This window comes from Plecotus auritus, assembly GCF_963455305.1.
Source record: "Plecotus auritus genome assembly, chromosome: 9".
In the NCBI taxonomy this organism is placed as follows: Eukaryota; Metazoa; Chordata; class Mammalia; order Chiroptera; family Vespertilionidae; genus Plecotus; species Plecotus auritus.
The window spans coordinates 137,216,190-137,504,547 of NC_137783.1; the positions used below are offsets into that span (position 1 = coordinate 137,216,190).

At 44.3% G+C, this 288,358-nt stretch overlaps 4 protein-coding genes across 4 annotated transcripts; 1 reads left to right on the plus strand and 3 right to left on the minus strand.

The window, feature by feature from the left end:
- Positions 1 to 9,204: 9,204 nt before the first annotated feature.
- Positions 9,205 to 54,847, minus strand: LOC308233769 (uncharacterized protein; the record flags this gene model as incomplete). Its single annotated transcript, XM_080640714.1, has 7 exons — positions 9,205 to 10,138; positions 12,477 to 12,648; positions 17,880 to 17,984; positions 21,201 to 21,686; positions 46,596 to 46,654; positions 51,082 to 51,135; positions 53,922 to 54,847. The coding sequence occupies 7 exons, from the start codon at positions 54,845 to 54,847 to the stop codon at positions 9,205 to 9,207; spliced, it is 2,736 nt and encodes a 911-aa protein (XP_080496840.1).
- On the plus strand, positions 39,942 to 40,886 carry LOC308258006 (olfactory receptor 4C45-like; the record flags this gene model as incomplete). The annotated part of the gene is given in 2 exon segments (XM_080688236.1): positions 39,942 to 40,403; positions 40,407 to 40,886. Coding segments are annotated over 2 exon segments (942 nt in total).
- On the minus strand, positions 45,008 to 45,913 carry LOC308258060 (olfactory receptor 4C3; the record flags this gene model as incomplete). The annotated part of the gene is made up of 1 exon (XM_080688310.1): positions 45,008 to 45,913. The coding sequence occupies one exon, from the start codon at positions 45,911 to 45,913 to the stop codon at positions 45,008 to 45,010; it is 906 nt and encodes a 301-aa protein (XP_080544436.1).
- A 36,491-nt stretch (positions 54,848 to 91,338) lies between the features above and the next one.
- PTPRJ (protein tyrosine phosphatase receptor type J) lies at positions 91,339 to 231,303 on the minus strand. The gene is made up of 24 exons (XM_080642001.1): positions 230,916 to 231,303; positions 132,340 to 132,364; positions 130,601 to 130,825; positions 127,586 to 127,846; positions 125,083 to 125,334; positions 123,879 to 124,103; positions 121,120 to 121,392; positions 119,740 to 119,997; positions 117,024 to 117,281; positions 116,056 to 116,334; positions 113,381 to 113,671; positions 110,799 to 110,930; positions 108,957 to 109,164; positions 108,723 to 108,844; positions 107,512 to 107,599; positions 105,675 to 105,716; positions 104,923 to 105,010; positions 104,306 to 104,396; positions 103,362 to 103,435; positions 103,122 to 103,256; positions 100,077 to 100,196; positions 96,997 to 97,157; positions 95,348 to 95,483; positions 91,339 to 92,898 (listed from the first exon to the last, which is right to left on the minus strand). The coding sequence occupies exons 1-24, from the start codon at positions 231,174 to 231,176 to the stop codon at positions 92,740 to 92,742; spliced, it is 4,164 nt and encodes a 1,387-aa protein (XP_080498127.1). The 5' UTR covers positions 231,177 to 231,303; the 3' UTR covers positions 91,339 to 92,739.
- Positions 231,304 to 288,358: the final 57,055 nt, after the last annotated feature.

The following is a 288,358-nucleotide window of genomic DNA, read 5'->3' on the forward strand; positions in this document are numbered from 1 at the left end:
CTCTTTTTGACTGTCAGCTTTTGAAGGAGTTGCAATTCTCTCCATTTAATCTTTGTCTATCCCACAACTCTTAACATAGAGACATGATTTAGATTTTCAGCAAATATTTTTTAACTTATCTGACTCTTGACTATCAACAACAATTACATTAGCAGCTAGTTGTTTTTGTGGGGGGTTTTTCAAAGCTCTTGGGGTGAACTAGGTCATGAAGGAGGAGAAGAAGAACACAGACACTGAAAAGAGAGGTAAAGGACAATGATACATGGTTTTATTTATAATGCTTCCAAGATACTGAGAGTGCTCAAAACTAGAGCTTCGGTCCCAGATTCCAGACACCAGCAGACTCAAGGGAAAAGGCCAAGCTCAGAGTAAGAAGGCATGGGTTTCAGTCATTTCTAAATGTAATTGGAAGTCAGTCTCAGTTTGCTCACTGGAAAATAAAGGGCTTGAACTAGACAATCTCAGAAAGCATTCCCAGACTTGCTATCAGACTTTTTGTGTGACCCTATTTTATGCTATTCTGCTGACTTGTCTTCATAATTTTATAATAAAATCAAAATTTCCAAGCTTATCGTTGTTCCCTGAAACATGCTATCCAGTGGTAAATGGGATTTTATAATGACAGAAACTGAATAATGATTACAAGTTACTCTGTTGTAGCACAGTGATGAATAACATGGACTCTGGAGCTGCATTGCCTGTGTTGGAATCCCAGCTTTTCCACTTACCTTGTGACCTTGGGCAACTTAATAAACCTCTCTATGCCTCAGTTGCATAATTTTTAGAATAGGGCTACTAAGAGGGCCTGCCTCTTAGGTTGTTGTTTTATTACAGGTAGAGTACCTAGAATACAGTTGGCACCCAGTAAAGGTGCAATAAATAAATGATAGCTATCATCAATGTTCTTGAATGCTTCACTATGAGCACTGCATCAGAAGGAATCATCTGGATCTTTGTCAATGTGTTAAGAATTATAGTTGGGTCCTAGCTGGTTTGGCTCAGTGGATGGAGCATCGGCCTGCAGACTAAAGGGTCCTGGGTTTGATTCCAATCAAGGGCACATTCCGGGGTTGTGGGCTTGATACCCAGTTGGGGGAGTACAGGAGGCAGCCAATCCATGATTCTCTCTCATCATTGATGTTTCTGTCTCTCTCTCTCCCTCTCCCTTCCTCTCTGAAATCAATAAAAATATTTTTTAAATAATTATAGTTGGGCACAGGATGAGATTGTATGTCTCAGGATTATTTATTTGATTACATATGAGTAGTAATATTTACCTGTGATGAAGTTTATTTTGACTGGAAGCAATCAGAATAATGGGGGAAAGTGGAATCCATACATCATAGGAAAAACTAAAAATAGAAAACAAAAAAAAGGATCGAATCAGGAAGGAGCAATTATATTTAAGAAATTAATATCCACAAGTAATAATATTAATATGATAATTACATGAGATTAGTATTCTTTAAGAAATCCTCTTCAAAAAGATTTTCTTTCTTGATGAAGTGCTAGAAGTCCCTTCAGACTTCCAGGGGTTTCTCAGGAAGCATCTTGAAAAGCCATAACAAATAAACACAGAGCACATCTTAGTAAATAAAAGCAAAGAAAATTAGAAAAACACACAAACACACATTGATTCCTTGGTGTCCCCTACACCTGATGGTAAATAACAAAATTAAACGAGAGAAGAATTATACAACTATAGATACAAACCAAAACTTTTTGCTTATTCCGCTGCTGAGGAAATTACAGAATTACTAAACAGAAAGGTAGACAAGCTGATTCCATTTCCATAGACTTGGTGTCACAGGGAGAGAGGACATGTGCAGAAAAGGTTGAGCTTCCTTTGGAAGCCAGCTGTGAGGAACATCCTACATGCCTCATTCACATTGCTGCCTCCAGTTTATTCAGCCGTTCTATCACTGTTGAAGCTATAGACTGATAAAGGCACACCTATTGAAGAACATAAGGGTACCAGGTAGCCTATATACAATTCTCTGCTTCTCACTCCTTACTTCACACATAAGGGATCTATCTAGTGCCCTTACTCTTATTAATAATCAATTTTGGATTTCAGCAGAATAAATCTTCTATTAGCCAGTTAAATTACTTAGATGTAAAAATTGGATATATAAACTCTTCTCTGTTGTTTAAGTCATCAAAGATTTGATACTATAAAAACTGATAGTATTACTAGGCTTTCAAATTAAACCATTAAGTTCACATGTCTCTATATTTTTAAAAAAATTAACATAGTTTCTTAAGAGGGTGGCTTTTTAAAAAGATAAATTAAACTTCCATAGTAATAAAAATACCATCTAAAATACTTTAAAATCACAGTTTTATGTCTCTCTAAATGACAGTAAGCAAGGTACTTCCCTGAGCACAGGTCTCTTTTTAAATATGTACAAATAGGGTTGCTGTGATCATTTTAGAAGGTTCACACATATCAAGCTTCTATATCAGAATCCAAAGTCCCCAGTGGGGAATGTGGTCAGTAATATTGTAATAACTATGCATGTGGCAGGGTGGTTACTTGATGTATTGAGGGGACTACTTTGTGGAGTACATGATTGTCTGGCCACTATGTTGTACCACTGAAACTAGTGGATAGATCTTGAGAATATCATGCTAAGCGAATTAAGTCAAGAACCATATGATATCACTCATATGAGAGATATAAAATTAAAAGCAACAAATGAACAAACAAGAAAAACAAAAACTCATACACAGACCACAGTATGGTGGTTACCAGAGGGAAGAGCGGTGGGAGGGTAGTAAAAGGTAAAGGGGGTCAAATACGTATATGGTGACAGAAGATTTGACTTTTGGTGGTAAACACACAATGCAATATATAGATGATGTATCAAAAATTCTCTAATTTAAAAGTCTTAAAATAATCATAAATGTTAGCATTGGATAAAATATAATAGCCTATGAACCAAGATTATGAATCATTAGTTTATTTGTAATGCATCCCATGTTTCACTTTGTTATTTGACAAAATGGGCAATAAACACCTGTCAGGCTATAATGCTAAAAAACAAACATATTTTGTATATTCTGGCTAATTTCCATGTTTTGCTAGCTTAATTTTCTCAACTCAGAATTCCTCCAATGAAAATATATATTTAAGACATGAGAAATATTTAAATATACCGTATAAATTTTCAATGAGCATCCCTTGGTTGTTTTAAGAACTCACCTTGGGTCTTCCCCTTGGTCTTTAAAATCAATGATTCTTTCACTGGGAGTAAATGTAGATACCTCGTCTAACTATGTGTGACCATAGAGCACAATAATGTATAGCTGGTCAGTAGATTTAGAAATAGTTTCATGTGGCCACACTCCCATATTTCCACACAGACTCCCCATCACCTCAGTCTTTCAGACAAGTGTTGCAGTATCCAATGTGGATGTCTAGAATAGAAAGACACTTAAATAAAACATAAATGTTTCCTTGCAAAAATAGTTGGACACTCTCACCTGCTGGGAAAATCTCTTCACAGAAAAACAAAGCTGCTGTGTTCACAAGGCTATGTAAAAACTGGCTGAATTTGTGGAAATTAACTTGACCAAATCCATTACTTGCCAATACAAAAAAAAAAAAAAATTAGAACACTACCATTAGTTATTTGTACCTCTTCTCAGTCAATTATGAGGTAACCAAAAAGTACTTTACTTTGAGAATTTAGGGTAACATTCATGTCTCTGGTCATTAATCTCTCTCTGTAGCCAACAAGACAAATGCTGGGATTTATCTTCCTTAAATGACTGAGTATTCTCACAGAACTCTTTAACCTTTCAGGCACTCAAAGAGCTTATCCCTAAAGACACTTTTTCCCTAATTAAAAGTATGTCTCTACCCCTCCCCAACTTCATCCCAGAACATCGGGATGATATACAGGTTTCTACAAGCAACAAGATATCTATGCCAAGGAAAATAAAACAAGAAAACATCTAGAGGACCAGATACCAATTGAAGAGAGACTTCAGCTTATGCAGAAATTTGAGTTTTCAGAAATCTCTTAGGTATTTCTATCAGAAAAATAATTATCCCACTTACATAGGCAGACACAGACTCTCTGGGTTTTTACATCATAACTGATTTAAATGAAATAGAATGTAAGGTCATTATAGATTAGTTTATTAGAATATTTGAAACAAATACAAATGAAGTAATCTCTTCTGGACAGTTTTCCCCCCCCCTAGAACAATCCTTAAAAAAAAAAAAGATTTGGGCCTTGCCAAGAAAGAGTAGCAATCAGACAAATATATGAAAAGCTTGTAATTTGAAAAGAAAAGAATAAGCATTTATGGGTTTCATATTAGGAAATCTTTAGGTAAAGAAAATAAAATTTAAGCCAAAATGGAGAACCAGTCTTCGGTTCCTTTATTCAGCCATATCCTTAGAAAAGGAGGTCCCTACACTAGATGTTAAAGGCCTTGAGTCTCAGAGACAGAGAAGCCTGGGACTGGGGAATTTATGGAAGTTGAAGTTTCAATTATTAAAAGGACAAAATAATCACAGTTGTTTCTTTCCGAAGGCCTGAATCTATGTCAGAGGAACCATAATGACTTCTAGTCCATTCATTCAGTTCCTTATTTTCAATTTGGTATCAAGAAACTGTTTCTACAAGAAATTATTTTCCAACAAGAGCCTGCCTGTACATCAAATCCCTAATGCCTTCCACTGTTATTTCTTTAACATGGCTTACTATGGGCTCCACTGAGCATCTTCACAACCATGTATATTGCATTTTCTAGGTCACAAGGGCCTTAGATAAAGAGGCATTGAATACCTATCTGAACCAGATGAAGATTTTCATGATGTGTTGAGCGCACCCCCCCTCCACCCCCTGGAAAAACGTTGGTGGTTTCCAGCTCAACAAAGATATGGATGAAATTCGGCAACCCCAAATGTTGTATGTATTACTTCTAAGATTTAAAGAGTACATCTTAGTACTCTTTTTCTCTTAATGATAAGTAGCAAAAGATGGAGAAGTTATCTTTAGTTTAGAAGAACTATCTGATATGATAAAGGTTACTGTGGACTAAACTACGACTCAGACCTGGAGAACTAATATATGCATAGGTTTAATTCTCTATGCCTCTTCCAGCTAAATGCAAAGAACTACTAATGCTTTCTGTTTATCTGAATGACAGACATTTTCTGGATAAGATTATGTTTGCAATAGCCTAGAAGCTGAATTTATATGCTCCAATAAGAATGATATACTGCAAATATTAACTGATACATATGTTGCTTCAAAATGTGCAATAATCCACAGTAACTCTCTATAAACCACTTCTATTATCATATTTTTAAAATAAAACTTAGATATGAACATACTCTAAATAAGTTAATCTATTACATTGGTAACATTATAATAGTTCCTTAAAGGAAGAAGCTAGGGAAGATGTGGGAGCTATGGTAAACATTATTAGTCAAATATGACTGATCAATCTAGCCTAGGCCAACTGGGCAAAGTTATGGGAATAACATGGTCCATGACCATTAGAGAATTCCACAAACCCTGCCAAATTCATTACTATCTCTTTCACTATCCTAGTAACAGACAGAAATGATACTGACTCCAGGGGATTTATAATGGGAAGTTACTCATGCAATGCCATTGGAACTCCATATTCCTAGTGCTCATATGTTCTTGGAAGTGTTTGTTTTATGAACCTTTGATGCCTCGAGGTTTGTCAGAAGCCTAATCCCAACACCCTGTTTTGAAAACTGGGACCTAAGATTCAATAATTCCCTGACACTGACACAGTGGTCTAATGCAGCTCATTTGAAAGACAACTCCTGGAAGACAATGGAATAACACAGAGGGACTTCAGTCCATGCCTCATGAAGCAGAAGAAATACCCAGCCAACTTCTGCCTGAATTCCTGGCACACAAAATTTTGAAATAAAATAAAACTGTTGTTTTTAAAAGCTACAAAAATTGGAGTCTTGTGCCATGTAGCAAAGATAACCAGAGCAAAAAGTAGAACCTGGAAGTGTGGTGCTTTCTCAAAAAAATTTCAAGCATGTGGCATTGGCTTTGGTCCAGGAGACATGGCAGCTGGAAGGGCTCCCAGGCTTCTGCAATTAGAGATTTAAAAGATAGGAGGGATGTATTTTTGTTGTTGTTGTTTTGTTTTGTATTTTTGTTTTGCAATTAGCTAAATGTCTTCCTTAGTCCATTTGGGCTACTGTAACAAAATACCATAGACTGGGTGGTAGACATCAAATATTTGCCTCACAGCTCTAGCAGCTGGGAAGACCACAAACAAGGTGCTGGCAGATTTAGTGTCTGGTGAGGGACTGCTTGCTAGTTCACAGACAGCCATCTTTTCACTGTGTCCTCACCTGACATAAGGGGCAGGTGAGCTCATTGGGGTCTCTTTTATAAAAACACTAATTCCATTTATGAGGATTCAACCTTCATGACCTAATCACCTCCCAAAGGCCCCATGTATAAATACTGCCATATTATAAATAATTTAAATCATGAATTTGGGGAGGACACATACTTTCAATCTATAACAATGTGCAATAGTAGAAGAATTAATTATATAAATTGTGGTAAAATTAAATGCTTGCTATTATTTGGTGAATAGTATTATGTTTGGTGAGACTTCAAGATGGTATATCTGTAAGACTTTCAACAATAAAGATAAATTCTTTAAAGGTGATATAAGAAACCTCTATGCAATAAGAACAGGGGTAAAACTCGGGATATCAGGTTTTCATAGTGTGATTTACCCTTGAGAAGGACCCATTGCCCCCTAGCCTTAGCCCCTTATGAATCCAGACTAAATACAGAAGCAGAATCATAAGTTTCTTTGACGACATGCTACCTACCATATTAGAGGCAAACAGTATTTTGTTTCAAGCCTGATGCATGGAGAAGATGTTATGAATGAGGACTGTCAAATAAAACAATATATTCTGGCCTCTTTATTACCTAATAATCTGTATTAATAAGAGAGGTAAAAATAGTATATATTGTCAGCATCTTTCTTAACAATGATATCACCCAAAATATCTGATCAAGTTCTGTATTGTATATTTGAAGCCCATGAATTCTAAATTACCTAGGAATATTAGTGGATTATCTTCAAGAAAATATAACACCAACAAAGTTGATCCACATGAGGAGATGATACGATTTCTCAATTAGAAAAACACATAATATTTTGTTATTTTTCTGCATATCTGCCTTGCTCATTCAGAGTATTTATATATACGTAGTGTCCTTATCTTATATAATAAAGATGAAATATGCAAAGTAACCATCATGCCCTCGCACGAGATGGCCACCCCCATGTGGGCACAAAATGGCTGCCACAAGATGGCTGGCAGGGGAGGGCAGTTGTGGGTGATCAGGCCAGCAGGGGAGGGCAGTTAGGGGTGACCAGGCCAGCAGGGGAGGGGAGTTAGGGGCGACCAGGCCGACAGGGGAGGGCAGTTAGGGGTGACCAGGCCAGCAAGGGAGGGCAGTTAGGGGTGACCAGGCTGGCAGGGGAGGGCAGTTAGGGGGGACCATGCCGGCAGGAGAGGGCAGTAGGGGGCAACCGGGCTGGCAGGGGAAGGCAGTTGAGGGCAACCTGGCCTACAGGAGGGGGGGGGCAGTTGGGGAGGACCAGGCTGGCAGGGGAGGGCAGTTAGGGGGGACCATGCCAGCAGGGGAGGGCAGTTGGGGCAAATGGCCAGCAGGGGAGGGCAGTTGGGGTGACCGGGCTGACAGGAGAGGGTAGTTGGGGCAACTGGGCTGGCAGGAGAGGGCAGTTAGGAGCAACTGGGACTGCAAGAGAGGGAGGGAAGTTGGGGGGGGGACCAGGCCTGCAGGGGATGGCAGTTAGGGGCGACCAGGCTGGCAGGGGAGGGCAGTTAGGGGCAACCAGGCTGGCAGGAGAGGGCAATTTGGGGGTGATCTGGCTGGCAGGGGAGCAGTTAGGTGTCGATCAGGCTGGCAGGGGAGTGGTTAGGGGGTGATCAGGCTGGGAGGCAGAAGCGGTTAGGAGCACTCAGGAAGGGAGGCAGGCGAGCCGTTGGGAGCCAAGAGACCCAGATTGTGAGAGGGATGTCCAACTGCCTGTGGGATCAGGCCTAAACCAGCAGTCAGACATCCCCCAAGGGGTTCCAGATTGGAGAGGGTGCAGGCTGGGCTGAGGGACACCCCCCCCCCCAGTGCACGAATTTCATTCACTAGGCCTCTAGTGATTAATAACAGCCCTCTGAAGCATCATTCATTCTCCTTCAACCTTCATATGCTAAGCAATATGAAAACAATTGTATTTTTAAAATCTTTTGCAGATACAAAAATAAGAAATATACTTCAAATATTATATGAGCTATCTTTGTGAGGGGAAAACTGAACTAAGTTTTTATGTTCTATTTCTTTTATTTTCTGAAACTGTAATAGTCACTATTAATTCTGCAAAAGATTATATTATTAAAGAGGAAACATGAAAAATATCTTCCATTCACTAAAATAGATTTACAGTATTAACTATAGCAAAATCATCACATAGAACATAAATCTATAGTATCAACAGAAACATTTTACACATAAAAACTGAGCATATATTTTTCCAACAAATTATGAAAATTTTAAAAATATTAGGCATGCATATAAGCCTAACCAATGAACACAGACAACAGGGAGGTGAGGGCATGAATGGGGGGGATAGGGGGTAATGGGGGAATAAGGACACATATGAAACACCTTAATCAATAAAGAAATTTTTTAAAAAAATAAAAATATTAGGAAATCATGAAAATATTAAAAATATATTTTGATCATTGGAAGTATTCACAAAATAAATGTTTTTCATCATGACCCAGGTATTAAACCTGAGGAGACATTTACTACAGTTAAATAATCACACATGGCTTTTCTGGAAGCAACAATTCTTCATTAAAATAGGTGCATCCTAGCCGGTTTGGCTCAGTAGATAGAGCATCAGCCTGTGGACTGAAGGGTCTCAGGTTCGATTCCAGTCAAGGGTATGTACTTCGGTTGCAGGCTCAATCCCCTGGCCCTGGTCAGGGTGTTTGCAGATTATATCTATCTCACATCAATGTTTCTCTCTCTCTCTCTCACCCCTTCTCTTCAACTCTCTCTAAAAACCAATGGAAAAATATTCTCTGGTGAAGATTAATAACAACAACAAAAATAGGTGAAACATTTCTCTGCTGCCTCATTTTCTTCTTCTGATCCAGAGTTTTTTCATGGCACTTTTCATCTCTTCGTTTCTTAGAGTATAGATTAAGGGGTTCAACATAGGAGTGATAATGGTGTAAAACACAGCCAAGGATTTATCAATGGGTAAGGTAGAAGGAGGTCTCACATACATAAAAATACAAGGGACAAAGAAGAGGACCACCACAGTAATGTGGTAGCTACAGGTGGATAAGGCTTTGCGCCTCCCTTCCTGACTAAGAGTCTTCAGGGAGTGCAGAATGACCCCATAGGAGATGAGTAACAGCACAAAAATGACCACACAGATGGACCCATCATTGGCAACCACAATGAGGCCAATAACATAGGTGTTAGTGCAGGCAAGTTTTAATAAGGGATACATGTCACAAATGAAGTGGTCAATGACATTGGGGCCACAGAAGGGAAGGTTGTAAACAAAGAGAAGTTGAACTATAGCATGTAAAAAACCTCCAACCCCGGCCAACAGTAGCAGTACAATACACACTCGTTGATTCATGATTGTCAGATAATGCAGGGGTTTACAGATGGCCACGTAGCGGTCATAGGCCATGACCACCAAGAGTAAAATCTCAGCACCACCAAATAAGTGCCCTATAAAAAGCTGGCTCATGCAACCTTGGAAGGAAATGGTTTTCTTCTCATAAAGTAAGTCTATAATCATATTTGGGGTAAGTGTAGTAGAATAAACAGCATCCATAAATGATAAGTAGCCAAGAAAGAAGTACATTGGGGCATCCAGGCTTGAACTGACCATGACAGTCACAATAATGAGCAGATTGCCCACCATTGTCACAATGTAGATGAACAAGAACACAACAAATAATATTTTCTGGCCCTGAAGACTCTCAGTGAGCCCCAACAGGATAAATTCTGTCACATTGTTCCTTTGTCCCATAGTTCTTTCTGTATGTCTTATTTCAGAGTTCAGGACAAATTACCTGTAAATATAATTATTACTCGTGACTTCCTAAAATCTTAGGATAATTTGTACATTCATTCAACAAAGAGACATTATGATTTATTATGTTGCAGTAATTCCAGAGATTATAAAAATACAAGGCTGATTGAAACATGGTCCCTAACCTCAGAAATCTTACAGACTAATGAAGAGGCAAGTAATTGGAGATATATGTGAGGAAAGGAGACATTATAAGTGAGTTGCCACAAGTAGCTTTCCATCTGTAAGTTTAAAAAAGTACATATTGCTTATACCTTATACAAAAATAAAAACTGAGTAAAGGTTTAATTAAAAAAAAACTAAAGATTTACTTCATGTTTACTTTCTAATTAATAAAATAGATGACTTTCTATACTCTAGAGATGGGAGAATCTTCTTAACTCATCATTGACATCCCAAATAGACATTGTTCAAATTTTTTAAGGATTTAGTAATAGATACCATAAAGTCAAAAGACAAAAGTAGCTTGGGGGGGGGGGATTTACATTTTAGAGGACATACACAGAGTTAATATCTAAAATAGACTAAGAGCTCTAAGTAATTTAACAAATGAAAGATAAGCAAACCAATAGCAAAGTGAGTGAATCAGAGAAATAAAGGAAAAATAAATCGAAATGGCCAAAAAACATACAAGATGCTGAAACTTACCTGTAGACAGAAAAGTAGCAATTGAAGGGTTTTCTTGCTGCAGAATTACCTTGGATTTTTAAAAAGTCATTCAGTCAAGTTTGGCAGATGCTACAGCATCCTCTAATTTTTAATAGATTAACAAACAATTCCTAAAGAAGATATTAATTGAACTTATCACAAAATTTAAAAATATCTGCCTATTAAATATCCCCAAATAGTTATACTTGAAATTAGTTTCCAATAATACTGAAGTATATACATAATATTCTAACCACTTTGCTGTACATCTAAAACGAGTACAGAATAATATTGAATGTAAACTATAATTGAAAAATAAATTTAAATTTTAAAAACAATACTGATGCTAGAAAGGTAAATTTATTCTGGATCTTTATAATATGAAAATATACAAAAGAGTATTACAGAATTGAATTAATCCCCACATATTCTACTAATCAAAAGGACATGGCTGAGGTATGAGAATTTACATAGAACTAATTTTTTCTTTTTTTGATATTTATTATTAAATTGATTTGGGTAACATTGGTCAACATGAACATATAGGTTTTAGGTGTGGTTCAAATTTAATGAAGTAACATTGGTTAATAAAATTATATCATTTCAGGGTTACAATTCTATAATACATCATCTGTATATTGTATTGTCTGTTCACCACTCCAAGTCAAGTCTCCTTCCATCACCATTTATCCCCCCTTTCCCTCTTCTACCTCCCGCTGCTCCCCTTTCCCTCTGATAATCACCATACTGTTGTCTATGAGGTGGGGGTTCTTTTTGCTTAATCCCTTCACCTTTTTCACCCAGCCCCCTTACCCTGCCCTTCTGACAGTTGTCAGTTTATTGTCTGTAATTATGAGTCTGTTTCTATTTTGTTTGCTAGTTTGTTTTGTTCATTAGATTCCACATATAAGAGAAATCATATGGTATTTGTCTTTCGCTGACTGGCTTATTTCACTTAGCATAATACTTTCCAGGTCCATTACAAAGGAGAACTTCTAAAAGACTGAATTTTCATAACACCAATGTATCGTTCAAAGCCTACAAAGTTCAGAATCGTATGTATAAATTTACTTCCTGAGTTACCTGCATAATGAAAGAGCCATTCAATTCATGTCCTGGGCTGTGCTGCTTTCTCCCTTGTCTTGCATGCACTGATGCCATCTCTGTGGACAGAGAGCAACATAGCACATGCACCATCACTGGAGCTCAAACTGTTTCCATGTGACCAACTCTGTCCAGGCTCATAGGAAATCTGATTCACTCTGAATTTGATTGTGAACAGAGACCCAAAATATCCATTGCTGGCAGAATTTGTCCTAATAACAAACAAATGTTAAACCAACATTCTGATGGGAGAAAAAAATGTATATGAGTTATTTAGATAAATATTTTGCTGTTTGTGTTTTGTAGCAATAAAAGTGAAACAGCCTTTCCAACATCATGATTCCTAATCAGTTATACTGACCTGTCTTCATAGAGCATTGTTGATCATTGGGTTACCTGAAGGATGGAGAATAATTCCATGTATATTCTTTATGTCTTGATTCCATAATTTCAATTCCCGAAAAAGCTAGTCATGTGAATACTGACACTGACAAACACTTTCTTAAGTGAGGGACAAGGTCTATAAACATTTTATCTACATTGGAACTACAACACAGGTTACTGAGTCATTCAATTGGTGCATCTCCAAGGGTGAGTCTTCTCTAATTAAATTCATTGGGACCTTCATCATAATATTGAGGGTAGATTCTGCATCTCCAGAGATGCCACCAGGATAATCACCATGCAGAACAGGACTTACAGAATCATGTCCTTGGGGAAAATCAGAAAGGTCAAATGACCAAAAGGGGAAAGTCCAGTCTGGCAGAAGCAAAGTATGCATAAACTCTCTTATTTAAATCATGACCTTTAGCTCATTGTCTCTCATCCCTGGACACAGTTAGATAAACGCCATAGATCCCTCTTCTTGTGTCTTCCTTAAACACACCCTCTATAGTGGCTCCCTACTCTCTGAGTCACTCTACATCACATCACTTTTTCAGCACTTTTCACTCTGAAAGCAGCTTGATTTTTATGCTTACTTACTTAGTGCCTATGTCCCTCCACTAGAAAGTGTTATGTGGTAGCCCTAGCCATTTTGGCTCAGTGAATAGAGAGTCCGCCTGTGGGCTGAAGGGTCCCAGATTCAATTCTAGTCAAGGGCACATGCCCAGGTTGTGGGCTCGATCTCCAGAATGGGGCATGCAGGAGGCAAATGATCAATGATTCTCATCACTGATGTTTCTCTCTCTCTCTCTCTCTCTCGTCTTCCTTCCTCTCTGAAATCAATAAAAATACGTTTTTTTAAAAAAAAAGAAGAAGAATGTGTTATGGGGTACATTTCATTATTCTGACATAGACCACTGTGTTTAAGGTTGCAACTTCTAACCCCAAAATACATGGACTCAAATCCCTTTCAGGCATTTTCTAGTTCTAAGATCTACAGAAAACTATTTAAACTTTCTAAGCATCAGCTAATTCTTCTGAAAAGCATTACTTGCTTTCATCAGGCTCTTATGGGGATTAAACAATAACTTGTCTTTGTAGCACCAGCCAAATTGCAGTAAATAGCAATAGCTTTTATTGCAATTACTAATTATTGTACTATAGATTTCTTATTTGCCATAAAAAGTTTATTAAATTTTGGGGTCTTGCTTAAACTGATTTTAATGTTGTAGACATTCCTTCTTTTAAAGTGAACTCTTTATGCAGTGAATCTCATCAATCTCACATTAACCTGAGGCCTTTACTCAGAATCCTGAAAGTTCATCATGATCTCCTAATATAATATCTACAGAGCTGAATAATAAATGTAAACCATAGAGTTTTTCAAAAGTCTAACAGAAATGGAGCACTGATGAAGAAGTGAGGGAAGCAACAAAGACAGTGACACCTATTAAGTACCCACTGATAGACAGGCACTATGAAGTATGTACTACCAATTCATCATATACTTGAACCCAGATTAAAATCAGATTTTGAGAGCTTGTGAAATACTCGCAATGTTACATGAAGTAATGAGACAGAAGTCAATACGAGTTGTGTGAACTCCATACCCAGAGCTCTGCTGCTAACAGAGGCTGAATTAACCTAAAACACATAAACATCCTTGTCTAAAGTGCAAGGGAAAAGTTAGCTCACATGGTATTGGTCATATGAGGAGGTACCTTTTTTACCTAAGGAAATAAGGACCAAGGCAAGATACTTAGAGGTCCTCATCCAAACAGAATGAGGCTCTTGCTAGTTCAAGAAGAAATATAAGCCAAGATCTGCCCCTATTAGAAGTAGGGTCAGCACCAGCCAATAATTTTTTCCTTTTAAATATACTTTTGTAAGTTTACTATGTGCCAGGAACTTTCATAAGCACTTAACATATGTAAACTCATTTAACTGGCCCAAAAATTTTATGAGATAGGTATTATCATTACCATTTAAAAGATAAAAAATAAGGGGTAAAATGTATTTTTGTTTTGCAATTGCAAAGGTACTAAGCTTTCACTGCATGATTTACAAAGAATTGATTTTCAGAGAATCTGCTCTGAAAGACCTTAAGAAGAAAATGCCTTTAAAAGGTGATTTATTAATAGGCTAGAGATGCATACACAATCTATAGCACTATTGCTTATAAATCTCTGGATAATTTGTTTAAAAGGCATATATTCCAATCCAATAGCAGTCCTACTGAGTTAGAATCTCTAGAGCTATATCCTAGGAGTGTGCATTTTTAACAAGAATTTCAACTTATTCTGAAAGTACACCAAAGTTTGACAACCAAGTGGACAATAAATAAATCTTTATTTCTTTTATTTTTATTTTTTTTCATAAATCTTTATTGTTCAGATTATTACAGGTGTTCCTCTTTCCCCCCCCCATAGGTCCCCTCCACCTGATTCCCCACCCCACCCCACCCCATGCCCTTACCCCCCGCCACTGTCTTCATCCATAGGTGTAAGATTTTTGTCCAATCTCTTCCCGCACCCCTCACACCCCCTTCCCCCTGAGAATTGTCAGTCCACTCCCTCTCTATGTCCCTGATTCTATTATATTCACCAGACCATTCTGTTCTTCAGATTTTTTATTCACTTGATTTTTAGATTCACTTGTTGGTAGGTATGTATTTGATGTCATTTTGTTGTTCATAATTTTTATCTTTACCTTTTTCTTCTTCTTCCTCTTCTTAAAGAATATGCTTCAGCATTTCATGTAATCCTGGTTAGGTGGTGAACTCCTTTAGCTTTTTCTTGTCTGTGAAGCTCTTTGTCTGACCTTCAACTCTGAATGATAGCTTTGCTGAGTAGAGTAATCTTGGTTGTAGGTTCTTGCTGTTCGTCACTTTGAATATTTCTTGCCACTCCTTCTGGCCTGCATAGTTTCTGTTGAGAAATCTGTTGAAAGTCGTATGGGTACTCAGTTGTAGGTAACTAACCGTTTTTCTCTTGCTGCTTTCAAGATTCTCTTTTTGTCTTTTGCCCTTGGCATTTTAATTATGACGTGTCTTGGTGTGGTCCTCTTTGGATTCCTCTTGTATGGGGTTCTGTGAGCTTCCTGGACTTGTAAGTCTGTTTCTTTCACCAGGTAGGGTAAGTTTTCTGCCATTATTTCTTCTAATAGGTTTTCAATATTTTGCTCTCTCTCTTTTTCTGGCACCCCAAAAATTCGGATGTTGGTACGCTTAAAGTTGTCCCAGAGGCTCCTTACACTATCTTCATATTTTTGGATTCTTTTTTCTTTTTGTTTTTCTGGTTGGGTGCTTTTTGTTTCCTCATATTTCAGATCTTTGGTTTGATTCTTGGGGTCCTTTGATCTACAGTTGAATTTCTGTATATTCTTTATTTCAGACAGTGTATGCTTAATTTCTGACTGGTCCTTTTCCATTTTTTTTGCATTCTCATTAAGGTCCTTGAAGGTCTCACTAAGCTCCTCAGAGGTCTCATCAAGTTTCTCAGCTGTTTTTAGAAGATTCTTGAGTAACCTTATAAATGTGGTTCTGAATTCTATGTTGTCCAGTAGTTTGCTTTCCTCCATGTCTTTCATTCATGACATGTTTCTTTGTCTCTGCTTCCCTGTGTTGATGGAGTGGCTTTGTGTGGTAGGTGACCTGTAGGGGCCAGTAGCTCAGCCTCCCCAATCACCTGAGGTGGACGCTCTTGGTGCACCCCTTTGTGGGCTGAGTGCAAAGTCTTGGTGTAGTTAAGCCTTGATTGCTGTTGGTACACTGGGAGGAATTGACCTCCAGGCCAATTGGCTGTGAGGACCCGCTGTGTCTATGATGGAAGAACTGCTGCGCTGGAGACACGCTTATGGTGCAGGACTTGTTTCAGTGGGGCTTTGGTGCTCACTGAGTCTGCCTCTTGAATGTGTCACTTATTGATGTGAGGAGTTGAAATCTGGTGTCTCACACTGACCACTAGGTACACTGGCTTCTGGATCTCCAATGGGGTGCAGGTCAGCTACTGTCTGAGGCCACCCAGCAGGAGCTACAGCGAGAACTACAGTTTTCTCCTCTTTGCTTGGGGTTTGGAGGTTTTGGAGCTGTCTGGCCCGGGCTGCAAGTTTGCTAGGTTAAGCTGCTATAGGGCAGGCCATTCATATGCTAAAGCCACTGCTTGGAGCTTGGGTGGGTTTATAGGTTGTGCGGGGCGGGGTCTCAGGGCGTCACTAGGCTAGGGCGTAGCAAACAGCGATGGCTGCCAGTCAGCCAGCCGGCTCTGCGTCTCTGACCGTGTCCCCCCAGCACAGTAAACAATTATTCCTGTGCGCAGCCCTGCAAGCAAGCCCCCCTCACTTTCCGACCCTATGGCAGACAGTCCAGCTTCTCCCCATAGGAGTTTGGGTCCCCCGCATCTCCCCAGAAACTGGAGTTCGGAGTAATCAGGAGCTTGTCTTCCTTCAGGTTGAAAAAAACAGTGCTCTCAGTGGCCTGCCGCCAGCCAGATTCGTGTGCCTCCGTACCTCAGCTTTTCAGCGCTTGCGCACGTCTCAATGCTCTTTTCTCTTTCCTTCTAGTTGTAGAACTTCCACTCAGCCAGCTTTCCCATGGTTCTGGGTGATAGACGTTTTGTCTTTTAGTTGTAGTTTTGAAATTGTTGTGCGAGGCAGCCGTTTAGGTGTTTACCTATGCCGCTATCTTGGATCCTCCCCAATAAGTAAATCTTAATGGGATATTTTAATGATAAATTTTCATCAATGTACTTTTATGTGTAGTGTTCAGTTTGTTTTGAACCATGAAAATTATATTATTTTCTCTTTGCCACTGAAAAGATGAAGTCATTTGATGCTGTTGTGATTATTTCTCCACTGGAATCACCTTTGGATCCAAAGCTTCTTCATAGCATTTTTCACTTCTGCATTATTAAGTATGTGGATTATAGATGTTATCATGGTATAAAACACAGCCACAGCTTTATCATTGGGAAAAGCGATCATGAGGCACAGATACACTAATATGCAGGGCACAAAGAATAAGATGACCACCATGATGTGAGAGGCACGGGTGGAGAGGGTTTTGTGCCTCCCCTCCAAACTGTAGTTCTTTTGAGAATACAAGACGACCACATAATAGACCATCAAAAGGAGGAAGTTCAGTAAGCAGATGAACCCACTGTTGGCATCAACAAAGAGACCAAGGGTAAGAGTGTGCATGCAGACAAGTTTCAACAAAGGGTAAAAATCACACATGAAATTATCTATGACACTGGGGCCATGGAAGGGCAGCCAGACTGAAGAAAATCTGAATTCTTGCATGGACCAAGGCACCAGCCCAGGCCACTGCCACAAGAAAGCTACACACCTGTTGGCTCATGATGGCAGTGTAGTGCAGAGGTTTGTCAATGGTCACATCGTGGTCATAGGCCATCTCAGTGAGAAGGATCATCTCAACAGCACCAAAAAGAAGCTCAGTGAAGACTTGAGTGATACACCCTCTAAGAGAGATGATTTTTCTTACAGTAAGAGTGTCAGCTAGCATTTTAGGGTTCATGGAGGAAGAACAGTAGTCATCTCACTTAAGACGTAGTGGGACAGGAAGAAGTACATGGGGGATCCTAGGGCCCTGCTGGTGCTAACGGTGATCATAATGAGCAGGTTGCCTGCCAAGGTGACCAAGTAGACTATTAAAAACACAACAGGTAGAGTATTAAATTTGACAGTAAAATAATAATCAAGTTTTCAGATTAATTTAAATAGGCTAATTGAAATAAGTGAATATTCAAGAAAATTTTATTGTACTGGACAAAAAGCTGTTCCTAAAGTGGTAACTAAAATTTCTATTGGTAGTTCATCTCATGGTAAAATTCCTGAACATGCAATGAAACTAAAGCAGTCATATTTTTGTGCAAAAAAATTAAAATTTAAAGTTATCAAAACTGCATTATAAAATTTACAAAAGCCTCCATTAATCAAAAAAGGGGGGATAGTAGGGTAATATCATGTAAGGAAAAATATCCTATAAGTAAATTGCATCTAGAAAATTTTTACTTTACAAAATTAATTTTCATTTGTAATGCTAACAGCAAGACACCCATGAAAAACACACATGGTGTCTAAATAAGACAAAGGAAAATCGTTTGGGCAAAAATAAAAAGGATCCCAAATCAATTATATAGAAAAGGTTCCTTTATTAACTTTTGTCGAGAATATGTTTGTATATTTTCAGAAAACAACTCCAAGACCATGTGGATTCCTGCAACAGAGAGGAATTGACAGGTCTGCTCCAACCACGAAGACAAGAGGAGAAACAGTCCAGAGATGGAAGACGCTGATGACGCCTTTGCCACGCTAGCAGTCAGCAGCTGTGCGTCTCAGCAGGTTGCCTAGGACCAAAGCAGAGAGGGTCGGACCTGCATTGCCACCATGTGCCCACCATCCAGATATCATTGCTGACATGTACACATAAGGAACTGTTTGACATTAAAACGGGGCCTCAGAACTGTTGGACATTGAAATTGGGACTCAAACATTTTTTGTTATTATATGTTTATTTCTAGTCTGCAGAGGCAAGATTTTTTAAAGGAAAGAAATGGGGGAGAAATAGATACGGAGACAAAGAAGCATTGAACAGACTGTCAAACTACAGCGGGAAGGCAGGCAGGGGAGGTTGTGGGGGGGTGCCTATAAGAGATCAACCGAAGGACTTGTACACATGCATATAAGCATAACCAATGGATACAAGACACTTAGGGGGGGGGCGGTCAGGTAAAGGCATGTACTGGGGGGTAGGGGAGGCCGGGGGGGAGGTCAATGGGAAAAAAAAAGGAGACATATGTACTACTATTTGTAATACTTCAAACAATAAAAAAAGAAAGAAAAAAAACACAACAAATGAAAATTTATGAATCTCCATATTTTGAGGGGAATGAATTCCTCACATTATTCATCTTCTCCAACAATTCAGTTCAGGTGACAAGTGACTTCCCTAAAAAGAAAGTCATACTCGTCCTCAATAATGATACTATCTCTTAATGAATAAATATATCCATGGAGTGTCTTACTACCTTAGATTTACAGAAGACAAAACATATACAAAACTATATCAACTGTTTAATTCACTTAATATAGACAACAATATAGGTGCTATTTTTTTGTTGTTCTTTATAATTTCCTGATTTGTTTTGATTTTCTACAAGACAATGTATAATGAAATCAGAAGAGAAAAATACTATGCATTGAGGTTTTTTTTAAATTATTATATAAGGACACATATGTAATACCTTAATCAATAAATAAATTTTTTAAAAAATTATTATATATTGATTTGAGAGAGAGAGAGATAGAGAGAGAGACATCGATAAACTGTTGCCCCATTTATTCATGCATTCATTCATTGATTGAATCTTGTGTGTGCCCTGACTGGGGATCAAACCCTGAACCTTAGTGTAGCTGGATGAATCTCTAACCAAGTGAGTTACCTGACTAAGGCTAAGCATCAAGTTTTAAGAATCAGTCTGGCTGGCATGGCTCAGTGGTTGAGCATCGACCTATGAACCAGGAGGTCACAGTTCTATTCCCCATCAGGGCATATGCCTGGGTTGCTGGATCCCCAGTGTGGGATGTGCAGGAGGCAGCAAATCAATGATTCTCTCTCATCATTGATGTTTCTCTCTCTCCCTCTACTTTTGTCTCTGAAATCAATAAAAATATTTTTTAAGTTTTAAGAGTCAGTCGATGATGTGGACATATATTTGGCAGACTCACAAATATACAAAGATGCATGTATTTTACTCCAAAATTACTAGACATATTTACCAGTAAAAAATCCAATTGGTTCTATTAGTTTAAGTCATATAAAAAGAGTCAAAGACATATAAGGATTCCCTCATAAGCCATACTTTTCCCTAGGTTACAGTTAGGGTTAGGGTTAGGGTTAGGGTTAGGGATTGGGTTAGGGTTATAGGTGAGGAAACTGACAGAAAGGTGAAGGTATCAAAACAGATATATCAGAAAGCCAGTAACCAGAACTGACCTATTTCCTAGATAATGTCCTTAACTGTTGTTAACTTCCAAGCAATGATGATAGATCAGATAACCATAGTAGTTCCCATTTATTGAGTCAGGGACTGTGCTGGACCCAGTTTATTGTCTATAACTAGTTCTGGCCCAAGGCAACCTGTTGAATTTCTCCCGCAATGAGCAACAACTACACCTTCTCCAAAATATTGGAATCCCAATGGGAACCAACATCTCAATGTTACATAATAGGATTATTTAAACACCAATCTAATATTCTAGATTTATGCCTTTTAGCTTCTAAAGATATTTCAAATTTCTAGGCAACTGATAAATATTTATTGATTAAGAAGCAATAACTTATGATGACAAGAGTGTGGAATGGGAGACAGTAAGTCTGTATTCCAGTGCAAGCTTTAGCTCTGTGCTTCAGTGTCTAGCTGCAAGTATCATCCAACCTCTTCTCAGGTGGATGACTTCATCCATAGGTCTAAGAGGCTTGGGCTAGATTACCTCTTACTTCTATCTGTAATGCTCAATGATTCCATTTAATCTTTATCTGAAAAAAGTCACTTTTTTCCTCCAGAGCTTCCTCATAGCATTTTTTACCTCAGCATTTCTGAGTGTGTAGATTAAGGGATTTAACATGGGAGCCACCATAGTATAAAAGACAGCAACAGCTTTATCCACAGGCAGTGTGGTTACTGGGCGCAGATACACAAATATTCAGGGCACAAAGAATAAGATGACCACTGTGATGTGAGAGAGACAGGTGGAGAGGGCTTTGCGCCTCCCCTCCAAGCTGTAGTTCTCTAGGGAGCTCAAGATGACCACATAAGAGACCATCAAAAGGAGGAAGTTCAACAAGCAGATGAACCCACTGTTGGCAGCAACAAAGAGACCCAGGGTGTGAGTGTCCATGCAGACGAGTTTCAACAAAGGGTATAAGTCACACATGAAATGATCTATGACATTGGGGCCACAGAATGGCAGCCAGACTGTGAAGAGGATCTGAATGGTTGCATGGAGAAATCCTCCAGCCCACGCCACTCCCAGCAGGAGAATGCATAGCCTGTGGCTCATGATGGTGAAATAGTGCAGAGGTTTGCAAATGGCGACATAGCGATCATAGGCCATCACCGTCAGCAGGATGATCTCAGTAGCACCAAAAATGTGTTCTGCATAGACTTGAGCCATACAACCATTAAAAGAGATCATTTTCTTTTCATGAAGGGAATCCACAATCATCTTAGGAGCTGAAGAAGAACAATAGATTAGGTCTATCAAGGAAAGGTGGGTCAGGAAGAAGTACATGGGGGAGTTCAGAGCCCGGCTGGTGGTAATGGTAACCACAATGAGCAGGTTGCCTGAGAGTGTTACCATGTATAAGACCAAAAATAACAGAAACACGACTTTCTGCATTTGGGGGTTCTGTGTAAGTCCTGTTAAAATGAATTCAGTCACATTCCTTTTATTCTCCATCTATGTGGTATGAGTGATAAAAACTCCAGGAAGGAATGCTTTACCTTTAAAAAAAAAAAAACAAAGAAAGGAAGAAAAAATGAACTTAAACCAGTGATAATGATAATCAATAAGTCAAATATAAATAATCAACCAGGTAAGTTTAGTGTAAAATCTATTTCCACTTATTTGATGAGGAATACACATATCATTCAAGTAAACTTCAAGATAGTACTTAAAATTAATTTTCTCAATTATTAATTGTCACTTTTTGCTAGCCCTCAGATTCCTTTATTCTCTATATCTTTTTTATTTTAAATTTAATTTTATTTTATTTTTCTATAACCTTTTATCCCTTCTATGCCCTCAATTACCACACTGGCATCCATGTCCATGAACTCTCTTTTTTTTTCTTCTCTATCTACAAAAGCCTAAAATGCAAATTGTCCCCACAGGAGTTCGACTGGGAGACCAATCGTTTGCTGTGACGTGTGCTGACCACCAGGGGGCAGTGCGGAATGAAGGAAGGCCCCAGCTGGCAGCCAGCAGCCAAGGAAAGGAGGCCCTGACCAGAAGCTGGAAAGAAGGCCCTGGCCAGCAGCCAAAAGACCCCAATTGGCCCTGATCACAGGCCAGGCCTAGGGACCCTACCCATGCACGAATTTCGTGCACCAGGCCTCTAGTATATTAATGTATTCCCAAAGCACGGAGGCAGTGAAGGGTAAGACAAACTGCCTATGTTACACATGGACAAAGTACATAGTGAGGTACATGGGAGGGAAACCTTTTTCAGATGATTCCACAAATGTTTCATTGAGAAGCTAGCCTTAGAGTTCCAAGGCCCATGATAGTGGTCTCACTTCGACATCACCCACTGCATTGGAGAATCCTTCCAGGGACAAGAACCCTTGAGAAGAAAGTTGAGTACACGTTTACCTAGTAATTGCCAACTCTCTTCTAGAGAAGATGGCCCTTGGGAGAACCAACAACCGACTACTGCTATGTTTTAATAAATTTCTGGAAGTCTGTGCCAAAGATCAGATTTCATTATCAAAATCAGATAAACTTGACTCATTCATCAGCATTATTTCATTTATTACTTCAGTTTCTTGCAAACCTTAAAGTAATCCAAATATTTTTGAAACACTTCTCTTTTACAATTTCATCTGCCTCCTTTTGTCCCACACCACACAGAAATAGCTTGGCCTTATGTCAAAATTGATGTATTTGATGTTCTCTTGGCAGATTAAAGCACAGGATCCGTTCCTTTTCTGTCCTAGTTCAAAAACCAATAGTGTGCCTGTTACCACTCAAACTCTCTAATACCCATATTTTTAAAGAAAGGAGAAGTGGAGAAAAGTGTTGATCTAGCAGAACGACACTGATCTTTCATAAAAGGGCCCATGGACTGCAATTAAAAGGCAAAGAACTAAGCAGACAAACTTCTTCTACATGTTCAAACATTTTGAAATATAAACTTTTATTATAACTCTAAATAGCATGAAGAGATTTATTTCCACACCATGTAGTTCCTATAGTGGTAGTTCATTTTTGTGGAGTGTTTGCCATGTGCTAGGCATCATACTAAGTACTTTACATGCATTATCTCATTTAGTCTTCACAACAATGCTTTGAGGTTGGTACACAATTATCTATATTTTGAAGAAAAGAAAACTGTGGTTAGGAGAAAGCACAAAGTCATAATGGTTAAAAAAAAAAAAAGCAAAGGAACCTGTATTCAAATCCAGGATGTCTATCTCTATCTTTAACATTAGTATTTCTCCAGCATAAATCCAATTTACTTCTAGGAATCAACAATGCCAGAGTTTGACAGTGGGCTGGTAGCTAACACCATCACCTGTGACCATATGAAATCTGTGGCAGTGCTTTTGTTAACTTATAAAATGTTAATGAATTTGAGGGTTCACTGGACAAGACCCTAGAATTGCTTTACATTAGAAATCCTTCAGAACTTTTCATTTTATCAACTAATACACTCTTTAAAGATAAGGAAACTGAGGCCCCGAGATGTGAAGTCCAATGAAACACAGATAATTGATTAGTTTCAGATCACAATAAGAATACAAATCTTGCCAAAACCGGTTTGTCTCAGTGGATAGAGCGTCAGCCTGCGGACTGAAAGGTCCCAGGTTCGATTCCGGTCAAGGGCATGTAACTTGGTTGCGGGCACATCCCCAGTGGGAGGTGTGCAGGAGGCAGCTGGTCGATGTTTCTCTCTCATCGACGTTTCTGACTATCTATCACTCTTCCTTCCTCTCTGTAAAAAATCAATAAAATATATTTTTTTAAAAAAAGAATACAAATCTTCTAATGTCCCACAAGGTAATTTTTCCCCACGAACACACCTTGCCTTTCTTAAGATGCCTTAAGACAAGCTGGATACAAAGGGGGAAATCACCCTACAGTGACAAAGGGAATTAACTTTCATCTCTTATCTTTAGCTATACCTATCTTGACTCTAAAAAAGGGCTAAGTTCAGGGATGCAGAAATTCCGTTATATTATTGAAACTACAATCCACCCTAAGAGAAATAAAGTCTTACCTGGTGGGAACAAGAGCTAAGAAAGTTTGAAGAGTCAGAATAAAAAGTGCCCTGAGCCTGGTATTTAATATAGATTCCCAACCACAGTGGAAGGTACATTCTTTCCTCACAAATCCTATAAATTAATGCATTCTTCTTATGGATCTGTTTTAGGACTGAAGGTTTCCTTTAAGAAACAGAATCCAAATGTTATCCTTTTCCTCTGTCCTATGCTAACCTGTCTTACCACAGTGAATGTCACACACCCTGTCTCAACTTCACCTCAAATTTTCCTTCTTTATTCTCACTTGCTTCTCATACTGGTATCTCCTGTCAGTACAAGGTATGGTTTTCCTCCCTTTCATCCCTGTAAATTATCAGTCAGAGCACTATTTCAAGTAAATAAGTGACTGTACATAAGCCAATCTCTGACCATCCAAACCATCGCACCGTAGGCCCTACCCCTGGAGGAAACCCTCAGTGGCCCATTCAGCTCCAACCTGCTGATCTACTGTGGTGTCTCCCACTTCAAAGCCTAGAAATGGACTCAAGGATCCATAGAATGTAAACCTATTCCTGATAATAGAAATACACCCATATTCAGTGAGGATAACAAGTATTCCTGCAAAATACCCTAAAACATCTTAAAGTGATCCCCATCAAATATCAGAAAGTAATGCTTCAATGATTTTAATTATAAACCCCGTGGTAGAAAATGGAAATGTAAAAACTGGATTGAAAATCTGCAATTCTGGTTAACTTACCGTAGTTGCCTTTGTAGTTAAGGAGAATGTCCAGTGTATTCAGGAATAAGAAGTAACCATTATATGAAACTGTTCAAATATAATATTATATAATAGATATTTTTCAGGACCCTACTGATTGCAAAATGTTATAGGAAGCAGAGAATATGAAAATGGCAAAAATTTATTCAAATGGATTCATCCAAGCATTTTCAAAACTCCAATGCCTTGGAAATTCAAGTCAAAAGATAAGAAAATGAGGTGTTGAATTTGAAACCCAAAGTCCTCAAGTACTAAGAGAACTTCTGATCTTCAGCACCTAGCTCTACAGTTACAGAACAAGAGACAAAAATATGTCTATCTCTTCTTAACCAACTGTCGCTTAGTCTGCTCTTCAAATAGGAAAAGAACTGCTTCTTAAGTGTTTGGAGAGGATACTGAGAATGTTAAAGAACCTATCTTTCTATCCAAGGTTTGTCCCTCCCAGGAATTATCTCTGTTTTTTAAAGATTTTGCCTTGGAAACAGGTATTTGGGAGAATTCCTCTACGAACAACACACCCTCACCTGACTGGTTCTTTTCCCTGCACTTATACCTATGTAATAATAGCCTATATTCCTGGCCTAGAAGATTATGTGACAAAGCACCCCTCTTATAAGCCCTTGGGTATCATGAACTGGAACATGAAGAACTAAGAGCTGTGTAAACAACAACATGGGGTTTCATGCAGGTTGCATATCCCTGAGGAAATTTCCTCGCTGGCTGAAGGCACCAGAGGAGGTTGAGATACTGAGTCAATCTCCCAACTGTGCTATAAACCCCTCAGGACATATTCTGCTTGTAGGAATCTTTCGACTTGATATGTTTTCAGGCAGAATGATATCTAGAGTTGGAGACCAAGAGAAGGCTAAAATCCCAGTGCCAACTTGTATGGTATAAGAATATAAAAAGATTGATTTTTATCCTTTTTTGGGGAGAGTCTAGGAACTCCACTGGCCATTCAATGAAAAAAAGCCTTACCTAACCAAACAGATTTCTTCATATTTTCTTCACACATAATATCCGCAGGACAGTGGAGATTTGAAAAGCCAAATATGTTTTGTCACCTTGCAAACACATACTGAAGCAAGTACTCTGCAGCCTTAGGAGAGAGTGTGGTTTAAGTAACCTATCATAAGAGTTGAAGCACCTCTTATACTTAAATGTATGGCTAGGCAGTGGATGGAGCACCGGGAAAAATAGTAATAATAGCAGTTACCATTACTAAGTAGTATGTCTTCTAATATGGTGTATTACATTGATTAGTTTTCATATATTAAACCAACCTTATATCCCTAGGAATCCCACTTAGTCTTGGTATATAACCCTTTTTTATAGGCTACTGGATTCAGTTTGCTGGTATTTTATTAAGGATTTTTGTGCCTATATTTATGAGATGTTGGTTGTAGTTTTCTTGTGATATCTTTGTCTAATTTGGATAAAAGGATAATACTGATCTTACGTAATGAGTTGGAAAGTGTTCCTTTCTCTTCTATTTTTTGTAAGAGTTTGTGAAGGATTGGTGTTAATTCTTCTTTAAAAGTTTGATAAAATTCACTTTAAACATTTTTTTTTAAAGTTTGATAAAATTCACTTCAAATTGAAGTAAGTCATCATGGCCTGGGTTTTCCTGTGTGAGAAGTTTTTTTAATTACTAATTCAATATCTTAACTTGTTATAAATATATTCAGATTACCTATTTCATTTGCATCAGTTTCAGTAGTTTGGGTGTTACTAAGAATTTGTCTATTTCTTCTATGGTATATAAATTATTGGTATACAACTGTTCATAGTATCACCTTATAATCTTTTTTTATTTCTGTAAGATCAGTAGGAATTTCCCCTCTTTCATTCCTGATTTTACTAACTGGAATCTTCCATCTCTTCTTTTATTTTTTGAAATATTTTTTATTGATTTTGAGAGAGAGAAAAACATCTATGTGAGAGCAAAACATCCATTGGCTGCCTCCTGCACACCCCCTACTGAGGATCAAGCCCGGAACCCAGGTATGTGTCCAGACCAGGAATCTAAACAGCAACCTTTCAGTGCACTGGACGACCAACTAACTGAGCCACACTAGCCAGGGCTCCATCTCGTTTTTTAGTCAGTCTAGATAAAATTTTGTCGCTTTGGTGATCTTTTCAAAGAATCTACTATTAGTTTTGTTGTCTTTCTGTCCTCTATTCTCTAATTCTTATATTTCTGCTTGAGACTTTGCTACTTCCTTTTTTCCAGTATCTTTATTTTTTTAATATATTTTTATTGATTTTACAGAGAGGAAGGGAGAGAGATAGGCAGAAACATCGATCAGCTGCCTCCTGCATGGCCCCTACTGAGGGTCAAGCCTGTAACCAAGGTACATGCCCTTGACTAGAATCGAACCCTCGACCCTTCAGTCCATGGGCTGACACTCTATCCACTGAGCCAAAGTGATTAGGGCTCTTTTTCCTAGCATCTTAATAAGGAAGGTTCGATTATTAATTTGAGATCTTTCTTCTTTTATTGACATAGGTATTTATAGCTATAAATTTAGATGCAACCCATCAGTTATAGTATGCTCTGTTTTCATTTTTATTCATTTTAAAGTATTTTCCCATTTTCCACATGACTTCCTTTTGACCCATTGAAATGGCTCTCCTATACGGTCACTGCTGCACATGGCATCTGTCTGAGGAGTGTGTCCTGTCTGCCACAGATGGTAGAACCAAAGCCTCTAAATAATGCACATTTGGTCTGAATCAGCATCTCCTGCCCCTTCATTCCCTGTGCATGAGACATTATGAGTCAGTGTCCAGTGCACCACAATAACATAATTGTTAGATCTCAGCCTAGAAATTAGATCAGTTTGTATTTAAATCAAATCTCTACCAAATATTTGCTTTTTTTGGCCTTGATCAAATGATGCTCACAGTGAACATGAATTTCCTAAACATAAAAGAGAATTATTAATTTCTCTCTCAAGGGTATAATGTGAGCATTAGATAAAATACCACACTTAGCAGAATGACATAAACACAGAATGCTCATTATATGTTAGTTCTCACTGTATCCACATTTCCTTTATCTCTTACAACTTTTCAAGGATTCTCAACTTTAGTCAGACTTTTTAGTAAAAAGAAGATCAAACACTTGTAGTAAGATTTCAGAATTATAATGACTTATGAATCACTATTCAGTACTTTAAAACTTGGTCTTTCTTTTCACCTAATTTCTGTATTTGCCCAGATCCTACCAATACTTTATCAATATAGACATAAATATAGATATAGTGATAGAGATAGATATATAGGCATATAGGTATAGATAGGTATAGGTGTAGGTGTAGGTATAGGCATAGGCATAGGCATAGGCATAGGCATAGGCATAGGCATAGGCATAGGCATAGGCATAGGTATAGGTATAGGTATAGGTATAGATACAGAGATGGGGATAGAAAGATAGAGAGAGAGAAAGAAAGAAAGAGAGAGATGAATTGAGACAATTCCTGCCAAAAATCTGAATTGGTCACACCATGAGCTCTGATTTCCTGTAACAGAAATGACAACAAACCATGAGCTTTTACTCTATGCCAGCCACTAATCTAAGCATGTTATATGCTTTATCTCACAGAATCCCCATTAGGTACCCTTATCACGCACTTTTTATAGATGTGGGAATTCAGGTATAAGGAGTTTGAGGAATTGCCCAAGATAATATAAAAATAAAAGTGTCAGCAAAATTCTTACTCTTTAGCTTGATTCAAAATTTATTATTAAAAAGCAGTTTCTCTTGCCTCCATGTTTTCTAGCCTCAGGACATTGACCATGGAATAGCAGTTTTGCACTGCCTACGAAGTTTTCACATGTTACTTTGCACAATCTTCCCTATAACTCTGAGACAGGTATTATTGACACTGTTTTAGATACTCTGGCTGTCTCATGCACCCATTGATGACTAGAACATTCTGTGCTTTAGGTCCCAGATTCTAGAATCACTTCCTAAACACAACCATAGAGAGCTGCTAACACAGCCCAGCTGGCTCTCCCTGTCCCGGTGGTCACACATACCATGGCCACAAGAGAGAAAATATAAACTGATTTGGCTGCCATTTGCTTGAAGCTGCTAATTCTAGTCCTCTGAGAGTTGAGAGGTAAAAGCCACCTTAACTCCTTGCACTTGAGTAATACCCATTTAAATATTTCCCTGAAACCACACATGAAAATGTTGATAAGGAAAACCCAGGAAGACCACATAAGCATAACCAGCCACAGATCATAGAAGCTGTTTGGTTCTGAGTTTCCAACCCATTTAGGTCCAGTCTCCCGGATCAAAGGAGTTATCTCCTGGCTGAGTGCAGGCTTTAAAATGAGGCTTAAAAGAGCTGGGTTCAGGGACCTGCTACTCAAGGCAACTTTCACCTGTTTCTTGATTTTCTGGTGCTTACAATCCCTAACTTTTCTGCTATAACATAGTCTGCTATTTCTGGGGCTTTAAATCAGGTTAGATCTCAAATTGAATGCCTATTATGATATCTGATCGCCAAGAAAAACTGGCATGTGAGTAGAAGGTGGCTTGGAGAGATGTCCTCTAACAGTTAGGTATTTTTTCCCATCAATTTCTTTTGAAACCTAAACTTTGGAAGCTGACTAAAGAAATTCATTACCTGAGCTGGGATACTGTGCCTCACACTCACAGGATGGTGTGAACCTATAAAGCAAAACTAAACCCGGGTCCATGAACTCAGCATCATTTACAAAGTCCCAGCAATTGTTTTCAGGTCAATAACTGAGGGGGGAGGGGGCGGAAACATGATACTTAAGATAAAAATGGATGACCCTGCAGAGCAGTCATTAGCAATGGGTCAGTGACTGCTACCTCCATGCAAAGTGTGCTCTACAAATAAGATGCCTTGTTAACTTCCTTCCCAAATGTATTCTGAGAGGTAGGTACAGTCTGTGATTTCTTGTTTTTCATATTGAATTTATTGGGGTGACATTGGTTAATAAAATTATATAGGTTTCAGGTGTACAATCCTATAATACATCATCTGTATATTGTATTATGTGTTCACCACCCCAAGTCAAGTCTCCTTCCATCACCATTTATCCTCACTCTGGTAATCATCATGCTGTTGTCTGTGTCTATAAGTTGTTTGGGGGATTTGTTTGTTTGTTTGGGGAAGGGTTGTGTTGTTTTTTTTGCTTAATCCCTTCACCTTTTTCACCCAGCCCTACAACCCCCCCCCTCCCCTATGGTGATTCTACTGTCATGGATTTTTATGAAACTGGCATACTTGGTCTACTAAGAAATCAGTCAGGATATTATGGACCAAGACCTAAGATAAGAAAATAAAATTTATATCATTAAGTTATTTTACTTACTATAAAAGTAATATATTTCTTTGTAGAAAACTTGATCAGAGCATTTTTTAAAGAATACAAAAATCATCCTTAACCCACAATTCCAATAAGCACTTTCATCTTTAGTGTACTTTTTCAAATACTTTTCTATGTGTAAATGTTTTTTTGGACAATTTAGATCATAACTTATAAGATGTTTATAATTTGTGTTTGCCACTCAGTATTATATTGGAAGACTCCATGCCATTAATTCTTGCAAATAAATTTAATGTCCATCTGATATTTCATAACTATAATTCATTAGTTGGTCCTTTTTACATAGACATCTGAAATGCTTTCACTTTTTCACTATCATAAAAAATATATTGTGAAATACAACCTGTAAGCATAATTTTTGTTTATATTTTTATCTCTAATAGATTCCTAAGCATAAGGAATACTGGACCAAAGGATAGAACCAGTTATAAAGCCCTTATTGTATACAATCAGACTTCTTTCCAGAATATTCTATATCAATACACACTCACCAGTACTGGGTAATATAACTGTCATAAATCTTTGCTAATTTGTCAGAAGTATGTCACTGTTTTTAATCTGTATTTCTTTGATGACTTGTGAAATAGAGGAATTTTTAGATGTCTAATGTTTTGTCTGAAAATTATATTTTTATTATTTTCCCCTATTTTAATACTGGTGTGTGTAGATCCTTTTTTGTAAAAGTAATTTCTACAATAATGGTGATCTGTTATACTTGTTGCAAGTTCTTTTCCAGTGTGTTCCATATTTTTATGTAGTTGATCCCATTAGTTTTATCTTTTGTTTATACCATTGCATTTCACTTAAAATGCTCTTTCCCCATCAAGAGATTAGATATATATTTACTTCTTTGTTTTTCTGTTTTTAAACAGATCTATGTTTTATTTGAAGGCTTTAACACACAGTACTTGGGGGTTTCCTCTCTCTCTCTCTCGATGATAGCATGAGGAGAAGAGACTTTATCTGGAAACTTCCCATTCAAATATTAAAAAATATTTTAAGAACTATACATGATATTCTTTTAAGTATTATTTTTAAATGGGGTTCCTTTGCAATTTGATTATACTTGCTTCTTCTTGAGATTATCTATGGTCATCGGTTTTATTTTATATTTTTGAGTGAATATTTAGTTCATTTATTCTCTCTATTTATCTTTGTTTCTTAATATTATAACAATAAAATATTTCAAGAATAAGATTAATGATATGTGGGAGGTTCATTTGTATTCTTCCATCAAGAATTTAGAGTGTGTGGAGAGCTCTATGTTTTACCTTTAGGATAAAACTTTGGCTTATGTAATAATGATATACTTTAGTACCTCTATGCCATTTATTTTTCCTATTTTACATATGAGAAAATTTAGGCACAGTCGACTAAGATCTATACACAACTTCATATGGCTACTAATCAGTGAAAACAGAATGAAAAACAGTCTGGCTATAAAGAACGTACTCTGTCCAACAAATTATGATGCTTGTGTTTCCTCTTCACTTTAAAAGTGGCTGTTTTGTAGGAGATCCTGGGAAATTTTCATAGTCTTCCTTAAATTGAGTTTTGATTTGCAAAATGACCCTGAAACCTAAACATGACAGAAGTTCTCCAAACAGTAAATACTAAAGTTTCCAATAAATCTGGGGAACTTTGTACTGCATCATGCTGTCTGCTTCATCCTCTTCAAAATATTCTTCTTCCTTCCTTTTTGATTATAGCCTTAGATAGTTGTGTTTAAATATAGTATAAGCTCACAAGCTAACTGCCAGATATATCTTACTGGAGCCTCAAACATTCACTCAGTTCTGTTTTTCTGGAATGTGACTATATCATTTCTAATATCTAATTGAATTCACTGCATTAACCCTGAAACAAATTAAAAATATTAAAAATAATGAATTCTAACTTTTATCCTCATCAGCACAACTGACAAGAAAAGAGACATGTGGAAATAGACTCTTGAATTAAGCCTCTGCTCCTTTATGGGTCTTCTCTTTATTCCTTTTTTGTATGGGGTAAAATACTATGGCAACTGTTGGGAGAATATTCATCTGTGTACAATTACAGGAAAGGTGTCTGGAAAACCAGTGATACATAAAACTGTGTTTATGTATACAAGTGGGATGGGTGAGTGAGAGAAAGAAAGGAGGAAAGGGGAGAGGGAGGGAGAGAAAGAAAGGAAGTGCTCTGTATTCATTATATGACTAATAACACAGCAAAAGTCTTGGGTTTATCTGCTTGGAGTTTCCATCAGTCTTACAGAAAACAATCCTGGCAGAAAGTATTTGCTTATCAAAATGTATCTGCCACAACTGCAATCCCTGTGCTATTCACAGATAAATCAATTATCCAAATGCTGGAGTGGACTCATGGAGCGAAGGAACAACGTGACAGAATTCATCCTGCTTGGCCTGACACAGAACCCAGATGTGCAGAAACTCTTGTTGGCCGTGTTTACAGTGATCTACTTTCTCACCGTGGCAGGCAACCTACTCATTGTAGTGACAATCACCACCAGCCGAGCCTTGGGCTCCCCCATGTATTTTTTTCTTTCTTTCTTGTCCTTTGTAGATGGCTGCTGCTCCTCTGCCATGCTCCCCAAAATGATATTTGACTTACTCACTGAAAAGAAAACTATCTCCTTCAAAGGGTGCATGACTCAGCTCTTTGCTGAACATTTCTTTGGGGGAGTTGAGATCATCCTGCTCACAGTCATGGCCTATGACCGCTATGTGGCCATCTGCAAGCCCCTGCACTACACAATTACAATGAATAGGCAAGTGTGTGGCCTCCTGGTGGCCATGGCCTGGGCTGGAGGATTTCTTCATGCTCTGATTCAAATTCTTTTTATAGTCTGGTTGCCCTTCTGTGGCCCCAATGTCATTGACCATTTCATCTGTGATCTTTTCCCTCTGCTAAAACTCTCCTGCTCTGACACTCACATCTTCGGACTTTTTGTTGCTGCCAACAGTGGACTGATGAGTATGTTAATTTTTTCTATTCTTATCACCTCTTATGTCCACATCCTTTGCTCCCTAAGAACTCACAGCACTGAAGGACGGCAGAAGGCTCTCTCCACCTGCACCTCACATGTTACTGTAGTTGTCCTGTTCTTTGTACCCTGTATATTTGTGTACCTTCGGCCCATGATCACCTTCCCCAGTGATAAAGTGGTGGCTCTGTTTTATACTACGATAACACCCATGTTTAACCCTTTAATCTACACCCTCAGAAATTCAGAGATGAAAAATGCCATGAGGAAGCTCTGGAGCCAAAAAGTAATAGAGAAGATAGAAATAAAATCTATTCATATTTTAAGAACAAGTGTGACTAATAGGAAGGATAATGGTCTTGAAGTCAAAATAATGTGAGTTTAAGTAGATTTTGCTCCCCTTGCTTTCTAAAATCTTCAATGGTTTCTCTTTCATAAAATATCAATATTTGATTAAATGATGACCAAAGTTTCCTACAGTTAGAAACTTCTTTGTATTTATAAATTATTGCTCAAAGGGACATTGCTAATCAACATAAAAATGTCACATGTATATAAAATCTCTGAATTTGTGTATTCTATAGAACTATTCTCTGTAAATCTTCAGGTATAGATAATATAACCAACAGGCTAAGTAATTAAAATATTTAAACAAATAGGCCTAGTGGGTATTTTGTTGAAAATGCTTAGTTTTAATCCCAACTACTGTAGTCAAAGATTTATTATTGTAAGAGATAAGGATCAACCAAAAATGAGTGGGTTTTGAGGAATTAGAGAGTATCATTAAGGCAGGACTCATCCCAAAATTAATGCTTCTGTGTTACACAATTCCAGATAGCCCCATTTACATTGTAATATGGGCTCTTTCCAAAATAAATTATTTTTCTGCCCAAAGCCATAGAGAGATATAAAATTCTTCCAGGTACATTCAGAGAGCAATCTTGCACCCGACTTGTCAAGCAGAAAATAACTTATATAGCCCTTTTTTTCTCAAAGACATCCTATATACCACTTCACATCCAAAGTAGCTTTAATTGAATGAATGTGTGCCTTAGCTAATAGGAACATAAGTATCTGGTACAAATGAGAGAGTTCATGATAGCTGAGTAATCAAGACACATTCAAATTTGAATAGAAAATTTCTATACAACAAAGGAAACAATTAAGAAAGTGAAAAGACTACCTATAGAATGGGGGAAACTATTTGCAAACCATACATTTGGTAAGGGGTTAATATCCACAATGTATAAAGAATGCATATAACTCAAGAGCAAAAATAGCCCAACTTAAAAAACAGACAAAGGACTTGAATGGACATTACTACAAAGATATACAAATGACCAACAAGCAAACGAAAAGATGCTCAAGATCACCAATCATAGGGAAATGCAAATCAAAACCACAATGATATATCACCTCACATCTGTTAAAATGGCTATAATCAAGAAGACAAAGAGATAAGTGTTGATAAGGATATGGAGAAAAGAGATCCCTTGTGCTCTGCTAGTAGGAATGTATATTGAAACAGCCACTATGGAAAACATGATGGAGGTTCCTCAAAAAATTAAAAATGAAACTTCCATATGATCCTATCATCCCACTCCTGGGTATTTATCCAAAAATACTGAAATCAGTATTTCAAGGAATTATTTGTACTTCTATGTTCATTTCAGCATATGCACAATAGCCAAGACATGGTAACAACCTAAAAGTTCATTGACAGATGCATGGATTTTTTTTTTTAAATGTGGTACATACTTACATAGACTATTATTCAGCCTTTTAAAAAAAAGGAAACCCTGCTACTTGTGACAACATGGATGAATCTTGAGGTCATTCTAAATAAAATAAGCCAGTGAGAGAAAAACAAAATGAACTAACAAGCAAAATAGAGACAGACTCATAGAGTAGGGTGGTGAGGGGGCTGAAGGCCTGAGTGGGGAGGGGGTGGAGGGATTGAGCAAAAAAAGAGAAAAAACTCATGGCCCGGCTAGAGTGGCTCAGGGATTAAGCATGGGCCTATGAACCAGTAGGTCACAGTTCTATTCGATTCTCAATTCTCAGTCAGGGCACATGCCCAGGTTGCAGGGTTGTGGGCTCGATCCCCAGTGGGCGGAGGGGGGGGGGCGGTGCAGGAGGCAGCCAATCAATGATTCTCTCTCATCATTTATGTTTCTATCTCTCTCTCCCTCTCCCTTCCTCTCTGAAATTAATAAAAATATTTTTTAAAAGAGAGAAAAAAGCTCATGGACACAGACAACAGTGTGGTGACTGGCAGGGAAGGTTGGGGTTAGGGAAAAGTGGAGGAGGGTACAGGGGGGATAAATGGTAATGAATGGAGACTTGACTTGGGGTGGTGGTGAATATATAATACAGTATACAGATATGGTGTGGAATTGTATACCTGAAACCTGTATAATTTTGTTAACCAGTGTCACCCAATAAATTCAATAGAAAAGGAAAAAATGACAAGGCATCATTTACCCCATAAAAAAACAGGAAAGAAAACAAATATTGCATAATTCCACTTATATGCTGTATCTAATTCATAGAAGCAGAAAGTAATAATATTGGTTTCCAGGGGCTGGTGAAAGAAGGTGGAGGAATGAGCAGTAATTGTTTAATGGATATAGAGTTTCATGTTGGGAAGATGAAAACCTTCTGGAGATGGTTGGTGTGGCGTTCACATAGCAATTTGTACACTTAAAAATGTTTGAAATAGTACATTTATGTTATATATTATTTACCACAATAACAAAATACTGGGGAAGAGAGACAGACGGAGTGAGTTAGTAGCAAACAGGAGCAAAATGGTTAACTCTTGATGATAAAGCTAAAGGCATTGTTTCTGTTTCTGGTTCTGGACTTCAGGAGTGTGTCAATTGGGTTTAAAGGTACAAGTTGATAACAAAGAAAGGTGATTCTGTGCTGGACTGCAGCCAGCTCTTCAACACCTCAGAATCAGAGAGAAAGAAGATTATAGTGGAGCTTCCTTTTTATAGTGTTTCCATTCTCTACCTCTGATATGTTGTCTTTATACACAAGTGCTTGGTTGAATGTTTTTTTCTCCATGGCTACTATGTGAAAACATAGTACTTTCTTGTATTTTCCCAAGCTTCTCTCCCTGTGGGGCATAGAGAAAAGCCACATTCCCCCGAATACATCTTGAGACTGTCATCTAGGTATTTATCCCAAAGGAAGTAGATATATCTATGACTTGTGTATTACTCAATCTTTGGTAGCTAGGAATCCTGCCATCTAAGGCTTCTCAGTCAGTCACTAATAAGAATGTCACTATTTCCCAGATTTATCTGGCACATAACCTTGAAGAGACTAGTATTTCCATTCTTGGAGCAACCATATCATTCAGAACAGTCATGTTTCCAGAGAGAAATCCAGTTTCTGAATTCCGACCATCGCCTAACAACACCGCATATCCAATGGCAGGTTCACCAATGTCAAAATGAGCAACAAAGCCCTATAATGAGCTTTCCAATTTCCTATATCCAGGTCCCATCCTAAAATACAGCCAGAGACACAAGTCTAACCAAAGCTCAACTTCATTTCTAAAACTGGCCTCCAATGAGATTTGTGGGTGCAAAGTGGGAGTAAATGAAAGACTTTGTTTAAAGCTTCAAGAAATATTTCAACAGAACCAATTACTAATTCTCTGAGGACCTGAGAGGTCAATACAACAAACTAAACATCTTGCAAGCTTATTTAAACATTTCTCTAGAGTCGATGAAGAAATAATTGCAAAAAAAAAAAAAAAAAGGACATTTAAGTAAATGACAGCAGCAGAGCCATGTACCAACAACCTGAAAATTAGTATGGGAAACACTGTCCCAAGCTTTGTGGTTTAGAAGGAAGGCTTAAATCAGGAATAAAAAGAATTCTCTCTAGATTGCTCATGGCCTTGTTGAGAAACCAAAATTTAGCACAGATGATTTGAGAAAACATTGTCCAATCAATTTTATTTGATTCACTTAAACATTTTATAGTTTCATATACCAGTTTTCCCTAATTTAAATAATTTTCTATTGTTCCCATTATTTTTAACTTAGATTGAATATAGTTCTAAATATCTGAAACTATATATTTTAAAGATGTAGTTATACATACATAGGAAGCCAAGAAAGTGGGAGAAATTAAATCCTTGAACTACTGAAGTCTCCTAACTGAAAAAGCTCATTTTCTGAGTGATCTGGATCATACTGATAATGTGAACCAAAATAAACTAAAATGCCCAAGATTGTGAGAATTGTCTAGAGAGATAAGGATTCCAGTGTCCGGTTGGTTAGCTCATGGAGTGTATTTGCAGATGTGTGGCACGTGCCATGAGGGAAAGAAAGCAATGATGGAGCTCAATTTGGAACGGAGGAACTCACAATCAACTAGATGCAGGTTAGTGATAACTACATCCTTTTCTCCAAATTTTAAGCAGATTGACTTCACTTAGTTTATTTTCACTGAAGTAGTTTTTGTACTTAGAGTGTGAATTGAAGATTAATCTTTTTCTCTAAAAATGAATTTTGGCACAATGACATGAAACTATCAATCAAAAGAACTGTCTGTATTACTGCCAGATGAGACACTGTTGAGAACTACTAAAGCCATTTATACAGCATTGTGGTTAACATTTATGTCTCACTAAGTTGATGGATTCCGAAGGTTTCTGTTTTAATGACTTGAAATTCCTTCTCTTCTTTATGACATCCCTGTTGACACAATGAAGTCAGAATTTGTGAATTAAATCTATTAAGAATGATTAACCACATAGTCAACATCTGTAGGAGTCATGTATAGAGAAGAAACAACTTAGCATTCCTAAAAACTAAACATACCTTTCCTCTCCTTTATGGAAGCTTAGAGGTTATGATGCTGACATAGGAAAAATATGTGGTTATGTGTTTTGGCAGGGACTGGAGAAAGGAGAGAGAGGGGGAGAAAGAATAAAATAGCTTTATGGTCTTTTGTATCAACAACATGTACTCATTCTAGAAAACCCATGCATAGATCATTCCCCCAAAAAAAGAATGTATTTTTGTATGTATTCAATATTTCCACCAGTTAGCAATGAAAACTTCAAGTTCATCTTAATTAATTACACATTCCAAAAGAAAAAAAAAAAGAGTATTATTTTAAGTGAGCCTATCATTTCTGTCATGTCAACAGGAAACTTCATGACTCATTTAAATCCATTTGTAAAATATAAGTAGGATAATATATCTAATCCAGGGCATTATTCTATATTTGATGAAAGACTAATTAAAATATTGAAAACTGCCAAAACCGGTTTGGCTCAGTGGATAGAGCGTCAGCCTGCGGACTGAAGGGTCCCGGGTTCGATTCCGGTCAAGGGCATGTACCTTGGTTGCGGGCACATCTCCAGTAGGAGGTGTGCAGGAGGCAGCTGATCGATGTTTCTCTCTCATCGATGTTTCTAACTCTCTATCCCTCTCCCTTCCTCTCTGTAAAATATCAATAAAATATATTTTAAAAAATTCTTAAAAAAAAAAAAAAGAAAGAAAACTTTTCAGGGAAATTTGCACCACTTACTTGTCCACATTTAATGGTGTGGAAAAAGTCAGCATGAAAGAGTCATGCTGAGCCAGACACAGCAACTGGGGCTGTTGAGTGAATGCTGCTCAATGAGCTGTTATAAAGATAGTTCCTTGGCATTTTGAAGGAAAAAGACTTCATCTGAAGCTCTGGCTCTCTATGTACATGTGCATTCATTTGGCAGAGAGTCATAACAGCTCACAACACATTTGATATAGATATAGTAAGGCTTGGTACTTTCATATCTGATACACAGTCTACTTTTTTCCTATTCAGTTATTTGTACATTTATTTCTGAATGAATCCATGCAGACTTTTTTATTTATTTATCTTTATTGTTGAAAGTATTACAGATGGCCCCTTTTATTCCCCATTGGCCCCCTCCACCTCCTGCCGACCCCCACCACCAGGCCTTCACTGCACTATTGTCTGTGTCCATGGGTTATGCATATATGCATACAATTCTTTGGGTAATCTCTTCCTGCCCCTTCTCCTCCCTTCCTCCTGAGATTCCCAATCTGTAAAAGAATATTCTGTTCACATAACCTATATATATTCATGCCAATAGATAAGTATATCTTCAAAATAATTGTTACTAATGAGGTGTCCCCAAAAGTGAAAGAAAGCCATCTATGAGACTTTTAGAGTTACAAAGAAAGTTTGGAAGTCAATCACAAATCAACACTTACAATAACACCTTGCTTTTATTGTGGTGTTTGTAAGGTGTTGTCACTATTTAATTAATATAGGAGAAAATTTAACCTACTTTCATTCTTCTTTATAGTTATCTACAAAATGACAGAGGTGAGTGGAAGGGGTAGCTCCATCAATCCCAAAGACCAGGTCTAAGAAGTGATAGACTATTTTAGTACTGAATTTAAAATACCATCATTCAAAAATACTGTGATCTTTCCAGATGGACCAAGCTGAATCGATGAAAAGGACAAGCAATGTAACAGAATTCATTCTACTGGGCCTAACCCAGAATCCAGAACTGCAGAAAGTCTTATTTGTTGTGTTTTTAATCATCTACTTGATCACACTGACAGGTAACCTGCTTATCTCAGTCACCATCTTCATCACCCCAGCCCTGAGTTCTCCCATGTACTTTTTTCTGTCCTATTTGTCCATTTTAGATGGTTTCTACTCTTCTTCCATAGCACCCAAAATGATCTCTGACTTGATCTCTGAAAAGAACACCATATCCTTCAATGCTTGCATGACTCAGCTCTTTGCTGAACATTTCTTTGCTGGAGCTGAGATCATCTTGTTAATTGCCATGGCCTATGACCGCTATGTAGCCATCTGCAAACCCTTGCACTATATGACCCTCATGAGCCAACCTGTGTGTGGTTTTCTCGTGGGAATGGCTGGAGTTTAAGGGCTTCTTCATGGAGGGATCCAGATTTTGTTCATGGTCCAGTTACCATTCTGTGGCCCTAATGTCATCGACCATTTTATGTGTGATTTAATACCTCTCCTGGAGCTAGCCTGCACAGACACTCACACTTTTGGGCCCCTGATTACTGCCAACAGTGGGTCACTGTGCTTGCTTGTTTTTTCTATGCTGGTTGCTTCCTATGTCATCATCCTGTGCTCCCTCAGGACTCACAGCTCTAAAGGGCGTCGCAAAGCCCTGTCTACATGTGCCTCTCATGTCACTGTTGTCATGTTATTCTTTGTACCTTGTTCATTCCTGTACCTAAGACCTTTAACCTCCTTCCCCATTGACAAAGCTGTGACTGTGTTTTGCACCATAGTAACTCCCATGTTGAACCCTTTAATCTACACCCTCAGAAACGCAGAAGTAAAAAATGTCATGAAAAAGCTCTGGGAGCAAATAATGAATACTGATAATTAATAAATCTTATAATTGGAATATAGGGGGGGAAATCTTGTGATATTTTGTAGATATTTATTCCCCTTCTTAGTTGATTAAACTTGGGACAGTCAGTTATCCTATCTGGATCATTTTTCTTCAGGAACCCACATGTTGTGGGCAGGCTGACATATCCATTAAGGCATAGTCGGCACAAAGCTCAGAGCCCAAAATAATTATATGAGCCCATGAAATGTGTTTTTTTACTTTTAAAATAATATTAAAAAATAAATATAATCAAATATAACCTTGGTGGGGTTTTTGTTGCTTTTTAAATACGTTTTTATTGATTTTAGAGAGAGAAGAAACATTGATGAGAGAGAGACATCGATCAGCTGCCTCCTGCATATCCCCTACAGGGGATCAAGCCTGCAACCCAGGCATGTTCCCTGACTGGGAATCAACCTGCGACCTGTTGGTGCACGGGATGATGCTCCAACCAACTGAGCCACAAGGGCCAGGGCCAAATAAAACTTTAGATTTTAGTCATCTTTATATAATGCAGTCATAAAATACAATTTTTAATCTTTTTTATGGAGGAAAGGACCCATGAGGACAAAAGTACCAAGGGCCTACAAAGGTCATAATGTTGCCCTTACTATGGATATGAAACAGATCAACAGCATATTCTTAAACATACTTTATACCCGGCACTACAGCTAGAATGAAGTTTTATTTTAAAGGAGGGAAAACAATGGTCAACAATGAACCACATGAACAATGGTGGTCCCACAAAATTATAACAGAGCTGAGAAATTCCTATCAGTTAATGACATCGTAGCTGACATAACAATGTAGGGCAACACATTCCTCACATGTTTGTGGTGCGTCTGGTGTAAACAAACCTACTGTGCTGCCAACCATATAAAAGTATAGCACACACAATTATGTTAATGCATAATACTTGATAATAATAACAAGGGGCTATAATACTGGTTTGTACATTTACTATTATTTTAGAATGTACTCTTTCTATTTATAAAAAAAAAAATGTTATAGAACAGTATGCCATGTTATGCCAGGAGCAAAATCATACATCTCATGCTTACTGCCTCTCTTAAAATTGCATCTTTTTTTGTGCTTGGTTTAATCTCACATTGTACAGGCATGTAGACTATGATCATTAGGCTATATATGGTCATGTAAGAACAAGTATGTGTCATGGAACTGGACAACAATGACCACAAATCTGAATTAGAGAAAAGAATCCATATCATGAACATATTGAAAATCTAAGAGATTTGAAAATGGCCTGATGTTTTGAAGTCAGAGATTAAGAGCTTTGGATCAAATAAGCTTTATTTCTCATCTTGTCCCCAGCTTTAGAGAGCCTTGTTAAGTAGAAGCAAGTTGCTTTACCTCTCTGCCTTTTTTTTTCCATCTGTAAAGGGAAATGGCATTACATACTTCCTAAAGTGTGTAAAAAATCTAAAGTCTTAAGTTGTAGGAATTAAATGATTTAAATTGGAAAAGAGTCACCTGAAAGATAGTGAAAATTGCTCAGACACTATTACAGCCTTCAGAGATGACACTACTGCACCAGGTATGCTGGGGACTGCAGTGCCTGGCAGCGGAGTCCAAGGTCACTGCCACTGTCATTCACTAACCATGATCACAGGAGGGTCAAACGTCTGCCTCAGCCTCACTTCACTTCAATATGTGTCATAAATGTCATCCATTTACAAGGAGGGCCAGCAAAGAAGTGAGTTATTATCTCCAACACAGAAACCTCATGGGGCCAGTGAGCAGGTCTCTGGACATTAAGAGCTAGCCCACCACCAACTCCTTATTCTGGGATTAAAATGCCCTTAAATATCTCTGTTGTTACCCATGGGGAGTGGTTAGAGTGATCTGAGATCTGAGCAAAACTTGTTTGAAAAGCTCTCATGAATGTTGGATCCTGTCAGTTCCGGTCCTCCAGAAGGAGGAGAAGGGGGAGCCCAAGGCCAGACACCAAAAGAACTATCTGTACAGAGTTTGTGATTTCTGGTGAAGAGCTCAGAAACTTGCTTTCAGGAGGTTTCTTACCCAGGGATTCAAAAATTATGTGATGCTGACATGTCTCATGCTCTTGGGACTTTTATCAGGCTAGATCTCACTATATATGAAGGCCTTTGAAAAATAGATGCTCTGCCACAATTTCTTATGAGTAACCATCTTGTAAATATATGCAAGCAATTGTATGTTTAAAAAATCAAATTTAAAGATCTAATTGAAGTTCCCACGAAAGATAAAATGAAACAGGATAATGTAAAAACAAAGATGATGATGATACAATGATGATTGCTAATGTTTGTTGAGAATGTTCTGTGAATAAAGTCATGACCTAAGTACTTATTTTGTATGTTTTGAGGCAGCAAATTTCTGATCTTAATTTCTTTCTGTCCTTAATTCATTTGTAAATTAGTTGGGCCATTGTTAATCATGATTCTGATAACCAAAAACAAAAGGCAAAAAAAAAAGTTTATAATAAAAATAAAAAATACATACATAGACACACACACACAAAGTGCAATGGGATCAGTCTTTTATGCTATTTGAGGTTGTGACTGTACTGAAAATAAAGGAACTTTCCAAATTTCAACTAAAGTAAGTATGCTTTTCTGGAAAGTCCCACGATAAAATTGTGTCAAACTGGCAAAAATGTTATTTTTAAGCAAGCCCCATATGATTTCATATTTCTTAGTTGATGGAAAAATTAGCTTAGTTATACTTTTACTATCTAACAGCAGAAATGAATAGGTATAGAATTGAAGGTCTCATTTATATGTAGTGATTATTAATTAGACTTAAACATGTGACAGAGTGAAAGAAGACAATATTTATTTTGCCCAAGAACTCAGCAACAGTTGTTTTGCTAGATATAGAATTGGGGGATCAAACCATTATTTCCTGATTATCTCCTGAATTTATTGACTATTGGAGACTAATTTTTAGTACTTCCAGTTTTTTCCATAGTGTAAAAAGTAGATATGATGGTGAATTACAGATTATCTGTCAAACAAAATATAAGTTTATTACAAATTATGGGAGCCTACAATCTTAAAGGGTGAAGCCTGGAAAGGGATATAGTTAGAGTTTGTAAAACTAGAAAAAGAATGGGATGAACATGAATGGATGTTTCAGATTCCAGGATACTAGAATCCCTTGGAGTTTGAAACAAAAAGAGGAAGAATGAAAGTCCACTTTGCATCATTGGCCAAAACATAAACCACTCTGTTCTTAGCACAGCATATTTGAAACTTAGTAGAGATGGAAAAGTGAAAGAAAGCAACACGTGATTAATCAATTAACCTCATGGAAGATTAGGAAAAAGTTGAGGTATATAATAATATCAGGTAAAATGTGTTGGAGTATATGTGCCAGAAATCTGATTAGGAACTTTACATAGATTATCTAATTTAATTCTTACAATAACACTTTAGACATTATTATCTTTATTTATTTTAAAGACAAGCTTCAGACACTACAGAGGTTTGGTCACTTGCTCAAGGTCATGACATTTCCTTATACATACGAAATAAGAATCAGACACAGGTTGACCTTGCTGCAGAGCCAAGATCTTATCGTCTCTGCTGTAGGGTAGCAGCCTGCTGATGTCACAAAAAGGTGGAAGAAGAAATGGAAGCCAGACATAGATGCACACAGACTCCTATATGTAGTGAAGTGTGAAGTTTTTTGCCTTAAGTTGTATTTTGCTCACATTTATACGACGCAATTATTGCACAGAGTCTAATGATATTAACATAGATTGCTATTGAAAGATCTGGATGATGAATCACAAATAACTGATTTTGAGTTTAGGCATGTCAAAGCTAGAGATACTTGCTTAATCAATTAACCACATCAGGAGACATTTTTCTCATTTCTGAAACAGGGATAATAATCATTCATGCCCTATATATTTCATATAGTTATTTTATAATCAAAGTATGCAGTTCAAGTGAAAAGAGTAAACCATAGAAGTGTATGATGATGAATGGATGGATAAGATTAAATAAGTTGATATATGGTAACAAAAAAGTTTTGGTTTGCTCCACTCACAGCAATAAAATCATTTCTATTTCCTGCTTTGCCACTCATGATCCACCTGCAATTTTTTACTATGTGAAAAGCTTTTTCATGGCACTTTTTACCTCATCATTTCTCAGGGTATAAATGAGCGGATTCAACATAGGTGTCAGAATACCGTAAAACACTGCCATGCTCTTATCTATGGGTAAAGTAAATGAAGGGCGCACATAAGTAAACACACAGGGCACAAAGAACAGGGCAACAACAGTGAAGTGGGCCCCACAGGTGGAGAGGGCCTTGCGTCTCCCCTCTGCACTGTGGGACCTCAAGGAGCGCAGGATGACAATATAGGAGGCGGCCAGCATAAGAAAGTTCAACAGGCAGATGGCACCACTGTTGGCAACCACCAGCAGACTGGTGACATATGTGTTGGTGCAGGCGAGTTCCAGCAAGGGGTACAAGTCACAGACAAAGTGATTAATTATGTTGGGCCCACAGAAGGGCAACTGAAGGACCAGGAGGAGCTGAACCAATGAATGCAGGAAGCCCCCAAGCCAGGTCACTCCCACCAGCAGGGCACAGAGATGCCTGGTCATGATAACTGGGTAGTGCAGGGGCTTGCAGATGGCCACATAACGATCATAGGCCATCACCGTGAGCAGAATGATCTCAGCACCTCCCAAAAAATGGGCTCCAAAAAGCTGAGCCATGCAACCCTCATAAGAGATGGTTCTCCCCTCATACAAGGAGTCAGCGATGAGTTTAGGGGCCATCGAAGAAGAATAGCAGGTGTCTATAAAGGACAGGTTGGCCAAGAAAAAATACATGGGGGAATTCAGGGTGGGACTGGAGGTGATGGTAACCACAATGAGCATGTTGCCACAGACTGTGGCCACATAAATGATCAAGAACACCACAAAAAGAACTCTCTGTATTCCTGGGTTCTGTGACAGTCCCAGCATGAAAAATTCTGTGATATTGTTTGGTATTTCCATAGTCCAAGGACACAGAGAATGCAGGTACAGTATTGCCTATAAATCAACAGAGAAACATAATCATAACATTACTAATTCCAGAAAGAAATATTGCAAGGTTTCTTTTATCTACACCCACTTCCCTTTGCCCCTTTTAACTCTTTCTGTTCCAAAATTCTTATACCAATTTAGTGTGCTAATCACAAAATGTCAGCATATGTCTATCTGCTAACTTCAGCATCAGTGGGTACTAAATATCTAAGTTATTACATGAAAATAATAATTTAACTAAAATTGAACTTTTGTCAGATATTGGTTTTCCAATTCAATGAGAGTCCCTCTCTGACCATTCTCAGCAAGGCTCCACCTAGACACAATGGCACTTGAGAAAACTATGAACATTCCAAATCTCCTGAAACTTCTGCACGAACAGTCCACGTATTAAATCTTTCTTCCTGGACTGTGCAGTGAGGTTTGCTACACTTTCTGTTGCAGGTACTTCCAATAGTAACACAAAGTGAAGCAAAACCAACTAAAGCAAGGATTGGGAGAAACTGATGAGACTGTAGCTGGAGACTCGCCCAACTTCTCCATTTCTCTCCCTGCTCATTTACTCCCACTCCGTGCACAGACTATGGACAAGCTCATGTCTAGGAAGCCAACTTAAATTACTCCTCCCCCTTGCTTTATATATTCTACATACTCTGCATTTTGCTTTTCTTTGGCTTGGTAAAATTCTTCTGGTTAAAGCTACTAGTCCTTCTGCAGTTTACAGGAAGGAGTCAAAGGTTACAAAAATAAGTTTGGTGAGCATCGGTGAAGGGTTCTGTTAAATGATTATCTGGCATTCTCTACATAAATGAAGCTATGGGGGCCAGGGAGAAGAGATGGCCTGTCTTACTCAGCTGCAAATTACAATCTCATCCAGCAGAATATCCCTACTCACCCTTTACTCTCCTAATAATTTGAGGGAAGGAAATGCCTGTGCCTGTCTTAGTTTTGAGAGAAACATAATCTATCACTCTCCTGAAAACACAGACCTTCTTAAGGTAGCTAAATCTCTCAACTTGATGAAGATCTGATGCTCAGTTTGATGGGAATTAAAGGAAAATCATTAAGTGTCAGAGGAAGAAACACTGGAGAGAAGAGTTCTGTGTTGATCAGGAAGCTGCCTCCTTTTTCTCTCTCCAAGCTTTGTTGCAAGAAGGCAAATACAGCTTCTGCAAGTGACAAGCTAGATGGGGACCTTTTCAGAGTAGAACTTTATGGCCAAGAGCACAGATAACAGTAACAAAGCCAATACCTGTGTAGCGCTTAGTCTTTGCCAAGCACTGTCCTAACTGCCCTACATATATATATATATATATATATATATCAGTTCATATAATCCTCACTTCATGCCCAGGAGGTAAGTCACTGTCTTTATCCTTATATTGCAGAAGAAAGTCAGGCACACATTCGGCAACTTACAGATGCATATTCAGCTAATAAGTGACAGAGCTAGCAGGCACTCTAGCTAAGGAGTCTGTGGGCTTTGCTGTACTACTAGTATACTGTCACTTAAGCTCATCTGGGTTTGACGCCTTCCTCTGCCACTTATTGAATGTCTGTATAAACTGGGAATACTGCTCTACCCTGAGGTTGCAGAGAAAAGTAAGTGAAAATAGTGCATGTTGAGTGTCTGTACCGAGCCTGGATATGACAAACATTTTAAAAAGGGCACATCTGATACCACCATTATCAACACCATTGGCATGTGGCTTAGGAACCAAGGACCTAAATGCATGTACTCGAGACTAAACAAGTATTGATTATTGATATGGATACAATTTTATTATACTAGTAAATATTAAAAAATCCCTAAACCTGATCTCCATACAGAATATAAGAGTAGAAAAATAGAATCAATATGCATAGTAGACAGTTTAGCTAAATAATAAATTTATACTGAGTGGCCAGATTATTATGATCTCTGAACGCATAATAATCTGGCCACTCAGTGCGTGAGTGTGTGTGTGTGTGTGTGTGTGTGTGTGTGTGTGTGTGTGTATAGAGGCCTGGTGCATGAATTTGTGCATAGGTGGGGTCCGGCCAGCCTGGCCAGGGGGAGGGGACATGGGTGGTTGGCCAGCCTGCCTGCTGGTCAAACTCCTGGTCGAGGGGACAATTTGCATATTAGCCTTTTATTATATAGGATATACACTGAGTGGCCAGATTATTATGCATTCAGAGATCGTAATAATCTGGCCACTCAGTGTATATGCCCCAAAATAAAAATGTTCAGCTGGTTCCTTGCTGTGATTCAAATTTGTGGAAGTACAAGATAAATTATTTGTTAAAAACTAGCAAAGAATAAAAGGCTCCTGTTTGAGTTATCCAGGAGAAGCAAATTTATTTCATAGAAAGTAACGCGAATTTTAGTAAAATTATTCCACCACATTTTTATTTGAGTTGCATTTTATTTTAAAAATAGATTATAGAAAACTTACATTGACTGGATCTGAGGACATCAACAGGTCACCAGGATTGGTTTGATTTATACCCTAACATCATGGAATGGTGAGGCTGGTCATCTAGACCAGCTCCAAGCATAGCATCCCAAATTTTTCTGTTCCACATAACTAAACTCCTGAATGAAATTTGAATTGTGTTTTAAATTGAAACAAAGCATAACTGAGGCCATTGCTATCAACTGCAGAAATTCATCTGAACTGAAACTTTCTTAGAACAGCAGTAGGTGAAACCCAAAAAGTTGTCATTCACTTACAAGCAGCTGGGAATTCGTTTTGTGATCCATTTCCCTCTTATTTGCTGAAGAACCCTATGACATTTAAAATCATCTTTGCCAATTGTCTCCATTTTAAAGACAGTGGATTGAAGACTCAGAGTTTAGGTGCAGCTGGTCCAGGGTCACATAGGTGATTCATGGCAGAGGCACGCCTAGCTCCCAGGTCACTCATGGCTCCAGGTCACTCAGGTGCCCTTTCCAATATAACCACCCCCTTTTGTTCTCTACTTTGTCGTTGAAACGCCAAATAAAGCCCTGCTGCTACATGAGGGAGAAAGTTCCCGGGAGTAGCCAGCTTCTCAGCTCTGCTTTCTGCTAATACTCATCAGCACCATGTGAGAGAAATCTTTCTCCTTGCCCTGAACAGGGTTATTTATAAGGTGAGAGTGATAACATTGGGCTTTCCTATGTGTGTGCTTTCTGCCCCTCTGAGGGAGACTTCTCCCCTCCCAGGACCATTGTGGAAGCAGCTCTAGAAGTAGCTTTTGCCTTGTTCACAGGTCCGAACCATGTTGTTGCCATCCTTTAATTATTCCCTTTGAAAACAGTTTTGGTCTCACAAGGAGTGACCTCTACATTCTGCCTCCTAGAAGTGCCCTTTGTCCTTCTAGTGTCTACACAGATAGTCCACAAATTGTCAGGAGGAAAAGGGAATTATGACATTTCAGAAAATGGTATAAGGGTTATCTTTAGGAAGATTGCTAACTGAACAAAAGTAAAAATCAACAGCATTTATTGAGCATCTTCCATGTTCTAAGCATGGGTACTAGCCCTTTTCACATACATCATCTCTTCATCTCCCCCCATAAGCCTGTGAGAAAAGTGTCACCTCCCTTTATCCACACCGCTACTGTGTGATGTGCTGAGAGATCAGAGAAAGGAGGGCCAGAAGGACCTGAATTGAAATTGCACTTCCACCATTTCAACCATTCAATAAGTACTTTTTCAGGCACTTTGTTAAATGCCAGGAATATCAGAGTGAATAAAATGGACATGGTCCCGGCAGTTTATACTCCAAAGGGGGAGAGCTGCCTCCAAACCAAGGATCTGTCATAAGCAAAATAATTACAAAAGCAAACACATGGAATGTATTAATATACACTGAGTGGCCTCTAATATATATATATATATATATATATATATATATATATATATATATATATATATGATACTGAGTGGCCAGATTACTATGTGTTCAGAGATTATAATAATCTGGCCGCTCAGTGTATAAATATTTTTAATCTTGATGATATTGATATACATGTTTAATAATTATTGACATGTGCAGCCCATTTTTCTCCATAAAATTTGTAACCATTTACATTTTCAGTATTCTTGCCTATTCAGTATGTGTAATTCCCAATACTGAATGAATCCTACTCTAAGACTTCTACAAACGTGTTCCCTGAAAGCTTCCAGAAAAAGTCACAAAATAGGATTCTGTCTGCTATCAATTTGTCACCAACTTCAAAAGGCCCATCAACATAGCCCAGCAATCCTATTATATCAACACATTTTCCACTTTTCCTCAAAGACCATTTAAAAATTTCTTCAAAATTCTGTTCCCCAACCAGAAATCTCTACTCTTCACTTGTTTTTTTAATTTTATTTTTCAATTATAGTTTACATTCAACATTATTTTGTATTAGTTTCACATGTACAGCATAGTGGTTAGACAATCATAATTTACCAAGTGGTTCCCCCGATATGTCAAGTACCCACCTGGCACAATACATGGTCATTATAATGTTATTGACTATATTCCCTGTGCTCTACATTACATCCCCATAACTATTCTGTAGCTACCAATAGGTACTTGTCAATCCCTTCACCTTTTTCACCCAGTCTCCTAACCTCTCTCCCCTCTGGCAACAGTCAATCTGTCCTCTGTATCTATTAGTCTGTTTCTATTTTATTTGTTTATTTTGCACATCTGATTCCACATATAAGTGAAATCAATGGTATTTGTCTTTATCTGTCTGACTTATTTCACTTAGCATAATATTCTCTATATCCATACATGTTGTCACAAATTGTAAGATTTCCTTCTTTTTTAATGGCCATACATTATTCCATTGTGTAGAGGTACCACAGTATCCACTCATCTACTGACGGGCACTTGGGCTGTTTCCAGATCTTAGCTATTGTAAATAATGCTGCTCTGAACATAGGACTACATATATTCTTTCTGATTGGTATTTCGGAATAACTCCAAAGCATGCCCCCGTAGAAATCAAGTAAATGAACCTACCTGGTTGCCTCAATTCTTAACGTTATTTTCTAAATATTTTGCAGTCAGAAAACTGACTCACTTGCACAAATCACTACAGGCAAATGGACTTTTGTTTCACTAACAAAGTCTAAATGTAAAGTAGTCAAAGAATATAAAGACTATGTTTACTCTTCTAAACGTGCAAATCTTGGTTTGAATTGTTCTTCAGCAAAATTGAGGTTGCTGTAATTTAAGAAAAAGGAGACTTATGTAAAACTTTCCAGAGGTCCTCAAACTACGGCCCACGGGCTACATGTGGCCCGCCGAGGACATTTATCCGGCCCATCAGGTGCCGCTGCCTGTCCTGCTTAGCAGCCGACTCGTCCCGGGCCCGCAGTGCGCATAGGAATTTGTTCATAGTTTTGTTTTTTTTAACTATAGTCCGGCCCTCCAACAGTCTGAGGGACAGTGAACTGGCCCCCTGTTTAAAAAGTTTGAGGACCCCTACTTTAGACAATAAATAAATAAATAAATAAATAAATAAATAAATAAATAAATAAAATTGAGGTTGCTGGGTAGGCTAATACCCTCAGGCTGAAATGAATCTATTGCCTTCATTTCTACCAGAGATGTCCAGGTAGTAAATTAAGTAGAAAATCTTTCCTGGGACCCACACAAGATCACATTGATAGGGGAAAAGCATAAATAAACTTCTGTCACTGAGTGCCACCATCTTTCCACATACCCAGCATGCCAGCACCAAGAGGTAAAACGAATGAACACAAAGTTCCACAGCTAGAAGATGACACGGTGAGTTCCAATCCAGGTGATTCCCTCCCTGAAGTCTATGCACTTTTCACTGAACCACTAAAGAAAAGAAGGAAAGGAGCTCAATTTTCAACATTCTCCTAAGTACAGAGAGCTTTGAAAGGGCTATGATTGACACCGTGGAGTATTAGTGGCTCATATAAAGTACAACAGCAGTCTTTTTTTCATCCTCACCCAATGAAATTATTTTATTGATTTTAGAGAAAGAAGAAGGGGGGACAGAGGAGAGGGGAGAAACATCGATGTGAGAGAGAAACATCCATCGGTTACCCCACAACCCAGGTATGTGCCCCAACTGGGAATTGAACCCACCACCTTTTGGTGTACGAGATGACACTCCAACCAACTTAGCCACATTGGCCAGGGCCATGATCCCACATTCTTCCAAGGACTTTTAAAAGAAGGTGATTTATTCAATACAGATTAATTAAGCCGATGTACAAAAACTTCTGAGAACACTGCTTTTAAGATACCAGGGGCTATTTTATTGCTCTTATTCTCATAGTCAAGATCAACATTTGCATTTGTGCTTGTTAGGCATCTGATGAAACAAAAAGTTTTTTCTACACTACCATCCTCACCCAACCCTGATCACACTTCCCCTGATGGTTATGCCGATTTCATGAGGCTGTTGTAAGAATTAAAGAAGTTAATTCGAGGTGATCAGTAAACATCTGAGGAATGAATAATCAATCTGGAGTTACAAGGGCTTTAGGAGAAAGGGCAGGGTCAAAGAGAACAGAAAACATTATCAACAGAGGTAGTAGCCACCTCTGAAAAACAGATGTTGATATAGGACTTTGCAAGGGGTCCTCCTGCAACCTCCTGAAACTGGCATTGTCACTGTCTCCATTTGTAAATGTGGAAATTGAGACCCAACTGGATGAAATGACCCATGAATGATTAATTAAGAAGGACATCTAATCCTGCTCTTCTAAATCCATTTTGCACAAATTGGCTCCCTCTGCATGGAAACAAAATAAAGCAAAGGGGATGAGTGTGGACGGCAGTCCCTGCTCAGCTGGAGAGGAATCAGTACTGCTGGGTGAGGTGCTGAAGCTTGTTCTCCTGGCTCTGCTCGCCATCATCCCAGGCCACCACCAATCCATGGTCCTTCAAAACATCCTTGTCTGTACTGCTCAGTGTCCATTCATTCAGCCTTTGTCAAGGAATCCTGAGGTGGGAAAAGCCCTGAAAGCAGATTTAAGGAACCTGGATTTTGGTCGCTATCTTGCTCTGGATTTACTGTGCGACTTTAAGTAAATCCTTTAACCTCTCTACACTTGTTGATTCATCTGCCTGCCGAGAGAGCATGAAATGAAGGAATAAGAGTAAAGTGCCTCTAATATCATAAGAGACCGAATTAATTTCATTAAGCACATGTTAGCCATAGTAAAGCAATTAGCTAGTGCTATTATACATTGTATAGGTGAGATACTTGAACTTCCAAGAGGCTCTGTCATTCACATGTTTCCTGAATGAGGCATTAATTATCACACTAAGGGCCCCCTTCACTGTGACCCCCTTGAGGGCAGAGATTAGATCTTACTTTTTTAAATATATTTTTATTGATTTCAGAGAGGAATGGAGATGGAGAGATAGAAATATCAATTCTGAGAGAGAATCATTGATCAGCTGCCTCCTGCACACCCCACACTGGGGATCAAGCCCCCAACCCAGGCATGTGTCCTGACCGGGAATCAAACCATGATCTCCTGGTTCATAGGTCAGTGTTCAACAACTAAACCACACCAGCTGGGCCATCTTACTTTTATTTGTATCCCACTACCTCACTCATTGCAAACACTCAATAGATATTTAATGAATGGAGGATTGAAGAAACCTATGGGATTATTATTATGAAAAGATCTTATGAGACAAACAAAAACTCATAGACACAGAAAGCAGTATGGTGGTCATCAGAGGGAAGTGGGTGGAGGCAGTTAAGGTTAAAGAGGGTCAAATACATAGTGACAGAGAGGATTTGACCTTGGGTAGTGGGCACACAATGCATATACAGATGCTGTATCATAGAAATATACATTTGAAACATGTCACTCCAATAAATTTATTTTTTTTAAAGAGCTAGAAAGACAGTTGTCATTACAAGCATCAAACTTGAGATGCAAAGCCTGTGTTGGATGCTACAAAATGGGAAGTCTCCCAAGTTCCAGGCTGGATGAGATTTCCTGGAGTGTCACTTCTCTCCTGAATTCCCCTTGACCCTAAACATTTTCCTCATGGCATTTTTTACCTCATTGTTCCTCAGGGTATAGATCAGAGGGTTCAGCAAAGGTGGCATGACAATGTTAAAGAGGATGACAAGTTTGTCAGCAGCCAGAGTGGTAGAGGGACGAATGTACATGAACATGGGGGGCACAAGGACCAAAATGACAGTGACAATGTGTGAGCCACATGTGGACAGAGCTTTGCGGCGGCCCTCAGATGACCGGCTTCTCAGGTTTAGTAAGATGACCACATAGGACACAATAAGGATGATGAAGCACACTAAAGAGAGAATGCCACTGTTGGCCACTACAATGAGCCCCACTACATAAGTGTCTGCACAGGCCAGCTTCAGCAGGGGATGAACATCACAGAAAAAGTTGTCAATCTCATTGGGCCCACAAAAGGGCAGCTGCACCGTGAGGAGGGTCTGCAGGATGGAATGGAAGAAGCCAGCCACCCAGGAGGCCCCTGCCAGCAAACCACACTTCCGTCGATCCATAATAGTTATGTAATGCAGGGGCCTACAGATGGCCACATAGCGATCATAGGCCATGGCTGTGAGGAGGAAGATCTCAGTGCCACCAAAGAAGTGGGCAGAAAAGAGCTGGGTCATGCAGCCATTGAAGGAGATGGTCTTGCGCTCCACGAACGTGTCAGCAATCATCTTGGGCGTAGTAGCAGACGGATAGCACATGTCAGCGAAAGACAAGTGGCTAAGGAAGAAGTACATAGGAGCATTCAGGGTCTTGCTGGCATTGATGGTGATGATGACCATGAGGTTCCCCAGGACAGTGAGCATGTGGAAGAGGGAGAAGACCACGAAGCACACATGCTGTAATTCCCTGCTCTGGAAAAGGCCGAACAACACAAACTCAGTCACGTTGTTCTTGGTGCCCATGGATTCTCTGCCCTGAACATCAACAAAGTGGTTAGCTCTGAAATGACACAAATTATGTGATATAAGAAAATTTCCCAAATCCAGGGAGTCAGAAAACTGTACTCAAGTATAATAATGATTCTAACACATAATTTCATTTGGGAAGAGGGTTCCCAACATATACAAGCAATTCTCACACCAGCTAGGAGTCCTACAATTCAACTCATTTTTTTACACTACCTGGAGATATAGCATCAGGTCCCACAAGTTAAGGTTTCAGTCCTACAAGGCACGCGCGCGCGCGCACACACACACACACACACACACACACACACACACACACACCTGTATCCTTCTGACCTAATTGCCATAGATTGGAGGCTCCAGTGACTCCCTCCTTGGCCTCCACTAATTTGCTAGTGCGGAAATCAGAGAAAAAATTGGCTTACAAGACTACCAGTTTATTATAAAAGTATATATAACTCAGGAATGGCCTAGTGGAAGAGATATATGGAGCAAGGTATGTGGTAAGAGCTTCCATGCTCTCTGAGCACATCGTTCTCCAACTCTCCACTGTTCACCACTGGAAGCTCTCCAAACCCCACCCTTTGGATGTTTATAGAGTCTTCATTACTTAGTCATGATTGATTAAATCATATCATTGGTGATCAAGTCAACCTTGGCCCCTATCCTTAGATGATCTACAGGCATTCCAAAGGTCACCTCATTAGCATGACAAAAGACCCTTTATATTAATCACTGGTCAGGAAATTCCAAGGGTTTTAGAAGCTCTGTGCTACATATGTGGACAAAGACCAAAAATATATTTCTTATTTAAAAAATCACAATATCACAAGTCTCCAGCTGTGCTTTATACTAACTGTGAACTTTGGCAAATCAATTAACTTTTCAGAACCTTGTTTTCAAAGTTTAAAAAGGTAAGGATATCTGTCACTTCCTCTGTGTTCTATTGTCCCTGGTATATACCATCTTCATGATGTCAGTGACATTGTTCTGTAATTGTTCATTTACATGCCTACTCTCCGCACTAAGCTGTGAGTTGCTTGATCACAAGGCTCCTGACCACTTGACTCTAGATAATGTTCACTATCTAGCACACAGTGGGCATTTAATAAATGTTTGTGAAATAAGGAATTAATAAATACCTGCCCGGTCCACCAACCGTACCCAAAAATAAACTCCTGATCTTTCCCCTAAAACATGTATTTCTGAAAGGCTTCTAGCTCAGTTGTTGGCAAGTCCAACTTTCTGAATGCTCAGCCTAAAAATCTTAAAGTCATCCTGATTCCTCTTTCCTCACATCTCACATCTAATCAATTAAGAACTCCTGCTGTCTTTACCTCCACAACATAAGAATATACCCTCACCACCTCCATAGCTTCCATCCTATTCTGAGCCACAATCACCTCTCCATGGCTTGCTAACTGATGTCCCTAATTCTCCTCCTTACACATACCCTACCATTAGTCTAATCTCATCACAATAATCAGAGGGCTCCCTCAAAGCCCTACAATGAATGCACATCCCATTCTGAGTAAAATCCAGAACCTCTGCCATGACACAGGGGCCCTTCATAATCTGATCCCCATTGCTTCTCTAACCTGTCTCCTCCTACTCTCCCCTTTCCCTCCTTTCCAAGTACACTGGCCTCCATGATATTCAAAACACATCAGGCATACTGCCACCTTAGGAACTCTGCACTAGTTGTAACTTCTACCCAGAACATGCTTCCCCTAGACATCTATTGGCTAATTCCCTCGCCTTCCTGAAATCTTTGTGCAAATAACACTTTCTCAAGAGGACATTTTATCACTCTATTTAAAACTGCAACCTCTCCAGAGGGAAGGTGGGGATGGTAAGAGATCAACCAAAGGACTTGTATGCATGGACAAAGACAGTAGGAGGGTGAGGGCATGTGCTAGGGGTGGGAGTGGGCAGTGAGAGGTCCATGGGGGGAAGAGGGGAGGAGGAGACATATGTAATACTTTCAACAATAAAGAATTTAAATTAAAAAATATATAAATATAAATAAAATTGCAACCTCTCAGCACTCCCAATTGCCCTTACCCTGCTCTGCTTTTACTTCTTTTTCTTCTTTTTCTTCTTTTCATCACACATATTGCTTTCAAATATAGTACATAATTAATTTATTTATTATATTTATACTTTATTGTCTGTTCCCCACTAGAATATGAGCTCCATGAGGTAGGGTTCATTGTCTGTTTGGTTCTCTAATGCATTCCAAGTGCTTAGAACACTGCCTGGTACATTGTAGGTGCTCAATTAATATTTCTTGATTAAAGAAAAAGTAAATGATAGTTATAGAGGTCAAAAATAATGATACCAACCTACACATACATAAGACTTTCCAATTGTACGTATTGAGCTAATATTTACTGACACTAACCTGTGCCAGACACAGGATTGGCTCCTTGCACACATTAGCTCAAATCAACACAAACACACTTGGAAATGTATTTGATTGACTCCCTCCTCTTCCATAGGCAGCACCAAAATATTGCAGTTATTTTCTCAAGATCACACAGAGTCATAACAAACACCCACAACTCCTTTATGCCACAGTTAAAACACGATATGTGGAACACACTTTGTTGTCTGGAAACTATGAGGACCCATGCTAACATCTAGCCTGGAACATGGATAGTGTCAGAACACAGACCACAGACAGACCTGGGAAAATGATGAAAGCATGTTAACCAAATAAATGAATGAATAAGTAAATACATAAATAAATGTTTCCTATTCTAAGTAATTTGTGCCGATAAATGATTATAAGATTTAAAACTGTTTCAATTCAACAGAAAATTCTGAGTCCACTAAATGCCAACAAAGATTGTCACTGACCCTTATATGCCTAGGACCGTATCAAATGCTTTTCTCAACAGCTGTTTTAAGGATAAAATGATATTTTTTTAAGTCAGGGGGAGAGATGTGTTGACATTAGGAAGTCGGGCTTCAGGTCTTCTCTTCTGGGTACATCAGTCAATAAACTTGGAAAAATGCAGTAACTTCTACCATGAGTACAACTTTATACTATAGTACATGGTCTCCCTCTATAAATTTCTGGACAATTTTTCTTAAGATCAATTCTTTAAAATGGGAAGGCTAAGGTGAATGGCATGAATATTTTTAGGGTCAAGAGCAGGAGGGGGTAGAAAGTGGGAACAAAGGAAATGAAATCCTACAGAACTGCCTATGAGCGCTGCTTTCATCACATCTTGTTACTGTGGCTGCAAAAATATCAAGTCAAATTACCCTTGTTAATAGCGGAAAAGTAGAGGATCCTCCACCGTTATAAGGACTTAGGTTCCAGTCTCTGCATCTTAGGAGGCAGGATCCTGGGGGAGGGTTCACAGAAGTCTGAGAGGAGCAACCAAAGTGGCACCAAGGATTTGACTCAGAGCTGAAATTAGATGCAGCTGGAAATGAGGAGTGCAATAGCAATGACACGGCCCAAGGCAGGAACAAGGAAATAATGGTCATCTCCCACAGTACCCTTCCCAGGCTTATTAACATCTCCCTCTCCCAGAAATTTCCCATTGGAAATATATGTATTTTACAGCAAATTTCTTCTTCTATTCTTTTCTAAAATTCTGGAAATGGTTTGATCAATTGATTACAGTTACCCACAAGATAGACAGGAGAGATAACCCTATGCCTGCTCCTGAAAGAGAATGCTATAACCAAAAGTAACATAATCATGTGTATACCCCAAAAACAAATTTGAACAGGTAGGTAACCTATTGTATGATAAATAAACTTTAGCATATTTTGTTTGATTCAGTCTCACAGTAAGTATAAAACATGCTCATTGTTTCTATCGGGTCCTCTGTAACACTCCAAAAAGAACCAATAAGGACAGGACGTTCTGCCATAAGACCCAATGTCTGCATGGGACTGCACAGCAGGTGTCCAGGTAGGGCATAGCATCACAGCAAGACCCCAGGTGCTGGAGCCCAATCCCATTGGCTGAATCCCAGCTCTGCCACTCCCCAGCTGAATGACATTTGGCAATTATTCAACCTCTGGGAAACACAGCTTCCTCCTAGTCAGATGGAACTAGTAGTACATATCTCCTAGGATGGTCAGCATGAAACACGGTAATATTATGGTGAATTTCTGTCAATTAAGCAAACATTTCTTACAAATCTGAATAAGATGTATACATAGTTTTATATCCAGCTTTTTCTCTTAACACTTTATTTCCCCCAAGGTGATCATCTTCCAAAGATGTTTTAAATGGTGCATTATTTTAAAAAATACCATAATTTATTTGACCATTTCTCTATTTTTGAGCTTTTATGTTACTCCCTGTTTTATACTATAGTACATGTCCTTCCTCTATAAATTTCTGGACAATTTTCCTTAGATCAGTTCTTCAAAATGGGAAGGCTGAGGTGAAGGGCATGAATATTTTTAGGGTCCAGATAGAAGCTCATGAGTATGAAAACAGTCATTCGCTCTTTCAGTAATTAGGAAAGACACTGATTAAAGGTCAATCACTAACCCTCAACCCAGACTACTCTTCTCCAACCTAAACATCTTCAAACACCTGCAACCTCTCCTCCATGGACTCATTTCTGTCCTTGTTTGACCCTCTTTTGTACTGTACAAATTCCTCACACCATCCGTAAGCCGTGAACACACCCTCAGACCTCACAGTCTGTGAGCACCTGAACAAGACAACAGAATACCAACAGGACTTCCCACTTCCTGCAGTTCATGCTGCTGCCACCAGGTGGAGCTGCGGTGGGTCAGGCATGTTCGTGCGCTTCACTCCTTAAGTTAGTCCACGCTCATCACCACCTTTTAAGATAATTCTTAATATTCTCACTTTATAGATGAGAAAAAGGAAGCTCAAAACATTTGGAGTTTGAGTGGCTTGCTCAAAGTCACAGATGGGCCGAAACCGGTTTGGCTCAGTGGATAGAGCGTCGGCCTGCGGACTGAAGGGTCCCGGGTTCGATTCCGGTCAAGGGCATGTACCTTGGTTGCGGGCACATCCCCAGTGGGGGGTGTGCAGGAGGCAGCTGATCGATGTTTCTCTCTCATCGATGTTTCTAGCTCTCTATCCCTCTCCCTTCCTCTCTGTAAAATATCAATAAAATATATTAAAAAAAAAAAAAGTCACAGATGGCAAACGCCACAACAGGAATTACAACCAAATCTGGGAGACACTGGCATGTCTCATTGTTCCCCCATTGCAATAGTCCCTTTTCCCTGTTGCGATAGTCTATTCCTACCCCTCCCCTTGCAATGCTTCTTTGCTACACCCTCCTACCTGCTCTCAAGTCTCCCACTACTGAAAACTTCAGAGAGATTAACATTGGACTTAAAAATGCCCAAAGGAGGCAGGATGACACCATGAAGGGGGCATTGGTCTGGTAACCAAAACACTCCCGTTTTAGTCCAACTTTGTCACTGGTAACTAAGTGACCACAAACAACACCCTCCCTCTGTGCGGCACTCTATTTATCCGATCCATAGATTCTAGGCTGGAAAATTAGAAATACAAAAAAAAATAATTTCACCGATAATGATAATCAATACTCAATGAATTTTAAAATAACAAGAAAGCAGATAAGTAGTTTTGCATCATATCCCTCTCACCACCTTGCCTGAGGATCCTGGGGACTGAGGTTTACATTACATTTGTCATGCCTTATACTGAATTTGATCTCTCACCAGTTTTCATATACATTCTCTGTCTTAAAAGTGAATGGAAATTTGCAATGCAATTTAGGAACATCTCTACCTTAAAAGGTTAAACTGTAAATAAGTCTTTCAAGAGTCTTTCAAGCTCCGGGTATCAGGGGATTCATTTATATGAAACCATGCCTTGCCAGGTGGACCTGGGTTTTGGGGAAAGAGCACCATGACCATACCTTAGTGAAACACACTCTGGAATTGCTCTAATTTCCAAAAAGTTAATGTGGTATTGAAGCCCACACAATGGGCAGCCCAGGGGGAAGGCTGGGGAACTCAGCAGCCTGCAGCCTTGATCTGGGCATTCACAGGACAAGCCTCTAAATAATAAACGATGTGTGTGAAATCACTCTCTGAGCTTGGGCAGCTCCACAGGTAGAGGGCACGGTAACCACAGCAGTGCATCATTTTCTTGCATTTATTGGGCAATGCTGTGTGCCAGGGCACTTTAAATGCATCTCCTCACTTAATCCACTGAGCATCATTTTGCATTAGCTGGTATGATTGTTCCTATTTTTCAGTTGAAGAAAATGAGTGGCTTGGCCAAGTTCTCACACCAGTAAGGGTTAGAAGCAGAAATGCAAGCCAGTGCCCCTGTCTTCAAAGCTGTGTTCTCAGGCACTATAGAGCGCACTCCTGACCAGGGCAGTGTGAGCATCTGACTATCCAAGAGGACGTGTTCTCAGCAGCTAAGTTATGAGCAAGAAAATGACAGAAGGAGGAATTTAATGATGCCATGGGGATCTAAAGGGGGGAAAATGATATATATGGGGTAGGCAAAAGTAAGATTACAGGTGTTCATATGAAAAATCAAGCAATAATTAATACATAATAATACAAGAATCAACTATGTTTCATGTACTCACAACTATAGACCTACTTTTGCCCCACCATATATCTATGTGTGTGCGTGCATGAGTGCACCAACTCACACTTGATGCATTTGAAGACAGGAACCAGAGAACATTCAGACACTGTTCAACAAGACTTTCATCTGAGCACAAAACAGAGAGAAAGCAAGCAAGTAAGAACATCTGTTTTCTGTAAGGGTCCTTGTTCGGTGCAGGTTTATTCTAGCCAGAGTCCTCAAAAGAGCAAAACTATAAGGGCACTCACCTTAGTGAGCTGCAGCCTCCACAGCTGAGCAGCGCAAGTCAGGGATCTGGCCAGAGAACGGACGGGTTGCCATCAACTTTTAAGCACAGAGGGTTTGGGGAAGCTCATGTGGAAACATCCCAGCCAAAGCCATTGCCAAACGTGAACACCTCAGCTTCGGAAGCTATAGCGCATTCATGGTTAGCAAAAGTTCCTTGAGGTTTGCTAATTAGACCCCAGAGCATTACATCCCAATTAAAGGAGTGGGCCATGGAGACAGCCATACCCTCTTGTCACACTAACTTAGTGTTCAGACAAATTTTAGAGAACAAGGGAGCCTCTGTGTTTATCCTGACTTTGGATTTCTACGTTGAATCACCCCAATCTCATTCATTCAACAATAGTTAATAAGCAGCAGCTACTACATAAAGGGCCATCTATTTGGGGAAATAAGCTGGTGTCAAATATGTTTGTTGTTGTTTTTAAGTAGCAGAGACAAGTTTGAGCTAAGCTAGCACTTTGCCTACTCCCCTATGTGAACATAGCACTTGGAAAGTGTTTCCACCTGTGCGGAAGGTAAGACAGACAAGAGGCTTAAGAACATGGGCGAAGAGGTCAAACTGGCTGGACAGAGGCTGACTTTGCCACCTGGTAGATACAGAACCTTTAACAAGTGGCTTAATAACTTGGGATACCATTTTCTCACCTGCAATTTTTTCTTTCTCGGGTTTAAAGAAATCAATATACAATTCTGCAATAACAGTTGGAGATACTAACAACAATACCCCCCAACAAGTGGGAGTATGATTAGATTTTAAAAATTCGTAAAGACAGATCTGAACAACATCTGAACCACTTTAACCTAACTGATATTTATAGAGCACTATGCTTTACAACTAAAAAACATATTCTTTCAAGCATACATGGTACATTCACCAAGATAGACCTTGTGTCGGGCCATGAAAGAAGTTGCAATAAATGTAATAATGACATCATTCATAGTGTCAATAAGATATCAAGGAAATCCCCAACTATTTTAAAAATAAACAACACACTTGTAAACTGGTCAAAGAAAAAAATCATTTTAAAAATTCAGAATACATATTAACCAAATAATAATAAAAATACACATGAAATTTTATGAGATGCTGCTTAAGCATTGCTTAAGAAAACTTTACAGTTTTAAATTATTATATTGGAAATCAAGAAAATTCTAAAATGTATGAACTAACTTTTTACCTTGAGAGAGAACAAAAGAATAGCAAATTTAAAAAGAATCAAAGTAGAAGGAAGGACATCAGAGAGATAACAGAAATTAATCAACCCCATAGAAAACAGAGAAAAACTTTGGAATAAGGCCAGACTTTTATGAGACAACCTTAAATTTTAATATCAATGTCAGTTGTTGACCTAAAATTATCAACTTAGGTGAAAAGTGTAAATTCCTCCGAAAAATGCAACTTACATAATAACTCAAAATAAAATAGAAAATCTGAATAGCCCTATATTTGTTAAATAAACTGAATTTATAGTTTACAAATATTACACACACCAACACCCTCAAGCTGAGATTATTTCATTGGTTTCATCAAACACTTAAAGAAGAAATAACTGGGCACACTGAAGCTACAGCTACATATGGAACAATTTCCTCTGAAAAAGACCTGAAAACTGAGCAATTTCTTCACATCAGGCAAACAGAAAAAGGCCATGTTGAAGCATAGGAAGGAGACATTAAACCCCACTCCAGTGTAGGGGCCCACAATTGAGAGGGAACTCACAAACCCAGAGCTTCTGTGAGGGGGAGAGGGTTTGTACCCCACATGGGGCACCCCAACTTTGAAGAACTGCACCAAGAAACAAGACCCCAACACAGTTGCTTTGAAAACCAATGGGACTCGTGTCCATGAGACTCAAAGTCTGCAGCAAACTGAGGATCAGCTCCCACAGAACTCGCATGTCAACTCACCCTCCATCCCTCTCACCCCTCCCATCCCCCCACCTCACCTCCACCCCATTCCCCATACACACACACACATACTGCCAAGTGCAGAAGCGACCAGACCTGACCTGAAAGGGATTCATTTACTAATCTTAATGCATCTTCCCAGGGGCAGGGCCTACTGGGATTCCCTCCAGGTACAGAGGCAGGTGGGGCCATTCTCACACTCTCCCTCTGCCTGGCTCCACAACACCAGGATGGGGCGAGTGGAGATTTACACATTTCCAGTGCCCATGTCACCCATTTTGTGGCTGCCACTCAGGGGACACCCCTTGGTCAAATTTATATTGAATAAAAGATGGAATATCAAGTGACTTTCAGGCGCACTAAAGGTATTTAAAGAGTTTTCTACTCTAAAGGGAGATGTGACTTAGATTCCCTGATGGTGCAAGTGTTGGGTGAGAAAAAATGCCTGACTTCCAGAATTAAACAATTGTGAGATAAAATCCTCACTCTACCTATCAACTCTGTGATTGTAGCCAAAATTATCTGAGTATTAACTGAATCCATATAAAATAGGGGTCATAACAACTTCCCAATGCCCATGTGACATAATGCCCTACCTATGATAGCCAGGACTATGCCATTTCTAACACTGTGTATGATTTTCCAGGGTGGGTGTTCAGCCACAAGAAAGTCACCTTTTCCAGAGATACACCATGATAACCACACACCTGTCCAAGAGAAGCCATATCTCTATCTGATGTCTCTCCTTCCCAGAAATGCCACTGAGTTTGGATGCTGAGCAAATATAAGAGATGGAACCATGAAGGAGTCTCTGGACATTACTTCTCAGATTGTACAAAGCCTTAACACCTAGAATTCACAGAATAATTTAGTAATAATATAACTTTCACCCAATTCTCTTGACATTAACTATACACATAAATGATTAAAGCACAGAACTTGTAGTTCTATACAAGCCACACATTTCTTTAAAGTGATAAAGACTCTGAATACTACAAGTCTCTTGGTACATTCTGCAATCTACACTAATAAAATAGAAAGATGCAAATTGACCATACCTTTGTGATGCCCACCAGCCAATCAGGAGTGAGTATGCAAATTAACCCAACAAAGATGGCGGGTTAATTTACATATGCAGGCACCAAGCGGCAGGGAGCGGGATGCTTGCGTCATCGCCATGGCAATGATGCAGGCGTTCCGCACCGCCCCAGCCACTCTGGGCCTCTGGGCAGCGTGGGAAGGCAGAAAGGCAGCTCCAGACCAGAGCAAAGGCAGAAAGGCGGCTCCAGCCGGAGCGAAGGTGGTGCCGGCAGCCAGGGGAAGGAAGGCCCATTTTTGCACAAATCTTCGTGCATCGGGCCTCTAGTCATAATAGAAAGACGCTATTGTGGCATCATCCAAGAGGTGATAAATTTTAGGCCAGGCTGAGTCAACGTTGTGTGTTCAAGGGAGTTCACCCCGATTGGATGAGCCACGTTTTCTGAGGCATGTCTTTACTCCCATTGAAGAAGTTCTTACCCCAACTCTCTGCACTTCAACTTTAGAAGAAGGCCTGGCTCTGCTTCCCTTTCTCAGAATGGAGGTTTTTCTTCTGCTCTTTGTAGTAATGCTGCTTCATCAAAGTCTTGTAAATTATAAATGATGGTACAAGTGTGGTCTCTACCTCCCAACCATAATCCATCTGAAACACTACAAGAATTCAAACTCTATTTTTCAAGCTCTAGGAATTCTCACTACATAAAGAAACTTGTGTTATATCCTTCTATTTATACATCAATAACTCCCAAATGTATTAGTTTCAAACTAAATGGCATTGGCTACTGTTATAACCACAGCCTTTCCCAATTTTTCACTAAAATAGCTCTGGAGAAGGGAAAAAAGAAAACCTTAAATATTCACAATATCATTAACAGACAGCTTACAGCAAGAACCTGGGAAGGACTTCTAGGAGTAATGAAGGCTGAAGGAATAGAATGAGGAAACACAATGGCCCGTGCATGCAGTTCTGCTCACCTGAAGGAAGACAGGAAGAGTGCACTTCCACTCTGCCTTACTTCACACCTCCCTGCCTCACACCCACACACACGCATGCCCATACACAAACACCATTTGCTTAAAAAGATAATAAAAAATAACTAATACTGGATTTCTTTTAACTTTTTCCAGTTTTATTGAAGTATGGTCGACAAGTAAAAAGTAGTATATATTTCAAGTATACATCACATTGTCTACATTGTAAAATGATTGCCACAACCAAACTAATCAGACAGAAACTCTACAGCTGAGTACTACAATGAATGAAAATAAAAACATAATAGAGAATCCTATATAATAAAAGCCTAATATGCAAATTGTCCCCTCAACCAGGAGTTTGACCGCTGGCTATGACTTGCACTGACCACCAGGGGGCAACGGGGAACATGGAGGGCATTGACTGCGGCACTGGCAGTGGGTGGGACCACGGCAGGATGGTGGAACAGGTGAGCGGGCAGCGCCAGGTGCAAGTGGGGCCCGATTGATTGCCCCACCAATAGCCCCGCAGATGGCGACCAGCAGCAGCGGCAGGGAGTGGGACCGCTGCCTGGCTCCCAGGCACTAAGGGAGCCGGGAGGGGCCTGATGAGCCCGATGACTCAGGCAGAGGAGGCACACGGGGGCCTGGGGGCCCAGGTGCTACCCAGGGCCCAGAGGTTAGCTGGGACCTGCCTTTCCACGCCAGACGCTCGCGCTTCAATCACCGGCCAGGCCTAGGGACCGCACCCAAACACAACACAACTTTAGAAATCAATAGGAAATGTGGAAAAATTAAATCCCAATGTTTATAGGGCATCTACTCTGGATGGGGCTCTATGCAGTTCAGAGGTCAATTAGATAGCTCCTGCTCATGATGAACTCAGTCAGGGGGCTTTACATGAAATGATACCATTCAAAGGATGGGCCCAAGGAATATGGGCCACAAGTGTCAGAAAACTGATAGCACCTCCCCTTGCCTTTGGTATGGTGAGGGTATAGATGAGTGGTTCTCAACAGAGAGTAATTTTGGCAGTATCTGGGGACATTTTTCAGTTACAATCTGGGTGGGATAGGGGTGCTACCCATATTCAATGGGTAGAAGACAGAGGTGCTATGAAACATACTACAATGCATAGGTCAGACCCCATAGCAAAGAATTATTTGACCCAAAATCATAATACTACTGCTGTTGAAATGCTCTGCTATAGATCAGTGGTCGGCAAACTCATTAGTCAACAGAGCCAAATATCAACAGTACAACAATTGAAATTTCTTTTGAGAGCCAAATTTTTTAAACTTAAACTTCTTCTAACGCCACTTCTTCAAAATAGACTCGCCCAGGCCGTGGTATTTTGTGGAAGAGCCACACTCAAGGGGCCAAAGAGCTGCATTTGGCTCGCGAACCGCAGTTTGCCAACCACTGCTATAGATTAAAGGACCTTTACCCTGAATTGATAATTATTGAAACTGGGTGTGGGTTACATGTGAGTTCATCACCATGCTTTAACCACAACTTTGTTTTTTTGTTTTGTTTTGTTTTTTGTTTTTTTTATTTTTATTTTTATTTTTTTTATTAAGGTATTATATGTGTACATATCTTACCATTGCCCCCCCACCCCACTCCCATACATGCCTCACCCCCCAATGTTTTGCATCCGTTGGTTACTCTTATATACATGCATATAAGTCCTTCAGTTGATCTCTTATTTCCCGCACCTCTCCCTAACCTTACTGCTGTAATTTGACAGTCTGTTTGATGCTTTACTGCCTCTGTATCTATCTTTTTGTTCATCAGTTTATAAATGTTTTTCATTATCCCCAAATGAGTGAGATCATGTGGTATTTTTCTTTCATTGACTGGCTTATTTCACTTAGCATAATGTTCTCTAATTCCATCCAGGTGCCTACAAATGGTAGTAATTCGTTCTTTTTTATGGCAGCATAGTATTCCATTGTGTAGATGTACCATAGTTTTCTGATCCAGTCATCTGCTGACGGGCACTTAGGCTATTTCCAAATCTTAGCTATGGTAAATTGTGCTGCTATGAACATAGGGGTGCATATATCCTTTCTGATTGGTGTTTCTAGTTTCTTAGGATATATTCCCAGGAGTGGGATTACTGGGTCAAATGGGAGTTCCATTTTCAGTTTTTTGAGGAAACTCCATACTGTTCTCCACAGTGGCTGCACCAGTCTGCAGTCCCACCAGCAGTGCACGAGGGTTCCTTTTTCTCCGCATCCTCGCCAACACTTGTCATTTGTTGATTTGTTGATGATAGCCATTCTGACAGGTGTGAGATGGTATCGCATTGTCGTTTTGATTTGCATCTCTCGGATAATTAGTGACTTTGAGCATGTTTTCATGTGTCTCTTGGCCCTCCTTCTGTCTTCTTTCGAAAAGATTCTATTTAGGTCTGTTGCCCATTTTTTTATTGGATCATTTATCTTCCTTTTATTAAGTTGTATAAGCTGCCTGTAGATGTTGGAGATTAAACCTTTATCAGTGATAACATTTGCAAATATGTTCTCCCATACAGTGGGGTTTCTTGTTGTTTTGTTGATGGTTTCTTTTGCTGTGAAAAAGCTTTTTATTTTGATGTAGTCCCATTTGTTTATTTTCTCTTTGGCTTCCATTGCCCTAGGGGCAGTATCAGTGAAAAAGTTCTTTTGGCATATGTCTGAGATTTTGCTGCCTGTGGATTCCTCCAGTATTTTTATGGTTTCCCGTCTTATATTTAAGTCCTGTACCCATTTTGAGTTTATTTTTGTGTATGGTGTAAGTTGGTGATCTAGTTTCATTTTTTTGCATGTATCTGTCCAATTTTCCCAACACCATTTATTAAAGAGACTGTCTTGACTCCATTGTATGCTCATGCCTCCTTTGTCAAATATTAAATGCGCATATTGGTTTGGGTCGATATCTGGATTCTCTATTCTATTCCATTGATCTATATGTCTGTTCTTGTGCCAGTACCAGGCTGTTTTGAGGACAGTGGCTTTGTAATACAGCTTGAAATCTGGTATTGAGATCCCTCCTACTTTATTCTTCTTTCTCAGGATTGCTGTGGCTATTCGGGGTCTTTTTTTATTCCAGATGAATTTTTGGAGAGTTCTTTCTAGGTCTGTGAAATACGCCGTTGGTATTTTAATGGGGAGTGCATTGAATCTATAGATTGCTTTGGGTAGTATGGACATTTTAATGATGTTGATTCTACCAATCCATGAACATGGTATGTTCTTCCATCTGTTTACATCTTCCTCTATCTCTTTTTTCAGTGTCCTGTAGTTTTCCGCATATAGGTCTTTTACCTCCTTGGTTAGGTTTATTCCTAAGTATCTTAATTTTTTTGGTGCGATGGAAAATGGGATTGCTTTTTTAGTCTCTCTTTCTGTAAGTTCACTGTTGGTGTATAGAAATGCCATAGATTTCTTGGTGTTAATTTTGTATCCTGCTACATTGCCGAATTCATTTATTAAGTCTGTTAGTTTTTTGATGGATTCTTTCGGGTTTTTTATGTACAATATCATGTCATCTGCAAATAAGGACAGCTTTACTTCTTCTTTTCCAATTTGGATGCCTTTTATTTCTTCTTCTTGTCTAATTGCAGTGGCTAATACTTCCAGTACTATGTCAAACAGGAGTGGTGAGAGTGGGCATCCCTGTCTTGTTCCTGTTCTTAGGGGAAATGGTTTTAGTTTTTGCCCATTGAGTATGATGTTAGCTGTGGGTTTATCATATATAGCTTTTATTATGTTGAGGTATGATCCTTCTATTCCCACCTTGTTGAGAGTTTTTATCAAGAAAGGGTGTTGGATTTTGTCAAATGCTTTTTCTTCATCAATTGATATGACTATGTGATTTTTATCTCTCAATTTGTTTATGTGATGTATCACATTTATTGATTTGCGGATATTGAACCATCCTTGCATTCCTGGGATAAACCCTACTTGGTCATGGTGTATGATCTTTCTGATGTACTGCTGGATCCGATTTGCTAGAATTTTGTTGAGGATTTTGGCATCTACATTCATGAGGGATACTGGCCTGTAATTCTCCTTCATTGTGTTGTCTTTATCTGGTTTTGGTATTAGGGTGATGCTGGCTTCATAGAAGGAGGTTGGAAGTGTTCCTTCCTCTTGAATTTTTTGGAATAGTCTGAGGAGGATAGGTTTTAGTTCTTCCTTGAATGTTTGGTAGAACTCTCCTGTGAAGCCGTCTGGCCCCGGGCTTTTGTTTGCCGGAAGCTCTTTGATGACTGCTTCAATTTCTTCCATAGTTACTGGCATGTTGAGCTGTTTAGCTTCTTCCTGATTGAGTTTTGGAAGGTTATATTTTTCTAGGAATATGTCCATTTCCTCCAGGTTGTCCAGTTTGTTGGAATGGAGTTGTTCGTAGTATTTTTTAACAATCCTTTGTATTTCGGCGGGATCTGTTGTTATTTCACCTCTTTCATTTCTGATCTTGTTTATTTGGGTCCTCTCTCTTTGCTTCTTGGTGAGCCTGGCTAGAGGTTCATCAATCATGTTTATCCTTTCAAAGAACCAGCTCTTGGTTTTGTTGATCTTTTGTATTGTTTCTTTGGTCTCTATGTCGTTTATCTGTGCTCTGATCTTTATTGTTTCCTTCCTTCTGCTTACACTGGGCTTTTCTTGTTGCTCTTTTTCTAACTCTTTGAGTTGTTGGGTTAGGTAATTTATTACCATTGTTTCTTGTTTTTTGCAGTAGGCTTGTAGAGCTATGAACTTCCCTCTCAAGACTGCTTTCGCTGTGTCCCATAGATTTTGGATTGTAGTGTTTTCATTGTCATTTGTTGCCATGATGTTTTTTATTTCTTCTTTGATCTCTCTGGTAACCCAGTCATGGTTTAATAGTATGCTGTTTAGTCTCCATGTGTTTGATATCTTTGGGTTGTTTTTATTGTAGTTGATTTCCAGTTTTATGCCACTGTGGTCTGAGAAGATGCTTGATATGATTTCTATCTTCTTGAATTTGAAGAGACTTTGCCTATGTCCCAACATATGGCCTATCTTTGAAAATGACCCATGTGCACTTGAGAAGAATGTATATTCTGTGGCTTTGGGGTGAAATGTTCTGAAGATGTCAATTAATTCCATCTGGTCTAGTGAGTCATTTAGGATTGATGTTTCTTTGCTGATTTTTTGTTTAGAGGATTTGTCCAATGGTGATAGTGGGGTATTAAAGTCTCCTACTATGATTGTATTGCTGTCAGTCTCTCCCTTGATATCCTCCAGGAGTTTTTTTATGTATTTGGGTGCTCCTGTATTGGGTGCATATATGTTTACCAGAGTTATTTCTTCTTGTTGGATTGCTCCCTTTAGTATTATGAAATGGCCTTCCTTATCTCTTGTTATGTCCTTCAGTTTGAGATCTAATTTGTCAGAAATAAGTATTGCTACCCCAGCTTTTTTTTCAGTTCCATTTGCCTGGAAAACCTTTTTCCATCCCTTCACCCTCAGTCTGTGTGCGTCTTTTTTTCTCAGGTGGGTTTCTTGTAGACAGCAGATATGTGGGTCGTGTTTTCTTATCCAATCCATTACCCTATGTCTTTTGATTGGGGCATTTAATCCATTTACATTTAAAGTTACTATTGATAGGTACTTATTTGTCGCCATTCCTATTCTTTACCCCTGTGTTACTTCTTTGCTTCCTGTTTCTTTCTTTCTTTCTTTCTTTCTTTTTTTTTTTTTTTTTTTTTTTTTTTACAGCAGACCCTTTAGCATTTCTTGCATTGCTGGTTTGGTGGTAATAAATTCCCTTAGTCCTTTTTTGTCTGTGAAGCTCCTGATTTCACCTTCAATTTTGATTGACAGCCTTGCTGGGTACAGTATGCTTGGATTCAGACCCTTCCTTTGCATGACTTTGTATATTTCATCCCATTCCCTTATGGCCTGATGAGTTTCTGTTGAGAAATCAGTTGCTAGTCTGATGGGGGTTCCTTTGTATGTAACTTTCTGTCTCTCTCTTGCTGCTTTTAAGATTCTTACTTTGTCGTTGGTGTTTGCCAATTTAATTATAATGTGCCTTGGCGTCGGTCTTTTGGGGTTCATTTTGCTTGGGACTCTGTGAGCTTCTTGGATTTTTGTGGGATTTTTCTTCCCTATATCAGGGAAATTTTCTGTTATTATTTCTTCAAAGAGGTTTTCTATTCCTTGCTCAGCTTCCTTTCCTTCTGGAACCCCTATTATGCGGATGTTGTTTTGTTTCGTGTTGTCCCAAAGTTCCCTTAGACTCTCCTCCTGCCTTTTAATTTTTTTTTCTAGAAGTTGCTCTACTTGGGTATTTTTTTCCATCTTGTCTTCTAGCTCACTGATGCGGTCCTCTGCTTCTTCTAGTCTGCTCTTGATGCTTTCTATTGAGTTCTTTACAGCAGCGATGTCATTTTTCATTTCTTCTTGGTTCTTCTTCATTTCCTCATGGTTCTTGCTCATATTGTCGAATTTGTCTTCCATTCTTTTCAGCCACCTTATGACCATTTCTCTGAATTCTTTTTCTGGAAGGTTGCTTGCCTCCATTTCGTTTACTTCCTTTTCTGGTGATGCCTGCTTTTCTTTCATATGCGGGCTGCTTCTTTGTCTCCCAATGGTCTCTCTTCTCTGGGTGTCTGGTTATGTAGTTCTCTCTCTCCTGGATTGATTTAAAGGCACAAAATACAGCACTACCAGGTACAACTCACAAGGCACTGAACAGGAATGTATTCACAATATTAATAACCTCCAATAAAGGTGACCACCAGAGAAAGGCAAATTAGGTGATAGGAGAGAAAGAAGAAGAGGAAAAAAGGAAGAAAGAAAGAAAAAAAGAAAAAAAGAGTGTGAAAATGAAATTGGGAAAAGGGAAAGTAAAGAAAAAAAAAGTAAGAGAGACAAGAAAGTGACTAAGAGAGAAAGGGGAACAGACTATATATATTGGGGATAAAACTCCAATAGAACAATCACTAATCCCAGCAAATGCCAGCAACAAGTGCCTGGGGATTAGTACAAACTACAACACCAACTAATATGGAGTGAGGCAAGGGAAAGCTGAAGCACAAAACAAACAAAAAAATAAACAAAAGAAGAATAAGCAAAACAATCTCACAAAAAAGCATAAAAATTTGATATAATCTACATTCAAGCAAACAACAACAAAAGGACAGAGAGAAGGACAAGTTTATGGATAGCTCAGACAGCGAAGGGAGAGGTATATGTGGACTTGGAGCAGGGGATTGGAGATTAGATATGTAAGTAGGGTGAAATTTTAGCAAGGGGTAAACAGAAAGAATAGGGAAAATCTAAAGCAGTAAAAGGGTAAGATAAACAGGACACTGAAAGGGGGGAGGTTAGGAAGAGAGTGATGGCCTAAAGGTAGAGTTGAGATAGAGTAAAACGATGCTAAAGGAAAGATAAAAATAGAATGTAGAACCCTAATCCCAAAATAAAATGAAGAGAAAATAAAATGACACTTAAAAAAAAAAAAAGATAAAATAGCAGTAGTAATAATACGGATTGAAAATAAAAATGTAATAATTAAAAAGGTAAAATCAAGTGATGAAAAAAGAAAAAAAAAGTTTCTTGATTAAAAGATGCAAAAAATGAAAATAAAAAAAAATAAAAGGTAAAAATAAAATGTGAAGTAGTGAAGGTCATTCACTTCCTCTGTTTTTCTGTTTGGCACGCCTGTTTCTCAGTCCAGACAGTATTGCAGTTCCCTGCGATCCACTGCTCTTCAGTGTTGTAAGCCAGTCCTGATTTTAAGCAGGCGGTGTGTCTTAATTTCTCGTATTCCTTTATTTTTGATTACACAAGAGTCAATTTGTGATTCAGCCCCTGGGTGGCAGTGTTTCTGGATTGACTTCCGGGTCTATCTATGGCCACTCTAGGCAGTGTTAGAGCCTTCTTTCCCTGTGGCACTCACTACCGGTTTGTGGGAGTGGGCTGCCTCAGAGCTGACTCTCTGATGGTCACTCCCTGCTCCGATCCCCAGGTTCCAGAAAAACAACTTTCCCCTGCAGTCTCCCAGGGTGTCCCCAACTGGGTGATCCTATGTATTGGGCTTAGTAATCAGAAGCAAGGATTTCAAGAGGAAAAAGCCCAGTTGTGCGAACTCCAGGACTGCGCGTAAGCCCAGGCACCCAGGGAACGCAGGGGCTGTGCGTAAGTCTGGACTGCCTGAAATTCTTAGGGTGTCCCTGCACTTCAGATCAAAATGGGTTGCTTTTTAGAGTGCCCTTCTCTTAGCAGCTCTGAGGACCCCTTTTCCACATTCACAGATCACGCCAGCCCCTACAGCCACGGGTTTTTCTAGGCACAGACTTCCCTGGTCCTCCAGCTCCCGCAAAACGCGCGTTCCTCTCTCCCGCCAGGACCAGAGACCTCACCTTATCCCAGGCGAAATCTGACCTTTCCATGGTGGAGTGTAGAGCTCCTCTGAACCCGTGTGTTTGCGCCAATTGGGGAGCGTTGTTCTGGGGCTCGCAGTCGTTCCTTGGGTGCCGCAGTTGTGGATTCTCAGGCTTCCGATAAGCTCCACTTTCCGGATCAAGATGGCGCAGACTCCGCGTCCAAGCCCGCAGCTCCGGGAGGGGACCCAGCCGCAGTAGGTGCTGCCAGGTCAGGGGAACCCCATTTAGCAGTCCCCCACCTCCTTCTGGAATTCAGCTGTCTCCCAACCAGCCAACAAACACTCCTTGTGCGGCCCTCAGCTGTTCTTTCTTTCTGCTCCGGGACAAGGCTCTGAACACGTCTGTCTATTCCGCCGCCATTATTCCCTCCTCTAACCACAACTTTGTATGCATTAAAATTTTCTTAGTAAAAGGTTAACAAATGCTATAATAGTACTTTGTAAGATAAATGTGCTCTACGCCTGTGTTACTCACAAATGTCATTAATTCAGCCTTGATTAAAGTTAAGTGTTGAAACAAGATGCTGAGTTTTAACTAATGGTGACTAATAAAATTTAGTGAGACGCTGTAAGATTTTTTAAAGGTTTTAATATAATTGCTTTTGAGAATACACACACTGATTTAACCATTATCCTTTACATACAAAAAACAAAATATTAGCCAAATAATTACATAAAGCTCTAAAGAGTTAAGGAAAATCTATATTTATTCTGTAATATGTCATCATGAAGTGAACATTTTGGTGAAAATCTATCAGTCGAAATATTTCCTATATTGAAAGATTTGGGTTAAGAAATCTAAGGAGGATAGGTTTTTAAATGTAAGTCTATGAATGTTTGCTATAGAAAACTACACTTGTTAAAATATTTGTGATAGCCCAGCCAGTGTGGTTCAGTGGTTGAGCATCGACCTACAAACCAAGAGGTCATAGTTCAATTCCTGGTTAGGGCGTATGCCTGTGCTGCGGACTCGATCCTCATTGTGAGGCATGCAGGAGGCAGCCAATCAATGATTCTCTTTCCTCATTGATATTTCTCTCTCTCTCTCTCTCTCTCTCTCTCTCTGAAATCAATAAAAATATATTTTTAAAAAATATTTGTGATAAAAAACTGTTTGTTCATCTAAAGTTACAAATTGCCTTTTTCGTAAGAGTTTGATGTTATTTCCTAACCTGGTAAACTATTGTCTATGGCACACTTCTTGAGTTCCACTTAAATTCCACCATTACAGAATATGTACAGATTCTTTAAGAATTAGGAATGTATCTATACACACTCCTCCTCAGGAAATCTTATTTTTAAAAAAAGCAAACAAATGAATCTGTAGGCTTATGCTTCTAATTAAAAAATACAAATGTCAAAGAATGTTTATGGCAGAGTTTATCATAATAGCCAAAAACTGAAATCAACCCAAATGTCTACCAACAAGAGAAGAGATTTATTTTAGTTGTGGCATATTTGTGCAATGGGATACTACTCATAAAATAAAAGAACAAACTACTGATGTTCCCACAACATGATGAATCTCAAAATCATGATGTTGGGTGAAAGAAGCCAGACACAAGAGTGCATGCTTGATGATTCCATTTATATGGGCTTAAAGATGGCTGAACTGAAACCATGATAGGAAGCAGTTGCCTGTGGGGACTGGAGATTACCTAGAAAGGGCCATGACAGAAGGTTCTGGAATGATAGAAATAGTCTACATCTTGGTTGGGATATTGGTTACAAAGATATGTAAATTTGTCAGAGCTCATTGGATTGAACACTAAAGGTTCATGCATTTCACAAAATATTATCTCAATTAAAATGCACCTCAATTGAAAAATAAAACCTAGCTGAGATGGGAGGCTACAAAGTAGGAAACATCTGGTCTCAAGTCAGAATACCTGATTTGTGCCCAGGCTTTGTGCTGATTAATTCAGGATCAAAAATTGCTGGTGTCCCAACACTTGTTTTGTTCTCCCCCTTCTATAGTAATAGGACCTCTGATAGGACCTCTGAATTTGTATCTGTGAACATACCCATGTGGAACCATTACTCAGCCTCCCTTGCAACTTCAAGAAGGGACGTGCATTTATTTTGTCCCTTCCTCTTTCCTGATGGCAGGAATGCTGCCATTGGAACTGGAGCTCTACCAGCCATCTTCGACCATGAGGTAACCTTGAGAATGAAGCTACAATGGATGGATCAACAAGATAGAGTCCCTTTCCATCCTGAACTACTTCTTAACTCCTATCTTGTTTTAGAATCTGTTCCTAGCAGCTAAAACCTAATCTAAATGATGTTTCAACCTCCAAAAATGTACAATGGGAATGATTAATTCATTTTTCATTGACATCACAGACTCCAATGAAATAATGGACATGAAAGGGCTGTGAAATATACACAAGGTATTATACAAATATAAAGGAATATCAATTACTCTATTAATGAATCTAAATGTGACCTTGGTTATTTTTGTGCACTTGTAAAGTTGGTATTTTTCATTGCTAGGCAACCTATTAACATCATTTCTATATTTAAATTAAAAGTAATTCACAAAAAAAGTTCTCCAAATTATCTCATGTCTGACTCAAGCCTTTCCCAGATAATAAAAATAAATAACATTGACAGAACTTTGATATTGAGCAGTTATTGAGTGTCACTCATCATTCCAGGTACCAAAGCAGAGTAATTCATCTAAAATCAATTCACCAACTAGAAGTTTGCAGATAATGGAATTACCAACAATTAATTCACAGAGCTAACCAATTCAACAATTTAGTTATTAGACAGAAGACTAATTCAAGGAATTATTAATTCACCAAAGACATGCTTCCACTTCCAATCTACTTTACTGTTTTCACTCTTAATTAAGAAGCCTTGAAATATTCTAATTGTAAAGCATGCAGAAAGCCGACATTGACTGAATCTAGATCAATGAACCCATAAAACATAAATGAACTGTTGAGTTATGCCAACCTGGCAGAAATTTGCAGACACTATTTCCAGAGAGTTCAAATCAATGGCAAGGCCTTCAAAGCAACAGAAAGGACACATTCATGCCCATGTTCAGCATAATCATTATAAATAAAATGAAGTAGGTAATCCAAGCCTAATAAATATTAACCATTTTTAACCCAATCCTCTTGACTTTTCTGTTCTCCATTGTTAAATGCATTTGCTAGTTCAATAATAATAAGTTGTGCTAAGTGACAAATAACCACAAATCTTCAGTAACATGCCCCCATGAACATCAATTCTCCTGTGCCTGGGGCTGCAGGTCAGCTGGGGCAGCTCTGCCTTGAGCTGTGGTTTGGTGGGTCAAGAGATGTTCTGCTCCCTTCATGCCATTCTGCAGCCAAGGCTGTGGTGTGGCTTCTCCCCATCATCTTGTGATGGTAACAGACATACAAGAAGCAAGCAAAATACACAAGGTCTCTTAAGATCTAGGCCCCAACTTGCCCATTGTCGTTTCCACACACATTCCTATAGCCAGAGCAAGTCAATTGATGCCAAAGTCAAGGAACGAAAAAACACATGCCACCTCTTCTGGGAAGAAATGCAAAATTACAAGGAAAAAAGGGCACAGATGCAAGAAGGAGTAAAGAACTAGGGCCAATAATTCAATCTGGCACAGGTAGGCTTGGTTAATACATTGAAGACATGCCCAGGCACAATTCCTCATCTAACACCTGTACCTACATCCCTTTCTCGAGCAAGTAAATCCAAGAAAGAAAAGAAGTGGGAAAGGCAGTTGACTAGATTGAAAACTCATTGTTTGATAGGGTGAGTTTCCAGTCAGGGTAATACCCTCCCTGAAGTCTATGCACTTTGCACTATGAACCATTGAAGAAAAGAAGGAATGCAGCTCAATTTTCAACATTCTACAAAGTACAGATAGCTATGAAAGGGCTATGATTGACACCGTGGTGTATAAGGGGCTCATCTAAGATACAACAAAAATATGAATAATTTTTCCTCTATTCCTCATAGTGGACTAAAATCAGAATGCATATTTAGTCAGCCTGAACATGCTACTTTTTTCATGTTTTCATGTTTATTCTACTCCTGAATTCACTTTCTTGCTCTACAACCTCCTCATGATGATTTCATCTCTGCTTTTCTGAGTGTGTAGATAATGGGGTCAGCATGGGGATGACTGCCAGACGTTGGGCATCATTTAACACCGGTGGTCTTGATCCGGCATCTAGAAGGGTTCAGCAATCTCGAGAAGGAGCTGTGCATAAATTAAATAAGAGTCCAGAGATGAAACATAATTTTGAAAGGCATAAGGGGGTGGGAAGGGCAGAGGAGCTTGGCTGAAGAAACCAAGTTCTCCTTGTCTCAGGACCCCTTGCTTTTTATTAACACAATTTGTCCTAAGGCAAGGTGGAGATATACACTTCAAAGGATAGGGTTTTGTACAGAATCCATTGTCAGGTTGGGGAATTACCTTCAGCTGTTCAGGTGTTTGGCCAACAGGAGGCAATAACATGTAGATTGAGATGCCCTGAGCTGTCTGGCGGTAAACAATCATCCTTTTCAGGTTTGGGGAAATGCCTTTAGCCATTCCAGCAGGAAATAACATATGTGACTCAGCCCTTGTTGAGTCCCCAAGTTCCATCAACCTTTTGATGAAACTCTTGCAATTATGACATGCTGGAATTGGCTTCTGACAGGTGATGATCATGTAGAACATGGCCACCAGTTTGTCCTCAATGAAGGTGAAGGGGGGCGCATGTAGAAGAAAATGGCAAGTCAAAAGCACAAGAGGACCACTGCAGTGTGAGAGACACAGGTGGAAAGGGTTTTGCACCTCCCCTGCAGAGAGGCTTCTCAAATGGACAAGGATGACTATATAAGAGGACACCAACAAGATAAAGGAAAGGACACAGATTAATCCACTGTTGGCCAACACAATAACCACCTCCACAGAAGTGACAGGGCAGGCAAGCTTGAATAAGGGATGGAGGTCACAGAAGTAGTGGACAAACACATTGGGACCACAGAAGGATGATTAAAGAGGAACAATAATCTAAATCATGTGAGTTCACCAGTTGAATTGTTTCTCTCTTCCAGCTTCCAGAACTATGAGGAATAAATTCCTGGTGTTTAAGCTACCCAGTCTATGGCATTTTGTTATGGCAACCTGAGCTGACTAATACAAATGGGTGCATCTACATATACTGATGTTGAAAGAGATCCAAAATATATTATTACTAGTAGCCCTGCACACAAATCCGTGCGCCAGTAGGTCGCTGCCGCCCTCCGGTAGCTCCCCCAATCCCCTCATAGCTTGCTGCCCTGCCCCCTCCTGTAGCTCTCCACTGCCCACTTGTAGTTCGCTGCCACACCCTCCTGCAGACCCATGATCTGGTCATTACACAGTTGGTTGTTACACCTCAGGGCATAACGGATAATTAGCATATTCCTCTCTTATTATATAGGATGTTTAAAATAACAAGTTGAAAAACAATATGCAGAGGAAACCAAGATGGCGGCATAGGTAAACACCTAAACTGCTGCCTCACGCAACAATTTCAAAACTACAACTAAAAGACAAAACGTCTATCACCCAGAACCACAGGAAAGCTAGCTGAGTGGAAGTTCTACAACTAGAAGGAAAGGGAAAAGAGCATTGAGACGTGCACAAGCACTGAAAAGCTGAGGTACGGAGGCGCGCGAATCGGGCTGGCGGCGGGTGTCTGGGTGCGCTGCTTCTTTCAACCCGAAGGGAAAAAAGTTCCAGATTACTCTGAACTCCAGTTTCTGGGGAGACGCTGGGAACCCAAACTCTTCTTTTTTTTTTTTTTTTTAATATATTTTATTGATTTTTTACAGAGAGGAAGGAAGAGGGATAGAGAGTTAGAAACATCGATGAGAGAGAAACATCGATCAGCTGCCTCTTGCACATCTCCTACTGGGGATGTGCCCGCAACCAAGTTACGTGCCCTTGACCGGAATCGAACCTGGGACCTTTCAGTCCGCAGGCCGACGCTCTATCCACTGAGCCAAACCGGTTTTGGCGGAACCCAAACTCTTATGGGGAGAAGCTGGACTGTCTACATTCGGGTCGGAAAGTGAGGGTGACTTTCTTGTAGAGGTGCACGCAGCACTCAATGTTTACTGCACTGGGGCGCAAGACTCGGGGACTTGGAAACATGGAAACGCAGAGACAGCTGACTGGCAGCCATTGCTGTTTGCCACGCCCTAGCCTAGTGACTTCCTGAGACCCCACCCCGCACAACCTACAAACCCATCCAAGCTCCAAGCAGCGGCTTTTGCATATAAATGGCCTGCCCTATCACAGCTTAACCAAACAAACTGCAGCTCTGGCCAGACAGCTCCAAAACCTCCAAACCCCAAGCAAAGAGGAGAAAACTGTAGTTCTCGCTGTACCTCCTGCTGGGTGGCCTCAGACAGTAGCTGACCAGCACCCCATTGGAGATCCAGAAGCTAGTGTATTTAGTGGTCAGTGTGAGACGACACCAGATTTCAACTCCTCACATCCATAAGTGACACATTCAAGAGGCAGACTCAGTGAACACCAAAGCCCCACTGAAGCAAGTCCGGTGCCCTAAGCGTGTCTCCAGTGCAGCAGTTCTTCCATTATAGGCACAGCGGGTCCTCACAGCCAACTGGCCTGGAGGTCAATTCCTCCCAGTGACACCAACAACAATCAAGACTTAACTACAACAAGGCTGTACACACAGTCCACAAAGGGGTGCACCAAGAGTGTCCACCTCTGGTAACTGGGAGGCCGACCCACTGGTCCATATAGGAAACCTAGCACACAAAGCCACCCTACCAACTCAGGGAAGCAACGAAAATGCGGAGACAAAGAAACAGATCACAAACGAAAGAAATGGAGGAAAACAAACGACTGGATATAGAGTTCAAAACCATGGTTATAAGGTTTTTCAAGAATATCCTAGAAAAGGCCAATAAATTCAATGAGACCCTCCAGGATATGAAAAAGGACCAACTAGAAATTAAACATACACTGACTGAAATAAAAAATATTATACAGAGACCCAACAGCAGACCAGAGGAACATAAGAATCAAGTCAAAGATTTGAAATACAAAGAAGCAAAAAACACTCAACCAGGAAAGCAAAAAAAAAAAAGAATCCAAAAATTTGAAGATAGTGTAAGAAGCCTCTGGGACAACTTCAGGCGTACCAACATCAGAATTATGGGGGTGCCAGAAGAAGAGAGAGAGCAAGATACTGAAAACCTATTTGAAGAAATAATGACTGAAAACTTCCCCCACCTGGTGAAAGAAATAGACTTAGAAGTCCAGGAAGCCCACAGAACCCCAAACAAAAGGAATCCAAAGAGGACCACACCAAGACACATCATAATTAAAATGCCAAGGGCAAAAGACAAAGAGAGAATATTAAAAGCAGCAAGAGAAAAACAGTTAATTACCTACAAGGGAGCACCCATACAATTGTCAGCTGATTTCTCAACAGAAACTATGCAGACCAGACGGGAGTGGCAAGAAATATTCAAAGTGATGAATAGCAAGAACCTACAACCAAGATTACTCTACCCAGCAAAGTTATCATTCAGAATTGAAGGTCAGATAAAGAGCTTCACAGACAAGAAAAAGCTAAAGGAGTTCATCACCACCAAACCAGTATTATATGAAATGCTGAAAGGTATTCTTTAAGAAGAAGAAGAAAAAAAAGGTAAAGATAAAAATTATGAACAACAAATACATATCTATCAACAAGTGAATCTAAAAATCAAGTGAATTAAAAATCTGAGGAACAGAATAAACTGGTGAATATAATAGAATCAGGGGCATAGAATGGGAGTGGATTGATAATTCTCAGGGGGAAAGGGGTGTGGGGGGTACGGGAAGAGACTGGACAAAAATCATACACCTATGGATGAGGACAGTTGGGGGAAGGTAAGTGCAGAGGGTGTGGTGGGAACCAGATGGAGGGGAGCTATGGGGGGAAAAAGGAGAAACAATTGTAATAATCTGAACAATAAAGATTTATTAAATTAAAAAAAAAGAAAAACAATATGCATAATACTATAGATGTAAAAAAAAAAAAAAAGTAACTTGTTCATCAAATACAGATGTTCTCAGTTTTTTCCACTAGGCCTTTACAACTCAGACATTGGCCTCTTCAAGTTTAGTAGAAAAAGTTCTTTTCTGCTACAATGATCATCAAGGGAAGAAAAGAGCCAATTAGTTCTCTGTTCTGTGGCTTCAATGAGTCCTCCTGTTTCTGTGGCCCACATCCAAGCCTTATGGCACAATGTCAAACTTTGGCAACTAATTATACTCTAAGGAGTTGAGACAAAGAGTTAGGTAAAGTTTGCAAAGGAGGAAATTACTGTCATCCCTTAGGAGTTCTTCGGGGCTAAAGGAGAATGTCTTTCACCTCCTTGAGATTCCCAGGAGCTTCAGGTAAGCAATTAAAGGTATGATTGGAAGCTGCAATAACTCATCCCCTAAATGTGCAAGTCACTGAGGAACAACAGCTTGCAGTTCCTCCTCCTATAACCACACTGTGGACCAAAACCAAGACACATCTCCCAGCACACCCATTACATCCATAAAAGAAGACACTTAGAAGCAGCTGGGTTGCATGTCAATGCAAAAAAAAAATAAAGGTTATTCTTTCCTGACTACTTCTTCCGTAGACAGATGGCTCTGAAAGGGAGGTGGCTCTAGAAGGGAGGAGGATACAACCATTTACAAAATCCCTACTATGTGCCAGGTGCTGTGCTAAGCACATAATCCATTGGGCTAACCAACGTGGCAAAGAACACAGTGCTCACCAATATCCACAGCTCTCCTCTTCTTCCTGGGTACACAGTGTAATGCTATTTCCCTACCAATAGAATGTGCATGAACGTGATATATGTCGTTTCCAAACCCAGCCCACAGAAACCTCCCACACATTGTCTTACACTTTCTCCTCCTCATCTGCTAGCTGGATGGTGACACTCTGGATGACCTTGAGAGTGTGGGTTAACGGTGGTGGAACCTGTATCAGCTTAGGTCCTTGAATGGTGCCAGCCACATTAAACTCTGACATAGATATGAAGCCACTGAGATCTGGGAGTTGCTTACTTTTATGACAGTGAGTTTACCCAAATCATACAATTTATTTCACCATCTGAAAAGTACAAATTAAATCATATCTTTTATCTACCCAGCTAATGGCTTGAGTCACACACGCCTTAATAGAGAAGTCTATTAGCTCTCACATAATGTTGAATCCTATCTCTACACCAAATCATCCAAGAAACATGAGGAACAGTGCAAAGGACCATGGTCTTCCAAAACCATGCCTTGTCTTTGGTCATTGCCACCTGATAGGTTCTGCATAATATGATGGGCATGGGTAGACTACCCACTGCTGTAGGTTAGACTCCATACATGAGCTCCAAGGTCATAGTTCTCTTTGTTCACCTTCACATGCTCAGCTACTGCTCCCAAAAACACAATGGTCCAGGTCAGCTAGATCCAGAGGGGCTTCTAGCCCCAGGCACACGCTGCAACAAATCAAGCCTCCCCACACACCCCAATGTTGAACCTGTATCACCAACACTGGGCCCCCTTTCCCTCTTGGCTCTTTTCATATTCTTTTCTGTTGATGGATCATGGCCAATGTCACCCTGAACCACCAAAACAGATTCTCTTAATTGCAAATCTCACAGACCAAAATTAGGAGGTCTCGGCCCTTCCCTTCCCAGAAAGCGCCCTGCTCTGTATGAAAATTGTGCAGACCGAGAGAAGAGACACTTTTCGCTCTGTCTCAGGAAAGGCATAGTAAGGTTCCTACACTCAGTGCATCTGCATTATTAAGCAGGCCACTCAGGCCCTAGACGGTTTGGCTCAGTGGCTAGAGTGTCGGCCTGCGAACTGAAAGGTTCCAGGTTCGATTCTGGTCAAGGGCACATGCCCAGGTTGTGGGCTCAATCCCCAGTGGTGAATACTTAAAAATAAAAATAAAAAAAGAAGTTTACTCAGTTAACTTCTCAGAACTAAGACAATTACTCCTGCCTCTACCTATATACAGCAGCAGCTAGCAGTTAATCTTGAATTTTGTATACATTATCTCATTTAAAGCTGTGAGTGAATGCTATTATTATTCTCATTTTACTGACAAAGAACTAGAGGCTCAAGGAGGTAGAGTGACTGGTCTTCAGTATCACAGCTAGTAGGTGGTCAGCTAGGACACAAACCAGGTCCATCTGTCTCTAAAGCCTAAAGCAGGTCCTAAGCATCGGGAATCTGGGAGTGGCTCAGCTGGGCAGTTCTGGCTCAAGGTCTCCTGGGAGGTTGCAGTCAAGCTGTTGTGGGTGAGGATGGGGATCTGCAGTCCTATGAAGGCTTGACTGGGGTTAGAGAATCTGCTTCCAAAATCACTTGGCTATTGGCAGAAAGTTCAGCTCTTGACCACAAGGGCCTCTCATGGCTGCTCATGAGAGAAAGAGAAAGATCAAGAGAGAGGCTGGGGAGTCCTTTACAACCTAATCTCAGAAGTAACATATCATCACTTCAGCTCTGTTCTATTGGTCACACAGACCAACCCCGGTCCATGTGGGAGGGGACCACTACTCGGAGCCATCTTGTTAGCTGGAGGCCACACAGATTTTTTTTTCCTTCTTTTTCTAATCTAAATTTCCTAATTTTTTAACCATAAACATAATAGGGGAAAACTATTGACTGCTGTCAAGGCCACTTCCATCTCCCTGTTGTTCATTTTTAGGCATCAACTCCCTAGTTCCCTTTCCAGTCCAATTTCCTCCATTGCCCTCTTACAGTCTAATCAGGAATGCTTCCTCAACCCAGTCCTCTGCCGCCACCTAGTGGCCGCATCCAAACCTGCAGCCCCAGCCGGCGCTGCTCAAACACGGTCTGAAGGCCTTACCTGGCCACAGGAAAGTGACTTCCACATGATATAACTGGTAAGGGTTAGGGTCTCATGTTTTTCCTCAGAGGTCCCAGGGATCTCCCACAACCAGTCCCAAAGGGATGGGAGGGCTGTCAGAACTTTGGGGAGGAGCTTAAACTTCTATTCTCCCTGCCTCCTCCTTCTGCTCCCCACACTCAGCCAGGAAGGAGAAGGTAGGCCCTTGATTCCTTCCACCTGACAGCACAGAATCTACCATCCAAAAACTTAACCTGCACAGACTGCCAGCAACAGCTTTGGGTTCACATTCATTTTAAAGAACTTTGTAGCCGGATGGGCGTGGCTCAGTGGGTGAGCGTGGACCTACGACCGGCTGCCCAGGTTTTGGGCTCCATCCCCATGGCGGGGGTGGGGGGGGGGGCGGGGACGGAAGGGCGTGCAGGAGGCAGCTGATCAATGATTCTCTCTCATCATTGATGTTCCTCTCTCCCTCTCCTTCCTCTCTGAAATAAATAAAAATATATTTTTTTAAAAAACTTTGTAAAACATGACAAATATATTTTAAAGTACATTGAGTCATGAGGAAAAAAATGCCTAAGTTTTCATTAATTATTGTTAACAAGTACTCCATATTCATTGGGAGAAATCAGAAAATTTAGGCAAGTAAAAATAAAAACGAAAGCCAGTCATAATCCCACCAATACATGATTCTGGAGTTGTTCTTGTCTTCTAGGCACTTAACTAATTTTTAGGAGACTATTCCCTACCTATAGTTCCATAAATTGCTTTTCTCTCTTAAATTCCACAAAGGCAGTGACCATGCCTGTTTTCTTCACAAAAGCACATCCCCAGGGCCCACTGCCCGCCCATGCATAGACGATCAATAAAACGTAATTTTATCAATGGATAGCTACCCCTTTGGGGTGTTCCAGGCAATATGTTGAGTTTCTCTGCATATTGCAGCATCAAAATTATAACCACATTCATTTATGCAAAAAAATTAACTGTCACCGTGTTTCTTAGTGAACTTACCTCGAGCTTCTCTGCTGAGTGGCGGGTCTGACATAGGAAACTTCCCGTTGAAGGCTGATGGCCAGGGGGTGTCAGGCTCAGAGTGCCCCTCCCTGGAAAAGTGCCTCCACGGCTCTCCCCTCCCTCGGCTTGAACAGGAGGGCGCCCAGCTCTGCTCAGGCAGAGGGGCTGTGGGCGCAGTGGACCCTCCCAGGACGCGGGGTTAGGGGCGCCCACATCCGCGCCACGGACCCTTCGCAGTCCCGGATTCAACCAACCACGCATTGAAAACAGCACTTTCGATCCGCGATGGCGAATCTGCGGTTGTGAATCTGTGGTTGCGAATCTGAGGCTACGAATGAGAAAATACTGTTGCGGTTGGATGAATCCACGGGTGCGAAACCTGCCCATATCAAGGGTTGACTGTATTTATTATTTTTTTATTTTTATTTTTATTTTATTTTTTTAATTGTTTGAAGTATTACAAATAGTAGTACATATGTCTCCTTTTGTTTTTCCCCATTGACCTCCTCCCGGCCTCCCCTTTCCCCCAGTACATGCCTTTACCTGCCTCCCCACCCCCGTGTCTTGTATCCATTGGTTATGCTTATATGCATGCGTACAAGTCCTTCGGTTGACCTCTTACAGCCCCCCACCCCAACCTCCCCTGCCTTCCCGCTGTAGTTTGACAGTCTGTTCAATGCTTCTTTGCCTCTGTATCTATTTTTTCCCCATTTCTTTCCTTTAAAAAATCTTGCCTCTGCAGACTAGAAATAAACATATAATAACAAAAAAATGTTTGAGTCCCCATTTCAATGTCCAACAGTTCTGAGTCCCCGTTTCAATGTCAAACAGTTCCTTATGTGTACATGTCAGCAATGATATCTGGATGGTGGGCACATGGTGGCAATGCAGGTCCGACCCTCTCTGGTTTGGTCCTAGGCAACCTGCTGCGACGCACAGCTGCTGACTGCTAGCGTGGCAAGGCGTCGTCAGCGTCTTCCATCTCTGGACTGTCCCTGCAGTTCAAACCCGAGTTGTTCAAGGGCCAACTGTGTTCCACGAGCCACAGGCACTGCGCTCCCAAGGCTCGAGACAAACCTCAGCTCTCTGCCACCTAGTGCTTGTCCAACGTGGAAAGCTTCTGTGATTTCCACTCAGTCATCCTGGGCATAGGAGACCTTAGTAAGGTTCGGGCCTCCAAATTTTGGACCCGCGCTGTTCTGCATACACCCAGACACCTAGAAGCTTCTTTTTCAAAGCAAAACACTTTCTGTCCTCAGCCAGGGGAGCAATCAGGTCTGGAGTAATTCCATTGTGATATGCTCCAGATTGGAGCTTTTTGCCTAATCAGAAAACTGATTATCGCGACGGACCTCGGGCAGACCCCGACATCTAAAGGGTGCCATGTCTGGCACACTGGCCTTGTTTCACCCACTATGTCACAGAGAACAACTCAGGAATGCACTGGGACTGTTACCAGTTATTTTGCCCTTAGCAAGCAAGCTGGCATTTAGCCATGGTCTCCATATGGTTGGACGAGATAAGGAGGATAGGAGAAAGAGAAAAAAAGAAAGGGAGTGTTGTGGCGGGGGAGGGGGGTCCTCAAAAGGCCTGAGGGACCACCCTGCCTGACCTTCTGAGAACCTAATGGGGACCTAAAGGCCCAGGAGACATGTCTCCCACAGAAAGTGCTTAGTGTACCCTGTTTTCTGAGGTCAAGTATATCCTTTACTCCCATTAACCAGCCAGCCGTCTGGCGGTACCCTTCCTGCATCCTGTCATGGCCACCCCTGTGACTACTGTGCAGTTTCCATCCAAAGAAAATAGTTAAGGTGAAATCGTGTGTGTGTGTGTGTGTGTGTGTGTTTACATATACATGTGTTTATGTCTGTACACACACACATACCTGGTCCAGTATTTTTAAGGTGAGACAGTTTCAGTCACCCACGCATACAGTCCCAGAGTTTTTACCGTTCAGGGTCATCCGCCACCACCTCACCTGACCCCGTCCTGCACGCTCATATCCCCGTGGCCGGGAAGCCTCACCATGCTCCTAGCAAAGCATGCACTTCCACACCCCACGCCTCCCCCGCCTTCTTTATCCTCCTGCTAAAATTCTGCTTAAGATTCAGCTCAAATGCCACCCGACTCTTAGCGCTTCTGGGATCCCTGTTACCTGTTCCTTTCAACCCCCTCTGGCATTTCACAGGGTTCACGTTCCACTGGCACTACACTCGCACCTGGCCCATCCTTCTAAACTGCCCTCGCCGACAGGCAGGCCTTCTGCTGCAGGCACCTTTGTCTCCCCGACCGGCCTGAGAAGTGTGCACCGTGTCTGTCCAAACGTCTCTTTTCATTTCCCCCAAAGCAGGGCTTGTGTGGAGAACACATGGGAATGTGCAGAGTGCTTTCCTTGTCGTATGAAAATTACAAGTTGCATCAGGGAGTGAAATGCTCTTTTTCTCTATATTTTCACCATCTAACACACTAAAGATTTTATGTACGTGCTGTTTGTCTGACTCCTCTGATCAGAACATACGCTACATGAGGGCCGAGACTTCTGTCCGTTGTGTTACCATGGATACCCTCAGTGGCTGGTGCATGGTAGATACTTGGTGTATCACTGTTGAATGGATTAACTTGGCTCAGGCCGAGAAACGAGAGCTCTCAAAACAAAGTCATCTTTGCTTAGTGTTTGCATCAAGCATAACAGAAAGGGATGAAATAAAAACTACCCCAGTTGCCACATATCCAGGCAATTCTGGGATTCCCCAAATCCATCCACAACCAACCCCCTATAACCAGGGTGGGGACCCTCTGAGAGCACACACAGCCACCTCTCAGATGCACACTCAATTCTCCCAAGCTTCCTTTTCCCTTAATCTCCCTGGATGTGTGTTTTGGGCTGAATTGTGTCTCCCCAAATACCTCCGAATAAGAATGTATTTGGAGACAGGGACTTTCAAGAGGTAATGAAGGTAAAAGTAGGTCACAAGGGTGGGCTCTAACCCACTATGACTGATGTCCTTATAAGAAGGGGAGAATGGGACACAGACACACAAAGAGGGATAACCATGTGAGGACACAAGAGATCAAGCCACAAAAGGAATGAGCCCTGCCGACACCTTCATCTTGGACTTCTCGCCTCCAGAACCGTGAGAAATAAATGTCTGCTGCCTCACCGCCCCCCCCCCTCCGCCCCCCAGGTCTGTGGTACCTTGTTATGGCTGCCCAAGCAAACTAATGGGATGTGGGAAGCCCCATAGGGAAGCATGTTTTTGTCGAGGACGCCCCCATTGAATGCAGGGCAGTAAGCCAAGTGGTAAATGAAACAGTGCGGACACCAAGTAAGGACGGGGGAAAAGAAACAAACAAAGGCATAACGTGTTGACATTTTTTTATATTTGGTATTTGTAAGTCTTTAAAAAAACATTTCAGGCCATTTTTTCCTTAAAAAACAAAGGAAAGCAACCAACAGCAATACTCTGTACAAGTATAACAAACATTAGAAATATGCATCATTCCAAAATAGTTACAAGAAAATTACAGTTTTAGAGTCTACATCAACACATCCTACCCTTATGTGCCCCACGGGAGGTAAAAAAAAAAAAAAAAAAAAAAAAAAAAGCTACAGTATGTTGAACGCTCGGCTGCTCTGGACGGTCTGAAAATGCAGAACTTGGGACTTCGGAGGCAAATCAACATCAGTCACCAAGGCTTGTTTAGCTCAGTAAGCGCGACCAATCATTCCAAAAGCGAACCAGGCTTTTTCACCTACGTGAAAAGCAGACATGAAATCAGTTGCAGAGTGGCCCCCCACCCACACCCCGGAGCCTCTAACTTGAGGAAGCCCAAATCCAGGGGAGCCAATGAGGCCACCTCTGGCTGTCACTGCATGCTCACAGAGAACACACCCCAGATGCCATTGCCTCCTGGTGCCGATCGCCACTCGATTGAACTTTGGAGGCAAAACGTCTTTGCTTGGAGAAGAGAGCCAGTGACCCAAATCCCCCAAACCAAGGGCCACTCACCCCACCCTGGCTGCGTTTCTGTATGGAACTCAGCTACTAACGCAGGGCAATCCCACCCTCCCCACGGTCCCTCCCATTCTAGTTATTTGTTCCTGGGAGGGTTTGGGGCAAGAGCTCAAAAACACCTTCCTCTTCCCTGCGACCATCTCGACCATCTCGCAGCCCCTACGTCCTTCCTAGTTACACAGGAATCTTCCCTTTGCGATCCCTGTGCTATAAATACTCTCACCGCCCCACCGGCCCCGCCCACAGCGTCTTCAGGATGCAGAGAGGCATGGTGACCTCCGTGTGACCTGCCGCTTGGAATCCAGACCTCTCCAGCACAGGCCTTCCTCTGGGACTGGAATGACGTGCGGGAGTGGCACGTGGGGCTGCTGGCCAGTTCCCAAGGCCACGCCAGGTGGAAGGGAGAGGGTTTCTGTTTTTTTCAGTTTCTATACAATATGGTTATAATTATTGTTACTTTCATTCATTTTAAAGGGATTGTTAGAGGCAAGCCCTTTCCTCGGAGGCCTCCATGGCAGTGATAGGGGCAGGGCGGGGCACAGCATCTCCCTGGGATGTGACACCCAGATCAGACCCATCACAATGGTTTCCTGACAAATTGGAGTGGGGAGGAGTGTGGCCACAGAGCTGCTGCCTCAGCCGGGACCTCTGACTGAAGCTATGGGACTCTGAGATCTGCATGCATTGGGGGCCAGACCAGAGTGAAGGTCTGGAAGCAATCGGCCCAAACCCGGCTGCACCCCACACCCCGCAACAGTGTGGCTTCCTTGATTCAGACCTACACAGCCAAAGGCCCCTCTGAAGTGAGGTCCAGAGGGCCCGACCTGGCCGGGCCAATCCATTCCTCGAAGGGTCTGACATTGAGTGAACTGCTTACTACCAAAGACAGCAAAGGATTCAGCAAAAAGTGCAATTTCTGTTTGGGAAGTAAGGTTCTCCCAAAACGAGACATCACCACCTCTCCTTTTCATTCTTTCGGTACCTCAAAGGGAAAGGGGACAACAGGCGTACAGCACTGACCTCTGACCTGAATCAGAGGTATCAGTACATCGTGGTTCACCCTTCCTAACCCCAAACACCCAGTCACACGTCCAGTTCAGTTATCAAAGTGCCGGTGAGCTGAGGAGCGAGGCAGGGTCAGGAGAAGGGCTCCCACGGGTCCACAGGGAGCAGGGTACCCGGAGAGGACCCCCCTCCCATCTTCAATAGGACACATTCATCCTAAGTTTACAGCAGGATTCATGGCTGTGGCCAAGGGCCACGGGCTTTCGGGGGTCTGACATTCCTTCATAAGACCTTGTATACTTCGGTGCCGATTGGAGGATACACTCAAAACTTCTTCACAATAGAACCTGAGCCACAATATAAAATAAAAAGAAACACATCCTTTCATGTTAATGCCTTGAGAAGTTTACAGATTATGTACCAATAAAATTAATCCACATAAATTCTGAAATTCTTGGTGGATACACACCTGAAGAAAAAAAAAGTTAATCTACATTTTTTAAAATCAAAGTAATTACAGCAGCAGTATAGTGAAAAGAGGTTTTAAAAATAATAATTACATCTTGATACAAATTCAAACTTTGTACACCTCAATTCAAAGGAATGACTGTTTTTAAGAGTTTAGTATCTATATATATATACAGTAGATATCAATATGTGTCACTGCAGACAGACTAAAGCCAGTGGACTTCGAAGGAGGAGGAATTAATTTGACACTGTTTTCACACTGAAGTGTTCACAGATTGCCACGCATTTACACACGCGCGCACACACACACACACACACACACACACATAAAATGCCAACCTGAGTAAAACGTTGCTAAGAACCTAGAGCATCAGGAATCACTAGTCACATATTGCACCTTTAAATAATCCTTCTTACCAAATACGAAGTGAGGGGAAAAAGGACAAAACAGGGACTAGAAAAGGAGAGTCCATCACTGTAGGGTTTCCTTTGCTTCCCTACCACCACCCCCAATTCCACTCTCACTCAACCGGTGGGCTGAACACACACATCTGTGGGGAACTGGGGGCGGGGGGAGGGGAAGAAAGAATAGAGAGGGGGGGTAGTGGGGGATGGACCTCCTCTAATCAAGAATAGGAATGTTACTGAGAAGGCTGAACCTCTGATACTAAACTACCGTTTAAATATTCTGCAGAGTCCAATTATGAGATTCAATACAAAAATAGAGAAATCTTCTGAGTTCTGCCTGTGGAAGCATAATTCAGAAAAGGCACATGTTCAAATAGGAAACCCAGGCAGGAGAGGCGCCGTCGGCCCCTCCCTGCATGATCATCGTCCACAGTTACGCATCTTCCATCAGCGAGATTCCGAGATTCAGTAGGTAAAAATAGACCTCTGATACTTAAAATATATTCAACCCAACACGATCCTGGCTTTCCCATGTGGATCATATAAAATAGTTTTGTTTTAAAAAAAAATCTGTTTTGAAAAAGAAAAAAAGAACCATAGATCACGTTTCCTGGTTTTCCATCATTCTCAAGGGAAAAGAGTGAAATCATCTCACTGGGGACCAGGAATGCAGCTGACTGGCTCACCACCCATCCACAGCCCCCAACAGCCCCAACTTTTCATCTGTCATGTGTTACGTGGGCAGCTTCACACCCTCAATTAGTTCTAACAAAATAGATCAAAGAATTAAGATATTAAACATCTAAAAACATGTCCACATCGGGGCGTCTTTCTTTGCTGTGGGTGTGGTGGCCTCATTAACTCCAGAGAGATTTTCCTTTGGAATCAGGCGATGTAACCATTGGTTTGTCCAAACGTGGTCACGGGGGCGAGGTTTTCGTAGATTGTCATTGCGGTTGTGTTCTGGTAGATGAGATCCACTTTTGAGTCCCTGTGGGATCGGATAATATCCAAAACACACTGATTGAGGAAAACATACTGGTCCTGTTAGACAAGGGAAAAAGAAGGAAGAAGTGACCACAGGTCCCAGAGATTAGCATCCATCCTTATTTTCAAACTGATTCCCACTCCCCAACCCCACCCGCCCCACAGCGGATACTTCAGGTTAACGAGTCCAGGGGTAATCACTTTCTAGTGAAACCTGCAACCCCGGAGAGCAAGTATCTCACCATCAATGATTCTCAGACAGAGGGACCGACTCCCCACACTTCCCCTCAGCAACATTCCAAGATTCAATAGTAAAAACAGACCCCTGACACTTAAAATATATCCAACTCAACATGATCCTGGCTTTCACATGTAGATCATATAAAATAGTCTTTAAAAAAAAATCTGGCCCTGACCGGTTTGGCTCAGTGAATAGAGGGTCAGCCTGCGGACTGAAGGGTCCCGGGTTGGATTCCAGTCAAGGGCATGTACCTTGGTTGTGGGCACATCCCTAGTAGAGGGTGTGCAGGAGGCAGCTGATCGATGTTTCTCTCTCATCAATGTTTCTAACTCTCTATCCCTCTCCCTTCCTCTCTGTAAAAAATCAATAAAAAATATTTTTTAAAAAAAATCTGTTTTAAAAAAGAAAAAAAAAATCATGCTCACTTTTTCTGGTTTTCCATACTTATCGAGGAAAGAAAAGTGAACTCATCCCACGGGTAACCAGGAATGTGCCCCCACCCTCAGCCCCTGACAGCCCCAACTTCTCATCGCCATGTGTCGGTGTCACATCCAAGGAGAAATACCCGAATCGTTGGGAAGGGCAAAGGAAGGATGTGGAGGTGGTAATGCACACGTACATTCACATCATAAAAATTTCTAAAAGATTTTCTTGGCTAGTGAGGATGTACAGAATAAGGAATAGACTGTGATTCTCAACAGAGGGGGTGGGGTTAAGGGGGATGATCGGGATAGAGTTGGGCGGAGACCACCTGTAGGCAGCATATCAGATCTGTAGTATCCACTAAAAGAGGAAGAAGAGGTATATGCCAACATGGAAAAATATCCATGATGCTGTAAGAGGAAATAAATTACAGGGCAGTATCATATATAAAATAGGGTTTCATTTTTTAAGAATACTCCAGGTCGTGTGTGTGTGTGTGTGTGTGTGTATGTGTGTTTTTCTGGGCTGTACATCAAGAAGCCTATGAAGATACACACAAGCTGTAAACATTGGCTGCTTCCAGGGAGTGTGGGTGGGAAAGAAAAAAGTAAAAGAGAAAAATGTACCCTATATAATGCTGTATCGTCAGATCTTTTAATTTTAATATTATTTTCAGTTAAGTTAATATTATTTTTAAAAATTTTAAAAGGGACCTGAAAATCATTTGTAAGCAGGTATAAGATTTCTATTTCTCTCAAAGGAGAAAAAAGATAGAGAACCGCTAACCTAGGTAATTATAGCAAAAAAAATAAAATGTTTTTTCCAACCAACACAGGAGGGCAATTCCACACTTTGCACCACAACCACACTGCTCACCCCAAAGCACGCTGTGTACCCAGGCCTCTAGAACATTCCCTGCTGGACTCCAAAACAGGGCACATATTCACAGTGACAGCCCGATAGGAAATGAACATGCTGCTCTCATCATGGTCGAGGCACATTCACCCTGCAGCTTCGAGAAGGGCCACTTCCCAATATATGTGTTGAGAACATGCCGGGAACATTTCAGGGACAGCCAGTCTAACAGGGCCACACAGTGGCACTGTGGCTACCAAGCATCCACTTTCTCCGTTGCCCACCATCCTCCCACAGCTACGGGCCTGCTGTTGTTTAACCGGCACAAGGCTGGGATACATGGCTATATTCACGCGTAAAGCAGCATTAACGCTATTTCATATTACTAATATTCGATAAGTCTGTTTCACTAGCTTATTTTAAGGATGGTCAGAGCTTCTTAGAAACAAAAAGCGAGCCCGACTGGTGTGGCTCAGTGGTTGAGCATCAACCTATGAACCATGAGGTCACAGTTCGATTCCGGTCAAGGGCACATGCCCAGGTTGCAGGCCCGATCCCCAGTAGGGAGCCGGAGGCAGCCGATCAATGATTCTCTGTCATCACTCATGTTTCTATCTCTCTCCCTCTCCCTTCCTCTCTCTGAAATCAATAAAAACATTTTTTTTAAAATAAGAAACAAAGAGCGAAAAGGCCAATTTTATGAGTGTTAATTCTGGAAGCCAAAGTTCAGGGACCTGCTGAGATTATCGGGTGAGTCGGTGGCAGCGGGTAAGGATCCTGTCTAGGGTTGCAGCACCATCAATGATATCAGTAGCATGGGTCACTGTATGGGGTAGTTCAAGCCCATGGCAGTTAAGGATCTTAAAGAAATCGAGTGTTACATCATGGCCAGGAGCCAGAAAGATCTGGAAGGGTGAAACAGTTTAACACGAGTGCATGACACGAACAGACAGAAAGGGTGGATTGTCCAACAGATGTTGGCCTCACCTCTGTTTGCACCATTAAAGGCCTGTGCATGCGAAGGTCATACACAATCCCGTACACGTCCACGGAGTACTCATTCTCTATCTGATAGATGAGACGATCAATGGCGATGAAAGTGCCCGTCCTTCCAACGCCCGCACTGGAAGGGAAGGAAACAAGCACGTCTCCGTGGGTGACCTCTGCTGGACAGCCTCCCCTTCCCTGTGCAGGTGTGTGCTCTCCTCCATTACCCGCTGTGAGGGCAGAGCCCAGGATCATCAAACGTTTGCTCTACTGAAACCTCAGCACATCAGACTGCACTGGCTTGGGACGGCGGCCCAAATCCTAAAGTTCCTTTGGAGTCAAATGCCACATAGAAAACACCTTGCTAGCCCAGCTGGTGTGGCTCCGTGGTTGAGCATCGACCTATGAACTAGAGATCACGATTTGATTCCCAGTCAGGGCACATGCCTGGGTTGCAGGCTTGACTCCCAGTGTGGGATGTGCAGGAGGCAGCCGATCAATAATTCTCTCTCATTATTAATGTTTCTGTCTCTCTCTCCCTCTCCCTTTCTCTCTGAAATCAATAAAAAAAAATATTTTTAAAAAAACAAACAAAAAAAACCACCTTGCTAGAGCTTCTTGGATCCCAGGCCCAGTCAAGTTGCCACCATAAGCTAGGATGGCAAGTTTCATCAATTTATTTCCCAGGGGGCAACACAGCTCCTCCTTTCTTCTGTCTTAAATTCACCCATTCACTTTAAAGCTCATGTCATTGTTCTAAAGGAGGGGGTGACAAATTTCTTCTGCAAAGGACCAGACAGTAAATACCCTCGGCTGTGCAAGCCAGCAGCCTCTTTCTGCCGTTGTGGCATGACAGTAACTACAGACAATATGCAGACGAATGAGCATGACTGTGGCCCAGGACAATTTCACGAAAACAGGCAGCAAAACAGATTGTGGCGATAGTGTCATGGGAATGTATATTTATCCCCAAACTGGTCAACTTGTACATATTAAGTGATGTGCAGTTTTTTGTATGTCAAAAAAATATTTTAAGTGAATAAGTAAAACAAACTAGAATTATGTGTTTCGATATTGTTAAATAACAAACCAACATGCTGAATGAAGAAAGCAGGTTGCAGAATGATGCATACACAATAAGATCTGGTAAAAGTTTAAAGCTGTATGAAACCAGAGAGATATATACATATGCAATAAAACATAAAAGCATGCAAGGGAATAACGCACATGAACTTTAGGACTACATTCACCCGGGAAAGGAGACTGGTAGGTGGAGACTTTATATCTAGAATGTATTATTAACAAAAAGAAACACATGTGGTCTCGTGGTATGCTTTATAAATTGTTATTCTTCTCTATATTTTTGTAAGATTTAAATACTTTACAAGAAAATATTATAAATAAGAAATACGTTTAAATACATTATAGTTTTAAAAAAATACAGGCAACCTAGCAGATCTGGCCCACAAGCTGTAGTTCGCCATTCCCTGTCCCAGGGTTTAGGGACTAAGTTGTGGCCCCGTCTCCAAACCTTTCCTGACTATGTAAATGCCTACTGCATTCAATCTATTCTAGACCTTGCTTTTCAAAAGTGTTCATACTTATAATTGCCTTTGAAATCTGTCTCAGGTGAAGCGCCACCTGCCTACCTGCAATGCACCAGAATTGGCGATTCGGGAGGACTCTGCTTCATATAGTCACGGACAAGATACCGGAAGTTGATGAGCAGGTCAGTGGTGTCGGGAACCCCGTGGTCAGGCCAGGACGTGAAGTGGAATTGTCGCAGAGGGTGGCTGTCACTTGTCTGGTTCTAAAAGCCAAGAAAAGAAGTAAGAGGTTAGCTCTGGCCAGTGTGGCTCAGTTGCTTGAGTGTTGCCCCGTGTACCAAGGGGTCCCGGTTCCATTCCTGGTCAGGGCACATGCTCAAGTTGTACGTTCAGTCCTCAGACAGGGCGTGTATGGGAGGCAGCCAACGAATGTTTCTCTCTCACCTCGATGTTTCTTTCTCTCTCCCCCTTCCTCTCTCTCTAAAAATCAATAAAAACATATTTTTTAAAAAAGAAGAAGAAACTAGAGGGTAGATCCCGAGAGAAAAGCTGCCTGGCAACACCAGAAAGGCCGTGAAACGAAGCAGTACCTGATGCTGAACTGCACCAAATGGCTGAAAGGTGGCTTTCACCAGGAGTGGTTACAACTAGAAACTGGAATTTTATTTTGGTCCAACAGCTAATAAAGTGCTTACACAAACTTCAATATACTCATCAATTCCTCATAACATACCCAAGCCAGAGGGTTTATTATCCACCTTTAAAGACGAGGGAGCAAAAGTTCCAAGAAGTAAAGTGATGTCCCCAACACTCGGCATAGGTGGTAGAAGTCCCTCACCCTCTGAATTTGGGTTCAGACCTCTTCCCTTTCCCACCACAGCTCCCTGCCTATAGTGTGCTCACATTCACACCCACAACTCCTTAGAGCTTCGTAAAGCCCATCCCTGGGCCCACCTGGGAATGTCACTGACCTAAAATAAATGTATCGAATCCAGCTGAGATACTCTGCCTTCAGGGCAAGAACTGCCTCGTAATTCACGTCTCCGGAGAATTTAATAACATGGTAGGCAAGTAGCAAGCACCAAGTAAATATTTAGAATTGTAGGCATTTGAGAAAGGACCTCCCCCACCCCCACCCCCCCAAAAAAAATCTCTATCAACAGCAGACAGACAATAGAAAGTGAACCCTGTTACAAGTTAGTTATTACACAGACGGGTTTCCTACCAGGATGGGAGCATGGACATTGCTGATCAAAACTCCACCCAGGCTGGGCCATTCCTGTCCCTGATTCAACTGTCCTCATTAGGCCCATAGCCAGGCACTGCCCGCACCTGTGTGTGTCCACATCTGGACTGCACTGTGTGTGCCTACATCTGGACTGCAGGCATTGCCGTCTCCTTGATGACAGCTACCCTTGGAGGCTTTTTTAAAAATGCATATACGTTATAAACACAGTGCATTCACGTTCTTCAAAATGTGGAAAACAGTAAGGAAACAAGGCAGAAACAGGGGAGAGAGTTCTGTGAAGTCCCATCACACACAAATGTAACATTCACAAACTTAACCAAAAGTATTCATCCAAAGAAAGCCAGCCTTGACAGGTAAGAGGAGAGAAAGAAAGAAAGAGGGAAGTCGGACTTGTCAATATTATTTCTACAGGGCGGCAAAGGAGCCCAGGTGAGGGGTGACAGTCAAAAGAAACGTTTCACTCTACCTGTTGTGTTTTCACTTCTAAAAATGAAAATATACTTGTGCATTTTCTGTGATTAAAAAGTAAATATTTTACTAAATGCTATGTGGTATCCTAGATTGGGTCCTGGAACAGGAAAGGGCTTTAGTAGAAAAATGTGAAATCCGAATAAAATCTGAAGTTCAGTTAACAAAAAAAATAATAATAGTAACAGTAATTTTTAAATGATGTGGATAATTCCACCCACAATTCTCTTCCACAAGGGCAAAAGCAACCAAGGATAAGCCAGTCCATTTTAAATGGGTGAAATCTATAGAAATATACGTGACATTTTAAAGAATTCTCCACTATTATAAATTTTGCATTATTTATGCGGACAACACAAGTGCATGATAAGAGTTTGGACAGCATGTCCACTAAAGGAATTAAAATATTAGCTAAGGCCAGAGCCTTTGAGAAACAGCAATTAGTAAAGAGTTAATACTTAATATGACACACTGCATCCATATTAAGACTTACGGAAATCTTCAAGGATAATTCTTGTACATTAGTACCTAACTCCCACCCCATAAAATTCAACACCACTGAATCCACTTGCAGGCTTTTTTTCATGTATTATTCATAATATGCATAAAATTTTGTCTCCTAGCATGTTCACTTAATTATGTTCATGGCAATTATCCAGTCTACATAGCTATCATTACTAATAGCTGAATAATGACACAAAGACTAGATAAGCTATAGTTTAGTTCTCCATTCTCCTTTGCATGGTTTCCAAACCCCCCCTCCCATTACAAATAATGCTGAGATTCATTTATATGGATAACAAGCCTTCTCCTATATTTTAGATTGATTATTTGGAATAGATTCTCAAACTTGGAACCACCAGACCAAGGGGAAATTTTTATGCCCTGGATAATAAATCGCAAAGGAGTATGCCCATTTACATGCCCATCAGAAGCTAATGTCGCTTCCTGACACTGCTTCTATTTTTAAACACCCTTAACCAAAGAGAAAAGACACATAAACTGACTTCCTAAAGTGCCTACACAATTTATTGGATTTGTTTTCATAATTTTGGGGGGTTAAGGAAGCCATGTGTACATGCTCGGGAATCCTATTAATGAAACTGTCCAACAGGAAATGGCTGTTCCTGATGTCACAGTTCCTACTAATGCAAAAGGACCTTGGTTTGTAACAAAAACTCTATGAGCAAGTCAGCAGGAAGTGGAAAGAAAGGAGCTATGGATGCTGAGCCATTAAGGTCCATTTTATTCAAGAATAACATGAAATGCTCCTTAAGAAAGTAAAGCCAAAGGGTTGCCTTAGAGTGTGTATAGATATGAATTGTTTTATTCTGTAAAGAAGAAAGCAAAAACATTTTTTTGAACGCATAAAAAAGATTGGTTAATATTAACCAGAAAGTATCACCCCTAAAATTAATATATGGTCATTTTATAGGAGACCTAGCCATCCTGACCTCTTACTTACATTTTTCACTATGAAGTCTCTGATGGTCCATTCTGGAAGAACAATTTCGGATGTCATTGCCACAGTTATGTCCCCATAGTCCTTGGCCTGCTTGGAAGGCCAGTACTCCTCACATTTGGTCTAGAATAAAAGTGCATTCTTTAAATATTTTATTTATTGATTTGAGAGAGACAGAGACAGAAACATCCATTTGTTGCTCCACTTATTTATGCATTCATTAGTTGATTCTTGTATGTGCCTGGACCAGAGATCAAACACCCAACTTTGGCGTAGTGGAATGGTGCTCTAACCAACTGAGCTATCCGGCCAGGGCTAACAGTGCATTTTTATACAAAGACTGAGATCACACCATCTGTTATCACTGAAGCCTCTCAAGTGAGACCAGATATTGACAACTGGCATCAGGGACTAAGTCCTCTAGTTGGGTTCTATTTGACTCTTAAAATTGTGTGTGTGTTTTAATTTACAACTGTTGCCAGCTCTTTTAAAATTGAAATATTTTTCATAGAAATCCAGATTCCTGGCTTCTCTTAAAAAATCAGATCTGGCCAACACTGAGCACTCATTTCTGCATGAAAATTGAGTTAGCGCTAAGCAGCAGCTGTAACTTCTCAGGGGACACAGTCCCACCCAGCCCCCTGTAGCCCCCACAGCAGCCCCCACAGCAGCCCCTCCACGACTGTTCCCTGAACTAAACTCTGATTGACCCAGAACCATGTGCAGCTGGAAGAAATGAGATCTGCGCCCAATACCGCCACAGACACACTAAGTGCCATACAAATATAGACGCCAGTAAAGAGGATCGGATTAAATCATTTTAATTTGGTGAGCAAATGTGAACAGAAAAAAAAAAATCAAAAAACGACTGCTCTTCTATGGTGGTGAAGACCTTGGGCAAGGGGTGGGAGCGGGCTAGAAGGCTCAATGGGGGGGAAAAGGAAACATCTGTAATACTTTCAACAATAAAGGTAAATTTTAAAAAGAAAAGTAACAACTGCTCTCCAAGAATATCTGCAACCCCATTTAGCAAACAACAATACACACGTACACATACACACATACTCAACTTTCTACGGTATGCTTACAGCTGGTGGTTTCCAAACCTGGTTGGTTACCGGATTGACTGACCTGAAAGATCTATTTTGCTTTAAAAACCGATGCCTGGGTCCCACCTCCAGAAACTCCAACCCAGGCATGGAACCTGCATTTTTCCTAAGATCCCAGTTTCTGGACCACTGCTCCAAGAAAGAACACAGAACTTGAACATACACAGACATGGAGTTGACTTCCAGCTCCAGCTCTTAACCAGCTGGATTTTTTGCCACCTTGTGGGCAAGTTCTTAAGCTCCCTGAGCCTCCGTTTCCCATCTATAAAATACTGATACTACCTCACAGGGCGGTTATAGGAAAGAAATAACATATATGGAGCATCTTGTGCAGAAAATACTGGAGACTGGCTCCCTTCCCCTTTCACCCAGAATCAGTATCATCCACTTCCCCTGACCTCAGATGAACAAGGGCCCATGTAAAGTCATCCTCATGGTCTTTGTTCAGTTAAATACATCACTTTTGTTTGTCTAACAGATATTTATAAGAATGTTCCATGTGTGAGGCCCAGGGCTGAACAGCCCATAACGTTCATGTACATTCATAATCTATATTCTCTTGTGCACGTTAATGGGCTTTTCTCCTGTATCACAAGAAATGGGAATCATCTCTCACTGTTCTTTGCTACCTTTCCCTCCTCCGTGCCCAGCCCCTGCCACAGGACCTTACACAATCTTGGGCTAGAAAAATATCTGCTATATGAAAGGGAATAAAAGAACATTAAAAGAAATGGTGTCTGCCCAGCCAGCATGGCTCAGTGGTTGAGTGTGGACATATGAACCAGAAGGTCACAGTTCAACTCCCCATCAGGGCACATGCCCAGGTTTCAGGTTCAGTCCCTAGTGTGGGGTGTGCAGGAGGCAGCCGATCGATGATTCACTCTCATCACTGATGTTTCTCTACTCCCTCTCCCTTCCTCTCTCTGAAATCAATGAAAATAAATAAAAAGAAAAAAGAAATGATGGCAGGTTCCCACCATCCCCTAGCACAGTGCTACTCAAAGCAGGCATGCTGGAGCAACAAAAGCATCAGCCCCTGGGAACTGTCCGAATGCCATTCTTGGGGCCCCACAGACCCTCTGAATGAGAAACTCTAAAGGTGGAACCTCCCTCCAGGTGATTCTGATGTACATTCAAGTTTGAGAACCACTGGTCTAGGGACCTGAGTCCTATCCTAGTCTTCAAGTAAAAAACCTGCAGGAAAAGATTCACAGAGCAACATTAGGTCCCATTCCTCAGGCTCAGAATTCCTGAGTTCAGCATGTTTTCCAGCTCTCCTCAGACCCATTTACGGAAACATGGGATTTTAGTACTAGCAGAAATCTTAGCTTTAATGGAAACGGCCAAGGGATTCCAGGCCATCACGAGGGAGGGGGGCTGCTGAGACATATCTGGGGAAAAGTCTGAGATTTTGCATCAAGAAAAATTTCCAGTGCTAAAAACCACGTTTGAAAATCACCAGGCTGGTCGAGCACCGTCTCAGAGACAAAGCTGGTTTCTTAGAGACACGATGCCTGCACCCAGCCACAGAGCTGGCGGGCGGAGCGGGGCTGTGAGCAGCAGCATCTTGTTCCAGACCTGGGACATCGACCCACATCCCGGTATTAACCAACTCCAGCAGCAGTGACTTCATGAACAGAGAATATTATTTGTCCACAAACGAAGGTAATGATAAAATAGATTTTTAAAGATTTTTTTTTTTACTCTGTAGTTTTATTTCATGTTATTTCAAATAATATTTTTTTTAACTTTTCACTTGGAGAATATAAAGACAGAAAATAAGTTTCTAAGAATAGAGGTGCTAATGTTTGGTGAAGTGTGTGTGTTTTTAAAGACAAGTGGTGTTTAAGATACTTAACCTTCCACCACAGTAAAAAAAAAAAAAAAAAAAGAAAAGAATTAATAATGTATTAACATATAATTTTTAAAAGATGCTTACCCTTCCCTGTTCAACACATTTGGTCAGCATGACAATGGCATATACATTTTTCTCCCAAACCATACGCCAAAAATCTTTCAAAGTGTTGGGTAAAGGTCCTTGTGTGGCAATGAAATCTTTCTTGGAATGGTAGCCCTAGAAACAGAAAGCCACACATATTCAATGTCAAAGAACAGAAAGGAGAGCTCTGAAGGTCATCACTCCAACAAGCCAGTGCTCTGAGCACCTCTCCCCACTTACAGGCATGTAGTTGGCATTGATGTAGTCGTCGGCTGAATGGGTCTGGACTGAAAGTCTGACACGGGAAATATCATCTGCGGATTTAAGAGGAAAAAAGGTCCTTGTGAGAAGCAAACATTTGAGGAGAGAGACATGCAAGTGAGGAAAAAGAGGCACAAGATAGCACAGGGACGCTGTCACCCCTTGGGGGAACACAGGGTGGCATTTACACATGCGGCCACGTTTAATCCTCACAGTCACCCTATGTCACATGGCACAGAGGGGCTATGTGGCAGTCGGTGGCAGAAGCAAGGACTGAATCCAGGCAGCCTGGCACCAGGGCCCCAGCTCTCAGACAACACAAGCCACCACTGTGGACACCTTGGGTGAGAGCCACGAGCCAGGTAACACCCTCAGCAATTTACCTTTTCCTCAAAACCACCCTACAGCCCAGCCAGTATGGCTCAGTGATTGAGCATCCACCCAGGAACAAAGAGGTCACAGGACCCATTCCCTGTCAGGGCACATGCCTGGGGTGCAGGCTCGATCCCCAGTAGGGGGCATGCAGGAGGCAGCCGACCAAGGATGTTTCTCTCTCACCGATGTTTCTATCTCTCTATCCCTCTCCCTTCACCTCTGAAATCAATCAATATATAATTTTTTTAACAGACAGACCTCGCCCAAGCCTGGTCCCGCCACAAGTCCCTTAGCTACTCCGGGCCTCATTTTCCTCATCTGCAAAATAAATATCCCACTGCTTATTTTATAAGGTTGTCGTGAAGACTGGATTCAATGGAAGATGCCAAAATACAGTGCTTAGCACACAGTAGGTGACTAATGAATGGTTGTGGAAGTGGCTAGTTGGTATTTTGATTCCCCTCCCCTCTACTGCTAGAGCAGCAATGGCCAAGGACAGAAAAAAAAAAAAAAAAAAAAGGAAGACCATGTGGGAAAAAACAACTTACAAGGCAGAACGTTATTATAGCGATTCTTCCCTCTATTCTCAGCCAGTTCAGCTGCATATTTAGGTTGACTAATTCCAACAAGCTTCAGATCCTGAAAATAAAACAAATAAGTGGTCCATTTAGTTAGTGTTCAAATGTGCTTTAGTTGACAGCCCTCTAGCTTGAATTCCCAGTTTCTGTATGTCTGCATAATCTTTAGGTATCCACACCACGAGAATCAAAGGTCCATCTACTAGTAAGTCAGGGGTGGGGAACCTTTTTTCTGCCAAGGGCCATTTGGGTATTTATCACATCATTCACAGGCCGTACAAAATTACCAACTTAAAAATTAACCTGCTATATTGGTCAAACATGTAATTAACTCATCCCTAATGCCTTGGCAGGGCCAGACCAAATGATTTCATGGGCCGCATAAGGGGGATGGACGTTCCCCACCCCTGATCTAAGTGCTCACAGCCACACGGCAGCAGTGTGACCCCGGGGGAAACACAAGCACTGCTGTCCCCTCCAAGCAGGTCGCCTCTTACCCAGAGCTTCACCATAAAATAAAAATGGGCAGTTTTACAATTTTCAGGAAAAACAAAGCAACAGAAAACACAATATTTACAACCACATACTTCATATTCTTCTGCAAACCCACAGTTGGAGTCAGCTTGCTGTTTCTTAAAGTAGGTCTCAAAATTCTCCACTCTGACTAGCTTGGATCTAAGAAAACAAAACAGCGTATTAGGATGTTATACGTTCAACCAAGTTTAAAATAGAAAAATGCAAGTTATTTTTTAAAAAGCCAAGAGCTTACTCACTTTTTAGGTCTTCACCATAGAAAGGGAAAGAAGGAAAAATAGGCCATTAGAAAAAATAACTCAATCAACCATGCCTCTGGAGATGACAGTAAACATCTCCCCAAAAGGAGAAAATCTTTTGTATACTTTTCTGGAGGGAGGGAGTGTTGGTGGAGGGGTGAGTATCATGTTGTTTATAAAACTCAGAAATGTGCATTCGGAAATTCGACTTCTAGACCCCGTGATGTAACTGTTCGGCTTCGTAACTCTGAGCAAATTCTCTGCTCCTAGATCTTGCTAACCTATTTTTTAGTCGCAAAATATCTATTTATTCGTGGAAGTGCTGGTAGAATATGGTCCATATGGTCCTACTTGCCGTAGTAGCCATGGCTGGAAGCTAGTCGGGGGACTGACCCCCACAGATTCCTTGCAGAATAACAAAGCTAGCAAGAGCTTCTGGACAATCGTGGCCAAATGTGTCAGTCAGGAAAAGTGATAGCAGTTTCCACCAGAAATTGCCTAGACAGTTACTGAACAGATGGGAAATGGAATGGCTTAAAATAAAGCTCTTAACACTGGAGACTTACTTAATTTGAGAAAAGGACACTTCATTGTTCTTTGCATCTTTCCTGTTTTAAAAGAAAAAAAACATTAGACCAAAAAAAAAAAAAAGGTTAATGCTGTGCTTTGCCCCTTTCATGTATCTACAAAATGCCTTTTCCCGGGGCATTAATCCAGGCACGACACCAAGCTTGACGATCTAAGCAACCAGTGCTGCCTACAGAGACCTGGGAGGCCCTCTCTTTCCACCGTCTAAAAGTGTGGACGGCTCTTCCTCGAGCAGCTCTGAGGAAATCCCTTGCATAAATATGTATCAGCAGCATTACCTTATTTTAAAGTGAGACCCACTGTTGCATACTCTGCTTTTATAAAGCCTTTCTGATCGTTAATGGAATAAACCAGAAATTATACCCAGCACGGGGAAGGCAGTGGGGTGCCGGGTGCTCTCCTGCACTCTTGGCTAAGCCTCATATGGATGTTAAAACACTTTCTGGAAGAGAATTTGGCTCTAGTATCAAAATCAAAAACATGTATACCCACTGACTCAGCCACTGCCCGCTTGGAATTTAAGGAAATAATCATGAATGTGCCCAAAGGTTTAGACACAGGGATAAATAACTGTGGCAAAGAAAAAAAATTAGGAAATTGGTTAAATAATATCCATAGAGCTGAATACTCTGTAGCCATTTAAAGTGAAGAAGAAATGAAGCTATCCATGTCTTAAGTGAATAAAGCAGGCTCGAAAACAATATGTATCTTATGGTTCCACTTGTGTGTGTATGCATGTATGAAGTTGTGTGAGTTTTGTAATTACATCCATGTTAAGGGTAGTTTCTTATGCTACAATGATGGATTATCTATTTTCTTTACTCTTCTTTTGCTTTGATTTTTGGTTTTTTGACACAGCATGTATCACTTTTATTTTAACAAGATACAATAAAGCTGGTTTTGACCCTTCCCTTGCAAAAAAAAAAAAAAGTATCAGAATCTAATGCAAAACACTGGACCATGGGCACTGCCTGTCAACTCAACGGGGCAAGGTGGTGGCAGAAGAACCTGCGTAGCCCCACTAGAAACCCTGGGCTGGGAAGAAAATCCTTTGGCCTGGTGACAGCGATGCATCACAGCTGAGACGTATCTCATAACAACAGACGAACAGACAGCCACACACTGCAGGTGATGCAGGCATCACACAGCACACAGCCAGGCAAGAGGGTATTCAAGAGCCAAGACCAGCTTCAAGTTTGTTTCCACACTTCCTACACTCAGCTCCTTCCTTGCAACAGGGCCTGCAAGACCTGCCCCACATGAGAATTCGAGGGAAGCACAAATGCAGGCACACGGTAAGCACGCAAAACGGAGCCATTTAACCCCCTCACACAGTAGTTGTACAGATGCTAATCATAGCATACCAGGCGCGAGCACTGTGCAAAGCACTTTGTTTATTTAAGGCTCTTCAACATTATGAGTTAGACACTGTTATTCCCCACCCCACACCCCACCCCTTCACAGATGAGGACAATAACACTAAGCCAGAGACAGGGCCCGTGTCCAAAGTTAGCTAACTCTAAACGGAAATCTCTTAACACCTGGAAACTGGTTTGCGAACTAGAACGCACTGTTTGAAAGGAGCGACACACACGAGGTGTTTACCCACGCCCAATGTCAGGGCTGGGATTGGCTTTAAAATCCCCCAGCGTGGGGTGGAGATGAAATAAGACTATTTACACAATCAAGATTATGGATAAGGGGGACATGGGGCTCGGGACACTATCCCCTCCAATTGTGTAACAGTGAAATTTCCCATAATAAAAAGCTGTCTTAAAAACATAGACCATTATTATCAATGTAAGCAACAGTCACCTTTTCTTCCTCCAGAAGATGAACCCTCCGACAGCCACAATCACCACGGCACCAAAGATACATCCGAACACAGCTCCACAGATGACACCTGGGAGAAGTCCAAAGGGGAGGCACCTTCAGGAGGTGCTCCCCAGCCACCAGGGAGCCCTCGACCCAGACAGCGGGTGTGTGGGTGTGACTGTGTGTGTGTGTGTGTGTGTGTGTGTGTGTGTGTGTGTGTGTGTGTGTGTGACATACACAAGGTTCAATACCTTTGGGCCTAAAACTAGTCTAGGCATTTGGGTTACTGATCCCCAGCTCACCACTAACAGGAGGGTCTCAGAAACTCACTGCTGCTTCCCCAGGTCTCCAGGTCTCTTTCCCCAGCGGCAAATTTAGGGGACTGGACTAGCGCAGTGATTCTCAGTTCTAACCCACGGATTTCTTTCTTCAAATGAAATTGCCTGCAGCAGCCCAATGAGGTAGGGGTGGGAGTGGGGAGCATCTCGGGGTTCGGCCCTGTTTGGTGAGGCAACCGCTGGCACACTTCTCACCTGCTGAGACCAGCAGCCACGGATGAGCAGAGGTGCCCACAGCACCGCGCTCAGATGACATGAACCCCCCTGCTCACTGGGGCAGGGGTGGAGACTCCCAGCACTTCGCTCCTGGGGCAGGAATTCTTTCCTGTCGTGAGCAACTACCAAGTGTGAAAAGCAGGCAAACTGACCAGCCAGTGGGTCCCTCTGACTCTGGCCTGGAGGGAGGGGACAATTCCTGCTTGGGTCCCTGACGCTCCTGAATCACCGCGCTCTGTGTGATAAATAAAGGGCAGGAGCGCCTGACACGAGTCTGAGACCAAATGTCAGGGCTGCCCCGAAGCCACAGGGAGTCACTGCCCCTCTCAGGGCCTTAACTCCCTCGTTTCTCAAATGAGTTGGACAAGACGATCCTTGTGGCTCCTTCGAGGATTCTAGGCACTGAGTCGCCCTGTGTGTCCGGCACGTGGGCACGTGGGCACACAAACAACTGCAGACTGAAGTGCAGCTGGCGTTCACAGAAGGGGGCGGGGGCCACGGGGACCTCATGGCCAAGCGACACCTCAGCTTCTGAGAAGAGAAACCAGGCACCCCAACCCTCCTGGAGCCCACGGGAGGCGTATGGACACCCAGCCTTCTGTGGACACTGGCAGCCACATCCACAGGATTGCTAACAGCATGATGTTCTTCCTCTACCTGGGTCCTGGGGCAAGGACACGGCCTCCGAGTAGCGGCTGAAGGACACGTAGCTCCCGTTCCCGTCTATGAGTCCACTCTCGGGGCTGAAGGTGATATTGGTGAAGCCGGCCACACAAGCCCTGTGGGATGACCGGAGGGAAAAGAGGCGGCTGAGCGAGTCCAGCTCGCAGGCGTGGAAAGCTCTGCGCCGGGAGGCTCGGCCCCCACAGCGGAGGAACCAGGAGGCCTTACCGATAGGAGCCCAGGGGCTCCAGCTTCCCGTTGTAGTAGCCGTGGGTGTTGGACTCGTTCCCCACGTCGATTTCGTATTTCAGGCCTTCCAACAGGCCCTGATTTCGCATCTGTTTGTCTGTTGTTATGAGATACGTCACGTAAGTCGCCGAGGACCCCCTTTTGAAATCTCCGTAGGTATGGCTCAAATCCTCTGCAGACGGGTTAGCTAAGAAAGGCACACAGAAGGGAAGCCATAAGGAAATGATGCAGAGAGACTCAGGTCTCCCACCGTCCACATAAGGACAGTGACACAGGGAGACGATGATGAGAGCCGCCACCTCTCAAGGACGCTTCCCATGCCAGTGCTTTACTTACAGGCACTCAGTGAACCGCCACCGTCATCTCGTCACATAGGTTTACCATCCCCATTTGACAGATGGGAAAATGAAGGCACAGAAAGCGACAAGGACCCAAGGCCACACTGCCTCGTGGTGGAGCTGTATTTCTAACCCAGACGATCTGACGTGAGCGTGAGGCCTCATCCATCACAGGCTGGCCACTATGCCATATGGCCTCCCTCTTTCAGCCGAGGCCTGAGTGTGGAATTTGCTGAAAACCTTCAGAGCAAACTGACTAGACATTTGAAACAGACTCAAAACAACAGGCGGAAAGACAGAGAACGATCTCGATGTCACTGCTTGAGATTTCGCTGCAGGTTTATGACAGCAGAAAGTCCCTTGTCCTGCAGGATCCCACACCTGGCGGTGTGTTTGCGCTCCACCTCCCTCGACATGAGGACAGTATCACAGGTTGATAGCACAGGAGCTGCAATGCATTCTTCACATTTAAAGAACCATGGCCTGGCCAGGGTGGCTCAATGGTTGAGTGTCGACTCATGAACCAGGAGTTCAATTCCCAGTTAGGACACATGCCTGGGTTGCAGGCTCAATTCCCAGGGTGGAGCATGCAGGAGGCAGCCAATCAAATGATTCTCTCTCATCATTGATGTTTCTATGTCTCTACCTCTCTCTGAAATCAATAAAAATATTTTTAAAAAGAAAAACAAAAAAAACCACAACCACCACCAAAAACAACACAACTTGGCATTTTCAATCCAGGCTTTGTGCAAAGCACACCCACACAGCTAGCAGACACCCTTGCATCATTCCTTTCTTACTTCCAGAGAATGTAGTGGGGCATTTAAGGAAAAGCAGCCTTTCCTCCACCTCCTTCGCTCAGCTATGCGATGCTCTTTGCAAGTTCCCACTACAAATGCAAATCATTGTGTCTGCTTTCAAGAGAAAGTCATGCTGTGCTGATGATTTGTGCGTGTGCATTTGCATGTGGGCGGGGGCGGGGGGGGCGGGGGGGCGGGGAGGGGAGAGAAAGAAGGGAGAGAGACAGAGAGAGAGAGAAAGTTGCTTAAGACACCTTCTGCCACCCAAAAGGTAAGACCCTGTGTTGTAAAAGAGATGAAAAACCTAGATCAGAGGTCGGCAAGGTACAGTCCATGCACCAGATCTGCCAGCGGCCCGTTCTGGTCCATGGCATTTTATTAGAACAACCCCACTCATTCTTTCTGTATCTTTTATGCCTGCTTTCACAGGAGCAGGGCTGAACAGTTGCGACAAAGATGTAAGGCCTGCAAAGTTTCAAATATTTGCTGTCTGGCCCTTTATAGAGAGTTTGTCAACCCCTGACCTACATCATCAGGCACATAGCTGACCCCCTCCCACCCCATCTGAGTGCCAAGCGTGGGCTACAATATATTTGTATCTCTCGTGTGCCTCAGTGGGCACAGAAATGGGGCCTGGTCAGGGCATCACTCACTGGCTGTTCACCCCACAATGACCTCCTTACCTTCCCCCGTGGTGAGGATGACAGCATAGGCTCTGATGGGCCCGTGGCTGGCTTCAAACCCACTGAACTTGATCTTCACCGAATTGTGACTGACAGACGTAATATTGGGAGACTCATCTGGAGGAGGGGGGTCTGAAACAGAACAACACAAACATGATCATCGGGATCAAAACCAAAAACGGAACAATTATTAAGCACAGAATTGGCAGTGCCCGCAGTGCTGCCCTGGCTCTGGGCACAGTATGCCGGGCTCACACAGAGCAGATGCAGATGCAGGAGCAGGAGCAGGGAAGGAAGTGGTGGGAGCCTTCTGAGCTCACATACACAGATTACATGTGGAAATGATAACATTTTTAAATACATTGAGTTCAACAAAGTGTGATCGAAATTCACTGCAGTTATTCCTTTTTTACATTTTCTTACTATGCCTCCTATAAAAACCTGGATCACATTAATATGTCCTAATAGAATATATCATATCACACATGAGGGTCACATTATGTCCTCTTGGACTGCACAGCTCTAGGCCTGGCTTCAGCAGCCTCTCAAGTAACTGACAGCAGTGGCCACTTGGAGGCAGTGTCCCCGTGTCTAATGGCCAACTGTGGAGACTCCCGACCAAGGCTCCCACGTCTCCCAGCAGTCGTGCCTTTCAGCCCACCAGCCTCCCACCCCAAGACTGTCAGCCGCACGCCAGTCACCCACCTCCAGTCACCCACCTTCCCTCTCACTGCCATCTCATCCCTACGCCCCAGGGCCCTGCCTGCCTCGCTCACCGTGGGGTTTCTCACCCAGCACACAGTGAGCACCCAACAAATGTCGGCTATAAAACCCACACCCCTCCATCTCCCTGATTTACCACCGGGCAACGCTTCCTGCCTCTCTCAGAGAAAATGCAGCTCCACTTTTATTCAAATGAAAAATGTGTTCAATTTGTACATAAAAATCCATCTGAGGAAAGGGAGCTACAGATCAAAGAGTGAGAGTCACTGGACTAAATGACAGCGGTGACTACTCGATCCTACCACACCTTCTTCAGCTTCGGAAACCACCAACTCCAACAAGCTCCTACTCGCCACTAGGCACTGTGCTCGGCCCTGGAGATGCCCAGTCAGACACGGTTTCTGTTCCCCAGGAGTTGATACCCACTGAGGAGATGACATCATAAGACAGAACTACAGAAAAGTACCCGCAACATCCACGGTTTCTGTTATGTTCTGGGGTGCTGCAGGACCCCCAAAGGATTGGGACCCAGGACAGTCCTGCACGGTTGTGTACGCCACAACTCCAAGGAGCCCCACGCATATCGGAGTCCATGTGAACGGTGTCCCCTGGACCTGTGCTGTGCACAACCTGAGCGGCCACACAGGCCGCCCTTAAGTGTCTTCTACACACATTATTACCTCATCCAATCTGTACAACAGTCTTTGCAGGTAGGTGTTATTATCCCCTTTCACAACTCAGGAAAGCAAGGCTCAGAGAGGTTAAGCAGTTTTTCTGAGATTACACAGCTGGTAAAAGGCAGAAGTTAGAATCAAACCCAGGTCTGCCTTTCTAAGTCTAAGGCTCTGTCCCCAAAATCCCTCAACCACTTTCCAAGTCAGAGTCCCTGAAGTAAGAGGCTTTTTTTTCCCCTTACAATTACAACCACTCATTCTTTAGAAATGGTCTGGAAACTTTCTGATACCCTAAAGGAAACATAACCAGGAGTCTAATAGTACAAAGCAAAACAAACTCAACCAGGCTGATCTAAGACTTAACATTGGCAAAGACATGGAGAGCAAAAGACAGATAAAACTGAAGCAAAGAGAGAAGCAATTTCCTCTAAGAACAACAACAAAACGAAGATGCACATGAGAAGAGTAACTGTGGGATCCCCCATGCACCTATGCAGTGAATGGTCCCATTTCCCAAAACAACTGGGGAGCTTGTTAATACAGATTCTAGGGAAATGTGAATCCTGACTGAATATCTGAAAATAGTGAAAAAAGTATTGCTACATTTTTATGTGAGATGATAATAGTAATGTGGTTGGTTGGCAGGAAGAAAAAAGGAGTTCCTATCTTGAAGCGATACATACATTTGATTTACAAATAAAATTCTAGTATGACCAGGGGCCTGGCCTCAAAGTAATTACATGAGGGGAGAGGGGGAGGGAATATAAATGAAACGAGATTGGCCAAGTGCTGACAAGTGTTCAACTGGGTGACAATGGACACATGGGTTTCTTTATACTTCCTTGTACTTTTTTGTATACTTGAATATTTCTATAAAAAAACATTTTTAATGTAGTAAGGGAACTCACTATTTAGAAAATGTGGCAATGAATTATTCTGCAAAGCAAAGGAAACTTTTGGGACATTAAACATGAGTCTCTCTTATTCTGCTTCTTTAGACTGGGTTTCTATAGAATTGGGTTAACAGTCCGTGCCAACAAAAACAAATATTTTAGCAAAAATTTAAACACAGACACACACACACACACACAGCAGAATTCCAGGCCACACTCACAGACCCAGTAGGTCAGCCTCTCCAGGGGTAACCGCAATGCCACCAGGCCACCCTGCTACCACAAAGCCCACCTGTGATGCCCGTGAGGCAGGTGTTTTGGATGGGAGGTGCCATCTTGTTACAGGACAAGGCAGTGACGTTGATGTCATAGAAGGTAGAAAAATTCAAATATGTGACTTCCGTCCTGTACTCAGTGCCGTCCTCTGAGGAGCAGCCCTCCAGGAGTGTCGTATTTTTCCAGTCTCCGCTGCTGACCTCCAGCTGAAAGCCTGCGTTGGTGCCGGGAGGGCAGGCCCACTTGAGCACCAAGGTTGGCGTTTTGGGGACCACTTCACAGTGGAAGGAGGCTACAGGGGCCGGGTCTGCAAAGCAAGCACAGCACAGCATGAGACTCTGGGGCTCTGGCCTCTGCAAACACTGACACCTGGGGAGCAGTAGGATCCTGGTCCACCCATGACGAGGAGGCAGGCGTGTTGTGTGGTAGAAAAGGCAAGGCTGACCTTGAATGGGGCATCACTAAACTAGGTGATGTTGGGTTTGGCATCCAACCGCTCTGAGCCTCGGCTGCAGGACTCTGAGGATTACATGAAACAAAGGCTCTCGGACACCAAACTGGAAGAGACTGGGCTAGCCACACCATCACAGTATGGTGGTAGCAACTTCTTCACCAGCATCATCTCATTTTTGGGATTACTGTCCCATTTTGCCAATGAATCAGCTAAGGCTTAGAGATGATAAGCAATTTGTAGAGGATGACATGGCTAGTAAGTGGGGAAGCCAAAACTGGACCCCAGGCTTTCTAAGTCCAAGTCTAGCCAGGGGTCCTCAAACTTTTTAAACAGGGGGCCAGTTCACTGTCCCTCAGACCGTTGGAGGGCCGGACTATAGTTTAAAAAAAAACTATGAACAAATTCCTATGCGCACTGCGGGCCCGGGACGAGTCGGCGCTAAGCAGGACAGGCAGCGGCACCCGGCAGGCCAGATAAATGACGTCGGCGGGCCGCATGTGGCCCGCGGGCCGTAGTTTGAGGACCCCTGGCACACAACATGCTGAATGATCAATGGTAAATGGTATCAGTTTCTTCATCTTTAAAATGAGGTGTTACCTATCTGAGGGCCAACAGAATTTTATTGAAAGCCAACATCAAATTGATGTAAATGAAAAACTCCATGTTAATGCACTGGGGATACGATCATCATTACTTTAATGCCACATTATTTTTTAATTCTGTGCAAGACACTTAGTGCAGCTCGCACATTCTCCACCTGAGGCCTGGCAAGGTCACCTGCCCAATGCATATCTACAGCTCCTGTTCCATCCCCCGCAGTCACAAATGCTCATGTATACTTGTCTCCTGCTTGGGGGCTGCAAGAATTATAGCTAAGAGAGGGTCCGCAATGGAAGTCACCCAAATATCAAAGGTCAGAGTCTAGACCAGGTGGGATGGAGCCGAGTTAGCAAAGTGGCTCAAAGCCGCAGGGATTTCTTTAGCCACACCATGTGAAAGGTCAGAGGTCATTGAGGTTCCAGCTCCTACACTACCAGGGAGACTAATCTAATGAGTCTCCTCCCTTCTTAATCAGCCCGAACACACTTGAGTGGCTTGGTCTAAGGAACGGAAGGTGTGGGTACAAATAGAATAGAGAATAAGGTGGTCCATGGGCCACAGTCAGAACCGTGAGCCGAGGTCTTCATAGCTGGCTGCAAAGCAGTCCCTGACTACTCTCAGGAAACTCCCTCAGCTAAGTGCAGGTCTCCCTTCTCTTCATCACACCTTTTGCAGTGAGAGATAAGGACCAAGAAAGGTGAAAAGCTGAGCATCCTTTTTAACAACAGCTTTTTCATCTTCTTAGTGTAAAAGCCAAACTATACATTACAACCTAGCTGTCATCCATGCCCCAGCCATTACCTCTCGGGCCTCATCCCCACCCCTCACCCTCTTGCTCCTGTGGACCCTGCCCCCCTGGCCTCCTGCTTTCCTTCAACACAGCAGGCACCCGCAGCCTCCGGGCCTTTGCACTGGCTGCTCCTCTGCCTGAAATGCTCTATGCCCTGTGGCCACATGGCTGGCTTGTCTTACTTCCTTCAGATCTGTTTTCAAAAGTCACCTTTTCACTGAGGCTTTCCCTGGGCACCCCTCGATAAACATCTACTCTCCTCCTTCCTTGTGTTTTCCCCTCTCCTTGGCAGTCACCATCATCTCATAACTAATGCGTCATGTCTATGATGTCCCCCCCAGAATGAAAGTTCCGGGAAGGCTGGGACTTATCTGAGTCGTTTTAAAGTGCCTGGCATATAGCCGTGACCAGTTTGGCTCAGTGGATAGAGCATCGGCCTGCGGACTGAAAGGTCCCGGGTTCGATTCCGGTCAAGGGCATGTACCTTGGTTGCGGGCACATCCCCAGTAGGGGTGTGTAGGAGGCAGCTGATCGATGTTTCTCTCTCATTGAAGTTTCTAACTCTCTATCCCTCTCTCTTCCTCTCTGTAAAAAAAAATCAATAAAATATATTTTAAAAATAAATAAATAAATAAAGCGCCTGGCATATAGTAAGCGCTCAATAAATATTTATTACATGAATAAATGATGAGGGCAACAAGAGAGCACTAATAAGCTAATAGGATGCCTCCAAGAGCTCACTGTCTATTATAACACACACACAAAACCTGATAAAGTGTGGGGAGGACCCACCTGCAAGGCCGGCACCCCACAGGAAGAGGTCCAACAGGCACCTGGGGCTACTCACCTGTACAGAATGACTGCCAGCCAGGTGCCAGTGACTCAGTGACACCCCCCACTAGGGCGAAGATCTTTACGGTGTACCAGGAGCCAGGTGTTAACTCGGTGACCATAGCATAGGTGACGCCAGTGCCTGTGACTATTTCAGTTGCGAGGCTGGAATTCCCATCTTTCTCAAGGAGAAGGCGGTAGATGTACGTGAGAGAGGCCTCATCAGAATTCTGCCAACTGAAGGTTGCTGATGTGGTGCTGGTACTTATTTCAATGTCGGACACATTGCTGGGCCCTTGATTTAAAAAAAAAAGCATGCATCAGCTTGAATTCCAGGACTCTTTTATTTAGTGCATGTAAAAATAGCCTAGCTCCTTTCGGGAAAGAATGAATAAACCTAATATTTGCTAATTCAAAAGATGGAAGACTTCTCAAAAAGACATTCAGAAAATAATTATATAGATTATATCTCAAAAAAAATAAACTTTTTCATGCTTCTGTTGACACTTCATAAGTGTCCAAAATTTTCAAGATATAATTTCCTATCTGTTTTTGAAATCTGATTAGTGAAAGAAAAATATATGCTAAAAATACATTATAAACTACCATCTCTACCATACACTTATTATGAGCAAAGTGCCTCCCTCACTGCTGCATGCAAAACTCCTCATCTGAGCAGTATCTTCCAACACCAATGACAGGCAGACCCTCCCCTCATCTGAACTCCCAAGGAATGAATGGGACAGGTATGTTTCCCATCCTTATGGGATCGCTTTCTGCTTCTAAAGACAATTCCAAGTTCACTAGGCTCAGCACCAGTGCCCCATGAGAAGAACAGAACCCTTGCTGATATTTTCAGCTTAAAGAGCTTCACATCTGACCTGAAGCCCAGAATCAATGGCCCCTTAGCCAATGCCTACTTCCCACCCTCCAAGTGAAAGTCAGGGAGATACTCCCTTTAAGAGGGCGTCTTAAGACACTTACGTGTGTACTGTGCAGTGAAGTTGGAGATCCCCGGGACACCGTTCACTTCTGGAACAATGGTGATGTTATACAAGGTGCCCGGGATCAGGCCCCTGAGAGTGATGGCTTTGCAGGAGCTGTTCATCTGGGTAGAGCCATGCTTAGACTCCAGGTGTAGATGGTAGATGAAGTCAGAGGCATTGTCTATACTCTCCCACTCTAACCCCATTTCAGTTGTGGTGACATTGACCACGCGGATGTCAAACACTGCAGCAGAGTCTGGTTGGAGGAAGCGGGGGAAAGTCTGTTAATGATCATCGTAACCTCCAGCTTTACTTCAAAGTATCTGTCAAGGGAACTTGTTCTTTCATCATCAGTCTCAAATGAGTTCACAAAGCGCAAACTCCAAAACATGGGTGAGAAACACACACACTCAATTCTTTCAAGAATGTTGGCTCCCCTATAACACAGAGGCACTTATCAGTTCACTCCATCAGTTCTCTGGTCCTTTGCCTTGGTCATAAAAGTGCCCCCTCTGGGGGTCTTCTAGTAAAAATCATGTTCAGTTTCCTGACCTGAGTGCTGGCGACCAGATGGGTTCGGCTTGTGAAAATTCACCACACTACGCACTTAGGATGTGTGTGCTTTTCAGATGTATGAGCTTTTCGGATGTATGTTATTCTCAACAAATTGTTTTTAATCATTCCCTCATTTATGTTATTCTCAACAATTCGTTTTTAATCATTCCCTCAAAAGAAAACATCTTCCTGAAACATAGTCAGCATACCAAAGAGAAAAACTGAAATGGAGAGTTGATATTTACTAAGTGGGAACATTTGAAACCAGGGTGGGAAAGAGGAAGAAAGCGCACGCGCCCTCCACTCTCAGAGCTGGGAATGAGAGGTGAAAGCGCCCACCTGAGCACTCAGGCACTGTACTCTGATCACCTGCCTGACACCATAAACCAGTTACAATATGAATGCAAAGATCAAGGCTTAGAAATAACTAAGCACAACTCAGGGGCATTAAATACATTCACATTGTTGGGTAACCATCACTGTAAGTTATCTATACCCCGAACAGTTCATCGTCCTCAACAGAAACCCTATCCCCATTAAACAACAACTCCCCAACCCTCTCACCCCAGCCCCTGGAAACCTCTACTCTACTTTTTTGTCGCTATGAAATTGCCTATTCCGGGTACCTCGTGTAAGTGGAATCCTATAATATTTGTCCTTGTGTGTCTGGCTTATTTCACTTAGCATAAGGTTAATGTTTTCAAGGCCCATCCATATTGTAGCATGGATCAGAATCTCACTGCGTTTTATGGATAAAGAATATTCTATTGTTTGGATATGCCACGTTTTGTCTATTCACTCATCTGTTGATGGACACTTGGTTGCCTCCATCTTTTGGCTATTACGAATCATGCTACTATGAACACTGGTGTACAAGTATCTATCTATTTGACTCACTGCTTTTTATTCTGAAAAGAAGTGGAATTGCTGGGTCATATGGTATTCGTTTTCCTTTTTCAAAATTGCCTTTAATGTTGTTACACTGATTTTCCCTAATAATAATAGAAGTTGTTCAATAATAGAAATGGTAACCCCCTAAAAGTCTACTGCATTCTTACAACTCTCATTGATTTTCATTCACTGAGACCTATCACAGGTGCCTCAATTACTTCGCAGCTGCACCATATCAAAGTGTCAGTCCACACTGTACTCAAAACCTGTCTTCAGAGCCAGAGGCCAGTGCACTGCCCTGTCACTCCGGGCCAGTTATTTACGCTTGCAGAGTCCCCATTTCTGACCCTGGAAAATAGAGATGATAATGGCACCCACCTCATGAAGTAAACCTTTTCCATAAGGCCACAGAATAACTATTTTAGGCTTTGTTGGCCATATCCATATTCTCTGTTGCAATTACTCATGTATAGCACAAAAGAAGCCATAGAGAGTACATAAACAAATAAGCATGGCTGTGTTTCAATAAAACTTTATTTACAAAAACAGGCAGTTGGCCAGATTTGACCCATGAGCCATGACTATCTGTTGACCCCTGATGTAAACAATGGAATGCCAGGAAGATATTAAAATTATCTTGTAGAAATAGTTATATGACAGGAAAGAATGCTTATAGTAAACTGGTATGTGGAGAAAAGCAGGTTACAAAACCACATGTACAGGATGACTTCAATGTTTGTCACATAATAAATATATATGGATAGATGTGTGTGTGTGTGTGTGTGTGTGTGCGTGTATACCTGTATACATCTTTTTTCTTAATGTGTGGGGGGTTTTATTTTTTTACTTTTATTGATTTTGAGAGAGAGAAAAAATCGATTTGTTGTTCCACTTATTTATGCATTAATTGGTTGCTTCTTCTCTGTACCCCTAGCTAGAGATGGAACCTGCAACCTTGGCATATAAGGATGACAGTCTAACCAACTGAGCTACCTGGCCAGGGCCTCCCTGTATATATCTTTAAATTAAAAACTTCATACATCAAAAGTTACCAGTGATTATCTCTGATTGATGGTTTATGCGTGATCTTTTTTCTTGTCTGTATTTTATAGAATGAATATGCATTTTTGTCATTGTAAATGTTTTTTAAAGACTTTTCTTAGATAATAAAAGAAAAACAATATGTGGAAAACCTGGCATCTATAAATTATACTGATGTTCTTTAAGAACCATCACTGTTTCGCAGATGACGCAGCCTATTTGCTTACCAGTTGTATTGCAAACTGTCTGGGAATCCCCTTCAGTCCCATTTGGCCCTTGTGGAAATATTTCAAAACAGTACTTGGTCCCAGGGTATAAGCCACCAATGACGATACTAGTTTCACTGGTTGTCTCCTCCTGAGATTTTCCAGCTCCGTCCTGTGTGGTGAGTATCTTAAAGGAGACCGAGTCATTGCTGCTCCAAGCTAAGCTAACAGTCCTTGTGGTGACACTCGTCACTCGGAAGTCAGAAACTGGACCGGGACCTGAGGGAAGAAAGGAGGGGGCAAATAAGGCTCTATCTCCAGAAAACAGGGTGACAGAACCTCACAAAATATTTACAATGAGGCTAACTGGCCCAACCTCTCCTTTTCTCTTCTTTGCACTGCCACCTACAATGCGAACCCCCTCAGAACTGGTGTTTGGCCACTGAGAGTACACTCGGCTACAGGAGTGCAGAAACTGTTTGCTTAGCTTGTTCAAGGTCATGCGCAGGAAATGAGAGGAGGCGTGTATCCCGGAGGTCAAGGGTTCAGGGTCTGGAGTGGGACCTTGGCCACTGCTGGTGTGCTTCCTGGGAAGGGGCAGACCTTGGATTAAAGCATTGATATGGGATGAGCCAGGACCCCTGGGTTCCAGTCCCTGCTCCGCCACTTGCTAGCTCTGCGGCTTTGGGCCAACTGTTCAGCCATGCTGAGCTGTAGTTTTCTCATTTGTAAAACAGAGATCCTACTACCTACCTCGAAGGCCACTGCTACCCTGATACTGTTATAGTATTACCCTACGACACCACTGGCACGCTGGTAATTTTATTTTAAATTATTGGAGCCTCTTCGGACAAAAAGCTTTTAATGTGCTGCCTATCATCTGATCTTTAAGGGACAGTTAAGCAAACAAGGGATGAGACACAGCTGAGCCCTGCTTCATTATACATCAGCATCTTAGGGACAAGGGGACATGAATATCCAGGTTCTTTTTGTCTCCGTGTAGCAATTTGCTCCACGTCTCTGTCACACCGGAACAGTCATTACCCGCACAGGCTGGGGTCGAGACACCCCAGCTGTCTAACCCCACGCTATCATTTGCCAGGTGTGACACCTGCCAACAGCACCTCTCTCAGCCTTGGCTGCCTCATCCATAAAACAGCCTAGTGGCATCCAGGTCACAGGGCTGTGAACAGTAAACAAGACAGAGCCAGGAAAACACATCACACAACGTGGGCGTGTGGCAGGGTCGGTCAAGGATCACCGGTATTGTATTGCAGATCCTGAATATAACAGTCCCGTGGACTCACACGCTCGGCTCTGCAGGGCAGGAGCAGAGCCTCATACTGGGCCTGGCACATGGCAGGTAGGCAAGAAAGGCTAGCTAACAATGCGTGCACTCACGGGTGTACACCTGGAGGAAGCCCGGCGTGCCCGCAGAGCCGCCCTGCAGGAACGGGCGCACTGTGATGTTGTATAAGGTGCTCGAGCTGAGTGGGGTGATGACGGCCTGAGTCTCGTTGACAGTGCGATTGAGATTGAGGGAAGCGGGCTCCCCAGCAACATGTATCTCGTAGGTGTAGACAGAGGACGAGTCATTATCATTGATTTTCCAGGTCAGGATCATGCTCATGGCAGTGATGTTTGTAGCTTTCATGTCAAAAACCTGACTGGATTCTGAGAAGACATGAGAGGAGTTCACAATAACCAGAATGGCCAAGCCAGAGAGAGAGAGAGAGAGAGAGAGAGAGAGACACTGTCATTGGGCATGCCATCTAGTCTAAGAAATACCCTCAGCGATGGTTCCTTTCTATCCCACACTGTTTAACCACAACACACACACATGTATGGGGTCCCAGCAAAAGTCAGGCATCTACACTAATAAAAGAGAAACATGCAAATTACCATCACTCCACTACACTACCAGCCAATCAGAGTGAGTATGCAAATTAACCTGAAAACATGGAAGCAGCCCCACCCCCCGCTGTTCCAGGCCTGTGGGGGTCGGAGAAGTCGGGTGCCAGTGCCTGAGGCTGGCTGCAGCCCAGGAGAGGAAGAAGCCACCTGCCCCGTGATCCCAGGCCTTAGCCAGCAGCAGAAGCCTCACGTCCGCCTGCCCCACATCCTGGGGGAAACAGAGAAACTGGGCCCCAGCGCCTGAGGCTGGGTGCGGCCCAGGAGGCGAAGAAGCCGCCTGCCCGTGATCCCAGGCTGCAGCCAGCCAGAGAAGTCGCCCACACTGAATCCCAGGGAAGACGGAGAAGCCGCCCACCTGCGGTCCAGGCACCAGCACCTGCGGCTGGCTACAGCCTGGTAGACGGAGAAGCCGCACACCCCGTAGTCCCGGGCACCAGGACCTGCGGCTGGCTGTGGCCCGGGAGATGGAGAAGCCGCCCACCCCACGGTCCCGGGCGCCAGCACTTGCGGCTGAAGCCCAGGCGAAGCCACCTGCCCACCATCCCCTGCGGCTGCAGCTGGCCTAGGCGCCTATGGCTGACGAGAGGGAGGGAAGCCCGGATCACGGGTGCCTATGGTCAGCTGGAGGAGGGAATCCTGGGTCCTGGATGCAGGGCCGAGGCAGAGGTGGTTAGGGGCAATCAAGCCAGCAGAGGAGCAGTTAGGGACAATCAGACTGGCAGGCAGAAGAAGTTAGGGGCAATCAGGCAGGCAGGCGAGCAGTTAGGAGCCAGCAGTTCTGGATTGTGAGAGGGATGTCCGACTGCCGGTTATCCCCTGAGGGGTCCCAGATTGGAGAGGGTGCAGGCCTGGCTGAGGGACATCCTTCCCTCCCCCATCCCCTGTGCACGAATTTCATGCACCAGGCCACTAGTCTTCTTCTATGAAGAAGCAACCTGGCCATCTGCAATGGCATAGCTGCTCTTGGTTCTCCGTGTGATGTGGTGGATTCCCTCATGGGCAGTGACAGTGGACAGTGACCATGCATTCCCTGTGCAGCCCCTTTTCCAAACAGCACTCCATGCCCCCTTGGTGGGAAGAAGTGCCTGTGACCCATCTAGAAGTTAGGGGACAGCATCTCCCTTCTTCAGCACAGAAATCCAGAAAGCGGGTATGTGACAGCTCTCCATCTCAAGACTTTGAATCCTCAGGGTGTCACCAGATCCAGTGCAGTGCAGCCATCCAGAGTTTTCTGGATGCTAATCCACTTTCTGTCCTGGGTCCTCCGGCCCCCACCCTCTGTTCTGTGGGCCTACGACAGCCTTTCAGAATAGATACACGTTTGGATAAGATAACCAGAGTCAGGTTATGCTGCCTGCCACCAAGCCCCTGAGAACTGCCATGCTGTGGTGTTTGCTCCTAAACCTGCAGAGCAGGCCATGTGCTTTTCCAAGTATTTGTGTCTCAAGCATCATCTAGAATGAAACTCCCTGAAGGTAGGAACTGTGCATTTGTTTAGCCGCTCAGCAGCATCAATCCAAAAAGCCTCCTCGTACTGGTCAATCTACAGGGTGGAGGTGCTCATAAAGGAGAGGTAAAAAGCAGCAACGTGCCCAAGTTTCCATAGGAAGAGCAGCATGCTGCCCAGCTGGTGTGGCTCAGTGGTTGAATGTCACTCTATCAACCAGGAGGTTTGATTCCCAGTCAGAGCATAGGCCCACGTTGTGGGCTCGATCCCCAGCATGGGGCGTGCAGGAGGCAGCCAATCAGTGATTCTCATCATTGATGTTTTTATCTCTCTCTCCCTTTCCCTTCCTCTCTGAACTCAATTTAAAAAAAAATTATTTTTTTTTTTAAAGAAAGAGCAGTGTGCTTCCCAAGGTCAGTCCAAAAGAGGAAACTCATTCTCTTATCTCAAGGAGGAAATACTTAACCAACACTGACTAAGTGAATATCAGTTTGTAAGAGAAAAATATTACACCAGCTTGTCTCATTGGCTCATGTGCAGAGAAATGAAGGAAAACCCGAGGCAGCTCCCAGGGTCTGCACAGGGTGGCTGCTCTCTGTGCTTTACTGAGCTCAGAGAAAGAAGCGTCTTGGCCACAGGGCTAAGAAGAACCTCAACGGGTCTGCTCTGTCCGAAATCTCTTCCAGAAAACTCCGTGTAACAACAAAACCGCTTGTGAAGCAAGAGGTAACTCAGAATCACAGAGGACAAAACTTTGTGCTAGCAACTGGCTGAAGCCATTTTATGAAATCCAACATACGTGTCCTGAACTCTATGGCGCAGGGATGCCCTTCCTTGCCGGTTGGTTCTCTAGGATAAACAGTGGCCTTGTACTGCGTGTCAGACTTTAACCCAAGAAGCAGGACTTCCGTGTTGGTCGGAGGAAAGGCAGAGGGTGGGTCTTCAGGTTCGAGTTGGTATTTGTTCACAGGGGCAGTGGGGCTCCTGAGCGTCTGGGCAGAGCTCTCTGTGCCGGTGGCATCTGCTTCAAACACAAAAGGCAAAGATGTTAAAATTCGACAGAAGCACATGCCTGTCTTCTTGCTGCCCCGCAGTTGAGACTCCACAGTACCTGCTCCCCTCCTCCCCCAGACAGAGACGCCTGTGCCTGAAAAGGCCCCGATTTGGGGCAGATGTTTCACTCTGTACTTTTATCCCAGGAAGCAGCATAGATATCTGTGCCTTCCTTTCAAATTCATCTATTTGCATCTCTCTCCCTGCTTTCAGGAAATCACCTTCTCCCACCCAAGTCCAGATGTGCTTTTCCAAGGACAGCCACCAGTCAAACGTAGTTCATCAGAACCCCCTCAAGCACCTGTTTCCCTGGCCTAAACCCCCTGCTGACAGGAGCTGAACCAGGGGGACTGCTGGTGGCCGTTTCTCCTTGAGTTGTGTGGAGAAATACTCTGACAACAAAACAGATAAAAAGAAAGGAACAGGAAGAAGCGATGAGCGTCACCCTGTAACTTTCTTTAAGGCCTGGCTGCCTGTGGTGGGGAAATATACATGAGCCAGTAAGTTGCTCTTCTAGCCTAAGCGATGTTAAGTCTGGTTTCTGTCCCTTGCAATCAGGAATCCTAACACCCACTTTGCAGTTCTGTGTCCTACGTATAAAATGGGGGTGAAATGTTTGTTCTTCTCAATTCACAGAGTTGCCCTGAAAATGCTCTGAAATCTGCAAATGACTACTCCACTGTCAATGCAGGACATGTCTAGGTCTGCCTCAGTATCCCTTTTCTCGGGGGATGTGCTTAAGCTCCTCCAACTGGCCAGTGTGGCTCAGTTGATTGGGTGTTGTCCTATGAACCAAAGGGTTGCTGGTTTGATTCTTGGTCAGGGCACATGCTCAGCAGCCGATGGATGTTTCACTGTCACACTGATATTTCTCTATCTCTCCCTCTCTCTCTAAAAATCAATTTTTAAAAAACTTGCAAGTAGATGAGAAGCACAGTCTTGTAACTCACCTGAGCCATGTTCTCCAACCTGAAGGTCTCTCTGTGTATTGTTTGACTCCGAAACATACAGGGTGGCCTTATATTTAACCCCTGGCTTCAGGTCTGAAATGTTGACTGCTAAGTTTTGATTCAACTCCTCATGGCTTCCCATGGCTTCTAGGAGCATCCGGTAAGTGGTAGTGCCATTATTATTCTTCCAAGCAAGTGCAACTGCCGTCACACTCTCAAAGGCAACACGAAGGCCAGACACTGGAAGAGGCTCTATTTTAAAAACACATGATAGGCATTGATGGAACAAGATATGCGTAATCACCTTTCATTAAGAAAGCTGTTGTTTCAATATTACCCACTAAACACATTTCTTTATATCAGAGTCCAGTGCAATTCCATCATTGCAGAGCAGGGGAAAATATATATCGTATGCAGAAGAGAAGAGAATAAATCTTAAATCCAGAACTTTTTAAGATCTGTAATATTCCCCAAGACAGTGGACCAACAGTGAATTGACACTCTTCTAAACTGTCCCTTTTAAACAGCAACATTTAATACATCTGTTTTTGAACATCAGGAACAGATCATCAAATAAAGTGATTGTTTGATATATCTAAAGGTCTCGAGTTGAGACAACACAAGTAATATCATTTTGCAATACCAAGGCATTTCTATGAAGGAACGCATCACTGCATTCTGAACCCAAGGGGATTTTTCAGAAAACTTTCAATCTGTGCAATCCCCTCACCGTTCTTTCCATCACCTGATTTGGCTCTCAGCGACATAAACCAAACCATTTCAGCCAAAATGACATCCACTCCCTACCTTTATGAGAACATGGAGCTGCAGAGAGGCGGGTGACTTGCTCAAGAACACACGCTTGGGGGCATCAGGAAAATCAGAACCCAGGGCTCTGGCCTTAAGCACATACAAGCACAGGTATGTTGTGGACAGAGCAGAAAACCTGCCTGAGGTCTGCAGGAGGCTGAACCTGAGACACCGGGCCCCATCCAGCTGGTCCACTGTGTGGTTCTAGTCTTCACATCAAAAGTTTCTGATGCAAAGATTTCTAAACTGGGCCATTTGTGTGCCTTTTTCTTTTTCTAATGGAACACCAACAAACTAGCCAGCTGAATGACATTGGGTACCTGTTATGAGCATCACTGTGCCACAGGGGTTAGGAATCAGGCCCTCTGGGTTCCCACCACTTGTAACTCTGGGATCTCACAAGAAACCTAACTTCTCAGCTTTACAGTTCCATCCACTGTAGCCCTTGGGGTTACTGGGAGGACAAAAATCATGGAATAAGGACAGCTAAGCACATAGTAGGTGCTGAGTAAACAGTAACTGAGGAACGCAGCCTTGTCCTCAGGCTGTAAGGCAGAGTAAGGGTCCTCAGCTCCCAGCTGGCCGCTTCCTGCTAACTCACCACCTTCTCTTCCCCACCCTCGCCAATTCTCTGTCCCCTTGTCCCCGCCACCATTTCTAAATTCTGTCTTCTTTTCCCTCCTTCATTCTCTTCTAGCACCTTCTTTTCCTTTCTTTAACAATATAATATAGAAATCTTTATTTGCGGGGAGGGGGTTTCCCTCTAAAACTGTGCTCTGAAGAGCTCTAGAGGTTTATTGGAGGGGCCTGAAACAACCCCATCTCTTAGCCCCTCTCTCCCTGGTTCTTTTTACTTGCTGGGCTTCTGAGAAAGATTTTGCTTAAAAAAATTGTTTCCTAGCTGAAAAGAAGACAAGTTGAAAACCATTGGTTTAGTGTTTGTCTGCTCCGTGTGCAGAAGGCACTGGCCCAGGTGGTCACTTCAAGCCCTGGACTCCAAGAGGTCAGACTCCTGGCTTCACCAGCCAGTGAGATCACACCCCCACACCGGAAAACCAACAATGAGCCTCTTTTTTAAATGTGTGCTTCTTCTCAGCTTAAAAAGACCTTCTCACCTCTGTTTTATATTTTTGGTTCTTTTCAGCTTAAAAAAAAAAAAAGAGAGCTAAATTTGCAGCTATAACAGGTGGCTCAGGATATTGACATCTAAGCTAAGTACAAATCTAAGCTCAATCAAATGTCACTGGGCACTTTCATTTGAAACACACATTCCTCTATAAAATCTACCAAAATTTCATTCCCCAAGAAAAATTCCCGAGAATATAAACACAACACCAATTTTCCTGGGGAGCTTAGAAGAAGCCTTGTAATTAGTGACACCATCAAACACACATTTCCAACGGGGTCGCTGTTCCCAAGTCCCAGCAGAAACGTATTAACCAATAAAAACAAAAGATTTTTACAACCAAGCAGTTGGAATTACTTAAAACATCCCCAAAACAAGGGGCCTTAATATTGAATGATCAGGTGACCTGAACTCCTGGGCTTTGAACAATACAGAATCCTTTCTCCTCTCCCACAGTCAATGACAATCAATCTCTTTTCATTGGGCAAATTGAATGGACAAGGCTCTAGCCCACCGGGCAAGAAGGAATGATGGTTTATGATCATTGCTGGGAGCTAGTCACCTTACCTGTTGTGACATTTATGAAACTGGCATTTCCCCAAGTTCCATCTATTCCCGGAGTGATGGAGAAGGTATATAAAGTCGTTGGACTTAAGTCGGGGATATCAATGCCTCTTTGATTTGCACCAAAAGTCTGCTGCCTGCTTTCCATCTCATCCTTTACTTCAGACCCATAATGAGAAGCAGCTGAGTCGTCATTTTTCCCTTCTAGATTCACAGTGGAGGGACTGATGGAAACAGCTTCAATGTCAGACACAGGACTGGGTTCTATTTCGATATTGTTTCCAAAGAAAAAGGAAAGAAAAAAATTATATTTGCAAAAGAATTACTAGGTGTACCGGTTAATAATGCAGATTTTTTTCAATAGATGGAGTTACACATATGTTGATATATATGCAATTTGATATGTATGCTATTTTGTTGTATTGACAACAAGCTTCAAAATTTCATATGTCAAATTTGCTGAAGGTGTTAACATAATAGATATTTTTACACTTAAAAATGGCAAATTTCATGCCAAAAAAAGAGCATTTGTGGGAAGTTTTAATTCATTACTTTATTTTGAAGAAAAGTGCTGCTGAATACTTCAGGAAGCTTATGGTGAACATGCTCCATCTCAAGATACTTGTGAATGCTGGTTTAAACGCTTTAAAAGTGATGATTTCGATGTGAAAGACAAAGAACATCCAGGTCAACCGAAAAAGTTTGAAGACCAACAATTATAAGTATTATTGGATAAAGATGCATGTCAAACTCAAAAACAACTTGCAGAAAGATTAAACGTTGCTCAGCAAACAATTTCCGATCATTTACAAGCAATGGGAAAGATTTTAAAGGAAGGAAAATGGGTACCACATCAACTGAATGAAAGACAATGGAAAACCGAAAAGTCATCAGTATGAGAGCAAGGCCTGATCTATAGACTACTTCCCAGAAGTGAATTTTGCAATCATATAGATACATGTAAGCATGTGTGTTTGGGGGGGGGGGGGAGAGAAGGCTTTAAAGCATAGACAAAATGACAGAGGTTGGCCATCTTGGCTGTGACTTGAACGAGGGCTAAATCTGTATAGAAGCTGCTACAAACGGAGACCTCAGATGCAAAGTGAGTCTATCTCCCCATTTACAGAAAACAACCACGTGTGGTGAGGCATCATCTGGTACAGAAGTATCCGGTAACTTTTTGCCAAACCCTGAAATCAGAGGAAGCTCCATAACCTTCTGGTATGAAGATGACAAGGGACAGAATCACATAGAGAAGAAAGAACTGGTCTTAGAATCCAGACCTGGACATATGGACCTGCTCTCCCCCACCTGAGCTGTGTGACCTGAAATTAATCCTTTCGAATCTCTCCTCTGTTGACAGCTCTAACACACTAAGCACAAAGGGTGGATTATTAAGGCACCATGACATGGTAAACATGGTCACTGGATATGGACATATAAAAAAATCTGTCCTGCCCAGCCAGCATGGCTCAGTGGTTGAGGGTCAACCTATGAACCAGGAGCTCAAGGTTCAATTCCCCGTCAAGGGCACATGCCCAGGTTGAGCGCTCCATCCCCAGTAGGGGGCGTGTAGGAGGCAACTGATCAATGATTCTCTCTCTTCCTTGATGTTTCTATCCCTCTCTTCCTCCCCCTTCCTCTCTGAAAGCAATTTAAATCAAGTGAGGATTTTTTTAAAACTATGAAAGTTATTACAGTTATTAACTATAACTTCAAAGTGGATGCATACTAATTATATTCAAGACTGAGGAATAGCAACTTGCAACAGAAGAGGAAGCACAGCCATGGGGCCCTTCTTCTCAAGGACCTAGGTACTGACCCCAGAAGAGAAAAGATGGTACGGTAACCCCACCTCAGCATGCACGTAACCTTCAAATGTCAGCATGGAGAGTGTGCCTCACCTGGCCCTGCGGAGACGCAACCATTTATGCAATCCATGAGAAGCGGCAGGAGAGGAAACAAGAGAAACGAAAAGGCACAGGCAGGGAAGAGTCTAAGGCCCACAAGTCATTACACTTCATGCCTCAAAGCCCCTCCAGACTTGAGCTTCCTGTTGCTAGAGGGGCAGCTTATCTCTATGGTGCCCATTACAGTCAATGCTGAGGGTGGTGAGGGGAGTGGTAAAATGATAACCAAGGTCACAGTGGTGGAGGCAGCAAAAGCAGCAGCCCTATTGGGGACCATGTTCCTGGCACCGTGCCAGGTGCTGTACATACATACATTTGCTCATTTATGCTTCACAACAACTTCATGAGGAAGGCTACGGATCTGTTTTAAAGATGGAGAAATGTGTTGAGAACTACATTTTGTTAGTTCGTACAGAGATTCTGGGAAGTTTTTAGGAAAGCAAGTTCTTGTGTTTCAATGGTTTAGAAAATAAAGCACTTTTTAAAATATTTTTTTTAAATGTGTGTGCGCCCAGCCGGCGTGGCTCAGTGGTTGAGCATTGATCTATGAGCCAGGAGGTTATGGTTTGATTCCCAGTTGGGGCACATGCCTGGGTTGTGGACTCGGTTCCCAGTTTGGGGCATGCAGGAGGCAGCCAATCAGTCATTCTCTCTCATCATTGAAGTTTCTATCTCTCTCTCCTTCTCCCTTCCTATCTGAAATCAATAAAAAAAAAAATTTAATAAATAAAATGTGTGTGTATAGCTTGTTGGTGTGGTGTGTTTTGTTTTGTTTTGTTTTTAATAAAGATGATGTCTAAGAGGAATTGCCCAGAGTTCAAAACCGACAGAGCCAGGAAGCCAGCCTGGGCCTCTGAATCTACACCTGCACTCAGCTGTGGAAGTACTGCTCGAAGACCAGGCAGAAAGAGGGTTAGAGCAGCTCTCAGAAGAGTCGGGATACCCTCCAGCCAGGCAACAGGGCCAAGAATGGGGAGAAGAGAGATACAACAAGTTTGCATTTTTACTGTTGAAGCTCAAATAAAGAGATCTCACATACACTGCTGGTATGAAGACATTTACATTCTCTAAACCCCGCAATCCACCCCAAAGGAAGAGTCTTGCTCACTTGTCCACACTTGGCAGCAGATAGAGCCATCTGAGTATCTGATATAATAGTTTGTCCCAGGAGCCAGCCCCGCAACTGAAGTAATGCTGTCACTGTTCACTTGGAAATGCCGCGGATTCTGGTGGCTCAAATCGGTCACGGCTATTAGTGAAAGGTTTTCTGGTGCTTTACTGACAAGAATCTCAGTGGTGGTAGATGTGACTGGACCCAGCTCACAGGGGACACCTAGTACACAGAAGAGAAAAGCAAAATGCAAACTAATAAAATGGCACATCCACCATACACTCGCTATACAACAGGTGTTTTTTATTATACATTTTTAAATATATCATTGTTCCCTCATCTTTCCTTCTGCTCCAAAATATCACCTCTATGCATAGAGGTTTTCTTCTTTCACACCAGTGATTCAAATCTGCTAGAAGTACAAGCTTATTGACCAAGCTGATTAACTAGGCAGAAAAAGCAACTGCAGGATTCTTCCCATTGTTTGCACAGCCTTGGTATAATTACTGTAATTAACTGAGATTTCTTTATTAGAAGGTTTCAGCGTGATCTGTCCCCTTTACATGGTGCTCTGAGAACAGTCTAATTATTTTATCTCTGTGGTTCTCAGACTTTAGGATTTTACCAATCCCAGAAAAAAAAAGTGCCCCCCTTCTTTTTGGGGGGGCATTAGTGGAGTGGTTGCCTTTAAATATTTTTTATTTTTTAATTACAGTTAAAATACAATATTATATTAGTTTCAGGCATACAACCCAGTGATTAGACATTTTAACTTACTAAGTGATCACCCAAAAAGTCCCCTAATTTTGAGGACAAAAGCTACCAACTTTTTCCAAAAAGGTACATTTTTAAAAACTACCAAGTACTATTATCTTTATTTCTTATTGAAACGTTTTACAACCAAAAAATTTATTAAGTACATAATCCCAAAATAGGCAGTACTTTCAACTGAATATAGTTAGCTTCATTAAAAACTCATTCTCGCCCTAGCTGGTTTGGTTCGGTGGATAGAGCGTCAGCCTGCGGACTGAAAGGTCCCGGGTTTGATTCCAGTCAAGGGCCCATGCCCAGGTTGTAGGCTCGATCCCCAGTAGGGGGCCTCCAGGAGGCAGCTGATCAATGATTCTCATCATTGATGTTTCTATCTCTCTTTCTCTCCCTCTCTCTTCCTCTCTGAAATCAATAAAAATATATTTTTTAAAAACTTATTCTCATATCCTTATTTTTCTCATTTTACTATAGACTAGGGAGGACTTCAATGGGCCAGCACTAGAGTTAGTGGGTGGGACCAAGCCCCCCACATGGAAGCAAAATACACAAAAGGCTGTCTGGTTTTCTAAAGGTTATACAAACCCTGTACACCATTTAAAAATCATGGGGCAATGTAACAACTCAAGAAAATACTTATAGGATCACAGCACATAAAACAAATCATACTGCATCATGGTATCATGGTTTCAACTAAGTTGTGTGGGAGCTTTTTAATCACCCATGGATATAGGTTGGAAAAAAAAATCACAGAAAATATAAATTTTTTATTTGTCCATGTTGCACAATGGATTGAATTGTTTCCTTCACCAGCCATTTCAACCCCCACGACACATTTAAAGAACAATTGAAAACTGAATTTTCACAAATTAACATTCTCTGTGACTTTCACATTGCTATTAATGTTGCTGCGTCCATCAGGGGGCAGTAACAAATAACACAAGAGTGGAGAGGGAAGTGGTACTTACTACTACAGGCATCTGTGCACAAAATCTGTAACAGAAAAAGAAAACGGAAGTCAGCAGATTCACTCAGCCTCGGAAAATGCAAATGAGAAATAAGCAGCTGAGAATTTAATAATGGGGTGGGGTGCTAACAAGTCCATTAAGCTAAGGCCTGCTCGCCTAGGTTAGGGTATGGGGACACTGAATTCGGGAACTCAGTGTACTGGTGGGTCAAGGACAAGCAATGGCTTCACCTGGTTAGATATACAAAGGCTGACCGGCTGTTGGCTTGCCAGTGTTTGTCCTCACAGATACATCCAACACTCCCTCCTGACACTCCATCATGAACTGAGTTAGAAGGACCCAGAAAGAGAGGAAGGCAGGACCAGGCCACCCTTCCCCAGAGCCATTTCCAGGTCTCAACTGCAGGGTGTAAAGCCAAATGTGGGACCGAAGAAATACACTGGGCTTGGGATTTTCATTGTGCAAAAATTCATCTTCTTTTTTGTACCAAGAGGTGGCAGTAATCTTTTTTTTAATCCTATGGCATGCAGCTTTGTGAAGAATGAAGGTTTGAAACACAGGGTCTTTAAGATTGTTTAGTTGACAGTATCTCCATCTGTCACCTTTAGGTCTCTAGAGGTCCTCAAAGATATTCATTGTGATCCATAAATTACTTCCCCATACTTTAAAAGCCTAAGTTGAGTGTTCTATGGTTTAATAAACACGACTTTTGTGGTTAACAGGATTTTTCAAAGCAGGGTCATCATGAACAGGAAAATAATCAAAAGGGACCCTAGTGGGAAAAATGTTCCCCTACTTCTCATCACACTAAGAATAAAATTCAAACTCTGAGCCACAGAATAAGGCCTCTCTGATCTCCTCACCCCCTCATGCCCTCACAGTATTGCTGAAACTGGTTTCCCCTTTAAAGAATTACAGATTTACTACTGGCTTCTCCAAAACACTCTACCCAGACCTTCCCATGACAGTCACCTCTTCAATGAGTCCTTCTCCAACCAGCCAGTGGAAGTTAGTGCCCCTCACTCTCCATCACATCACTAGTGTGTTTTCTCCTCAGCATTCACCTCAATTGCTCTCAGTCTCCTCCAACCAAAGTATACGCTGCATGAGAACAGAAGCCTCATCTGTGCCCTGTGGCTAGACTGGTGCATTCAGCAGGGACTCAATCAATGCCACTGAAGAAAAGAATGAGCCTCCCATTTTAGCGAGGAGGCAAACCCAAAGGTCCAGAGATGGGGAAAGATTAGCCCCAAGATTCCAGGACAAGGCGAAGGCCTGACAAAAAGCACTATGGGAACCTCCATTTCCAAATGCATTCTGAGGATAAAAAGGAAGGAACTCTAGCTTATCTAGCACCTACTGTGTGCCAGGCACTGAGCAAGGCTTCCTCTACATCCAGTGTCTGAGCACACGGTCATGGAATCACGATTAGGAGCATGGGATCTGGAACCAGACCACCTGTAGGAAATCATTCAGTGCCACCATTACTAGCTATGTGACTTGGGCCAAGTAGCTTGACCTCTCTGTTCCTCTGTATCTACATATGTAAACAGAGATGATAATCACAGCTGCCTTGTTGCAGTGAGGATGAAATTAAACCATCTATGTAGCTGCTATTGCTATCATCATCACCTTTCAAACTTCACAGCAACTCTACAAGGTATTTTCACCCCCATTTTACCAATGACAACAACAAGGCTCAGATCCTAGTAACAAAACCAATGAGCAATCTGAAACTCATAGTGTCCAAAATATTTCAATAATTGGTCAACAACTCAGTTACAGAGGTGGGCATTAAGGCCCAGAGACAGCAGGTGGCTTACCCAAGGACACACAGCTGGTGAAGAAGCACCAAAACCAGAACCCAGGTCTTCACCTCTGTCTTCACCTCAACCACTCTAGCCAAGCTTCTCCAATGCCTTCTCTCCTAAGATTCTGACCTGACCTAGATGGAGTACTCATAGTTCACCTTCCTTCTTGCCACTCCTCTACAAAGTCACCCAAGGTCATCTGCAGATACCCAAGGCTTATGCAGTCCCCCATAGCTGGGTAAAAGGAGCAACCACCGCCCCTGCCCTAGCTGGTTTGGCTCAGTGGATAGAGTGTCGGCCTGCGGACTGAAAGGTCCCAGGTTCGATTCCAGTCAAGGGCACATGCCCAGGTTGCGGGCTCGACCCCCAGTGGAGGGCGTGCAGGAGGCAGCCAATCAATGATCCTCTCATCATTGATGTTTCTATCTCTCTCTCTCCCTCTCCTTTCCTCTCTGAAATCAATAAAAATATTTTTTTTTAAAAAAAAAAGGAGCAACCCCTGAGATGATGGAGAGAGATAAAGCTCTCTGACTTGGCAGGAAGACAAACTGACATATGAGAAAAGGGTATGAGACTGTTTCTCAGTTCTGCCAAGGACTTTGGTTATTTCACACCCCAGGTGCAGTAGAAACCCATTGGTCAACCAGATGGCTGGGCATTAACTGTACCCCAAAATGCCCAACACTACACAGTAGAGTCTTCTCCCTCCTCCTTTCTGAGGAGCTGACCCTTGGTGTTGATTCTCCCAGCCTGTCCATAGCTGCCCTCTCCCATAGATAGGTATGTTCTTTTTCACACCTTTTTTAGTTATGTTGATGAGCCAAAGCTCTCTCTCCTCATCTTCGGGAACCACCAGCAGTTCCCCAAATTGGACCCCACAGAAAACAAAACTATTAACAATGCCCTCAATGCCATCCCAATTCGGCCAAAGCCATAGCCATCACATCAGTGGTCCACTCTGAACAATGGATTCTTCCTACACAACACCTATTCACAGGGAGCTCCCTAGCTGCATTTACCTAAAACTTCTAAATTCTACCCCCAACTCCTGCAAATATAAACGTTCTCCTACAAACACACCCAAATGGACCCATACATAATCTCTTTCTCTCTCTTTGAGTCCCTCTCTGTATGACTGTACCATTAAACCTGTCTCCCGTCTATAAACATCAGAATAACCTCTGACTCCTCCCTCCTCCATCCTTCCTGGGTGCACTCAATGGCCATGTCCTAAAAATGCTTTCCTGGCCAATACACCTTGACTACCCACTTCCATACTGTGGCTACCTTAAACCAACTCCTCATAACCTGCAGCCCTAAATAACAGAATCAGACTCATCCCAGGGCTGATAAGAACTCAGACCATTTCCATTTTATTTACTTGTTTGTTTGTTTGTTTGCTGCTCTCAGGACACACAGAGCAGGGTTATATCTGCTGCACTACATTTCTGTTCTTGTCCTTTATCATTGCTGCTGCCTCAGGATTTTTAATCCTGGCAGAGCACTGCAGTGACTCCATCTATAATCCCTCACTTGGAATCTAAAAGGCCAAAACCTCCATTTGTGAACAGCAAAGGTGAGAGACAGGCCCTGTTCCTTCATCCACACACCTGGCTGCCGCTCACCTAGCCTCTCCCTTCAATGCACAGTGAAGAATAAATAAAGGGCTAGATCAGGCTTTCTAAAATACGCCAGTATTCATCAGGATCCTGGCAGGGACAGGTGACAGACACACTCAACCAGGGTAAGTGTGGAAAGTTCAAAAGGGTCTGTGTTCAAGGGTGTGGGTGGGGTAAGGGAAACCAATAAGAGACGGCAAGAATCCTGAGATAGCCGTGGCTGGGTAGTTCGGTTAGTTAGAGCGCTGTCCCTAACATATACGCCAAGGTTGCAGGTTCAGTCAACCAATGAGTGCATAAGTAAGTGGAACAACAAATTGATACCTCTCTCTCTCACTCGCTCTCGCTCTCACTTCACCTTCCCTCTTCCTCTCTCTCTCTAAAATCAATAAAATATAAAAATAAAAATCCTGAGGCAGCAGCAGTGATAAAGGACAAGGACTTCCTCTCCCACATCTCCAGCTGGGTCCTCCTTCTGGGCGTTTGGCCAGGAAGCTGGAGCCCAAGGGCACCCAGCACCCACTGGTGCAGAAAAAATCAGGCTCCCCCCTTAGGCAGAGCAGGGTGGAGATGGGTAGGTGGGGGTCTGCAGGGCCACAGGGAAGATGCAGGGCACAGAGCTCATGTCACATCACTGCTGAGGAACCATGAGTCTGGTAGGTACAGCCCAACACAGTGATCAAGAGCTTCAGGTTCAACTTGCTCTAATACTTGTGAGCTCTGGGGCTTGAGGGTCTCACCAAGCCATCTGTTTCATCAATTATAAAATAGCCAAAGGATACATGCAATACAGATCCCACAGCTGAGTTCTCTTGAGGTTTAAGCAAGACAAGGTTCCTACATTCCCATCCTAGCAGCCTTCTTCCCGCCTCATCAAACCTCCAACGCTGTCACCCTTAACTCATTTGATGACCTTCTGTGACCACTCCAGCCCCTAGGAGCTCTCCAGGCTCTGAGCCCCTTGCCATCCATGCCTTTTCCTGGAGCCTGCACTGTGCCAGGCCCTGGGGTAGGTGCCAATGGTTCCAAGGGCACTTATGGTTGTGTTTCTGACTCACCAAGAGCTCACAGGCAAGAAAAACCAAAGAGCATGAACATGCAATGTGGACAGTCAGGAACCACCAGCTGAAAATGGGGGATGGGGAGATGACCTGGGGAGCTTGGGGGACAGGTGGCTTGAAGGTGATATATAGAAGAATGGTAGAAAACTCCACCTGAAGAGCAACTCCAAGTGGAAATTTAATGCTGTTTGGTTCTACCTGTTATAATATTAATTAAGCCCTAACTATTGGCCAATCACTGCACTACAGGTGTTATCTCATTTAAGTCTTCCAACAATCCCAGGAGGCAGGAACTGCGTTAATCCCCATTTTGCAGATGAAGAAACTAAGCCCTGGAAAAGTTAAGCTCCAGATCCATCATCTTACAACTAATGAGGTAACAGCCCAGGTCTCCCTGACTCTGAAGTCTTGGCCTTAAGCAATAACCTGGTTCGTTTCTGGACAAATCTCAGCTGAGGCCATGGGACCCAAAGGCAATTTCAGGGCCACCTGTCACAAACCCTCACTTTGGGAACGGGTTCTATCAACCCACTTAGATAGACTGAATTAAAAAGGTTTCTGTACTGCTCTTAAAGGAAGCAGTTTGAGGCTAAATTCACAGAGGAGCCTGGATTTAAGCTAGTGGCAAACTTTGGGCTTTCTATTCTACATGATCAATTTTTAGAGGTGGGTAATAAAGTGACTGCATAACACAATGGGTAACAATAGACTCTTTATCCTTCTAAAACCAAGCCCACACACCATATGACAATAGTTATTTTTACCCACTGACGTAATTAACCAAAATGTGAACCGCTTCAAGCAATTTTTAAAATCAAGTAGCATTTTGTGGAATTTGGAACATGCACAGATTTCAATTCTGAAAGGCCATCATTCTTCCTAGCTCTCATTTATCTCCCTTGTGAAATTATCCGACAGCTCCCTGTAAAACTGGCCCCTGGGAGGTAAATCATTGATCAGGAACATAGTAGACGGAATGGGCTCTCCCACTGAATCAGAAGCCAGGCAATAAACGCCATTATAAGAAACTTCCCAGAAGGCAGTTGTGACATTGTGTAGTGGCCTGAGCACCTGGCATCCAAGACCACTCTAGGATCCAAAAGGCAGGGGACAGGAAGGCTAGCAGGCAGCATGGCAAGCTACCCACAGCACAAGACACTGGGCAGAGCAAGGAGAAAATGGGCTAGCTTACTCCACTTCATCTGCAAATAAATTACTCCCTCCACATGATGCTGTCATCAAAAGGAATCATGGAGAAGGGTGGGCATGATAATCCATAATTCCGCATCCTCGAAAAGCCGGGCGAGGCTTCGATTGAGGGGATGAGCACCAACCAGCCTGCAAACCACCAGCTGGCTCATCTCTTCCCTCTTGGGAGCTTTGGAGGCATGATGAACTCTTCCAAATGCACAGAGAAAAAAGTTACCAGAGGGGCTATTTTGGTGAGGCTATGTGAACTTGAGATGCAGAACTGAGGATGACCTTGGAATCCCAGGCCAGAAGTTTCCATGGGTATTTTTAGCAGAACTATTTTTCAAAACAAATCTCATTAAGAACTATATACACAGATTTCTATATTCCATATATGTCTGTACATATATAAATGTATATATATATATATATATATATATATATATATATATACACACATACATATACATATGCATACTTGGATAAAAGCAAGTCTTGTTATTATATATTTATTTTAAAGTTCAAGTAATCTTAGTTTTTTAAATATTTTTATTGATTTTTAGAGATATTTTGGTTTGGTTTTTTGTTTTTTAATATTTTTATTGATTTATTTTATTTTATTTTTTTAGATAGAGAGGAAGGGAGGGAGAGAGAAGGCGAAGCATTGATATGAGAGCAGAGCATCAATTGGCTGTCTCCTGCACACTCCCTACTGGGGATTGAGCCCACAACTCAGGCATGTGTCCTGACTGGGAATTGAACCAGCAACCTATTGGTTCATGGGGCAATGCCCAACAATTGAACTACATCAGCAAGAGCATCTTAGTTTTATGTTGAATATAATTACTAAACAACCAAGTAAAGACACTGGTCTTCTCCAATGTATTAAAATTTGCTGTAACACATATTTCCATTTTATTTTTTTAAATATATACTAGAGGCCTAGTGCACGAATTCGTGCACCAGTGGGGTCCCTCAGCCTGGCCTGTGAGATTGGGTCAAAACATCCCCCGAGGGATCCCAGATTGCGAGAGGGCACAGGCCAGGCTGAGAGACCCCACCAGTGCACTATCGGGGCTAAGGAGTAACACGGGAGGTTGGCCAGCCGACAAGGGATGGCGGGAGGGCTTCAGGGCGTTTTGCCCAGTCCTGATCAGCCAGACCTCAGCAGCAAGCTAACCTACCAGTCGGAGCATCTGCCCCTTGGTGGTCAGTGCACATCATAGCGAGCAGTTGAGCGGCCTTAGCCTATCATTAGTATATTACGCTTTGATTGGTTGAACAGACGACTGGACACTTAGCATATTAGGCTTTTATTATATAGGTTTTTCGTTGATTTCAGAGAGGAAGGGAAAGGGAGAGAGAGACAGAAACATCAATGATGGAAGCGAACCATTGATCGGCTGCCTCCTGCATGCCCCCAATTGGGATCAAGCCCACAACCCAGGCATGTGCCCCTTACCAGAATCAACCCGGGACCCTTCAGTCCACAAGCCAACGCTCTATCCACTGAGCCAAACCAGCCAGGGCCATATTTCCATTTTAAACACAGCCAAATTGGAAGGGAGGACCATGTTTTTAATGAAACTCAAAACAAACACTTATGGACCTCCTGACATATCTAAGGAAGATAATTTGAAAACCCTTTGACTTTATAAAGGAATAAAATAAGTCCCAGAATGATTCAGCAACTCGACCCAGACACCCAACACTGAGACTACAGCCCAAATCCCTGCACAGGGCCTGTCTCCTCACCTCTAGAGAGGGTCCCAGTTGGCAGGCCCAGGTCCCTGTCTGAGCCCTTTCACCACATTATATAATAAATTTGGGGGAGGGTCCTAAATTTGAGCTCCCTTGCCCAAATCTAGCCCACGGACATGCTTTATTTTATCCAGTGTTTATTTGGTTTTTTATTTATCTCCATTAAAACACTATCCTGTTTTTCCCCATTGTGATTTTTTCCAACTCTTCTGAGATATAATTGACAAATAAAAATTGTATATAATTAAGGTGTAAATGTGATATATTACCACAGTATTTCCTAAAATCTTGAGCAAGTATTTAAAAATTGGGAGACTGGCCCTCGCTGGTTTGGCTCAGTGGATAGAACATCAGCCCTTGGACTGTGAAGGGCCCTGGGCTCGATTCCAGTCAAGGGCATGTACCTCGGTTGCAGGCTCCATCCCCAGCCCTGGTCGAGGCACATGCAGGAGGCAACCAATCGATGTGTCTCTCTCACATCGATGTTTCTCTCTGTCCCTCCCATTCCCTTCCACTCTCTCTAAAAATCAATGTAAAAATATCCTCGAATGAGGATTAATAAAAGTAAAACAAAATAAAAATTAGGAGACGGGAGCATTTCAAAAATCCTGATTTTTAGTTTTTAAAAACAAAAAAAGATGAAGAGTTCTGGCTTTCTTAACTGACCACAACTAATTGGATCTGTCGACTCCCCCTTGCAATGGGTAAGTGCTTGGAATTCACCCTCCTGGTACTGTCACCTCAATGCTGAGACCAGATGGCAGTTGGCATCATGGCACCCTCATTGCTCGCCCTCTCTCTCAAACGCGAACATATGAAAGACCGAGACAAGGTACGGCTTTTCATTATTTGGCCCATTCCATTTATTCATGTTCCCAACTCCTCCTAAGTGTACCTGGTGATCAAGTTCATGGGGTGCCATTATTAACGAATTGTTTACCCTCTGTTTCTCTTGGAGGAAGAGCTCTCTGGACAAGGTCAAATGTGAACAGTGTGCATGCTGTGAATAAAAAATGCATCATTTGCCTTCCCCTAAATTCTCTGCTCATCCCCAGACCTGCCCCCATGCCATCACCACCCCGAAAAAGTACAAAATGGGGTTTGAGAGTTCTGATGCTCCAGTTGAAGACTTTTACTTCCTCTTCTTGAATCTGAATAATAAAACCACTCCATAAATCCCACCAATTCCCTCCTACACTGCCCATCCGCCTCAGAGGATGATAAAAATAGCTAATAGCCACCACTTACTCAGTGCTTTTATGTTCAGGGCTGTTCCTCATGGAACCTTCCCCACCTCCACCCTACCACCGATTAGTAAGCAGTCAGGGCCAGTAACCTCGCTTCTTAAGATCTGGCAGCTGTAAGTTACCATCTACTCTGTAGGCTTGATGTGAGGGGGATTAAGCAGCACATAGTAGGAGCTATATAAACAGCAGCAAACATGAGTCATTGAGATGGGAGAGTACAGGAATCAGGAGGTCACGCTCTGGAGTCCAGCCCAACCAGCTACATGAACCTGGTGAGCCCCTCATTCTCTCTCAGTAGTAATGGTAGCAGCACCTACCTGAGCAAGGCTGGGATGAAGTACTGAAAAGTATTGATAAGTAAGATAAGCATGGGAGGGGGGTGGGGAAGGATGTGTGTTTGAGAATTTTCATAACAAAAAAAAGATATGAATGGTATTTACCTCATAGGATTGCTATGACAAGTCTTCAATGATATAATCCATGGGAAGCACTTAACAAACGTACAGTGAGTGCGGCACAAATGGCAGCTAGTGTTACAATTATTCCCACCAGCAGAGGCTGGGACAGGAGGCTGAGAGGTGACCCGCAGGGAGGGTGAGCTGTCTTGCAACAAGACTAAGAAAAAGAAGAACTAGAAGGAATTTCTGCTAACACAGAAGCAAGAACTTGGGTTAAAATTCTCAGACGCCGTGTGCTTGTCTCCCGCTGCCCATCACAGCCAGAGCTGCACTGAGGCCATCCTGTATCGACCTACAGACAGCGACACCCTCTGCAAACCCACCATCAACCCCACCCCCACATTGCCAGAGCGCCTCCCAAGTTTAGCTGAGCGAACAGGACCCAGACCCCCACTCCTCCCCACGTGACAGGACCGTCTCAGGGTGGGCTCAGAAGGCACAGGTGGTGGTGACAGGCCCGTCCTTATACAAATTTTTCTGCCTACGATATCCCTTCCAATGAAAAAGCACGGTACTCAAATTATCCAGACAACACAGAAACTTCAATTGTTCTCCACTCGGCTTTTAACAATAACTTAAATACAATCAGCACACAAAGCATGTTCCATGGCAAAGCCACATCGTCCTCCACACTAAGAGCCTGGTCTTTGATAAAATGGCACTTTAGCTAGTCTCCTGGAGCAGGTACTATCAACCCAGTGACTGCACACCGTAAACACTTTTATTTTATATCCAAACAATGAAACGAGGACTGGGAGTCAGAAAACACTGGGTTGTTGGAGAGCTGGTTTAGCGGAGGCCTCCCCTCTCCCCGCAAGGACCAGTGAGGACAGCACTGGGAGGCGACAGGTGATTTGCAATAACCCATAAAGCCTAAAGAATTCTTGCCCTAAACCAGAGGTTGGCAAATTGTTTCCGTAAAAGGCCAGACACTACTGGCTTTGCACGTATCTTGGGCTTTGCACGTCATATAACTCTGTTGTCGTGGTGTGAAATCAGCCACAGATAACGCACTGATTAATGATCATGGCTGTGTTCCAATAAAACTTGAATCGTACGTGTTAAATGTGCATTTACTTTTCAACTGTCATAAGATATATTCTTCTCTTGATTTTTTTCAACCATTAAAAAATGTAAAAACAAAAACAAAAACAAAAAAAACACTTAGCTCACAGGCCACCCAAAAACAAGCAGTGGCTAGATTCGGCCCTCAGGACCGTAGTGTGCTGACCACGACCCTAAATCACATAGTTCCCCGGGACAGAGCCGCAGGCAGACCAACAGCAGGTCAGCGCCTGAGCCTGTGGGATGGGGCCGGTTCCGTGTCCTGGTTCCCACAATTACTAGCTTGAGCACTAACCTAAAGTTCCATCTTCTCATCTGAAAATAGGGACCATAACAGCAGTCCCCTCCGTCAACATGTGGGAGAATTAAATGAAATAACGTCTGACGCAAAAGCAAATGTTTAAGAGAAGATAACTCTATCATTGTTGCCATTGTTTCTTCACTTTTGGCTAGATTTCAGTCAACTCCGTTTAAAATCACAGGATCTCAGATGCTAATCTGAATTTCTAGTTGGAACACTTCGGCTCCTAACACATGGAAAGGAACAACCTTTTTCTTAATGAGTACAGGGCATAAAGAGATAAAACAACTTGCAATAATGGTCCATTGGTGACAGAGGATGGTGCCTGGTGGTCAAACCCATGGACCACAGAGCTGCTTTCTCGGAGCGGCATCCTCAGGCACCCAACACACCTGCAGTCTGACCCTCTCTCGCAGCATAGACATAAGAGGAATCACACACTTCATGTCCAATTGGCCCAGCACCTGGCCTCCCCTGTCACGTGCTCATTCAGCTGATCAGTGGGTTTTAACTGGGTCTCCAAGGCCTAGAACACAGTTGGCCTGGCCATTGCTGGGTAACGCTGAATAGATGTGTGTGAAGTTCGGGGCCTTGAGAATAAGCCATTGGGATATGTGTGGTAAGTCACAAAGGAGGACACGACCTTAGGGATTATCGGTGGCAATCCGTCTCTATTTAGAGTTGAGGAAACAGAAGCCCAGAGAGGCATAGTAATTTGTCCCAAGTACCTGGGTCTGAAACTCATTCATTCAGCCGTGCTTTCCGTGACTGAAACTATATGCCAGGCCCTGTGATCATTAGGTACACAGTCTCCAGGTGCTGAAAGACTGGAAAGGGAGAAAAAGACATAAACAACTGACTTTTTCTCTCCTTTTAGGAACCGTTTAATTTGGTGAGGTTATCAACATGTTACATTCCTCACTTTACATCTCCTTCTGAACTTTTCAAAACACACACTTTTTTTTTTTCAGCAGATGAAATCGATGCCTATTATAAAGGAAAATGTGAGTCATGAAAGAACTCACGACTCAGTCACATTTTTCCAGGTATCGACATACCTCAAATTCCCCGAATAATCTGTGCAGCCCTCCCCTACTCTGACTCGTACTGGTTCTACTACCTAGAAAATGAGTCGTTTCCCTCCCTCCTTTGCCCAACAACTTGGCCAAACTCAATTCCCCAGCACAGCCTGAGCTTTCCTCTGTACTATGCTCAGCCCCCAGCCTCACCTCTTACTGCTCGTTACTTAATTGTGTCTCTTTCTCCAGCTGGAAACCCCTTGAAGTTGGGAACTATATAACTCAGGCCTAGCACAGCGCCTGAACTGGCTGATGGCTGGAAGGCTGTGCGCAGTGTGGCAGGTGGAGCGCATGAGGGTGGGGACAAGGTCTAGACAAGAGAATTGGGTTGATTTTGGACAGCAGGAAAACAAAAGAGAATATTCACATCAAAGAATGTGAGAGAAAAATACAATGGCAAGAAAGTCCACAGAAGTGGTCCTCACACTTGGGTAGGTATCAGAACCATCTGGGGAACTTGTTAAAAATACAAGGGCCCAGCCCTGTCCTACTTCAAATAGCCTGGGTCTCTGGGTTCTTTATCGGCCCTGACTCACCCTCCAAAGTTTGAGAACCACTGGCTTAAGATATTTTAAAGGGATAGTGAGACAAGATGATGCAAACCAGAGACTCCCTCTGGTCTGAAGTAGCCACAACCTGCACGCTCCCAGGAAGTCCCTGAACAACTCCAGGGGATGAGCTGGGAGTTGGTTTGGTTTGAGGAAACCCAGAATAAACTTAAGACATCCTTTAATGGTCTTTAAACAAGGGAGTGGCCTCATCCTGAGGATTCCAGGCTAAAACCAGACTCTATTGGGTGGAAAAGGTGCCCAAAGGGAGTGTTTTCCTGGGACGCGTTGCAAATTTCGGGCGGCTTCTTGCAATGATCCCTTCAACAAATCCAACAATCCAACAAATCGTAGAGAGTAATTCCCCCAGCCTATGTAGGAATTTAGGCTAAGAGTGATTTTCCTCACTAACCAAGAACTTGAACCGTTTTCCTATCAAGGCCAGAAGACCAATATTCCGTCACTCCACACCATCTGTTCAAACAGCACATTACTGTTTGCATTTGTGGATCCCTTACTTTTCCTTCCGTGCTTTCAGGAAATGAAATTCCATACATGAGAGACATGAGAAATATAAGCATATTCTGTAAATAGCAATGAGTTGTGCTGGGTTCCAGCCAGACATATAGCAAATGAGTCAGCATTTTGCAGAAGAATGGACGTAGATGGCAGACCTGGGTTCAAATCTCCACCACTAGGTATATAACACTGGGTCATTACCAATTCTCTGGAAACTTTAGTTTCCACATATTCTACTTGACTTCCCGGGATCATGGCAAGCAAGAACATCCATAAAGTCTTGTACAAAATAAATGCTTAATAAATGTGAGCTGGTTATATCCCTAAGGTACACTGATCTTCAGAAGTAGCAAAGTTTAGCTTTGAACAAAAGATACACAACACACCACAGGCATGTTACCCAGTTGAAGATAGTTATTGACTATTAACAATAATTACTGCATCGTACAAATAAATTGCATTATCTAAAAAGTCACCCTCTTCCAAAGTTTGCATTAACAAAGAAAAAGCTAAAATTCTCAAAGTCTCATAAGTCCAGTCCATCTTTCTTTGCCATCTAATAAGACACTTTTTATTTCCTTTCATGGGCTGAAACTTCACTAAAAGGCAAATTGTCTGAGGGCATGCCTCAGAGACAACAGGACTCTGTGTGTGCTCAAATAATCCCCTGTTCCAGTTGACTGTTTTCTATTTTTCTGAATAGACACTGTACAGAATCGGGAATCAGAAACGGTCCTGTGATCTCCCTAATTGCTTCCACAGACAAGTCCAAATGGGTAAATTTTTTCAAAGACACAACTGACTCAAACCCCAAATGCTCCTCAAGTAGCTCCCAGCCTTCTCTCCCACAATGGTGTGGACCCCCTCGGCCAGCCCTCATTCCCAGGCTGGGCTAGAACCCAAATGGTAGAAAGGGCTCCCCCTCCAGACAAGACCCATCTCCACCCAGTGAAGGCTGGCACTCAGAGAAAAAGGCCAAGAAGTCAGAGACAGCATGTTCTTGGGCATCTGTCCTCGTGTTACCCTGAAGTTGACCCCAAGTCTGATCCAGAATCTAACACTGGGGAGTTTCTGTGCTACCAAGAGCTTCTGCACCCCACAACCATTCTCAACAGCCATGTACAAGCTTCACATGCACACATCCATGACAGTAGACACCACAAACCGGCCCACATAATCTCAGATTTGACAGATGTCAATAGCAACTGGGGTCTCAGTCTTCCCAGCATTTTCCTGGAATTCTCCAAATTCCTTTTATTAGCTATGCAAGGAAACAGGCAGGTCCTATTCGTGAGAAGGTAGGGCCTAAGGAGAGACTCAAGAGTGTAAAGAGTGTAAGTTCCAAACTCCCAACAGGTTTGCCATCAGACAGATCACACTTGATTTCAGACATCAACCTCTGTTGAAGTTATTTCCCCATTCAGTAAACTTAATATGCCAGGGACATCCTACTGTAGTATTTAGTAAGCTTGATAAAATAAGGTAATCAAAAGCTTCAGAAAGGTCACTTTGGCAAGATCTTTTGCTGGCACTCTATTTGGGATCTAGGAGGGAATGTTACACTCTTACATGTTTTCACAAATTAAACATCAGGAAAACAATTTTACTGGGTCCCCACTGTTCAAAGGGAAATTTCCCTGCTTGCACTGTGGCTTCTGACATCCTGCCAAGTGTCAGACACTGAAATGTGAATGGGATTAAAAAGGATTAAGACAGAGTAAGTGCTATTAACAGCTCTTCTATGGCAGGCATCTATCTTCCTCGGGAGGAGATGGCCCCCCAGGGAAAAGGAAGGGCTGAGAGGGAACGGAGCTCCTGCAACACCTGCTCGCTTGGGATGGCGAGGTCAGCGGCGAATGCTGGGCCCGCTCCAGCCACAGCGCGAGTCTGTCAAAGGTCTGCACCATTCATCTTGACACATAATCAAAGAACACTGCACCCTGGGGCGTCGGGGCTGCAGGAGCCATGGGCGAGCAGCGCCTTCCCTCTGTATTATTTTAGAGCAGCCAAATCTTAGGTGAAACCCAAATAAAGCCAGATAAGATGGCCAACATCATTAGCAAGCCTTAATTTTAAAATTTCAACTTGTTGCATTGGTTTACTCGGGAGCACGGATCTATTTTTTAAACGGCAACCTGAGCAAACGTAAACACCTGAAATCACGTGTTGCACCTCATCCATTTCTCGGTTACTATTTGGTTGCACAAAATCAATAAAAAGCTGATTCAGTGAGATGTGTAGCCGCAAGTGGTGAAAGTTGAATAATTCATCTCAATTAAACCGAGATCAGCGGTTTTATTCCTAGGGGTGTCATCAAAAGTTAAGCTGGTGGTACTGAGGAGCATATGGGTAGCCTCCAATGTCAAAAGCTGTTGTTTTTTAACAGATTAAAGACATAATTATAAAAGCTGAAACTTCTAGAATAAAATAGAGGAGAATGTCTTTATAACTTCGGGATAAGGAAATATTCCTTAAGCAATACCCAAAAGCACAATCATAAAAGAGTGATTAATAAATTTGACCCCATTCCAAACTAAAAACACCAGTTTCTCAAAAGATACCTTAAGAAAAGTGAAGACAGTCACAGAGAGAAGAGAGATGCAGTACATCTAGCCAACAGAGAATTAATCCTCAGGATATATAAAGAGTGTCAATGAAGCAATAAGCTAACGCAAATAACCCAACAACAATAACATGATTGAAAGACCTGAACAACATTTCATAGAAGAAAGACAAGTGACCAATAAAGCTATAAATAGCTGCTCAAAATAAAGCCCCCAAAATATATCACTTACACCCACTGGATTTGTACAAATTAAGAAACTCTCATTGCACGTGAATCAGGAAACCTGAACAGGAACATTCACAGCAAATCATGTGCAACAACCAACAAAAGTGGGAAAAGCCAAATACCCACTCTTCGGGAGAATAGATAAATAAACTGCAGGGTAACACACCAATGCATAGCTTATGCCCATAAAAGTAAATGAACTGCAGTAACACACACTATGGAATATTAGACAATACTGAGTGAAAAAAGCAAGTCACAGGAAACAGTGTGAGGTACCTCCTTAATAAGCAAAAGTAAAAATGTATTTCTTAGGCGCAAATATATTCTTAAAAGTTTTTGATGTTGAGCCCTAACTGGTTTGGCTCAGTGGCTAGAGCGTCGGCCTGCAGACTCAAGGGTCCCAGGTTCAATTCCAATCAAAGGCATGTACCTTGGTTGCAGGCACATACCCAGTAGGGAGTGTGCAGGAGGCAGCTGATCAATGTTTCTCTCATCGATGTTTCTAACTCTATCCCTCTCCCTTCCTCTCTGTAAAAAATTAATAAAATATATTTTTTTAAAAGTTTTTAATGTTGAAAATAATAAACATAGTTCAGGATAGTGGGAATCTGGTTGGGGGGTAGGCAAGTGATAGGCCAAAAGGGAACACAGGTAAATGAAATAATTGGTGGTGGGTTAATACGTGTCCACTTGACTACTGTGCTTGTAATTCAGTACCTTTTACCAAGGAGGCCTTGGCTTTGTTTCAGATTGAAGAGCCTCTCCGAGGTAAACAGGTGGATGCCCTCATCTGAACTCCTGAGTCAGTCTTTGGAATGTGGTCTGATAAATGGCCTTTGATTTGATCAGCATTTCATCATATGCTCATTCTTCAGGGAGGGGGTGCCTGGGCATGTTTCCTAAAATGCTGGATATCCCAAGGGGGATGCACCAGCAGGATAAAGACTGGGCACTGCCACATGCCCACAGCCATGCAGAGCCCAGGTGGCAGGATTGACTGCTCTGGGGAGTGGATACCCAAGGGACCCCAATAGGGAGAGCTGGGCCCTCAGACCCCACCCACACAGAGCTCATGTTCTTTTCCGGAAAGAAAAGTTCATTCCTGGTCACATGAACCAGACTTCCAGGACACCGGTGCAGTGGGTCAGAAACAAGGGCAGCATTGCAGAGCTCAGGGGGATACCTGCAAGACCAAGGCAGGTCTGGGCATGGGTCTGGGGACCAGCTGCACCCACTCAGGGCTATGAGGACCATGGAGGTGCTCAAGGCCGCCCTGATGGCACAGACCTGTCTCTGAGGAAAGCCACTGCGTTCAACTCTGGTCATTGACACGACGCCGAAGCCTTCTCCTTATGGTGACTTGAGGGGAAAGGGCAGAAATGAAAGCTAGGCTGCCAGTCTCTGATTGGGTGCTAGGAGCTTCAAGAAGGGCAGCCAGTGTGGACTTGGAGTCTGGGAAGGAGAGACCACCTTAACTGCCTTCCGAAAGGGGATGGAGGAAAGAATGTGTCCGGAAGAAGCAGAAGGTACAGAGCATCTGGGCCGTGGGCCTTCGTTCATGAAAGATAGACCAGGTGGCAGACACTACCTGTGTGGGACAGCAAGGACAATGACATGCTGTGTATGTCCTCGAGGGCTGCTCCCAAATGACACAGGACCATTCAACAGGCTGTAAATTAAAGAGAGTTTCCTTGAACCACTAAGACTAAGGGCGTGGCGGGGGGGTGGGAAGGTACTAAACACCTGCTTTGCTTTAAAATGTGTTTTCCCACATTTATCTTGAGTAATAACAGCCAATGTTATTGTGAGCTGGCTGGAAGGCAGCTCCAAGGATCTTCTCTGGGAAATCCAGGGAAGACGAAAACTAGCCCCATTTTACAGATGAGGAAATAGAGGCCCTGCACATCAGTGGCTGCGACAAGACCCTGGAGCTAGGAAGTAACAGAGCCAGGCCTGGAGCCCCTCTGCTCTCCACGCTCCATAAAAGTCACTTTCTTTTACTGAACATCACTACGTGTTAAGCATTTCACATCTGTTATCTCAGTAAATGCTCACAACAGCCTTAGAATTCAATGCATCCATGTCTATAGAAGAATTTCTATCTGTACAATATGACATCAACTAAATTACCTTAGGCCATTAAAACAATACTGAAAGAAAAAAAAACATCCTTAAAAGACACACACCAAATCATTAATAGTGGTCTCCTCAGGTAGTAGGCTACAGGCAACATTTTTTTTAAAGATATGTTTCTGTATTTGCCATAATTTCCACAGGGGGCATGGTTTCCTTTTATGTAAAAAAACAGGGGGGGGGGGGGGGCTTTGTGTAATTTTGTGTCACACGCATTTGGGGATGAAAAAGAACCAAAATAAAAATGTTCAAAGTGGTTCTCAAACACAGCAAGCAGCCCTCCTGGCTGCACAACACACTGACCAGGGATGACAAATAGAGCTCCACTGAAATTAAGAGATACAGTGTGTTATCTGAATAAATAATAGATGATAAACTCTTGGCAGAGTTACTAAAGCAAAGCATGTTGGCTGACTTGGCTGAGGCCAATATACCATAAATTTCCTTAATATGACACCTCAGGATGGAAACTGCATTTGCTAAGATCACACCGAGCCAAGCACAACAAGCCTCAGCATAGAAGCCACATGTGACTCCTGCCCTTGTGCACAGATGGGCCCTTCACGGGCACCTACTCATCCATCCTGCAGGACACGGAGACTTCAGAAGGCCATGCTCAAAGGACATGTGGACAGACCTCAGGACTGTCAAGAGGCAGAATCCCAGGAGCGATGGCCACCGCCTCTGGAAGACCTGAGAGAGAAGGTGGGCACTTGGCAAACATTACTTTACCCAGGTCTCTAGGACAAGCCTGTGGCAGCAGGCCAGCACGTTGTGGGCCATTTGGCAAGTTACCATGCTTCCTTCATCTGTGAGCATGTGGAGTCACTAAGTCACTCGAAGAGCATGGTACAGTAAGGCTGAGGCCGGGCCATTCCATTCCCACAGGTAATTTATGGCAGTTGTTACAAGACTTTGAGAGGGAGCATGGGATGTTCTTTGGTATTTAAATCTGACAGTATGTCATGAAATATTCGGCATGCTTGCTATCCTGTTATCTCTGTTCAAAGGCTGCCTCTCACTGCCCCAGATGTGAAAGAAAATGTTTGTCAATCATCCTTGGTCTCCAAGAACGGGGCAGGTCCCCTAAAGAAAGGGAAGAGTTGCCCTGGCTGGGTGGCTCATTGTCCCATGTACCAAAAGGTTGCGGGTTCTATCCATGGTCGGGCCACATACTGGAGGCAAACAGTCCATGTCTCTCTCTCTCTCTCTCTCATATATATATATATATATATATATATATATATATATATATATATATATACACACCCTCGGGTGAGGGTTAAAAAAGAAAGAAAGGGAAGAGCGCCCAAGCTATGCACATAGCATGGGATCCTGGACAAGCCCCTTTATCTCACCCTCCCAGGACCTGTGCCTGGGGCTGGGGGCTAGGAGGTTCCAATTACACTTCTGAAATTGTTCGACAGAGGAAGAGAAAGATTAGCAAGAGAGGGCTGAGAAATCAACTGATATTACTTAGAATCACAAGTAGTAAATGCAGGGACTGAGCTAAAAATAAAACCATCTGACTGATGTCACTCACTGTCATAAGAACCTGTGTGGTTTTGTTTTTTTTTTAATATATTTGTATTGATTTTAGAGACAGGAAGGGAGGGGGAGAGAGAAATAGAAACATCAATGATGGGAGAGTCATTGATAAGCTGCCTCCTGCACATCCCCCACTCGGGATGGAGCCTGCAACCCAGGCATGTGCACTGACCAGGAATCAAACCATGACCTCCTGGTTCATAGGTCAATTCTCAACCACTGAGCCACACTGGCCTGGCAGGAACCTATTTATTAATAGAGGGCAGGGAGGCCGAGAGAAGAGCGTTTCCTTTCCTCTTAAGCCAAAACCTCTCCTAAACCGAATCATCTCATTAAATCCTCATGCTAACTCCTTGGACAAGTAACCCAATTTCACAGGTAAGAGATCAGCTCCTAAGTGGCAGGTGTGCTTGACTCAAAACCAGTGCTAATAAACAAGCTGTCTGGGTTTCAGCCCTGACTCGCCTCCGATTGGATGGGTGACCTTGGGCAAGTCACTTGCTTTCTCTGCGTCTCAGCTTCCGTACCTTTCAATAAAGGGGACCATGCCTTTACTGGTTCCTAAGGTCACTTCTAGCTCTGACGTTTTATAATTTTACCTACCAGGGGTTTGGCTTTCACAGATCACTGCCGTTTCAAACATTAAACACTCATAACTTTACGGGTTGACCAGGGGTCAGGACTTTTTACTTTGCCAAATCAAGGGTATTTACCACCTACTGTCATTCTTGTTTCACAAAAGGAAATGTTTTCTCCCCTAAAAATATAGGAAGGACATAATCTGATGAGAAGACAAACTTTTGAAGTGAGTTAGTGTCATGAGAATCTCAGTACATTAGTCCTTTTTTTCTCTCTTTTTAACACTGACCACTGGAAACTTTTCACAGGCCACACGGCAGCCTCCAGGCCAGTGTGTGGGAACCACTGTCATACGCATTTCTATCCACGTTACTCCTCGGACATACAATCCACTGCTTTGCCTGACACCCCGGGAAAATCAGTGCGTTTCAGTTAGAGAATAAACTGGTATAAGATGAGTTGTACAAATTCATTGTCAAGACTGCTGGAGAGAAACAGCACTGATCAAAACAGTAATGTACTGCTTTAATTTTAATGTTATTTTTTTTTTTTATTTCTATTGAGGCAGGCAGGATGCTCAGTGCTTTGCATGCACTGGCTCATTTCATTCTCCCTGTTCAACTTTTGCCCATTGTCTATGAAGGTGTACAGTTCTCCAGGAGCACAATGATATGGAAATATTTTCAGGTTGGAAAGGACAGATTTCCATAGATTTCATGGCTCAACATGGAGAAGCACATGCCATCTCTTTTAAAAGCACTGTTAGTCTGAGAAGAGAGACAGGAAATTATAAAGGAGCAATTCACACACTGTGTCTTCCTGCAGACTGGCTGGTCAGTCGGGAAGGACAGGTGGCCCCAGGCTACTGACCTCAGTTGCGCACTAAATCCCAGGAAATGCCCATGTGAGGCTGCTTCTGTCATCACAGACTAGGGAAGTGAGGAAAAACAGCCCCAGGCCACAGGATGGAGACAGTGTGGGGCCCTGAATCAATGTAATTGAACCTCCACCACAAGTCACCTGCCTCAGGTCTTGAACCCAGAACTTCCATTTGGCCATCAGGTTTTGAACCCAGAACTTCCATTTGGCCATCCGCAAGATGCCACAATCCCCGCGCTCCCGCCCCACAGGCAAACCTTGTTCGGCTTTAAGCCTCATGTTTTCCCTGAAACCTCCTCTCACTGTTTCAATTCTCACCGATCTCTTTCGGCCGGGGGGGCGGGGGGGGCGGGGAACAGAGCTAACATGCAGAGAAGGTACCAAGAATTGAGTATGAAAATATTAGAGCCAGAGGAGACCCAACACATTATCTTACCACCCACCCCCAGCCCCTAGGCCCAAGTTGTTACAAATGAGAAAAGCAAGGCCCAGAGAGACAGCAACTTGCCCAAAGCCATGGAGCTAGAAAGGCAACATATCATTCCGACAAGCACCTCCTGACATAGGGATGCTCACTAACAGTCATCACCCACCTACCTAGAGGAGAACCCTCTCTGATTCACAAGATTGACCGTCTCTTCCACAGTCCATGGGCTCCGTCTAGATCAGTGCTTCTTAAACTACTTGGTCTCAGAACCCACTTATGCTCTTGAAAATTACTGAGGACCCCAAAGAGCTTCTTTTCATGGAAAACGATATTTTCTAATACAAAACAAAAAAGTCCGTGAGAGGAGTGGCATTGTTTTAGATTGTGCTAGTCTCCTTAGTGTCTGGCTGAGGAACAGACAACTGGATTCTCATATGTGCTTCTGTATTTACTCAATTACCAGATGTTCTAGGGGAGAGGGGCTAAAGGATATGACTAAATCCTGGCCTCACACAAGCATGTAGTTGGGAAAGGGCGTACTTTCATAGCCGTTCCAGTAATTGTGTATAATTTTTTTGGTACTACACCAAAATGGGGCAAGTGGAAGGTAGGTTTTTGAACGTTGGTTGCAATGTGGAGTCAGAAACTATGTCAGAGATTTTTCATATTTTTTTCTATATTTTATTGTTTGAATGTGCTTTTATTGATTTTTTCAGGGAGAGAGAGGTAAGGAGATGGGGAGAGAGAGAGAGAGAAACATTGATGTGAAAGAGAAACATTATTCAGTTGCCTCCCAAACACACCTTGACAGGGGATTGAACCCACACCCGGGTATGTGCCCTGACCAGCAACCTTTCGGTGCATGGGAAGACACTTGGTCAACTAAGCCGCCAGGCCAGGGTGAGATTTTTCATATTCTTTTACATGAAAATCTATGGTGCATCCATTGCACTTTGAATGGTCTTTTTCACCCTGTGTGGCTTTGCACCATCATGCATTGCTTATTTGGAAATACTGGTTCTCTTAGATTAGCATTTGTGAGAGAATTAGAGTGAAAAGGCAAATAACAGTTAAATTTATTATGAAAATAATTTTGACTGTGCATACCTCCTGAAAGGGTCTTGGGAACCCCCAGAAGTCTGAAGACCACTCTTGGAGAATCACTGGTCTAGATCAGGTCAGAGAAGTTCACGTTCATTTATTCCACCAGTATTTCCTAGACACCCACTATGTGCCAGCAACTGATCCAGGTGTTGAGAATTCCACAGAGAAGAAAACAAAGCCCTGCCCTCAGGCAGCTCACATTCTCATGGGGATGCAGACCATGCACAAACAAGTGAATACGCACGCTAATGTCAGACGGCGGTGAGGCTGGTGAAAGAGTGGAGCACTGCACCAGACATGTGCACATGGGCATGTGGTTTGCCCAGGAAGCCTAATTCAGCCAGCCTCGAATTTGCTAATTTAAGGGTTTCACAATAAAATATGGGGTATTTAAAAAAAAAAACAAAAAAACGAAATACTTGTGGACACAGGCAGCAGTTGGGGTGACCTGTCGTAAAGGAGTTGAGAGCTCACTATTGAGGCTGAATTCCTTTCCAATTGCTCTAGGAGGAGTAAACCTCAGAAGTCACCTCACTTACAGGCTCCTGCCCTCCAATGAGCTGACCACACCCTACCTGCTTACACACACACACACACACACACACACACACACACACACACACGATCTCTTCTGTAACCCCCTGCAGGTACAGCACATTCACTTACACCATCTTGCATGAGCCCCACGTGACTCCTTGAGAGGTGCCCTGGCGTAGCTATTATTCATCTCTTTTACAGAGGAGGAAACTGAGTCTGAAATAGGCTCACCTATAAAGCAATAAACTCGGAACTTGAACCTATACCGATTTTGACCAGTTAAGGAAAAGAAACAGGATAAAACATTCAAAACAAAGGGTTAAGCTTAGTTTCTTCCTTCAACAATGTCCTGGTTTGTCATAATCCCCCTTCTCAAAGAGCAAGTCAAAACTGAAAAGAAGACAAAGAGAGATAGGGCCCAATGCTTCCTAGGCACCAGTTTTTGGAGCTACTGGCTTTATAAATGTTTATGGAGACCTACTGTGTGCCAGGCCCAGCTCTAAGCAGTGGGGATGGAGAGAAGAAAAGGAAAGGCCAAGTCCCTGTGCTCCTGGAGCTGAAGCTTTAGTGGACTATGCTCAGCACAACATTGGCTAAGACAGCGGACATCAACCTTTCAGACCTCACGGACCACCAGTGGTCCGCGGACCACTGGTTGGCGACCCCTGGACTGAGATACTTGGCGCTATTCGCCCCACATGAACCAAGAGTTAACTCCAAAACTTGAACTTCCTGAGCTTTCATCAACAGCATCACACCAACAACAGAGTCCTGTGTTCAATCCTGGCCACGAAACAACCCTTTCAGGAGACGAAATACTAGTAAGCTTTATTCCTCTGCCCTTTCACCCCACCCATTTTACAGATGGAAAAGCAAGCCCAGCACCCCAAAGCCACTTCCGCTGTTATCTTACAATGAGCCAGAGGTGTGACAGGAGCAAAAGCCAGCTCTCTCGTTTCCCCCAGAAGCCCTGGCTGCAGCCTGGCCCAATTTTCTCTTTGTAACATCCCAGGAGAACCCTTCAACAACGGACATGCATTTGTGGCAGTGAACCAACATACAGGCCCACCAGGGAGGTGACTATTTCAAGAGGAAAGGAGCATATATAGCAATAACCCTCAGCGGTACAGCCAGCCCCACGACATGGGCCAACCTCAAACCCCACATCGCGCTTCCTCTCCTCCCAGTTCGCCTTGCCAACAGTTCCCACCAAGGTTTAAAAAAGAAGTTGAAGTTCCCTTCTGCCTGACTGGCCGGCACATTCCACTGACTCAGACTGTTCTGGGCACCACGGAGAAGACACTGTTCATTTTCCCTGGGCTGAGAACTGGCCCACATCCGGACCTGTCACTGGCAGGAGGGAGCTCTTGGCGTCTCAGCACAAGCAAATGAATGGAGTGCTATTTTTAATGTTTGGTTCCTGTCTGTATTCCAGAAGGCTCAGCACCTGTGCCAGAGCTGCTCCAAGTGTGGCTTGCAGACCACCCACATCAGAAATACCTGGGTGCTTCAGAGAAAATGCAGACTCTGGGGGTCCCATCGCAAAGCTAGAGTAACCCCCAAGGGTGGAACTCATGAGTCAGAATCTTTTATTATTATTATTATTATTGATTTCAGTGAGGAAGTGAGAGGAAGAGAGAGACAGAAACATCAATGATGAGAGAGAATCATTGATTGGCTGCCTCCTGCACGCTCCCTACTAGAGATTGAGCCGGCAACCCAGGCATGTGCCCTGATGGGGAATCGAATTGTGACCTCCTGGTTCATAGGTTGACACTCAACCACTGAGACATGCCAGCTGGGCAGGAGTCGGAATCTTTAACAAGCTCCTCAAGTGATTCTTTTGCAAAAGAAAGTTGGAGAACCATTGACCATCCGGGTCTGCATTCATTCATTCACTCAACCTGTAGCAGATCCCCCAGTAAGCCAAGCTCTGTGCTTGTGAAGTGGCAATACAAAGATAAATGACACATGCTCTTAGCTTGAGCATCCAAGGGAAACACAACACAGTGTGAAAGGCTAAAGACAGAGCATGAGGAGCCACAAGAGAAATCAACTCTGCCTGGGGGATTAAGGGCAGCTTCACAGAAGAGAGGATCTTGGAGCTGAGGCCAAGAGGGTGGGAAGGAGGATGTCATAGAACAGTCATCCCTATCTTGACTGGCCTTTGGCATTCCCTCCAGCTTGGCCAAAACCAAGATGGTATTCCATCTGCCCTCACCTAACCCAGGATCCTCCTGACTTCTCGAAGGCACTCAGTACACATCCATGAATGAACAGAAATAGAGGAAGGATCGAACACAAGGAAAACAGGCACCAGGAAGCTGCTCAGAATAGTTTGATGTGCACCTACTACTGGTTAAGAACACAGGCTCTGAAATGAGACCAACTACAGTCTGGTTACCATTTCCAGTTATCGGATTGTGGGCAAGTTAGCCTTTCTAATTCCCACTTTCATTATCTACAAAATAGGGACAATAGCTACTTTCCAAGATTGTAGTGAAGAGTAAGCCGGAATACAAAGCATCTAGCCCTTAGCCCGGCACATGGTACACATTCAAAAAGAGCTAAGAATTGTTTAGCGATAATAAGAAAAGGCCTAAGGTTAAACCCAAGTTCCATAACTAACCAGCTTTGGGAAAATCTCCCCATCTCTGACCTTGGGTTTCTCACCTGCAAAATTAGACGTTTAGAGAAGACTCTTTAAAATCTCTTCAAGCAATAAGACTCCATTTTTCTAAAGGCGGTAAGAGACGTCAAGTCCCCAGACTGGATGTTCATGTTCCCACTGACTCACGCTGTCTGAGACGCCCAGTCAGTGTCCCTAAGGCTGGGAAAAGTCATGCCTTTTGCCTGATCAGAGACATGTCTCAGGGTATTTTGTTTTCCTCTCGGACCTCCCTTTCACCCCATGCTTCTTCTTTGTATCTTTTCATACACGAAGAGCTCTGTGTGTGATACCCACCCCGCTCCCGACCCCCAAGCAGGCACGGGACAGTAGGGAAGTTGGCCTCCAAGCCTCCTCCTCACTCAGGGCTAAAGGGAGTCATCAGCTTCCTCTCTCATCCCTGAAGGCAGGGAAAAGAAACATCAACAGCCAAACAAAGAGCTCCAACAGCTTGAATCTCACACAAACCCGCCCTTGAGAAGCTGCAGCTGGGCAGAAGGCAGCCTCCATAAAGCTCCTCCCCCCCTCCCCACTACGGAACAGTCACCCCCACAAACCCTCAGTCAGTCAGTTGGGGGCCTTTCAGCTTCACTCTCATCTTGTCCCACCCCCTTAGCAACCGGCAAGCTGTCCTTGGTCTAGCCTTCAAGAACCCACGTTGAACTTGGAGCCACTCAGCTGGTCTGGATGTACTCTTAGACAAGCCCAGTGCCCCCTGTCATGAAAGCACAATCCTCCCACCCTGCCCAGCGATGCCCACACCCACAGCACCACCACTAAGACATGGAGTTACACAGAAGAATGGAGGAGTGACTATGCTGAATCTTCCTTGAAAATGTCCTTTGATCCTGCCTGTCCCTTCCTGTCCATTCATACTCTCACTGGTTGGTCTATGCCAGAGGGCAGCCAACATGCTGTAAAGGGCTAGAAAGTAAATATTTCAGCCTCTGCAGGCTACATGGTCTCTGCTGCAACTACTCAAGGCTGACATGCTTGTGCGAGAGCAGCCACAGACCATTCGGAAATGAATAAGCAGCGCTGTATTCCAACACAACTTGACTGTGGACACTGACATTTGAATTTCCTATAGTTTCTGCATGTCAGGACATGTTTCCTCAGCTCTCTGGCTGCCCAGGAAGAGGTGGCGGACTGTCATAGCCTACACTCCTGTCATCTCATTCCCAGACCTCAGCAATGTTCTTCTCCCCGGCCTTCCTGGCACCTCTTACTACCTACCTTTGAAATCACCCTGCTCAATCCTACCTGAGCAGATCTATCCAATAATTCCACTTTAATCATTTCATTTCCCTTTTTAAAAAGGCTAGACATATTGGCTGGCATTTGAGGCCTGTCTCATTCAAGGCACCTTTCCATCCGTGTCTCCTAATAGCCTGAACTAAGCCCATTCCCTTCAGTTTTGCAAATAAATTATATCCATCTTTATAGATTTGACTCAGATCTCTTTTCTGATCATCTAACCCCAATTTATTCTCAATTCCTATAGTGCTTATTTATGCTAGTCAGCCCTTAAAGGGCTTACATTTTGCAGAGATAGGTGTGTACACCAAGAACTACTGAAGACTAAAATAAACATTCTTATGAATGCTCACAAGGTCATATTGGAGAACAAAGCAACCAGCTGAGGAAAAATTAGAAGAATGCTCCATAAAGGATTTAACCCTTGAACCAGGTGAATAAGGATTCATCAAGCCAATAAAATGCAAGGGTTTCTGAGCAGGAGAAAGAAGCATTCTCAGATGGAAAGGTTTATTCAGAGGATGGGGGTGTAGCAGGGGGTTGTAACTGGGCAGGTGGCAAAAGTCAGATCATGAAGAGTTCCTTGGCTCAGAAGCAAATTCAGTAAGGCTGTTGGGGGAGGTTTGGTATTAGCTGAAACACATAGTAGGCCTTCAATAAATACATGTAGGGACTATCACAGGAACTGGAGGGTTCCATTTCTCATTCCTGGGAGAGTCAAGTTACTCCAAGTCTCAAAAAGCCAACAGACAGAGCATCAAAGGGTCTGTGGTAGGAGATCACTGGTCTTTAATCTGCCTGTCCTCTCCTTCAGCCCACACCCACAGCTCAAAGAAAAGCTGAGGGTGAGGTCTCCCCAGGCTCAAGCCCCATTTTCTGCCCTGTAACCTGCAACCCTGCTTGGCCATCTTAGAAAATGTTGCACATAAGACTAGACTTCTGTCCTAAGTCTTTGTAACTAGGACAAAACAGCAAAAGAATTTTTTTTAGGAAAAAAAAATCAATTCTTTTCCACCAATTGTAATTCACTTTCATTTTTTTCTAACGATATCTTGACTTTCTTTGGAATTACACTGGCTTATGTTTGATTCTTTTAAAGAAGCAGATGTTTCTGTAACCACCTCCCCTTTCCCTTTAAAAGGATTATAAAAATAGAAGTCCTGAAAAACTCTGAAATGCAACTGACACAAGGTCTTCCATTGACACCAGCTCCTATAGGCTTCAGTGGTGAGCAATTCTCGATCAAGGAGGCTTTGAAGTCAACTCTTTGAAGTGAGCTTGGCACTTTCTCAGTATAAAGGAAGTAAAAATGGAAGCTAAAAGATGAGAAGATAGAAATACAAAGATGAAAAAGGGGAAGAAGGTCCTTTTGAACACAAGAGCTCCCAAATTTCATCCCTTAACTGCATAGCACCAGACCAACTTGATTCTATGGAAATTGGCTAAACATCTATTTATAAACATATGTACAAAGCACTGTGCTGGGACTATTGGGGACACAAAGAAAAGACCGCATCTTCTTCCATTTGATTATTATTTATTAAAACAAGACATAAACTTGTTTATGTAACAAACTAATATAACAACAAATATAAAACCATTAGGAACATGGAAGAGGCAAGACACCAATGCTTGTGTTAGGTGCTCCAGCTACATATACTATCTCGTGAAAGTCAGCTGTTTTAGGGTCTGAGAGCATAACTCACTCAAGTTCACTGCACAGGTAAACACACAGGTGGAAACTTGAACCCAGGTCAAGCCACATGTTCTTCCCACAAGTTAGTGCCAAGAAGAGAAAAAGTGTGCCTGGTCAGGGTCAGGGGGAAAGACCATAAGAGGTTTCATGAACAAGAGGCCTTCAAGAAGGAAACCTGGTGACCGGGACTTCAGTAGACACAGTGGTGAAGGGAGAGCACTCCCTGCAGAAGGCTCGAACACCTGGCACTCAGAGGGAAACAATAAGCAAGCTGGTTGAACTAGAACTCGATCGATGTATAGGGAAGTCGGGTTGGAACAGGACCCATGATAGAGGGTGTGGTATGCTGAGGTGAAATGTGGCAGAAAGTAGCAGCCACCAAAGGCTTCAGAGAACATAAGAAACATGATCGTACATCAGAACATTCTTGAATTCTCTGAAAATGGCCTAAGAGGCTAGAACGCGGCTGCTGTTTGCAAACAAAAGACCAGAGGCTCGGAGAATCAATGAGTCTCAAGTATTCTCTATGTTCTCCTCCTTAAGTTCAAGTGTAAACCTACTTTTGCCCCACCCCGTATGCACAAATTAGTCCAATGTTCCAACATGCTAATATGAAAGAGAGCTGAAATCTTTTTTTAAAATATATTTTTATTAATTGCAGAGAGGAAGGGAGAGATAGAGACAGAAACATCAATGATGAGAGAGAATCATTGGCTGGCTACCTTCTGCACATCCCTTACTTGGGATTGAGCTTGCAACCCAGGCATGTGCCCTTGACTGGAATCGAACCTTGGGACCTTTCAGTCCACAGGCCGATGCTCTATCCACTGAGCCAAACCAGCTAGGGCCTGAAATCCTTACTGCTGCAAAAATAATGTGGGAACACAGAACACATTTAAAGTACTTTAATACCTTTTCCTAGGTTTCAAAATTTAGAAAGTTTTTTCCTCTGTGATTTAAAAACAATTTCATGTTTTAAGTGTAAATTTGTCCTCTAAAATACAGATAAAATGCTGCAAGCTGTCTTAACTACAGTATCCTAAAAACTTGCAAAGTGAATGGGTCAACTGAAAATGCAAGAAAACCCATTTAGATACTCTCAGCTACATCAGTTCATTTTATATCATGTATATATTTTTAAATTTTTAAATCACAACTTGAACCATCACCCAGAAAAAAGGAGAAGAGAGAAATTGAACTCGAAAGTGAAAAAATATTAAACATCCTTTTTTTATTATTATTTGAAACAAAAAACTGATAAAGGGAATCAGGAAGGGGTTCCTTTCACTATAAGGCCAAAAGTCCAAAATCTAAATTTTCACATTCCAGCTGATGAGTCCATACTGAAGAGGCGTCATCAGAGAATATGATTCACAGGCATCAAAGGAGAAGTCATTTACCTGACAATAGCAACAAGTCACTGTAAACACACACATGTTATCTCTCCATTTTACAGATAAGAAAACTGAGGTGAATGGTTCATGAGAAAAACATCAGGTGAGGCCATGGTGGGAGGTCTGACTGCCCTGGAGCATCTGCTAAAGGTCACCAATGCATTTCCAGAGAATCCAGAAGAAAATCTGACCTCATGTGGATACCCACATTTTAGAAGAAATGTTGTCAGCAAGGAATGACCACAACAATGGGGAATGGCTGAGATGGCTGGGGGTGTTTAATCCAGAGAAGAAATAGCAAAGGGAATGAAAAGGATGTGTGCAGGTCCCCTGTGCGTGGTTCCAGGGGAACCAAACAGAACTAGTGGGCGAGAGGTGCAGGCAAGGAGACCGCCCACTGTAAGAACTTTCTGACCAGGAGAACCACATTATCAGTGGAGCGGTTTCTACAAACAAATGCATCCCTGAAATCAGTTCACTCATTCAAGCACCAGCATCACCATTTTTGCCATAGCCACAAACCACCCACATTTTTATATATTTATTATTTTTCTTTAAATTGATCTACATATTTTACCAAAATAAATTCAGCTTCTCTCTATGCGATACTATTCAAGAAACCATGAGATCCAATGCTCTCTGGGTTTTTCCCAAATACATACAAAACAGATGACTGTTAAAATAAATATTCATCTGTGTAGCATCTAAAATCAATCTCTCACGCCAGTAGTCTTATGACCACCACATTTGGAACCACAGACCAGAAAAAGTCAAGCTAAACAGAAGATTCCTGGCTACTGAATTAGACAATTCTAAGTTAAAACTCCTGATTCCCTCTGTGCATTTCCTCACCTGTAAGTGGGTATGACACAGTGCTATCTCTATGAGGGTAGTTAGGATTGTTGAAATACACCCGTACTCAGCACAGTGCCAAGGACCTGGTAGTTTGATACTTCTTACCACCTCTATTGGTCTTTTCCACGTTGTTTTGTAGGAAGAACTCAATCAATGGCCATTGTTATTTCACTGGTTATTATATTGGTTAACTTGTTATAACCATACTAGAGGCCCGATGCACAAAATTCATGCAAGAGTAGGCCTTCCTTCCCCCAGCTGCTGGCACCAGCTTCCCTCTGGCACCCAGGACCCGGGCTTCCCTCGCAGCCCTGGCTTTGTCCTGAAGGACGTCCGGTCTAATTAGCTTTTATTATTATAGATGTAATTTTATCTGCTCAGAACCTTGGCCGGGGGTTTCCTTCACTGAAAGGAGGAGCACTAGATCATCTCCAATCCCTTTTATTAACTTGCCTGCAGTTCTAGTGAACCAATAATTACACAACCCCAGGAAAGCCAAGTCCCTCTACCCCTCAGAAAACAGATAATAATATACCTCCATGTCAATTAGCACCCTCGTGTGACTTTCCGACCAGCTAGCATAAAACACTAAATTATCAAATTTCCCTTTACATTTAAAAAATGCTAAAGCCACTTTTAATTATATAAAAATAATCTAGCCCTCCCTCCAAACAATAATAATGAATGGTTCTTGCTGCTGCTGGTAAATGGCCAGGGGATTTAAAAAAAAAAAAATGAAATCTACATTAAGAAGTTTTCCACACAGAATAATACATAAAATAAAAATCCTTAGCAAGGGCATGTTTGTATTTAAAATCAGATGGTCAGCAACAGCCAAAACAGAAAGCCCAAGTTGGGTCCCACCATATAAAGCCTATACTTGGGTGAATTACGCTATACCTGCTGAGGGAGAAGGGAAGTGAAAGAAAATAATTTGAATAGTGAGCCTGAGCTGGCAGACTCAAATCCACCGTAGCCTCAGTGAGTCCCAATTCCCATGTGCCATTTCCCGCCATCTTCGCAGTGATCTAACATCGAAGGATGTGGGTTTTCCATCCCACGTGGCCCCTAAATACAACATTTTAGCTGATGCCCGAGCACAGGTGATACCTTTTTCAACCTTGGAGGAATAACTAGCTGACGGTGGCTTACTGAGATAACATGGACGATAAATACCACTTTGGGAACAGTATTTTGGGATGACTCAAGACATCATTTTCATTCGTGACTTTAACTAACAGCATTTCTGCCATAGCCCTGACGTTCGATCAAGAGCCAGTGCTCCAACTCTGACGTGATTCCACTTGGCATCATTAATGGTGATCTTGGTCCAACCAGGGGTCCTCAAACTACGGCCCGCGGGCCACATGCGGCCCGCCGAGGACATTTATCTGGCCCGCCGGGTGCCGCTGCCTGTCCTGCTTAGCAGCCGACTCGTCCCGGGCCCGCAGTGCGCATAGGAATTTGTTCATAGTTTGTTTGTTTTTAAACTATAGCCCGGCCCTCCAACGGTCTGAGGGACAGTGAACTGGCCTCCTGTTTAAAAAGTTTGAGGACCCTTGTATGCAGTCCAGTTGCATTTTCCCACCTTCATCAGGCGACGTGGCATTCCACATAAATAAATTAACCGAATGCACTTTCTATCACAGCCATTTGGAATTATTCTCCACTGATGTCAGCTTTTTTGCACCTACTATGACTTCAAGGTTGGGTTCCATGATCAAGCCCCCTTCAAAGCTGTCCTGGAATTCCCCCTGGGGCAGATGTGGGATGAGATGGAGAATAAAAAGAAGAGCAGCAGCTCTCAGACATGCCAGGCACTGTGCAAAGGCATCATCCACGCCTTCTCTCACTTCATCTTCGCGGGGACCTCCAAGGGTAGAACTCTCATGGTCTTCATTTCACAGGGGAGCCAAGTGAGGGTGAGGGAGGAAAGGGACCCAGCCAGCACTCCTGGCGAAGGTAAGTGGCAGGGCCAGTGTAATGCATGGCCCATCCTGGCTCTCTGCTTCCACCTCAACTCTGACCACCCGGGCCTCACCTCCAAGTGCAAACTCCCTGCAGACAAGGTCTCTGCGGTCTCATCTAACTGCTCCCAGCAACCTGCACCCTTTCCAATCTGTACCCACTGATTTATAAAGGTTTATCTGTGCTCTTGCTGCCTAGGGCAGGCCATCTATTCAATCAATAGTCAATCTAGCCATTGCTCACATATCTGTCTCAACTATGCTGCCTCTCCAAGTGAGGGATAAAGAAATGACAGAAATCTGTAGATATCACGCTGTCTCGTTTTCTTAAACTGAGTGCTCTGAGTTTAATAGTATTACCCTGGTCATCACTTAATCTTCTGAGGATGCCCAGTCATTTTATGAGCAGCCAATCCATACTGTGCTGGATTAGTAGCCTCGAAGCCTATTGAGATATGAGCCTTCTATGTGATCCCAGGGGCTACAGAGGTGTTCAGGCACATGCTCCTCCTGTTCCCACCCTGGCTATCTGTTCTTATTCGCAGGCCTCTCCTAATTGCCCACTTATCTGCTGTGGGAGAGAAAGACTACACTTATTGGACCGTCTTTAAAACACAAATTAAAAGACTCTCCTCTGAGGAAAACATCAATGCAGGCTTTGGGGGATCTCTATTTTCTCGGCTTTTTCAGGTTTCTCTTTCCTGGGGTTGGCCTCTTGGCGCAGAGCTGTGGTTTGGACCATTGCTGTTGCCTGACCAGTGCAGTCCAGAAAAGAGAGCAGGGCTTCCTAGGATGATGCTGGTTCCCTTCGTTGTCAAAGTTCCACGTGAACTCACAGAGGGCCCTTCCCCACAGTCTGAACCTTTCTCTCCTGGACAATAGGATGCAGAGAGTGAAAGCAGATCCCATATGCATATCCTCCCAGGGTACTGACTTTTTAGTACAGGCTGAGTCCTGCATTGAGGAAGTCATCAGCACCATTGGCCAACGCATTGCTTTCCTTTCCTTCCCCCCATTGTTTGTACAATAGTGTCTCCTCCAGGCTGGCAAAGAGGCTCTATAACTGCCCTGGGGCAGGGGGAAAGGGCTGGTTTTATTCACAGGAAAGGCACTCCTTTCCAGGAGTCCTCCTAATCCCTCTCTCTCTGGAAGAGAAAGAAGGGGGGAGGGGGGAGATGAATCGTTCTACTGCCTTCTTCCCTATATCCCCACCACAAGTTTCAGATTTTCTAAACAGAAACTGGAGATTTGCATTATTCTGTCTCTGCCCGAAGCCTAGTCCCTTTTTAATTATGACCCTGGAAGGTGCCCACAACTATGTCAGCGACCATCTGTCAGCAATACAGCCGGAGGATTCACATACAACCAGCCCCTGCCCATTCCCCAGGAGGCAGGTCACAGTGGAGACAGATTTGGGTTCAAGTCCAGGCTCTTCCTCAGCATCACAATGTGCCCTGGAGTAGACTTGGCACCTGAGCTTCCGTCCTACCACCTGCAGGACGAAGGTAGGGGCCCTCAGTGAAATCATATATGTTATGATACTTAGTGTACAAACACATAGGATTCCAAATGGAGAGTGTGTAAGGGCATCTCCTGCTAACAGTCTGGTCTATCTCGGGGCATTGGGGTGGAGTGGTGGGGGGATTCTCCCTTTCTGCTTTTGTGCATCTGTATTATTTAAGTTGTTCCCGTGGTGTTTATTGCTTTTGAATTTTAAGAGGAGGATTTTTCCCCATAAAAAAAAAAAAGTTTTCATTTTTGAGAAATAAAACGAGGATGATAGTTCCTAATCCTGCCTGCTAAAATGAAGTCTAGTATGGTATAGTGGTTCAATATTAAGACGTTGGAGCTCAACCACCCGGCTTCAAATCCCAGCCATCTGTTAGGCAAATGTGCACCCCGGGAGTATCTCTTTACCTCTCTTTGCCTCTGTTCGCCCCTCTATCAAACAGGGGTGATAACAGCACACCGGAGTGGTGTGAGGGTTTAAGTTAGAATGTAGAAAGCTCTAGGTCACAGTGAGCCTGCCACTGTTATTGTTTATAAAAGAAGGCATAATAGTGCTTTGTGATCTGTGATGGGCTCTGTACACATAGATCACAGCATCACAGATCACCAAAAGACACTTTAACAAGTTTAAAACCTAAAAGAAGATATGCAATTTACCATCAGGGAAAAAGACTTAAACAGATGGTTCCAGAACTTGTCAGTGCAGATCTGTGTAATGGGGGGAAGGTAATAAGAGAATGAAAACAAGACGACTGCAGAGTAGGGCCTGGGGTCCAGGGAGGGACACCTCCCTCAGGGGACACACATGTTGATGGGGCCTGGCTGCGGGGAGGAACAAGGGGCCTAAAGGACTGGGAGGGACGAGTAACTAAGCCCCTGGGAGAAGCAGGTCTAAGGGCCACTCGGGGCAGATGCTCTTTTAAACTAGCAGCCCAGTGGGGTTCATTCTCCACCCCTTGCTTAGCAGGACAACATGCTGAGGATCTTGGAGGAGCAGGAGGGCTCAGGAAGCCACACCTGACCAGGCAATGCCCAGGGAGCCATCTGGGCCATGGGGGGCTGACTGTCCCTACAGCCACATCTCCTACTGGGCTGCTGCTCAGTCTCCACCTGGCCATCCAGCCCCCTCAGTAACCCCCACCCCCTACAAAGTCCCAACCTTTCCCACTCTCTAAACAACCCCAGCCCCGCAGAAAACAGACCTTCAGTGCCCAGGAGAGGGGCTTCAACAATGTCCGGGCTTAAGGTCCTTCACCAACCTCCTCCCCCAAAACAATTACATGTGAAGGAGATACAGGGCTCACCTGTGTCACAGCCATTAAAAAACAAAAGTGGCAGCCCTAACCGGTTTGGCTCAGTGGATAGAGCGTCGGCCTGCGGACTGAAGGGTCCCAGGTTTGATTCCGGTCAAGGGCACGTACCTTGATTGTGGGCACATCCCCAGTAGGAGTTGTGCAGGAGGCAGCTGATCGATGTTTCTCTCTCATCGATGTTTCTAACTCTCTGTCCCTCTCCCTTCCTCCCTAAAAAATCAATAAAATATATTTTTTTGAAAAAAGTGGTGGATGGGTGAGGCGAGCCCCTGTGCTCTGAGAGACACCCTTGCACACAGCAACTAAAACCAGAAGGAAGTGCCAGCCGGGAGCAGCACTCAGAAGGCCCAGGCAGGTGGTTTTCAAGTCACCTCGACAACGGAAAGTGAACTCCATGCGCCCACTTGGGAGCTGACATTTCAATGAGCAGAAAATCAACTCTTTGGCAGAAAAAAAAAAATCACTGAGAATCAAAACTAAAGCCAAAACATGAGCTCCTTTAAACACACACACACGCTGAGAACTCTGTACAACAAATGCCAGATTTTAACTTGGGAGAAAAACAGAAGCCTTTGGGTAAAATAAACAGAAGGGGGGGGGAAAGTTCCCCTAGCATAAACCAAGGGGAACCTCCTTCCTGCAGATCAAGTTCTGACCTTTAGGTGAACTTGAAATAACTAGCTCATGATTTCGCAAAGGGAGAGGAATGGCAAGCATTTTGAATGCTGCTAAAAATCTTAGTTCTTCTCTGGCTTTTTGTTAGGCAGCCAAGTGTATCAGTCAGAGCAAAAGTAGCTAAAAAATGTGTACTTCGCTCCGCCGGGAAAGACTGGCGAGGCGATCGCAGCAGCCGCCCACTGGCAGCCTGTCCGGGACACTGCCCTGTGCGTCAGAACCAGCACTGTCCGTGAGAAACAGCAAGGAAGGCCAGTGTCCTTTCGTGGCTCGTCTACAAACATGTATTGAGCACCTACTATGTGCCCGTCGCTCTCTTTGTGGGGCTAATTTCTCCAAAGTTGGATTTTTAAATAAAGGTATCAGTTCTCTGTTTTTTGCAATGGAAATGACATCTAAGTCATGCCCCCACATCTTCACTGACGCCTATAAAGCCGCTCTTACCTGGCTCCTATTTCCTGGGAGCCTGGAACTCCTGCCCACCCCTCTCCCTGCACACATCCAGGTGTAGACACGGACAGTCTGTCCTGGAACAAAGCTCAGGCCCAGGCTGGTAAGGAATAGCTCTACTTAGGGACATGCTGTTGGCAAAGTTGACAGGGAGGAGGTGGTTAAAGGAGAAAATCTATGAGAAAGTGCTCAGGAACAGGGCTGTCCAAGGTCCGAGTGGTTTGTTCATACTGATCCCTGCTCCTCAGTGTTCCTCCCATACTTAGTCCAGCCCTCGAGGACTATTTCTGTCTCCGTATCACTGAGCATGGTATACAGTAGGAGATCAACAGTTGTTGAATTCTCCGCTAATGTCAGTTGATGGTGATGACGTAACAACGGGCACAGGTGCATGCCAGGCACTTTTGTAAACAAGCGGGTGCCGTTATGTGCCTCACCTTACAGATGGGAAGACCAAGATGAAGAAAGGTTAAGGCACATGTGCCAAGTCACACAGCACCGAGTGCTTTCCATCCATCCATTTTGTGAAGTATCTGGCACTTGGTAACAAGAAAAGCATTCATGCTTCTCAAATAACAAGTGCCCCAGAGGCAGGCAGCCCAGGTTCCTTCCTACTCACATCCTTCGGGACAGGCCTGGCCCCTTTACCTCTGTGAGAGGTGGCATAACGGCGAGGTGATGAATACAAATTCTGGTTCCGGGGTCCCAGCTCTGCCACCTACTCCGTGTGTGGTCCTGGGAGGGTCCCTTGTTCTTCTCCAGCCACGGTTTCCTCATCCAGCCCATGGGGACTATGATATTACCCATCTCAAATGCGTGAATTAAAGGGGCTCAGAAAAGCGCTTGACACATGAACATGCTGTATCATCATCATCATCATCATCATCATTAGCATCACAGCTGCACCTTCAGGCACAGCATCCACACTCTGGTCAGAAAGGCACAGCCGAAGAGCAAACCAGAGTCAGTCCCCAGGGACAGGGCTTTCCCGGGAGCCCCACCCAGTGACAACATGCAACCATGTGCCAGGACAGAGGCACGTGGCCGCCCCTGTGTCCCAGCAAGCCTGGGAGAAGCAGGCTTCTCTTAGGAAGGAGATGGGAGACTGGGAATTGAGAAGGAAACCAGCGGTGTCCACCACGGGGGTGGGCCAGGATGGACCCCAGCACACACCGCCCAGCTCACCAGTCATGCAGCACTCCCAGCTCCCTTGGCTCACTCTGTTCTGGAAAAGCGGAACCCCTAAAAGCTCCCTGGCTCCCAACTTTTCCGTCAGCCCCACGTCTTTCCCAGCTTGTGGGTGGCTGAAGCAAATGTTTGTTCACGGAACATACTGCTTTATTCTGTTGTTTGTGTGGCAACATGAGTTTGGATCCTTTTTAGAGAATAGCTTCTGTGCGTTGCTGAGCCCACAGGAGCTCAGTCTTTGTTTACAGTACACCACACACACCTCAATGAAGTTCCACGGGCGCTGGCTTCCTGGCTATAGCAGGCCTTCTCAAACAGGCTTTTTAAAAGGTAAATCTGCATTGCAAAGGTTTTTTCGGGAATCCACCTCCTGAATTTTCAGTAACCCTAGGGCCCCAATCATTGAAAATGTTACTAACAGCAAACAGCCACCTCCCAGACCCAGAGATAAAAATAAAATCAGCATATCTGTCCTTTTGAAAGCCTGATGCATTATAGCTAACCCAAAAAGCAAGCTAATTTGGGGGCAGTCATTCTATTTATCAGGGACGTCTTCACTTTACAAAACATCCCTCCCACAGAGAAGACTTCCCAGAATCCCTTGACCATAATGTACCCCAATAACCAGGCACAAAGCTCCTTTACAGCCTCTGTCCGAATGGGGTCTGATGGTTCTGGCTGATTCAGGTTTGTGTTGGAGGCGGAACATGGAAATTAAGAGCGGAACATGGAAATTAAGAGCGCAGGCTCTGGGGCTGGTGCCTGGGGCTAGCTTCAGCACCACCAGGTGTGTCACCTGGGGTCCTGTCACCTTGGGCCGGTTACTTATCCTTCCCTTGCCCCGGGTTCCTCACCTGTAAAATGGAAGTGATAACAGCGGGTGCCTTTGTCGTATGTCCTGAGGAAGCTCTTGGGCAGTGCCGGGCGTTTAGAGAGAGCTCTGGAGTGTAGGCTATCCTTACCGTCCAGAGACAGGCTGGGGGGAAAGCAGTGTGGTGCTTGCCCCTGCTCGCTCCACGTGCACGTGGCCCCATGTCCGTATCTGTCACAGGGCTGTACTCTGGACCCACCGCCCTAGATGCTGGGGATGCATCAGTCAACAGACCAGCCTACGTTCTAAATCAGGGAGGGTGATGCAGAACAGGGGGGGTTGTGGATGCGAAGGCTAACAAGCAGAGCGGGATAGAGAGAGAGCAGGATGCTGGGGCGCTGCTGTCAATGGGGCCATCGGGACAGGCCTTGGAAGCTGGAGCAAGTGAGGGAGAAGTCGGCACAATCTGAGCCAGGGGTCTTCAAACTACAGCCCGCGGGCCACATGCGGCCCGCCGAGGACATTTATCCCGCCCGCCAGGTGCCGCTGCCTGTCCTGCTTAGCAGCCGACTCGTCCCGGGCCCACAGTGCGCATAGGAATTTGTTCATAGTTGTTTTTTTTTTAAACTATAGTCCGGCCCTCCAACAGCCTGAGGGACAGTGAACTGGCCCCCTGTTTAAAAAGTTTGAGGACCCCTGGAGCAGAGCAAACCACCATGCAAAGGTGTGTGGCTGCGAGGGGGCTGAGCTGACAGTGGGAAGAGATGAGTGGAGGGTCCGTGGAGCTGCTGGGGTCGGATGTACAAGCCTTTGTGCAGACCTGGCCTGTCCTCTGGGTGAAACAGGGAATCTCTGCAGGGTTTGGAGCAGAGGAGGGCTATGGTCTGACTTAAGGATTTTTAAAAGGCTGCCTTACTGAGAACAGACTGAAAAGAGAAAAAGGTAGACATGGGGGGTGGTCAGTGTGGAGGTCCCACAATCGTCCAGGAGAGACAATGGTGGCTTGACTTGGACCAGCCCGGCCCCAGGGAGGTGTGAGAAGGGATCGGATTCTGGATCTGCTCTGAGTGTGGAGCCCACAGACTGGCCAGTGGACGGACACCGGGTTTCGGGGAGCGGTGGGGTCAAGTGGTTGAGAACAGATGGAAGACGAAGCTGGGAAACTGGGGAGAACCAGGAGCAGCGGTGAGGTTTTGTTGGGGCGGGATTTTTTTTTTTTTCCAGGGGGAAGGGGAATCCTTTTTTAAACAGTAATTGTGGCCAGCATGCTTCTTCCCAACTCCTGGTTTCCAAAAAGAAAACCTTTCCTCTGAAACTCCTGTCTTCCATCCGCCCCTCCACCCAGCTCTCCCTGGGACAAAGCCACGAACCTCACCCTGGTGGGCTGCTCCTCCACCCAGGAGCTTTTACAGGAGCTGCGGCTGCCACCACCCACCACCCGCCCTCCCGTGTGAGGAGGCCTCTGGGTGCTCGCGTGGCATGCAACTGGGTGGGTCCATCTGTCTAATAGCGGGTTCCTATCAGGAAGCCCACGCTGTCCCACACCTAAGCCACATCCTCCAAACAAGCCCGTGCCAGTAAGAAAGGTGATATTTTGATCTTTACTTCTTAACTCTGTGCCTCTCTTTTAAGTGGTTCAGAAATCTGAAAAACAGGCGTGCTGCTTAAACACCAGCAAAAGTCCCTCAGGACATTTAAAGTGAAAATGACAACCAACTTTTGTCCAGAGTTTTCCAGCTCATTGGAACCCCATACGAACCCCCTCACAGTCAGATAATGAGCAAATGATTCCTAAGCATCTAATACTACACATGACAATTAAGTGCCCCACAAGGCAATGAAGGGTGAGGGAAGGAAAGCAAGGGCGGGCGTATCATGGGCACCATTTTACAGGAGAGGGAGAGGGAGAGAGAGAGAGAGAGAGAGAGAGAGAGAGAGAGAGAGAGAGAGAGAGAACAACTCAGAGAGTTCATACTTTGCAATAGGCATGCCACCCAGGTCTTCTGATTCTAAAGTCCATGCTCTTTTCATATTTTTTAGCTGAGTGACTTTGGACAAGTTACTTAACCTCTCTCTGTCTGAGTTTGATCACCTATAAAACAGATTATGACAGCACCTGCCTCATTGGGTTATTGTGAGGATTAATGAGTTAACTGAGGTACTTGGAAGAATCAGTAATTGTCATCCCCACCATTATCATTATTATTACCATACTAATGCTACACCTCCAGTAATTAGGATAACCACCATTACTAAATACTTACTCTGTGCCAAGAATTATAGAAAAAAATGCTCTACGTGCAGTAACTCACTGAAACCTTACCACTATCTGTGACCTTTGTCCCCGTGTTACCCTCAGGAATCTGAAACTCAGAGCAAGGTTAAGTTCACAAGCTAAAGCTCACATACCACTAAATGCCAAAGTCAGACAGTGAACTCAGGTCTCACGAGTTACTTGCCAGAAATATACAGGGTGTTCCAAAAACATGTATGCACACTTTGAACAGAATGATTAATTCCAATGGGTTAAATCTGAAAAGAAAGAAACATCCATTGAGCTATCAGCTCTTAAAGTGAGGATACATTTTTGGGGACACCCTGTATTTACTACATAAAGCAATACGTGTGCTTCTAACTTCTATACACATGTTTAATATACATGCAGAATCAAAGGCATCTCCCTGATCCACAAAACGCCTTTTGAGGCACCTCAGCCCAAAAGCACAAAGGGAAAAAATGCTCCGCATTCTTGTTAACTTCCTCCAGTGTGTGATGCTAATCACCCCAGGCCACATCCTATACCCACCACAACCTAAAACCCCACTTCCTCCCCAGAACACATCCCGGGGAGCAAAAGTCAACATCCCGCTCCAGCTGCTCCGAGCACACCTTGTATACTGACACAGGCATGCCAGCAAGTAACCGAGCTGGAAAAACAGCCTCTCTGCGCCTAGAGAGGATCAGAGTGCCTTGGACTGAAACGCATGACACATGGCGTCTTCAACACTGCTTACTAGTCCCAGCACTCGCTGAGCTGAGCCAGGCAAGCCGGCAGCGTCCTGTTGGATCCTGAGGTCAGCATCATGGAACAGAGACAATCTGGCCCCAGTGGTTTTTTTCTGGACCTGACTTCAGTGACCTGCCTTTATCACCTAACCCTGAGGCCTGCCAGTGGAGGGGGACCCTCATCCCCCCAGGCCTGCGAGTGGACTGGTAAAAGGGGCATCTGTCAGTAGGCCTTGGAAGCCAACTGCCTGGCAGTATGGAGCCTAGGGGCCCAACGGAGGAGCTGGGGTAGGCATGGCGCTGTTCTTCAAGTACTGTCACTAGACCAGCCCTCAAGCTTTCCAAGCCAGAATTCATCAGAAATATTCTAGAGAGGATGTGACTGTCACTCTGGTGGGAGGAAGAGGAGGAGGGGCCAGAGACCATGAAAGAAAAGCAAGAAATACCTGTAATACTATCAACAATTAAAAGTTTATTTAAGAGAAAGAAAAGCAAGAAGTTGACTATGAGTTAACTCCAGAGATCTGGTGGGACCTCTCTGAATCACTCACGTTATATCAAAAGCTCCATGCTCTCAGGCACCCAGTATAGTCCACTGACACCAAAGGAATCCAGAGTCCATAAAAGGCAAGTGCTGACCACTCCGGGGGGTATCTGTTGAGTGCCTGCCACATGCCACGCTCCATGCTAGGGGCTTTCTAAAAAATAATATGTCTCATAAAGACAGAATTTCCTGCTTCTCTTGGGGAGCAAAATCAGAAGATCAATGAACACTGCACCACATTCCTATAGGACCATGAGGGCTGGGGCTGAGTAGTGGCCGCCTTCTGGGAGGCCTGAGCCCTCCAACTCAACACCAGTGCCCTCGGCCCACCTCCCTGGTTTATGTGGCTGCCAGGCCCCTGTAGGCTGGTGGCCCAGGCACTGCATAAAAGTAAAGTGGAATGAGAGGGCAGAGCCACTCAGCCACCACTCGTTTCTACCATCCTGCCAAGACTTTATTGCACTGTAAGATTTGGGGTGCCACTTCCCAAAGTTGGGGCTTGGAAGTGGGCATGAAAGCCATTTTGTTGATGACAGTGATGTGGAGCCAGCCCTTTGGGGCAAGCACACTCAGCACTCCCCCCAGGCTCTCCATGCCCTGAGTCCATTTGCCCCACCCTTTAAGATATGGGATCCCCGTAATTAAATTGCACTCCATCCCCCTGAAGTCTCAATACAGAAATGCAGACACAAGATCTCCAGCCTCCACCACCCGGAGGGCACAAGCCTGTGTCACGCAGGGCAGAGGTGCCCGGGGACCTCCCCGTCACAGCTAAGGGCTGGAACAGTGAGCACCTTCATACCAAGCTGAAACCAGGAGGGAGGGAGGCCACCCATGGGCTCCCGAGGATGTCAGCACCTCCTGAAATCCCGGCAGGGAAAAGATGGTGATTAATGAGGGAGGGGCAAGTGCCTGCCCCAAGGGAACCATCTTCCCTCATTTCATGAACCTGAGAATCCTCCGTCTCTGCTCCCAGCGAACTTGCAGCTGAATCATGACTCCGCTGTATCGTAAACCAAGAATAAACACTAAGCCAAGTGTCATTTTTAAAAGGCGAAAAATTTATGTGCTCTGAAGAGGAACGCTGGAGTCCAAGCATCATTTTAGACATCCTATCTCTTGTCTTTCCGAATCTTTCTAAACTCCACCTCGCCCAGGGGCTAACCTACAGGCGATTCTAGAGCCTAGAGCAGTGGGTCGCGACCTAGCAGGGTCGCCTAAGACCATCGGAAAACACAGATATTTAGATTACGATTCATTAACAGTAGCAAAATTACAGTTATGAAGTAGCAACGAAAATAATTTTATGGTTGGGGGTCACCACATGAGGAACTGTATTAAAGGGTCGCGGCATTAGAAAGGTTGAGAACCACTGGCCTACAGACACTGCACAGGACGAAGCCCTGCCCTCAGGACACACAGACCTTCCCTTCATACTTGCTAAGTACCAGCATCATCGCTGTGGTTGTTGCCAAGGCAATAACCCTCTGGCATGTTGCACACATCACTCTCATTATCTCATGTTGGTCTGGCTATCATCTGCCTGTTTAACAGATGAGAAAGCTGAGGCTTGGCAACGTTAAAGTGACTTGCTCAAGTCAGAGAGGAAACTAAGATTCAACCCTGAGCCCTGAAACCACGCTGGAAATGCCAGAGAAGCATCATTTCTTGGGGTTTAGATGAAGAAGCTGAGCCTCAAAAAGTTCATGAATAAAAGACACTACTGGCACTTGTGAAATTCCAAGGAATTCTGAAACTCAGTGCCAGGAGCCAGGGACAAAGACCAGCTGTATTCTTTACACTATCACACTAAACAAATATTCTGAGCACTCATGCTGGGCCAGGTTCTATTCTGGGCATTGGGGACTAATCTATATTTTCAATGGCTTTCCTTAAACCACAAGCCTGGAAGACAGTGCCTTACTCAGACCATAGACCGGGACCACCGCCCTTTCTTCACCATCATGGCCACCCATAGTGAGCCCTATCCCAAGGGGTTAGAGAATCACAACCTGTTTGAGCTGCAGGACACCTTAGAACTCTCTAAAGCAGTGGTTCTCAACCTTTCTAATGCCTCGACCCTTTAATACAGTTCCTCATGTTGTGGTGACCCCCAACCATAAAATTATTTTCGTTGCTACTTCATAACTGTAATTTTGCTACTGTTAATGAATCGTGATGTAAATATCTGTGTTTTCTGATGGTCTTAGGCGACCCTGCTAGCGGTTCTCAACCTGTGGGTCGCGACCATCGGAAAACACAGATATTTACATCACGATTCATTAACAGTAGCAAAATTACAGTTATGAAGTAGCAACGAAAATAATTTTATGGTTGGGGGTCACCACAACATGAGGAACTGTATTAAAGGGTCGAGGCATTAGAAAGGTTGAGAACCACTGCTCTAAAGCAACTCCACCCCTTCACAGAAGAGGAAACCAAGAGGTAATTGGCCAACGGTTATATTCAGCCAGTGGCACATGTTATGACTGCCAATCTGGAGCTACTGCCATTCACCATGAGCCGCAGGATCAGAGACATCGGCCCCTGAGCCAATGGAAGGAGGTAGGCAGTTACTGTCCTTTGGATTAAGGGCCTGGTCATCTATCTTCCTATGCCCACTTACTCGAACAGCCTCAGAGTTGGCTTGGAAGATGGGCAGGACATTCCAGGGAGAGCTGCTGGGCTCAGGAACAGACTATGATAACCTGTTTCCTTCTCTCCTCCCCTCTACCTAAGCCAACCAGCTCTCCTACCTTCTCCCACCCCTGGAGGAAAGGTCCTAACACTTTGGCGAGTCCACTCTCCTCAATATTTCAGGTGGGGCATCCACTATGTACAATGCCGCTGAGCATGCAGAACTGAGTAAGACTTGGTTTTATATGACATCTAAATACATAGCTTGAATGCAAGGGGAAAACTGGTACCAAAGGCATAATACACTATCAGAATACAGAGGAAGAGAGATTCACTAAGGTGAGGAGTCCTAGTACAAAACGCTTTTCCTAGGCACTGACCCCTCAGCTAGTCGAAAGACCAAGTGGGGAAAGAAAGTTTACGAAATTTGTGCAACATGGTAAAGCTAGGAAGAGGTCTCTTTCCCAAACCTACTTGCTTCCACTCCCTCTGGGCTGCCTCCCGGAAGCCTGTGTTTTCTTCACTACAGTGGGGCTTCTCAATCTTGCCACTGCTGGCATCTGGGGTGGCAGAATTCACTGCTGTGGGGAGCTGCCCAGTGCACTGTGGGGTTCCTCCCAGCATCCCTGGCCTCTACCCATTAAATGCCAATAGCACTCTTAGAATCTTCAAACCCCCACTCATGGCATCAAAAATCTCTGGGTGGCAGATTAAGGGATTTTCATTTCTTCTTTTTACTTCCCTTCCCCTCCCTTTCCCTCCCCAGTTCTCCATCTGCAAGGACCAGCAGAAGCGGGAAAGCCTGGTGGGTAAGTGCAGGTTGGAATCCCAGGTCTACACGCGCCTGCTCTGCCACCCTTTGCCAGGTATTTCACTTCCTTCCCCCAGTTAATAACACTACTAACAATAGCAGGGACTCTGAGTGGTAGCTGTTATTATTACTTTTATTATTGGAGGAGGGAGGTCAGCCCTGGGAATAAAAGTAGCAGATACTATGGGGTAAGACTATGCTGTCCCCCCTGAAGGAGCTCTATGACTGCTCAAGGAGATAGACACGTTCACCAGGCACTTCTGCAAAACTCCAGTTAGTTACCAAGACTGACAAGTGAACCACTTCCTGAAAACCAGCCGTGCTCAGGAGACGTGCTGAACATGAGCACTAAGATGTTGCCTAACAAAAAGGGGCACACCACACCCTGGCTTAGACATGTGTTGCTGAAAAAGTGCGTGTAAAGAGATGTTGCAAACTGAACCCTATTTATGACTAACAAGAGGGATCGCTGGGAGATAGAAGGTATGGGTCGCGGAGGGGGTGGTGAATGGTGATGGAAGGAGACTTGACTTGAGGTGGTAAACCCACAATACAATATACAGATGATGTATTATAGAAATGTACACCTGAAACGTATGCAATTTTATTAAGGCCAATGTCACCCCAATAAATTCAAATTCTTAAAAAAAAAAAAAAAAGCCCTGACCGGTTTGGCTCAGTGGATAGAGCATTGGCCTGCGGACTGAAAGGTCCCAGGTTCGATTCCAGTCAAGGACATGTACCTTGGTTGCAGGCACATACCCAGTAGGATATGCAGGAGGCAGTTGATCGATGTTTCTCTCTCATCGATGTTTCTGACTCTCTATCCTTCTCCCTTCCTCTCTGTAAAAAAATCAATAAAATATATTTTTTTAAAAAAGAGGAAGCTCTGTTTCACAGAATCCAAAAAATGAATTTATAATCTGATTGTATCATCTGGGAAATTAAAAAGTTTCCTCATTTTACTGTTCTATTTGAGGTTTTCATAAGTTGGATTTTTCTCACTGTGAGGCATCTTGGCGAATTACAAGCTAATGTTTAATTAATTCTGCAAATAAAAGCTCGGGGGCTCCAAGTACAGCCTGGCACACTGCAGGCTCCTAGCGCTCTGAGATGTGGATGTGTGAATCATACATTAGGGAAAAGAAGTCACATTTAACAAAACATGACGGCCCTTCCAGCCAGGTGTGTGGAAACAAACCTGTTGGGGACCACAAAACTCCCATTTCTCAAACCACGTGACTGGCCAGGCTGTGAAACCTGAAAAGCAGGTTCACCGGGTTCACAGGCGGGGGGGGGGGGGGGGGGGGGGGGTCGCCCTTTCAGAAGGAACGGGAAGGTCCCGCTCCCTGTGTATTCTCCAAGGTCAGCAGGCTCAAAGGAGGCCTTTGTGTTTTCACCTGATTGTTTTCAACATAAAGTGCTTTTAACCACAAAACTTCAATAAATCGGAGGCTAAATTCCCCCCCCCCCCCCGCAAGTTTCCAGGGCATGAAGACAAAATATGTCCAGGGGGCTCCACAACGGGGCCCCCACCAGGCACTCGGTGTTATTTAAATTTCACGTGGAAGATTATCCCTACATAGAGCCCGTTGTTCATCTGCCAGCACCGAGGGCTGTGCTGTGGCTGAAGCAGCAGTTTTGGGTTTTCTAAGTCCTGATTTCAAATGGTCTCCCTTTCTCAGTCTCCAGACACTGCACATCCTGGCTTAGGGTTTGAAACGGCGGCAGTCACTCTATGGTTCTCATTTGGATGCAATGCTGTCCCCACCAGGAACATGTGGCAATGTCGGGAGACATCTGCCACAGCTGGGCAAAGCAGGGGGACCTGTGCTGCTGGCACCTAGTGGGGAGGAGCCAGAGATGCTGTCACATACCAACAGTGCCAAGGTAGAGAGGACCGACCATCACTGGGAAACTTGAGAAGGGAGCACTAAGGGAGCCCTAAAATCAAAGTCCCGCCTCGGGACTGTAGGTGATGGTTGACTCCAAAATGGAACCATGCTCCGCTGGGGAAGCCCAGCCCCATCGCCAGCTGCATGAGCCTAGAGGGACTCCACCCCAGCCTTCACCGCCTCAGCTGTAAAATGGGGGCACAAACCTGCCTCCCAAGATTTGGGTGACAGCAATGTGAGGTTATGTACCTAAAGGATCCAGAGGGCAGCTGTACTTTACAACACAAAATGCACGTGCAACTCATCAGCTAAGGGAGATACCTGGACCACAACAGCTGTCCCTGATGTAACCCACGGAGCAGCCGGCCTACATGAGCTTGGGCCGGAGACAGTCTTTCCAGAAGCAGCCAGAGCCCCTTGGGAGGCTGAGATCTTGGGCAGCTCAGGATGCTCTGGGAAGAGACACCAACAACTGAGCAGTTTCTCAGGGTCACCTGTACCCACAAGATGTCCAGGATAAGGGCAATGACTTCCCAAGCAAAGGCAGGGAGAAGGGAGCCCAGGTGCCAGACCACTCCCGTGTCGGCATTTGGCAGAGGGCAAACAGTAAAGAAAAGGACTAGTCAGAGTTCTTCTGTAGACCCCCGAAGAAAGAGCAGCAGGCTGAACCACGGCCTGGCCAACTTGTCCTGTAAATTAGGTGACAACCACAACTGAGAATGCCGTGTGCAGGGGCCTTCAGCAGGTCACCCAAAATGCCCACTCCCTGCAAGGCACCCCCCAAGAAAGCTATTAACAACCAGGACCAAATAAAGTTAGTCATAACCAACCTGGGAAGTTCAGAGCCTCACAAAAGCCTGAAAGGGGGTGTAGACTGCGTGAGCAGTTGAACTTCTGTTTTTAAAGAGAACCACCAAGGCATCCGCCCTGAGGCCACATCATTCTCCCCGACCCCATGTCACACTCAAGTTCATGTGTGGCAAGAGGCCACTGGTGGCTGGACTTGGAATTTCCACACTTCTGCTTTCCAAGAGTTTGAGCAAGGTTTAAAAGTTAATATGGGTTAATGCTGCTGACAAAAGTGAGGGATTCATTTGAAGAAGCTTTTACCCCAACCCTAACTGGAGCATGATGGTGAGACCTGGCTGAGCCCATGTCTTCAGACACGACTCCCCATCCTCCTTGGTCCAGATGACAAGATGAGATACAGGGCTTCACCTTTATTCATTAGCAACTTTAAACTTTTAAAATGTGTTAGAGAGTTCACAAAATGCTAAGAGAATGACTGATCATTCTTCCGCAAATTGCTTACTTTTTTTTTTTTTTAAATATATTTTATTGATATTTTACAGAGAGGAAGGGAGAGGGATAGAGAGCTAGAAACATCGATGAGAGAGAAACATCGATCAGCTGCCTCCTGCACACCTCCCACTGGGGATGTGCCCGCAACCAAGGTACATGCCCTTGACCGGAATCGAACCCGGGACCTTCAGTCCGCAGGCCGACGCTCTATCCACTGAGCCAAACCGGTTTCGGCACTTTTTTATTTTTATGAAAACACATTATTCACAGGTAAGCAGCATAGGATGGTAGAACTCCACCTAGAATCCATTCAAATTCCAGTTCATTTGCTGTGCAACCTTGGACAAGTTACCCAGCCTCTCTGAGCCTAGGTTTACACATGTGTAAACTGTGCTAATCATCCATATTGAGGGAGGGGAAGCACACACAGGGAGAAGGGTGGTAACAGGGTGCCGTATGAAGCATTTGAGCAAAATGGGCTAAACCCTAACTCTCTCCCCATCCCTCAATCCCTGGCTCACCACTTCCTACCACAACACCACCACAGATACCTTACTAAGAGGTTCCCATCCCCAACCTCTCAGCTCTATGAAAACAGGGACCTGGTCGGCTTATCCAGCAAGGCTGTTTAGGGTGGGGCTGAGCACACAGCAGGCTCTCAATAACTACCCGCTGAATGAAGAGATGAATGAAAGTAACCATGAGCAAAGGCATCTAAGCCTCCATTTCCTTCTCTAGAAGTCAGAAACATCCCCCTGCACAGGGCCTCCATAGAGGTGCTCAGCAATTAACAATCCACCCCTCCTTAAGCTCAAATGAGATCACAAAGGGAAGCAGGCTTTGAAACGGCCACACACTATATGCACAGATTCAGGTGGCGTTTTCATTTTCTGCTCAATTCACAGGCACACATGTAAAAACATACTTGTGCCAGGTGGTCAGCCCTTTGCCCCTGGGGGTTAGCAGGGTGTGGCCTGCAGAACTCAGACCACGAGGCATGCATCCTGGACCACAACCACCACACTCTCCTAAAGAGGCTCTGAGAAGCTGGCTCCACACTCGAATACTCCACCCGTCTCTCCCCAGGCAGCCAGAAAAGGTTACAATCACAAGGTGGGTGCAGACAAGGGAGACAGAGGAAGGGGAGAAAACCAAACTCCAAAGGAAAATCCCTGGGGTTCCTACCTGAGAGCTGCAAGGGTCTTGAGCAAAGAGTCCCAAGCTTTGACTAGGACAGAGACATGCCCACCATCATTCGGCACTAAAGAGAAGTTCTGCCGCTCAGCTCCACATGACAGAAACCGGAGAAACTTAAATCTCAAAAGATGTCCACAGTCACCCGCTGGGATGCGGGGTGGAGTGAATAGGGCAGGGAAAGCACTGCAGTTTCAGGTTCAAGCCCCGCTCAGCCACTGCTCACCAAGGCTCCAGGCAGCTCCCAACGCTCTCTGGGACCCACTCTCCCCGGCTATCAAAATAAAGGGTTACAGGGACATGCTTCCAGATCATGAGGTCTATCTGCATCCAAAGCAATATACAAAATCCAGACCTCAGATTAATGTATGGAACCTAAAAGTTCTCGTTTTCTCCCAAAGCACAATCCCAAGTCCCATAACTTATGGGGAAAGGAAAAGCTGGATGTATATCTCAAAGGTGCTGCTCAGAGATCACTCTACTCTCGGGGGAAGAAGTGTTACCAGGGAGGGAAAAGAGGGGGGCACGAAGGGAAGAGGAAAATTCTGGAAGGTGTTGACCAAATGAGTGTGATCATCTCCCATACCTAAGGAATTCTTTCATGTTCTCAGCAACTGCTTATTGAGAACCCACTAGGGCCAGGTGCTGTCAGCGGCTAGGGTCACATCAGTGGACAAGACCAACCCCAGCCACAAGGCTTCTACTCTGTCTTTAGTCACTGCCGAGTCTAGCTGGCCCTTCCCTCCCCTGCAGCTTTGGTTACTAAAGGCCTGACTTGGCCCGTATCCTCATCCTGGTTTTGACAGGGTAGTGGGAGGAATACCGGGCTGGGGAGAGCAGCTGTGGTCCAACTACGGCACACTCTTACACAGTCTATCTTCTCATGTACGGAATGAGGTTAGCGAGCTACCTGGCCTGACCTATTTACCTGAGCAGTTATCTTCTGAAAACCAAAATCCAGCTGATGCCTGTGAAAGCATTAGGCAAATGAGTGATTCCTGTGTCCAAGGTCACTAGCAAGCCAATCAATTTTGAGGATCCCTTGAGTCCTGCTGAAAATCACGTGCCACCATCCCAGCCCCAGCCTGGTCCCTGGGTGATCCAATTCCTCTTAGGCCCCCACCAGCCAACAGGCCTGACCTCAGAGCATCTGTGAACCTGCCCAACCATACAGTGACCTTCACCAGAGAGCACACCTCCCACTCCCCAAGGGGGTCCCACTGAGGAAGTCAACCCTACGTCCAGCTGGGCAGGGAACCAGTTCAGCATCACCCAAGTGAGAAGCGTACACACCTAAAAATAAACACAAGTGAAAAGCACAATGTGGACCTCCCCATCCCAGAGAAGGCCAGGTCCTCCCTTGGCCCAGCACATCAGATTCCGCCTTTCCCACACCGCCAGACGCCCCTGGGGAGGAAATGAGCCCAGCACGAGGAGCCCTCTGAGCAAACACCTCCTGGTTCTGGTACTTCCCAGAACATCAAAGCAACGGTGAAGGATTAAGCTCCAGGGGGATGGGAGAGGGACTGCCCTAAGGCCCTTCTGAATAGGTTAAAGGTTTCTCCCACCTGCCCACCAGCATGGGTTGAAAGCCTCTTACTAGCTGTGAGACGCGGCGGTACTGGCCCTCCCTAAGCATCCACTTCCTCCACCCACAGGATGGTTTCGAAGATTAAGCTTGGTGCTGGCAGAGCGGACTCAGGGACAACATCCTCAGTCAACTACGCGGATTCCCTTCAGAGCTCCCATCCGCACAAGCCCTGGTCCTTCCACTGGACCTTGCTCATTGTGAAATATCCCCCTGAAGGGAGGCGGGACTCCAGAAAGAAAGAAAAAGTTATTCAACCGTTTCCTTCCCTATTTTGCTTTGACCCCCACAGTGTCATACAGGTGGCACTTGTTCTAGTCAACTGAACACTGCTGCTAAAGACAAGAAAACGCTGCTTTTCCTGAACTCTCTCGCCTGTTCTCGGCCCCCACAGTCCTCTAGCCAAGAGTGCTGGTCTCCCTGGGACTCTGCCTAGGTCTTTCTGGCCTGACGGGAGTGATCCTGTTCTTCTGGAAAAGAAGACCTCAGCCTACCTGGGACCCTGCTTATGAATATGAGGCTGGAAGAGGAGGCTCCACCCGCAAGGGAGCTGATCAGAGACCCTTGTCTGCACCAGTACCAGGTTCTGGAAGACCTCACAGGCCGATGCCCATTCTGAGCGGGTTATTCTTTTTCATAAGGCAATCTACCTGCTGCAATCCTATGGTTTTATAAGACTTTTCATAGCAACAGAGTCACAAATAATGGGAAAATCTTTTATGAGGCCTTGATCCTGATTCAGGGCCTGGAAAACATGGTTCTCTATGATGTGTCTTTGGGTCCCATGTTTCAGAAAGCCGAGTTCCACTCCATGCAACAGCCTCCTCCTAATCAATCAGTCAATCAATCTTCCTCTCTATCCTTCTCCCGTCCTCCACAACTTCCCCAACACACACACACACAGACACACACACATACATGCATACACACACCACACACACACACACACACACTTCCAATAGACACAGAGAGTCAGAACCAGGGCCACTGACTTATTCTTATGTCTCCAACGTTCTGAACTGCTGTCCGCTGCCTCTGCATTCCCCCTGGTTCCAGACCTCAGCCCTTTTTCATTTGGGAGAAAGGAGGGCAGGAAGAAATGTGCGATCATTGGGGGACATTAATTTCTAGTAAATATGCTAAGATTAGTCATGTAACTCAAAACGCACTTTTCCAAACTCAAGAACAGGAGACAGAGACAGAGACAGAGACAGAGACAGAGACAGAGACAGAGGTAGAGAGAGAGAGAGAGAGAGAGAGAGAGAGAGAGAGAGAGAGAGAGACTTTCCATGCCACACAGAAGCACCAGAAAACCTTTACCTGGATTGCCCCAAAATGAAAAGGCCTATTGGTTCTAACGTTAGAAAAATATACCACGTGCTGAACCCAGTGGAGCAACAATTCAGGACACAGAGTGTCCTATTCATGAGGAAAACATAAGAGAGATGTTTTCTTTGACTATTCAGAGCCTCAGTCATGTCCTACTGGGCAAATAAAATTCATATGACCAAGGAGACACTAAAGAGACCCCTTTTACGTAACTCCCTGCTCCGCAATGTGCCATCCTGCAGCCCTGTGTCCCTCACAAAGGCGAACTCAGTCCAACAAATAGTAGATTCTGAATTACTCAAAGAGATAGTATCTTTATTGATTCAATAAACAAGTCCAACGTGGCGTTCACATAAATGCAAACTGCTTGAGAAAGAAACACCATTCTCTCCTCCCCTGCTCCCCCTCCCCCCACTCAAAAGTCTGGCAATCAATCAGGGCCCAACTACCTAAAATTCTGTTTGAAATGTTATCACAATATTTCCCTGCGTCTCAGTAATGATACCTTTCAGCTTTAAATCCAGAAAGTACCTTGAGGTGCTCAGAAACCCTCATTTATTCCGGAGCAAAGACTTCTCACCTGAGAAACAAAGAAACAGAGCCCTAGTGTCTTCCTTCTGGTGATGGAGTCAGTAACAACTCTAGCGTGTACATGGGAGTCCTGGGAGAATAACAATGAATTATAGACAGCACACGGAATGCACATAGTAGGCATCTGATAAATGGCAGCGTGTATTATTGTAATTCTGCAAACCTACGAATGCCCGAGGAACAAGAATGCTCGAATTTCTACCTCCCTGCATTTTCACAGGCATTAAACATGTGACTAACCCTTCATGCCACGGTCACTGAGCTCCTCCTGTGTGCCAGGCACTGAGCTGGGAGGCAGAGATGAAGACAAGATGTGAATGGTCTAGTTCAGTGGTCGGCAAACTGCGGCTCGCGAGCCACATGCAGCTCTTTGGCCCCTTAAGTGTGGCTCTTCCACAAAATACCACGTGCAGGAGCACACGTACAGTGCGATTGAAACTTTGTGGCCCATGCGCAGAAGTCGGTTTTCGGCTCTCAAAAGAAATTTCAGTCGTTGTACTGTTGATATTTGGATCTGCTGACTAATGAGTTTGCCGACCACTGGTCTAGTTGAGGCAGAAACTGAGAAACAAAACAGAACACTGAGCTGAATGATGCAACAGCAGAAGGGATCGGTGATGGATTTGACTGGGCATAGATGTCCAGAAGCGACCAGCAGGAATGAGCCAGGTGCAGGTGAAGAGTGCCCCACCCAGAGGTGCAGCCACCCAGAGGAGAGCGAGAAACCCACACACATGCAGGCACAGGAGCTCGACGTGGTTGGAGCAAACAGAGGTGAAGGACATAAGAGGCTGGAAAGGTGAACACCAACGTCCAACCCCCTGAGGCCTCCAGGAGACCAAGGAAGGATCGCCAGCAGTGGAATGACGTGATCAGATCTGCATTTTGGAAACATCTCTCCAGCTGATGGTAGCGGCATGAGAAATAAATGTGTGGCTAATCACTGTGCTGTAAGATTGCATGTCAACTGCGCTTGAAAAGTAAATTTTAGTTAATTAATTTGTAGAGGCTGAGAAAAATAAACATATGGAATCACTGTCAAAGTTGTGTATATAAAGGGACTATCCACATATTGGCTCTGATGAAAGAATGTCTTTTATTTCCCGTAAATGTTTACATCTCACTAGGTGTGCAGGCATGTGCACACGCAGCATCTTGGGGGCTTTCGAGATAGAGAGCCTGGTGTTGTGCTGTTTAGCAAAGCCTGTGCTCTCCAGAAACTTCCGTAAGAAGCAATACCTACCTGCAGTCTGTCTCCAAAGAAAAGAAATCTGAGACTCGGAACTTGGAAAGGCTCAGGGACAGGATGTATCGGCGATACTGAGAAAGGGAAAACGGCCAACCGAGGAAAACGCGTTAATGTCAAACTTGACACTGGAAGCCCTTCAGCCTCAATCAAGTTTCGAAAACAAGAGGGGTGAGAGAAAAATAATTAAGAGAACTTGCACAGCTGGGTACATTAGCCACATGTAAATCCACAGACACCATGCCCAGGAGAGAAAAATAAATGGCGTTAAAAGGTGTTATTCAGAAAGAGAAAGAGGGCAGGAAAGGGAGAGAGGTTTCCAGGATCAATTCAACTAATCAGTAGGACACACACCACCACCACCACCACCACCACCACCACACCACACCAAACCACGGTATTTGTTGCATCTGGCGAACGGCAATACAGTTCTGTGGTGTAGTACCTTTGGCATCAGACCTGAGTTTATTCGCCAACACTGCCATTTACTATCTGACCTCACTTGGGCTGGCTTTTCAACCGCACCGGTCCACAGTTTCTTACATTGTCCGAACAACAAAACCTAACTCACTGGGTAGATGTGAGGATTAGAGATAATGTACATAAAGCAGTCAGCACATAGTAAGTGCTCAAAAGAGTGAAGGCTGACGAAACTGGTTTGGCTCAGTGGATAGAGCGTCGGCCTGCGGACTGAAGGGTCCCGGGTTCGATTCTGGTCAAGGACATGTACCTTGGGTTGCGGGCACATCCCCAGTGGGAGGTGTGCAGGAGGCAGCTGATCGATGTTTCTAGCTCTCCATCCCTCTCCCTTCCTCTCTGTAAAATATCAATAAAATATATTTTAAAAAAAAAAAGAGTGAAGGCTATTTGATAGATGAAACCTTTATGTAACTGATCAGACAACTCAGATGCAAAGCTGTCCAGATGCTGAACGAGGGGAAAGGCGGATTCTTTGTCTCATGCAATGCACTGTTTTTCAGGTCAGCACAGAAACTGCTGTGGGACATCTCCACCATCAACGCTGTGGTCAGGCCCTCCCTCCACTGAAGTGTTAACTGAGGCGATGAACATTCTTTCAACAAGTATTTACTGGGCACTCACTACGTGCGCAGCAAAAGGGCAGCCCGCATGTACTGCAATGACAGGAAGACCTATCTTGTTTTCAGGAGATGAGTTAAGCGTAAGGCACGTACACAGATGACTGTCTTACCGGCTGGGACACCGCACCATACAGAATGTTCTGAGAGCAGCTATACGGGTACAGGAGGCCAAGAGGCCAAATGTCCAGACTTACGTGTAAGGATAAAGGATCTGAGCTGAGCCTTGCAAAATGGTTGGAATTTAGCCACATGGAGATAAGGGGGAGGGCACTCCAGGCAGAGACAATGCTAATGTGGACTCACAGAGGCCAAAAGGAACAGGAAATGAAAGGGGGACAGCAGGTATGGGGACCACCATATAAGGCGTGAAAGCTAGGAATCCGGGCTTTTCTCCTTAGCTCAGCATCGTTGCACATGCTGCTTTTTCCGCAGGCGATCAACGGGCGTCCTTAGGGACACACTGGCTTCCACAGGCCACACGGGCTTCCTGACCCCAGCTTATGTCTGAGCCTTCAGGAGTGTGAAGGGCCTCGGGAATCTCCTCAGAAGGGAGCTTTTCTCCAGCTTGTTTGATCGAACAGCCCTTTCCCTCTCCGATTCCCTCCTGGTTCTGAGAGCATGCCCAGTTCGAAAAAGACTGCTGTGTCCAGCCCTGCCAGGTGGCTCAGTTGGTTGGGGTGTTGTCCTGGACACCAAAAGGTTGTGTGTTCGATCCCTGGTCAAGATCTCTCTCTCTCTCTCTCGCTCTCTCTCTCTCTCTCTCCTCTTCCCTCGCCTCTCTCTAAAATCAATAAAAACATATCTTCTGATGAGTATTTAAAAAAACAAACAAAACCACACTGCTGCATCCATCAGGACTCTGCTTCAGAAAGTCTATAGTATAAACATAGAAAATACCTGATTACACTGACCCCAACTGATAACTGATGTTTCCAAACAGGAACCGTGAGGCACTTGGCAAGAGGTCTGAGGTGGGGAGATTAAATTACTACATGCAGTGTGGTCTCCAAACTATATTTTACTCCCTCAAGTGCCATTTTAGAACCGTGTGATATTCTTCACATGTGACATTTGCACGTGCAGTGCGTGACAACCTGTGCTCTCACAGGTAAAGGAGATGGCACTGTGAGGAGAGCTGGCTCATGGGTGCTGTTCCAGAGAACAGTTCACATTGTCCCATTTTAAAAAGAAGAGACGACGGGAAAAAGATTTCCAGGCCAGCTCACCCTGGCCCACCTGGTGTGAAGCCATTCGCCAGGGAGAGTGGTGCCTGGTTCTCTGGGAAGCTCTGGGCTCTGGCAGCTGAAAGGTAGGGGGAACCAGAAGGAAACTAGACTTGAAGGCAGACAGGTCTGAGTTTAAGTCCTTTCTCTGCTTTTAAGTGCACGCTCTCAGTACACTCATTTCTAAGGCTGTGTCCAAGGCAAATTGTCAATATGATGTGACTTGCAAAAGAAAAAAAAAGACAAGACTCAACAAAAACATCCAAAAATGGTGGTTAAATAAGTGATGATATGGATATATGATAAACGATGAGGCCACCACTAAAAACCACTTTTCAAAGTGTTTTTTTTTTTTAAATAATCATTATACTCATAGCCCATGTAACAGTAAAGAGGAGGTAATGTGGCTTTAGACCCAATACCAGTGACAAGAAATTTACAGACAAAAGAAATGAGCGAAAGGAATGCAGGAAGTTTACAATCAGGAATGACTCAAAAAGAGCTGAGCCCTGCCATTAAAAGGAGGCAGCAAAGTCAATGGCCCGAAACCCGAGAGGGCCTGCCTCGGCCCCAGACAGATTCCCTCGGAGGCTGTGTCAGGAATGCCAAGAAGGGGCAGAACACAGATAGACTCTTCTATCTGCCTCAGTGAGATGTAGGTCAGTGTGTCATTTCTTCAAAGAGGTGAGTCAGGATCAGAGCCGCCGATACATTCAAAGGCAGGAGAGACAAGAGCTAAATTAAAGAGGCCTCGCTAGAGTCCGGCACTCCCCTAAGACTTCAATCTTCATGCTATTTTTTCCCCAGCCATTGACTAAGAAGAATGCACTATTAAATAGAGCATTTCTCCCCCTCTCCAGCGGTCCTATAAATCAGTCCTGTGTTTCCCAACACCAAAAGGGAGAGTAACTCATGCAGAGCAAAATGCCAGTACGTACAAATTTAGAACATGGGTTAAACAATACTCTGATCAAACCCCCTGCCAAACCCTGGAGAGACAGAGGGGGAGAAAGCAAGAGCCTGCCCTCCCTACAACTTGATTCTATGCTCTAATTCAGAGCGGTATAATTAACCCTGCGCTTCACTGCTAACACTGAACTTTTTCAGCCTGATGAGAATATCATTTAGTATCCTGCAATCGCCAATAATAGCAATATGACACAATGGCGCCCATTGAGGCTCTAATCGGGGCACAGTCATTTACATAGAACATGTTCTGTGACTCTGTAATACAACGCCACAAAGACTCGATTGAGACACAAGTCTCCCTTTCCCATAAACTAAAAAAGAAAAGAGGGAAAAAAGGAAAGAAAGAAACCACAATTTCCTTTACAGGACAGCACAGATGGTCCCCACCCTTCCCGCGGGCTCACCAGGCCCAGGCACTTCACTGGAGGCTGCCGGTCCTGATGCTGACCAGAAACCAGACGCTTGCACTCCGCCGTGTGTACACACGGGCCTGATCTCTCCACACAGGAAAAGGAGATCTGTGAATTAGGAAATGCTTTAGGAAAGCCCAGGCTTAATTAAATGGAGTACGGATGTGGAGGGGCATGGCTGGATTACCAGCTTTCACAGCCAGCTCCACACTGCTGGCCTCCTATCAGATTCAGGCCTGGAGAAACATGGGTCATCGTCCCATCCTGTGGCCCATCCGGTGCCATGGACCACAAAGTGAGTCTGAAAGGAGGTAACGAGGTGCCAGGAGAGAGTTACGGCCTTGCAGCACGGTCACTGAGCTGAGAAAACTGCAGGACTGGGAAGCCAAACAGACCAGGGTTTGAATCCTGCCTCCACTCCTTAGCCTCAGACTTGAAGCAGTTACCAAACTGCTTCATTTCTTCTTCCTCTGAAAAATGGGCTTTGAATACCATGCAGGGTTGGAGATTCTCACTCATGCATCTGAAATACACCATACGGTACACAGCGTATAAAGAGCAACAACTATTGGTATGGCCATTGTTATTACTCGTTTTTTTTAATAATCCTCACCCAAGGGTATTTTTCCATTGATTTTTAGAGAGTGGAAGAGAGAAGGAAAGACAGAGAAATATTGATATGAGAGAAACACATCCGTTAGTTGACTCCTGCACGCATCCTGACCATGGCCCGGGCCAGGGTGGAGCCTGCAACCGAGGCACGCATGCCCTTGACCGGAATCGAACCCGGGACCCATAGGTCCGCAGGCCGATGCTCTATCCACTGATCCAAACCAGCTAGGGTGGCCATTGTTATTACCCTTTCCTGAAAACCTGTGGAAAAACTAATAGACCTTAAGAGCCTGGACCCTGGAGCCACACTTCCCAGTTCAAATCCTAGCTCCACCACTTGCTAGTTGGGTGACCTTATTTAACATCTGTGCCTAGTTCCTCAACTATAAAATGGACAAAATAACACTTCACTCCTCCTAAGGCTGCTATAAGGATTCAATAAGCTAATATGTGCAAAGCATTTCTACAGCAGACACACACACACAGACACACACGCACACACACACGCACACACACACACACACCAGGCACTATTCTAACAATTTGTTATGTAAATAAAAGCAAGATGAATCAATATTTGGAGAACAGGGGTGTCTTTTAAAGCAACAGTAGAAACAGCTACTAATATCTGTACCGTGTTTTCATATCCACTATGTTATTTAAGCCTGTCATTGAAACCCAAGAAAAACAATCCTATGACATAAAATCAGGACCTAAATTCTAAGCAAGGCCTGAGAATCTTCCTTTCTTAAAGGTTTCATTGAAGAAAGAAAGAAGAAAAAGAAAAGAGAGCTCTGGTTTATGGGAAGCTCCAAATGAACGCTGTTGGTCCTTTTGCTAGCTCAAGTCTTTGCCTGAACAGCCAAGCTCTTCCCAACAGAGCACGTGTCACGGAGGGGATGGCCCGCGGCAAGGTCCACGCTGGCATCCAGCACTGGGGCAGGATGGGCTGAAGGAGAGCACAAGGGAGAACTGGGCCAAGCTGATAGGTTGCTTTCTGACCAAGCACAAAGGGCTGCCCTCCATGACTGTTCACAGCATCAGCACCTTGGAGTTGAAGAAGTCCTCCGCAGTCCCTGCTGCTCGCGTGCCCCAAGTTGCCCTGGGGAGAAGCCTTTCAGTAAGCGAAGCATTTACTGAAGAGTCAGCTGGCCAGTACAGGTGAACGGGTCTGCATCTGCGGACCAGCCCCACCAGGGCCACCATCAGCGGTCCTGCCCACCACACAGTGATCAAAGCCCGATCTCACCCACAGAGTCACCAGCGACTACCATCTTCTCCATCGCTACTTTCTCTTCATTCTGAGGGATTTCCACACCAGTAACTAGTCTTTGGTCACTCTGCCGAGATGAAATCCAAGGCCAACGAGGCAGACAGGCACTTGTATCCCTTATACAGCTGTCAAGACAGGAATGTGCACCACCTGGCCAGTACCACCCATCTAACTAACATGATGGTGATCGCATCCAGTCCCACGGCTGCACGTAGCTGACGCCTCTCAAATGTATCCTTCCAGCTGCAATGTCTTCTCTGAACTCCAAGCTCCTGTTTCAACAGTCTGCTCAATATCTCCACAGAGATGTCTAATAAGCCTCTCAAGCTCCAAAGTCCAAAGCCTCTTTGCCCCCAGTTCATTCCACTCCCCACCCAGCCGCCTCCTTGCTACTCCACAGACAAGCCCATCTGTCCTATCTCAGAGCATCTGCACCTGCCATCCCTACGCAGGCTTTCCCTGTGCACCATCACACTGTGTCCCCTTATCCTGAAGTCTACCTGTCTTTTCACCAAATTTAAGCTAAGCTCCCTAAGAGAGGGAACTTGGTCTGTTTTGGTTACATCAATATCCCCAGCACATAACAGTGTTTGGCACAGAGTAGGTCTTGAATAAATTGTTATGTGCTGAATGAATCCATTAATTGGTTAATTAATTAGAGGCCCAAGAAGACAAAGAGAGGGTCCAAAACAAAATCACATCCAGGGTCAAACTACAAAGAAACTTAAGAAGCACTTGAAGCCCCACCAAGGAGTCTCCCAGAGAGGCTGGGCCGTCAGAGTTAACCAGGGCTTCTCAGCTTCTCTTTTCTCCCTTCCCCTCTGTATTTTATTTCATAATGTTTTGAAACTGATGGCACATGAAAGTCCAGAGCTGAGGGATGAGAATATCACCGAAAAAGGAACCAGGCCAGGAGGAACATCAGGCAGGAGGCAGGAAGAGCTGCCAGGAACTGAACCACGCTCTGCGCCTGGCTTGATCTGGCCAGCGGGATGCAGCTGCGGCAGCGGGTCACTTACCAAGCCCTGACAGAGTACCGGGCACCTGGCTGAATGCTCATCCTCATGATAACACTATGATACAGTCACAGGGACACTGCCTCTAACCCGGGGTTAGGTTCTAATGTCAGCCAGGGCAGGATTGGGCATAAGTATAATACCCTTGAAATGTGCCCGTGTAGGCACCATCCCCTTGAGCTGCAGCACTGACATCTAGAAGCCACACTGTACAAACACTGTACATCTTTACCCCTGGAACCACAGTCCCATGGCAGGGAACCACACTAGGAGAGGCACCAGGACACCAACAGGGAAGATCAGATGCCTGTTTCCAAACCTGCATTCCCTCCAGACTAAATCTGTATATACAGTGATAGAGAGCACAGCCAGAGTCTGGCCCGCCCCATCAACATGTTAAGCCAGACTCAGGCTGGACTTGACCCTGCCTTTCTTGACTTCATGGCACCTTCCACATGATGGGAGCCTCCCACATGCCTGCTGGAAGCGCTTCAGCCAAGCAGGGTATTAATCATTGGCATCATGCTTTACAGTCCACAAGGGGCTTCTGCAGGCTCAAGTCAGCAGCCCGGGAAAGTGGTGTTGCTCCCCATCTCACTGATGTGGAAAGCTCAGAGAGATAAGAGCCTTGGCCAAGTCCCAGAGGAGGACCGGAGTTGGCCCAGGTCTTCTGACACCAGGGTACAACTCAGTACCATTTACCTTGTGCCTCTGTGTTAGTTTACCTTCCACACCCCCACTTTTACATCGTCTGCATCCTCATTTCACCATTTATAAAAAGAAGCATCAGGCAAGGACACTGTGCACCAAGACTTTAACAGACGGTGGTCACTGTGCAAAACAATTAGGTGGTTCTTTGGTTAGAGGCGAGCAGAGGAGTAGGAAGGAAGTCAGTTTACAAATGTCTACAGTCTACTAAAGTCCTTTAAAACACTGTTTGCTGCCCATATCTATGACATCCGGTCTCCTCTTTCTCCTTAGTACAAACCCTTTGTTTTAATTTTATATATTGTACCAGCACTCAGGCTACATTTCCCAGCCTCCCTTGCAGCTAGGTGTGTGCTTGTGACTAAGTTAAGATCCGTGAGACATAAGCAGAAGTGTTCCCTGAAACTTCCAGCAAAGAGCTTAAAGAGAGCTGATTCAGCAGAGAAGTGCCTGTTTGGGGCCTTGCCTTTCTTCCTTCTGCCAGCATACGGCCCAGACCTGAGAGCTGGAGTTCCAGGAACACCCTAGGCTGTAAGGTGACCTAGAGGGTAGAAGCCAACATCCCAGATGACACCTGGGGCTCTAAGAGCCCTGCCCTGCTACCTCTAAAGTGAAAAGTAAAACTTTACATCACTTAAACCCTTAAACCTCCATTAAATTATTTTTAATCTGAGGCTTTTTTGCTGTGTGTGCGTGTGTGTGTGTGTGTGTGTGTGTGTGTATGTGTGTGTGTGTGTTTTGTACAGCTAAGGCTAATCCCAACTAACAAACCCAAAGCAAAAATAGAACCCTAATAGAACCCTATTCCCATCGCTTATTCCCAACCAGCTCCATAAAAAGCAAAACATCTGTTCAGATAAAAATCGAACATTCCTGCAAATTAATTTGTTTTACATTTGAATGTCCAGAACTTCTTACATTAGCATCTCTATCACTGGCTCCAAAGAACATGCATTCAAGATTCCATGTCCTTTTCTAATTAAGAGAAAAATGTCCTCCCGTCTGACTGGGAGGCACTCCTCAGGTCAGCATGCATCCAGGGAATGAGAGGGTGCGGAAAGCAATTTTAAGTCCCCACGTGGGAGGAAGAAGGGCAGAACAAAACTTCAAGATGAAAATAGTACTGCTCATCTTTAATGTTTTTTAAATCCTCACCCAAGGATATGTTTTTATTGGTTTTAGCGAGAGAAGGAAAGAGAGAGGAAAAGAGAGCGAGAAAAACATTGATATGAGAGAGAAACATCGATCTGCTGCCTCCAACACAACCCCTATTAGGGATCAAACCCAAAACCCAGACATGTGCTCTGACCCAGATTCGAATCGGTGACCTTTTGGTGCACGAGACAACACTTATCCAACTGAGCCACACCGGTCAGGGCAAAAAGGGCTCTTTTAAAAAGTCTTTCATCTAAATCATCCCAATGTAAGTTCTGCATTGGGTCAGTGTGTACTTCGTTTGATGGGGAACAGGGAATAACGGAGGGGTTCATGAACCTGCAACGATGACCACCTGACCTAACAAAACAGAGTCATGGGATATCAGTGCCCCAAAGGACCCTATCAACTGCTTAAACCAACTGAGGAAATAAACTCAGAGACTAAGAGTTGTTTTTTGCTCAAAGTCACCCAGCAGATCTAGCCCTAGAATCCAATTCTCCACACTCCAGAACCAGAGTTCTCCCTACAACACAACACACTGCTTCTGCTCGCTCTCCTGGGAGGTGGGTCTCCACTGCTCACAACCCCTAGGCTCTTGCCACCTCAAGCTCTAGAATGGTTCTCATGGTGAGCAGGAGAAAGGACACCTGGCTGGGAAAAGGATGGACTCGGGTCTGTTTTTTTCTGTCCCTGCCTCCAGCTTCTTTCAAGTGTCAAAGACAGACCTAAAATCCCAGTATTCCAATCAGGCCTACGTGGGGCTGCCCACGATATGGAAGAAGACATGCAGGACAGCACTGGGTACTGCCTGCACTGAAGAGGAGTTAGATCTAGCCGGGCCTGCTCCCGTACCTGCTCTGTGCTAGCCATCTACCCCCTTGCCTGTGCTCCCTGTAGATCCTGAGCAGCTTCCTCTCAGGGATCAGTTCTCCAAACCCCAACATCAAGTGTCCAACTTGATAAAACCCTTGTTGACGATTACCCTGAGCCAACACTGAGGGTCAGAGTGATGTGTGAGACTTGAACCCTTCCACAATGACCTTATCATCTACCATGGAAGACAAACCTCGAAACAACTGTGACCCAAGAACTGTGGTGGAGGTAGCGGGAGAGTGCTGCGGAGCTTAAGAGAAAGATGCTATGTATTCCACATTTACAGAGTGGGAGGGCAGGCAACTTCAGGGAGAATGCGCCTTTTGAGCAGAGCCTTTGAAGGATGAGTGGAGAGCAGGATTCCCATACACTCTGGGGAAAAGCATTCCAGGAAGGTGAACAGCATGAGTAAAACCAAGGAGGAGGACACCCTGGGCGTGTCTCAGGAGCCCCAGGCAGCCTAAGGCTGCTGCAGTCTGGGAAGTGTGAGAGACTCGGGGATGGGGCGGTGCTGGGGTGGCGGGGGGTGAGAGTGGAGTGGTAAGTTGAGGCCACACATTAAAGTGGAGGCACCGTTTATAGTATATCCAGTGTAAACCACATGAAAGGTCTTGAATGCCAGACTAGAAAATCTGAACTTGTGCTATGGGGAGCCGTGATGGCATGGGGGGAGAAGGAGACAAGGAACAGAAGGCTTTCCGGTGGGCAAAGACCTTGGCCTCCATCATCATGCCCCCTGGATGCCAACTTTTGGCATCTGTTCTGCCTGCTCTGCATGTCATGTTCATTTCCACGCAATCCCGGTATCTGACCATCTGGATGGTAACGAACACCCACCTAATCTGACCCTACAGCATGTGTGTGTCCCCTGGTGGCCTCATTCGCCAGCCTCGCCTCCCTCTCAGAGGCCAGCAGGCATGATTTGGAGGTTGAATTGGTTGCCAACATTTAAAAATGTAGAGACATCGCATACAAAAATCTGGATTTTTCTAGGACTCCACTTCTACATGTCAGCGAAGCTGACCGGCAGTTGCCTCCTTTAGGCAGAGCACACAACCTCCAGTTTCCCAAACTGTCATCTCTTTTTAAGCTCCACGGCTGAAAATAAACATCCACTATCCACTTATATTTTACCAGGCCACCTCCCACAGCCCCAAAGGCTCTGAGTTGGCATCACCCCACCACATTTAACCTAGACTTGTGGATCTAACTAGATTCCTGAGCCTTACAATCCAGGTACACGCAGACCCCACAGCCCACCCAAAAGACCCAACACCTCACTCCTTCAAATATACTCTCAGGCCCTAGCATATGGCACTGCTGAAAGAAATCAGAAGGCCCCTCAAGAGAATTAGACAACAAGCTTAGAAGAAATTTAATATACCTGGACTTCCCTTCAATTGCCAACTCAGCTCCTCCTGATTACCCACTGTGTGCCAGGCCCTCTAAGCAGGACTCAAGAAACACAGCTGAATAAGATGGGATCCCTGCCTTTGCCAGGTCTGGCGGACCTGGAAACACTGCCGGTAACCCTGGTGTAGATGCCACTCAGAATGAATGAAATAACAGCACAGCTCATGCATGAAACCTAGCAATCCGCATCCATGCTATGACCAAATGTTCACACTCCCTCGCCAGCAAATAAGGCAGCAGGCAATGTTTCAGAACAGGATGGATGCACAGTCCCCAGCACTTAATTCCCTTCAGCATCAGCTCTTTGTGACTCATGCAAGAAAATTTACTCCAAGGCTTTGATCTTAGAGACAAATGAGAGAAAGAAAAGGTTGGTCATGGTAGAAAAATAGAAAAGAAATGTAAGTGTAGTTCCTGTCTTCAGTGAGGAGATAGTATAGTAGGGGATCAAGACATGGAACCTCAGAGATGAATGACGGCGCTAACACAGGTGTGAAGGGGATGTGAACACGAGCTGGGGCAGGTGACGGGCCTGCTGGATGAGGTAGGCGAGAGCTGGGTTTTGAATTTGTTTTTGAACCAAGGAGGGGGTCTAGGAGGGCACAAATAATCAAAATGCTGTTTTAACCAATCATCAGGCCCTCCCTCTGCGGGGGGAGGGGGAATAAAAAGGATGTGAATCTAATGAACCTACAGTTGAGAAAATGGAAGGAAATATTAAATCCCACTTCAGTAAGAGTGAAGTTCAAAGTGCCAGGAAAAACTGATTCAGAAAGCCACAGATTCAGCCTATGAATGGGTTTTCCACTCGGCAAGGCAGCTCCTGATCGCTAAGTGATGATACAAAGGGATAAATGGGCATGTGTAACAGGGAAACTTCTGATCATTAGAATGGAAGAGAAAGAAAGAAAGGAGGGAGGTGGAAGCAGGAGTGTTACCTATTGGCAGGCCCCTCCAGTTTAAAATCTAACAACGGCAACTGTGTTGTTCAAGTTGGGGCAACCTCCAGCAAGAACTATGAAGCTCACCCTAGCCATTGTGGCTCAGTGGATAGAGCGTTAGCCTGTGGACTGAAGGGTCCCAGGTTCGATTCTGGTCAAGGGCACATGCCTGGGTTGCGGGCTCGATTCCCAGTAGGGAGTGTGCAGGAGGTAGCCGATCAATGATTCTCTCTCATCATTGATGTTTCTATCTCTCTCTCCCTCTCTCTTTCTCTCTGAAATCAATAAAAATATTTTTTTTTAAAAAAGAACTATGAAGCTACAAGAAAACTGAATTTCTATGCTTTACATCATCACTTTCACTCGGTTTTTCTTACTCTGAATCTCTCCCTCCAAACTTTGGTTGCCTTATAACACTCAGCCATTTGTACCTCCCCAGTAAGTAAATCAGCCCATGACACGTGGGTGAAATTGACAAGAGTACTTCCCCACTACTCTACCCACTATATTTAGTCCCATGTGACCTCAGGCCTTCAAAGCCCTCTCTCAGACCCCATTACACCTACCAGACCCACCTCACCAACTGCCCCTCGGCTCACCCACTCTTCCCCAGGGTCCTTGCGTTCAGCCACTTCCATATTTCTCTCTCTCTCTCTCTCTCTCTCTCTCTCTCTCTATCACCAAAGAATCCTTTCTTTCCTCTAAACCAAAAACCCATAAGTGAAATTAACCCAAGCAGCTCTGGCTGAAGCAAAAACTAAAGTCTAGAAGACTCTGTCACTCTGTCTTGAAGTCACCCCCTAGCCTACCCCTCATTACAGAGTCCCCAGAAAGCACGATTCAAGTCAAATTTCTTCACGTGGCAGGTGTGAACCAGATCCCCAGAGAGCAAAAATGCCTGGCCCAAGGACTCACCAGACCAGTGCCCTGTTCACTGCCCTCTGCACCTCAATCAGCTCATATAACCAACAGGCACACAGAACTTAACCACGTGCCCGGCCTTTCTCTCAGCCCTCCACACAGATCAACACAGTTAACGCCTACAACAATCTCATGAAGAAAGTTCTTTTATCCTCATTTTACAGAGTAGGAAACTGAGGCACAGAGAGATTAAGGAACCTTGCCACGGTCACACAGCAGGGGGTTGAGCCCAGGCAGCCTGGCTCCATACCCATGGCTCTTAAGTAGTTTGCCAGAAGGACTCGCTTGCGGCCTTTAGGCAGAAAAGGAAATACTATACGCCCAGAGTTTCCCTTCAAAAGCAAAACAAGACCCATAAAAATAACAATAAACGTTTTAAACCAACAATCCTAGAGATTGCAGCGAAAGGCTCAATGAGCTAAGGGAGCATGAAAGCATCTTTGTCAGCTTTTCTTTCAGGGTGTTGCATGCTTGGGGGGTGGAGTGGTGCAATGCATGTTAATCTACACAGTGGCCCAAATCTTTCAACCGGTTCCCAATGCATTTATCCTTAGCACATACCTATGTTGGCTTCGTTCCCACCCCTGCTGCCCAAACCCTGGGGCTCCCACAGTGACTGAACTAGAAATGGCCCACATACAAAACTCCTGATACTGTTCAGGGCTGTGGCCAGCCCACCCTCCTACCACAGAGGAGTAAAATCTTCTACCCTTGCCTTAAAAAAAAAAAAGCATCTTCAGTGGCCAGCCTGCTCTTTTGAGGATCTTTCTGTTTCTATCTGGGGATTTTTCTCCCCAACTCTGGCAAGTGTCCCCTCAAAATAAAGTCAGGGAATCCAGAGGTGAACTGTCCAAACCCCTGGCTTCTTTGCTGTTCCATCCACCTGTTGGCAGCTCACACGCAGGTCCACACCAGAGAGGGGCAGGAAGAAGAGCAGGGACGTCCAGCCTTGGGCACCCTGGCTGTGGTGGCTATATTCACAGAGTGCTCACTGTATACAGACTGCGCCACGCTCAGTAACAGGACTCCAAATGTAAGCTTAATCGGGGCAGGTGTACAGACTCTCAGGACCCAGGGAACTCTAAATGTCCTAAGAAAAAAAGGGGGCCACCCCAAATAAGAGGTTGGGAGAGACAAGAGACATTCCCACAGCAGCAAGCAACAAAGAGCACCCCACTTTCCATGCCAATGCCCTCCACCATCACCACCAAAAACTAGGGTAATTCATGCCACCAGCGGAGGTAACTGACTCAAATGGGTTCTGACGTGTGCCTACCATTTAATTGTCACCAAATAAGACACAGGATGGAGACCTCCCCACAAAGCAATATTTATTGTCTTTGGATCATACTGGCTAAAACGTCCTGAAATTTCTCAAGACTCAGCCCTGTGAAACAAAAGAACTCCATTGTAAACCACAATCTCACCGGGATCTCGGGACCTGCCCGCACTTTGTATTTTCTCATTTTCGTATAAATGTTGGAACAGTACAGAAACAGGGTGATTTCAGATTCGTGCCACTCTGATGCCTGCATACCAAAACCCAACTATTTATTCCACTGTATTCTACTTCTTATCTCAAATACACAGTTGCTTTTCCTTTAACGAAAATATTCCTTTTTGAAACAATATGGGATGCAAAGCAAATAGAACAGGGTACCAAAACAAATTCTTTCAGCAAAATTTATGGTCCCGCCTCTGTCACCAGCTGCACACATTGCCACCACCCAGGTCTACTGCTGCGTATGCAACACGGGCTACAAATTATCAAGAACTGCATTCATCTCTCAGCCATGTGCGGTGTGGCAGGGCGTGCTCAGATGCTGATTTTTAAAAGCAAATCAACGTTTCTCAGATAATTTATTAGGCAGGAAAGCTGACAGCATTTAATACCATAGGGGGTAGAGGGCTAATTGTTCCTACGTCTCAGGGCAATGCCTTAGAAAAGGTGACATGCTGTTGGCACCCTGGCAAATGTCCATCACATTTCTCCCCCTTAATCTGGGTCAGCATATTGTACTTTCTAGACTTGGGCAAATGAGTTTGCTGAATAGTCAACACAGGGAGTAGGGCCCCTTCCTGAAGCTTCCTCAGTCCACTCAACACAATTAACTCCTCTCAGGCTCAGAAGAAGGAGCTGGGTTTGGTTTGGTTTGGTTTGGTTTGGTTTGGTTTGGTTTGGTTTGGTTTGGTTCGGTTCAGTTCGATTGTGTGGAGTGAGAAATCTGTGCCAGGACAGCCTTGGCGGGTGCATCTGCCCAGTGGGGTCAGGTGGAAGAGAGTGAACCAGGAAGGATGGTTCCTTTCCACTCAGAGTCCTTCTCAGTTGCTCTCATAAAGGCCACGTACCCGCCTGACCCCTGGCACCTCCACATTCCTAAGACAGAACTGGCAGCCTTACCCCACGCACCCCAGCCTTTCCACAGGCCCCACTGAGAGGGGCCGCCCTAACCCTCCCTCTGCAGCTGCCCGCTACCATTTGCATGAATGACGACTGTGGTCAATTTGTACCTGGGGGAGAACAAAGCAGGAAATGAAAGAGCTGTCACTTACTCAGATCCAAAGCTCATCCAGTCTAACCCCCCTTCAGAAGGAGGGATCTGCTTGCCAGCCCTGCCCCTGCACCTCCCCCTCACAGGCACTAAGGATCTTGTTCTCACTTAACCTGTTTCTCCTGTGCCTGTTTCCTGTCTCCAATGGGATCGTATCTCGATTCTTAATTAGCCGCTTTTTACAAAATTTTCAAGTATGATTATTATTACTTGCACGTGGTAAGAAACAAGATCTAAACAATGAAAAGAGAAAGCTCCCCCCTACCTCGGAGCCCAGAAGCCCCCTCCCTCATTCCAGGGACCTCACTGTTAAGATTTCTCCCCCAGTTCTCCAAGGCAGGCCCAGGGCTTCCTGCCAGTCACGGCCCCCTGCTGACGGCCCCCAGCCCTAGCCGCATCCCAGGGTGTGTACTCTGCTAGGACATGGCAAAATGGATTCTCACCAAAGTGGCTGAATGGAGAAAAGAAGTAAATGTTGAACAGTTTCCAGAATGTAAAGTTATAATCCCTTTGTATGCACACAGAGTCAAAGAAACTGGACGGATATGCACTAAAATATTAAATGCTATAGCAAGGTAGTAAGATTAGAGATTATTTTTATTTTCAACTATGGCTTTTCTCTATTTCCCAAGTGTCACATAAATAAGCATAAATTTTTTTAAATCAAAATGAATCCTATTGCCCTAGCCAGTTTGGCTCAGTGGATAGAGCATTAGCCTGCAGACCAAAGGGTCACAGGTTCGATTCCGGTCCAGGGCATGTACCTTGGTTGCAGGCTCCTCCCTGGCCTGGGGCCCTGGTCAGGGCTCCTGCAGAAGGCAACCAATTGATGTGTTTCTCTCACATCAATGTTTCTCTCTGTCTCTCCTTCTCTCTTCCATTCTCTCTAAAAATCAATGGAAAAATATCCTCGGGTGAGGAAACAAACAAAAAATAAATAAATAAAGGTGATTAAATGTTTAAAAAAAAAATGAATCCTATTTGCACATGCATACAGATGCACCTCTCCACCCTGGCCTAGCAGATTCATCCCGCGTTGTACATTTTGATTTGTTCCATGTCAGTGCAGGAACCAACTTATATTTCCAAAGTGCTCTACAGTTTACAAAGCACTTTTAAAAGTGCAAAGCTTCCAGGTGTCAACCATGGTCCGTCCTATGGCTTTCTGCTTCCTGACAGCCCCGATGTGGCCTGAGTCGCATCCCTGCCCGGAGCTCTAGGGAAAGCGGCACGCTGGACTGTCCATCCCCCTGCAGGCACTCTGCAGCTGGCAGGCCAGGGCAGCTATCTGCAAGGTGCTTCCCGCATCCAACAGGGCACCGACATGGCACACACAGGTAAGGGGGCAGGCGGCATCCCCCTCATAGATGAGCCCGCCCAGGCTCAGCAGGGCTCCGAGGCTTGCTCAGAGGGGCTGGAGCACAGATGCTGCTCCCCAGCCAGGAAATGACCCAATGCCGCATCCTGGGAGTGATCCAGCCATCTCAGCAAAGGGATGACTCAACAAAGCAGAGGTGGCTGTTCCAACTAAGTCACATCTATTCTGCAAGTTTGCAACATGTCATTTATGTATCACGGACATATTTACAGTAACGTACAAGCATCTCCTACTTCATTGAACCCCATGAGGTATATTATTATAGCTCCACGTTACCGGTGAAAACCCTGAAGGCTCGGAGACGAGCTCAGCCGCTGAAAGCTGTTATCCAAATGAGCCCTAGGTTCCACTGCCCCTCCAGGGACCACTCCCTGCCCCCAGATGGTCCTTCCTGCCCCCACCACACTGATGTGTATAGATGCCATCACCCAAAAAGGTCCCAGGCTCCTGCCCTGTCCGATGATAGTGGAGACCAATACAACTGCAGGGTCAGCTGCCTGAGTTCATATTTGGCTCCACCACTTAATCATTCTATGACCTTGAGCAAATTCATCTTTTGTTAAGCAAATTACTTCATCTTTCCCACTCTAAAAAGGGGCTACACTTGTCCTTCCTTACTCAACTGCTTGTTTGTGCATTAGGATCATGCATGTAAAGTCTACCACATGTACAGAAGTCAATGTTCCTAACATGTTCACCATCATCACCATCATCATCACCACCACCACCACCCTCAGCAGCAGCTGCACAACACAGACAGAGCACGACGCACAGGCAGGTGCCTAACACCAGACAAACACTTCCATGCTCCTCTTCTCCTTCGTTTTCTCACAACAAGGCTGGGAGGCAGGAATTAGGAGGCCCATTTTAAAGATGAGGCTACTGCGGCTCAGAAAGGTGACTTACCCACACGCACACAGCTGTGGCCAGGACTCAAGCCCCGTGGTCCAAATCATAAGCTGCTCCTGGTCTCTATGTAGCCATCTACCACACAGAGGGTTCAGCGAGCTCTCCTGGGGGCCATGTGGTTTTCTGTTGGGGTGCAGGCTCAGGCATCATCCAGCAGGAAAATCACTTAGCCTCTCCAGGCCTCAGGGTCCTCATCAATGCACCTGCCTCTCCCCCCGGAGCCGCCATGAGGGTAACAAATGGGAAGTAGCTGAGAAGAGCATGGGGTGCTCATCTCTCTGCCCCACCTGGAACCCGATGCATCACACGCAACGAGGAGGGGCTGAGTAGCCCACACCAAAAAGCCTTCCTCGAACAACGTGCAAGACATTCAAGCCACTCAAGACCTCCAATGCAGCCAGCCTGGCTCCCTGTGGAACCCACAAAATGGTGGCTGCAAAAGCAAACAGACCTGGCTCCTACTGGATCCTAATCCAAAAGGCACAGAGCATGGTGGACAGAGCATGGAGCCTGCCTCCCCACAGACCAGCTGGGGACCTTACACAAGTCATCCTACCATTCCTTTTTAAATTTAGTTATACTCTGCTCCACCACAAAGTATTTATGAGGGCTTAGAATAATACAAACAACCAAGAGACTAAAACGCCGGGGGTAAGATCACACAGAAATAGGTACCCTGGGGCCCCTTGCTGCAGAAGTGTCAAGATGGGCCACAAATCTAGCTCTCAGGTGCTTAGTAACCACAATGAAAGAGAAACGGGGCCAGCCAGGAGCTTGTCAGTGCTAAGAACATAAAGCAAACCAGTTGCTCTGAAGAAGCAATTCCTTCCCTGCATGATTCAGAGCCTCAGAGAAGTTTCTCCATCGGACCTTCATGCAGGGGCTCAAAGCCTGCCACCTCCCCACCACACTCCCTGATGTCTCTCCCGGGCGTTCCTTAGGTCACCAGCTCTTCAGCCAAAGTGGGCAAGTCACTTTACCCTTTACAGCAGGGGTGGGGAACAACCTTTTTACTGCCCAGGGCCATTTGGATATTTATAACATCATTCATGGGCCATACGAAATTACCAACTTAAATATGAGCCTGCTATATTTGGTTAAGCATTTAATTAACTCTATCCCTAATGCCTTGGCAGGGCCAGACCAAATGATTTTGAGGGCCGTATACAGTAGAGGGCCTTATACGGCCGCAGGCGGATGTTCCCCACCCCTGCAGAGCGTATAAAATCTACCGGACCAGGTGTTGCAAGGATGAAACATGATAACTTGCAAGCCTGACACCCAGTAGGTGCTCCATAAAGATCAGTTCATCACTTCTGCAAGAATGCAAGTTTCTCCGAGGTAGGGCTCTTGGTCTGAATGGGCCACTGAATGTATCGCAATCATGTTCACTGACACATAGCAGGTAAAAACACATAAATATTTGTTGAATGAGTGAATTAATTTCCTGCATCAGGTTCCTGAAAACACGAGTCCCATGAGATAATTCAGACAGATACAAGGTAAAACAAATACCTAGGGAAAAATAAGGGTTTTATGGCCCCCTCCCACTTAGAGTCAGGGCATACTGAAAGTTCTTAGAAGTCCCACAAGAGAGACATCTGTTTGATTTTGGTTAGCCCAGAGTTCTCCAAATTACCCCCTCCCCACTACTTCCGAAGAGAAGATAGACCAACAATGTCCTCAGGACCCTTGGGGCTCTAACTGAGCCTGAGAAGAAAAGGGATAGGAGATAGTCCCAAAACATCCCAGGACAAGAGCATCCCCACTCTCTAAGTCAACCCCTCTACCCCCTCTATCCCAACGTGGGAATACACTGCATTTCTCAAAAATCAAATGGGTCCTTCAGAGCTAAACAACCCCTTTGTGTGGACACCTGGGCACTCTGGCTGCCCCTGAACATTCCCGAACCCACTGGCTCAGCTCAGCTTCAGCAAGACCAACTCCCAGGCTCCTGGCTCCGGGTCACCTGCACACAGAGAAACAGCCAAGCCAAAGCAAAGATCCAGAGAGTGGGCGGGAAAGGGGCCACTCTCTTTGAAGAGGGCGCAGGAGGAGGGATCTGGGGTGCGTCCCAGTCAGGCCCCCAGCTCCTGGTGGCTGCCTCCAGGGTGCATCACATGCTTCTGTTTAGCTCACTAAGCCCAGAGGCTGCCTGGCAACAGGTTCCCCTTGCTGTGTTCTCTGCTTGTTTACCCACTGAAGCCTCCACAGGTTGGTGCCACCACCCCAGCAACCAGGGAGCCAGGAGAGCAGAAGGGTAGGATACCCAAATGACTAGCACCCCTCCCCTACACCAACCAGGCCTCTCCTGGGCACACCACAGGACTTGCCAGGAAAAGATTAAGGAGCATTTACTGAGCACTTCTGGGCAGCAGAGGGCTGCTCCCAACCTCAGCTCCCCCTTCTCCACAGGTCCTGGTGCCCATTCCCTCATTTGTGAAACAGCTATCAAGTATCTGCCGACAACCAAGTACTGAGTACTGAGTACCAAGTACCAGCAGGAACCTGGCTTCTGACTAGAATGCTGGCCTTGACCTCGGACCCCTGTATGCTGCTGGGCTCCAGGCCTGCTGTCCACGTGAGTGTGGCCCTACACGGCCACCAGATTCATGGTCCTACTAGTACTAGTACCTATTCCATGTGTTTGAAAGAAATGGAAGTGGCCTGTAGGCAAACATGGGCCCAAATGGAGTTTAATATCACTTGTCACTGACCTTCTGCCTCATGGGCGGGACATCTTGAATGCAACCTTGACATGCGTTCTCAGCAGCACCTGTGTGCAGGCCCTGAGCTAGGTCACAGGGTTAGGAAGATGGATGGGAGCGCCGAGTGCCCACTCCAGGGGCTCCCTTTGAACGCTCTTCCCCCAAGGCCCCTCCGAATGCATCTCTCCCTGCCCACCTCCCCGTCTGCCCATGTCCTGTTTGCAGCCCAGACCATCCTCCCTAAAGGGTGCATCGCAGAGCAGTTGCCCCTCTCTGGCCCCAGTAGATCATGAGGCCCTTGATGTGGGGACACTGCATTCCATTCTCATTCCCCTGGCACCCGGCACAGGGCTTGGCACAGAGCGGGTGCTCAGGGGAAACTATTGAATGAACAGGAATGGCAGTCAACATCTTGGTTGACTAGACCTTCAGACAAAGCCTCCTAGATGCCAACCTTGAAAACACCACCTTGGGCTGTGGTTCATTCAATTAGCACCACTTAGAGGGTGTGGATCAAAACAAGATGATCAGCAAGGTGTTACTAGCACAGCACTCATTAAAAAAAGGAATCAGAGGAAAACTGGGACAATGGCTGGCCCGGCACTCACCCCAGGAATGCCCACTTCAGCACCTCCCCATGCCCCCAAGTAGTTTAGACCTAGACTCATGTGACCCCCGAGTTCTCTAAATACACACGAAGGTAACTGCTGGAGCTCAGTCACCCACTGAGCTGCCCCAGCTCTTCCTGACCGCACTTTTCTGTGCTCTCTCCTAAACAGATATTTTTTTAAAAAACTGAAAATCAGTTACCACCCTCCCATGTGAAGGAGAGAATATCATGGGCTCTGCAGTCCTTCAAATTCAAGTTCACATCCCAGCTTTGCCACTCCCTCCCTGTGTGATCTTAGCAGGGTCACTAGGCTGTGCAACCTCCGACAAGGTCTCTGACCTCTCTGTGCCTCCGTTTCCTCGTCTGCAAAAAGAGAGTAACCATATCCTGACCTTGGAGGGCTCTCGTGAGACTGAAAGTGCTTAGCACAGGCTCGGCTCACAGGAAGCTCCTGGTACCCATAACAGCGATGACCACTGTTATTACTAACCCCATGTCTGACCGTTCTACTGCTCTCCCAGGTAAATGAGTGAAGATTAAATGAGTTGAACTTTGTAAAGCACAAAAGACACTGCCTGAATGGATAGTGGTGACAGGTGAGCAACACTATGAATGGACTTTAATGCCACTAAATTATACACTTTAAAACTGGTTAAAATGGTACATTTCATGTTATGTATATTTTAGCTGAACCTAATATAGTAATCATTTCACAATATATGTAAATATACGTATTTCAAACCATCATGCTGTAAACGTATACAGTGATGTATATCAATAATTTCTCAATAAAACTGCCTCCTTAACACCAATCATTCATGTGTGGCCATCACATTCCCAGCTGCACCCCTGCTGGGAGAACTAAATGAAAATACAGTGCTTAAAAGTAGTATTTTGGAACACTCTGGTAAGTATTACTTTCCCTTCTCAAGTCACTCCTCCATCACCAGTCTAGTACGTGGTAAGGCCAGAACAGAAGCCAGGCTGCCTTCTGCTCCAGCCGGGCTTTCGGCTGACAGATGCACAGGCTGAAGCCTCACCCACGTGCAGAACCACCCAGGCCTGGTCGGGGTGGGTCTCTCTTATGAAGAAGCACACACGGCTCCAAGCCACAAAAAGCAGCAAAACTGATCAAGCCTGACAACAGATCAAATGTCTTACAACATATGTGACTCCCGTGCGACAGTGAACGCGGAGAGGCAGACTATGCCTATGTCAATCTCTGCTGTGCCCAGTGGGTCTGGTCCCCAAACAGGCAGTAGTGACCACCACTGCCCTCTGCCCTGCCTGCCTCCTGGAACGATGCTCTCTCTCAACCTGCTCAGCAAGCCCCACGTTTTATTTAAAAGCCCAGCTCAAGTCCCACCTGTTCAGTGCATTCAACAAACATTTACAGAGCACCTACTGGGCACCAAGCCCTCGGACATGGTGCCCTTGGGGAACCCAGTCTATTGGGAAGATTAAAAAAACAACAACAAGAGTTACTGCAGCATGTGTAAGGGCCTGGTGGCAGGAACAGGCACGCCACGCCGGAGGAACTGAGAGAAATGTGGTTTAGCAAGTGCACGTAGAGTGTGTGTCCAGAATCCAGAGGCACTAGGGCTCCGATAGCCTTGGAGCAGCCGATAACATGGTTGGGTCTGACCATGGAACAACCGTGCCATAACTCACCGGGGACGCCAAGACTAGAAGCACAGAGCCCTGCCCCTGAAGGCCCAGACAGATTGTCTAATTCTCACAACAACCCAGAGATGAGAAGCCTGAGCTCTAAAGGCCCAGTGACTTGCTCATGGGCACGTGGCAACTTTGTGGCAGAGCTCAGCCAGCCTTGGCCTAGGTCTGCTAACGTGCTTTCCAAACACCGCACTCTAGTGCACTCATATTTCTATAGGAAATACATGTTTGACTTGGAACACTGGTTGATTATGTTACCCAGTTGGGTTTATACCTTATGTCATTTTGTAGCCCCCATCTTTAAATGTCTTCCATCACAAACATGTCCCATATCATTAAGCATTGTTTCAAAGCATTTGGTGAGGACTGCAATCCATGGTTTCAGCAATCCCCCACTGCTTAACATTCAGGTAGCTTCCAACCCATGGCTTCTTGTTTTTCTTTTAACCGACCAGCCCACACAAAGTTCATCTCTCTGTGTTCTCATGGGGGGGAGGGGGGACCTCTGCACCCCTGATACCACCCATTGTGTGGCTTATCTTGGGTGAGGATGAGTAAGACAATGACTTTCAACAGTTGTATCAGCAAGTTTTATTATAGGAGGAACCCTATCCTTTTATCACCCGTCCACCTCCCAAACTCAGCCTCCCAGTTTGGTCAACCATAAATTCATTCTGTTACTGGGTTGGTTTCTCTATTGCCTATAAAGGCAAAAAATGGGGTAGCAGGTGGGAGCCATCAGGCAGCCAGCACCTCCAATGGCCAAAAAACAGCAGAGATGCCCAAAAACAGTAGACAACTTCAACTCCTCCCCATAAGGAATGGACTTCCCCCAGCTGAGAGGTCACCAGGCACACATCAGAATTCAACCCCCCAGGAAAGCAATTTCATATCCATCAGAAACAGGTCCGAGATAGGTGTGTTCCCGGAGTACTGTGCTCACTACTGGAACTTTAGTGTCTGGAAGAACCAGGAAGCTGGGCTCACACTGTGACTAGCTGTGTGGTCTTGGGCAAGCCGCCTCCCTTCTCTGGGCCTCAGTTTTAACACCTGCAAAGTGAACGGTTTGAATGAGATGATCCTTAAGGTCCCTTCCTTCTCTGAATGAGACCCCTGGGCCTGGCCAATTTCATAAATGAACAGTGACTGTACTTCATGATGCAAATTGGTAGTACAGACCCCGACCAACAGCTGCTGCCTGGAGGCAAGAGAGCAGAAACCCACGGGGGAAGGCTGTCACACCTCTTCCCCTATGTCCTCATAGTCAGGACAAAGGACTCCTCAGATGGCTCTGTGATGGGGGTAGAGGAAGGATTCTAAAAAAAAAATCATCTACCTTGCATCCCATAAGCCTCGCTTCCCATATGAAGACAAATGTGCTTGTCATGCTTAAAAAAAAAATTAAGTGACTGATTCATAACAACCCAGCAAAACACAGGAGTCAGAACTAGAGCAAGTCACTGCGACGCCAACTCCAAAGGGGCGCTTTCTGCCTTTATTTTCTGACTGGCAATGACAAGCTTTTCACAAAACCCAGGCAAGCTGCACGTCAGTGATAAAGGGGATTGTCAGCCCTGACACTCGAACAAAGACAAGCCAGATAGGAGAGGCCACCCGAGTGACCCCCGGGACCCAGGAAAGCCTCGCTGGTTTTGAGGGGATGCCTGGCCACAGCGAGGGAGGGATGTGCTGCGGAGGCTGCTGGTGCTGTGCACCGGTCAACACCAGGCTCTTCCCAGAAACAAAGGCTCAGATTCAAATGCGAGGAAAAATCAATAGTCTCTGGATTACAACCTGCCCATCAGCCTCTGGGTCAGAGCTTCCGCAGGGTTCAGAACTGCCCCAATGGGCAGGAATGTCCTCCCAAATCAGCTGGGTACCTCCTCCCCACCCGACCCCTTGAACCTGCCTGCCTCTGCTGCACGCAGCCCCAGGGCCTCTCCCCCTGCCTCCCGACCCCCACCTACCAGATCATCAGCTTTGCACAGTCTAGCAGGTTCTGGTCCCCTTCCCTTTTTTCTCTCCTCCCCTCCCTTCACCCTAACCCACCACCATTCACATCAGCCTTGAGGGGGGCAGGAGGTGGGGAGAAGAGCCCCAGGTTCCAGATGAGAAAGATGAGGCTCAAAGGAGACAAGATGAGTCCAAGATCACAAAGGTCGTGCCAAGAATCCAACCCACCCTCCCAATTCCAAGTCAGTGTTCTTTCTAGGTCACGTCCACACACCAGCTTCTGCCGATGTTGCCTCTGAAGCACAGTCCCTCACCCCACACCCCATTCACACCTGTGCGCACCCCACTCTGCACAGCCTATTGCGCTCTACACCATCACCACCCAGAGGCCACGGCATTGCCTGGTCTGCCCTGGGCAGGGGACATGCTGGCCGGCTCACAGCTGGACAGAGCTGGGATCTACCATTTTCTAGCTGGGAGGCTGACTTACTCTCCTTGAATCTTAATGTCCTCACTATACACGGGGAATGATGCAGACCCTGCCTCGCAGGGTCTTTAAAAGAAATGAAGCACATAAACCCCGCCCTGGACCGGCCTGGGAAGGACAGAGACACACACAGGCCTCGGCACAGCCCACCTGTTCAGAGTCGCCAACACCTCTCACCAGTTCAAAATCCCACCACACAGAGAACATATGTCCATGGAAAAACCGGCACACACGTGGTTCACAGAAGCATTATTCATAATACCCAAACAGTGGAAGCAACCCACATGTCTCTCCACTCATGAAGGGAGAAATAAAGCATGGTACGTCCCTGTGACTGAATGATATTTGGCCATTAAAAGGAATGAAGTGCTGAAATATGTTCTAATAAGGGTGGACCTTGAAAACATCAGACTAAGTGATTTAAGCCAGATTTTAAAAAAAAAAAAAAAAAAAAAAAAAGCACAAATTACATAGAGTAGGCCAATTCTTAGAAACAGAAAGCAAACTAGTAGTTGCCAAGAGCTGAGGGGAGGGGAGAATAGGGAATGACTGCTAATGAGTGTGGGGTTTCTTTTTGGGGGTAATGAAAAAATTCTGGAACTAAATAACGATGATGGTTGCACAGCTCTGAATATAAAAACAACTGAATTGTGTACACTTTAAAAGGGTGAATTTTCTGGTAAGTGAATTATATCTCAACTAGAGGCTCGATGCACAAAATTCGTGCAAGAGTAGGCCTTTCTTCCCTCGCAGCCCTGGCTTCGTCCAGAAGGTTGTCCAGAAGGATGTCAGGGAAAATGTCCGGTCTAATTAGCATATTATGCTTTTATTATTATAGATAAAGCTGTTCTTTTTCAAGTGGCCATCAAAAAACATAACAAAACAATACAATGATTGATATTCACACTCTATAAAGAAAACCCTCCCATGATGCCTCATTCTCTACAAGACAAAGTTTAAATCCTGAAGACATTCGAGACCTTCACGTCCCCAGGTGAGCTGACACAGACACTCTGAATCTGCCAGCTGTGACCTCCTCCCGGTACAGGAATGAGTCTTCCCCACTGTGGACCTGCGCTCCCAACATTCACCCCCAAACAGCAGCCAAGGGTACTGGATTGGCCTCGCTTCTCTTCCCAGCTCCTGGCTGTTACCCTGAAGCCTGCGCTGTCTGTGACTTGGAAGGGTCTCCAGCCAGCCCATCTTATCTCTCCAGCTAACCCAGAACCTCCGTCCCTGGTTTGGCCTATTTTCCTCTTCTTCTACCCCACTCCTCAGGACACTGTTGTGTCAATACCAACAGCAGGATCCCCGGAACTTCCTGTGTGTTCAATTCTGATTAGCACAATGTTCTTAATCTTGACCTCCACACACACTGTCAGACTGACTTACAGGTGGGGAAACAAAGGCAGGTGGTGGAGAAGAGGAAGGGAGGGAGGGGAGAAGACCTGATCGAGGCAGTGATGCAAGGAACCAAGCTGGGATTGAAACTCAACTTTCTCTTCCCTCTGTGCTAGCACCTGCTGCCACTTTAAAGATGTAATCACGAAGGTCTAGATATACAGCAAGTGCTCAGTAATATTTCATTCCACCAGTGTCCATCCGATCGTCACATGACTCGAGGTTAGAGTGAGATATTGGAGAGCAGGCACCCCTAAAATTCGCTCTAAAAATTCTCTCTGCAGTCAAGTAATACACAATTAGGCCCAGATGGTTTCTGGCTGTACCTAGAATTTTTCTAAGTACCACCAGATAAGTGTAAATTACAGCACAAAACACAATGACTTGACATTTTCCTGAGCATTAAAAAGAAAAAATTAATGAATGTTTTAACAGATTGCACAAAACAGGTTCTGTATGAGTCACTCACGGTCAAAGGCGGTGTGAGGCGGCCACCCCACAACCAAGTGGGCAAATATAAATATTAAATTTAAAATCTGCTTTTAAGAAGTGATAACACCCAATGGGTGTAATGAAACAGGCAGTCTCCTGCGTTCCAACGGCAATGCATAAACAATGCTCCCCTTTGGAAAAGTCACTTGGCCAGTGCTGTCAAAGATTATAAAGATGCCTGGAAACGAATCTGGAAGAAATCATTTCTATTTCACAGAGAAAGCTATCTGTGTGAAAACATTTATTCCTGCTCTACTTAAAACGGTAAAAAATTGACTAACTGCTTAAATTTCTAAATAAGAAAAAGGTTAAGTGAATTACAGTGCACCTACTCCATGCAGTATCCTGCAGCTATTAAGAATATGGTTACACTAACTGAACTACCAAGTAAAATGGAGACAGACTCATAGATAGAGACTCACAGATAAAGAGCAGGCAGATAGCTCGGGGCAGGGACTGAGAAAAAATGAAAAAAAAGAAGAGAGAGAGAACTCATGGACATGGACAACAGTGTTGTGATTGCAGGGGTAGAGGAGGATGGGTGGAGGTGGAGGAAGGCATAGAGGGGATAAATGGTGATGGGGGAAAAAATAAAATAAAATACAATTTTTTGACCAAAAAAAAACAAGCTCAAGATATAATTAATTAAATTTTTTAAAAAGAATATGGTTTTGTATATATCATCCATATATCACCGTGGAAGAAAGTTTTCTTCATTTAGCCTTTTGTCATGAAAGGCTCAAAAGCTCACTGTCCCTGCCCTGTGATCACAATTGTTTCCAATAAGAAGCCACCTGGAAAAAAATCATAGCTGTAAGTACTTTAAAATTATAATAGTTCTGTGACAGGGCGGGGCTGGGAGGGGGGTCTTTCTCTAGTTTTTAAATTTCTTTTAATGTTGTTATACCACTCTGATATACTTAGGAAAAAAATAAATTAAAAAAAAAAAAAACACTCAGGTTGAAGCCTGCTCAGTCTCACACCAACACTGAAACCCACACCAACGTAAAGCAGCCATTTGAAACGTGGCTTTGGCTGTTCACACTTCCATTTATCAAAACAGGACAAATCCTCCCAGAAATGCCTCAGCAAGGTACCACCCAACACAGGCCCATCACAGTCCAAATCCCCATCTCCAATTATCACAACCAAGAAAAGTGCCCAAGTAACCGGGCTGGAAAATGAAGGATTGGTGAGTTGAGGTGACAGGACTGAGGATTATTGTTTTAATTTTTTTTATTGGTCATAGTCACAATTCCTAGCACAAAGTAGATGCTCAATAAACATTTGAGGCAGAAGCTGTTTTTTTAAATGGGGACATGCCCTCATTCGCCGTCAGGGCTCAACCCTCCCGGCCTGCAAGTTGCTCTCCCTGAGGTTCTGTCAACAGAAGCTGTGTGTGGAAAAGAGCCCCACCAGCAGGAAATTGGTACTTTTGTCACCAACTTGAGAACAAAACAGTAAGAAAACTTAAATGTCACTGTGAGAGTAAAGGTCAAAGGGGGAGGAGGAACTAACTTCTTCTGAGTGTCTCTACACCACTACCTGTTCTAGGTCCCTGGGCATGCTTTCATCAATTCCTAACACCCTGACTCTAGAGCTTGAACCCCGTTTCCTCCATTGATTAGCTGTGTGACCTCAGGCTGGTTGCTTAACCTCTCTGTATCTTGTTTTCCTCTCCTTGTAAATTAAGGACACAGAGAACCACCCCATTAAGTGGTCGTGAGGATTCACTCAGTCAAAACACATAAAGTCAGCACAGTGCCTGGCACACGGAAAGCATTCAATGGCAGCTAATCATTAGTATTGTGATTCCATTTTGCAGAGAAGAAAGCCTGGGCCTCAGAGAGGTTCAATAATTTCCCAAACCACACAGCTAAAAAGAGCAGTGCTGGGATTCAAACTCAAGTCCAAACAACTTCCTAATCTGTGCTTGTTTTACTGCAGCAAGCTGAACCCCACCCCAAGGATTCAAGGATTCCTGTGCTCCCCCAAAACATATCCACACACACACACACAAACACACACACACATTTAGGGCTTCGGTGGCAAATGCTAAAAATATTATGAGATAATTGGAAATAACATGGGACTGAGAGGCCGTAAACTAGGACTCTAACTGATTATAACGTGGGAATAATAACAGCTCCATGACATGGTTCTTCTTTCCACTTGTCCATTCAACAAACACCTTTTTGGAGGCTGGCTCTGTTCTAGGCATGAGGGATGGAGCAGAGAAGCAGACAGGCAGGATCCCTACCTCCTGCAGTTACTACTCCATGGGGTGGGGAAACAAACAGTGAACTAATAAGATAGTTCCAAGTGGTGATAAGGATGGAGGAAATGAAGCCGGATAATGGGATAGTGTCTTGTCTGGGCAAGAACAAATTAAGGCCTGAGAAGAAGCCAGGAGGATCTGGGGGAGAACAGGCAAGAAGAGCCCCCCAGGGAGAGCAGGTGGGGCCAGTGTCCACCATAACAGAGCCAATGTGACTAGAGTCCCTGAAAGAGGCAAAAGGGTTAAGTTGGAGGGGAGGGGCCTGATGATCTGATCTGAGGTTCCCTCCCCTTATAGGCCACCATCTGGGTTTATCTACCTGCAAGATGAAGGCACAGAGGGCCTTATTTTATTTTATTTTATTTTTTATTAATCTTTACCTGAGGGTATTTTTTTCCATTGATTTTTTTTTAAGGGAGTAAGGGAAAAGGAGAGAGAGAGAGAGAGAGAGAGAGAGAGTGATGTGAGAGAGACACATCAATTGGTTGCCTCCCACATGCGCCCCAATCTGGGCGGGAGATCAAACCTGCAACCCAGGTACATGCCCTTGACCGAGAATCGAACCCACAACCCTTTGTCAGTCCACAGGCCAGCGCTCCCACTGAGGACACAGGGTGCGTTAAGCAGTGGAATAACACATCTTTGTGGGACAAGAAGTCTCAGCATGGAAGTAAAAGCACCTGGCACAGGACAGCCACTTCATAAAGGGTTTTCCCCTGGTTTCCCTTCTCTTGGTGCCACTACCTCCACACAACCCTGCACCATCGTGCCCTTCCTGGGCCTGTTTCAAAAAAAAAAAAAAAAAAAAAAAGATTTTGTCTCAGTGGTTCTCAACTCCGGCTGCACATTAACCTCACAGGAGGAGTTTGAAAAAATTACAATAAAACCACAGTGCCGGGACTGGTGCATGCCCCTGGCCAGGAGTGGGGGCCTCCAGGGTTTTCTAAAAGCTCTCCAGGCAGCCGTGCTTGAGAAGAACCCACCTAAAGGGGTTCTGAGGACTTTCTTCCCCTCAGTGGTCTAAGTACTGGGAGAGGGGCCCAAACACAGAACATGCTATCTTTTGAGACAGCGGGTTCCTCCTCACTGAAGACAGTCAAGCAAAACCCACTTTCTCACAGACGAAACTAAAGAACTGGACATTCTTAAAAGATCCTTTTCCAAAAAGATGTTTATGGTTTTATGACTTGCTGAGTGGCCCTCCAGTGAGCCAAGCCATAGGCCTTTGTGCCACCAGCTGTAACCCAAAAGAGCAAGTAAACAGCAAGTGTGCCAACCTTTGCCGTTCTTATGTCCATGGCAGACATCATTAATTGATCCCAGTGCTCTCTCCTGCTAGCAAGGCCATCCCAAGTGGTCTAAGGACCCCTTCTATACAGGGCCCGAGCAGCCACTACCAATCGCTCCAAGATAGACACAATCTGGAACCCACTGCTCTTCCCTGGCCTAATATCCCTAGGTCCTTTCCCACTCTGACATTCTTTTAGGCAATGATCCCTTTTATCTTCTCGCTAGCAATGATTAACCACCAAGGCGCATGACATTGAGCTCTGCTGGTTCCAGACAGTGAGATCACACATTCCATCCCTGAGGGTAGATTTTGCTTTATATTCGGAATCTCGGGCTTTTTGTTCTCCCAGGTGACATGAGGAGTTTGAAAAAATTACAATAAAACCACAGTGCCGGGACTGGTGCATGCCCCTGGCCAGGAGTGAGGGCCCCCCCACCCCAGGCAGCTGTACCCCAAGCATTACTGGACAGGGTTAGGGTGGATTCGATGACTAGCTCATAGAGTCCTATTCCTGGAAAAGCTCATCAAAGCAAGAGCCCTGTGCCATCACTGACAGTTGAAACAATAATACGGACAGCAGCTGGCATTAGGAAGCTCTTTCCATATGCCAGGCACCATGCCAGGCTTCCCCTACATTTCCTCAATGAATCTCAACTGTGATCTTCTGACGTGTTTATTTATCCCCATTTGGCACATGAGAAAATTCAGGTTTCAAAGCTACAAAGTTGCTGTGGGTCACAAAGCAGTAGAAGCGAGATCACGGAGGAGCCACAGCCCTGGCTCTGGCCAAGTCCCTTCACCCCTCTGTGCCTCTTCCCTAACAAGAACCCAGCACAGCAATGTGTGACAGCCCAGCAAACGTCCCGGGATACTGGCTGGAATTTGGGCAAAAGAATAGACAACAGCCCTAGCCGTTTTTGCTCAGTGGATAGAGCATCGTCCTGTGGACTGAAGGGTCCCAGGCTCGATTTCGGTAAAAGGCACATGCCCGGGTTGCAGGCTCGATCCCCAGTAGGAAGCATGCAGGAGGCAGCCGATCAATGATTCTCTTTGATGTTTCTATCTCTCTTCTCCCTTCCTCTCTGAAATCAATAAAAATATATTTTAAACGAGAATAGACAACAGTATGTCCTGGCCAGGTCTGACCCACTCTGAGCTGGGAGTCCTTTTCTGGCTTCACAAAGGCGTGTATTCCTGAAAAGTCCTGTCAACAGGGAGCTCTCAGGAAGCCACCGCTCCTGCCCCTGGTGGGCAGCAGCATCCTTTAAGGGGGGTTCTGGGTTTCCTCTCCTGCCTCATTCCTGCTGGTCTCCCCACCCCTGGCTCTGAAGGCATTATCTCTAGGTTTCTGCCATGGAGCCTCTCAACTCTCTAAAAGCTGAAAACGCTCCAGGGAGCTGGTGGGAGGGGGAACTTGGCAGTGAATCTCTTTGTAATGGGATCTCCCTCTGCCTGGTCTATCCCTTGTGTGGAACTTGGCACATTTGGCCTCAGGGTTCCTAATGAACACCGAGCCTTCCCTCAACTTCACATCCCCAGCAGCAGAGCTTAGCACCACACATATCACATTAACACCGGCTTCCTTTCCCACCCGGGCAGGCTGGGGAAACTGGCAGCTCTTCCACTCCGTGGAGGAGGAAACCCAGGCTGAGAACGCAGCGAGAATGTGGCCCAGGAGTCCACTGGGTGCGGAGACTCCCAGCTCAGAGCTCACTCGGCACAGCATCCCTAACAAGTGCTCCCCGAACAAGGAGGGAGTTGGAAGTGAATCTTCTTTGAGACCTAGCCACCTAGATACTTGTCACCTCTGTCCATGCTCTTGTTTAGACGGCCACTCTCACTGCGAGGAAGTCAATTACACGATCACATGGAAATGGAAGGACAGCAAGCAGTCCCACACAAAGACACCGGAGCACAGGCATCTACACTGTTACTTCAAAACAGGAGATGCCTAACCGGATGGTTCTCAACCAGGCTGCTTTCCCTCGGGGCACATTGGGCAATATCTGGAGACATTCTCGGTTGTCACAGGTAAGGGGTGAGGGGTGCCTCTGACATGTAGCAAGCAAAGGCCAGGGAGGCCGCCTAACTCCCTACAGTGTACAGGGCAGCCCTCAAACACAACCAATTATCAGGCCCCAGTGTCAGTCGTGCTGAGGTTGAGAAACCCTGGTCTAAAGGAAGAGAAACTATCCCACCTGCCCCAACCACACTGTCAGACAGCTGCAAAGCCAAAATGACAGACTCCAGGGGGAAACAGAGGCTGAGGGTTCTGTGTGTGACGCCGTGATAGGAGAGAGGCAGAGGGTCTGAGTCTTACCCCACACCCAATTCATTGTTTCTTTTCTTTATAATGTTTACTGATGTTTAATATGTGCTGAATAGTTCTTTGTGATCCATACTGATTTTATGTACTTCCTCTAACAACCTTAGAACCGAGTCACATGATCACATGATCAACCTTCTCATGATGAGAAAACAGAGGCACAGAGAGGTTTAACAACATGGTCAAGGTCATACCAGGAATTCCTGCCCAGGAATCTGGCTCTAGGGCCCGAGCTTTTCACCACTGCATTCAACTGCCTCTCGGCCCCATGAACAAGCTCCAAATGAGACAGTCAATGAAGGTGACTTCATGTCTGATGTCCACTCTCTTAGGGACAGACTTCCAGTAGCCAGATACAATGAAGCCAACTTGGAGGTTAGTGTTGATTTTAGAGAAGCCCGGGTCCGGGCTATGAAAATAATTTCACATCAGGTCTGAACTATAATGAGAATATAGGATCAGAGAATAAAGGGAAAGGTGGTCTCGGGTGGAGTGGTTTGCAGGATGAGATGAACTCGAGGAACGGGGGCAGGCATGAGGTCACATGATGGGCATGTGGTGATGAGGCCAAGCTCCACGTAGCAGGGTCAGGACAGTGATTTAAAAGAGATGAGCGAGGCTGGACAATGCTAGATCTCAAAGCTGTGGTTAGTGCTTGTTTAGTAATTCCTGCCTCAAGTAAGGGCTGGAGGACTGGGATGGCCTCCCCAGCAGGGAGAAAGGCAAGCAGGACTATTATTCTCCTTCAGAGAAGGTTGGCTTGGGCAATGTGCCCTCTGTCGAGACCTCCTGTTCTAGCTTAATTAGCATTATTTTCTTTTAGAGATAGCTATGATTCAAAGTGAGTATAGGACAACAAATTCAGATATGCTTCTACCAGAGCTCCCACCCCTACGTCCCCTAGTTTCTCTTCACACAATAGGATTTGGTGGCCACTTCAGACAACCCCTTCCTAAGGAACCTCTCCAGAAGTTGTTCCTTCCTGCACCAGCAGCTGCATAATGATTTTCAGCTATAGGGGGCAGTGACGATGCATAGCTGGACTTTATACTGGTTTCCATTGTCTCTACAAACAGAGCCCACCTCCACCCTCAACCCTGCACCTTCCACCACTCCATTCCCTATAAATAGTAGGCCCTACCCCAAGCATGTCAAACTCACAGCCGGCGGGCCACATGCCTTGTTTGTGGCCCATTGGCTGCAAGTTTGACATGCTTGCGTTTGGCTCAGTGGATAGAGCATCAGCCTGCGAGGTGAAGAGTCCTGGGTTAAATTCCAGTCAAGGGCACATACCTCAGTTGCAGGCTCCTCCCCGGCCCTTGTTGGGGCACGTACAGGAGGCAACCAATCGATGTGTTTCTCTGTCTTTCCCTCTCTCTTCAACTCTCTTTAAAAACCAATGGAAAAACACCCTCGGTTGAAGATTTAAAAAAAAAAAAAAAAAAAGTAGCTGCCAGGGTTTTTTTGGCAATGACTGAACCCATGACAAGAAATTTTTGTCATATGGAATTCAGTACACCATACACACATACGTATACAGAATTGAAACAAGTTTCATGACACAATACTTACCCCTCCTACTTGCAATAAACTCTGCCATTTTCTATTCTATCACTTCTTACTGTTGATCACCACTCATTAAACTAATTTTTATGACCTACGGTTTCAAATATACTGCTCTACAGCATGCAAATCTGTGATCTGGTTTTTCAAACTTCTTTAAAAGCACATTTTCTGAAACATATTGGGTGGAACTATGCATGATAGTCAAAGTACCAAAAACAGTAATTTCATATGGTTCAAACTAATGATTATGTATGAATCAAACTAGAGGACTCAACTGCCCAAATTTGTCGCTTACATGCTAATTCGACATTTGAGCAATGTTCAAAACTGGGCTACACTACAAAGGTACATTATTATTGTGCAAAATACAGATGACACCTGAACTGGACAAGTCACTTAGAGCCAGTCTGAGCCACACCTTCAGGAGGAATAATAACAACAACCTCACAGGGATGCTGTGAGGATGGAATGAATGCATACATTTGAAGGCCTATAAACTATAAGGTAAAAATAATTTTTTAAGATTTTTTGAAGTAGTAAATTATGCCAGTCTCCCAGCAAAATAAGATAATGAAACAACAGCCAACGTCTTTGGAAGGTTTGTTTCATGGTAAGATCTTGTTATGCAGATTGATTTAATCCTCAAGGACCCTATGAGGTAGGTATTCTTGTCCCCATTTTCCAGATGCGAACAAACGAGGCTCCAAGCATTAGAAGAGTTGGCCCAAGGTCACACCACTAGCAAGTAGCCTCCAACGCCGGTGCACCCAGCACTGGGCTGCAATGTCCCTCTGTACCTGCAACCACCCCACAGGAGCAGGTCCCAGGGGTCTACCCATGGGGTCCACTCTTAGTAAGGAAGGAAGAACCCCCAGAACACAAGGACAGGAAAATGAGATGGCCCCTGAGCCAGCAGCAGGAAATATACGATCACCTTGCTGCCATGGAAACAGGTGGCAGTCAGCACAGACTCCCTGGGCCTCCCATCTCACTCCCATCTCCCGCAATTAGAACCAAGGTTTGTGTCTCTAAACTTGCAGTTGTTGGCATAAATACTCCTCTTAGCCCTACACAAAATGTACCCAGAGACTCTTAGGAGGTGGCCACAGCCAAGCCGGCCAGGTCGCAAGTTAAAGAAAAGTGCTTAAGCCAACGCAAGAAGGACCCTGTTTTTGTTTTGTAAAGGACGTGGTCAGTCCTTTGGGGCTAGAACCACAATGGCCACTCCAGTCATATCTCGTGGCCATTTATTAATTCAATTCTATTCACTTGTCAAGTGAGAAATAACTTAAATTGTGCTATCAGGAAGCCTATATTGCTCCCCATTACATTATTTTAATACATACTTACATGTGTATGTATGTACACAATCCACTGTGGATTTAATCTCTTTGTAGCATAATTTTAACAACTCATAAGTATGGCCTTTTGCCCTAACGTTAAAATGTAACTTGAGTAAATGGAATATTTTGTAAGTTGTTCATATACTTCTATATCCATTTACAAGGATCTTTAACATAATGTCATCTTACTTATCTAACTGTCCTGTGTGAGAGGAAATCCTATATATATATATATATATATATATATATATATATATGTATATATATATATATATATATATATATATATATATATATATATATCTTATTGAATTTTTTACAGAGAGGAAGGGAGAGGGATAGAGAGTTAGAAACGTCCATGAGAAAGAAACATCCATCAGCTGCCTCCTGCACACCCCCTAATGGGGATGTGCCCGCAACCAAGGTACATGCCCTTGACCGGAATCGAACTTGGGACCTTTCAGTCTGCAGGCCAATGCTCTATCCACTGAGCCAAACCGGTCAGGGCAGGAAATGCTTTTTTTTTTTTTTTAATCCTCACCTGAAGACATACTTAGTGATTTTAGAAAGAGGGGAAGGAAGGGAAGGAAGGAAAAAGGGAAGGAGGGAAACCGGAAGGGAGGGAGAGAGAAACATGGGTTGGTTTCCTTCCCATAGGTGCCCTGACCGGAAATCGAACCCACAACCTTTCAGTGTGTGGGACGATGTTCCAACCAACTGAGCCACATTAGAGATGTGAACAGCAAGGATCGGAAAAGTTAAGGCACCAGTCCGAGGTCACACAGCTAGTTGGGTGGTAGAGCCAGGATTTCAACCAGGCTGCTTGGCTCCAAGTTCTATACTTACTTCACCACCCAGGGATCTGTGTTCCTAAGAAACAAGGACTGTATCTAAAATAGCTGGAAATATATATATTTGTACAACAAAGGAAGTCAAAACATTAACTTCCTTAATTCCAAAGATCTTGTGCAAATTGATAACAAAAGGTAATCTTATTTTTTTATTTTTTAGTGAACAGGAGTTAATTTAAAAAGCGGTGGGGGGAGGAAGATATGCAAATGGCCCAAAATGAAGGGGAGAAGTGCACAACTTGAAATTATAAATATAATTTTTTTAAAAAAGAAAAAATACATAAATAAAAGTAACAGAAAACAATTTTTCACCTCAAAATTTAACAATCCTCAATTCACCTAATGGTATGGAGAAACACTGTCCAAACCTATGGGGGCAGGTACAAACTGAGACAATATTTCTGGAGAACAAGTTTACAACAGTATCAAATTTTTAAATTCAGTCCTAACCGTTTTGGCTCAGTGGATAGAGCGTCGGCCTGTGGACTGAAAGGTCCCAGGTTCGATTTCGGTCAAGGGCATGTACCTTGGTTGCGGGCACATCCCCAGTAGGAGCTGTGCAAGAGGCAGCTGATCGATGTTTCTCTCTCATCGATGTTTCTAACTCTCTATCCCTCTCCCTTCCTCTCTGTAAAAAATCAATAAAATATATTTTTTTAAAAAATTTAAATTCATATACCCTCTAATCCAGCAACCCTAAAATTAAAAACTTACCCTATGAGTATCCTCGTGAAGGTTATATGAAAGATGCACCAAAGACATTCCCTGAAGTATGAAGTGTAAGGGGAGGGGGGAGAGACTAAAAATAACTGAAGTGTCCACTGACAGAGGACGGTCAACTACATTATGGTTCATTCACACCACAATATTAGGCAGTCATTTTTTTAAATGAGTTAAAGCTATTAATCATATTTCACATGAAATATGAAATCATCTCTAAGATAACTAAGTAAATTAAAAGCCTAAGTATGTTTTTAGAAAGATGAACATAGATATTTGTCTACATCACATAGAAACATTTTTCTCCCTAGAAGGAAAGCAAGGATCCCAATGGGGTTATCTTTAAAGAGGATGAATACTTTTCTGTTACACAATTTTAGATTGCACAATTTTTAACCTGGACTCCATGGGCTATTTTAAAGTTTTTATGCCCCTGGCTGGATAACTCAGTTGGTTAGAGCATTGTCCCGATATATCAAGGTTGCAGGTTTGATCCCTGGTCAGGGCACATACAAGAAGCTATTCATTAACGCATAAATAAGTAGAACAACAAATTAATGTCTCTCTCTTTCCCTTCCCCTCTCTAAAACCAATAAATACAATTATTTTTTTAAAGATTCTATGAAATCCCTGAAATCGGATACAAAATTATAAATTTTCATTTCTTTGGGGGAGAGAATTCTTCCCCTTGTACACACTCTAAGGGTCTCGTCCCTCCCCTCCCCCTCCCCAGAAAGAGTAAGAATCACTGTGTTATGGACTCCAAATCGGTGCTAAGTTTTCACTCATTCACTTACTCAGAAGCCATGAAACAACAATGGGCCGGGACCCGGCACCAGCACCCAGAAAAACACCACCCCATGCCTGCCCCGCAGAAGGAGATAGTTTGTGGCATAAAAACGACATTGTCTGCTCAAGCCTCAGAAATGGCAGCCGGGTACAGCTTCCCTCAAACAGGAAGAAGGAAAAGTGGAACTGAAAATTATTTGCATGTTTAAAATTAGACCTTCTGTGGGAGCTGACACTAGCTTGCTTTCAAAATGCCCCCCATCTGCTGCCTCATTGCCACCCCTCACCCAGGCATTTACATGCCATGGAAATTCTGAGACAATGGGAAGACTGCAGCTTCACTAATAAGGAAGTAATAACAAATTTCCTACAGCTCCCATCCTCTGAGGGGTCACCAGAAACGCCAATGGAAAGCCAGCCATGCGAGGTCGGGACAAAAATTGCTATGCACGCCCCTTGTCTGAGGTAGCCGCCACTCCAGGGATCTCCACAGAGACTCACCACTCCTCTGACAAATCCTGTGCCAGCCCTTTCTCTGCAGGGACAAGAACATCACACGCCCGGCCTATCTCACAAGTGTGGCCGGTTAGCAGGGGTAACGGGAGGAACGTCTCAGCCCCACGGCCTGCAAGGCGGGAAGCTTTTCTTGCTCAGCTCACGGCCTCCACTCGGTGCCTGTATTTTCCAAACTTCAACAATGTATCACCTGTACTGTTTGCCAGAACCACACCATCCTTATATAATTATTCCACAATATTTTTCCGTAGCTCACCTTTTTATTCTATCTAAATAAACGTATTTACTGTGACACTACAGAGAGCCTCACTCTACCTATAAAACCATGGGCTCAATAGGCAACTTACAATTTTTTATACTAATACTCCCCCCAAAAAAATAAATAATTCTTAACATTTAAAAGAATGTTTTGGGACTGAGCTAAGTTGATCTTGCACAGCCCCCCAGGGAACACGCTGTGGAAATGCTTGGTAAGAATTTCTTCTATAAACTAATGATCTGAAGCTCCACTTCTTCTCCCCCAAATAACAGCAGCAGCCACAACTAGCAATTGAATGGTGCCTGAGATTTTACATAGCAGTTCCTCTTCTATCTTCTTTGATCCTCTCAGCCGCGCAGGGGAGCAGGAAGTGTTAGTCCCATTTTCCAGATAAGGAAATGAGGAGTCACAGAGGTTAAGTGACGCCCAAGTTTAAGTAGCAGAGCACAGACTTGAACCCAGGTATTCCCATGCCAGACCCCATTCTGTTTCCACTCGCCTCAAAGACTCAGGCTCCCAAAGAACCATGAGCAAGAAAGAGGGTCCCTGGGGTGTCAGTGTTACAAATGGAGCAGATGCTCCGGGGTTTAGGATGCAGAAAACCCAAAATGACTCCCAGCCCCTTCAGGGTCCAGGCCCCACAAGCCTGCCCTTCACCACGGAAGTCTCCTCTCTTGGTGGCACGCTCTTGGTTTAAGACCTTCTCTTAAACACATGACTTCTCCGAGCACGGGACAGTAACCTGGGGCCATGGAGACATGGGGCTGGGCTCTGACACCTATTACTTATGAGTCTTTGGTAACTTCTGAACCTGTTTTCTCAAATAAAATGGGAACCTGACAACACCCAATTCTTACTATTTCTGAAATGACCAAATGAGGTAATGCATTAAAGCCCTTAGCCCAGTGCCTGCCACGTGTAATGGTACCTATTAATTACAATATCACCAACAGCATTATGTTAGAAGGGAAATGCACAGAAAATTGCCTCTTACACTGCACTCAAAATAATTCCCTTGGCGGAGCAGTGAATGAACTAAGAAGTAATTGCTGATGATGTGCTGGCTAAACCCAGGCCTACAGTCACTCAGCAACTCTGCCGAGGCCTCAACCCCAAGCAAAAATTACTTTTAGGAGCTAAATAACCTCTTTGCTGACCAAAATTGCTCACTCGGGAGCCAGGATTCATTCTCCCTGCCTAGGAAGGCTTGGGCATTCCACAGTTCTCTTTATCATGGGGCTGAACTTGAAGTCAGCTCAAAGTCATAGTCTAACCATAAACCAATTTGCTCTGTTTTCTTAAACTGTCTGCAAACAGAACATAACCATTTGGTTTTTCCGTTGTTGTTCTGAAGCAAAACAGAAATATTTAAAGTCACCCATATGAGAATTTAACAAGCAATATCAAGAGGAGTCAAAATATTTTTCATGCTGTGGATGAAGCAGGTAGGTAAGCAGGCTCAAGGATTAGCTAGAGTAGATAATAAATACAGTTATTATTCCCTAGTAATCAAGAAAGCAAAGAAAAAGCAAACCCACAACACTGTATAAACCAACAAAACAGCTGTCAGTCACCAGCTTTTTTTTTTTTTTTTTTTTTTTTCAAAGCAGCCCACTATCAAGATGATCTTATAAAGAATCTGTCAGGACCACATTTCTGAAGAGAAGGAGGCGGGGGGTGGGAGGGGGGTCACTTTGTCACACTGCCAATAACATACACATAAACCAAAATTAGTGTGCAAAAATGCTGGGAGAATGGGTGGAGTCAGACACTGCAACCAGCGAAGTCCTCATGCTGGTATCATCTCCGACCATCCTTCCTGTCTAGGAGAAGGGGAATGAGACACCAGGGTCAAAAATTGCTTTCCCAGCCCTAGCCGGTTTGGCTCAGTGGATAGAGCGTCAGCCTGCGGACTGAAGGGTCCCAGGTTCGATTCCGGTCAAGGGCATGTACCTTGGTTGCGGGCACATCCCCGGTGGGGGTAGGAGGCAGCTGATCGATGTTTCTCTCTCATCGATGTTTCTAACTCTCTATCCCTCTCCCTTCCTCCCTGTAAAAAATCAATAAAATATATTTTTTTTAAAAAATTGCTTTCCCAGACCTACTAAGCACTGAGGCCTCCAGCATCTCAGCCTTCCAGCTTGCATATCCATCCTCATTCATGTTCCAATAGAACTGTGTCTTTTCCATAACTTGTCCATTTTCTTAACCTGCCTATAGTCAATTACATTCTAACACACACACACACACACACTATCCAAACCACACGAAATCAATCCAGCATTAGGGAGGTAGTCAGATACCTTCACCCACACTTCCTAAATGCACAGGCTTCAGAAATCTCAACTATGACTTCCAACTTCAAACACGATTTGATGTTGAACAATTCAGTTTAAATTCACAGTTTCAGGAATATGTACAACGAGGAAGGACAGTACATATAGTTAAAAGTAAGAGTAAAGTGAGCCCTAACTGGTTTAGCTCAGTGGATAGAGCGTCGGCCTGCGGACTGAAGGGTCCCAGGTTCGATTCTGGTCAAGGGCATGTACCTTGGTTGCGGGCACATACCCAGTTGGGGGTGTGCAGGAGGCAGCTGATCGATGTTTCTCTCTCACCGATGTTTCTAACTCTCTATCCCTCTCCCTTCCTCTCTGTAAAAAATCAATAAAATATATATTTTTTTTAAAAAAAAGTAAGAGCAAAGTGAGAATACGGCGCATGCACGCACTCAAAGCATCATGAAAATACGAGGCACAGGCAGGCAACACAGGTTCCAGTCTCAACATCTCTACAGTCTTGCCAGGTGACCTCAGCCTGATCACTGTCTTCTCTGGGCCTCAATATCCTCATCTAAAAGAAATAAGGGGTTGCCCTGGCCGGGTGGCTCAGTTGGTTGGAGCGTCATCCCGTACACCAAAAAGCTTGTGGGTTTGAATCCCAGTCAGGGTACATACCTAGGTTGTGGGTTTGATCTTTGTTTGGGGAGAGTATGGGAGGTAGCCAATTGATGTTTCTCTTTCACATCGATGGCTCTCTCTCTCTCTCTCTCTCTCTCTCTCTCTCTCTCTCACCAATCGATGTTTCTCTTTCACATCGATGGCTCTCTTTCTCTATCTCTCTCTCTCTTTCTTCCTATCTCTCTAGGATTAAAAAATAAAATACGGGGTTTGAGCTACCTTGAAAGTCGGGTTCAGCTCAAAAATGCACTGATTGCCGAAACCGGTTTGGCTCAGTGGATAGAGCGTCGGCCTGCGGACTGAAGGGTCCCGGGTTCGATTCCAGTCAAGGGCATGTACCTTGGTTGCGGGCACATACCCAGTGGGGGGTGTGCAGGAGGCAGCTGATCGATGTTTCTCCCTCATCGATGTTTCTAGCTCTCTATCCCTCTCCCTTCCTCTCTGTAAAATATCAATAAAATATATTTTTTTAAAAAAATGCACTGATTCCCTGAAATATCCAATTTCAAAATGAACTGCCAACTGTGGATCTTGGAGATGCTTTTTCCAAGAGCCTTTTAGACTTCCTATTTTATAACATATCCAAAAATGAGAAACAGAGTCCTCTTGCGTTTCTACAGAACAAATTAAAGCGGAAGGAACTATCTGAATAGGGGACAAGTGTGGAGCGGCAGGCAACATGCTACTGAAATACAAGGAAGGATTGGGCAAGAAATAAATTTACCCAAGAAATGTTTTTGCTGGTTCAAAGCATAGCTAACAGCCACCACGACTGAAGCAAAAATATTATTAATACAATATGCATGTACCAAATTAAACTAAAATAAGTGAAAATCGAATATTTCTTTAGTATAAACTTTGGCCCATGATATCTTCATTTATGAGGCCTTTTTTTCTTTTTTTTTTTTTTTTTAATCTCATAGATTGCTCTCCACAAGCTTCCTTACAGGAACAGGAAGATGATCACACACTCTCCCTTCATGATAATCCCATCTGGACACGGTTTGATGTCTTCAAAGCTCTTTCAGACATCGGCCAGGGGAAGCCCCAAACAATCTCTGGGGCAGGTGGTGGTACCCCCATCCCACAATGCTGTTAGCTAGGATGCAGGGGACTGGAAATGGAGAGCAAGTCCAGCCAAAGCCTGGCCCTGGAGCTCCTTCTAACACCTGATCCACATTCCCTGCAGGAGGTCCCACTGCCTCCCAGGCCTCAGGAGAGCCTGTTCGGGGGCCTGCTGGGGACAAATGAGAGTGGACATCAGCACCCAGAGCTCCGTCTCCGCCGGCCTGCTGGGCTGCGCTACTCCCCAAGGCGGATGCTTTGCTCTCAGACAATCCTGTGTTTGTGCGGGAGAAGTTTTCCCTGAACCCAGGTTCCATCCCAAGTCAATAACTCACTTCCCAGGTTTCACACATCAGCCCCTTGGAGCTCCTGTCTGTGTAAAACAAGCAAGATTTTCATGAGCAAAATGCGCAGGAGGGTATCACCAGGGCCCTTTCCACTGCGGCTCCTCGGCTCCTGGAAGGCTGTGAGGAGCCGGGCCGGGGCTGGCGCCCTGCTCTTTCACTTCTCCCTGCAGTTCCCTCTGTGAGGGGGGCGTCTCCAGCTGCCCGCCGCCCCCGGTGGAAACACCACCAAGGGGAAGCGGAGCTTTCCGATCGCTCACCGCAAGGCCGGGCGCAGCACCGGCTGAAAAGCGAAGCTGGACAGTGTGGGGAGAGCCGGTGCCCGCCAGGCACGAAGGAAGCCCCCAGGGGAGCAAGCGGCTTCCCCGAGAAGAGGGCTGTCCGCGGGAGGGACCCCCGCGTACGGCCCCCTGGCCCCAGGGTGGGAACTCTCCCAGGAAGCGGTGCCCTCGACCCGGAGGCCCCGCGCCTCGTCCCCGGCCCGCCGGCCTGGCCCGGTCTGGCCCCCGCCTGTCGCCGCTGCCCTTCGGCCCGGCCCCTCGGGCCCTGCAGGCCGGGTTGGCCCGCTCCGCGCCCGGCGCCCTCGGCACACACGCCCCCTCCAGCCGCCTCGGGCGGGACCAGCTGCGGGAAGGGCGGGCCAGAGACAGCCTGGAGCCCGCGGGGGCGTCCTCGGGGAGGCTCCGCGCACCCCGGGACCTGGAGCCCGCCGCCCGCCCTTTGGTGCCAGGCAGCCGGGTAACGGGCTCGGTGGCCGGCAAGGCCGGCGGGTGCCCGCGAGCCCTTCAGGAGGAGGGCTCCAGGACTCGGGCCCTCGAACCCCCAACCCCGCAGGCGGGCACCGCAGGCAGGTGCCGGGGATGCCAGTCTGCCCCTCCCTCCCCCGCCCGGGCCCCGGCCGCTCACCTGGCCCAGGCGACACAGCAGCAGCAGCGGCGGCAGCGCCCAGCGCAGCCCGGGCGAGCGCCGAGGGGGCCGCGCCTCCCGCGCCGCCGGCTTCATGCCCCGCGCGCCCTGGAACGTGCCCGGGCCGCGCGAGTCGGGCCCCGCCGTGCGCCCGAGCCGGGGCGCTCCGATCGCCGCTTCCAGCCACCGCCTCCGCCTCCGCCTCCTCCAGCCGGTCCGCCTAGTCCCCGCTCCGCCCGCCCCGGGCTTCCCCCGGGACATGGCAGCGGCCGCAGCCACAAGGCTGGGCCCGACGAGGCGGTCACGGGAGGGACGCGTCCCTGGGCGCGCAGGAGATTCTCGGGGCGGAGCGAGCGGCGCCCACCCCCCGTGCGCGGCGACGGGACCCCGGCTCCCGCGGCTCCGGCGGCTCCCGCTGCCTCCTCTGCGTGTCATGCGGCTTGGGCTGCAGGGAGCCGCGGCGAGCGCTCCCGCCCTCCGCTCCCCTCCCCCTCTGAATATTCATCGCTTCCTCCCGCCCGCCCGCCCGCCCGCCCAGCGCTGCCGAGTCCCGCGGCCCCTCCGCGGCAGCCCCCGCCCCCGCCCAGCCGGTCGGGTGGTGGGGAGGGGGCAGCAGCGCGCCCCGCGCACGCCCCGGCGGCTCCCCTCCCGTGGGCAGAGGAAGCGCCCCCGCCTCGCCGCCTCGCCGCCTCGCCGCCTGGCCTTCCCACATTCCGGGGACCGGGACCGGGAGGTGGCTCCGCTGCTCGCGCCGCGAGCCCGCACTCAGCCTCGGTCCCGCTCTGAGGCCCCGGGTCTGGGTCACCAGATGCTGACTGCAATCCCGGCTGAGGGCAAGCCAAGCCTGCGTTTACAGCAACCGGGCGAAGGCCGGATTGGCTTGGCGGGTGGGCGGGCTTGGCTTTCTTGAACCCCTGAATTGTAGAAGAGGGTGCTGTGTGCTATGTTCTCCACAGCCCCATCCCCGGGCCAGAGAGGCAGAGAGCCGGCCTTGGACCGGGTTAGAAGGCATTAGGCCCCCTCGGGTAGCAACACAAAGTCGGGCCAACGACTGCCTGAGTGCTTGGGCCCTGCCCAAGCCAAGATCAAAGAGGCAAATTCCTCCCTCGGGTTTGAGTCTCTCCAATGTCCTTAGGTGAGTAAGGACCTTGCAAAGGTGTCTGAGGTTGAACCCTAAGACGTGCAGGGGACTCATAGGGAATGCAATTGTAATTAAACTGATCCGTCCAGGGAGTGTACATAAGAGCTGGTCACCCCCCCCCCCCTCCTCTGCTCTGGGCCCTCACGGCCGTTTTAGATAGCCAGGGAGAGAAACTGAGGGCGTAAAGGGGGAGGTGACCAGAGGTGTCACTTCCTCTGGGAGCTCTCTCCATAAGCAGCACACTTTTACCCACAACACTTGACCCACTCCTGGCCTGTGTCCCCAATAGGATATTTGGTTAGAGACTCGCTGGCTGCCCTTGCTACCTCTGTTGGTCTCTTTGAATGGACGCTCCAATGGCTTCAAATGGGAACCCCTTTTTGTTTGAGCCACCCTTCCCAAAGGAGGACCTCCAGCTCCTTGAGCTGGACCCTACTAAATCAAACTTCACAGTCTCCATTTGTCGGGCCCTGTTTACACCATGGGGGCTGGACTCCTCAGATGGCGCTAAGGGCCGTCTCCCCCACTGTGTCCCTGGTGCCCATGAAGCATGGCTCGTGGCTCTCCAGGGCAATGGGGACCTATTCCTTTCCTCCCACTCCCAGCATGTGACTCCCATGACCCCGAGACCTTCTGGCAAGCCCTCTGTCATTTCTCCACCTGCCAGGGACAGTTGACTCTGTGCCCTCCCCCCCACACCCCCGCCAGGAGAGGGCATTTCCGCTAGCCTATTGACCCTGCACAGGGGACATGATCTTAAAGTGAGGGCCATTCCCCATCTAGTGGCCCTGATTGAGCCCCGTTTTTCTAAAAGCCGTAGTTTGCAGCCTACTTTTGGGAAGGCCACAGCAGATACAAGTCTAAAAGGCTATTTTGACCGCCAGGGACGGGCAGGGGGGAGAGGCAAGACATGGAATTCCACTCGTGCAAACCATCTTTATTCTCATCCTACAGGAAAGGATGTGGGCCCTACAAACATATGCATATCACTGGGGCATTGTAGGGAACAGACACGGGTTCAATCACATAGGACCATGCTGGTAAATGCGCACAGTCCAGTAGGTCGGTTCTGTTAGTGGGTACACACTAACAAGTTTGAGCAAACATGGGTATCCCGGCTTCCTGAAAGAGAGGAGGAAGGGGCACCTGGCTCCTGGCCCAGGGTCCCGAAGTCTCATCCGTAAGCAGGACTAATCCGACAGACCCTCTTTTGCAATCATGCGCAAAGAGACATGCAACTGCTTCAGGAACCAGGGAAGGGAAGTGGTGTCTCTACCAGGGGTCCTCAAACTTTTTAAACAGGGGGCCAGTTCACTGTCCCTCAGACCGTTGGAGGGCAGGACTATAGTTTTAAAAAAAAAAACTATGAACAAATTCCTATGCGCACTGCGGGCCCGGGACGAGTCAGTCGGCTGCTAAGGAGGACAGGCAGCGGCACCCGGCGGGCTGGATAAATATCCTTGGCGGGCCGCATGTGGCCCGCGGGCCGTAGTTTGAGGACCCCTGCTCTACACTCTTTGACTAGAAGGGGGACACCCCTGATAGCAAAGAGAAAGGTCACAGAGGATGCTGGACATCTTTCTGTGTGTTTTTCTTACAGATGGGAAGCGTGTCTTCCACACCTCGTGCAGACAGCCCTTGGGGCTGCATCTTAAAACACTGGGATTCCTTTGGCCCCCAGACTCTAAAGAAGAAACGCCTGGTTTTCTTCTGCGTCAGGTGTGGCCCCAGTGTAAATTGGCAGATGTGGAAAGTAGGCCCCAGGGAGGGAGCCTCAATTTTAATGCCACTTCCCTCTGTAGGAGGGAAGGGAAGTGGTCGGAAGTTTCTTATGTTCAGACCTTCTTCGCCCTCAGAGATAAACCAAATTTGTGCAAAGACCGTAAAATAGACCCTTCACTCCTTGTCATGGTCACCCAGGGGCTGCAGGGAAAGGAGGAGGAGCAGGAGAGGCCCCCCCGCTTCTCCTTGTGAGCCCTCGTGCCCTCCCTACCCTGGGCCTCTGGGTGAGACTCCCCAACAGGAGGTCTTTCAGAAAATGAGGCCTCCCCAAAGGCTTGGCCCAGATCCAACCCCGCCAAGGGGCATCTACCCCCTAGTGCAGTGGTCGGCAAACTCATTATTCAACAGAGCCAAATATCAACAGTACAATGATTGAAATTTCTTTTGAGAGCCAAATTTTTTAAACTTAAACTTCTTCTAATGCCACTTCTTCAAAATAGACTCACCCAGGCCGTGGTATTTTGTGGAAGAGCCACACTCAAGGGGCCAAAGAGCCGCATGTGGCTCTCGAGCCGCAGTTTGCCAACCACGGCCCTAGTGGAACAGGCAGGCAGGAAATTTGTTGTCTCCATGGTACAGGTCCCCTTCTCTTTGCAAGAGGTAAAGGAGATCAAGAGAAACCTGGGGAAATTTTCAGATGATCCCAATAAATATATAGACGTCTTCCAGAGTCTTACCCAAATGTTCGAGTTGCCTTACAGAGATCTCATGGTACTCTTGGGACAGACTCTGCCCCCCTCTGAAAAGAAGAATGTATTTAAAAAGCCAGGGAATTTGGAGATCAGGTTTACCTTACTGTGGCCCCTAGGTACCCTGATCCAGAGGAGCGAAGAAAAAATTGTTTAACAGGAGAAGAGGCAATTCCCCCAATGGACCCCAATTGGGACGCTGACCAAGAGATGTGGAAAATAAGACATTGCCAGGTTTGCATGATCAAGGGCCTTAAGTGTAGTAAAACCAAACCCATTAATTACTCTGAGCTGGCCACTATTACACAAGGGGCAGGTGAGAACCCTTCAGCCCTTTTTGGAGAGACTCAAGAAGGCATCCTATCAACCTACTCTTAGAGGAAATTGACAGGATCAAATCGACTCACTGGCAGCAGTTACCCTCCAACATTGGAGAGGACTTGACCTCTTCACAGCTCAGAAAGGGGGGCGCGGAGGGGGAGAGCGGGGCAGCTATGCCTATTCCTAGAGGAAGAATGCTGTTTTTACACCAATCAGTCTGCATAGTAAGGGGTGGAGCTACAAATTTCATTGATAAAGCCTCAAAAGTCTGACAACAGCTTTCAGAATCTTGGGGCACCTGGCTACAGAATCTTAACTGGGTCTCCTGGCTTTTACCTTCAGGGGTGGGCAAACTTTTTGACTCGAGGGCCACAATGGGTTCTTAAACTGGACCGGAGGGCCGGAACAAAAGCATGGATGGAGTGTTTGTGTGAACTAATATAAATTCAAAGTAAAGGAGCGGAGGGGAGAGCAAGAGAACCGGATAGAACAGCCGGATCCGGCCCACGGGCCGTAGTTTGCCCACGGCTGCGTCTAGCAGGACCCCTCTTAATGCTCATACCAGCACTCATCTTTGGCCCTTGCTTATGAAACCTCCTAATACGTTTTATTTCTTCTTGAGGCTATAAAGCTACAAATGGTCCTGCAAATGGAACCACAGATGGAGGCTGCCAATTCCTTCTTCCAGGGACCCCTAGATCGCCCACCTCCGATGGAACCCTGACTGCTGCTTCCAATCAACGCCTCCACTCAGCAGGAAGCAGCTAGAGTGGTCCTTGCCTCTGTTGCCAATAGCATTGGAGTTTCCTAATCAGAGGGGGGAATGAAAAGAGTTAAAGCGGAATTAGGTAGATAGGGTGGGGGGTGGAAGAAGGAGAAATCGTGGCGCTAGATGAAACAAACCAAAAAATGTGTCTTTGCAGAAAACAAGATGGAGAGCAGAAAAAGAGGGTGTTTCGAAATGAGGATAGTGGCACAGATAGACAAAGAGCAGGCCTTTAGCCGATACAAGGGGAGGAGCAGAATGCTTTGGGGCCAACCCATTTGAATCTCCTTCCTGAGCGGGGAGCCTTGTGTTTGTTTGCAATAAATTCCTGCCTTGTTTGAATGCCTCTGACCCGAAGCTTCATTCTGCGATTCCGTGAGACAAGACCCCAGGAAAAATTCCTGCTCACAGTTCCGGTATCATTAGGACCCCAGCACTGGCTGGACTGGTACTACAGCTGTGTGGCCTGGGAACAGGCAACTCACCTCTCTGGGCCTCCTTTCCTCATCTGTGAGATAAAGACAATAGTAGTACCTGGCTAGAGAGACTTGACTGATGGTTAGGTGAGATAGAAAGGGGGAAAGTCATAAACATTTGGCCTGACACAGAGTGGGCCTCAATAAACATTAGCTCTTCTGGCAGCTTTCATCACATCATCAAAGAAGCTCGGGTTCCTGAAGAGGTTAAAGATCACTACGGATATTACTACTGTGCCCATGCACAGAGGAGGAAACCGAGGATGGGGAAAGCTAAGCCAGTAATGAGAGAAAGAGCCAGACCAAGGAGTGCTGGGGAGGGAGAAATGAATCCCAACCAGGGGGAGAGGTGACACCTGAGCTGGGCTTTGAAGGATGGGTTGAATTTCACCAGGCAGATAGGGGGGCGGCGAATGTCTCAGGAAGTAGGAGCAACATGGCAAACAAACAGAATGCGGATGGTTTAGCTTGGCCTTCAGAGAAGCAGGGCATGGGAGAGTGAGGGGTTAGTATTGGGGGAAGATTCTGGAAGCTTCAATAACTAGTCTGGATAGAGTCTATGTACAGCAAGATACAAACGGCCGGGTGGCTAACACTGCCCCCAGGTACCCCTCGCACCTCGGGGTTCCCCATCGGGAAGACGGGAACACACCTGCACTAAAAGGAACTAAATAGCTCCTCCCAGACAAGCAGAGAAGGTAAGGGGACCGCACCTGTTGACTGCCCTCTTTTGTTTAAACATGATGTAATCATAATTCACCAGGAATCATGTTCCTCCCTGCCTCCTCCCCTTCTTGGGCAGAGACAGATGGTTTGAAAGGCGGTTGTGTTCATGATGCCCAGAGGGAAGGAAAGATGCCAGGCCTGCGGGCTGCCCCGATACTCACAGACCCTACGGATCCATCCAGACCTCCACGGCTTCATGGCAAACGGCTCTGTGAACTCCAGCGTGCACTCTGGTTTTCTCGTGGATGAAATGGATGCCTGCACTGCAGTGTTGGTTGGAACCGGATTTCCCCACCACGTGGTGATGAAATAGAGCACACAGCCTTTTCAGTAAAAGGAGTTAAACCTGAATAGTAAACTACATGTTCAGTCATAAACAGATCGCACTGGATTAATAACCCAGGTGAGAGCAGATATCAATCCTGAGGGGGTGTGGTATAAGCTACCTGAGGGCAGGGATTGGGTTTGTCTTACCCAGGTCACCCTACCACACCTCACTCTGTGCCTTGCCCCTTGCAGGCACGCAAAACGTGTGCCACTGCATGCTTGTATAAGTGCATCCAGGGGTATCATGATGTGAAATTTCACTTTTTGCAAGAATAAAGTAGAAAATTTTATCCTCTTACTTTGGAGAGAGAGAGAGAGAGAGAGAGAGAGAGAGAGAGAGAGAGAGAGAGAGAGGGAGGGAGGGAGGGGGAGAGAGAGAGAGAGAGAGAGAGAGAGAGAGAGAGAGAGAGAGAGAGAGAGAGAGACTTTATTCCAGTTTACAGGTCTCTTCCTCAGATATTACTTCCCCTGGAACTTCTTAGGTACCACGAAGCCAAGTTGGATGTGCATCCCCTTCATGGTCTCCTATCTCCCTGTGTGAACCTTATCTAGCCACAGCTTTGTAATTGCCTGTTTATTTAACCTTCTTCCTCATGGGACTCTAAGTAAGTCTTGAAGACGGGCTTATTTTATCACTGCGTGCCCAGCACATAAGTCATCCAAACAATATTAATTTAGTTGAACTGAAAGCATTCCTTTGAATTGCAAACTATGGAATTAAATATATGCCTATTCTCTCTCTCTCTCTCTCTCTCTCTCTCTCTCTCTCTCTCTCTCTCTTTCTCTCTCTCTCTCTCTCTTACACACACACACACACACACACACACACACACACACACACACCACCTTCCAAATTCAATTTACAAACAGCTTTTCAGGGATCAATCTACCATGCAAAATTCAGGGCTCATTCTCTTTGAAAATATAATGATATTTGACCTTTTAATCATGTCCACCTTCAAGCAAAAGTGACAGCTTTGCTGAATATAGAGCCAGGTGCACAGGGAACAAAAGAGCTAACCCCAGAGGTTGGAATGAAGGGTTCCTGGATGTGTTCCAAAAGTGCCTGGTAGGAATCGCCCAGTGGCTTGTTATAATATAGATTCTCATTGTTTTCTATAGACTATGGAGGGTACAGCCTGGGAATATGTATTTTTAAGCAGCGCCTTGGGTCATTCTTGCTGTCAAGCAGGATTGGAAAGCACTGTTCATCCTATCATTGGCCTGCATTGCGTTCCCACTAGAAATAAAGACCAGTGACCAGGTACCTACTAGGTATTTCTACACCTTACAACAACCCTGTAGAATAGGTATCATTACCAATATTTGACAAACAAGGAAACTAAGCCTCAGAGAGGTTTAATTACTTATACGGGGTCCCACAGCTCAGCGTGGCAAAACCAGGATGTAACCCTGTCTTTCTTGCGATTATGCCCTGGTGTCCCGCCCTTTGACATTTATAAATAAGTTACTATAAAGTTCTCTATGCGTTGGCTGTTATTATTACTTTTATTATTACTCCCTGAGCCTCCGTTTTCTCGATTCTAAAATGGGAAGGGACATAGGACACAAGACTTTCTACTTCACCCCCCAAGAACTGGGAACAGGCAGGCAGCCATGTTTAATGGCGTGTCCACCATCCCACCAGGAGGCAGGCCTGCTGGGCACCAGCCTGGAACCAGGTCACCGGCCCCGCAGGGAGTCCATCCAGCCTGGCAACCCTCCGTTTATTTTAAAAGCCACCACGAGAGCAAACCATTCTCCAAAGCCCTCCTAAGCGGAATGGAATGTTTCTTGGGAGTCTGATTAGCTAATGTCACAGGCATGGCTGCCCTGAGACCTTCCTGCTTCACAGACTTGCACTGAATCAGAATGGAAAGGAAGACTTAGAAAGTTCTTTCTTAAAAAAAAAAAAAAAAGTAGCACTTCATCTTTATAATAGTAACAGGATGTTTCCCGTGGACTAATAACTGAGCTGTGGTTAGAACTCCATGTTTGTCCACCAGACCTCAGTTCCTCCCTACACAGAGCCTTAATCACCTGCCCGTGCATAGCCAGGGAGTGCCTTGGCAATGCCTCTTCTGTTTCTTCAAGCACTTGCAACATTAGCATTTTCCTAATTTGGGTGCGTGTGTCAAGACTGAAAACAAAGTTTTGCTCACAAAGAAGCAGTTGCATGTGACAGATTTTCAGTGTAGGCATGGAAGCCTCTTGTAGCCAGCTCGGGGTCTGGAGAACAGGGACAGAGCCACTGCCCTCCCCAGTCCCACCCTCTCCCAAGTACTAGGCAGCCACAGGGGTGAGCCCACTGACCTCTGCGCTCACAGCTGTGAAGCTCCCAGTGAGCCCAGAACCTCCATGTTCTGGCAAGACAGATCCAGGCCCCACGGTCTTAGGGCACCTGGAAACACAGGGAGTGTGTGACAGGAGACCTCAGGGACAGGGGGACCTTTGTCCAGGGCTTGAGAACAACTTCTGCACAAAGACCAGAAGTGGCAGGCAGGGGCAGGAGGCCGTCAAGCCTGCAGCAGAAATGTCACCTCAAACAAAGAAAGGGCTGCAAGGTATAAAGACAAGAAGAGGGAGAGTGAGCAGGAGGCCCACTGTCCCAGGGCTTCTTGGCCGCTGGGTCCTTCCAGGCTGGTTAACAATAAATTAATGTTGTTCAGGTTTGAGAAGAATTGTGTGTTTTTTCCTCAAGTTAAAAAATGTCTTAATCACACTGTGCTGGATGTATAGAATACCTGGGTCAGGGTTAGGGTAAGAAATTAGGGTGAGAAATCAACTTGTTAACAACTATGTAGTGGGATCTTGCCAGTAGGGAAGACAATACCCTGCAATCTAAATAAGCAAATAAAAATCATGTAGGGCACTATAGTTACATTATGTATATAACTGGTATATGAACATATATGTCATATTTGATTGACGTAGCAATAAACTGTAGTGGGTATGAGTATGGACTCTGGAGTCAGCTGCCTGGGTTCAAATTCTAGTCCTGCCATTTATTAGCTTTGTGACCCTGGACAAGTTACTTAAGTTTTCTGTGTCCCAATATCCTTATCTATAAATGAGGACATTCTTGATGATAACATCTACCTCATGGGATTATTACTAGTATAAGTACTTAAAAATAAAGTGCTGATAGTACTGCCTGGAATAAAGTAAACACCATGTAATAAAAGATGTTATTAAAATAATTTTTTGACAGATTAGAGGCAGGGTGGTATAATGGGAAGAATATGTGCTTTGGATCAGATGATCATAGGTTCAAATCCTATATACTTGCTACGCAGTTTTGGCCTTCAGTTTCTCACATAAGGAATGGGATGGTAATTCATTGCCTGGAGGATGACAGGAAATGATACATGCAAAGTGCCTGGCATGCATTCCAGGAGCCCCAAGTGGTAGAAGCATAGTGATTGACAGAAAGAGAAGGAGATCGGGAGTCAGAGCCCTAAGACTGTATTACCCAGGTATCAGGGCACTGACCAGTCAATCCTCTAGGGCTTAGTTTCTTCCTTTGCAAAATGGGGGTTCGATTAGTGTATCGGTCAGGATGAGCTAGCTTATGCTGCAGCGAAAAACATTCTTCTCAGATCTCAACAACTGAAAAGAACAAATATGTATGTGTCGTTCTCACTCCATGTCCCCACAGATCAGCTGAGGGCTGGGCTTCACATCAGCCTCACCCCAGGAGCCATCTGCTGGAGGGGACACTCGCCGAAACTTTGCCAGTTGCTGTGGCAAAGGGAAAAAGAGCTTTGGAGAGTCCTGAACCATAAATTAAATACTCTGTCTTGGAAGTGACACTAATCTCCCTCACTCACAGATCATCAGCCAGAACTAGTCATGTGGCCCCACCCAACTACCAGGGGCCAGGAAGGACAATCCTACCATGTGCCCAGAAAGCACAGCTAGAAATGCCTGGTGAACAGCACTCATGACCAGCACAATGACACAGCCTCTAAAATCTTGCTGTGAAAAGTGTGATCCACTGACCAGCAGCATGGACGTCCCCTGGAAGCTTGTTAGAAATGCAGAATCTCTGGTCCCACCCCAGACCTACCTCGATGGTTAATTTTGTGTCACCTTAGGTGGCCCATGGATGCCTGGACAGCTGGTGAAACATTATTTCTGGGTGTGTCTGTGAGGGAGCTTCTGGGAGAGATTCACAGTTGAATTGGTGAACTGAGGCACAGGTGGACCTCTCCACTGAGCGTGGGCCTCATCCAATGTGCTGAGGGCCTGAAGAGGATGAAATGGTGGCGGATGGCTCGGTTCTCTCTCTGCCTGACTGCTTGAGCTGGAGCCTTCATCTTCTGCCCTGCTCAGGCCTTCACACCCAGACTGGAATCTACACCTTTAGGCTGCTGCATCTCAGATCTGAACTACACCACCTGCTCTCCTGGTTTCAGCGGGAAGATGGCAGATCCTGGGGCTTTTCAACCTCCATAATCACAGGAGCCAATGCCTTATTTCATGTACATATAATACCTAGGATATATTTCCTACATTCACACACACACATACACACACACACACACACACACACACACACACACACACACACATATATATATATATACTAGAGGCCTGGTGCATGAAAATTCATGCACTGGAGGGGGGTTCCTCAGCCCAGTCTGCCCCCTTTCACAGTCCAGGAGCCCTCAGGGGCGGGAGGTGACCCAGCGATCAGGGTAAGGTGACACCCCATCACACCTTGACTGCTGCCAAAGCCGGCAGTGCAAGCCTCGGCCAGCCCTGATTACCTGAGCCTCGGGTGGCCCTGGGCAGCAGGGGGGCTAAGGGGATTGGGGGACTCCAGAGGCAGGCGTGAGGCAAGGCCTGGCAGGGCTGAGGGTACTGGGCACCCCCATCTTGTGGCTGTGGGCGCCGCCATCTTTGAGGGCAGGGCAGTCAATTAGCATATTCCCTCCTTATTGGCTGTGGGCACTGCCATCTTTGCAATTGTGTGAGGGTCAATTAGCATATTCCCTCTTTATTAGATAGGATATATATACTACTAAATCTACTTCTCTGGAGAACCCTGCCTAATACACCTATTAAATCAGACTCTGCATTTTATCAAGCTCCCCAGTAGATTTCTATAGACATTCAAGTTTGAGACGTGCTGGCCTGATCCATTGGGTAGCAGGGCAGCAAACTGCTTAAGAGCCTGGCTCTCAGCCTTTACCGGTGGATTTGGTTACCACGCTTATTCCTGAGTCGCCTTCAGAGACTCGGGCTCAGAGTTCTGTTTCTCATTGGAATTAGAGCCCAGGAATCTGCACTCAGCAGCACAGGTGCAGTTAGCTTCCTCTAACCACGCTTTAAGAAAATCCTCTCAGGTTCATGCTAAGTCTGTGGGATTTTTTTTTTTTCCTATAAAGCACAATGAATTTTAAAAGGCCTAGACCAGTGGTCAGCAAACTCATTAGTCAACAGAGCCAAATATCAACAGTACAACGATTGAAATTTCTTTTGAGAGCCAAATTTTTTAAACTTAAACGTCTTCTAACACCACTTCAAAATAGACTCACCCCGGCCGTGGTATTTTGTGGAAGAGCCACAGTCAAGGGGCCAAAGAGTCACATGTGGCTCGCGAGCTGCAGTTTGCAGACCAGGGGCCTAGACTCTCACATAGCAGAATACCTGAGAGTCTCCTTTCACTTACTTAGAAACTCTAATCTAAGGTAGAGAGGTGGTAAAGACCTGAGTAATAATACCTATTACCATTATTGGCAGCTCTGTCCCAGGCTCCATCCCAGGCTCCGTGCAAACACTTGATCTCCCTTTATCCTGACCACAGCCCTTATTAAGGGCCCTGTTCTGACCCCCATTTTATAGTTAAGGGAACTACAGAGCATACAGTTTAAGGAACTTGCTCAAAGACACACATGAGGCGGAACCAGGAGGCAGACACAGATCTGCCTGGAGTTAACCACTACGTGATGGCTTCCAGGGAGGCAACCTAAGCAGGTCCTTCTGCAGGATTCCTTCCCCACCCTGAGCGTCTCCCACACGGTTCTTCAGCCTTTTGCCAAGGACAGCATGACACAGAGACTCCTGAATTCCCTTCATGTACACAGTAAATGAACAATTTCAAGACAGACCAATTCCTCTGCTCTCTCGATTCTTATTTATCTGTTGCTGTCATTTCCTCTCATTGGCATTTTCATCAGGCATTTTTTCTGAGCCATGCATCCACTCTGCTGAAAAATGCCGCTGCCCTTCTCCGAGTTTATCATTCTGAGATTCAGGGAATTGTAGAATGTGATACATGACAACGAACCATGGAGGCCGCCCAGACCAGCCTGCTCATGCTACCGATGAAGAAACTGAGACGCAGAGAGGTTAAGTGATTTGCGAATGGGTCACACAGCAGGCCTAGGTATCAGCGGTGCGTTAGCAATAAGGTTTCTGTCCTGTGATCTACTGGTCTCTGCTCCCTCTCCTCTGAGTGATGGGCAGGGAAGGAAATAAAATCCCTCATTCTGGGCCTCCACCCTTCTCCATTGACTGTCATTCATTTATGAGCTGTTAAGAAATATCGATGTGCTGGATTTACTAGTAACCAAAGCTTAGCAATCTGCAGTCACCAAGACATACAGAACATGAAGCATTTTTGCGTCGAGCCTCTGGGCCCTTGGACAGCAAGTTGGGCTAGGCTGGGCTGGGCCAGTTTCTGACTTGGCTATCATCCTAAGCAGAGAAATCCAGAGTTGTAGGCCAGCTGTGATCCCGGTGTAGGTAAGGCTACAGCAGGTGTCCTCAAGGTCTCGGCTTTTCTGGCAAAGTTTGGTTTTCCTTGCTATGATCCCTCTGACACATTGACAACCTGGAGACTCATTATGCCTGGGGAGCGACATTTACAATGCAGAGCTTTAACCTACACAGGGCAGAACAGTGAAGGGATCCTGCCCCACTCTCTAACTCAACCTGCCATGTTACTGGGAGGATCCCTGGCTCCTGGCCCCCTGGCCTTCAGCACCAACCTGAGGCAGTGTGTTCTCTGCACACTTGGACCACAGCAGATGTTAGCCAGACAATGTGACCCACTCTCAAAGCTGAAAGGGAGTTTAGCGGCCCCTGATTTTAATGATAAATAAATGAAGGTCCAGAGAAAGACAAGGACTATATAAATTCATGGAGAGGTTTATAGGAAAAGTCAAATGGGGACTGGATGGGAGGTGAAATATATATATACACACATACATATACATATACATGTTCTACCATTTTACACTTGATCTTAGCCAAAAGGCCAAGAAGTGATTCTGCCATTTTCAAGTTTACAAAGTTCTTTCACATACAGTCAGGAACAATACTCAAAATATTTTCCCCCGTTAGGCACGGGCTCTGATGAATCAGGACAGGCACCAGCCCACAGCCTTACACATATGAACACTCTTGGCCCTCTCAACAATCCTGGGACGTGAGCCCTGTTCATATTCCCATCTCACAGATGGGGAAATGGAGGCTCAGAAAGATGGACGTTTAGCAATGTTCACCATCTGAGTTAATATCTGTGCTTGCTTCTTTGCAGGTTACAGAGACAGCTTAAGCAAAAGGGGAGCTTGATTATGAGACCACTGAGGTGTCTGGCAGACCCCCAAGGCAGGCATATGCAGGGCCTCTGCCAGACCTGGCACCAAGACTGGAAAAGCCACCAAGAGTCCAGGCCAGTGTGTCTGCACATCTGCCTCTGCTTCTCTCCCGCAGGCTGCCCTTCTCTGCATCGCTTGTACTTCTTCCCAGTTTCCTCACCTCTGTTTCAGGTTTTGACAGTGACTCTTAGTGCATTTCAAATCCCAATCCCCAGAAGGAATCTGATTGGCCCAGCTTGGATCCTATGCCCACCCTTGTCTAATCAATCATATAAAAATGGCTACCAAAGACCACCAGCATTGGGAGCAGAGGCACAGACAGGGGGATGTGGCCGTGAGCTCAGTAGATACTCCCAAAGATTGTCTACTACGGTCACGCAGGACATGCAGAGTCAGGACTGAGGCCCCATCTGCACTCACAGAAAGCTCATTCCATAGAACCACTGATCCCTCGGTTTCCAAGGTCACATCCAAATACATGACTGCTCACTCTGCACTCAACCTTGGAAGCCAATGGACATCCCTGCTGCCCTGGAAGGATTTCGGCCAAGGTCTGATTGGGTCCTGAGAGTATTGATTAAATTAGACTAAGAAGCAAAGGACGGATAAAACCTGCCTTCCCAGGGAGCCCCAGGCTCCTGCCTACTCTTTGCCCTCTGTTTGCAGGCCTCGGAGTGGTGGCTGACTCTGTGGGGAGCACTGCATGGGACCAGCACAGGTGGGAATATCTGAAGGGAACCTCCACATCCAAGGCCTGCCCAGAGGCAGGCAGGAAGCTGGGGCCAGGCAGCCAGAGAAAGGCAGCTGGAAGCCAGAGCTGCTACTGAGAGGCAGGGGTGTGGCCAAGCAAACGCCCAAAGGAGGGGAGAGCAGAACGGAAGCTGAAGCGGACACACTGCGGGACGCCTCCCTGCAGAGGCTTGGGGAGCTGGCTCCTAAGGACAATAGTGGGATGGAACATGAGACACACACGGTGTCGGTGGGAATGGAAACCAATCCAGGCTCTTTGGAGGCAGTTTGGCAATATATATTAAAAGTCTTCAATAATAATAACAACAACAACAATAATAAAGGCATATTTATCCCAGAAAATCCACCGTTACTGTTTCTCCACAGCCTAGAAAAAAAACATGACATATAGAAGGGACTTACTAAAAAAACTGCTGAATGAATGGCTGGACAAATAACATGTGAATAAAGAGAGATATATATGCAAGGATGGTCACTACACCAGCAAATTAGAAACAACCTAAATGCCCACCCAGAGGGGACTCATTAAATACATGATGATGTAGCCTTATAGGAGAATAAAGATAATTAAAATGATGGCATTTTAATTATAAATAAATAAAGAGATAAATAAAGAGAAACTAAATAAATAATTAAAAAGTGACAGCATAGGTTTATATTGTTGCTTTGGAAAAACATGCTCAATATTTCGTCAGGAGGAAGCAAGACGAAAATAATCCCATTTTATACAGAGGAAAACATTTTAATATATGCACAGACAGAAGTTAATAATGCACCAAATGATAACTATGGAAGGTGAGATTTCAGATCATTTTCATCCTTTCTCTTTTAGTTTCTTTCCACTTTCGAATTTGTCTACAATGACCATGTGTGACTTGTATAAATAAAAATAATGGGAGAAAATAAATTAATATATGAAAATATTTCTCTTCCATAAAGAGCGAAGTGGGTCACCCTGGCAGGGTGGCTCAATTGATTGGAGCGTTGTCCCAAACACCAAAAGGTTGCAGGTTCAATCCCCGTCAGGGCACATATGGGAGGCCACCGAACAATGTTTCTCTCTCACATCAATGTTTTTCTCTCTCCCTTCCTCTCTCTCTAAAATCAATAAACATACCCTCATGTGAGGATCCTAAAAAAATAAGTGTATCCAGGAGAGGGATGAATACAAGTGATCATCCAATAAATGGTTAGGGAGCACCGATTGTGTGCAGCACCCAGAGCTTCAGCAGCTACCAAGAAGTGTAAGGCAAGGTCCCTGCCCTCCAGGAGTCAATGGCAGCAAATCAAAGAGGAGAGTGGGAGATGGCTGCAGGCTCATGCTGAAGCCATGGTGGGCACGCGGGCCACCAGCAGCCTTCTGCTTCCTGTGATCAGGGATAGACCAAGATGAGGCCCAGAGGGCTGTGGCGGGGGGATGCAGCCAGGACCAGGGAGAACCAAAACAAAGGTGGCAAAGATGGATGAGAGCCAACTTCAGTGACAATTGAGTATAGCAGGAAAAAAAATTAAAAACCCAACTTTGTACTAGGTACTGTGTGTGCTAGGTGGGCTACAGGTGCTAGAAATAATTGAAACTAGCAAGTCCCAGTTTTCATGGAGTTATAGTCAAGGAGGCTGGGGGAAGAGAAAATTGACCACTCAATCAATAAACAAAGGTAAGAAAATACCAGCGATAAGCACTATTCATTTTTAAGCCCCATCTAAATGTCTTACCGGCTTACATCACAGAATATGTCACAGAAAAAAAAAATAATGAACATACTCATACTTACTACCTATATTTAACAGTTATTTTGCCTCATTATTTTTCATGTTTTTCTGTTGCTGTTTTTATTGTTGATATGTTTTAAAGTACACACACCATGACATTTCACCCCTAAATACACATCTCTAAAACTTAAAGAAATTATTCTACTTAGCCTCAACATTATCATAATCAACAAAATTAACAACAATTCCTTTATATAACCAAATACTCTGTCCATAGCCAAATACATACAACTAGAGGCCCAGTGCATGGATTCATGCATAAGTGGGGTCCCTCAGCCTGGCCTGTGCCCTCTTGCAATCTGGGACCCCTCAGGGGATGTCAGACTGCTGGTTTCAGCCCAATCCCCACAGGCCAGGCCAAGGGACCCCACCGGTCCATGAATCAGTGCACCGAGCCTCTAGTATGCATATGAGATCTTTGGTTAATCTCTTTCCACCCTTCCCACGACCCCCTTCCCTCTGAGATTTATCCATCTGTTCCATGTTTCCATGTCTGTGTGTTGAGCATCTGCCCCCTGGTGGTCAGTGCATGTCATAGTTACCAGTTAAACGGTCGAACGGACGCTTAGGCTTTCATATATACAGATTCTTCCCAAAATTGTTTTTAATGCTGGTTTTTTAAAATAGGATTCAATCAGCATCTACACCTGGTGCTTGGTTGTCTTTGTCTTTAAATCTTTTAATATCTATATCTATATCTACATCTCATCTACTCTACAACTATATCTATAGCTATATCTCCACTGTCAATATGACTGCTCTTGTCATGAACCCAGAAGAGAATACATCCTAACCAGACCAAGCCAAAAGAAACCCAGGCTACTTGTGGGTGGCAAATGCCTGGTCCCTTCCACCCACTGGTAAGAGGTGACTGACTACGCATGAAATCTCTGGCCTTGGGAAAAAACAAAGGATTCCTATATGTGAGTCAGCCTTGTACAGAGGGACTGTAGTCTCTCTCTCTCTCTCTCTCTCTCTCTCTCTCTCTCTCTCTCTCTCTCTCCTCCCCCCCCCCCAACCTTTCTTGTATAATTCAAAGAGGCAAGTGGGTGTAACGGGAAGGCCTCAAATCTGGCTCCATGACTGTGGAGCAATGTGGCCTTGGACAAGTCATTTCACCCCTTTACCTATAAAATGAAGATAATCCCCATTTGTGGGGTTGCTGTAAGGATGAAATGAATTCACTTATACGGCATGCCCATCACAGTGCTTTGATTTCCTATCAAGCTCTAGTTACCAAATTCAGTTCCTCTTCTTCCTGTTGACATGCCAGAAAACATTTCCCAGCTTCCCTTGCTGTTAGAGGTGGCTATGTGATCAAGCTTTGACCGTGGAGTGTGTGAAAAGTGTGTTGTGCAAGCCACCTCCAGGTTCAGCCCATAAAACCTTCTATGGCTATGGGCCCAGGGCAACCCTTGAAATGACCTATTGAAACTGGCAAAATCTCTATGTATCTGGTCCCTGAATGACTTCGTGGGGGAAAGACCTTGCTACCAGTGAGGAACACCTGATTTGGACTTTCCATGAGCAAGAAATACACCTTTCTAGTGATGATTGATGTGTGTTAGGGTTTATCTTTTACAGCAGCTAGCATTGCTTTAACCAACACAAAGCTCAATGTTAAAGATGAAGCCGTTGCTTAGAAGGAAAACCTAAATAGTCTTGATTTAAGCCACTTAGTGGCTTTTGGAAAACCAAATAAGGAACCATGCGACTGTTGGGAAAAACATTTAGATTTCAATATTGTATTTCATAAAATTTATAACTTTTTTAATATTTTTACACCTCTGAGATAATGCCGTGCATCAATGACATCTCAAATTGCTGACAGCCGGGCAATAGTCGTGATGTAGCTGCCATCAGCTGCACACGCACATACTTGGTCACAGCTCTCCATCTTGCCGTCCTTTTCCTCGAAGGTCATGCAGGTGTTAGCACCACAGGTGTTGGGTTTAATCACCACTCAAAATGTCTTCAAAATGTCTTTCGTGCTGATTTGATACTAAAATGAAAAGTTGTGTGCTAAAAAGATACTAACATGAAAAGTTGTGTGCTAAAAAGGCAAGAAAACAGAGCAGCTGGATAGATGCTAAATGTCTAAATATGACTTAAAAGAGCTCTTCCAATATGCATAGAGAGAGAATTTTAAGTGATAGGAACGTTTTGTGTCATGGTTTCCTATCTTTTAGAAATACGTCAGTAATGGTGTGGGGTACAATGATGGGTGCCTTAGATACGGTGCCATTATCAACACGTCATTTTTAACCAAGGAAGAAACCCAGTGTAAACAATGATGATATAACAACTTGCACTTTCCAGGAATCAAGTATGTGCCAAGCTCTGTGCATTACTCACATCATCTCACTGAATCATCGTAACAGCTCTGTGAAGTGGGTACTCTTATATATGGTTGCAGATTGTCCTACATGCTATATGGGAAGGGAATGGGGTGCTGTGAGAGTAAGAAACAGGGAGGAACATGATTCAGATTGGGAGGGGAGACCTCCCCAGGAAGTGAGGAGACCTGGAAGATAAGAGTCAGCAGTGTTTATTGAGCACTTACCCAGGTAGCAGGTTTGATTCTACATGTATGTGTCAGCTCACTCAATTCTCATTAGAACCCTAAGAACATTGTTATCGGTTCCACTTACAGATGAGGAAATCAAGACAGAATAGAGAAGTTGAATGACTTGCTCATACTAATTCAGATCACACAGCTAATGAGTGATAAAACCCGGGATGTTTCCACAGCTCTCCAGGCACAGAGCCCATGCCTCTTACCACTTCACTATCCTCTCTAGTGATTAAAATGGGGGGGTCATCTACATTTGACCAATAATGGCAGCAGGAAATGAACTGGTTACAAGCACAGACTCTGGGGTCAGATATCTGAGTTCAAAGCCAGGCTCTGCAACTGACCAGCAAGGTGCTTGACCTTTTTATGCCTGGGTTTCTTCATTTGTTGTGAGGATTAAATGAGTTAATACATGTATAGAGCTTAGGTCAGAACCAGAATATAGTACATCCTCAAAAAGTATTACATAGCATCGCTGTCTTCATACACTGTTCACAAGAACTCGAAGCAAACCAAGACTCAGAGAGGTTTAGCAGTTTGTCTAAACCCACACATTTCAAGAAAGGAATCAGGATACAAACCGAAGTATGCTCACTCAGGAGCCCTTGCTCTATGCCTTACCCCAGGGATCTGCCAATTAAAAATGAATCAGGAGTTTAGGTCTTCATTCCTGAAGGTTTCCCAGAAAAGGAGATCCTAAACCCAATGTGACACCTCATTTCAACATCCGAATCCCACCTCGTAGTAAGGCTCTTTCTCTGCCAATCTGGATTTCATCAGTTTTATGTTAAAGTCATTCCTCTTTGGGACCCTGGGAAGATGGGGACTCAACAATCTGTTTCTTTCTTTTATATCTTTCATATGCTGTACTTCACATTTCCTCACCTATGTAGGCAGAGACCATTTTTTAATCTGGCACAAAGTAGGTGTTCAACAAAAATGTGTTGTGTGGAGATCATATTGGTGGTTGCCAGAGGCAGGAAGCAGGGAGCAAAATGAGTTGGAGGAGTGTCAAAGGTACAAACTTCCACTTATAAAATATTAAGTCATGGGATATAATATACAGCATGGTGGCTACAGCTAATAATACTGGATTGTGTGTTTGAAAGTTGCTAAGAGAGTAGACCTTAAAAGTTCTCATCACAAGAAAAAAAATTGTAACGTGTGAGGGGATGGATGTTAACTAGACTTATTGTGGTGGTCATTTCACAATAGTTATATACAAATATTGAATTGTGTTGTACACTGAAACTAACATAAAATTATATGTCAATTATATCTCAATTGAGAATTTTAAGAAATGGCTAAGAACATGTGTTCTATGAACAAATGAGTGCATAATCTCTAAGGTCCCTCCCAGATCAGACAGACCTCTGCTCACCTCACCCGTTCCTCCCCCCACACTTGCTTTTCTTTGACTCCCATTTCTTAACCCCAGTATTTCTCAAACAAGGCTGTTGTGAGGGCATTCTGAGGACATTGTGGAGTTGAAGCGGTCTTGGTATGTGGTGACACCCTGGGTTTCCTCCTTCCTCATTCCCTTGGGCCAGTTTTTTACCAACAGGGTATAGAGGGAGGGGTGTTTATGCATTGGAGCGGGGGGTGCTGAGGTTGGCAGTTGGCAGGTAGATAATGTGTGACTGGAGCCATCAAAATAGCTCCTGGGCCTTTGGTTGCAAACCATGGAAACAATCTCAAACAAGCATAAGAAAAAAGGAAAGGCATGTATCACTCACATAACTTGGAATTCAAGGGTGTGCTGGTTTCATGCAGGTATCCTAACATTCAAATAAGGCCTCAACTTTTCTCTTTTTCTCCCCCCCTGCCCTGTGTTTTTCTCTCTGTGTTTGATCGCACTCTCTTCTCAGAACGCAGACATCCTCCAAATGATGGTGAGCATGAATAGTGGGGACTGAATAAAAACTGTGGGAGGGACTCAGACTCACTGTGGTGAGAAGACCTCTCCCTTGCTCCTTGCTCACCAAAAACCTCTGTATTTCTTGACCTTCTGCTCCAGAACATCCTTAGATAAGAACTGTGTGTTCCAGGAAATGTCCTGATTGATGCTGTCACAGCTGTCTGGTCCTCTCCTTTCTGGCCATGCCCACCTCCCCTGATTCACCTCTTCTTCTGGCTTTCACCTCCTTGCTTCCCAAGTCTAATGTGTGCACTAGTTGTATCTCTGTCGCTAGCATTTCCACTTCTTTTCCTAACTTCTCCTCCCTGTTCCTATTATGTAATCTGGTGAGATGGTTTTATAACACCTCCTGTGGTAACACCATTCATTATCTACCTAATCCAGTTTCTCTCCTTCCTAGAAGAAACCCCAATTTTGTTCAGGGTGACCATGTGGCCTCTCCTGGCAATGGATCATGGTTATGATATATCTAAGCCAACAACAATCTTGTTTCCCACTTCCCCATCCTCCCTTGTGGCTAGGGGTATTCATGGGACCCCCTTTTTGTCAATGAGACCAAAGGGCAAGTTACTCTGGGACTTCTGAGAAAGCTGTTTTGTTTTTTTTCCCCAGAAGAGAACAGTCTCAGCTTCCTCCCTTGGCAAGCCCTGCCCCCTGTCGCCAACTTTAACAGTCATGATGGTTAGAGCTCTCTGCAGCTGGCGGGTGGTCAGCAGCCATCATTTGGAGGATGTCTGCGTTCTGAGAAGAGAGTGCGATCAAACACAGAGAGAAAAACACAGGGCAGGGGGAGAGAAAAAGAGAAAAGTTGAGGCCTTATTTGAATGTTAGGATACCTGCATGAAACCAGCACACCCTTGAATTCCAAGTTATGTGAGTGATACATGCCTTTCCTTTTTTCTTATGCTTGTTTGAGATTGTTTCCATGGTTTGCAACCAAAGGCCCAGGAGCTATTTTGATGGCTCCAGTCACACATTATCTACCTGCCAACTGCTCATGGTGGTGGGAAACCACTGAAGACTTTTCAGCATGTCTTATTACGTCCAGCTTCACAGTCTGGCACCACTGTCCTCTCTTCAGGACAGTGCTTCATCTCTCACTATAACTCTTCCCTCCTGTTGCTCCAGCCCCCCACAGCTCCCTAAATCCAGCCTGCACTTTCCTGACTCCCGGATTTTGCTCTCTCTGTCCTTTCTGGCCTTGTCTTGCTCTGACCTCTCTGAGCCTCCATTTCCTTAAAAAGGGAAATATCTTGATTAATAGATGTTGTGAGAGTTATAGAAATGTGATAAAACATGGTAAATGGCCCAGCCGGTGTGGCTCAGTGGTTGAGCATCAACCTATGAACCAGGACATCATGGTTCAATTCCCAGTCAGGGCACATGCCTGGGTTGTGGACTCAATCCCCAGTAGGGAAGCATGCAGGATACAGCCAATTGATTCTCATCATTGATGCTTCTATCTCCCTCTCCCTCTCTGAAATTAATAAATATATATATAAATGTTAAGTGCTTAGAACACTACCTGGCACATAGTAAGTGCTCGATATATGTTAGTTGTTAATATCCATTGATCCCTGTTTTGAAATCTGAACTTGGTATACGTATTACAGTACTTACCCATTTGTGAATGAACATGTCAAGAGGGTGAACACCATGAGGTCCAAAGGGATGTGTGTGGCTGCCCTCTGCTTCTTGTTCTCCTTTGTAGGTGCATGCCAAGCACACAGCTATTCTTGAATAGTTCACTGGAGATGACACCCTGACAGCCTGACAAGGGACAGACTGTGTCTATACAGGACATGTTGGAGAGTGCAGAGCGAGGTTGGGTAGAAAGTCAACCTCTGGGGCTGTTCCCTCTTGCTGGCCATGGGCCCCCACCAGGAAATGGAGCCCACCCACAATTTCACAAGGAGCTCTTAGGAAAGTCAGGTGGATTCATCTGCTGACAGTGTGCAATTCAGACCTGTCACCAGGCTTCTCCTCCAAAAGGCAGGAACCTGCCACTGTGAGGAGGTGAAGTCTAAGTGCCACTCGCCTCCATTCAAGGCCCATCAGCAGTGACTCAGCAGGAAGCCAGCAGGGCCTGAGTCACTCCCTCCCCTATGGCCACACCCAGCGTTTTCCTCCAGGGCTGGGAAAGCTGCTTAGAACTAGAGGTGTAAAGCTTCTGTACCTAGGTTTACCAGGCCAATGACATCATTGCTTTAACATAGCTTAACATTTTAGTGCAGGAGCTCTGGCGTGGGACTGACTGGGTTAGAAGCCTGGCTCTGCCTCTATTTAACCTAGAGCAAGTTTCTTAGAGCCTCTGGCCACAGTCTGCCCATCTGTAAATTGGAACAATAGCAGTATATCCCTCACCGGAGGGAAAGAGCTTGGAACAGTGTATGGTATGTTGATAGGGCTTCTCTAACATGCCAGGCCTGGTCCCACCTCAGGGCCTTTGCATGTGCTGTTTTCTCTTCCTAGAATGTTTCTGCCCCAGATGGCCAGCTCCCACACTAAATTCAGGTCTTTACTAAATATTCATTTTCTCATTGAAGCCTTCAGTGGCCACCTCATTTCCATAACCTTTCCACCTCCCCCAACACTTCTTATTCCCTTACCCACTTTTTCTCCCTAGTACTACTTATCGTCATCTAATAGACTGTGTATTTTAATCAGGAATCTTCTCTGTTTCTATCTCCCCCACCCCTACTGGAATTGAAGTTCCATTTTTGTCTGCTTTCTTCACTGCTGTACTCCCTAGCCCTAGAAAAGTGCTGACACATAGCAGCTCTCAATAAACATTTGTTAAATGAATGGAAATGAATGTCAGCTTATTCAACATGATTTATCACCAATTACCATTGTCATCAATAAAGATCATCAGTAAAGATCACCATGATTATTCATTCCATTACAGTGAGAATCAGAGAAGGGTTCAAAATTAAAAACCACGCTACAATTCTGCAAATCTGCCTTTGGTTCATAAATACTTGAATAAATAGATTCTCAAAGCTTGAGGGCTCCACCTTTAGGGTGGAAAACTCTGTGAGCCACAGGGTCCGAGCAGATGGCAGATATGTAAATGTGTGAATCAGATGGGGCCATTACTGAGTGGTGAATGTAATCCCCACCTAAAGGCATTTAAATTCAAATGAAAAAGATAATCTCTACTAGCCAAACACATCCCTAACATGCGTTTCCCTAACTCCAGACTCTAACTGCAAATTATATCACCCACTTGACCATTCTGATTTTTAATAAATATGCAGATATTAATATGACCCAGAGCCTCCCATTCTCCCACCATTTTGGCATCAAGACCCAAGGTGGGCTTCACAGTCCATCAGTCAGTTCTGATTTTAGCTGCCCTGTTTGGGGCTGCTTTGCTGCTCTTCTAATTCCCCAAAGTTCAGGAGGCAACTAACCAGGGCATTCCCAAAGTCCAGCCAAGCTGCTGACACACAGGAATGAGTGAATGAATGAATGACTTGATGGCTCAGACGGGGGAGTCACAAGGGCCACCGTACCTCCCTGGTCTCCATTATTGGATCCTCAATGACCTCCCAGGAAGGTGTGACTCTCTCCGGGAAGATTATTTCTCCCCAATTCCTCAAGGGTCCCTTAAAAAGACACCCATTCGCACTATTAAAAAGAACTTTCACTGCAGTCTGCATCTGTGTGGAGATTGGGGTGACCCCACCCTCTTCACCAAGGACAATGGGTGAGAACTTTGCCCCTTGTTTCTATAAAGGTCCATCCCGGGTAAATTTCCCAAACAAAGAGAGACAGCTTCAAAAGTTACTCCTGGAAACGAAGATTGCCAGCATCCCTCCCTCCCCCCACTCCTCCCACCCCATGGCATTTTCTCATTAAAATAGAAGAAGAAATTAGTTCCCCCTTCACACACACCCCCAATGTACAGATGGGGAAATGGAACCTAGACAGGCTTGACTTCTAAGCTTCACTAGCTGTGAAACCTTGGAGTTCCCTGAACCTCTGCCTTCTCATCTGTGAAAAATCAAGTAACCTGATTGGGTACTGGGAAGAGTATATGTGAGCTATGCTTCCTCCTGATTAGCTCCCCCCGCCCTAAACTTTATCCCCTCAGACCAGATACTCAGTGGGAGACACACACACACACACACACACACACACACACACACACACTCACACACACACTCCAGTTTCCCAGCCCCTGTATGGGAGTCCATTATATATTTGCTATTGCCATTATTATTGCTACTTAGATTCACCCTGTGAATGTGGAGCCAAGACAACCAGCCCACACATCAGTCCTCTGTGCCCATCACCAGCCTGCTTCCTGAAGAAAAGCACTCGGAAAAGCAAATCCGATGTAACCACAGGTGCATGTCTATGCAGAGCCAAATCTCAGCAGTGACTTCAGCGTCACCCACTGGTTCATGGTTGCTCCCTGTTATTGGACCCATAACCCCCCACTACTTCCCTGGATTAGAAGCCCTCGAAGCTAACTTGCTCACTGAGAAACACAAGGGTGGATATCTTCAGAGAATTTCTGCCAAAAACATAACCCTGTGAAGACATCACAGGGAGCACCTGCCAGCTCCAGTGGCCCTGAAGGCACCACCTAACCTCTTTGTATCTGAGCCCCACACGCCTGGTGCTGAGTCCCTCAGTAGCACTTAAGGTGCAGGTTCCAGTGTCTGTTTGCCTATCTGTCCTGCACTAACCTGCCAGGGTCTGGAGGGCTGGGACTGAGTGCCCGGTGCCCAGAAGGGCTGAATGCATACTGCTTGGCTGTAAATCCGAATAGAAGCCACCCGAAAGGACTGCTCTTGCATCCCCCTCCCCCCTTCCCTAGGACAGTGGTCGGCAAACTCATTATTAGTCAACAGAGCGGCAAACCACGGCTCGCGAGCCGCGGTTTGCCGACCACTGCCCTAGGAGAAGTAGGGAACAGAGTCAAGGGGAGGAGGCCTTCCAGACTTTCTTCTCACTCCTCCTGCCCATGGGGTCTTGTGAACTGGACATTGGGCCCTCTGTAGGCCCCACAGCTCTCCCTGTTTCTCTTTGTCATTGACTCTACAGCCTTTGACCCTGAACCTGAAATGGCTCAGAGGGTGGTGAAAGAGCTGGATGTCCTGAGGCTGCTGAGAGTATGAGTTTGCAGCTAACCTTCTGTGTAACCTCAGGCAAGTATCTTGGGCATCTCTCTAAACCTCTGTTTTCTAATCTGCAAAGACAGGGAATAGATATCCATTGCACACCCGCTACCAGGTGTCGGCAGGCCTTTGTACTGTTAACTTACCTGATCTGTAAATGAAGGAGTTGGCCAATATAATTTCCAGCTTCCCTCTGGGAAAAGTTGTGGTAGCTGCTTTCAAATCCTCCAGAGCTCAGTCTGGAGAAGGGGCGGTGATGTCACAAAGGATCTGGGCCAGGCTGACCTGGCTTCCGATCTCTAGTCTGTCACTTCCCAGCTGTGCTGACTATTGGGCAAGCCACATGGGCACTCCAAGCCTCAGTTTCCTCACCTATAAAAGGTGTGGCTATTGTTGAGCATCTACCTATGAACCAGGAGGTCACGGTTCCAATCTCAGTCAAAGTTGTGGGCTCAGTCCCCAATAGGGGGCATACAGGAGGCAGCCCATCAATGATTCTCTCTCATCGTCGATGTTTCTATCTCTCTCTATTCTTCTCTGAAATATATATATATATTTTAAATCTCCCATGTAGGGCTGCCCAGAGGATAAAATGTGAGGGGGTTCGTAGTAGCTTTGCACTGAGCTCAGCACACAGTAGGGCTCAACCAACATCACTTTCTGCCCCTTTCCCAAACTACTCAAAGAAAATGTGGGGATGCATCCTTATGCAAAGTATTTCTGCTAAACCCTGAGGTTTTTTGCTTGGGTTTGGTTTGTGAGAAGGAAGCAGAAAGTTGCATCTGATGGCCTAAGAGTGCTGATGACAAAGGTTTCATTTCTGCAGCCTACACTCCTAGCCACAGCGTCAGACAGTCATCACCGCACACCCTAGCAAAGTCAGCCTTTCCCTTGAGACTCTGCTGCTTGAGAACAAATATATTTCCTTTTAAAATGATTTTTAAATTTTAACTGTCCACTTTGAGTGCCAGGTGCAGTTCAGAATCTGGGTCGCTTTCTCTGAGAAGCCCTCTTTGACAACCCCCACTTACAATTCCAGGCCCTCTTCCACCTCTGGCAGCTCCCCAATGTCTGCTTTACTTTTCTCCAGAGCACTTGTCACCACTGAACACACACACACACACACACACACACACACACACACACACACACACTTCACCAGAATGTAAGTGCAGCGCAGATGAGGATGTCCAGTGCACGATCTCCAGTGTTCAGAACAGGTCCTGTATTAGCAGGCAATAAATAAAAGTTTGTTGAAAGAATGACTCTGGGCCTGAGCTGAACCCAGGCTGACGCTATGGCATCATAATAATAATAATGAAATGTCGTGTACACCCCTCATTTCACAGTTTGCAAAGCCCCGGTACAATATTTACTTGATCTTGTACAGAAGACTGTGTCTCTGCATTTTCTAGGCAAAGAAACCTAAGGAGAGAAGAGTGTTTCTGGAACACAGAGGAAGCTCTTCTGGCCTCCGGGACCAGGATAAGTCACGTCCCAGCTCTAATCTCACCTTTCCTAATCTGTACAAAGATGTGGAGTGGGTCCCTTCTGGGGCTAAGATTTTTAAATTCTTCAATCCTGTGACTCACCTGATGGTTAGCCCTTTAAATACTGACTCACATGTTGCTACCTACAAACCATAATTGCAAAATCAGGCTGAGCTGAAACCTCTGTCCATCGATTCCATTTCCAGGTGTCTCAGAACTCGCTCCACATGGCTGCTCCTGCTGGGCCTGCTGAGCCGCTCAATGGCACATGGTAAGTTCCACATGATGAGTGTGGTAGCAGTTGATATGTGGCCAAAGCAGGTGATTTATTTCATTTTTTAAATCACTCTACATTTTGCTGCATTTCCACTTGTCTCCTAATTTGATTTCCTATTGCCAAGCTTTCCCGCCCAAGCTATTCACATACTACTTGGAAACTAAATAACAAGCCATGCTTTCAGGAAATCAAAATCTTCTGTGGCTGCCTACTACTGCCTACAGAACATAGTTGGAGGGTTTATCAGACCGTTTGAGGCCCTTCTCAATCTTGCCTTAATAACCTTTTCAAATATATCTATCTCCCCACCTGCCCTGCTCTATTGCACCAGAATTCTCTGCTTCAATCAATTCAGCTCATTCCCTCAGCCATTCATTTATCCAATAACTATGGCCCTGGCCAGGTAGCCCAGTTTGTTAGAACATCATCCTGATATGCCAAGGTTAAGCATTTGATCCCTGGTCAAGTTATATACTAGAATCAACCAATGAATTCATAACTAAGTGAAACAATAAATTGATATTTAGGGTTCTCTCTCTCTCTCTCTCTCTCTCTCTCTCTCTCTCTCTTTCTCTCTCTCTCTCCCTCTCCCTCTCTCTCTTCCCCTCTCCAACAATAAATTTAAAAAAAAAAGTATCACATACCTACTATGTACCAGGCATTCACAGGTGTAGGGTTTGCTATGACAAACAAGTTCCTGTCCTCATGAAATGTACATTCTAGAGGGGAAAAGATGGGCAATAAACAAGCAAACAAGCAAACCAGATGAATTCAGATAGTGATGAAGATATAACATCCCTGTTGTGCTAAGATGACGGTAACACACACGACAGCACAAACAAAGCAGGGTGCCGGGACAGAAATGCAATGGGCTACCTCACAGCTACACCTCTCTGTGGGGCCACTTTTAGGGAAGGTCTGAGTGAGAAAGGGCTAGTCATGTGGAGGCCTGGGACTGATCCAGACAAAAGGAACAGCAAGGTTGGTGGGGGGGTGGGAGGAAGGGGACATATGTGATACTTTCAACCATAAAGATGAAGGGGAAGAAGAAGAAGAAGAAGAAGAAGAAGAAGAAGAAGAAGAAGAAGAAGAAGAAGAAGAAGAAGAAGAAGAAGAAGAAGAAGAAGAAGAAGAAGAAGAAGAACAGCAAATGCAAAGGCTCTAAGGTAGCCCCAAAGCTTCACATGGCCTCAGGGTGGAAAGAAGGCCACTATGGCCGAAGCAACTTGGGCAAGGAAGAGGCTGGTAGGAGACCAGGTCAGGGAGGTAGGCAGGGCTCTCTGCTTTCTCATTACAATCTCTAAACCTCCCCATTTTCACAGGTCACGTAAGCTCCAGCATTTCAGTGGCACCTTCCTTTTCTGCTTTCTTTAGTCTCAGGAATCTTCCTTCACTGAATCTCTGGTTTCTTGTGTGCATGTATCCATCAGTAGATGCTGAGATAAATTTCTCTTTTTTAATATTTTTTTTACTGATTTCAGAGAGGAAGGGAGAGAGAGAGAAAGATAGAAACATCAACGATGAGAGAGAATCACTGATCAACTGCCTCCTGCATGCCCCATACAATGGGCATCGAGCCCACAACCCGGGCATGTGCTGGACCAGAGATCAAACCATGACCTATTGGTTCATAGGTCAACATCCAACCACTGAGCCATGCCAGTCGGCCTAACTTTCTCTTTTAATGGCTCTGTTCTGTCTTCCCTATTAGGTGATCAATTCTTTAAGGGTAGGTATCCCAGCAAAACTGTAGGACGGAATGCACGTTAGCTATGAGCACAGCCAGAATCTTTTATGAGTGATATAAGATAAGTGATTGATTTCTCTGAGCCTCAGATTCAGAATTGGAAAAAAGGAATAGAAGTATAATAAAATAGTAATGCATATAAACTGCTTATTATTCAGTACCTACTGTGCCTGGCATAAAAGAAGCTACGAATGATCACTGTCATTATTTGCAAGACAGTTGAGGTGCTTGTGGCTATGACTTTGGGCAAGTAGTTTTTCCTCCTTGAGTCTCAGTTTGCTCAGCTGTAAAATGGGATGTAGATACTATTCAGCTCTAAGATTCTCAATGCCTCTGTTCTAGTTGTTAACACTTTAGGATCTACTTTAACTAATGTTACCCTAAACCCATATGATGTGATGTATCCTGCATAATGTTGCAGCGCCCTCTATTGGAGGCACTTTACTGGCACTTGCTGGATCCTTAAATCAGCAGGTGCTTAAACAGAAGCCCAGTCTCCCTCAACCACATATATTCTGAGAACAATCTCTTCATAAGTAACATCTCTCACCATACACATATGGATTATTTTTATCAAAGAAAAAAAACCCTTATTTTGCATTTTAAAATTCCGTTCCTTTTTTTTATTTTTTATGACTTTGTAAAAGTTGTGTTTTTTTTAAATTACTTATTTTAACATAATTTCAGACTTACAAAGATATTGTAAGAAAAATACAAGAGTTACACTGTATATGTCACTCAGATTCCCCAAATGTCTTTAATGTTTTTTCCCATGCATCAAGATAAAAAATTGTTACTGATGTTTGTCTAAAAGACTCAGGAATAGGAAGACAAAAATCTGAAAGTCTGGTTTGCTTTAGTGTAGCTGAGTTTTCATTGCTTTTATGAAAAAGAATTGGAAAAATATGTGGGCCGTCCACTGTGAGTTATAGGGATAAGCACAGGGATAAGGGTGAGAGCCCTGGGTTTTGGATACGTCACTTCCCCTCTCTGGATTTTTATATCCTTACTAGTGACCTGGTGCTTGAAATTTATGCACATTAAAAGGGAAATAATTAGAGGAAATATTTTAATATTGCTATTTTCTCTTTCTCTATAATACAAGTGTAAGAGATGAAAGAAAATTAGTAAAATGTATATGAAAATCTTACTTCTGTCAGAGTCTGAAGAGCACCATGGGAACCAGAGTCAAGTCCCTGCCCACCCATATGTGTCTCGAAATTGCAGGAGACCCACACATGGCCAGCCCCACCCGCATTGGGCTAGATCCAGACCCAGCTGGCCCCACCCCCATCAAGCCCCGTTGGGTGGGGGGCATGGCCTCAGGTTGCCTGATCGGGTGCCGGGGCAGGGAGTGCGGCCTGAGGTCCCCCGGCCCGGGCTGGGGGTGCACCTTGAGGTCCCCTGGCCCAGGCCAGGGAGCACAGCCTGAGGTCCCCCGTCAAGCCCCACCAGGTGGGGGAGCAGCCTCAGGTCCCCCAGCCCAGGCTGGGGCAGGGGGCATGGCCTCAGATCCCCTGTCCTGGCCCAGCACCACGCAATCTCAGTTCCCTGCTGATTGCTCATTAAGGCTTGTTACAGGTACTTGGCCTCCACTGTGAGCGCAACCATCTTGTGTTACGGAATCCCTGCCTCCGCTGTGGGGGCAGCCATTTTGTTACTGCATGTAGGTCAATTTGCATATTCCTTCTTTATTAGATAGGATTTATAAATGCAGGGTTGGATCAGACAACCTCTTAGGTACCTCCCAGCTCAAAAATGTATGACTTTTCAACTGGGTTGTCCTGCATGGTCCTGTAGTCCTTGAACCTAATGAACAACTGAAGTGGCAGCCCCTCCTGGTCCTGAGATGGCACCAGGGTGTCACTGGGCCGTGTTCTTCCCCCATCCACTGCAGCTGCTCTTGGCTCCAGCCAGAGTGAGGCCCAGAAAGAAAAAAGAAAAACGTAAAGGCAGCCAAGGAACCAGAGTTGAGAAAGTGCAGAAGCAGAAAGAAAGTAACAGAGGAAATATCCCTTTTTGCTAATGATTTACATATATTTAAACATCCCAACATTTTGTAAGCAAATCAAAGTCTATATGATACATTCCTATGCTCCAAATGGGATACAGTGAATTTAGATCTGTAAAGCACCCTTATAAACTACTGCATTTGTTTAAAATCCTCCCAGTTTTCCTTTTTTCCCCATAACTCATAGTTTCTAAAGATGTCCTGTCCAACTGGTAGCTACTGGCCACGTATGGCTGTTTAAATATAAGTTTATTTTTTAATATATTTTTATTGATTTCAGAGGGAAAGGGAGAGGGACAGATAAAAACATCAGTGATGAGGGAGAATCGCTGATCAGCTCCCTCCTGCACACCCCCTGCTGGGGATAGAGTCCATAACCCAGGCATGTGCCCTGACCCGGAACAAACCTCGACTTTCTCATTCATGGGTCGACACTCAACCACTGAACTACACCAGCCGGGCTGTTTTGTTTTGTTTTTAAATATATTTTTATTTGTTTCAGAGATGAAGGGAGAGGGGAGAGAGATAAAAACATCAATGATGAGAGAGAATCACTGATCAGCTGCCTCCCGCTCGCCCTCTGCTGGAGATCGAGCCCACAACTCGGGCATGCACCCTTGACCAGAATTGAACCGGAACCTTCACTCCGCAGGCCAAAGCTCTATCCACTGAGTCAAACCAGCTTGGGCTGTCTTTTAATATTTAAACTAGAGACACCTCCCTGCAGGCCTATTTCCAGCCTCAGACAGACTCTCCAGAGCAGCACTGGCCAACAGAAATACAATGCAAACCACATATGTAATTTTAAAATTTCTGGTAGCCACATTGAACAAAGTAAACAAGAGATAGGCAAGATGAATTTTAAGAACATTATTTAATTCAATATATCCAAATATCATTTCAACGTGTAATCAGTGTAAGAGTTATTGACGAGATATTTTACATTCCCTTTTCCTACAAAGACTTCCAGGTTCAAGGTGTAATTTACACCTACAGGCATCTCCACTTGGACCAGCCAGATTTCAGCCACATTGTGGTGAGTGGTTACAGCGCCATGCAGCCGTCTCTAGAGGAGAGGGTGTGGGGTACGAGGTGCCCCAGCAGGAGCGTACAGCCTCTGACCAAAAGCGTTGGTTTAAAAAAAGCCCCCTCAGCAGAAGCTCCAGTGGCAACCGAGCCTCCTTCCCTCTTCTGCCCTCACCCCTGCCCGAGGCTACTCTAGGCTCTTGGATCTCCCTTGGGTGCTGTGGGCGCCTGCTCCTTTCGGGTCTCATCCCTCTCTGTGACACTCCCGTGACCCGCTAGGGACCCAGACACTATGCTGGCTGAGTATCCAAGGGCAGCCTCCTCCATGGGTGTGGGGGAGGAATGTGGTAGACCAGAGCCTCCCTCCCAGCTGCTTCCCCTGACACCCGCCGCCCCCACCCCCCCACCCCCGCGAATAGGATGCACATACAGGGTTCCCCTCCTCCAGAGAAAGGAACTGCCTGCCCAGCCCAGGAATGGAGAGGGGAGGGGGCCATGGCTCTTCAGCTGGAATTTCTGTTCATGCTACTTTCAAGGAAAAAAAAAGATTCTGGAGCAATTTTGGCTTCCCTCTCTTACACATCAGGACAGTTGACCAGTTCCCAGGGTGAGGTTATTTGGACTCAGCCCCCTTCTCATAAAGCACTTTCCGCAGAGACTCGCCATATGGTCCTGTTTTGCATCCGCCACTGGCTCCAGCTCCGTCGGACTCTCACTCGCTTACCGTGTGTTTATCACCCTCCCCTCCATCCCACATGTTCAGTTCTGCCTTTTCCTCTCCCCCATCAGGCTCTGCTGTGGTTTTTTGATGATTTCCCTTTTGTTTAATCATTCTGGTGAAATAAGACCCAAAATAGCAAACAAGAGCATGCTGATGTGGATGGGAAGTAGGCCTGCTAGAACAACGTCAAGTAACAGCGGTGTGCTAATCCCCAGTCCCTCAGCACCCCAGCTGGCCCATTTGTGGACACAGTGTCACCTTACAAACCAGGGTGGCACTTTTACTTCTCAGACAGCGCGCATGTATTGAGTTTCTACGCGTGGCGAGGCTCTACCGTGCCAGACTCAGGGGAGATGTGTGTCAAGGCTTCTGCTCGTAGGGAATAAAGGCGATGCCTGCCCTGATCTAAGGCTCTCACCCAGGCTGTAAGCAGCAGGGTTTCATGAAGGAGGGGCACTTGAGCTGGGACTTGGAGGATGGGAAGCATTTGAACAGGCAGAAATATTAAGGAATTGTCTACCTTGGCAATGGGAAGGACAGCAGGAAATGCCACAGAGGTGCGGAGTGGAAGGGTTGCCCCCATTTGGCACAGCAGTGGTCTTCCACCTGATTGGCTGAGGGCTCAAAGGTTTTAATGTTACCCTGAATGGCAGGAAAGGTTGCCACCTTCCATGGCCAGGATTCCTGTCCATGTTTCCCACACTTCACCTGTCTGGCTCTGAGAACCTTCCAACAAGATGAATCACACCATTGAGGGAGGTGAGCCCAGGGAACAGAGGACCGATTAGGATCCTTGAGGCTGCCACCACCAAGGACACCTCCAGGGGACTCAGTTCCTGCAGCCTGAGGGCCCCGGGAAGAGACAAAAACCTTGAGCTCCAGTGGCTTGAATGACCGAGGCCCAGGCCTTCTCTGAACTGACCCAAGGCTGCTACCCTGTGGTCTGTTCTCTCCAAACATTTGAGGGGCAGCCCTCCTTGGAGTGGATAGTTGAAGATTTTTTTCTCTTTTGCAGAAGCAGAATTAGAGAGAGAGAGAGAGAGAGAGAGAGAGAGAGAGAGAAGAAAATGCCTCCCACCTCCCCACCCTAAAGTAATCCCTGCTATTTAGGCATCCATATGGGGACAGTCTGAAAGAGCTTTACAGATTTGTAGGATTTGTACCTCTACTGGAACCATCTCCCCCAAGCATAGCTGTTATCCAAGAGAGGCCTTCCCTGGCCCCCATTTAAATGCGCCCCCCCCCGCCCCGACACACATACACACACACACACACACACACACACACACACACACTGCATCATATCACCTGGGTCTGATTTTTTTTCTAACATCATTGACCACTATCTGGAATTCTCTTATTCGTTCCTTTGGTTCTTGTTGATGGAGTTCTCCTCCCCAGGCCCCCAACCAGACTGTGTCCCCAGAAGAGCAGGGTCTGTCGAGGCACTGCAGTGTCCTCTGTATTCTGCACGTTGGCATGAAGTGGGCACATGCCAGCATTTCTCGATAAGCAATTGTGCAAATGCACAGAGGGCTGAGCGGTAGTATCCACCAAACTTACAAATGCACAGGCCCTCAACTCAGAGCGACTGCAGATGAGCTCAGGAGGGTAGCTAACTTCAGGTAACCTTAAAGCAGTGGTCGGCCAACTCTCATTAGTCAACAGAGCCAAATATCAACAGTACAACATTTGAAATTTCTTTTGAGAGCCAAATTTTTTAAACTTAAACTGTATAGGTAGGTACATTGATATTAACTTAATTAGGGTTAAGCTGGCCTTTGCTAAAATCTCAAGGGGCCAAAGAGCCGCATGTGGCTCGCGAGCCACAGTTTGCCAACCACTGCCTTAAAGGAACCTCAATCATCCAAGCGATGTATTACATCACTATTTGTAATAACAAAAGGCCTTAAGAACCTAAATGTCTTCATGGTTAAATAAATTATGATACAGTTGGAGGAGGAAAAAATGGTGGGGAATAGACAGATGTGTCCTGAGCCTTGTCCTGGAGCAGATAGACAGAACAGCTGAGGTTTGCACGGGGAGTGTTTGTTGGTGAGTTGAGGGACAGCTATCCTCCAGGAGACGTTGGGGGACTGCTGGATGGGGCTCCCCTGACCAGGCAGCCCCCACTGCTGCTGGGTTCCCTCCTGGAGCAACCAGCTCGGACACAGAGACCGCGCCATCTTGAAGGGGAAAGTGGGTGTTATCGGAAGCCTGAAAGTCTACAACTTGCAGCACCCACCAAGCATCTGCAAACCACAGAGCACCAGTCCCCAATTGGTGCAAACACATGGATTCAGAGGAGCTCTACACTCCACCACGGAAAGGTCAGATTTTGCCTGGGATAAGGAGAGAGAGAACTACATAACCAGACAACCAGAGAAGAGAGACCATGGGGAGATAAAGAAACAGCCCGCATATGAAAGAAAAGCAGGCATCACCAGAAAAGGAAGTAAACGAAATGGAGGCAAGCAACCTGCTAGAGAAATAATTCAGAGAAATGATCATAAGGTGGCTGAAAAGAATGGAAGACAAATTCAACAATATGTGTTAGAACCAAGAGGAAATGAAGAAGAACCAAGAAGAAATGAAAAATGACATCGCTGCTGTAAAGAACTCAATAGAAAGCATCAAGAGTAGTCTAGAAGAAGCAGAGGACTGCATCAGTGAGCTAGAAGACAAGGTAGAAAAAAATACCCAAGTAGAGCAGCTTCTAGAAAAAAAAATTAAAAAGCAGGAGGAGAGCCTAAGGGAACTTTGGGACAACACGAAACAAAACAACATCCACATAATAGTGGTTCCAGAAGGAGAGGAAACTGAGCAAGGAATAGAAAACCTGTTTGAAGAAATAATGACAGAAAACTTACCTGATATAGAGAAGAAAAAACCCACACAAATCCAAAAAGCTCACAGAGTCCCAAGCAAAATGAACCCCAAAAGACCATCACCAAGGCACATTATAATTAAATTGGCAAACACCAATGACAAAGTAAGAATCTTAAAAGCGGCAAGAGACAGAAAGTTACCTACAAAGGAACCCCCATCAGACTAGTGACTGATTTCTTAACAGAAACTCATCAGGCCAGAAGGGAATGGAATGAAATATACAAAGTCATGCAAAGGAAGGGTCTGAATCCAAGAATACTGTACCCAGCAAGGCTATCAATCAAAATTGAAGGTGAAATCAGGAGCTTCACAGACAAAAAAGGACTAAGGGAATTTACCACCACAAAACCCGCAATGCAAGAAATGCTAAAGGGTCTGCTGAAAAAAAGAAATAGGCAGCGAAGAAGGAACACAGGGGTAAAGAATAAAAATGGCGACAAATAAGTACCTATCAATAATAACTTTAAATGTAAATGGATTAAATGCCCCAATCAAAAGAAATAGGGTAACGAATTGGATAAGAAAACAAGACCCATATATCTGCTGTCTACAAGAAACCCACCTCAAAAAAAAAGACACACACAGACTGAGGGTGAGGGGATGGAAAAAGGTTTTCCAGACAAATGGAACTGAAAAAAAAGCTGGGGTAGCAATACTTATATCTGACAAATTAGATCTCAAACTGAAGGACATAACAAGAGATAAGGAAGGCCACTTCATAATACTAAAGGGAGCAATCCAACAAGAAGAAATAACTCTGGTAAACATATATGCACCCAATACAGGAGCACCCAAATACATAAAAAAACTCCTGGAGGATATCAAGGGAGAGATTGACAGCAATACAATCATAGTAGGAGATTTTAATACCCCACTATCACCATTGGACAAATCCTCTAAACAAAAAATCAGCAAAGAAACATCAATCCTAAATGATTCACTAGACCAGATGGAATTAATTGACATCTTCAGAACATTTCACCCCAAAGCCACAGAATATACATTCTTCTCAAGTGCACATGGGCCATTTTCAAAGATAGACCATATGTTGGGTCATAGGCAAAGTCTCTTCAAATTCAAGAAGAAAGAAATCATATCAAGCATCTTCTCAGACCACAGTGGCATAAAACTGGAAATCAACTACAATAAAAACAATCCAAAAAAATCAAACACATGGAGACTAAACAGCATGCTATTAAACAATGATTGGGTTACCAGAGAGATCAAGGAAGAAATAAAAAACATCATGGCAACAAATGACAATGAAAACACTACAATCCAAAATCTATGGGACACAGCGAAAGCAGTCTTGAGAGGGAAGTTCATAGCTCTACAAGCCTACTGCAAAAAAACAAGAAACAATGGTAATAAATTACCTAACCCAACAACTCAAAGAGTTAGAAAAAGTGCAACAAGAAAAGCCCAGTGTAAGCAGAAGGAAGGAAATAATAAAGATCAGAGCGGAGATAAATGACCTAGAGACCAAAGAAACAATACAAAAGAACAACAAAACCAAGAGCTGGTTCTTTGAAAGGATAAACAAGATTGATGAACCTCTAGCCAGGCTCACCAAGAAGCAAAGAGAGAGGACCCAAATAAACAAAATCAGAAATGAAAGAGGAGAAATAACAACAGACCCCACCGAAATACAAAGGATTGTTAAAAAATACTATGAACAACTCTATTCCAACAAACTGGACAACCTGGAGGAAATGGACATATTCCTAGAAATATATAACCTTCCAAAACTCAATCAGGAAGAATCTAAACAGCTCAATATGCCAGTAACTATGGAAGAAATTGAAGCAGTCATCAAAAAGCTTCCAGCAAACAAAAGCCCGGGGCCAGACGGCTTCACAGGAGAGTTTTACCAAACATTCAAGGAAGAACTAAAACCTATCCTCCTCAGACTATTCCAAAAAATTCAAGAGGAAGGAACACTTCCAAGCTCCTTCTATGAAGCCAGCATCACCCTAATACCAAAACCAGATAAAGACAACACAATGAAGGAGAATTACAGGCCAATATCCCTCATGAACATAGATGCCAAAATCCTCAACAAAATTCTAGCAAATCAGATCCAGCAGTACATCAGAAAGATCATACACCATGACCAAGTAGGATTTATCCCAGGAATGCAAGGATGGTATAATATCCGCAAATCAATAAATGTGATACATCACATAAACAAATTGAGAGATAAAAATCACATAGTCATATCAATTGATGAAGAAAAAGCATTTGACAAAATCCAACACCTTTCTTGATAAAAACTCTCAACAAGGTGGGAATAGAAGGATCATACCTCACATGATAAAAGCCATATATGATAAACCCACAGCTAACATCATACTCAATGGGCAAAAACTAAAACCATTTCCCCTAAGAACAGGAACAAGACAGGGATGCCCACTCTCACCACTCCTGTTCAACATAGTACTGGAAGTATTAGCCATTGCAATTAGACAAGAAGAAGAAATAAAAGGCATCCAAATTGGAAAAGAAGAAGTAAAGCTGTCCTTATTTGCAGATGACATGATATTGTACATAAAAAATCCGAAAGACTCCATCAAAAAACTAACAGACTTAATAAATGAATTTGGCAATGTAGCAGGATACAAAATTAACGCCAAGAAATCTATGGCATTTCTATACACCAATAGTGAACTTACAGAAAGAGAGACTAAAAAAGCAATCCCATTTACCATCGCACCAAAAAAATTGAGATACTTAGGAATAAACCTAACCAATGAGGTAAAAGACCTATACGTGGAAAACTACAGGACACTGAAAAAAGAGATAGAGGAAGATGTAAACAGATGGAAGACATACCATGTTCATGGATTGGTAGAATCAACATCATTAAAATGTCCATACTACCCAAAGCAATCTATAGATTCAATGCACTCTCCATTAAAATACCAACGGCATATTTCACAGACCTAGAAAGAACTCTCCAAAAATTCATCTGGAATAAAAAAAGACCCTGAATAGCCACAGCAATCTTGAGAAAGAAGAACAAAGTAGGAGGGATCTCAATACCAGATTTCAAGCTGTATTACAAAGCCACTGTCCTCAAAACAACCTGGTACTGGCACAAGAACAGACATATAGATCAATGGAATAGAATAGAGAATCCAGATATCGACCCAAACCACTATGCGCAATTAATATTTGATAAAGGAGGCATGAACATACAATGGAGTCAAGATAGTCTCTTCAATAAATGGTGTTGGGGAAATTAAACAGATACATGCAAAAAAATGAAACTAGATCACCAACTTACACCATACACAAAAAAAAAAACTCAAAATGGATACAGGACTTAAATATAAGACGGGAAACCATAAAAATACTAGAGGAATCCACAGGCAGCAAAATCTCAGACATATGCCGAAAGAACTTCTTCAGTGATACTGCCCCTAGGGCAACGGAAGCCAAAGAGAAAATAAACAAATGGGACTACATCAAAATAAAAAGCTTTTTCACAGCAAAAGAGACCATCAACAAAACAACAAGAAATCCCACTGTATGGGAGAACGTATTTGCAAATGTTATCACTGATAAAGGTTTAATCTCCAACATCTACAGGCAGCTTATACAACTTAATAAAAGGAAGATAAATGATCCAATAAAAAAATGGGCAACAGACCTAAATAGAATCTTTTTGAAAGAAGACAGAAGGAAGGCCAAGAGACACATGAAAACATGCTCAAAGTCACTAATTATCTGAGAAATGCAAATCAAAACGACAATGCGATACCATCTCACACCTGTCAGAATGGCTATCATCAACAAACCAACAAATGACAAGTGTTGGCGAGGATGCGGAGAAAAAGGAACCCTCGTGCACTGCTGGTGGGAATGCAGACTGGTGCAGCCACTGTGGAGAACAGTATGGAGTTTCCTCAAAAAACTGAAAATGGAACTCCCATTTGACCCAGTAATCCCACTCCTAGGAATATATCCTAAGAAACTAGAAACACCAATCAGAAAGGATATATGCACCCCTATGTTCATAGCAGCACAATTTGCAATAGCTAAGATTTGGAAACAGCCTAGGTGCCCATCAGCAGATGACTGGATCAGAAAACTATGGTACATCTACACAATGGAATACTATGCTGCCATAACAAAGTAGGAATTATTACCATTTGTAGGCACCTGGATGGAATTAGAGAACATTATGCTGAGTGAAATAAGCCAATCAATGAAAGAAAAATACCACATGATCTCACTCATTTGGGGATAATGAAAAACATTATAAACTGATGAACAAAAAGATAGATACAGAGGCAGTAAAGCATCAAACAGACTGTCAAATTACAGCGGTAAGGTTAGGGAGAGGTGGGGGAAATAAGAGATCAACTGAAGGACTTGTATGCATGCATATAAGAGTAACCAACGGATGCAAAACATTGGGGGGTGAGGGCATGTATGGGAGTGGGGTGGGGGGGACAATGGTAAGATGTGTACACATATAATACCTTAATTAAAAAAAAAAATAAAGACATAACAAGAGATAAGGAAGGCCACTTCATAATACTAAAGGGAGCAATCCAACAAGAAGAAATAACTCTGGTAAACATATATGCACCCAATACAGGAGCACCCAAATACATAAAAAAACTCTTGGGGGATATCAAGGGAGAGATTGACAGCAATACAATCATAGTAGGAGATTTTAATACCCCACTATCACCATTGGACAAATCCTCTAAACAAAAAATCAGCAAAGAAACATCAATCCTAAATGACTCACTAGACCAGATGGAATTAATTGACATCTTCAGAACATTTCACCCCAAAGCCACAGAATATACATTCTTCTCAAGTGCACATGGGTCATTTTCAAAGACAGACCATATGTTGGGTCATAGGCAAAGTCTCTTCAAATTCAAGAAGACAGAAATCATATCAAGCATCTTCTCAGATCACAGTGGCATAAAACTGGAAATCAACTACAATAAAAACAATCCAAAAAAATCAAACACATGGAGACTAAACAGCATGCTATTAAACAATGACTGGTTTAGCAGAGAGATTAAAGAAGAAATAAAAAACATTATGGCAACAAATGACAATGAAAACACTACAATCCAAAATCTATGGGACACAGCGAAAGCAGTCTTGAGAGGGAAGTTCATAGCTCTACAAGCCTACTGCAAAAAAACAAGAAACAATGGTAATAAATTACCTAACCCAACAACTCAAAGAGTTAGAAAAAGTGCAACAAGAAAAGCCCAGTGTAAGCAGAAGGAAGGAAATAATAAAGATCAGAGCGGAGATAAACGATATTGAGACCAAAATAAAATACAAAAGATCAACAAAACCAAGAGCTGGTTCTTTGAAAGGATAAACAGGATTGATGAACCTCTAGCCAGGCTCACCAAGAAGCAAAGAGAGAGGACCCAAATAAACAAAATCAGAAATGAAAGAGGAGAAATAACAACAGACCCCACCGAAATACAAAGGATTGTTAAAAAATACTATGAACAACTCTATTCCAACAAACTGGACAACCTGGAGGAAATGGACATATTCCTAGAAAAACATAACTTTCCAAAACTCAATCAGGAAGAATCTAAACAGCTCAATATGCCAGTAACTATGGAAGAAATTGAAGCAGTCATCAAAAAGCTTCCAGCAAACAAAAGCCCGGGGCCAGACGGCTTCACAGGAGAGTTTTACCAAACATTCAAGGAAGAACTAAAACCTATCCTCCTCAGACTATTCCAAAAAATTCAAGAGGAAGGAACACTTCCAAGCTCCTTCTATGAAGCCAGCATCACCCTAATACCAAAACCAGATAAAGACAACACAATGAAGGAGAATTACAGGCCAATATCCCTCATGAACATAGATGCCAAAATCCTCAACAAAATTCTAGCAAATCGGATCCAGCAGTATATCAGAAAGATCATACACCATGACCAAGTAGGATTTATCCCAGGAATGCAAGGATGGTACAATATCTGCAAATCAATAAACGTGATACATCACATAAATAAATTGAGAGATAAAAATCACATAGTCATGTCAATTGATGCAGAAAAAGCATTTGGCAAAATCCAACACCCTTTCTTGATAAAAACTCTCAACAAGGTGGGAATAGAAGTATCATACCTCAACATGATAAAAGCCATATATGATAAACCCACAGCTAACATCATACTCAATGGGCAAAAACTAAAACCATTTCCCCTAAGAACAGGAACAAGACAGGGATGCCCACTCTCACCACTCCTGTTCAACATAGTACTGGAAGTATTAGCCATTGCAATTAGACAAGAAGAAGAAATAAAAGGCATCCAAATTGGAAAAGAAGAAGTAAAGCTGTCCTTATTTGCAGATGACATGATATTGTACATAAAAAAACCCGAAAGACTCCATCAAAAAACTAACAGACTTAATAAATGAATTTGGCAATGTAGCAGGATACAAAATTAACGCCAAGAAATCTATGGCATTTCTATACACCAATAGTGAACTTACAGAAAGAGAGACTAAAAAAGCAATCCCATTTACCATTGCACCAAAAAAATTAAGATACTTAGGAATAAACCTAACCAAGGAGGTAAAAGACCTATACGTGGAAAACTACAGGACACTGAAAAAAGAGATAGAGGAAGACGTAAACAGATGGAAGAACATACCATGTTCCTGGATTGGTAGAATCAACATCATTAAAATGTCTATACTACCCAAAGCAATCTATAGATTCAATGCACTCCCCATTAAAATACCAACAGCATATTTCACAGACCTAGAAAGAACTCTCCAAAAATTCATCTGGAATAAAAAAAGACCCCAAATAGCCACAGCAATCCTGAGAAAGAAGAACAAAGTAGGTGGGATCTCAATACCAGACTTCAAGCTGTGTTACAAAGCCACTGTTCTCAAAACAGCCTGGTACTGGCACAAGAACAGACATATAGACCAAGGAATTGAATAGAGAATCCAGATATCAACCCAAACCACTATGCGCAATTAATATTTGATAAAGGAGGCATGAACATACAATGGAGTCAAGACAGTCTCTTCAATAAATGATGTTGGGAAAATTGGACAGATACATGCAAAAAAATGAAACTAGACCACCAACTTACACCATACACAAAAATTAACTCGAAATGTATACAGGACTTAAACATAAGACAGGAAACCATAAAAATACTAGAGGAATCCACAGGCAGCAAAATCTCAGACATATGCCGAAGCAATTTCTTCACCAATACCGCTCCTAGGGCAATGGAAGCTAAAGAGAAAATAATACATCAAAATAAAAAGCTTTTTCACAGCAAAAGAAACCTTCAACAAAACAACAAGAAAGCCCACTGTGTGGAGAACATATTTGCAAATGTTATCACTGATAAAGGCTTAATCTCCAACATCTACAGTGAACTTATACAACTTAATAAAAGGAAGATAAATGATCAAATAAAAAAATGGGCAACGAACCTAAATAGAATCTTTTCAAAAGAAGACAGAAGGAAGGCCAAGAGACATATGAAAACATGCTCAAAGTCACTAATTATCCGAGAGATGCAAATCAAAATGACAATGCGATACCATCTCACACCTGTCAGAATGGCTATCATCAACAAACCAACAAATGACAAGTGTTGGCGAGGATGCGGAGAAAAAGGAACCCTCGTGCACTGCTGGTGGGAATGCAGACTGGTGCAGCCACTGTGGAGAACAGTATGGAGTTTCCTCAAAAAACTAAAAATGGAGCTTCCATTTGACCGAGTAATACCACTTCTAGGATTATATCCCAAGAAACTAGAAACACCAATCAGAAAGGATATATGCACCCCTATGTTCATAGCAGCATAATTCACCATAGCTAAGATTTGGAAACAGCCTAAGTGCCCATCAGCAGATGAGTGGATTAAAAACTGTGGTACATCTACACAATGGAATACTACGCTGCTATAAAAAAGAAGGAATTCTTACCATTTGCAGCAGCATGGATGGACCTGGAGAGCATTATGTTTAGTGAAATAAGCCAGGCAGTTTAAGAAAAATACCACATGATCTCATTCATTTATGGAAAATAAAGAACATTATAACCTGATGAACAAAAAGATAGATACAGAGGCAGTAAAGCACCAAACAGACTGTCAATTTACAGCGGGAAGGCTGGGGAGTGTTGGGGAGGAAGGGAAATAGATCAATCAAAGGACTTGTATGGATGCATATAAGCACACCAATGGACACAAGACACTGGGGGGGTGGGATGAGGGCATGCAACAGGGGGTAGCGGAGGCTGGGGGAAGGTCAATGGGGGGGGGGAAGGAGATATATATACTAATATATTGTAATATTTTAAACAATTTAAAAAAAGCTAAACTGAAAAAAAATTTTAAAAATAAATTATGATACAGTTATGCAATGAGATGACTATGCATACCGATAAAGAACAGGAAGGTCTTTGTAAACTAATATAAAAAAGATTTCCCAGATATAATCTTAAGTGAAAAAACAAAGCCAAGGTCAGCATTACAGTATGCTAGCATTGGGGGGCAGGGAGACAAAAAACCTAGGGAAGCTATATTCATATCTGTTTGTTTATGCACACAGTACTCCTACCTGGGTGCAAAAATACTAGTTATGATTACTACCTGCAGGGAGAGGAACGGGATTACTTGGAGGTCACAAAGAAGATTTTTCACCATAAACCTTTTTGTAACTTAGGAGTGTTAACAATAAGAATGTATTATCTACTCAAAAATAAAATCAATTAAAACAAGTATATTTACATATTTAAAACATATCTTGATTGAATAATTTGATGAGTGTAGTTGAGAGTTGCCCCTGGTGGCTTTCAGGAAATATAAGCCAGTGTCCCCTCCCATTCTCATTCAGGGTCACACCCCTCACTCTTCCTCTCCCTGCCTCTCCTGCCCCTAAAATAAGGCTGAATTCCTGAAGGCTGGGCCCCTGCAGAAGGCTGTCCCGCTTGCTGGCTGGAGGTATATGTGAAGGACAGGTAAACAGGAGCCTGTGGTGGCAACAGATCCCCTCCAGGCCAGTATATTCCTGTAAAGGGAATAAAATAATGTCTTCATGTTTACCTTCTAGGGAGTTTTACAAAACCAACTTTCCTGCTTCTTTAAGCTCCTAGATAAAAGAAAATAAACTTGGCTCTGCTCTCAGTGGACTGGCTTAGCTAGAAACCATGGAGGCTGGGGAAGCTGGGGGGAAAGAAGTGGCAGCCTGGTGTATCCTGGCTGCAGGGAGTCCTGTCTGGAACCAGCAGTATTCTTGAACTGAGGAAAGAGGGTCTCTTGAAAGCTGCAGGGCCAGCCCAGAGAATCCACACTAACCTCCTGAACCTCGGAAGGCAGGAAGGCCAGCTTCAGGGTTAGAAGGTCCTGACCTCGGTTTAATGCTCTGCTGTCACCATCTTGAAATTCTTAATAAATTTTTAACAAGCAGCCCACATTTTCATTTTGTACTGCGCCCTGCAAATGATGCAGTGAGTCCTTGCCATCTCCGGTATCCTGGTTTATTGTTTGTTGTGGAAAATAGAGTGTCTGTTTTCATTCCCAGTGTACCTGAGTTTATCAGATCCTTTCCTGAAAGCTGTTTTAGGAGAGCTTGAGGGTCCAGCTGTACACCTGTGGTCATGTGGGAGGGGAAGGTCATGGTCAAGGTCAAAGTCAGGAGACTGGGTAGACCACTCTGGGTACAGACAGGCATTGCCAGCACTTCTTTTTATTCCTGGCTCCCAGGGGTTACCTGGAATTACTAATTCACAGTGTAGCACCTTTGAGGGAAATCTGTAGAAGTCACAGGGGCAAGGTCACTAATTTTTGCATTAGTTCTTTGATCCAAAAACTATTTATTGAACAAACAGGGGCTGGGTATACACTGAATGCCCAGATTATTATGATCTCTGAATATATATTAAAGGCCTGGTGCATGAATTCGTGCATGGGTGGGGTCCAGCCAGCCTGGCCAGGGGGAGGGGACATGGGCAGTTGGCAGGCCTGCCTGCTGGTCAAACTCCTGGTCGAGGGGACAATTTGCATATTAGCCTTTTATTATATAGGATATATACTGAGTGGCCAGATTATTATGCGTTCAGAGATCATAATAATCTGGCCACTCAGTGTATAGTAGGAAGGCACTTACCCTGCCCTCGTGAAGTTTACAGTGTAGTGGAGCTGGGCAATAAGCAACTAGATGAACACAGCACCAACTATGAATTGAAGTAAGTACTATGGAGAAAAATAGACTCCCAAGAGAGTAACTGGTGGAAAGTGGGAAGGGACATGGGGACCACTTGGACAGGGTCATTAATGGAGGTCTCTCTGAAAATGTGACCTTTCCGCTGAGACCTGAAGGATGAACAGTAGCAGGGATATGAAGAAAGGAGAACGGGCAGACCAGGGAAGGAACAGCCTGGGAAAGGACATTGCGGTGGTAGGATGTGCAGGAACCTGGCCTGTTCATGAACTAGATGAAGGCCAGTGTGGCCAGTGTCAGGTGCAAGGTGGGGAGTGCCGGAGAGGTGGCTGGGCTGGAGAGGTGGGCAGGGCCAGTTCCTACAGAGCTGATAGGCCCCACTAGGGACCTTGGATTTCATCCCAAAAGCAACAGTCTGCCCTTGAAGACCTGTAAGGTAGATAGTAACGCCATCGGATGTGCATTTTGGAAAGTTTACTCTGACTGATGTACAGACATTATTTGGTGTTCTTTGATCATATCCATGAACAAATAAGTTCAGAACACTCTGGATTAAATAATGTTAAACTGATGTTTTTTATAGTGCAGTCTCAGAGACTTATATTTATATGCCAGGCAAAGCTTAAGGAGGAGAATAATAATATGCACTGTTTCTCAAATGTATGTACACTGGGATGAAGGTTTCCTCCTTCAAATGAGAAAACTAGTTGGGAGGCAGTTCAGGTAAGAGATGACAGTGTCTCAGATGGGTGGTAGTGGTGGGAATGAGGAAAAAATGATTGGAAATAAAATATACTTTAGAGGGGAAATTGACAGGATTTGATGATGGATTGGGGGACTTAAGAGAGAAGGAGAGAGGTCAAATGTCATGACCCACAGGTACCTAGCATGGGAAACTGACTGGTCACAGATGACACAGAATTAGGAGAAAACAAATTCTGGAAGTGGGGATTGAGGTCAAGAAACTACTGTGGCCCTAGCTGGTTTGGCTCAGTGGATAGAGCGTCGGCCTGCAGACTGAAAGGTCCCAGGTTTGAATCTGGTCAAGGGCACGTGCCTGGTTTGTGGGTTCGATCCCCAGTAGGGGACGTGCAGGAGGCAGCCAATCAATGATTCTCTCTCATCATTGATGTTTCTATCTCTCCCTCTCCCTTCCTCTCTGAAATCAATAAAAATATATTTTAAAAAAGAAACCATTGTGAACATATTACTTTGAGATGACTGTGAGATAGCAGAGTGGAGATGGCTGTCCCACGCCCCACTAGACAAGTCAGAGGGCGGCCTCTGTCCAAATGCCCACTTGGAGGGACAGGATGTCAGAAGGGTGGAGCCTGGCTTTCTTCCTTCCTTTCTTTCTTCCTTCCTTTCTTCCTTCCTTCCTTCCTTCCTTCCTTCCTTTCTTTCTTTCTTTCTTTCTTTCTTTCTTTCTTTCTTTCTTTCTTTCTTTCTGAATATATTTTTATTGATTTCATAGAGGAAGGAAAAGGGAGAGAGAGAGAACCATCAACAATGAGAGAGATTCATTGATCGGCTGCCTCCTGCACGCCCCACACTGGGTAACCAGCCCACAACCTGAGCATGTGTCCTGACCGGGAATCGAACCGTGACATCCTGGTTCATAGGTCGACACTCAACCGCTGAGCCACACCGGCTGGGCCAGAGACTGGCTTTCTGATCCCTCACTGCCAGCCTCTGGGCTCTGGGATCCCACATTGAGGCTCCAAGAAAGATCCTCCTGCAAGATTTAGAATCAACAGTGGCCTCTCCCTCGTACCCTCACCCCACCCTCCCAGTTGCCTGTTACCACCTGGCACCCGTGTGCAGAATAACAAGGTTTAGGCCAAGTGCTCTACAAGTAACAGACGTTTGCCTTGTACAAGGGCTTATGCTCATTGGATGTGGGCACCAGCCTTTTCTCAGGAGCACTGAGTCCCTGAACCACACCTGGGAGCCGTGGGGGGCAGGAGCCCTGGGTGGGTGTGCCTCCTATCTACCAGCACCTGGGGGCTTACAAAGCACTTCACATCCACTGTCTCACTCTCTCAACAACCTTTGAGACCAGGCAGAGATTATTTTAATTCCACCACTTTATATAAGGCCATTCAGAGAGGTTAATCTAATTTACCTAGGTCACACAGGTAATAGAGGAATCAGGAATCAAAGTCAGGAGTCAAAACAAGTCTATCCGATGCCAAGTTCAAGGCTCTTTCTAGCAGTCCATGTTCTTCCATGGCAGGGACCACCCATGTTTAGAAAAAGCTGCCTTCACTTCTGAGATGTCACGTGAACAGCACTGGGAGGGCCTCACTGCCTGTGACACTGCCCAGATCACAGCCTATCAGAGCTGCAAGGGCCCACACACTTGCTTCCTTGCACGGCTGAAGAAAAAACAGACTCACAAAGGGAAGGAAATTGGTGGCAGGACCAGGACTAAAACCCACATCTCCAGCTGTAATCTCTTTCCACTTCACTCAAAGCCTCCTGGGTTTGGCCCTCCTCCATCTATAGAAAGGTCAGCCCTCTTGCCATGAGAATTTTGTGGGAAAGAAGAATAAACAGAACTAAAAAGTAAACGGTTGCTTGGCAACTAGGAAGGTGGGCATGAGTGGTTTTGCCACCGGCATCCATTTACCCTTCTTTCTGGTGCCCTCACCCCCAGGGGACCACTCCCATGCCCTTCTCGGGCTCTGAAGTTCATTTCCGTTCCTGCTTTAGGGGTGGGCATGTGGCTCGGGTTTGGCCAATGAGAATGAAGAAATGGCTGAGGTTGTCTCTTTCTGCCGCAACATCCTGTGATTTTTTGTCTAAATCTTCAGCCTTCTGAACAGTTCAACCCAACTGAAGACCCCTCAGCAGCCCCTGGGAGAAGGCAGTTGGGAAGTCAAGGGATAACATTGTTCCCCTTATTTCCTGACAAGCACCTCTTTCACTGAGGAGTAAGAGCTTAGCTCCTGAATAGTTACTTGGAAAATGAGACTCAATGCAAGAAAATTCAGCTGACATTAAAGTCTCTGAATGATTCTTTAAATCGGGGACTCTGTGTGTGATCCCCAGATCAGCGGCATCAGCAGCACCTAGGAACTTGCTAGAAATACACATTTCAGGCCCCGCACCAGATTTACGGTATTAGACATCCTGGGCCGAGGCCAGCAGTCTGCACGTGCAGAAGCTCTTCGGGTGATTCTGATGCCCACCGGAGCTGGCCCATGCTGCTTTAGACCATGATTGTTCAGTCCTGTGTGGATTTACTTAAACCATTCAACTATGAAGGAAAAAGGTGCCTCAAAGTGTGTCTCAGTTCAGACCAAATTTACAGGATCATTTAGGTTAATCTAGTGACTTAGAAACAGGGCTTTGCATCTAACAGACTTAAGTTTTACCCCCAACTTGTTGGCTATGTACATTCGGGCAAGTTATGTCACCTCTTAAAGCCTCAGTTTTCTCATCGGTAAAGCTAGCAATATAAACATCTCCTTCATATGGACATTAAATGAGATGATGGCTATAAAATTGCTAGCACATAATAAGCTCTCAATAAAATCCAGCTCATTTATATGTTTATGGAATTAAGCCTACTATTACTGATCTATAAGCACTGACTCCCTCTCCCTATCCCATGCTGGCTGAAATGCATTTCCCATGATCTGAAATTGATGTCCAGCCTGAGAACACACAGGATGGGATCAGAAGGTTATGTGTTAGGCCTGGCACTGCCAATAACTTACCGCTTGACACTCAATGAGCCCATTGCCATCGCTGAACCCCGGTTTCCCCGTGTGTTAAATAAGTGGGTCGGAACTAGATTGGCTGTTAAGTCCTTTAGGCTCTGACACTCCAAAAGTCTGTATCTTAACCCTTGAATGGAGTTTTGTAAATTGGCCACAGGAAGCACAGACTTCAGTATCAAAATGCAACTGGAAGCAGCTAGTTCTTAGGATACATGAAAGAGTGACTATTGTGTAAAGGTAAGCATTAGAGGGAGGCAAATCTCCCCACAGAGCAAATGTCTCTGAAGATTTACCCACCTGTCTCGGGCACTGCCCCATCCTCTGGGCTGTACCAAGAAGCCTGGCTCCTCGCTCAGCCAGGAGAAGCACTCCTCCCTTCTGTCTACTGGCAATTGCCTTGTCACTTGGCGTGAGTTGAGTACACAGAGACTCTGGCCAAGGGCCCTCCTAAAACAGAAAGCAGAGTGACCACTAGCCCATTAACCTGCCAACAAGAACAAGAAGTTCCGTCTCTATTGGGTTTTAAGCCAGGCTCCAGTTCCTCTCACAATAGCCCTGCTCTGCTTAACCCAAAGCAGCAGGGCATTGAATTACTCATTTCGTTTTCTTCTTTTTGCTTATCTATTTTCTGTTTCCCCCTACACTGCATGTTTATTACATCTGTTTCATCCTCAAAGCAGTAGCTTCCAATGGAGACCATCATCAAGCACAGCACTGGTTTTCTTTGGCATTGAGAGTACGGCCTGGGAGGCTGGAGGCCCCGTTCTAACACTGGGTCACAGCGTATCTCGGGCAAGTCACTCAGTATCCCAGGGTCTGCTGTCACTGTTGTAAAGTAAGGGGAAACTAGACCAGCCCTTCACTTATATGACTTCCCAAGACTGCAAACACCACTGAAGGATTGGCAGCTAGTACGAAGGCTGTGCAGATCAAGTTCTGAGTCCTATCTTGCCCCTTCCACAATCACAGGCTGCTACCTGGTTTTGGCCAACTGTTTATGGATGTGAGTAAATAGAAAAGAAAATATGAATTCATTGATGCATATCCATCAATAATACAACCCCAATGTCCTGCTAAGGTACAGAGCAAAGCGGGGGATAGGGCAGGGGTGAGTGGGTAGGTTATGGAAGGCTCACAGACTCACACACTCATGGAGGACAGACTGGGAAGACAGGTAGCAGAGCACTGGATGCACCCATCTTCCCCCTATTTCAGATGAGGAAACTGAGGCCCAACCTGGGGAAGTGAGTGCTGAAGGCCACACAGACAGTAGGTAACCCCAGGTCAATGTTCAGCCAACACCAGCCCCTGACTCTGCTTCTATGTCTGAAAACTCATGGGCCCAGGGAAACATTTTGCCACTAGGTTAGTAGATCATATTCAGCCCTACTGAGCGGATGCTTGTCCCAACTTCTCTGGAAACGCGCCCCCCCCAACCCCCCACCCCCATGCCTACCCCCACCCCCCTCCACAGGAGTAACAGCGGAGGCAGCTCTGACCCCACTGCGTTTTTTTCCCAGGCTGCCTCCGGCAAAGGACCCACAGGCCTTGCTTTGTTATCTCGTGGTCTTAATCAGCTACACTCCATTTTCTGTCATGTTTTATCCACAAAAAACTCCTTGGCTGCCCAACAGGAAAGCCAGGCCAAGATCTCAGAGTGAATATGAAGGCCGGGCTGGGACTGGTTTGATGGGGGGAAATACAGAGGATATGCTAGGCCTGCAGCCTTCGGCACCTTCAGAAACCCACATCTCTGCACGCAGCAGCAGTGTGGGGTAGTGGAAAGAGCAGGCAGACAGACCTGGGTTCAAATTCCAGTTACCTCCCAGCTGCATGACTTTGAGTAAGATACGTAGCCTCTGAACCTCACTTTCCTCATCTATTAAATTGGGGTGACACCCCTTGCCACACAAGTTATTGGACTGTGTATGTAGTATCATTAGTTCTGGGCCCAGAAGATGGAACACTGGGTATGTTTGCTTTCCTGATGCTCCAGGTGTGAAATTGTGCTTGTAAAGAATTAGCAGTGTAGCCCTGACCTGGAGGCGGGCCAGAGTGTGATTGGCAGAGCCATGCATTGGGTTTGAGGATGGCTCTGATGCTCACCAGCAGTGGTGAATCCCTCCTCATCTCTTAAGATTCCATTTCTAGTCTCTAAGTGGGAAGCTTAATACCTTTTCTGCAGCAGAGATTATGGTTATGAACATGCTTCAGAAACTGTAAAACATGCCAGTGTTATCTCTTCTTATTAACACATACTGGTATGTAATTGAATCCTCCTGAGACCTCAGGCAAGTCATTGACCTCTCTGGGTATATCAGTCAGGGCCCAGCAGGAAACAGATGACACATCCAAACTGGGTAATTTGATTAGGGTGTGATAAGGGGGCTAAAGATGTGTGCACAACATGGATAGCTGGTGCAATAGCTCAGGCTACTCCCCGCAGTGAGCCCTTACTACCCCTAGGCCTTGAAGGAGCAAGGGAGAAGTGGTCACTTGGACCAGAGAGGGCAGCTTTATGGAGAGGCCACCTGATAGGAGCTGTGGCCATCAGAGGAGGGGTACAGCCCATCCAAGGTGCTCTGGCAGGGAGGGAGTTGAAGAAATAATATCCTTTCCTCACTCTCCTCCTGACCTCTGATCTCCTGTGTGTACTTCCCTGCGGCCTAAGCAAACTGGAAGCCAGAGGGTAAGGGAACTCACTGATGCAGTCCACCCAGGGCAGCTTCCCAGGACACAGCACAGGGTGAAGGCGGTGGAGAGCAGGCCTGAGGGGCAACTGGCAGGTATCAGCACACAGAGCTGCAGAGTCTTCCACAGTTCAAGGGAGGTGCTGAATGAGATGATGTCTCCTTTTATCCTCCCCTCTGATAGACTCTCAGCACTTTTCCAAGCTTCAGATCTGGACCTAGAAGGGTTAGAGCCAAGAATGAGTCCAAGCCCTCTCCTAGGGAGATCTATAGTCTTTCCAATCAATCAAGGACATCCTTTTTCTGGCAAGTCCAAATTTAAATAATCACCATTGAGTTCCATACTCAAAACAGTGGCAAACCATCCACAGAGGGGATAAATCTTTGGATTACTATGTTTTAATATTTATGTTTCTCTTTTAGCCAAAGTGAGGCAGGTGCATGTCTCAAATGCTAAACAGCTGCCCTCTGCCTTCATTCACTGGAAGAAATATAACACAATATAGAGGTCTCCGTGGGCCTTATCTCTAGAAATAATAAACTGCATACAAGTGAACACCCTGGAGCAATCTAATTCTTTCCAGCACCTTCTAACTGACAAGCCGGGTGGCTCCCAGGAGAGACAATAGTTCCAGAATCCCCTTTCTCACCCCATCCCATTCCAGATGGGTGATATAAATCTCGTGCCTATGAAAGAAAAGACAAGAGAGGACGTCCCAGGAAATCTCAGCACAGACAATCTGGGACCGTAGTGAAAACCAGGCTCTCAAATCAGTAAAGCTCAGGTTCAAGTTCTTACTCTGTCATTGACTAGTTGTCTTTGTGACCTTGGGCAAAGACAAGCTTCAGTTTCCTCAACTGTCAAATGAACATCATAATAATGCTTTACCTTCCTCGTAGGATTATTTCAAGAATTGAACAAAATGGTGCCAACACCCAGCACACAGTAAGTCTTCAATAAATGGAAGTGGAGGGGAAGGGGAGCTGCTGACAGATGGGTGACACGGCATCCACAATAGGGCTCTTCCCCAACCATGGTACTTTATCTACGCTTCTTCCTTTCATTGTGCAGCCCATCCAAGGTACTCTGGCAGGGAGGGAGTTGAAGAAATAATATCCTTTCCTCACTCTCCTCCTGACCTCTGATCTCCTGTGTGTACTTCCCTGTGGCCTAAGCAAACTGGAAGCCAGAGGGTAAGGAACTCACTGATGCAGTCCACCCAGGGCTGCCTTCCAGGATACAGTACAGGGTGAAGGCGGTGGAGAGCAGGCCTGAGGGGCAACTGGCAGGTATCAGCACACTGGGATGTAGGCACCCTCCTCACTTTCCCTTGCTATTATCCCCTGCTCCAGACAAGTCAGTCACAGTGCTTGCCACACCCACAGCCCTTTGCTGAGATGCACACCCTCCCCACCACTAGATAAATCATAGGTCATTCTTAGCTCCTTAAGCTAATCATCATAATAAAATGCTGTGTATTGTGGAATATAATGAACAACATAAACTGATGAACAAAAACAGATCCAGAGACAGAGAAACATCAATCAGAACGTCAAACCTCAGGGAAGGTAGGGGACAGTGGGGGAAAGGGGGAGAGACCAAACAAAGGACTTATATGCATGCATATAAGCCTAATTAATGGACACAGAAAACAGGGGGGTGGGGGCAAGAGTGGGGGGTGGGGGGTAATGGGGGAATAAGGACACATATGTAATACTTTAATCAATAAAGAAATTTTAAAAAATAAAATAAAATGCTGTTTATTAGTTATTCCCCCATTATATAAGACAGGGCAAGGAAAGGCCATCCCGATTCTGTAATGCAGATGGTGCTAGAATCTAGAAGACTGATTAACCGTAAGAGCGACAAGAAACCCAAGAACAAGCTGTGACAACACAAATAGTACCTGTGGAAGGTCAGTCTGCAAACACAAAGCATACTTGACAAAAGAAGAAAAAACAGGGGTAGGGGGAGGGAAGGAAGGAGGTTTAAAACATATTTTACTTTTATTTATTATTTTTATTTTTTACCTTTTATTTATTAGAAACAGGCGGGAGGGGCGGGTATCTATGAGAGCCCAAGTTGAGGACCACAAGCCTGGGAAGAAGCTTTTATCTTGCCCCTTTTTACAACTGAGGAAACTATAGTTCAGAGAGGGTAAGTGGTTTACCCAGAGTCACACAGCTAGTTAGAGTAAAAGTTCAAATTTCAACAGATATGTTGTTTCATTGCCACCCCTTTCAAAAGTCTATGGCTAGCAATCTCTATAAACAGCTCCTGAAGTTTGCTGATGGTAAGGATCCTGAGTCAACACCACAGGCCATTATTTTGCAATGTTGTAAAATTTCATCATCATCCATTTACATTGTGGCAGTGTACCTAAAGAAAACATATTACCTCCTCTATCGCCTAATCTTTTATGTCCACCTTTACGGTGATAAACTGCTGGCCTAGAGGGCCATCCAAGAACTGGAGGCCTCGGCTTGTGTGTAGGCACCCTCCCTCCTTCCCTAGTTCATGCAGCCTTTAGTCAATAACAAAATATTACTCTAAAATCTTGACTTTGTGGTCTCATTTTTCCACATCCTTCTCTTCTTTCCAGCCCCACTGAAGCTGCTCTGGTTCAGGTCTTCATTTGTAGAAAACTCCAATGGTCTTCCCACCCGCAGCCTTTTTCCATCCTAGCGATTATACACATTGCTGATTACTTTATCCGCAACACCACTCATATCATAGTACTTAAATGCTTCCAACAGCTTTCTATTGTCTGTAGAAAGAGACTCTTCTCCCCCATTTAAGACCCTCCATGATCTCTTTTTAATCTCCCTTTCCAATATTCACATCCCTGCTCCAATGCTCTCAGCAAATTGTATTTGTCACTATTGCCTTCTACCTTCCATATTTCCCCAAAAAAAATATGTTCAGGGCACAGTGCCTCTTCTCTCTTTCTCTCCTTCTGTCTCTCTCCCTGCCTGCCCCCTCTACCCCTTGGAGCTCTACTTCCTCAGTGAGGGTTCCCTTCCCAGAAGTCTCTCCCCTGGTGCCTGTAACACAATGAAGGAGAATTACAGGCCAATATCCCTCATGAACATAGATGCCAAAATCCTCAACAAAATTCTAGCAAATCGGATCCAGCAGTACATCAGAAAGATCATATACCATGACCAAGTAGGATTTATCCCAGGAATGCAAGGATGGTACAATATCCACAAATCAATAAATGTGATACATCACATAAACAAATTGAGAGAAAAAAATCACATAGTCATATCAATTGATGCAGAAAAAGCATTTGACAAAATCCAACACCCTTTCTTGATAAAAACTCTCAACAAGGTGGGAATAGAAGGATCATACCTCGACATAATAAAAGCTATATATGATAAACCCACAGCTAACATCATACTCAATGGGCAAAAACTAAAACCATTTCCCCTAAGAACAGGAACAAGACAGGGATGCCCACTCTCACCACTCCTGTTCAACATAGTACTGGAAGTATTAGCCATTGCAATTAGACAAGAAGAAGAAATAAAAGGCATCCAAATTGGAAAAGAAAAAGTAAAGCTGTCCTTATTTGCAGATGACATGATATTGTACATAAAAAACCCGAAAGACTCCATCAAAAAACTATTAGACTTAATAAATGAATTCGGCAATGTAGCAGGATACAAAATTAACCCCAAGAAATCTATGGCATTTCTATACACCAATAGTGAAATTACAGAAAGAGAGACTAAAAAAGCAATCCCATTTACCATCGCACCAAAAAAATTAAGATACTTAGGAATAAACCTAACCAAGGAGGTAAAAGACCTATACGCGGAAAACTACAGGACACTGAAAAAAGAGATAGAGGAAGATGTAAACAGATGGAAGACATACCATGTTCATGGATTGGTAGAATCAACATCATTAAAATGTCCATACTACCCAAAGCAATCTATAGATTCAATGCACTCCCCATTAAAATACCAACGGCATATTTCACAGACCTAGAAAGAACTCTCCAAAAATTCATCTGGAATGAAAAAAGACCCTGAATAGCCACAGCAATCCTGAGAAAGAAGAATAAAGTAGGAGGGATCTCAATACCAGATTTCAAGCTGTATTACAAAGCCACTGTCCTCAAAACAGCCTGGTACTGGCACAAGAACAGACATATAGATCAATGGAATAGAATAGAGAATCCAGATATCGACCCAAACCACTATGCGCAATTAATATTTGACAAAGGAGGCATGAGCATACAATGGAGTCAAGACAGTCTCCTCAATAAATGGTGTTGGGAAAATTGGACAGATACATGCAAAAAATGAAACTAGATCACCAACTTACACCATACACAAAAATAAACTCAAAATGGATACAGGACTTAAATATAAGACGGGAAACCATAAAAATACTAGAGGAATCCACAGGCAGCAAAATCTCAGACATATGCCGAAAGAACTTCTTCACTGATACTGCCCCTAGGGCAACGGAAGCCAAAGAGAAAATAAACAAATGGGACTACATCAAAATAAAAAGCTTTTGCACAGCAAAAGAAACCATCAACAAAACAACAAGAAAGCCCACTGTATGGGAGAACATATTTGCAAATGTTATCACTGATAAAGGTTTAATCTCCAACATCTACAGGCAGCTTATACAACTTAATAAAAGGAAGATAAATGATCC

Bases quoted from the DNA above. Each gene is read 5' to 3' on its own strand.
- PTPRJ (XM_080642001.1), bottom strand. From the start codon at position 231,176: ATGTCCCGGGGGAAGCCCGGGGCGGGCGGAGCGGGGACTAGGCGGACC. The intron at 109,165-110,798 runs GTAAGGAGGTCA...TGCCTTTCTTAG, and splicing joins CATCCTCACCACGGGGGAAG to CTAACCCGTCTGCAGAGGAT. The intron at 97,158-100,076 runs GTAAGTAAGAGG...CTTGGCTTTTAG, and splicing joins GAGACTTCATAGTGAAAAAT to AACCAGACAAGTGACAGCCA.